Raw genomic sequence first — 288,358 nt, 5'->3', positions numbered from 1 at the left:
TGTTGCTTCACATCCTTGTCATTAGGTATTTGTTAGTGTTCTGGATTTTGGCCATCTCCTAGGTGTGTAGTAGTATCTCATTGTTTTAATTTGCTGATGACATATGATGCAGAGCATCTTTTCATATGCTTATTTGCCATCTATCTTCTTTGGTGACATATCTGTTCAGATCTTTTGCTCATTTTATTTATTTTTTATTTTTTTATTTTATTTTTTTAAAGATTTTATTTATTTTTTTGACAGAGACACAGTGAGAGAGGGAACACAAGCAGGGGGAGTGGGAGAGGGAGAAGCAGGCTTCCTGCGGAGCAGGTTGCCCAACGTGGGGCTTGATCCCAGGACCCTGGGATCACGACCTGAGCTGAAGGCAGATGCTTAACGACTGAGCCACCCAGGCACCCCTCTTTCACTCATTTTAAAAATCAGGTTGTTCATTTTCTTATTGTTGAGTCTAAAACTCTTAAAGAGTCATTGTAATAAGTCCCAGTCCTTAACAACTATCAACAAGATCCTGCTGGTCTTCCCCATCTATATCTTATTACAGTTTTGCCAATGTTTTTTTCTTTTTTTCGTAATCCCCTTCATCGATTTCACCCATCCCCCCATCTATCTCCCTTCTGGCAACCACCAGTTCTCTGTATTTAAGTCTGTTTTTTTCTTCTTCTTCTTTTTGGTGTTCATTTGTTTTGTTTCTTAAATTCTATGTATGAGTGAAATAATAACGGTATTTGTCTTTCTCTCATTGGCTTATTTCACTTAACCTTATACCCTCTGGGTCCATCCATGTTGGTGCAAATGGCAAGATGTCATTCTTTCTTATGGCTGAATAATATCCCATTGTATATGTACATACCACAACTTCTTTACCCATTCATCTATGGTTGGACACTTGGGTTGCTTCCACATTTTGGCTATTGTAAATAATGCTGCAATAAACAGAGGGGTGCATATATCTTTTTGAATTAGTGTTTTTGTTTTCTTTGGGTAAATACCCAGTTGTTGAATTACTGGATCCTATGGTAATTCTATTTTTAACTTTCGAAGGAACCTCCATACTGTTTTCTACAGTGCCTGCATCAATTTGCTTTCCCCTTTTTAAAAAGCTCTTCCTATGCTGCTCTTTCAAATCCTCGAATGTGCCCAGGTCTTTCACAACGGCTGTACCCCCTGCTTGCACCATTCATTTCATGTGCTCCTCTTTGTGTCAGCAGTTCCTTTCATCCTTTAGAATTTTGCTGAAACGTGAGTTCCTTAGGAAAGTCTTCCCCATACCACAGGGTCAAGTCTGTTGTTACAAACTCTCAGAACCACATGTGATCCTGATCAGAAGGGTAATTATATGTCTAACATCTGTCTTTCACAGTAATCTAGAAGCTTTATGAGGTTAGCAACCGTCTTTGTTCCCACCATTGTGAGCTCAGTATTCAACATTGGCACAAGCTAGATGCTCAATAAATGTTAAATGCGCATTCGAGTGGTGATGGAAATAACTTATACAGTCCTCTAAAGTTGAGCAAATTACCGAGACAATCTATCTGTGCTACTTGGTAACCTTTGTAAAGTCACAGGTCCAACTTGTTGCCTTTTTCCATATTCAAAATGGGAATAAATACCTCCCTAAATACAAGGATTATTATAAGGATATGTGAATTAATTAAGAAACAGTTTGGGAGACTTTGACTCTGTAAATCTGATATGGTATTTGGGTTTTGGTAATCATGTGGGTAATTAATGCCTTGTGGTATATCTTAGAAAATTTAAGGTTTTCTTAAATTTCATGTATTTCTTAAGTAAAAAATATAGTAGCTGAAATTAAGCTTTTGTTTTTTTTCTTTTTGGTTAACCCTTAAATGATGTGGTTTATTATTTACCATGGTGTAATAAACCCAGGGAATAGTTTAATAAATTGAGTACTTTAGAGAAAGCTAGTTTATTTGATCTTTGGTGAAAATATCAATTTATATATTAATCTTCAACCAAAAAACTTTTTATTTTTATTTTTATTCCAGTATAATTAACATACAGTTTTATATTAGTTTCAGGTGTACAATATAGGGATTCAACAATTCCATCTATTATTCAGTGCTTATCAAGATAAGTGTACTCTTAATCCCCTCACCTGTTTCACCCATCACTCTCCCCCAACCCCAATCTGTTTGTTCTCTGTATGTAACAGTTTCTCTTTTGGTTTCTTTTTTTTTCCTTTGTTTTGTTTCTTAAATTTCACATATGAGTGAAATCATATGGTATTTGTCTTTCTCTGACTGACTTATTTCACTTAGCATTATATTCTGTAGATCTATATTGTTGCAAATGGCAGGATTTCATTCTTTCTTATTGCTGAATAATATTCCATTGTGTGTGTGTATATATATATATATCACATCTTCTTTATCCATTCATCTAATGATGGACACTTGGTTATCTATTGCAAATAATGCTGTAATAAACATAGGGATGCATATATCCTTTCAAATTCATGTTTTTGTATTCTTTGGGTAAATACTCAGTAGTCCAATTCCTGGATCATGTGGTAGTTCTATTTTTAATTTTTTCTTCCTATTTTTAATTTTTTGAAGGACCTCCATACTGTTTTCCTCAGTGGCTACATCAGTTTGAGTTCTCACCAACAATGCATGAGGGTTCCTTTTTCTCCACATCCTCGCCAACACTTGTTGTTTCTTGTGTTTTAGATTTTAGCCATTCTGACAGGTGTGAGATGACATCTTATTGTGGTTTTGATTTGCATTTCCCTGCTGGTGAGTGATATTGTGCATCTTTTCATGTGCCTGTTGACCATCTATATGTCTTCTTTGGAGAAATGTCTGTTTGTGTCTTCTGCCCATTTTTTAATTGGATTATTTGGTTTTTGGTGTTAAGTTGTGTAAGTTCTTTATATATTTTGGATACTAACCCTTTTTAAGTTATGTCATTTGCAAATATCTTCTCACATTCAGTAGATTGTCTTTTAGTTTTGTTGATCAACCAAAAATTTTGTCCTAGAAATAATTATGCAGCCTAGAATTTTGGAAATTTAGTTCCTACTTGTAAAATTTGCCAAAAACAGATTCAACAGAGTGAATGTTTTCTCTTTTTAATTAATTACTTCAGGCTTTTCTCATACCAATCATAGAAATTTATCATCTCACCTTTTCCTGAAGAATGGTGATTACATTTCTGATCCTGAACTGTGTTTCCAACCATCAGACATCACTTGACTACCTACGACCAGTGGTCTAAAGTAATTTAATATTTTACGTCATATGAGAATTGAAGGGGCAAAAACTAAGAGCTATATCCTACATAGCAAACATAAAATAATAGTTTTACATTTTTCTTGCTTTTACAAACTTAATGTCATTAATCATTATTCTTAAAATTCCAAGCACACTCTACCTTATTCCAAAACTATTGAAGTTTAAACAAAAGCTGTTCAGGGAATTAATCAGAACAAAGAAATGAACAACTTACCATACTGAATATTAGCCTAAAAGGGTAATTTTTTTTTTTAAGTAGTCTCTATACCCAACGTAGGGCTTGAACTCATGACCCTGAGATCAAGAGTTGCATGCTCTACCAACTGAGCCAGCCAGGCACCTAAAAGGGGTAGATTTAAATCAAAATTCTATCAGGTAATTTTCTCAGCTGTGACCCTGCATATTAAATATTATGAAATGTGCAAAGGACTCTGTCATATTGAATCATTAAACAAAAAGTGCTTACTGAGTGCATAATTGAGCAAGGCCCTGTGCATATAGATCCCCATGCATAGAGTCACGAAGAATGGAACAATCTCAGGAGACCCATTTAACAAAACATTGAGGGGCGCCTGAGTGGCTCAGTCAGTTAAACGTCTGACTTTGGCTCAGGTCACGGTCTTAGGGTCCTGGGATTGAGCCCCACGTCGAGCTCCATGATGGGCTCCATGCTCAGTGGGGAGTCTCCTTGTCCCTCTGCCCCTCCCCCTGCTTGTGCTCTTTCTGTCTCTCTCTCAAAAAAATAAAATCTTAAAAAAAAAAAAATTGCAAATGTATAGAAAAGACCTCTGTGATGGCTTCTGCATTTTTCAGATTACTCAAAGAAAAGATGTTGGCAATGCAAGTTAAAATAGGTATTTTATTGAGAAACTTGCTTTGTCAGTGAGAGTAAAAGTTACAAATATTTTCATTTAACAAAATTAGCATATCCATAATCTTAAAAACATCCCTAAAAAGCCTTTGCTTATCTGAAACCTCAGATCAGTCAGATCCAGGGTTTTCTCTTAGTGTTTCCCATGGAAAAAGATGCTGCTCATTCCCTTCATGCAAATAACAGAACATGTGAAATATGACTTGTTCACAAAACAAATTCTCCAGTTTGAGTTGCCTGCATGCATGTGAATTAATATCTGTACTGCTGTCACTATAAAAGTCTCCTGGTATAACAGTGAGGGTTTATGCTTACTCCTGAGCATTCTGAGACTTATAATGTGGTCATATGAAAAAAAGGGTCTTGCCACAAGATAGTTCTGCTGAAAAAACATCCCCATTCCCTAATCATAACATAAAGTTGGTACAGGTTAATACTACACAATAAAGTATAATTTACTTGTTAAATACACCAGGCTTCCATGCAGATTTTTAAAAAAAATTACATATTTGTTGCATTAAAAGGGCAATGATTTAAATCTATAAATTATTTTCTAAATGGCTTTTACATGAGACATTAAAAGTATGAGAAAAATAAATACTTGAAACATGTTTTAAATAAGTTAAACCAGTACTGACACCTAACAAGTAGAGGTTCAAAGGTCATGTGAATAGATCTCTTTTTAATTTATTGAAGATAAAGCTTATCTGAGGGCAACACTGAATAATTTTCAAGTTTATAGATTTTTATACATGGATAGTTTAAAAAGACTAAATTCTAGATGTAAAAGTAGGATGTTAGGTTTAGAATTTTTAAATCTTGACTTGAACTATATAGATTTTTTTCTCTTTAACTACAGGGAATAAAGTGATAGGGCTATCCTTCTGCACTGTGATGCTTTGTGCAAACACCAGAATTGATATATGACAATAATTTTGTTGATAAAATTTAAACAAAACTGCTGAAATTATTTTTAGTACAAAAGTTAAAGATTAGACTTCTGTTGATGGATTTTGGAGATAATAATTATGGTGGTTCTTCTTCACCTCCTGTGGCACAGATTAGTATTTTGGATATAAAAATAAGAAAAGATGAACTTTAAAAAAATATTGCTTCTAGTTTTTAATGAGTACTATTTGTCAAGAAAACGGGAAAAACAGAATAAGAAGGCCTTTTATCAGAATCATTAAAATTCTTTTTCAGGAGGTGCTATCAATAAGTGCAAGGTTATCATAATTTAAGGTCCATTTCCTGCCAGCAGTATACCTGCCAAATTTGGCAATTTAAAGCAATAGTACATTGGATGTTGACTTTGAAATTATAGCAAACAGATGTGGGGAGCAATGTTTTAAAATGTTGGCATAACTAGTTTATAGTAATTATTATATTTATTATCAGAACTTTAAATTTTGACTTGGTTTTCTCTTTTTCCTAAGTCAGTTTCCTGTGTGTTTTCCATAGACATGAAATCACAAAATGTTCGCATGGGGTGGGAACACATCTCACCAAATTTTACAGAAGAGGCAACTGAGGCTCAGAGAGATTATGATTTGCCCAAGGTCACACAGCTAATAAGAAACAGATCTGGGGCTAGAATATGGCCCAGGGTTGTCTCCTTCATAATTTAGGTCTTAGGGGATGGGGATGAATGTTCAATCTCTTTATATGTTTCCTGTGGGGGTGTGTTTGCATTAATAGCAGGAGGACTCTGTTCAGGGCTCTTTTGAAGAAATCTATAAAACAAGTACTCGTCCCGAAATTCATACTCGTTGGTAATATGTTGGATGACTCCCCCTTGCACCAGTCTATCTCCATATATCACAGCTTCCCCGCGGTCGGAGGCAAGGCCGACTTCAATGAGCCAGTTCACCAGGTCACAGCCACAGAAGGTCCCGACAGATGTCTTTGCACCACACCTGTATGTCAAAGGAATGATTCACCCATATGTTCTGTAAACCTGGTATCAGCACTGCATGATAGAGGACAAGCAAGGAAAAACAGGAGACAGGGAAACACAGCATGATAGTTAAAAGTGTGGCAGGAATGAAACTATTCTGAATATAAAGGGTTTGTTAACTCACCTGACCCTAGAAAGATCCACCAGAAAAAAATAAAATATGCCAATAATGCTTGTGAAAACAGAAACATGTAAAAAAAAAAATGACCTAAGTAAATGCATCTACGAAGAAGCATTCTTTTTATAGTAGCTGGTCTTTTATGATCAGATCCATTCTGTAGACAGCTGAAGAGTGTTCATTTTATAAGTTATACTCTTAGGTATAATAAGTAACTAAATTGTCTCAGGAACATTTAATAATATTTTTTACAAGCTCTTAAGAAGTGACTATTTTTACTAAACTACTCAAATCAAACGTCATTATTTTCTGTTTATCACAGTGCCCACAAACAGTCTTTCTTCTTGCCTTCAGCAGCAAGACATGCTTACTGATACGCTTGTCAAGAATTTGCATTAGGAAGTAAGGAAGGAATAAGTGTGATCTGTCTTGCTACAAATGTAAGGTCTTTAAAGTGTACTTTGATGATGAATCTATTTCTTGATTATTTAAAATCTGTCTTGCTAATGCAAATGTGGGGTACCTCACGTATGAACAAATAAATAAGGGGAAGGGAAATGTTAAAGAACCAATTCAATGAATTCTGTAGGTTTTCATACAAATATGTAAGAGACAACATGAATCTGTCCACAAGCATTAGTCAAGCTGTAAAACCTGAAGTGCTTGACAACAGGAAACAGCGGATGAAAATCAAGATGAAATGAGAAATAGGTGACAAACATTTTAGACCATTTAACCACCAAGGAGTATAGCGTTTCATAGAAAAATTAGAAAAGAGGTTAATATACATGAAAAATCTTCTCAAGTACATAAATCAAAATATTTTAACACCAGTATTTTGCTTAGTAATAAGATATCTTAATTTATGCTTTGCCATGCAAACATCACTTTGAAAAAAAGCCTGAATATTACCACCTCTGTCTGATCCTTCTCCCTGCTTGTTGATTTTTAACTTATAGCCTAACAAACACCTTGTAATCCCAGACACCAACTGAATAGCACTTGCTTCCTGATGACTGACCAGGAAGCTCCAAGCGCAGTGCATGGAACTGCACAGAATGCAGAGAATGTGCCGTCAGACAGGACGCACAGCAGCACCATCAGCCAGTGTCCGCTCAGCTAGAAGCAAGAGCCATGCTTCTGACAGTGGGCAGTCACGGGGGGCCTTTCTGAAGTGGAGTGCCCTTTCTTCCTTTAAGAAAAACGATTGTAAATTGTTGGAACTAGCCACAGATGGAACTTTGAAGTAATTCTGTTTGGCTCTTTAAGGGTAAGAAACTAACTTTTCTTCATAGTTTACCATTTCCAGAAACTGAGCTTGGACCATCATATAGATTTTGCTATCCACTTCAAAGACATGCTATCTAACTTCAAATAAGAGGAAAACAAAGGTTTAGAGAATCGAACTGGCCTGACGTCACATAGCTGGTAAGTGGCAGATTCGGGACCTGGCCTCTGGTATCAGTGCGCAACCAGTGAGTCCCCTTTCCACTAGCTATACCAGGCCTCCTTTTGGGTATAATAAAATATACTGGCATAATAGGTTAAATATATCACCCTGAATGGTAATCTTCACAAATTTTTAAATACGTAGTTATACACATAAACATATTTGGTTATGTTGTGTTTTTTTCCTCTTTTATGACAACCAAAAATCATGGCACTTTAATTCATTTCCTGCTGCATCCTCCATACTTTGAGGATTAGAAGAATAAATATGATGTCATAGACTGAAGATTAGGACTTGAAGGGAAAAATAAGCAGCCGAATTAATTAAAATACAAATTTCATTTCATTTTTTTGACAATGTCATTAATAATATGAAATAACATACCACTAGGAGATGGAGAATAGAAAGCCACTTCTAAATCCAGTGTATCCCATAGCTTTGTGAGACACTAATGGCCAACATGAAGTGAATGTTAATATTTCACGACATCTTGGTTCATTCTAAATTAGTTTTCACACTTTATATGGAAATCGGCAGTTATATAACATTTAGAAAGCGTAAAAATCTTATATATTCTGTTTCTTAAACTATAAACTGACCCATAGCTATTTTCACTTTTACATGTAAACATGCTATTGAAAATAACAACCATGTAGTTAGTTAAAACCACATTACTTAGCCTGTTACAAACCAAAATTAATCATCTAAAATATAATTATCTGGAATTTGTACTTACCTTCTTTCCTTGACAATGTTTCGGATGCAGAGGTCACGGTGATAATGGATAAATTGCTGACAGGTCATTTTTATTTCCTCAGGAACAGGAGAACCCCTGTTTTCTGCTGTCTCTTTATTATTCCATAGGAATTCAAGTCTAAAAACCAAAATTTATGGAGGCCACTTTTAAGGAAATGAAAGCACTGGAGAAAACCCCTTCTTGCTTATCACCCCATCAACATGGCTCTTTCAAAGCTAACATCTACAACATCCAGATCTCATTAGTCTCTGAGGCAAAGACATAACCTGCACTTGGTTTCCTGGTCCAAGCAGGTAGGGTGGGGGTGAGGTGAGGCAGGGTGGGAGACTTGAGACTTGAACATTTTATAAACCCTCCTGACATATTTGATCCATTTCAGTTTCTGCCAATAAATGAAGTTCTTTTCTTATTCTACATTCTACTGTTTTAAGTTGCAAAAATTACTTACAGAGATCAAGTATTTTATTTAATCATTTTCCAATTTCAGTACCAAAGAGACAAATACTAGGATCTGGAATACAGCACATTTCTGTTTCTGTCACCTCGGACAATAGATCTGTTGACTATTTTACCTGATCAACATTATGAAGCTGTTAACTAAGTTCAATGACTTTCCTATTACACTTTTCCTCCTTAATGAAATGATTATGACCCTAGCAACTACATCTTAATAATGTGATGATGTTAATGATGACAAAAAAGAAGAAGGAGAAGAAAGAAGAGTGACCATATACTGGGTACTTTTTATATAGTTGGTTGGATAAATTCCACTCGTACTTCTAATTTCTACTAATTTTGACTTTGAAAACAAATGAGGATATACAAAGACTTGTGCCCCCCTTTCCTGCCACTCCCAAGTTGGAGAATTCCCACTTCATTATTATATTCACACTATCATTGTTATTATAAAGAAATTCCCAATCGGAATCTAAAGAAACTCTTCACCAAGCAAATAAAAAACAAAAGTTTAGCAGGAAGAGAATTTAAGTTTTCTATAAATTGTCAGTTTGATAGAAAGAGAAATCCTATTGTCAAAGGAGAACCTACATTGTCAAATATAGACCTTTGGGGGCACACCATCTATTATTTCCATTTCTAAATACACTTCCAAGTTTCATTTTACTTTATGTAGTTAATGGCATAGGTAGAAGTCAGCATCCATCAATTCTTGTTAAAATGCAAATGACAATGTTGGATTAATAAGAGTTCTTCCAATATTTTCTCTGCAGTTATTTACAACAGATATGTGAATCAACATATAACCTTTCTGCAGTGTTTAATTTACCCTTTCTGTAGTCTCCTAGCAGTTACTAAAGGTTTAAAAATATCAGTATCTTAATAGAATGGCCTTGTCATTACCTTTACAGATACAGATTTATTTCAAAACTAAATTTACCTTCTTTTGAAAGGCAGAATGATTAAATGTTTGTCCAATCCAAAGATGCCAAAGGAAATAAATCCCTATGGAAGAAGAAAAGTTATAGTTATGAATTCAACACTAGAACGTTAAGACTGGGAAGTTATGGAAGTCACCATATTTAGTGCTGAGGGAAGCAAATCCATAGTGATTAGAGCAATATTGTAAGGCAGGCCCTCTAAAGTTTAATGCCTGGAGGCAGTTATGATACTTGGCTGCCTCTTTCCAGTCACCTATCTTACGAATTATGTTGGATAACCGGTTTAAATAAGTACTGAGCGACCACATCTTCATGCTAGCTTACTGAAGAAAAATGGAAATATTTAAAAGTTTTATGTCGGGGTGCCTGAGTGGCTCAGGCGTTAAGCATCTGCCTTCAGCTCAGGTCATGATCCCAGGGTCCTGGGATCGAGCCCCGCACTGGGCTCCCTGCTCAGCGGGAAGCCTGCTTCTCCCTCTCCCACTCCCCCTGCTGGTGTTCCCTCTCTTGCTGTGTCTCTGTCAAATAAATAAATAAATAAATCTTAAACAAAAAAATAAAAGTTTTATGTCTTTTTTTCCTCTTTTTAAAAAAGAAAATAAATTAGCTCCTATTGTGCTTAGGTATTTATTATTTTTCTGTTAACACTTGAGAAATGATAGAATTATATAGTATCTGGTTATAATGAAATAACTGAACAAACTTTATGTGAAATGAAGTTGGCTAGGTGCTTAGGGAAAGGCTTTGAAGGATTTGGGGGTGATGAAGCAAAATGGCACCGGAAGTCAGCCACAGATCAGGACAATTGGGACTGCTTGGAGAGGCAGGAGCCTGGGAGCTGCCATTTGTCAGACACAGTGGGATAAGGATCTAAGTGCAAGTTGGTGGGAGGTGGGATGGAGAATGTAATATATTGCACGAAGGATCTACCTTTCTTCACCCCCAAACTTCAAACAACCAAAAAGGAATGATCTTACTACAACACCTATATAGGATGTGGTGGTGGTGGTGTGTGGGGGTGTATATCTCTCTCCTTTGAAACACTTGGGCCATTAGCCGTGGGGGCATCATTTCAAATGCAACATTCCTGGCATTAGCTTCTTTGTGAAGCCTTCTCAGTGCCAGTCTTGGGGTGACTCCGCCTGGAGTGGCTTTCCTGAATACAAAATGCTGAGTGAGACTATGAGTTTTCAACCTAGTATTTTATAGGTCTTGGGTACAGAATCAGATCTTAAATAGAATCACAAAGTGAGGTGAGCATCAAGTAGCTTGGGATACTCAAGTCTATCTGTAATAAACTGAATGGGTCACTTATCTATCTGGACAGAGTCATTTTGCTCCCACAATAATGGCAAAACAAACTGGAAATATTTCAAGAAATTAATGTTAGGGGTGCCTGGGTGGCTCAGTCATTAAGCGTCTGCCTTCGGCTCAGGTCATGATCCCAGGGTCCTGGGATCGAGCCCTGCATCGGGCTCCCTGCTCAGCGGGAAGCCTGCTTCTCCCTCTCCCACTCCCCCTGCTTGTGTTCCCTCTCTCACTATCTCTCTCTGTCAAATAAATAAATAAAATCTTTAAAAAAAAAGAAATTAATGTTAGGGTAAAAAGTGCGGGACTCTTTACTGATAAACGTTAACTGACTTCGGTTGATTATTAAAACCCCGTGATTTCAAACACAGTATTTTTTTCAACCCGATACTTAATCTGGGGACTAATATTCTCTAATTAAAAGGTAAGGGATTAAAAACAGAATCACATTTTGAACTTTACACATAAAAATATCTTCCCAATACATAAAACATCACTTATTCTTAAATATCCATTTTAATAGTGACATAAAAACAATAGCACCTATTATATTAGTTCTTCATGGAATTTTAGTTTCTAATTTGTAAACTGGGAATGATAATGTCTACTTTGTAGGTATTCTTGTGACGTTTAAGCAAGATGACTAAAGTATCAAGCTTAATAATGGTTGGCATATAGTAGTAGGTCCTCAAGGAATGGTAACTAACTATCCCTGGCCAAAATTTATTTATCTACCACATGATTTTCTAAAAAGATTTAAGTACCTATTGTTCAAGAAACATTGAAATGTAAATGAAATGATGTTCATCAATTTAAGTGATGAAACTAAAGGCTCAGAGAAGGTAAGTCTTCTTCCCAAAGTGACTTATTAAGACCATCACAAAGTTTAAAAAGAAGCTGGAACATCTTGTCCCTGCTTAAATTATCATTCTTTATTTTAAAACCAAAGCAAAAAATGATTTGGTGTTTCTGACTGAAACACTGCGGGTGCATTCTGAGGACTTGAACCAACACGGAGACCGGCAGCCCCTGCCAGCTGTCATGTACCAGCAGCCGGCAAACCAACTAAACCCTTTCGATTTAAAAGAAAACAACAACATCCGCACCACTGCCCCCCAAACAGCCCATCCAGGAAAACAGAAAAAAGCCTTCCAAGTTCTCAGGGAATAAATACCTGGCCAAAGTTAAACACAGCACAGAAAAACTGTAACTCAACATAGAGTCTTCCAGGTTCTTGGTTGAATAGCCACCACAAACAACTGGAAAGATTCTGTAAAGGAAGGTGAAAATAGTATTTTAAAATGAAGCTAGCTAATCATTTCTCTCTATCCAGAACACAGTACAATAACTTATCTGCTTAATAATCAGGCAGAAAAAGACTAAAAGGAAAAACACCGACAGAATATAGAGGCTTTGTCTTTTGAACAAGAGGTTTCAACCTCTCCTCTTGACAGATGTCATTCAAACAGCATCTAATTTGATCAGACTTGAAGCAAGAAGACATGCGCCATAATACAGAAGCTTACATAATACATCAGGACTGCCAACAAGCCTAAGACAGGACTGATTTTAAAATTAGTTCTACACAATCAAAACAATCACATCGCTAAGCAGCCGTTCTTGGCAGCATTTACTTTTTGATTTTTTTTCTTAAACAGCAGTTAAAATGGTGCTGGCTGATAGCATTCTATGTAACAAGCATCCCCACGTAAAAAGGTTTCTTCATACATTATATGGTCCATCTCCCATCTCTAGGCAAGTTACACTTGAACCATCTCAAAGAATTATATAATAGTAACTGATAATTCACAAAAGAGGACATAAAACTAATTCTAAAAGCCCCTAGTAATCAGAGAAATGCATTGAAAAAATCAAGTGCTATATTTCACTTACAAAATTATCAGATTTTAAAATTTATAACATTCAGTGCTGGTGAGAGTACTTTTACAAATCTATACTACTCCTTCAGAAAACAATTTGATAGAATGCATCCAAAGGCACTGAAATATTTGTACTCTTTGATCCAGATTTCCCAACCTTGAGAGTCTATCATACGGAAATATTGCATGGAGATGTTTATTTAAGCATTTTGAAGAACTAGGAATAATCATCCCTAAGAAAGTGGTTGAGAAAATGATAATGTATCTCCTCTATGGTTTATTAAGGAGTCATTTAAAGTAACAGTTCGGAACAACTGCGTAGCAAGATGAAAATGGTTGACATAGGTGACAAAGCAGGGTATAAATCTGTATGACAATTAGAACAATGAAAAAATGTATTAAAAATAGAAGGTGGTAATCTCACAACTATCTATTGTATGAAGTGGTTGTGTTATTTTCATAACGAAAAATTTTGTTTAAAAGCTTATTTATCTGAGGAATATCTCCTGCGAGACCACGTAGGCATTTACCCACTGAGGTCAGTCTTGGAAGGAATACGTTAGAATAAGCGGCCCCGTACACAGCGTGGGGATACCTGGTTTTACCAGATTCTAGGTTCAGAGAATAGAGTAAATGACTCTAAGCAGAAGAGGCTACTGGGGCATTTAGGCAGCAGAGTGCTGTGAATTCTTCATTCCCCTTGCTCCCCAAAACAGCTCAAGATCAGGATTCAGATTGGCCTCGTTGCCACCCACCCCTCCCAGAAGCAGCAACTAAGTTTCCCTCAGATGCCTGAATAAAATCTTTGCCAAACATTTAAAGAAATGGCCCCAAAACAAAAATCAGAAGAAACATTTACAGCAAACAGGCCAATAATGAGAAGTAAACACAGCAACACATGACGAGTCAGTTGCTGGTCTCCACTCTGTAGATACTGCTCTTCTTCCTGGACTAACATGCAGGTCTGGGAGTTACAGCGACTCACACAATGATCATCTATAAGACAGTAAGTACAACAATTTGTAATCAGAGCTTTTTATTTGAATGCATTTTAAATTCATAATGACTTTCGAAGCAAACCAGCGCATATGCACATTCAGCTCAGCATCAGTATATTATTTTAGATGAAATCTGAGGAAGGCTCCTTCATGTGGTCTCAGGAGAGTTCTACTTGTCAAGTGGTTTCATCTGACAAAATACAAGTAGGATGCCATAGTTCCCTTCTACACTATTTAACGGTGTAACACATATATTTTTTAAGACCAGGTTTACTGTGTCTACTTATAGAATTTTTCTTTTCTTTTTTTTTAAGATTTTATTTATTTATTTGACAGAGAGAGAGCAAGAGAGGGAACACAAGCAGGGGGAGAGAGAGAGGGAGAAGCAGGCTTCCCGCTGAGCAGGGAGCCCGATGCGGGGCTCGATCCCAGGACCCTGGGATCATGACCTGAGCCGGAGGCAGACGCTCAACTGACTGAGCCACCCAGGCGACCCCTCTACTTATAGAATTTTCTACACCAAGAACACACAAATACTTTTTATTAAAGTAGGATCATACAAAGGCACAGATTGGCAGCGTGCTTTTTTTTTTTTTTACTTAGCAACACTGGGTACTTCCCTCATGCCATTAGCTGTTATTATAGCCATTAGCTATACATTATAAATATATATATCTTAATTTCTTTTTTTAAGGCTAAATTAATAGCTCATGTTTCATCTGTAACAAATCTACATATTGGTCACAGATATCCTAGTTTGGCTAATTGTAACACAAATGTACTACTCCCCCTTGCCTTTCATTAAAGAGTTTAAAATCTGCCTTAGAAAAGACCTTTAAGAAATCAAAACTGTTATACACCATTCTGTTGACATGCAGAAGCAAGTCCAAATCACAGGTATGACCCTTCTCTGGCCTAGACTAGCTAGAGGGGAGGGGCCTTTCTCAAGAAACCTGTGTTCTCCTGCCTCAGCTCCACTATGTCCATGGCCCCCAAAGCAGGGGAAAACATTTTTTACGAAATGGATGTCTAGTCTAACATACAGTCTGATTTTAAAAAGTCAAAGATGAAAGCCACAATTTTATAGCTCTTAACCCTCAAGGTAACCATAAAAATCTGTATTTCCTAGAGCCCCTTTCCAGAAAGGGACATATGCAGTCATTAAACGTGGTCCAACATTGCGGCTTACGGCACAGGGGAAGCGCACAGTGTTGCTATGTGAAAAGAAAGCAGGCTGCCAAACTGTCTCTCTAGTATGATCCTACTTTAATAAAAATTATTTGTGTATATCTTAGTGTACAAAAATTCTATCAGTATATATAATAAACCTGGTCTTAAAATACTGCATACAGATATTACAAAAATGGATAAAAATAAATTTTATTATCTTTCATTTGCCTTTTTTACACATTGCAACATTGATTTTGCCTTTGTGCTGTGCCAGTGTTTTGGGGATGAGGAATTAATTATACTGCTAAGCTCTAAAAATTCTCACTTGTTCATGGTTTGATTTCCTCTAGCCTTTCTTTATTTCAGGCGTAAGGAATGATACTAAATTATAGGAGTAGATGAAGTCCATATGTGATGGCTTTCTTTCTATATGACTTTTACAAAATAGGATCAGAAAATGAAAGAAGCTCCTATATAAAAGACTTTTCAGGAATCAGCATTATTCATGAAGAAAATGACAGATAAGAAAAGCATAACATAATTTCCGGAGACAAAAAAAAATGTTAAATTACATATTGAATTTGTTGACAGACTTTACTATTAGGTATATTGTGTAGGGAGAAAACATAAGGAGAAAAGCCTTGAGAATTATGATGTAAAGTAAAGAAACATTAGTTTAGGAAAGTGGCATACAAAAACTGAAAGACAGTTTAACTGAACACCAAATGGGGTTTCCTAGCAGAAAGTCAGTGAAGGCCCAACATCTGATATATTTTCACTTCTTTCTATAGAAATGTGAGTTCCACTATTTAAGATTCATTACTAGCCAGCAGACAGCAGCCAAATATAAACCCTGCTTGCCTAATAACAACCACTACTACTGCAACTATGTTTAATGAGCATTTACTATGTATTCCACACACTGTGCTAAGTGATTTGCATACATCCTTATTTATAATCCTCACATTTCTTATATAAAAGTGAAATGCCTTTGACAACAATACAGTTGACATATATTTCACCATGTCTTAAGAGGGCTTTTGGGGGTTTCCCTTTCTAACTTAATTACAAATAAGCATAATCAACTGAAAGTGCATTGCAATTTCACATAAGTGCGTTCAGTTGTTTTAAATAATTTGAATTCCATTGTGCGTGCATGGAGATGATCCAAGATGGTGGTATAGGAAGACCCTGAACTCATCTCCCATAGATACACCAAATCTACCACTCTATTTGGAATAACTCCCACCTAAAAAGAACTGAAACTAGCTGGCCCGCTTCCTCCACAACAAGGGAAAAATGGCCACATCAAGCCAGGTAGGAAAGGCAGAAATGCAATCTCACCGAAAAGCTCACCCTGGGTACAGTGACTCACAATAGGGAAGGATCTCACAGGCTTAGAACTTCCTGAGGAGTGAGGGGATTGTGCTCCACATCAGGGACCCCAACCCTTGGGACCTGTACCAGACATATGAGGCCCCAAGAAAGTCTGGTTCTGGAAACATGGGGCTTATGTCCAGGGGGCCCAAGGGCTACGGGGATCTGAGATACTCCTTTTGAGGGGCTCATGCATGGACTCACCCATCTGGGGAACCAGCACAAAGGCAGCTGTTCGAGAAGTGACTAGATTATATGTGAAGGAGATTCAACTGCTAATCTTAAAAGATTCACTGGAATTTTTTTTGTGGATGGAGCTGCTTGAGAGTGCCAGTTTTTACACTCTCCCTCTACCTTGCCAGAGCAGGCAGGTGCGTGCAAACATAACATGGCTCAAACCAAGGCACGTCCCTCCCAGAATGCTCTTCTCCAGCTCTGCTAAAATTGCAGGTGTGCCCCGCCCCAGATGCTCTTTCCTGGCACAGGCCTGTCCCACACCCAACACTCTCCTGCAGCCTTGCTAAAGCTGGTGGGTGAACTCAGTCCACACAGAGGCCACCCACTTGCCTGGCTCTGGTGGCTGCGGAGGCTTGTGCTTCTAGGCTCCACAGGTTTGTAACATTTGGAAAGATAGTTCTGGACAGCATACCACATCCTGGGCAATACACAGACAGCAAACTGAAATACACCCGCAGAGTACACATGAAAAAGACCCATTTGATCGCCCAGGAGCTTTAACCTGAGGGACAGGCTTCAGGTTAAAGCCACACATCTAAAGGCTACAGAAGCATTCTGGAGGATGCAGGCAGAGACAGCATCTGTGCAAACCCCACCCCCCACCTCGGCCTTGCCACAGCTCACTGGTATCTCCCAGAAAGGATCTTTTACACTTGACTGAAGCCCTGATTCTTGGCAACTGCACCCAGGGGATACCTTCAGATCTCCTGGTCTAGAGGTCAGCAGGGTCTACGATTGTGGTCCCACAGGACTGTATATATTTGCATACTTTAAGAGCTGCTGCCTGAGAATCTGGCTTCCAATCAGCCTGAATCTAGGTCCCTCCCTTCGCACCCGTCCTAGCACACCCTCAACAACTGGGACTATCAAGAATAAGTCAGGCTAGACAATCACAAAGGGTCTAGAGACAACCAAGAGCTAGGGCAAGGTTGAAAACAGACTGGTGGTTATCAGAGGGGAAGGGGGTTAGGGGAGGGTGAAAAGAGTGAAGGGGGTCAATTGTATGGTCACGGATGGTAACTAGACTTATTGTGGTGATCACTGTGTAATATATACAAATATTGAACTATTATGTTGTACACCTTATACTAATATAATGTTACATACCAATTTTAGCTCAAACAAATAAATAAACTGAAATTCAGACCACAAATGTAATTCAGTCTTCTACTCTGTATGTCAAAGTTCATTGCTTTCAAAGATTTTTCTTACTTTATAAGAAAGGGTATATTTAAAGTCTATAGATTCAAAATGTAATTAAGCACTAATTGGTCCTGGCCCCGAAAGAGATGAGTGGGGGAAAAGTCTTAGCTGCTAAAATAAGAAAAGAGTCCCTCCCCAAAAAAATGGTACTTGGGGCAAACTTCTTGGAATTACCACATGGGTTAAATTTATTGGAAAACATGTCTATAATACTACCAATTACTATATTATAAGAACTTAATTTTTTTAATATTATTTTTTTAAGTAGGCTCATGTCTAGTGTGGAGCCCAACTCGGTGTCTGGACTCACAACCCTGAGACCAAGATCCGAGCTGAGATCAAGAGTCGGATGCTTAACCAACTGAGCCACCCAGGTTCCCCGAACTTTATTTTTTTAAATGAGTATCCTATCTATGCACAATTATTATCCTATTAGCACTTTTCCCCATCTTATTTGAGAATACATAAGCAGTGTAGCTTCTATGAAATCCTGAGCCGAAATCTTTTACGGTGTAAGGAGAGGAATCTCCTGTTCCTTAGGCCCATCCTCATGGCCTGGAGGCACTTACTTTTCTCAAACGAAGGAGTCACAAGCCCACTGGCGCCTGTGTTTCCTACTGTCTCGGTGGATGGGCAGTGCAATCCACCATCTCCCATTGAGCAGGAACAGCAACCTATATAGATAAAATAACATAGGAGAATAAGGCCCAACCACAACAGAAATGGACAACTTCAAGAGATGCCAAACCAGACCAAACCAGACAACCCACCCACTCATACACACACACAAATTTCCCATGCAGCCACAATGGAAATGTGTTCACACGGTGTCTATCAAGAAGAATTTACATGTGCTTATACGGAGGTTAACATTTAAGGAGTGGCAGAAAAGGACCAGCTCCTCTGTATATTGTCTCCTCGTTGCATGACAAGGAAGAGTGTTTTAATCCATGCTGCTTTTATTAGTTACCACTGTGCTTTGAGAACTAAGAATTTAAACACTTTCTTCAAAAACAGCTTTTTTTCATCACTCCTTAAAAACACGCACTAACGCTCTATCGTTTACTGTAGTTAATTGAAGCTCCTTGGCCTGAATTTGAGAGCTCCTGAGGACTTGGCCCCTCTTACCCTATCCAACCATCCCCACTGTCCAACAAGGCGTCTTCCTTCTTTCCGGACAATTCTTTAGTGTCCTCCACAAACCCCACGCCTTTTCGGGTCTGCAGACCTGGTTAGACACATGTGCGATTCCCACTCTGTTAATTCTTTGAAATCCTCTCCTCCTTCATGTTCAGCTCAAGACTTGCTTCTTTAAGAAGGTGTTTCCTTTTTTTTTTAAAAGATTTTATTTATTTATTTGAGAGAGAGAGAGAGACAGCACGAGAGGGGAGAGAGTCAGAGGGAGAAGCAGGCTCCCTGCTGAGCCAAGAGCCATGTGGGACTCGATCCCAGGACTCCGGGACCATGACCTGAGCCGAAGGCAGTTGCTTAGCCAACTGAACCACCCAGGCGCCCAAGAAGGTGTTTCCTACTAGTCTAGAAAATGCAGTCAAAACAATTCTATTTTTTCGTCTTTTCAAACATATACTGCTGAAAAGCTCTTGCTGCTTTATAGGTAGATTGGTTTATGGAAGTTCACTGAGACCTCTGCTATAGAGCTATAGTTTCTCTTCTGCGTAGTCAGAGGATGCATGCAGTGTCCTTTAAACACAGATATAAGACATGGTGCTCCTTGACATGGATTCTTTTTTTTTTTTTCTGGTGTGGATTCTAATAGATAATAAGTTCAGTGATAAATTGTATTAAAATTTAATATGCTAGAAAAAGGAATAATGCCTAGGCTGAAATTTTCATTGATAATATGACTTAATTCTTCAGCAGTGTTCTTAACAGAAAAAGATTTCAAAGTATAAAAACTACAATCTATAATAAGCTATTACAAGTGTCTTTCTAAATTTAAGATAATGATGCCATCTCAAGGTTAAAATAGAACCACAGTATAATAGAAAAGAAAATACAGAGATCACCTGGCCTAGCCCTCCTATCTTCAGAAATTTGAAGGCTTAAGTCAGCTAAGATGAAATTGTTCAGAAAACAGATATAAAGCCAGCCCATTCCAATGACATACATACCGGGCATGCACGCGGGTACTCACACATGATTATAGCCACCACGAAAAGTGCTATGGCAGTTTTTATCTTCTAACATAAGAAGGATACATAACTAGTGTATTAGCCTTCTCCTTTATAACTAAGCCTTTGATCTCATATTAAAAGGTTAATAGGTTAATTTCCCTTTTAGTCATAATTCCACACTTACAACATGTGCAAATCATGGGTCTCTGACAAATGCATAGCAAGGGGTAGAGGTGAGTGAACTATTTTGGATAACCGAGATTTGGGGAGGCCAGGCTGGACATCAAATGTGTTATGTGTTAACACGACTAGCAAAGCAGAAGAGAGCAGGATTTGCGGGAGGAGAATAACCACACAGATTTTCCCCTCGGAACATGGGTGAACAGGCAAATAAACAAGTACTTTGCCATGGCAATTTGTAGGGTAGCTTCAGAAAATCATGGTGCAGGGGCACCTGGGTGGCTCAGGCAGTTAAGCATCTGCCTTTGGCTCAGGTCATGATCCCAGGCTCCTGGGATCGAGCCCCGTGTCGGGCCCCCTGCTCAGCAGGAAGCCTGCTTCTCCCTCTCCCTCTGCCTCTCCCCCCACCCTCGTCCCCCCCAGCTTGTGCTCTCTCTCTCTCAAATAAATAAATAAAATCTTAAAAAAAAAAAAAGAAAGAAAATCATGGTGTAACTTATCCAGCCATGCATCTACCCATCCATTAACAAATATTACTAAACACTTACAGTAAGACTGATACCACGCTAGGTGCCGAGGCAATAATGTTGGGCAAATCAGTCATAGCACTTATAGTCTAGCGGGTTATACAGATAGGTTCAACAGCAGTTATAAAACAGTGAGATACAAGGAGAGGGAAATAGAAACACTAAGGAAGATTTCCTATGGAACCAAGCAATAGCTGTCCTCTGGCTCTTTATTTATTTACATTACAGGACAAGCTGGTTTTCCTGCTGGAGATGACGATGACTGAGTTTATTTATTTTTTAAAAAGATTTTATTTATTTATTTGACAGAGAGAGATATAGTGAGAGAGGGAACACAAGCAGGGGGAGTGGGATTGGGAGAAGCAGGCTTCCCGCGGAGCAGGGAGCCCGATGTGGGGCTCGATCCCAGGACCCCGGGATCATAACTTGAGCCGAAGGCAGACGCTTAACGACTGAGCCACCCAGGCACCCCCTGATGACTGAGTTTAAAGAACATCTATGGTGCACTTTATTTGCTATTTTTAAAATACAGATAGAGGGGTGCCTGGGTGGCTCAGTCAGTTAAATGTTTGCCTTCGGCTCAGGTCATGATCTCAGGGTCGTGAGATCAAGCCCCATGTCAGGCTCTGTGCTCAGTGGGGAGTCTGCTTGAGATTCTTTCCCTCTGCCCCCCCCACCACCCCACATGCACTTGCTTTCTTGTACTCTCTCTCTCAAAATAAATAACTAAATCTTTAAAAATAAAATACAGGTAATGGTGGCAACAAAAGGCTCTGGGCTTAAGACACTTTGTTTTGTGTTCCCCACACACATTGTCAGGCCTTCTGTAGCCAGTTCTGGAACACTCATGGGGGAAGAAGACACAGAGAGCCAGCTAGAGCTGTGGTCCGCAGGATCCTTTATAGGATCACTGTAGCTGTCCACAAAGGAAGTGAGGAAGGAGAGGGTACTGGGCAGCATCCGAAAAGTACTCTAGACTTCAAGAAAGCAACTTTTAAAATTTTAGTGAACACATCATAAAGAGAATCCTTGAACCTCCATTTTAAAAGGGAAAATGGTCAAGAGGGCTCAAAGAATGAAATTCTGATGCTGAAATCACAAAGGATCTAACAAAAAAAATGAGCGAGCACCATTAATAGTATGAACTAAAGGAGTACTGACCGAGGCAGGGATAATGGTGTAAGTCAGGAAGTGGCAAACTACAGTCCTGTGTAGTAGGACCTTATAGTCCTATGAAGTAAGGATTATCATCATCAGATATGGAAACTGAGGCAGAGGGAACTTGCCCAAGATCAAAGAGCAGTAGACTGTGGAGTCAGGACTTGAACCCAGGCAGTCTGGCTCCAGTGCCCGTTTTTAGCCACTGTCCTCTATACTTTCAGTTTGGCATGGAGGAAGGGAGAGAGGGCGGAGAAGGCAACATAAAATGGTAAGATCTGTGGGATTTTCCTCTTTTTACAACAAAGATAAATTTTTAAAATCTTACTCTCTTTTTTTAACCGTTTACTTATTGACATTTACAATTAATAGTTTTGAGATCAGTCATCCCTATATGCCACAAAGTCTCTGAACAAAATAGGTACCAGCACTTACACTCCCAGGCACAATGCTTTATGTTTATGAAATCTCCACAGGCACCAGTGAATCCAAAATGCATACTCTATTGCTGAGTTCCCTTCACGAATTGAAGTTGTTAACACTTATTAACAAAGTTACTAGTTAGGAACATATGTTTACTTAGAGGATTGGCAAACATTTGCTGTAAAGGACCAGATGATAAATATTTTGGGCTTTGCAGGCCCCTGGGTCTCTGGTGAATGACTGAACTCTACCAACATAGCGTGAAAGCAGCCCAGGGAAAATACATAAATGAACGAGCACAGGTGGTTTCGAATAAAACATTATGGCCACGGAAATTTAAAGTTCATATAGCTTCCAAGTTTTAGAAATTTTTAGAAATTTTTCTTCAACCCTTTAAATATGTAAAAATTATTCTTAGCTCTTGGGCCACACAGGACCGGGTGGTGAATCACATTTGGCCTGCAGACCATGGTTTGCCTATTCCTGACTATTACTGACTCTGCTTAACCAGGTCTTCTTGAGTTCATTTTATTGATGGTGCTCACCTGATACACTATTGTCCAATTTGCAAGTGTTTTAAGTGCTTAGTTTCCTAGAAAGGGACTTCCTTCAGTTGTGACTTTCTCCTAAACTCTCAGGTCCAAAGAAGTTTTAGGACTTAACATAAGATTATCCTCATAAAAGATTTATAAATGTGACTCTAATGAAGAACTCACAGGCTCTTTCTATTATTGACTATTATTCAAGTCCCTCATTTGACAAACACACATGATAGTCAAGATATAGTTCAAGAAATGTCCCTGAAGCAAAACATTTAGGATACATGCTCTACGGACACGTAGGAGTTTCTTTATATGTCAGGATCATACTTGTTTCTGGGATAGAACTTGTAAAAGGTTCTGGTTCATTTGCTGGCACTGGACTCTCCTCAAAAGCGGCGTTCCCAGGCTCTGCTGCTTTGTGGTTCTGAGACTGGTCGAAACCTTCATAGCGTCCTGCTTGGGTGGTGTGGTTCATACACATGAGTGATATGCCAGCTATCGTGATGCTGCAGAACAGGGTGACTGCTGTGATGATCATCTGCCAAAAGTGCAAAGAGACATTAGGCCATGTTTCACAGTCCCAGCTTGATCATCTTAGTAGAGTAGCTGAAGGGAACTTTTGTTTGGTGGGAAATGCAATATCTCCACAGCTATAAATGCTCTAGAACAGTGGTTTTCAAAAAAGAGTAAGAATATGAAAGGGAGTAAGTTACTTGAGGAGAAATTAGGATTTGCTTGGAATCCTAAGATTTCTAGATGCTTCTTTCACTATCCATCAATGTCACTGGTTTCCTCTATAAGGAAGCTAAATGACTGCTTACAGACCTTTTTTATTTCAAAGTGTTTGCTTGCTTTAATCCGTAATTCAAGCGTACTTCAATGAGAGACTCTGTTATGGTAATAATACTAACCATAAATAATTCTGGCTACTACTAATTGAATACTAACAAATGCCAGCGCTAGTCGAAGTCTTTTATATGTGTAATCTTATTTATTCTCACAACCCAATAAAATTCAAAATTACAAAACAGAAAAAAGAGGATAAGAAATCAAAATCTTTTGAAGGTTGGTTGGTTTGTTTTAAACACACATCCTTGGGTCCTAACCCTAGAGAATTCTGATCAGCAGATACACTATTGCTTCTCAAGCACCTTTTTCCCCAGATACTTACTGTTCTGAAATTTATATTTATAATAGGATTGAAAGTCAAGAACATGGTTTTTATTATTACTGCTAACTTATTAAATAGCTTTAAATTAATCACTCTTTCCTCCAGTAGAGGAAACATAATTCATAAGTGAGTTTAAAAAGACCCAGTAAGTTTCGAGCATTTGGAAATCCTTAGCTAAAAATGGATGTAGGGGCGCCTGGGTGGCTCAGATGGTTGGGCATCTGCCTTCGGCTCGGGGACCTGGGATGGAGCCCCGCATTGGGTTCCCTGCTCAGCGAGAAGCCTGCTTCTCCCTCTCCTTCTACTGCTCCCCCTGCTTGTGCTCTCTCGCTCTCTCTGTCAAATAAATAAATAAAATCTTTAAAAATAAAAAAATAAAAACGGATGTAGACCTATAAAATCTTTACCACAGTTTGAGTTGTGACTTAAAGTGATATAGGACCACCAGTGGGATATGCAGTAAATTGGAATAGATTTTCAAAATAACTTTAATGTAAGTATAGCAAAACACAGGAACAAGCGAAAAAGAGACGTTCCCAAGAACAGAACTGTAACCTCTTCTTACCTGCTCCTTTCCATAAAAGAAGGCTGAGTCAATGCTATCTCCACTATGTTTTCCAGTTATCAGAAGAACACCAACAAGGAGAGCAGGAATTCTGTAATAAGGTTTAGAGAAAGAACGAGAGGATGAATAGTAACCGTGTATATGGAAACATGTAAGCAAGCAGAAAACTATCAACTTACCCCCAGCCAGATATTATGATGATTCCAACAGGAATTTGTACACTCCCTCTCTTTTTCAAAAGAAACAAAGAAATTGCCAGAAGGCCTAAGAACATGAAACAGAAATTGAAAGGTAGATAATTACTCTCGATGTTGGTCAGACCTCATAGAACTTTAACCAAGCTTATTTCAATGGTAGTCTGTGGTTTAGGCCCTAGAATTTACTCTTTCTAAATAAATACTGTCCCCAATATTTTGAAGCAAGTTTGTCTCAAAATCATTCGTTTTTTCCCTCCTGTGTTATTTCTTTACTCAAATCTTGTTTTATATATGAAGAAATTTTCAAAAGCCCAAATCAGCTTATTCTTTTGACTGGTATTCGGAATCTATATATTTGTTAAGAAAAAATTTTAACTGGATACCAAACAAGTCTAAAAATAAAAATACCTTCACTCTGCTGGTGCAAAGAAAGTATAGGCAATTCTTACCCAGGTTTAATTTTTGGAAAATGCCCCAAGTCTAAAGGACAGAACTTAATACAAATATAATGTGAACTTAATACAAAAACAAATGTTTTAAAACTCTTGAGCGTTCCTTCTTTCTTAAACCCAATTATTTATACAAGTAACATCCTATTTAATAAATCCTACATAGTTACAGAATCTTAGAACTTCAGAGTTGGAGGAGATTACTGTTTTAAATTAACACCTTCATTTTATAGATATGGACGCAAGGGTTTGCCCAAGCCACATAGCCAGCAGAGGGCAGAGCAGGACTACAAACTCTATCTGTTTCTAAAGCTCAGATCCATGGACCCCGTAGGGTTCTTAAGACATATTCTGCGGGATCTAGAAATTTCTGTGAGAAATTTTAAGCCTATTTGGTATATTTTCTTTCTTTTTTTTATGTAAAGATTTTATTTATTTATTTATTTGACAGAGAGAGAGACACAGTGAGAGAGGGAACACAAGCAGGGGGAGTGGGAGAGGGAGAAGCAGGCTCCCTGCCGAGCAGGGAGCCCGACACGGGGCTTGATCCCAGGACTCTGGGATCATGACCTGAGCCGAAAGCAGACGCTTAACGACTGAGCCACCCAGGCGCCCCGTATTTGGTATATTTTCAGTGATAATCATCTAGATGCCCATCTTATAACCAAAGCACTGTCTCATGATCTCAGAGCTAACATTTGGTTTAACATTAAGTTTGAGCCAAGTGAAGGCCAAATATCACAACACATGGTCCAAGTGAAGGTTCTGTGGTAGTCAGTCTGAAGAGAGAAAAGCAGTGAGATGAACCAGGTCATAAGCCCACACATGAAAGTAAAGGCAAGCCACGCTAAAAAAAAATCCTAACCAGAGAAATGAGTTCCATTTCACATTTCAAGTTGTGATTCAGATTAGCAAAACAAGATCCTTTGTCATGTCATTTATGTTGCTAATTAGAATTACGGAGTTTGTAATTGGGACTCTCATCTGTGAATCTGCTTAGGTTTTAAAGCTGTATATTGGCTATAGATAAGGAACTCATACCCAGACCTAACATTGTACAGATTAAGTAACACTGTGCTAGGATCATACAAATGAACATGGCGGCTCTTTCCAGGGCACCCACACCGTACTCAAGCTCAAGAGGTACTTTAATACCACTGCTCCTTCCTAAAAACATTTGTGCACTCTATAGTTCTAGGTTTTCAAAGTGCCAGGGAAAAAAGGTACACAACAGTGTGCCAACTGTTATGGTAGTGAGGGCACTCTTTGAAGTTCTAAAGGACATCATTCTTGCCTTATGCAAAGACTGATATACAAACAGGCTCAGGCTAGCCCTGGGTCTCTCTTGGGTTGCTGGCGGAAGCCGTGAGAGTTCCTGCTTGAATCAGTTAAACTCTTTGGGTCTCACTGAACTCATTTGAAAAATAAAGAACTTACACTACACCAGTGTTTCCAAAGTGTAAGGGACTATAGGTGGTATAAGGGTGAAATTTTTTGACTAGTTTTGTATTTATTTTAACATGTATGTGAAAAACTAGCACACGAAACCTGGGATTTTATTAATATAAGGCTCAATTTATTTAAGTAAAAAAAGTGAGTGAATTTTAAGGAAAAACAAAAAAAGGACAAGTGGCATGCAGATACGGCAAAAATTGTGAAGATGGTATGCAAATGAGTGAAACTGAAAATGGCTGAATAGCATGATTTAAAATGACATTTTAGGTCTAAAATTCTGTTACAGCATAATAATCTCACGGTTAAAGGACACCTTCACTGGGATCCAGGAATTCAGAACAAGGTCTCTGGAACACTTGGGGATTTTTGATACACTGATCTATTTGCTGCTCTCCTATTAATTAGCCTTAATAAACCTAGTATTGGAGATCAAATTGTCCATCTGTATCTGGAAAAAAAAAGTCTTCAGGCCCTTTTACTTGATATTTCCTGAAAACTCTAATGCTACCCAAGATGTGTCACTAGCTAGATCCCAAGATCTGACCTTTACTGCTCATCTGCCTGTACCCATATAACTTTGTCCCACATTTTTCCTTAAGTTCTTCTTTCCAGCTTAACTTAGGCAAAGGACCCCACAGGCATAACATCGCATGATGCAAATCGAAACTACCCCTCAAGCAATGGAGGAAGCAACAGGTGGCCCAGGCCACCCAGACCAGTTTGAGCAAAATCCCCAACTCGCACCTGTGCAGATGGACCATGGAGTGACCTCTGGGATGACCAACAGGCACATCTCCTTAAGGTGCATGTGTGACCTGATGCCCTCCTTGACACATACGATGACAAGGCTTCCCTATCTAAATATTCACCCTAACCGTAGACAAAAGGAACCCACTCACCCTTGCTCAGGGAGTCACAGTTTTGGAAGTTATTCCCCATGATCTCCTTATTTGCAGCAAATAAAGTTTCCTTTGTGCAACAACTCACTTGGTGTAGTTTCTACCTGTGGCTCACCAAGGAGCGAACTCATGTTGGTTTGGTTACAGATGCATGCCTTTAATAAGCACACACCTTCTCCTGTTTGCACTGAATTTTTCATTCTATAATTCCTCACCACATTGTTGCTTCACTTCAAAAGGCTATTGACTTAGATGAGCCCTGCTTTTGATCTTGAAGGCATGAAATCAAAGGCTTGTCCCTCGAAGCCACTTCCTGACACCTGCCTCCTAACAATGGTTATAACCAGCCCTACCATGCTACAGTTTCCTTTTATGTGCCATTGCATAGGTTCACATTTGTGGTATGAATGCAAAACAGCCACACAGAACATTTCGCAAGCAGAATGTACGCGTCCAAATTAAACACTATACTTCAAAATGACAATATGCTAAAATATTTGAATGTCTTTTTTGGAGCCAGTTGAAATGAGAAATAGTCTTTCTTACTGGGTACTCTTGTATTTCCATACCCTTTTATTCCTTAGTTTTCTTGTTCTCCTATAACCACTTCCCTTGCTGTTTAGTAATATAGTTCTTGTTGTTGACTGCCTACCGCACACCAGGCATAAATACCCGTATCTCATTTAGTTCTCAAATAAGTCTGTAAGGTGTGATAACCTAGTCTCACAGATGAGGAAACTGAGATGGCAAAAGTTAAGCTATCTGCTGGAGGCAGAGACAGAATTCTTCACTCAGTTCAGCTGCACTCTGATAGTGAGCTCTGGGACATACCTCACATGCCTCATACATCTCTGCCATTCTCTCCCTCCTTTCTCCACTTGCCTCTAGTACCTGATCTCTTGCTGTTTCCAAAAGGGAGCTGTGCTGACCGTGGCCAAGAGCCAAAGATTCCAAGGAAAAAGACCCATGTGACTGGAAAGCCCCTGCATCTGGGCAGAAATAGAGTACTATTTCTCTATACCGTGGAAACGGAACTTGGCTTTGCACACTGCCTGTCTAGTGAGCACAAGGGCCTGAGAGGATGCATTAGTCCTGGGTTATGAGCCTTCAAATAGCTTCTCACGATGGGAGACCTAAGTTTCCATTCATGATCCATCTTACCTGTCCACAGGTAGGTACTATAGAGGGAGCTGTACAATAAAACAAACACCAGAATTTGTCCAACAAAATTTTTTTCTTTAACGAAATTCCAGATCATCATTCCGGCACAGACAATAGACTGCAGAAAAAATTATTAACAAAGTCAGTCATATTCATGGGAATCAGACAACTGTTTTATTCATGGCAAATTCATTGTAATTATTCATTTTAAATTACTGCTGAGTAAGTATCATGCTAGCTATTCCAAAACTTCAAGTTTTAGGATAAAAGCCCTTCTTATAGTCTTTACCAGTGCACATATTCAACTGAAACAAACAGCATTTTAAATACTAACCCTATATTTAGTAATGGTTTACGTAAAAAAATGCTAAACCTCTTCCCATTATAACTTGAGACATGCGAAGATTTCACTAAAAGAATAAGATTGTGAGAGAGTTCAATTTTTAGTGATTCAGTTATTTCTATCAAAAAATGCAAAATTATCCCTGAACGCCACTATTAGCCTCAACTTTATACAGTTCAAGACCTATGGTGGTGTATAATAAGTTAGGGATAAATTAATGGTAATCAAGTTGTAATGGATTGCAATTGGTAAAAAATACTTTCGACTTTATAACTGGGAAAACCCAGCCACATAATTTTCTCCTCTATAGTAGAATAATCAATGAAAAAAGCATAGTTCTAAGTATCTGTATGTTTACTCACCTGAGCGATGAGTAAATTAGTTGTAAGCATATGAGGGAGCTGTTTATATTTCTTACTCAAAAGAAGAATAGCCAGAGACCAGATCTTAAAGACAAAAAGTTCAAAAGTTATTCAGGCTCCTTAACCTTCATAACTACTTATCAAATAATTCATTGATTAGCTTCTTTAAAGGATTCTCTTTATCTTGGTTCAGAAAGAAATTCCAGTATTTTATTTACTTTAATCTGCCTAGTTCCCCAAAGAGTATTAAGGTAAATTACCATACCCAAAGAACAATAAATAGCACGGAGATGCAATAACATGGATGGACCTAGCAGGTATCATGCTAAGCGAAATAAGTCAGAGAAACACAAATACTATATATATGTGATTTCACTTCTATGTGGAGTCCGAATAACAAAGCAAATGAACAAACAAAGCAAAACAGAAACAGACTCATAGATACAGCAAACTGCTGGTCACCAGAAAGGGGAGGAGCTGGGTGGCAGGTGAAACAGAAGAGGCGGACTGAGAAGTACAATTATAAAACAAGTATGTTCTGGGGATGTAATGTACAGCATAGGGAACATGGTCAGTAACATTGTAACAACTTCGATTCGTGACAAATGGTACCTGGGCTTATCATGGGGATCATTTCAAAATGTATAAAATGCATACTGTACATCGAATAACTACGATGTACTCCTGAAACTAATAATTATATGTCATTTATATTTTGGGGAAATCAAAGCATGGAGAGATCCTATCGTAAATTAACTCTTCAAAAATGACAGGGTTGGGACGCCTGGGTAGCTCAGTCAATTAAGCGTCTGCCTTCAGTTCAGGTCATGATCCCAGCGTCCTGGGATCGAGTCCCACATCCGGCTCCCTGCTCCGCGGGGAGTGTGCTTCTCCCTCTGCTTGCCGCTCCCCCTGCTTGTGCTCGCTTGCTCTCTCTCTCTCTCTCTGACAAATAAATAAATAAAATCTTTAAAAAAAATGACAGGGTCTTTAAGGACTAATGCCTTGATCAAGGCCATGTTCTAACTTCCCCTACCTTGGGTGGGGTAGGACACAGGCTCACAGTCAACTATTCAGGAAAAGATCTTTAGCGGGAGATGCAGTTACAGTGCATTCTTCTAAGTTTTCTTCTTTTGATTCCACCATTGGCTCATGCGGTATCTCAATTCCAGGCAGTCTTACTTCAAACAATGCAGATAGCCCACCTTAAGACGAATTGCCTTGCATTCCTCTTATTTATAAGGATTGGGTTTCTATTCTCCCTCTAAAGTGGCCAGCTAAGTATGCTGGGTGATTTCCTTCTTTCTTCTTCCCACCCTATCAATCAAAATTTATATCATCTCTCTCCCTAGACTGTCCTCTTATCAAAGAGCACAAATTTTAAGAATATGTAACAGAAGTGAAATTTCCTAAAAATTACATTAATTACACATTTATTTGTTGTCCATATACATGTTCACCCCTGCCTCCTTCTTTTAACAGTAAAAGTTGTTTTTTTTTTTTCCCAGCCAGAATACTGCTTGAATTCCATAAGCAAGTTGAGCTACAAGATACTCTAGTTGTCAAATGTTTAAGTATTTAATTTGAACTAGATTTCTCTCTCTTTTTTTTTTTCCTCCAGAAAGCTTCAGTAGCATTAAATGGGTGGTTGGACATCCCTCCCGACCCCATGATTCTACAATTAGCTAATACTAATAGTATTCGTGGAGTGATTTGCCATTTGCAGATGCTTTTCACATATATTGTCATATGTAATCCTTAAAAAAACCCATGGAAATAGGTAAAATTTGTATCTTTATGTCCTAGCTGAGAAAACTGGAGCTTAGAAAGGCTGAGACATACAGCTAGTTTGTGATAGCGCTAAAAGCCAATCCAGGTCTGACTAAATCTCATGCCTTGTCTGCTCCACGACCCTAACTTTCAAAAGGAAAGACACAATTTTACATTTTATGGGCAGGCTTTAGCTTTCTCTATTGCATAAGAGATTTTTAAAATAGATTTTTAAATCCCTAACTTTCTGTTACCAAGCTATTTTCAAACTCATTCTGTGGTTTTCATTCATATTTACAGTGAAACGTACTTACCAAGGAGACAAGGCTGATAATACTTATATCAAAACTAACATTCTGGATGGCATACGCCAATGGCTTAGGGTCCATAGTGGGAAAGGTTAGTAACCAGGCAGAAACGTACATGATTGGTGCAGACACAAATGTGCTTATTACCATCCCTGAGGTTATCTGCAAAAAATGAAATCAAATTGAGAAAAGGGCCATAGTCTCAATTAAACAATGACCCCTAAATTTTAAATAGCCACAGCACACTAAGGCATTCTAAAATGAAAGCAAGAGTCAGGAAAAAGACACCATAAATTCCAGCATGTTCTCTAATACTATATTCCCCCTTTCTGAGAGTCCTTAAAAGAAAACACAGTTAAGTTCCTTTGGCTCCTCTTCCACTCTACGCTCAATTAACATTTGCACATAACCAGAACTAAACATCCCAAGCTGATGGTTATCTTAGGTTCTAGAAAGTAAACCATATTAATGATCTAATTAAACTGATGACCAGTTTCCTTCCACACTATTTCATAAAATACGGGGCAATAAAATCAATTTGAAAAAAAAATGACCAGGTAAACATTTTACAGATTAAATAACGGAACTAACCTTTGTTAAACAACTTAGTTCCTTCAGGTTATATTTCAAAAACATTTAATGCTATAGATAACATGTGCAATATGCTTAGACACTGTTAACAATTTGGTGTTAATTGATTTTAGCTATTTACTGCAATTGATTATGTGGTGTTTTGCATCTGGTGAATTAACAGTGAATGAAACAGATTTTTTTTATCCAAAATTTCAAAAGTTACCATTCTATAAATAACCCTTAGGTTTCAGCAGAAGTACAACAATAAAATATTTAAAACTAAAAAAGACTAATGAAAAAAGTGATGACTTGGGAAAAGACCCCAGATTAAATAACTATGATGCTTCCTTATTTACAATGAAGTAGCTTTCACCTATCAAATTCTCATAAAAGAAGGCTGATCTCTGTGTTTTAAAATTTCATTTTTCTACTAACCATACAATCGAACTTAGAAAGTAGTATATACATACAATCTCTACTTCCATGTTGAACTGTGTTGCAAAGATAGCCACTCCTGGTGCTACAGGAAAGACACCATACAAAAATGCATAATTTGATAAACTTGTATGGTTCACTACACTGTCGCCCTTGTCCAAGAGTTCCACCATTTCTCTGCACAAAAGTGGCAGCACCAGGCTGAAAAAACAAGAAATGGGTCATTCACTTGATATCAAAGTACGCCGGTCCCCAAGGGGGCGATTGTTCTATTGAACTTGGCAGTAGGTTATTCTTCTTCTCCTGCCCAGAAGGTATATCTATTTGCATGCACCTATTCTCTGCATGCCTACTTGTGAACATTTTGAAAGAATCAAGAATTCAACTTGGAGCCACTTAGGTGTAACAATATTCTAAAAAAATGCTTTCAACATCAGGGATTCGGAGGAAAAAAACTCAGCTTTGGTTCTACAAATCATTTTCTCTCAAAAAAATGTTTAAAAGTTATAACTGTAGTTGCTGTTTCCTGTTTCCTCTACTAGAAAATTGAAATGTTAAAAGAAAAAAAAAAGATTGATAATCTGAGCAAACCTTTTTTTCAAGAAAATTACTAAACTTCTTTTTGGAAAGAACCCCTGATCTTTATTATGATTTGGGGTTTAAATGGTTCAGGTGTTGATAACAGTGCAGCTCGATCAGATTCTGAAAGCCAGTAGAAAAACAGGGCATCTTACAATTACCTCTTCATCACTGTAAAGACAAGGGTTTGGCAGAGGAATTGAAACAACCAAGCTAGAGCAGAAAAGTAGTGAAATCCAGACCTGCTGGAGAGTCAATTATTAAACAAATCCTTGAGGATTCCATAGAAAGAGCATATAAGGGAAGCTGAGCTAATGAAGCTTTCCTTTAAAAAGAACAAGGCCAGGGTTGGTAACATTGTCATAGTAGCACCTAGAGATATGCTCTAGTACGGAATAAAAAACTGCTCTTATCTGTATTTTTTAATTTAAAAAATAGATTAAAACATCTAATAGGGATCAAAGACACAGAAAAAAGATTTTTTTTAAGAAAAAACATTTTTAAAATGAGAATATTCAAATACTACTTGTAAGTTGAGGTTGACAATACTATTAACATTAGAACCATATTTATTACTGCGGCAATACTTAATACTTTGTTTCCAACGAACATAACACCACACCATAAATAATTTTTAAAAGTTATATTCATTTTTATTATTTTGAAAATATAGACACTATTTCATATTGCACCGCTTTCATGAATTTAACTGCCTATACAAGAACTAATTTCAATAGTTAAGTATGCCCCAAGTGCCTTGGGGTAGTGTCACAGTAAAATTATGTCACCTACACCATGAAGTATAACTCTATGGCTAATGAACTAAGCAAGCTGAAGAACTGTTAACTAAGGAACTAATAAAAACTTTATCTGATAGGCTAGGATTAGATAGTTGGTAATAATCATTTGCATGGACTTTCCTATTTAGGAAGTTCAATCACCCACTGAATTACAGAATATTTTCCCCAAATTCATGAAAAAAAGCTTCATTCAAAATTATTGTTTTCATCATGACCAATAGGGTTTTAAAAGATTTGGAAAAGTCAGAAATCCTATAAAATTTCCTTTAAAAATATGATCACACTGGGACATTAGGAGATATTAAGTAAAATTATATAAAAGTTAAGGGGAAACCAATCGTCTTTATCTTCTGGCAGTAAAATGGAAAGAATAACCTACACAGAATAAGGCAATAACCTTCTACAATATACCAACATCACATTTTCCTTTAAATCACAACTACTCAGTTAGGAGGGAGTATTACTATCAGATTACTTAAAGGAGAAAATAGTTGCAGACACATCTAATGAACTGGCTAAATAAGGCTTTCACAAAGTATAGTCCCCAAGTTAAATAAATGAAACTTACAGTTTAGCTGTGATGAGAAGAATTAGTACAACAAATGCTGACTTCTTCAGTTTCTTTATTTTTCCCACCATTGTAAGACCCAGATAAAATAGAGCTGCTCCAGAGAAAGAATTTGCAAGTCCATCAAGAAAATTTTCCATATATACGGGCACCTTCTGATCAAGAATAAAATTGAAGGCAATACCAATGAAAACCATAAATACTATTGGATTCTGTAATACACGCAGAAGTCCAAGTCCTACAATTTTCACTTTGTTTTGAGAAGCATTTTGAGTGTCTTTCCACTTCTGGATTTCACAGAAGATAAATCCTATAGGGTTCAACATCATAAGAGATATGGGCGCCACCAAGTAAATGTACTGGAGATATTCCGGGTATGTAGTTTGATATAAAGCTTCAACTGCAAAACACAAATTAAAACTGCTTTAAAAATGATTACCACGGAAATGCATTAATAAATTATGTACATAATGTTTTTCATACTTAATTATAACATACTGTAAATTAATATAAATAGTGCACAATGACCTCATTAGCCTACTTTGGAAAAGTAAATTTTAGTAATAAAGCTTATAAGGAAGAAAAGCACATTATATTAAATGATATTTAGCCTATAAAATGATAATCAACTTTAAAAAATTGTTAGTGAGGGGTGCCTGGGTGGCTCAGTCAGTTAAGCATCTGACTTCGGCTCAGGTCATGATCACAGGGTCTTAGAGGATAGAGCCCCATGGCAGGATCCCCACTCAGCAGGGAGTCTGCTTCTTCCTCTGCTCCTCCCCCCTCCTCTCTCTCCTTCTCTCTTAAATAAATAAAATCTTTAAAAAATATATTGTTTGTGAAACCCACTGATTTTTACTATGTAGAGGCTAAGACTAGTCTCAAAAAAAGGGCAGAATTGTAGAATTCTTAAAATTCCAAATACAAATCTAGTAAGGAATTAAACATTTAAGTAGTAATAGCAACAAGGTGGTTTGATTCCCTTGAGAGAGGTTTCACTGGAGTGGGGAACCAAAGCCACACTACAGGGGTGGAGGAGAGAGTAGGAGACAATGAATGAAATAATGAGCACTGAAGGGATAGAGTCCAATCTATCATGGAAAAGAAGTGAAGATGGCAGGTGGCTCTCAGATAAAAAGCAGAGGAGTCAGGCACTGGAGGTCCCTCCGAAGTCCAAAAATGATGAGTAGTCGGAAGGTCAGGAGTTCAGAGTAAGTCAGATAGTTGAACTATTGCGCTTAATATTTCTCAGATGCCTAGGTCCAGGATGAGTCGTGGGAGTTGGTGGCTGAAAGGGAGTAGAGGAAAACATCACTGGAGTTGGAGAAGTCAGGGACTGAGAAGGGAGAGGATTTAATGGGTAGTTCACATGGATGCTAAAGTCAAACAAGCTAATGGCAGGGGCACCTGGGTGGCTCAGTGGGTTAAGCATCTGCCTTTGGCTCAGGTCATGATCCCAGGCTCCTGGGATTGAGCCCCAGTGTCGGGCTCCCTGCTCAGTGGGGAGCCTCCTTCTCCCTCTCCCTCTGCCTGCTTTTCCCTCTCCCTCTGCCTGCCCCTCCCCCTGCTTGTACTCTCTGTCAAATAAAAATATAAAATCTTTAAAAAAAAAAAAAAGATAATGGCAAAACTTGGGGGTCAAGAAGATGACAATGAGTCAGATATTAAAGTCTTCACGAAATGAGGAGGAATGATCAGAATGAGGTCAGCAGATGACAGCAATGAGGATGAACAGACTAGGTAGGCAGTATGAACCCCAAAGAAGCAGTTCCTACAAAAGAGCAGAGAATAATGGTCCTCACAGAGGTACAGGTACGAGGTGGCTATGAGCAGGCCAGCTCAGTCTATATGCAGGATGCAGGTGAAGAGAAAATAAACAGCCTCCATTTGAGGGGAATGAGAAGGAATGAATGCCTTTAGGAAGACCCAGTGAAGATGCTGAAGAATTAGGAATGAAAAGGTGGATCTAAGGAATGTTTGGGAGTGGAATACAGTAGAGTCATGTCAGTGCACATTTAGCTAACACAAATTCAACTACACTCTCTTAGGAAAACACAAGATTCATTTTTTGCCCCCATAAGGCATGTTCCCAAATGCAAACTAAATACTTCACTTGTTCACTGAAGAAAAACAATGCTAGAGAAAAAAATCTGGCTGTGTTAGACTATGAGAAATGGTACGATATACACAAAGTATGTGTGCTGTATTTTGTGGGTGACTTAAGGAACTTTTCGAGGATGTGACCATACATGATGACTTTAGAACCTAACCAGTCATAAAATAAGTCTCCTTGGAAGGCGGGTAGGTGGGTTGGATTAGATTTCTAGCTGTTTGTTGGTGGACATGACAGTTGGTGGCCTGGTCTTGGGTTGATCAGAGCAACTTGGAGCCTTGGAGTAAGCAACCTGGTCTCCAGGCACATTCTTGGCAATGAGTTTCAAAATTCAACCTAATACATACAAAGGACAATTCATAGATGATTGGAGGCTGAGAAAGAAAGATTAAAAACAAAACAAAAAAAAGAACAGCCACAGTCACTGCAAAGACAGAGGCAATCATGTGAAAAAATGTAAAAGATTAGATTTCTCAATTTACATTAAGATAAAGTTACACAGGTAGGAAAATATATTTGTTTACTTACTCAGGATACATAAGTTCAGTTAATGTCATGCACATGTCCTGTTAAAGTTATGTAACTAGATTATATAACCTTTAGAAGTCTACCTGGTTCTCATTAGCTAAAACCTACTTTTGTGTAGGATTCCATTCCCTTTTTTTTTCAGCTAAGCACATACAGGGGTCTATAATATCCCTGAAATGAAGCAGAGGCTAAACACAACATATTTGATTACATAAAATTTCACAAATTCTTTCCACTGACTTCCAAATTAGATATACGAGCTCTGTATCTCTTAGTGGTTTTCTTTCATGTTTCATAAGGTTTCATCTTTTAAGTAAAAAAAAAAAGCATCACTTTTGATAACTATTTCTAGACCGCTCCGCTCCTTCTGATCAGATATTCCATCTCTAAGAGAAAGGCTTCCATACCTGCCCACCACTCAATTTTTAAAATAGAGAATATATTTTGGAAAAGCCTTGTGTTTTCAATCTGAGTTCAAGAATTTTCCCAAGTGGCCAAAATAAAATGCATAAGGTGTTTCCTTTGACGACTTTAAGCTCACAAAGCCCCTTAGGTTAATGCCTTTTTCCAGAAATTTACTTTCCCGGCACTCTAGCACTTAATCACCATCTGAAAATGGACTTTAGATTATTTTAAAAGCTCAATGCAAATTTGAGCAGCAGTCTTTTATTATCTATGGCTAACCCACCACCAAGTCCTCTCTTCTTTCGCCAGATCTTTTCTTTTTTCTCCTCTTGAACCACTAGTCAAAAATCTCAAAATTGGATTAATGTGTTGACCAACTTATATTCTTTTGGTTTTTCTTGACCACTCCCTTGATCCATTTTATTCACTGCTGACAATATCATCTAAATCTGAACCTTCAAAACTTCTGATTTTCCCACCGTTCTCACCTCCCACAAGAACAGCTATAAAGCTGCTTTTTTGACATTCACAGTCCAGTCTCTGCAATGGGTCCCTTACTCAGTTCATCTCTCACTATTCCTTAGGGCAAAGCCTCCAGCAGTCAGTTTAATATCACTGTTACACCGGACTAACACAGGGTTCATAATTACGAGTTCGACATGCTGATCATCATTCCCCAACTTCTTGAAGTCTCTCTTTTCTTACCTAAACCTTGCCTACAGTTTAAGGCCTGTCTCAGGTACCAATGCTTCCCCCCAGTCTTCAATCTCTGTCATGGACCTCCTTGCCTCTGGATGGCTCTGGCGCCTTGTTTCCTATTAGTGCTCCCTCATCCCATTCTAAGTTCCTTGAAGGCATCACTTCAGAGCCCCCAGGCCCCAGCACAGGGCTGAGCAAATCTGAAAATACTTGCTGAATGCAATTAGCACATCAATGAATGTCAAAGTTTTCAAAGTAAAAATGTATTTTGTAACACACAGCAATTTATATCTAATTGTTCTCTCTTAGACTTGTTTCTTTTTATACCCTTTTTTTTTCTTTTTTCGCATTCTGAATATTTATAAAGCAGGTTACTAGTAGGGCATTTTGAGTCAGGTGAACAGGTATATGAAGGTAAAAAAGGTACAATCTAGTGGGAGAGCAAAAATTGGGAATAAGTAAATAATGGTCAAATCACAAGAAGAACAGGGTTTAATGTGGAAATTTCAATCCACTTCTGCCACTCGTTTGCATAATTAAAGTTACAATATTTATCTATGAATTGGCAGTGCTTTAATTACCAATCAAAAGATGGTTTTTCAAATATGAAAGACATATATGAAAGCAGTGACCTATACTAACAAATTAGATTTATAATGATTATATCAACTATTAAGTTCTAATTAATTAACACTTACAAATAAAGCTCTTGGGGGGAGGAGAGAATCCTACTATGAGGAACTAAAAGACAAAATTAGCCACCCACTGCGCCTCCTATTTTGATTCCTGCCGGGCTTCAATCCCTAGCAAACAACACAAAGACCCAGACATGATCATTCTATTATTTAATGGCATATAGTTAAATGCTTCATTTCCTTTCTGTTTACAGCTCAAGCACTAGAACATAATTATGATTAGTCAGGGTACTTATGCTATCAGCATTGTTTGAAGAATAAATTATAGGACTTAAATATGCCTTATTAGTATCTTTTAATGACAGAGGTAGGGAACCACTCTGGTTTTCTGAAATCAACATTTCACCTTGGTAGATTCTTGGTTTCTTCTTGAACTCGTATTTCTTAAAGTTACCTTTGAAAAGAATTGCTCTAAAAAATAGCGAGCTTCTCTATTAGTCTGTTAAATGCACTGTAGCATTCTGCTACTTGAATATAGATAAATCATTTTAACATAAGTTCATAGGCTGTTATAATTGGCATAATATAGAGAAAAAGGAAAAATGAATGTCTTTTTTCTTTATTCATTAACTTATCTGCCTTCTCCCAAGTCACCCGTATATTGGACTGATATTTTGGAACAAAAGCAGTCTTAAAAAGGACATTTCTCATAAGCTATGACGCTTATCTGTTAACAAGAGAGTGGGAATTCCTGGGAGACATCACATAACAAACAGAAAGAAAGGGTCTTCTCTCTAGAGACACAGTCTTCTCTGTTCATCCCGAGAAAGCCCAGAAGGCAGATGGGCATGGGCAGCAATAATAAATAAGCTCATCGGAGCAGATACACAGCCCTACAGCTCTGTACCACACCTTCCAATCTGCAGATATGTGAGAAAGCACTTTTGCATATACTGTTGGTTTCTGGTAAGGTTATTGTCTACAACCTAATACTACAAGAGCTCTTAAATTATTTGTAATTTAAAAACAAAAAATGACAACTCAAAATTTACAAGGATAATCATCAGGGAAATTGGACTAGCACACTGCTGGGAACATGATTATTACCAGTTTCAGTGATCCAAGGTGGGACATTAAAAAAAAACAGTGATGAAAATAGCTGACTACATTTTTGATTTGGAGATTCTGCCTTAACATGAAAATGCGTAAGCTCATCTAATAGGTCTTTTTCCACTGCTACTCATTTTATGGAATACCTTTAGAATAATATAAAGATAAAAAAAATCTTTGATTCGCTCTGCTATTAATGGGTTACAGGCTAGTTAGGTCTTGTAAAGATTAAATGGGCATGTTACATAACTGTGTGGCATAAGAGAATGCCTAGGATTTAGAACCAAAAGACCTAGGTTTGGATCTCAGTCACATTAGCTGTGTGACCTGGGATAGACAATTAAATCTCTGTAAGCCACTCTCCTTATTTGAAAATGAGGATTAAAAATATCTGTCCTACCTCAGATAAGTATATCTATAAGAAAATACTCTATAAAGTATAAAGTTACAAATGTTAGTTCTGTTTAGTTGTGGACTTACTAATCTATGAGAACATGAAACTATATATAGTTTAGCCTAAATTAAGATAATGTAATATTTGTTAAATACTTAACACTATGATACTGAGCCACTTATAAGGTCTTTATGCCATAAATACCTTCACAAATTTACATTACTAATGCTCCCGAGGAGATGGACTTTTATTTCCAAAGTCTTTTATTGCCAAAGTCTTTATTTAAATGCTTGGTTCATTCTTAATTTTAAAATTCAATAACCTTAAAGGAACACCTTTACAGTTACTATTTATAGTTCAGTCATCTAAGAGCCCAGTTTTTCCTCTCTCATAAACCTGCTTCACTCAGAGTTATTTAATTTCTAAGATTTAGCTCCATTTCTGGTAAGCAAGATGGAGGAGGGTCAAAGGAGGAGAAAAAGGAAAAGTATACACAGTAGAATCCTTTTGGTGCCAGAGGTGAAATAATTAACAGTTTCAGTCGGGGGGGGGGGGGGGGGAAGAGTTTTAAAACTACTGAATAAGGAATCTGAAAGTTAATGGTAGTTTCCAGTTGTCCACTTCAATAAATTTCTTTCAGTCTCTGCTCAGAAGATATACCATCAGAGAGGCCTTTATTGACCCCCTACATCAAATAGTACCTCCTCATTCCTAGCCCTCTATACAACTTTATTTTTATGGTCCTTGTCATTACCTGATATTATTTTAATGTTTATTTTATTTTCACATTAAAATGGAAGTCAATATGTATGAGAACTTTGTTGACAGGTGTATTCCCAGCAGGTAGCACAATCATTGGTATGTAACAGGTCCCTATGAAGGAGTGAATGAATGTATGACTATGTCCATAATATTCAGGTCCTCACATCATGATACATGGTCAAAGCACAGCATAAACTTTAATTTAAAAATAAAAATATAAAAAGTAGCTACTAAGTAGTTATGTACTTAGGGTGTTCTGGAAAAAAGAATACGTTCAAGATAGCTCAACATCCCAAATTGGTATGTTTTATCAGGAAAACACACATAGAAACATAAAATTAGGCTGCTTAAAGAGTTGGAAAGGTTAAGAAGGAAATGTTGAAAAGGTAAAAAGCCCTCAATATTTTCATTCTTACACAAGAAATTAACTTCAACTGAAGTACACTGACATTTTGAATAATAAGCTCAACAACAAGATTTAATGTAAAACAATATATATTCTAGATGGTAAGAAAAATGAGGGAGGAAAAAAAGTCATTCATAAATTTCCACTGCTAACATTTAATAACTATTTTTATACAGACATATGTCTATCTTTCTTATATAATTTAAATCAGAATCTGATCCCTTCTGGAACCTGAACTTCTTTCGTGTGATTGCTGAGAAGAAAAAGAATATATTAGAAAGATGATTTATAAAGTTTATTTAGGTATGACTATTTATTTTAGGTCGACATTTGAAAGAGCTTCAAACTCTGAAGTTGAGGAAAAAATAGAATTCATCCTAAGGTAAGAAATATTTTAGAAAAAATATGAGAGATTTTTTTAATTTTAATTTTTTTTTAAGAGTTATTCACTTTTGGGGGTAGGCATTGTGGGGTGGTACAGAGTACAGAGATTTGGAATGAGGCTTGTGATTTTTTTTTTTTAAGTAAACTCTACCCCCAATATGGGGCTCGAATTCACGGGCCCCAAGGTCAAGAGCCACATGCTTTACCAACTGAGCCAGCCAGGTGCCCCAAAAGAATTTTTTTAGATATAAGTAAATATCTATCACTAACAAATGTCTAAATAAATTAAAGGATTAAATTTTGCTACTTCATAAAACACCTGAATTTTTTAAAAACTTGAAAAATAAAAAATAACTTACCTATAGGATATCCCAATGCAAAGTCATTACTTTGTGTAGCAAAAATAGGGAATAGTCCAGCTTTGCTAAATCGACTGTCAGGACTGGCAACCAAAAAGGTTAATACACATACAATGAAAAATACAGAAGCTTTGGCAATCAAGATACTATATAGGAAAGACCAATCCACATTGGAAAAATTAAGTACAACCATATTTTTGAATAATAAAGCTGGAAGTGCAAATCTGGAGACAAAATTTCCTAGTCCTTTGGCCTGTGTTGATGTTATGACATTGGCTCTTCCTGCTATGTAGCCACAAAGGACTATGCCAAAACATTCTAGTAAGGCTGGAAAAAGCCTTGTTATTGACATTGAAGGTGGGTCATTAGTGGAATTAAATCTATTCATTACTGTTGAGGACAAAGTCTTGGTCATATTGACTGCAATGGTTAAGTTCTCTGCAGGTAAATCAGAAAAAGAATCCATTTTCTTTCACCCTCCAACTCCAACCAGATCTCTGGAAAGAAAGGAAGAAAGATTCAGTGTGACAATCAACAATGAGAAGAATTCTAGTTGAAAGCATACACTGTACACTGGCAAACCTAGACTTATCAAGTGGCCAAATAAATACATATACTTTCTTCAACAACCACCAGAGAAAAATACAATGAAAAAGAAAGGGTGAGAGTGTTTGCTAACAATAACCTCTTTACTCTCAAAGGTGGGTCAGCCCAAAACATTTATGTTGCTCTTCTATTTTCAGTATCAGACATGAATAAAATAAGATCCACAAATATGACAGTTGCAGGGATACCCCCTGGCTCTCTCCCATGATCCAAACTTGAGCTCCACCTAGTGGGTAAGAGCATGGGGCCCAGAGAGCCTCTCCTGAATGTCCACCTGCATCCAAATTCTCTGGAAATTTCAGTGCTCAAGACTACATACCAGATAGGAGAGTCCTGTCTAGCCTGTGGTCATACCTGAGTAGAGGACAGGAAGAAGCGTTTAGTAGACTATCACACAGCAACTTTATTTTTTATTTTTATTTATTTATTTTTTTAAAGATTTTTATTTATTTTTTGACAGAGAGAGAGACAGCGAGAGAGGGAACACAAGCAGGGGGAGCCGGAGAGGGAGAAGCAGGCTTCCCGCGGAGCAGGGAGCCCGACGCGGGGCTCGATCCCAGAACCCTGGGATCATGACCTGAGCCGAAAGCAGACGCTTAACGACTGAGCCACCCAGGCGCCCCTATCACATAGCAACTTTATCCAGTAACTTTCCTCATCTGTGAAATGGCAATAATAATACCTACCTCACTGGGACTTGAGATTATTCAAGTCCTTATAATCACACCCGGCACAAAGTAATCACTTAACAACAGTTAAATACAACTTTTGGTAGCCCATAAAAGAGAATGAAAGAAAAAATGATGGCATCCCACCAGGCTACCCTTAGCTCCATTTAGAGTGGTCTCATATATTTGCCTTCTTGAATGCCCCATAGTCCCTTTGTGTCACAGGGACTTTGTACATGCAGTTCAGTGTAAAATGTTCTCTTCTCTACTTGCCACTGTCTATATAATAACATCTATTCACCCTCTAAATCATATAGGTCAGGAGTTGTTTTACCACATAAGGCTTCACTAACCCCATAGCTAGGTCTTTCTTAAATAGAATCATGTTCCTTACCTGTAGGCTACTTTTCTCAGTTTGTAATTATACTATGCATTAGAGTGACTATTTGATTTATGTCTATCTCTTTCACTAGACCTTAAGTGCCACAGAAGTAGGGACTCTGCATGTTTTTGCTCACTGTTGTATCCCTAACACCTAGCACAGTGCCTGACACACAGGAGGCACTAATAGATATGTTAGAGTTTACATATATATACACATACGTGTGTGTATATTATATAATTAATTATGTAATGATGAATGACTAAAATACTAATCTGCTCTTAAACCTTTCACCTTTTAGTGGATCAATGTTCTCCTTTAGGAACTATCTAGGTCATGGACAGAAAACTTTTCTTCCTGAATGATAAAGTATTCTAAGTTTTTCACTATAGCAACAGGCCCAAGACCACAAGGTGTGTTCTAAAATGTCCTAAAGCTGTTCATAAATGTTTAAGAACACAAAATGTGTTGTAAAATGTTCTAAAGATGTTCAGAAAATGCTAGAGCAAGAAAATATTTTATGCTAGCATTACAATACTTATCAGACTCCCTTCTTGCTGCCAGGGACACAATGAATATGAGGTTTGGGCAACTTTGCAACTAATCAGCTTTAATTAGTAACTTGAAATTAATATGGTGACAACTGCCAATTTCTAAGTGATTATTCTGGGTTGACCATCTAAAGTGGCCTTATATAAGGTAGAAAGTAAAAATGCCCATGATTCCTGAAATTTACAATGCCAATGGGTAAGTTTTCAAACACCCACATGACATAATAAAGACTCAGCAGGCCAGAGACCAGCAACAACTGATACACGGGGTGTGGACATGATAATTTTCTCTGTGCTACCCTCGTATAAACTGAACCATTTAAAAACCTTACAGTTAATCTGGATCAGGACAAGTATTTTTCTACCAGGATTAGATAGGAGTGGTTAATATACACAAAACTAGAATAATCACATACTTGAAGTTTACCAAATAAGCATCAAATTATATCCTGGGAAAGCTAATGGTTGGGATAGGTACCATTATTTGAAGTAAGGAGCTGATAAACAAGGGTGTTAAACATTTGGAGCCCCTAACAGGTACGGACTTGAAAAGGCAATGCTAAAGAATAAGGTGATAAACTTGTCCAGCCTTATGTTATTTCTTTAAAGTACCCCATATTTGTTTGCCTGGAATATTAGTAACTCATACTGCTCACTACCCCTTATTTGTACCACACTCACAAATCAATGTATTACAATAATTTTTTAACCAACAGTTTTAACTAAAATAGTGGTAGTTCACTGAAAAGAGTCAAATAGACCTGAACCCAGTTTGGGGACTTATAACTTATCAACTCTTTGGGCAAGTTAAATATCCCCTCTGAACCTCAGCTTCTTCAACTATAAAATGAGAGTAAAAACCTCCTTGAAGGTCTATTGTGAGGATTGGAGACCTCATACACAGCTTTTCACAGAGTAGGTCTTTAAGAAATGGTAGCAACTGCTATTAGGAGTGTGGTCATAATGAGAATGGTAACAAATTAAATATAATTCATTGTCTTTTGCCCCTTCTTCAAACGTGGTATTAAAGATTCTCCACCTAAAATAGAGAGATGGGATGGGTCATAGGTTACCAGCTTTTGTTTCATACCAAACAACTAAGAGGAGTTCAATTTAATTCAGTTTGATCTTAAGTCGTTTTTACCAGGGAAGGGAGAGATCTTAATTTTCATCAAGGTGATGGTCAAATAGTTGTAGCACTGCCCAGGATTAACTCTAAGTTAGTAAAAAATTAAGAGAAAAACTTTGAAAAGTAATCTGCCCTTTCTCAGGAAGATACTTTTAGTGTTCCTCAACATTATAAAAGCAATACTTGGTAATAGAGGGAAGGTTGAAACAACTGAAAAAGCACTTACAAAGGTTTCTCATCCATTCCCCCCCCCCCCAATGGGAAGAGTATATGCTTTTTAAAGCATTCTTTGAAAATGAACAGGAACCACAGCAATGGAAGTTTTTGTAAAAAAATTGCATCCAGTCTTTTCATCTCATTAAAAACAAGGGTTCCTAACAGAACAAACAAGTTGACCTATCACGGTAAAAGACTGCTCACTGGCCACTCACTGGGGTGAGGAGTGGAGAAATGCTATATACAACTCCCTTCTAGCCACTGATAGTTGGTTGAGATAACATGAAGGAACCACTGAAACAAACAACTACCATTGCTAATGAAAATGGGGCAGAGGGTTCGGATATATTTCAAAGAGAAAGCTTTGAAACACCCAATATCCATTATCCTGTGGGAAAATCGTGACATAGTATGATACTATTAAAGCACTCTTCAACATCAACATCACACCATCCGCCCACTCCCACCTACTTGCAGAGGACCAAATGTCCTCCCTAGAGACCTAGGGTGGGGAGCGCTGAGCACCGCCTCTTCCCTTGTCAGCAGGGACAGACTTTGGCCCTCTAAGATAAGGATGTGGAGAGTCCTTAAGGGAGCAGGCTGCCCAGAGACCAGCTGCCACCCAAAGCCTGGGCAGACAGCAGACTGGGGTCTGTGCCTGGGATAAAAAGTTGGTCTCTCAGCTTCCCCAGGGCATGGGAATCACAACATCATGGTATCTGACATGCTCCAAAAAGGGGTAAGGAAGAAAATTTGGTGCAGCGCTCCAGGTACCCGGGCAAAAGCTCCCAGGAGGGCAGATACTGAGGCCAGCCCCTCGGGATAAAAGGAAGAGTCCGAGAATGACAGCATGGACGTACGAGCAATGAGGCGCTCCTCAAACCGGGGTATGACAGTTCTGTCACTGGAGGGGACAAGTGGTCCCTTCCCCTACGTTAAGTCTTCCGGAGGTCCTAAAAGCGGGGCAGGCGCAGGCAGCGGACTGCACGCCGGGGTGCCAAGGGCGGGGCACTGCCCACCTGCCCAGACCCGAGGGGCGGGGATGGGGGCGCGAAGGGTACGCAAGGCCGAGTCAGGGCGGGGCAGGTCCGCGCCCCAGGGCCCCATCTCACCTGCTACGTCTGCAGCCCCGGGGCCGCGAGAAAGGAGTCGATGCTCGTGATGGACTAAGCAGGGAGGAAATCACCGTCATCTCCCACCCCAGCCCTCTTCACCGAGAGCTGCGGGCTGCTGGCGGCCGACTGTAGCAGCTCTGTCACGTTCCGAGAAAGTGAGGTGCAGGAGTACTGTGGTCAGGTCAGCTCCTCCCCGCGCCGGCCGCGCGGCCCCGCCCCGCCCCGCCCCGCCTTGAGGCCCCGCCCCCGGCCTCGAGTCTTCAAGCTGCCCCGCCCTGGGAACGTCCAAGCTTCACGGCCCCTCGTCCCGCCTTGAGGCCCCGCCCCCCGCCTCGAGCCTCCGAGCGCACGTCCTCGGCCCCACCTCAGGCTCCGCCCCCGCCGCGAGGCTCCGAGCCGCACGGTCCTCTGTCCCGCCCTCGGCGTCAAGATGTGGGGGACACACGGTCACCGGCTCCGCCCCCGCGCCGCCGGCTCCGAGCCGCTCAGCAGCGAGACTCCGGCGGCGCGACTTCCGGCTGCCGAGCTTTTGCAAAATGGCTGCTGCTGTGGGGACGTTTCCAGTCTCGTTTTCCTCGCCCTAAATTCAGATGCGGAAGCCTCTCGTTTTTCTGCCTAACGCCCAACCCCTTGTGATCCGCTAATTTCATATGTGGGTTTGACTAGTCGTTTTATAGCACAGAGTTTAAAAATCAGATCTGGGCCAGAATCCTGCCTTCCTCCTTGCCCAAGGCAGTATGACCTTGACCTTCCTAAATCAGGGACTAAAGTGTCTATAAAGCTTTGGCACGGTGCTTGATTTGGATAGAATAAGCGCTTAGTCCCTGACTACTTGTGTCTCTGTTGTCGGGGAAACTACATGTTTATCCCGTCAGTGTACTGAGAAGAAATTTGTTAAATTGGTGGAAAACTTCCTGAGCTTGAAATGAAGGGGTCCCAAATATAGAGCTCCATTTTGAAACCCGAAGAAACTCGGTATTTGTATTAGTCTTTCAGAATCAAAATTATTTCGATTTTAAGATATTTATGATATGATTCCACTTAATATCTCCACAGGCATCTGTCCTTTGTAAAGCCTCTAATTTGCCTTGCATCCAACTTTTTTTGGGGCGGTGGTCTGGCAACTTCAGATGTCTTCCTATCATCTTAGTAGTTTTTGTGCAAAGATACAAAAAATGTATGGCTTGAAAAATCACAGTAAGCTAAGGTTAAAGGTTCTGAAAACTAAGCAGAAGAAAAATGAGCAGAAACAAACTATAGAAAAGTCATGCATTCTATTCCTGTTCTCACTTCACCTTTGTTCTCCATCTTCACTCTTAACTGCCTTCTTTTTTTCCCCTTGAATCTGGCTACTTTTTTTTTTTAATCTGAGTATATTATCTCAAGGCTAAAAAGGATTTCTGTTTAGAAAATATGAAGACTTCGTTCAATTAAATAAATACTTAACTGAGTTTTGACTTTTAGGAGAATACATGAAGATATACCTGGAAAGGTAAGTTAAGGTCAGCCTCTAGGAGGTTCTTTAGGTTAGTCTTAGAATAGGGCCTTGCCTTATCCTCTGACCACAGTAAAACCATTAAATATGTTTTGACGGGAATGTGTTGTAATGATTACATTGTTTTTGGATATGCAATCTGGAAGCTTTCCCAGGATTAGTTGAAAAGAAGACTGGAGGTAAGAAAAGCACATGACTTTGGGAAGAACCTAGACACTAGGAAATGAAGATATATGTACTTTGGAGTGATGATAATGAAAAAAGTGGAAACAGCCTGAGAGACATTACAAAAGAAGAGCTGATGGGACTGGATTACTGATAGGGCCAAAGAAGAGGAAGGAGATAATGAACTGAAGTCCTTACTCCATTACAGCAAGGAAAAGGAATTGAGCTAGACAGCCTCTAACAGTCTTCCTAGTTCTAAAGTCCCATTATTTTCTATCATTCTATTAGCTGAAGATGAAAGGAAGAAATATTTCAAATGAGAGAAGCAGTTACAAGAAGAAAATAATGAATTTGATTTTAGGTCTAAAATCTAAAACCTTGAGAAATTATCTAGTTCAGTCTCTCTCTTTTTTTAAAGATTTTATTCATCCATTTGAGAGAGGGAGAGAATGAGCCGGGAAGAGGGGCAGAGAGAGAGGGAGAAGCAGACTCCCTGCTGAGCAGGGAGCCTGATGTGGGGTTTGATCCTAGGACCCTGGCAGAAGCTTAACCAACTGAGCCACCCACGTGCCCCTCAGTCTCATTTTCTGAAGGAGTTGTCATCATCCTCTCCATCTGAGGTCCTGGAGATTCAGCAGTTGATCTAAGAACACCCAACTAGTTGGTGCAAGACATTGGGAATATAAGTGCTCACTCTCCTGTGAACTAACTGCTCCTGAAGGTATCAGCACATGTAAATAGAGATTTCTGATAGACACCTAGAAAGAAAACAGAAGCTCAAGAGAGAGAAAGAATAGAGCTAAAGATGAGATTGGAGATATCTGTATGGAGTGGATAAGTTTTCTGAGAAGAGCAGGTTGTGGGGGGAAATTCTAGGAACAAAGTGGATACAGAGATGAAAGACCTCGTTAAAAAGTCATTCTTAGATAATTACTGGTGAATGCCATAAGAAAACCATTTAATTTCACTATCATATCTGCTAATCAGGCTGTGAGATGCTGATCTACATATATTATTAACTGAAAAAAGGGAAGAAAAGCTAAAAGTTATTCAAACTAATGGAGAAAAACTGTATATTAATCTTAACTTCCACTTGTAAATAACAGGACCTGTACCTTCATACACACTGATACCCTCATTTCCCTCAATTCCAGCTGGTCAGGACTGACAGGAGGAATAAACCAAGTGGTTTGTATAATGGCAAGGGTCATGTAGGTATATGCTGAGGCAGTGTGGTATGATGTAGATTCCTGGTGAATTGTACTTTTTTTCCAAAATGAAGTAGTTCTAATGTTTGGGTTTTTTTCTGATTATGAAAGTAATAATAATTATAAAATATTCAGATAATAGAAAAAGGAATGAAGAAAGTGAAAGTCACAACACCTACAGATAACTAAGATAACTTCTGTTAACATTTTACTATGTATGTATCTTTTTTCTATGCATATGTAGATTATTAAAGAAAAATAGGATCATATAATACATATGACTTTTTATATACATGGTTTTTAATAACCTTTTAAATTTTATTTTTTAAAAACATTTTATTTATTTGTCAGAAAGAGAGCACAAGCAGGGGGAGTGGCAGGCGGAGGGAAGAAGCAGGCTCCCCGCTGAGCAAGGAGCCAGACGCCGGACTCAATCCCAGGACCCCGGGATCATGACCTGAGCCAAAGGCAGATGCTTAACTGACTGAGCCACCCAGGCGTCCCTAACCTTTTAAATTTAATAATGTATAATTAACATTTTATCCATACATCCAGATCTATATAATTTTTAATACCTATTAAGTATTCCCTATTGAAATTCTGAGAATGATCTTCCTTGAAAAAGTAGCACTGTGGGCCATCCAGAGAGTCTAATCAAAGATCAGCAAAGAGGAAGACATATATCTAATATGATTTCTTTAAAAATATTTAGTTTCTTTAAAACTCCCCATCATGTTTCTCTTTAGGGATACATATGATTCCAGAGAAGCTGACATCATTCTGCCTTCAGAGGTGATGAAACTAACCTTGGCTATCCAATAAGTACATTTCATCCCTTTGGACTCAGTGATTGAGTCAGGGTGGGCATTGGCTCTAAGGTAGTTTGAAGCATGACTCTTAGGACTTTTGCTGAGAATGCTGAGGTTCTCTTGCTTGCTGGACACGGGAAGATGCTGGCAGCCATCTTGGGACCATGAGAGGAGCCAGTCTTAGGATGATGCAGACACCAAGGAAGGCACAGCACAGAGAAGGAAATAAACAGGTCCTTGATGACATATTGAGTTATAGAATCAAGCATCATCTGAAGCCATGACTGGCCTGAAGCCTATAGACTTCTCATTCACGTGAGCCAATCAGTTTTCTTTATTGTTTAAACAAGGCTGAATTGGGTTTTCTGTTGCTTGAAATCAGATGTATAGAAAAAAATTCTAGAAGAAAATGCCAACAGTAAATACCTCTGAGTAGTAAAAATACACATGATTTTTTTTCTTTGTAGAATAGTACCCAAAATTTCTACGCCCAAAAAGTACATTAATTTTATCAAGAAAAAGCATGAAATAAGTCATAAAGTGTATATTTGGTTATGTGGAAATGGTGAATAATATCTAATAGCAAGTATTTTTCTAAAACAAATTTGAAAGTCACTACTGTATATTAAACTAGGTAGGTATACAAAATTCACCCATAAAATAGAACAATTTTAGAGCATCGATACCATGCAATATATGAATTTATACAAGGCTAAGGCTAATTCTTTACAGGGTTGATCTTTGTATCCTTAGTTGTTCCATAAATGGTTTTTGAATGATTAGTTAAAACATAATTGCCTACTAGCTATCAGGATGTTAAAACATACTTTTATTCAATGGTAACTATTTGATATAAGCAATTGTCGGATAGCTTTTTTAGAATAGCTGGATTTCTTATTTTTTCCAGCTTTTCACTTGGCCCAGGCTTATAGCCTTATTTAAATATTCTCCGAAATTGTGGTTTTTTTTTTTTTTTGTTACCTTAAATACTATAATTAAATAATTTAATTTCTGGTCTGTCAAGATAAAGCCCTGAAAATTACCTTTTAATATACACATAAAATATATGTGTGTATGTATATATATACATATATATACACATACATACATATATATATACACACGCATATATATACATATATACATATATATGGACGTGTATTTGTGTTTTTGTAAATACGTAATTACTACCTCCCTTTCAATCCGCTATTAAAATATTCTTACAGAGCTTCCAGGTTGGTGAACCCGTGGAGGTGCTACAAGAGTGGCATTCCCAGAGAGGACATGGCAGCTCGGCACCCCTTCCCACATACCTTGTCCTATGCATCTCTTCCATCTGGATGTTCATCTGTATCCTTTATCATATCCTTTTATAATAAACTGGTAAATGCAAAAAAATATACATATGTATATTTTTACAAAAGCAGTGAGGGAAAGTGGAATCTAAACATCTCACCTTGTTATTGATCTTATTGGGTAAGGCTCAAATGTGGTTAAATAGGCAGAGGCTTTTATCTGGGCAAGCATTTAAGAAGTTAAGCAGAAAGCTAAGCAGAAATCAGAAAGTTAAGCGTTATTTGATTAGGAAACTGAAAGTTAAACGACTTAGGTAAGATAGGGTACAGAAATCACACAGTAGAAACATGATGGCTTTGGGGGCCCATCCAATTGCTTCAGGACTTAGCTTCTTGATATTTGTGGTTTTGTTTTGACCACATCTTTTTTTTGAAAGGGGTTAAAGATCAGAAACATGAAAATGAAAAACAAAAAAATACTCCTGGTTTTACTGCTAGTTTGCTCACTTAAAATTGTGCTCACAGACAAAATTTATTTTATAGGCTATTATTAAAGGAAGACTCATAAATGTTTAAGCATTTTGTAATTTAAGTAACTTCTAAGATGAAAAACTATAAAACTAGCCAATGCTGTAAAGTTATATAAAGAGGAAGTAGAGAGAGCTTCAGATTTAACTTTGACTTTGGAGTAAGAAGTTCTTTGGCTGACTCTAGTTAATACATGGGTAGAACTTTTGAGGAAATAGCTAGCTCAAAAGAAGTCTAACACATACTCAGCAAACAAGTAAGCACAGATCACAGAAGCATTCTTCCAGTAGAGTATAGTATGTCAGGGGTTCTAGTTCCCTTCCCTCTTTGGATGGGCAGGTGCTCTATCTGTGTTGATTTCCATAGTATCCTCAGGGCCTGGAACAGTGCTTGGCACATAGTAGACACTTGATAAATATTTGTTGACCTACTAACTCTTGAAATGCCAGCTATGCAAGTTTGTAAAGTCTCTGTATTTAGAGAAGCACTTAGAATGGAAATACCTGCTCTTATAGTACTTCTTTCAACTATCAACCAAAATAACTGACAAAGAGAAGGATCAGAGCTCAAGTCTGTGTGGCAGTAGAGGAGTCAGATCATTTTTGTGGCTGAAACACAATCAATCATGGGAGTATCATCTTTGGTTGTGATATAGACGAAGTATGATAAATAGTGTCCCAGTAGTTAATTCTACAAGTGTTTAAATGTCCCCAGAATTCCAAAACTTATTTAGGAACCAAGTTAGAAAGAGGCCTGGGCACTAAATTTGGAGATGGTTGTTCTTGGAGGATAAGTTGGTAAAAGTAAGCTTCTCAGTGCAGCGTTATTTGCCATCCAGACCTCTATAGCTAATAGCATGATTAACTATATCCTCAAGCCTGGCTTATTTGTTTTAATGGCCTAACTCAAACCCACTTACATGGGTTTATTATGCTGAAATATTTTGGAGACAAGATGTTTATAATAATGTTAAAATTTGATAGAATTCCTAGAAGGTTCTTAGAAATTTCATTTTATATGTTGCCTCAGTAGCTGGTCAAGGACTTTTTTTTTCTTTAAACATAATGGTCTTTTGTCAAACCAAGAACTAATATTAAGAGTTCAAGCCCAATATTTGCCATAGTGAATGGAATTGTTTATTTTAGAGGCAAAAGAAGATTATCCCTGAGGGCAATTAAAACAGTTTTTAGAAATCTTCAAACCATAAGCAGTGATCCCAGTGAAGAAGCATCTCCCTGAATATCTCTTTTCGACTACTGTAATCTTGCTTATCCAACCATCTGTGTCAAAAATTACAGTACAATATGTCCAAAATTCCTGTGCTAACTTCAGAAGGTGGTAAGCAGGAAAGGAATGACCTCTGTTACAGGGTGTTTAGCCTGTGTGGGGAGGTTGAAGAAGAAAAAGCCTTCATGGGAGTAGCTAGACATTTTTTAAAAATATAGTGCATTAGTGGAAGTAATTACAAAGTAACCCGAGGAAGAGAAATTTGTCTCCTTCACTCCTAGAAAGAGAAATAAGAGAACCTTTGTATCAGTCCCACTGAGATTAAACAACCAATAGGGAAGCTGTTGGGAAGGAGACAGCTGGTGCAGAGGTTATGCTATAGGTAATATTCTATAAAAGGAGAAAGGGAGGAGGGCTAGCCTTTAGACACTTCCTCCCATCCTCTTTTAGGCCTCAATCTTGTGCTTTCAAGCACTCTGTCATTTTTTCTCTTTCTCAGCATTTTCTCATCTTCTCAGTCTTCCCATTTCATTATTATAAGCCAGCGAGTTGGTGCTAACAAGCTACCTGCTTGCTGTATGCATGATTTGTTAATATGACTTGCATGTAAGTATGGGTTACTGATCGAGGACATGGAGAGTCAAGTGCGCAAATAGTTGGAAGAACATAAGGGCGGGGATCAGTCATAAGGATTGAGGTACAGAGTAGTACGAAACAAAATTCTTAGTCATAGTCAGGAGTCCACAGGTCTGTAGGAGTAGGTCTCAATCAGGACTTCACACCAGAATCACTTGGGGAATATAAATTTTAAAAATGTAGATGCCAGGGCCGCAGCCAGACTTACTAAATCAACATCACTGCGATCAGGTCCAAGATGTGAATTTTTTTTTTCTAGATTCTGTGGATGATTCTAATGTCAATTACTATTTAAGAGCTACTCATTTAGGGAATAAACTAGAAGTTCTACATCTGTTTCAAGGGCAGGCAAGAATATTTGTCTTAGAGGAAAACAAAAAATTTTTCTAGAGTCTCAGTGCTCTATCAGGAGAAGTGTGTTCTCATGATAGGAAAAAGGGCACATTGAGTCTGGCAACTTCCTTCAGAAATCCATTTCAATAGCTGTTTTCCTATCAGGATGTCGTTCCTCATGTGAAACCCATTTTTTTTGTTTGTCCTTTGTAGATAAAAGCAAAACAAAGCAAAACTGATCACTGTCTTTGTGTCTTGTGTATACACACTATTTCTTCACTATAGTGCCTTTATCAAATCCCAGTCAGAAAGTTGCTGGTGAAAATGGATGGAGTAATTTCATGGCACACTCAGTAATGAAGCCAGTACATTTACTGTGTTGTGGATTGTGTAGCAACCCCAGTGCAGTCATTTCACAGTCTCTGAAAACTTCAGTTTTTGAGAAACAATCATAATTTCTCTTATCTTTCGGCAGAGATGTTATTTTCTAAAATATGGCTTTTTACTAATCTTTCCTTTATAACTTGCACATTTGGTGTCTTATTTAAAAAACCCTCGCTTGCATCAAGGTCATAATAATATTCACCTACATTTTCTTCTAAAAGTTAAAAGTCTTTTAAAAAGTTGTTATTCTTTGTACCATTTTTCTTTTTCTTTTTTTTAAAGATTTTACTTATTAGAGAGAGAGAGTGTGAGTGCACACAAGTGGGGGAGGGGCAGACGGAGAGGGAGAAGCAGACTGCCCACTGAGGGCAGAGCCAGATGTGGGCCCTGCAGAGCCTATGCAGGGCAATGGTGGGGAGGGGAACGATGCGGGGCCCATGCAGGACTCAGGGCCAACACCAGGCAGAGCCCAGGACCCTGTGATCATGACCTGAGCCAAAGTCAGATGCTTAACCCACTGAGCCACCAAGGCACCCCCTTTGTACCATTTTTCAAATTCTCATATATTATTAAAGCCCCACTCTAGATTCAAAGTGAAGAAAGTTCCTGCCCAATACAGAGAAGAATACTTCTGTAGTTCCTGCTATAGGGTCTAGATCAAAAAACCCTCAAGGGAGAATAAAATGAAAAAGGATGTACAAAGAGATAAAAATCTGTAGATAGCAGAGCAATATCACCTCATGGAAATACAAATGATCTTAGAGTCAATGTATATTTCTCCTAGAGATACAGAAGAGATGAGGCCTTAAGGCTTGAGAAGAGTAAGCATATGCAGGACGTGTGAACTAATGACTGCTAATCATGCTGTGGATATGCTTATTATATGTTTGTCAAATGTCTAGCAGGGATATACTTATCATCTGTTTGTCAAATGTCTGGCGGGGCCTTTAGGATGCCCTTGAGCAAAAGTAACTTTATAGCTCCATGTCAGCTCTGTTTAAAGACCAACTATCTAGAAGAAAGTAATCTTTTGATTAAATTCCTGGAAGGTGTTCCACATCTGAACCCTGCTCTGGCCTCCCATACCCACATACTTCCCCAGGCCCTTGGCTCAACCTCAGAACTGGTTGTTGGAATTTGGGCTCCGACTCTTGTGGTCCTCTATGAACGTCTATTATCTACTGTCTTTTGCAAGATTGCATCAGACACCCAGTTGTGCCCACCCGTGATTTGGCTCACTTGTACACTCTGCTCTATCTAATCAGAATCATAGGGCCTTCATAGAGGATCCTTAATACCATTTCAACCTGATGAGAATAAGCTTCCAACCATAACTTTCCAACTGTTACCTTTTGGAGACTATTACTTACACTGGCAAATACAAACCTTTTGGATATGTTCCATATTCTCAAAGGGTTTAATTGGCAATCTTCCCAGCAAAGGAAGCATTTCTATCGATATAAAATACAGTTGATCCTGGAGCAACATGGATTTGAACTATGGGGGTCCACTTACATGCGGATTTTTTTGGTAAATACAGTACAGTACTGTAAATGTAATTTATGATTTTCTTAATAAAATTTTATTTTCTCTAGCTTACTTTATTATAAGAATACAGTTTATAATACATGTAACGTACAAAATATGCATTATTGACTGTGTCTATTATCAGTCAGGCCTCCAGTCAGCAGGCTACTAATAGTTAACTTTTTTTTCTTTTTTTAAAGATTTTATTTATTTATTTGAGAGAGAGAGTGAGAGAGAGAAAGAGCACAAGAAGGGGGAGCGGGAGAGGGAGAAGCAGACTTCCTGCTGAGCAGGGAGCCCGATGTGGGACCGATCCCGGGACTCCAGGATCATGACCTGAGCCGAAGGCAGTCGCTTAACCAACTGAGCCACCCAGGAGCCCCTAATAGTTAACTTTTGAGGGAGTCAAAAGTTATGCACAGATTTTCAACTCTGTGAGGGATTGGCACCCCTAAACACCATGTTGTTCAAGGGTCAACTGTAATCTGTTTTCAAAGGTGTGACCTGTGTGTTAGGCTACCGTGGGCTGAAAAGCACCACCCTTTATGAGAACCTGTTTTCCTCTCACCTAGTGAATCGGATAGTTGGGTGGACTGAAGGATGATTCCACTTCTCACCAGTTGCAGCTTTCCCTACCATCTCTGAGAAGTGTTACTGCTGTCACTGTAACCTTGGCCAGGATAAGATGGACCTATGCATGAGAGGGAGAACATACAGGATCGGTTCAGCTGCCTTGGCTGGTTAAGCAGATGGTTCTTTCCTTTCTCACTACTTTGCGGACCTTTCCCCAGCTCTGCCTTCTCAGTAAAAAGGCACAGCCTGACAATTCTTTAATTTCTGCCACTTTCAAATTCTCTCTGCCTGGGTAGCCCCCAAATCTGAGGCCTTGCCATCTGGAATCCCCCCAAATACCCTTCTCTCCTAAAATCACTGCCCATGGGTGCTCATCTGTGCCATGCCGCAAAGCCCCCATGTGTTAGCATTCTACACAGAAGCAGGGTTTGTGCCTGGGGAGCTCGTAGGCCACATAGATCTCATCTGTCACCAAAGTCCCTACAGAAGCCAGTTAGCTTAACTTCAAGAATTGTATGCCTGGAGTTCATTTCCACTTTCTCCACAGTCCCAGCTTAGCTATCACCACTCCTAGTGTTCCCTCTCTGCTGGTAATCCTCAACCTGACCAACCCTTGAGTTACAGTTTCTCTGTAAGCCCCAAAAAGTATTATAGTCACTCAGAGTTTGCAGTTCTGTCCTGGGCGTACAGACCAGATCACTTAGTAGTGGTACCATCATACCATCGGGACATCCTCAGTAGCTCTCCCCATCCTATGCCAGAAGTCAGGATGTGCCCATGACCCAGTTAAGTCTTAGTGTGAGTGAAACTTCTGCCTCCTCAGAAATTCCCCAGCTCTAGGAGAGAGGCATTCATCGAGGCTCCCTAGATGCTGTTCCTCTTGCGAGGAAATTCACCGTGGTGGACCTTTTGGGTCCTGCACTATCAGGGACAATATGCATGTTATGCATGTTATATTAGTTTTCTATTGTTGCTGTAACAAGTCACCACACACTTAGTGGCTTAAAATGATATAGACTTATTATCTTATAGTACTGGAGATCTGAAGTCCAAAATCCTTCTCCTTGGCTAAAGTCAAGGTGTCAGCAGGGCTGGTTTCTTCTGGAGGCTCTAGGGCAGAATCTCTCCTTGCCTTTCCAGCTTCTAGAGGCTGCCCACATTCCTTAACTTATGACCCCTTTCTCCATTTCAAAATCAGCAGTGTTGCATCTCCCTGACCTTTCTTCCGTAGTCACATTCTCCTTCTGACCACAGTTTGGGAAGGTTCTTCACTCTTAAGGATTCATATGAGTAGATTGGATCCACCTGGGTAATCCAAATAACCTCCCCATCTCAGTGCCCTTCACTTTATCACGCATTTGCTTTGTGTACTTTTTTCCAAGTTTCTTTGGTCATGTAACGTGTTCACAGGTTCTGGGACTAGAGAATGGACATTTTAGGAAGGTCATTATTCAGTCTACCATACATTTTTTTGTAGGAACACCAACAAACATTATTCACAAACTGAATTAATACCATCCTGTAAGAGCATAATTGCTCCTAATGCTCTAATCCCAACTAGATTATAAACCCCTATTTTTGGTCCTTAGCATTTAGCTCAGTGCCCTGTATACAATCAGTGTTCAACAGAGGTTTGTTTATAAGAAACCGAGAGAGAGAGAGAGAGAGAGAGAGAGAGATACACAGACACAGAAAGTATACATAAAACAACCTACTGTGGGATGCCTGGGTGGCTCAGTGAGTTAAGAGTCTGCCTTCAGCTCAGGTCATGATCCCAGAGTCCCGGGATTGAGTCCTGCATCGGGCTCCTGGCTCAGCGGGGAGCCTGCTTCTCCCTTTGCCTGCCGTTCCCCCTGCTTGTACTCTCTCTCTCTGACAAATAAATAAACAAAATCTTTTAAAAAACCCACAAAACAACCTATTGTTTTATTTAGAGAGATTATTTCTGTTCACCTTACTGGTTACTTTTTGTGCCCATAGGGGCCAACCACTTACCAGGGATCACTGGGTAGGCCTGTCATCTGAGTCTGCAGGGGCTGATCTAGAACTGGGATGGACCAGGAACCTGATTTCATGGAGCCAGCCTAAAGGCTGGGGCCACAAGGGCCAGCCTAGTACTAGGGTTGCAGGAGTCATCCTGTCACCTGGGGTCTTGGGGACCAGCCTGGAGGTTAGGTCTACAGGTCCAGACTGGTGCTGGTATGGACCATGAGCCTGGGTCTTTGGAGCCAGCCTTAAGGCTAGGACCCTGGAGGCTAGCCTGGTGATGGGGTGAGCTAGGAGCCTGGGTCTGTGGCAGGCTGTCTAGAGTCTAGATCCACAGGGGCCAGCATGACACTGGGGTTGTCAAGGGGCCTGGGGCCAGAGGAGCTGGCCTGGTGCTGGGGTGGGCTGAAAGCCTGGGTCTGTGGTAGTCAGCCTGGTACTGGGCCCAGCCAAGAGTCTGGGTTTGTGGGTGCCTACCTGGAGCCTGTGTTTGTGGGAACTATTGGGGAGCTAGGGGCCACAGGAACTATCTAGGGCCATGGGCAGTGGCTAGTACTGGAATGTGCCAAGAGTCTGGGTTCTCAGTATCCTTCCAGTAGCCTAGGGCCATAGAAGCCTTCTAGTAGCACCCAGATGAGCCAGGGGCCTGGGTTTATAGGATCCCCCCTGGGAGTCTAGAGCCAAGGGAGTCCCCTGGGGCCACTGGAGCATAAAGGCACTGGAGTGATCTGGGGACTTGGGTTTGTGGGATCCTGTAGAGAGCCACCTAAGGCTGCAGGGGTTTTCTGGGGCTGGGCCTAGGTGTCTCTGGGGTCCACAGTGAAATCGTGTAGTCATTTCACTCACCTTTTGCTATGGGGAGGGTCTGTCTCTTGGCCTAGGCTGTCCAGGCTTAGAGCATGGGTGATGGGAATAATGTAAATCTATTTTCTATCATCCTCAATGCATCTTTTCCTACATCTGTGCTTCACCCAGATTCTGTATTCTATCATCTGGAATCCTCAGCTCTTGCAAAGGTATTTTCATACATGAGTAACTGTCTAGATTGATGCTTTTGGGAGGAAATGAGTGCTGGAAATTCCTATACTGCCATTTTGCTGCCATCACTCCCCTCCTGGGTCACGTTTTTTGATCCACTCTGACAATCTCTGTCTTTTAATTGGTGTAGACTGTTGACATTCAAAGTGATTATTGATATAGTTGGATTAATAGCTACCACATTTGTTACTATTTTCTACTTGTTACCCCTTTTCTGCCTTTTGTAGCTTTAACTGACTGTTTTATGATTCCATTTTCACTCCTTTCTTAGCATATCAGTTATACTTCTATTTTGCTTTCTTTTTCAGTGTTTGCCTTAGAATTTGTGGTATACATTTACAACTAATCCAAGTCTACTTTCAGATAATACTATAACTTTTCATGGGTAGTGCAATACTTTATCATAACGAAATAATCCTAATTTCTTCCTCCTGTCCCTTGTATCATTCTTGCCATTCATTTTACTTATATATAAGTATACATATATACATATGTATATAAGCATATATAGTCAAATCCAGTGTTGTTATTATTTTTAAAGATTTTATTTATTTGAGAGAGAGAGAGAGAGGACACAAGCAATGGGGAAAGACAGAGGGAGAAGCAGATACCACACAGAGCAGGGAGCCCTGTGTGGGGCTCAATCCCAGGACCTTGGGATTATGACCTAAGCCGAAGGCAGACACTTAACTGACTGAGCCACCCAGGTGCCCCTCCAGTGTTGTTATTATTGTGAACAAACTGTTATATGTTACATCAGTAAGAAGAAGAATAAAAAATTTTATTTTGCCTTCACTTCTCCAGTGCTCTTCCTTTCTTTATATAGATAAAATGTCTGACATACATCATTTTCCTTCTCTCTAAAAAACCTCTTTTAAATTTTCTTGCAAGGCAGGTCTACTGGCAATGAATTCCTTTAATTTTTGTTTGAGAAAGTCTTTATTTCTTCATTTTTGAAGGATAATTTTGTAGGCTACAGAATTTTAAGATGGTAGGTTTTTCTGTCAATGCTTTAAACATTTCACTCCACTTTCTTCTTACTTGCATGGTTTCTAAGGAGAAGTCAGATGTCATTCTTATCTTTGCTCCTCTGTAAGTAACATATTTTTATCCTTTGGCTTTTCAGGATTTTCTGTAGTTTGAAAATGATATAACTAGGTGTAGTTTTTTGGGGGGAATTTATCCTGTTTGGTAATCTCTGAGCATCCTGGATCTGTGAATTGGTATCTGACATTAATTTGGGGCAAATTCTTAGTCATTATGGTTTCAAATATTTCTTCTGTTCATTTCTTCTAGTGTTCCCATTATGCATATGTTACATCTTTTGTTCCCAGTTCTTGGATATTTTGTTCTTTTTATTTTTTGTTTCAGTCTTTTTCCCCTTTGCTTTTCAGTTTTGGAGGTTTCTATTGAAATATCTTTAAACTCAGAGATTCTCTTTTCAGCTGTGCCCAGGCTACTAGTAAGTCCAACAAAGGCATTATTCATTTTTGTTGCAGTGTTTCTTATCTCTAGCATTTCTTTTTGGTGCTTTCCTAGAATTTCCATCCCTCTGATTACATTGCCCATCTGTTCTTGCATGCTCTCTACTTATCAGAGCCCTTAGCATATTAATGATAGCTATTTTAAATTCCTGATCTGATCATTCCAGTATCCCTTCTGTATCTGAGCCTGGTTCTGAGACTCTCTCTGTCTCTTCCATTTATGTTTTTTTACTTTTTAGTGTACCTTGGTAATTTTTTCTTGGTAGCTGGGGCATGATGTATAAGAAACTGCTATAAATATTTGTAGACCTTTAGTAATGTGATGATAAGGTGGAGGGGAAGGGAAGTGTTTTATAATCCTGTGATCTGGTCTCTTTTAGTTCTTTTAGTGTCCCTGTGCCTTTGGACTGTGAACTCAAATGTGCTTCTCAGTCCTCCTTCCTCTATACCCTTAAGTGAAACAGGATGGCTAGAGGGGGCTGGAGGTGGGTCTTTCCCTTCCTCCAGGCTAGTTTGTTAGGCTCTGATAAAACCCCAGCAGGTGAGGCTGTGATTAAATAGTACCTTCTAAAGACAGACCTTGTTAAGAACAGAATGCTCTGGTATATTTTTAAGTGGTTCCTTTTCCCCTTCCTCTGCCAAAAACATGGTGGAGAAGGAAGGGTATTGATTTTTCTCTGATATTCACTGTGAGAATGTGATAGAGATCCAGGAGTTAAAACTCACAAATGTGTGGGAGCCTCCAATGACTGGGTCCCCCTGGAGTTTTTAACTCTCAGAGTTATCCACACTGAGTGCCCACTGATTCATAAATTATAGTTCAGGTTTCCCTTCCCTGTTACTGGTTTCCACAGAGTTTGTTGCTCCGGTAAGTTGTGATTCTCTGTATTTGCTGTTGGTCTCTCCAATTTGGGGAGCAACATTTTGCCCTGTGACCTCAGTTCTCTTTTGGATTTAAGAAGAATTGTTGATTTTTCAGTTTGTTCATTTTTTTATTTGTTGTTAACTTGGAGTGACAACTTTCAGCTTCTTTTTTTTTAAAGATTTTATTTATTTATTTGAGAAAGAGAGCATGGGTGAGCATGGGGGAGAGGCAGAGGGAGAGAGAGAAGCAGGCTCCTTGCTGAGCAGGGAGCCAGATGTGGGACTTGATCCCAGAACCCTGAGATCATGACCTGAGCCAAAGGCAGATGCTTAACCAACTGAGCCACCCAGGTGCCCCAACTTTCAACTTCTTACAAGCTGTACTGGAAACCCAAAAGTGCTTTATTTACCTTTTCACTACTAAAATATGAAGACTCAGTGATTCTGTGTGAATTGTTGCTGAGCCTCTTTCTTCCAGCAGTTCTCAACTATTTGCCTTGTTTACTCTGTTGGGACTTACAGGAATTACATGTCAATGCATGTTCTATTGACAATGTGCCCTACTATATATGAAAGGTATGAAAATATGAATAAGTGGAATGGCTTGATCAGTCCTACCCTTTCTAATGAGAGTTTCCAATCTGTCATTCAGTCACCCTATCCTTCTTGCCTTTGGTTCTTAATCTGACCCCTCTTCCATTCAAAGATAGAACCCAAAAGTTCCCATTAATTTATCCTATTTTGCAGATTTTTTTTTCTTTTTACCATACTTATAGTTTTACACACTGTTTTATAGACCCTGATTGTACCTTTTGTGGTGAGCACTTGATAGGTTTTACGTTTGTGTTCTTTCAGTTCCAAAACCCATCATCCTGCTGATTTTTGCTTACATTGATCTTGGATCCATCTGCGAATTCCTCTATGTTGCTGTACTTGTTGCTTTACATCTTCTGCTTTTAGGATGATATCGTCTTCTGGACTATGGTTAGGCTGAGGATTCAAATAAATGTCTCTTTAACTTTTAACCTTATGTTTTACATGTCTTTTCTGTGGGTGGGCTCAAACTCCTCACTTCCCATATTCCTCAATTTTTTGTCCTTAGCCTTTTATTCTATATGGGAATTCTGGTCAAATCAATATAGATTAGCCTCACATTTTTTTTTTCCACATAAGGAAGCATTTATTTGAGGTTTAACATGAAATCTTGTTATACAAATAAATAGTATTTGTCATAACATAGATAGCAAAAGACAAAATAAAAACGAAAACTAATTGGTGGCTATGTACAGTTGGACACAGTTGTGTTGTGTACACTAGAAAGTCTTTTACAAAATAATCATCTTAGATCAACAAAAGACCAGTCTTCAATGTCATCTTGCAAGATGGGTTACTTCACAATCTCCCCCACAGGACAGCATTTTCTGGTGTATGCCTTGTGCTCTGCCTGCAATGTGTGACCCCCAGACATAGATGTGGTCAAGGTGACACACAGCCTGCAATAAAGTTCCCACTGTTTTCTCCAACGTCCTCCTATGGCTGGTAATTATTTTGGTGACTGCCGCCCTCTCTCGATGCCTTGCCATAAGTGCTCTCTTGGCCACTGTAATCTGCATATCCCTGTCCACATCCATAGTTCCCATAGTTATACCCACTCTAATCATAGCCGCGATAGCCACTATAGTTTTGATCACCACGATAGGCACTATTGAAATTTCCATATCCTTGATCATAATAGTTATTGAATCCTTGGTTCCAGTTTTGGCCCCGATCTCGTCCACAACCCCTACTACCACCTGGTCCACCAGCTGCAGAACCTCTTCCTCCTTTTTGTTGTTGCTGTTGCCGCCTATATACCTCTTTGGGTTGTGCAACTTTGGTTTCACACTTCCCAGAACCAATTTGTTGATAATCTCTCTAACAATGTCTTTACTGGCTCTTCGTCTGTTTATGTGATGAAACAAAATCCTCTTCTTTCATTTGTTTTTGTATCTATGGGAAGTTCAATATTTTCATTCTCCCCAAAAGACTCCAAAATATTCTTTAATTTGTTCTTCAGAAGTATTTGGGCTCAGTCCACCCACAAAAACCTTTTTGGGGGGTTCTTTCCCTTTTAAAGCTTTGGCCCTTTTGGGGTCTATCAATTTGCCATCCAGTTTGTGTTCTTTCAGTTCCAAAACCCATCATCCTGCTGATTTTTGCTCACATTGATCTTGGATCCCTCTGCGAATTCCTCTATGTTGCTGTACTTGTTTGTGTCCTCCATGGTGGTGGAGTTGTAGGTGGGAGGGTGGGGGTAGGGGGTGGAGGGTGGGGGGCTGCTGGAGTGCAGTCCAGTCCTGGCAGTAGTGGTGGTAGAGCATTGTGTGGATCTGGATTTAAAATGTGAGCAGATGAGCTAGCCTCACATATTAATTCTCTTTTTTCAATGACCTTCTTCTCACTGCCACCTTGTACCTTACCACTTCCTGCTTAGTCTTCCATCTAATCTAATTCCTTTCAGTATCTTCCCATCCCATATTACTTTTCTGTGACAGTGGAATACTTTTTTTTTTTTTTTTAGTAGGCTCCATGCTGGGCCTCCCCAACATGGGGCTTGAACTCCTGACCCTGAGATCAAGACCAGAGCTAAGATCAAGAGTCAGATGCTTAACCTACTGAGCCACCCAGGCACTCCTACTTTTAATCTCAAGTAACAGAAAACTCAAGACAGATTTAAGCAATGAAAGTGTTGTATTGGCTAATAAAACTAAAAAGACCAAGGTAGGAGTCCAACCATGTCATCAAAGACCTGACTTCTTTACCTTTCTCTGTTCTGCCCTCAGTTTTGTCAGCATGGCCCCAAACTTGGCTTCTCTTAAAAAGACAAAAAACAAAAAACAAACAAACCAAATCCAGAAATCCAAGTTTTATGTCTATATACCACCCTGCCCAGAAAGGAAGAGAGTGTCCTTTTCTTGGCTCTTCCAGAGAAGTCAGAAGGCTGCTTTTCTAGAAGCCCCATTACTATAAAGGATATATTGCATGTTACTGGAAAAATTTAGTTCAGATGTCCTTCCTGAACCGCACTCCATGCACCAGAAATGGCATGCACTATGTGGCTTAGGTCTGGGTTACATGAACTGACCCTTGTGGAATGGGGAACGGGATGACCTGATGTATTTAAACCAATCTGAGACCATTCCTAGAGCTAGGAGTTCAACTGGCTTTTCCCTAAACATGTGAGAGAAGATGACATCTAACTGAAAGTATAGAAACTATGAAGAAGGAGGATGGGGGAAATGGATGCTAAGTGACAAAGAAATGCTCCCTACCCTTTCACATGGTTACTTCAAAAATTCATAAAACAACATTTTTATTTTATTGCTCTGCTGATGTAATCCAAGGACCAAATCTGACCTGCCACCTGTTTTTATAAAGAAAGTTTATTGAAATACAGCCACACTCATTTAAAAAGTATTATCTATGGCTGCTTTCAGACTACAGTGGAAGAGTTGAGTAGTTGTAACAGAGACCATATGACCTGCAGAACCTAAAATATTTATTATTTGGCTCTTTCAGAAAAAGTTTGCTGACCCCTGGCCTAGAAGATTAAATCTAAACTCATTCTGGATTTCAAAGCCCTCTATCGTCTATCCTCACTTTACTGATATAATTTAATTGGCATAATGCTCTGTATACAAACTCTTTAATCCAATCAGATTAGTTTATTCACCTACTGCAAACAGTGCACATTCAACCTCTACTTTTTTTATTTGTTCATGCTTTATCCAACCTGGAATGCTCTTCTTCAATCTTAACATATCTTTGAAGGCCCATCTCAAGTTTATGAAGTTTTCCATGTTACCTCTACCCACTCTGGAGCCTTCTTTCCTATATGTATTATTTCTATCAGACTGTAATGCATTTTGAGTCTACATATGTTTTACAAATATATGTATATGTCTTATCTACCCCATTAAATGCAAAACTCCTGGATATGAGAGTCTTGGTAATACAATATATTTTTGTAGTCCTTACAGAATTTCAAGCAATGCTGGACAAGAAGGCACTTAAGTAATACTTACTAGTCCTGTCAAACTATCTCATAACCAGAATTAGTCCACTTCTTTGCACCCCCACAATACCACCCTGATCCAAGCTCCACCTACTCCCATCCAGCCTAATGCTATAGTCTCCCAAGTGCCCCTTGCTCCTTCTGACCCCCTACAATCTTCTCCCCACACAGTGAACACACTGACTTTAAATGTTTAAATCAGGTGATGTTATTCTCCTACTTAAACTCTTCTACCTGCGTGACATATTTCAGAATAGAAGTTGTGATCTGTCTGTGCTTAAATCTCCCCATCCATCCCCTCTCACTTGGCAGTGATCACTCAGCTCCCATTTCTCTTAGTTCGTCTGCCTGGAATATTTTCCCTCCAGGTCATGAATCTCTGGTTTCTCATAATTCTGCTCTCAGTTCTCTTCTTGCCTGACCACCCAATCTATACCGCCTCCAGCCTCCTGTGTGTCACCTTGGATCACATCATCCAGTTTCACCTTCTTCATAGCTCTGACTCAACAGACTATGTCTTGTTTACTTAACTGTTTCCCCTCTAAATGCGAGCTCCATTGAGTTTACCTAATTTGTTCACCACTGTATTTCCAGCCCCTAGAGCAATGCTCAGTGCATAAGAGGTATTCAGTAGCTCTTTGTGGAATAAATAAAACCATTCATAGATTTATTTCCTTTTGAAATAGCAAAAGAGAACTTTTATTCATTTCCATAAAAATGCATTTACTAACCACCTTCTTTCATGGTATTACCATTTAGGGTTTTGTACAAAGAAACTGTTCTTAGGGGTTATATTAGTTTCCTAGGGCTACCATAACAAATTACCACAAATTGAATGGCTTAAAACAACAAAAATGTATTCTTTCACTATTTGGGAGACCAGAAGTCCAAAATCAAAGTGTTGGCAAGGTTGATTCCTTCTGGAGGCTCTGAAGGAGAAACCATCCATGCCTGTCTCCTAGCTTCTGGTGGTTGCTGGCAATTCTTGACATTCTGTGACTTGTAGATACAGCACTCCAGTCTCTGCTTCCATCTTCGCATCACCTTCTTCTCTCTTCCATCTTCTCTGTTTTCTTCTGCCTCTTATATGGACACTCTCACTGGATTTAGGAACTACCCTAATCTAGGAAGAGCTCATCTTGAATCTCAACTACTTACATCTGCAGTGATCCTGTTTCCAAATAAGGTTACATTCTGAGGTTCTGCATGGACATGAATTTTGGGGGGACACTATTCATCAGGGATTTACAGTACAATACAGAAACGAATAGTGTACTTTTGCTGTAGTATAGTGCACATAGGTTGTTTTTTGGTAATCAGCAATCACCTCCCTTACCAGGAACATCCCAGTTTCCTATTGGGGAATTTTTGTCTCTCCCTCTATTGGCAATCTTGGTAGGGATGTAAATTAATATTCCTCACCTCACTGCAATTAAGGAGCCACATGTGACAAAAGGGAAGACAGCCAGACTCCTGGGATGTTTTATTTTTTCAAATTTATATTTCTTTATATTTTAATAACCTTTCAAGATACGCTTTTACTCCATAGTAAGTTTCCCTTGATTTTAGCACTAGAAATCTGTGAATGCACAGAGCACATTAGGCAATCTGGACTCTTGGAACTTTTTTTAAAAATATTTTATTTATTTATTTGAGAGAGAATGAGCGGGGAAGATGGGCAGAGGGAGAGGGAGAAGCAGACTCCCTGCTGAGCAGGGAGCCCAATGTGGGGCTCAATCCTAGGACCCCAGGATCATGACCTGAGCCAAAGACAGCAGCTTAACCAGCTGAGCCACCCAGGTGCCCCTGGACTTTTGGAACTTTTAATCTTGAGTAGAGGTACACAGGGATGAGAAGTAAAGGGAGTGCATACATTGGAATAGCAGCACCTTGAAAAGATCTGGAAATTGTTCTTGTTGCCTGGACTCCAAGAGCTGTCCTTATTCCTGTTTTGTGTCCAGGCCTGGCCCACCAGCCTCCCATCTATCCTGTGAGTTCCTGGCTAGCCAGAATCCATTCCTATCATTCTCAACCAAAGAAACTCAATTGTTAAGCTGAGATCCAAGATCTTTTCGGTAATGGTGCAATTTTGCATATTTAGCTCTGAGTTCTGACATGATGAGTTTACTACTACATGAGATACTACCTTCAAAATGTCAGTTTCATCCCAGCCCTACAAATTAGTGCGATTAAAAGACAGCATATTAGCATTTTTATTAACTTATTTATAACCCATCTTGTTCCAAAAGGACTTTATTGTGTTAAATTATCCTACAAAGGTAAAGCAAAAAAAAAAAATACATTCAAAATAAGTGAAAATGAGACAGAGGAGAATAAAGGTAGAAAAGTGAGATGGAGCCACGAGTGAACCTAATCCATACAATGGTTACTGTGAAGGCCCAGACAATAGGTAGAGGAAAGATGCAATAATATGACAGGGCCTACCGGCTACGGTTGCCATGGTATTTGGCAATAATATTTTCTACTTGAAATAATACCTTCTCAACCTGCATTTCTGTTAAAAGAGCTTGCAGTCTCTCCATAGTAAAGTGGGGTCATGAGATAATTAAGCAACTTGCCAAATAGGAACTGCCTAACCAAATGCCAGAAAAGAGGATACACTTGCTTAAAGTCATTATGTTTTCACTTAAAAGATGGTAAAAATATACTGAGACCTCTGCTTTCCATTTCTATTTTGTTGTTGTTGTTAATATCACTCAAAATAATTTAAGCTGTAGTGTCTTTTTAAAAATTAATAATTTATCTTGCTTTACACAATATTGGGCCTTGGAAACCTTTATTTTGTAAAATAGATTTATTTTTACAAGTTGAAATGTTTAGGTTTAATTTTTTTTTTTTTTTTTTTTTTTTTTTAAGTAAGGCCTAGACCCATTGTGGGTCTTGAACTCATGACCCCAAGATCAAGAATTACATGGTCGGGGCGCTTGGGTGGTTCAGTTGGTTAAGCGTCTGCCTTCAGCTCAGGTCATGATCCCAGGGTTCTGGGATTGAGCCCCACATCGGGCTCCCTGCTCAGTGGGGAGTCTGCTTCTCCCTCTCCCACTCCCCCTGCTTGTGTTCCCTCTCTTGCTATTTGTCAAATAAATAAATAAAATCTTTAAAAAAACTAAAAATTAAAAAAAATTTTTAAAATAAAGCCTGTTAAAGAAAAAAGAATTACATGGTCTATCAACTGAACCAGCCAGAGACCCCCAAAACTGAAATGTTTTAAATAGAATAGAGGAACTGGCTATTTAAAAGAACACATATAGTCAGTCTTTCTGCAAATCAAACATTACTTTTTTATTTATTATTTTAGTGATGTGGGGTTTTCACATGTTATAGAAATGTTAGTTCCCCTCTTGCAGTTTTTATAAGGAAGTGCAGCCTAGATTTTAAATGCAAACACTGCATAAAGATATTACTCATACATAGTAACATAGTAAACACAATCATAAGATACGGATCTTCATTATTGTAATGAAGATTTTCCCGTTTTAATATTTATTGCATTTTTCCCCCTACCAAACCTTTTCCAAAAAGAATCTGAGGTAACTATTGAATATATCACAAGTGCCACCTAGTGCTTTCTTTGAAAATAACTTTTTTTTTTTTTTAAATTTTCAGAAACAACAAAACAAGATGTAGAAGGCCTGAACTCTCAGGACAGAGTCTGTTTAAATAGCCCTGCTTTCTAAAAAAAAGTCTGTTTGTTTTCAATCAAAAAAGGCTTTGGGGGCGCCTGGGTGGCTCTGTTGTTAAGCGTCTGCCTTCGGTTCAGGTCATGATCCCGGGGTCCTAGGATGGATCCCTGCATCGTGCTCTCTGCTCCACGGGAAGCCTGCTTCTCCCTCTCCTGCTCCCCCTGCTTGTGTTCCCTCTCTCGCTGTGTCTCTCTCTGTCAAATAAATAAGTAAAATCTTTAAAAAAAAAAAAAAAGGCTTTGAAAGAAGAATTTGGAAATGAGTTTCTTTGCTAGTAATCAGATCACCCAGTACTGCTTGGTTTTAATTTTGCATAGGTATAGATGGAATTAAGTAAAAGATGCTAAAGAAGGGGAAAATAAAGACATTTCATTAAAGAAGTAGCAGGAATATTTTCAAGAAGTATTTTCTTCCAATTCCCAATGGGAGCTGACATCCCATCAAAGCTCTAATTCCATCATCGTTATTTTATACCTCAAGTCACTCTTATTTCCAGTGTCCCTTATACTTAAGGCATTGAAACATTGTCATCATTATTGTCATCGTACCACCATCGCCAGCCACACTTGCCATCACAAGCACGAGCTGAGGGATCGTTGTCGTAGGCCCCAGTCAGTGCCCGTGTCAAGGAAACAAACACAAGCTTTAATCTCCACCATCAGGGAGCCTAATACTAACTTGGAGGGAGGAAGAAGAGGAAGAGGAAAAGTGTGTGTGTAATAAAGAAACAGCAGCACTAATGAAAAGCTATCACCCTTTTTCCAGTTCACAGACCATCCCCACCCTTTACCCACTCCTGAGTATCTGAGTCCTGTAGTCCTCTTTTGAAATGCCTTTCTCTTGTGTTCTTTTCCTTCTCTATTGTCTGTTTATTCCTTCACTTCATGCCTGGAAAATTGCAACAGACTTATCCTTTGGTTTCCTGCCTCTCCTACTGCCAGGCTAACATTACTAAAATGCTACCTTTAACTTTTCATTCTTTTCCTCAAGAACCAGCTATGGCTGTCTGTGCTCACCAGACCATGGGCTTAAATCTCTGAGCCTAGCTTTGAAGGCCTTCTGAAATTTACGTGGACTTTATCGGTTGGATATATACTCTAGCGCTAAATTTTCATCCCAAAGGGCAGGTCTTCTGTTTACTTTGGAACCAAAAGTCAGGCTGAACTTTCATTTCCTTTTTTAAATTGTGTGGGTTTTTTTCCTGGTATTTCTACTTGCCTTTTTTTTTTTTTTTTTTTCTTTTGGTCTCTTGTGCCATTTGCCTTTACGATATTAGTTACCCTATCACTTATGATCATTCCTTTCCTCCACACACCTTTTTTTTTCCTGATGGCCTCTCTCATGGGCATGGGCATCACAGTCTCCTCCAATATCTCCTGGTTGTGTTTTCATCTTTTTTTTTTTTAAGACTTTATCTATTTGTCAGAGAGAGAGAGACAGAGAGAGTGTGCACAAGCAGGGGGAGCGGCAGGCTGAGGGAGAAGCAGACTCCCCTGCTGAGCAAGGAGCCCGATGTGGAACTCGATCCCAGGACCCCCTGGGATCATGACCTGAGCCCAAGGCAGACGCTTAACCAACTAAGCCACCCAGACATCCCGATGACTGCTTTCATCTTGCTCCACAACAAGTTACATTGGAACTTCCCTTTCTTGCTCTTTGGGCTTATTTCTCCGTTTCCTAGGTCACTGATCTTCCCCTTTCTTTTGTTCTTGTTTTGCAGAATATTTTCAAGCAACTTTCCAAAAATGAGCACATAACAGGTAAATGTTCCAAGTCCTTGCATGCCTGAAAATGTCTTTTTTCCATCTTCACACTTAATTGTGTTTGGCTAGGTACAATATTCTAGTTTATAACCATGTTACAAAAAATACTTGTGTTTTAGTACATGGGTTGCTGAAGAGAAGTCTGATGTCGTTTTGACTCCTGTTCTTTTGTGATGTGGAAGATAAATTGTTCCTATTTCACTGGTATCAAGTCAAATCCTAACAATTCATTTTTCCATAGTGAAACTGAATCCCACAGGTCTGTGCTCTGCTTTTAATGCTTACTAATGAAATTTCAGAGCCTGGCTCTGGAAATACAGTACTTCATAATTTTTTAAAAACTCTAACAAAGAGATGAAAAGATGTTTCTTCTCTGCTGCAGCAAAGGGAGAGATGGCCTTCCTTATGTTAAAACTTAGTCAAAGGAGCCAATGAGATATGGTGTTAAATGTGAACTCTCACAAGGACATTTGTCTTGTTTCCTATGTGATATGAATCTTGCACAAATATTCACAATTGTTATCAGCTCCTTCTGTCCTCTCTAATACAAATCTATTATTGGAATTGTCATTTGAACAAAGGAGTCTTGTAGATGCTAGACATCTTAGAAATTCTTGCCAAGTTATGTGAACATAACTTTTAATGACACTTGTAATTCTGTGTTACTTGCTAAGACTTGTTAAGATGGTCTTATTTGTTGCCCTGGTGCTAATGTTCTAGTCAACACTTATGTTCCCAAGTGGTATAAACATTGTCAGAGTTATTCTGTCAAATCAGAAGAGGATACTTGGCTCTCTGCTCTTCCTCTTTGCATAATGGACAAATAAAAGTCTACTGTGCTAGAGTGCTTCATGTAACAAAGAGTTTAAGTTTTGTCTCATTTACATTTCCACAGTTGCTTCAGCACCATGGACCAAAGTGACAATTTCTCAAACCAATAGTAGTTGGTTTTATAAGATATTTCATTTCTGATACCTGAGGGCTATTCAAAACATGTGGCCTTTTCAGTCATTTGCAACATGTATCATTTCAGTGTGCTTCAGGAACTTTGGGAGGGGAAAAGAATATTTGATAACTGTATAAAAAGGCAAAGTGGCAGTTCCTTAAATTAAAAAAAAAAAAAAATCTTACTTCCCCCTCCAGACACACACCAAGGTCCAGGAGGACAATGTCCCAGAATATTCTTCTAAAGATGGTGAAAATCTTCCTGCCACAACCAAAAGTGTTTCCTGTATTACCATAGTATTAAATCTTTACTATATCCATTGTTATATAGAGTAATCAGTTCTAGGACATAGATCAATAGAAAAAAATAGTACTGTGGAAAGGAAAATGTCCTCAGATCCATATGAACATCCATATCATCATTGAAAGTGATCAAATAGACAATGGATAAATAGAACAGCATAGAGTCCAGAAATAGAGGATCACTTGATTTATCACAAGGGTGCCAAAACATGGTACAGGTTCAGAGGAGGTTTGCATTTTAAAATTGGATGGACATTATCAAATTATGCATCAGAAAACTTACACTAATTTATGCTCTTACTAACATGGGTGAAGAGCACTTCATGGCCTATTCATGTAAATGTTCAAGGACATTTGAAAAGAATGGATATTCTGTTTATTGAGCACAGAGTCCTCTTTCTATGTGTGTATATAATGCAATGCATTCATTATTCAAGCAACAAGTATTTACTGAATGCCTCATATATTTTAGGTACTGCTCGAGGCTCTTGGGATTTGGCTGAAGGCAAAATACCTACTTTCTTGGAGCTTACATTCTTGGGGAGAGGGAGACAGATAATAAATAGAAAAATAATGTAATTTTATAGGGTTCTAAATTGCATGAAGGAAAAACCCAGGAAGATAATGGGTCAGAGAGAGACTAAGGATGAGGGCTCTAGTTCACATGGAGAGTCAGGGGAAGCCTCTTTGCAGAGGTAACTTGCATGATGAGAAGGAGGAAGCCAAGCAAAATTGGAGGGGAAGATATGTCCTAGGTAGAAGCTCAGGGAGTGTGAGGGCCTTGGGCCAGGAAAGTGGTTGGTGTGGGAGAGACTCAGAGATGGGCCAGCATGTCTGGAGAGTGTAGGATTGATGCTTAGAGAGGTAGGGAGGAATTAGATCATGCTGGCCTTATTGCTTAGAGCAGGACATCTAGATTTTGTTACATTGTAATGGGAAGCCGCAGAAGGGTCTTCAGCACTGATGTGGCATGGTCTGATTCATACTTATAAAAGATAATTATTGTGGGGAAATAAATGGGGTGGGTGGGAGAAAGGAAGCAAAAAGACACTTAGTTGTGATCAGAGGGACAGTAGTTTGGGTTAGGTGGTAGGTGGAGAAGTGGCGAATGTGACCAAAATCGGGGTGCATCTGGATGATAGAACAGGACTTGCTGTTGGTTTGGATGTCACAGTGGGGTGTGGCTAAGGGGAGGAGAGGATCAAGGATGATTCCTAGTTTTGGTGCCTAAACAACCGGGTAAGTGGTGGTGGCACCAGCTGAGATAGAGATGGCTGGGTAGGGAGACAATGGGGGCAGTGGAAGAAAATGGTGTGTGTAAGTGCAGCAACCCAGTGTCCACCAACAGACAAACAGATAAACAAAATGTAGTATCCCCATTCAATGAAATAGTATTCAGCTATGAAAAGGAATGACATACTGATACATGCTACAACATGGCTGAACCTTGAAAACATGCTAAGTGAAAGACACAAAAGGTCACATCTTGTAGGATTCCATTTATATGAAATAGCCAGAATAAGCACATCTGTAGGGTCAGGAAGTAGGTTAGCGTTTACCAGAGTGGGGAAAGGGAAACAGGGAGTGACTGCTTAATGGAGGTTTGCATTTGGGGTGACAAAAAAGTTCTGGAGCTAGACAGTTGAGGTGGTTGCTCAACATTGGGAATGTACTAAATGCTGTGGAATTGGTCACTTGCAAATGGTTAATATGGTAAATGTTGTGTGTAGGTTCCATTGATCATTCATTCTACAAAGATTTTAGGGAGTTGAGTTCCTACCATCCAGGCATTATTTTAAGTGCTGAGATTTGGTGGTGAATGAAGTTTGATGCTGGAATTTTATTTTTCAGTAACTCTTAACTTCGGAATGCTCTTGCAGTATGTAGGCAAAATATTCCCAAATATTCCTGAATATACCAAATGAACCACCACCCCCTTTCTCTTTTTTTTTATTATGTTACGTTAATCACCATACATTACATCATTAGTTTTTGATGTAGTATTCCATGATTCATTTTTTGCGTATAACACCCAGTGCTCCACGCAGAACATGCCCTCTTTAATACCCATCACTAGGCTAACCCATCCTCCCACGCCCCTCCCCTCTAGAACCCTCAGTTTGTTTTTCAGAGTCCATCGTCTCTCATGGTTCGTCTCCCCCTCCGATTTCCCCCCCTTCATTCTTCCCCTCCTGCTATCTCCTCCTCCTCCTCCTCTTCCTCCTCCTCCTCCTCCTTCTTCTTCTTCTTCTTTTTTTTAACATATAATGTATTATTTGGTTCAGAGGTACAGATCTGTGATTCAACAGTCTTGCACAATTCACAGTGCTCACCATAGCACATACCCTCCCCAATTTCTATCACCCAGCCACCTCATCCCTCCCACCTCCCACCACTCCAGCAACCCTCAGTTTGTTTCCTGAGATTAAGAATTCCTCATATCAGTGAGGTCATATGATACATGTCTTTCTCTGATTGACTTATTTCGCTCAGCATAATACCCTCCAGTTCCATCCACATTGTTGCAAATGGCAAGATTTCATTCCTTTTGATGGCTGCATAATATTCCATTGTATATATATACCACATCTTCTTTATCCGTTCATCTGTCGATGGACATCTTGGCTCTTTCCACAGTTTGGCTATTGTGGACATTGCTGCTATAAACATCAGGGTGCATGTACCCCTTCGGATCCCTACATTTGTATCTTTGGGGTAAATACCCAGTAGTGCAATTGCTGGATCGTACGGTAGCTCTATTTTCAACTTTTTGAGGAACCTCCATACTGTTTTCCAGCGTGGCTGCACCATCTTGCCTTCCCACCAACAGTGTAGGAGGGTTCCCCTTTCTCTGCATCCCTGCCAACATCTGTCGTTTCCTGACTTGTTAATTTTAGCCATTCTGACTGGTGTGAGGTGATATGTCATTGAGGTTTTGATTTGGATTTCCCTGATGCCGAGCGATGTTGAGCACTTTTCATGTGTCTGTTGGCCATTTGGATGTCTTCTTTGGAAAAAATATGGAATGCTTCACGAATTTGCGTGTCATCCTTGCACAGGGGCCATGCTAATCTTCTCTGTATTGTTCCAATTTTAGTATATGTGCTGCCAAAGCAAGCACACCACCCTCTTTCTCTTAAGATGAAAATTTTATTCTGATCTTGTTTTCTTTCAGGTCAGGTCTGTCTATTTGATTCACATGATGTTGGTTTTCCTTCATGTCTGGTGATCCTGTGTTATACATTTCTTTTACAAATGAAGAACTAGGTCAATTTTTATAAGTAAGTGGCTTAGATTTTATCTGCTTTTGTGTGAGTGTGCTGACAGGCCTTTCCTCTGAATGCAAGATCTGATATAAATTCTACATAGGGATGTAGGGACTGTCCCCAGGAAGTATTTGCTTAATGATAAATGGGTGTGGAGCAGGCACATAGGATATTTTTTATCAGTTGGAATTCTTTTTTCTTTAGATTACAAATTTTTATTTTACTTTATTTTTATTATTAAAGTATAATTGATATACAGTATTATATTAGTTTCAGGTATACAACATAGTGATTTGACAATTTTGTGCATTACTCAGTGCTCATCATGTAAGTGTAGTCACCATCTATCACCATACAACATTATTACAGTATTATTGACTATATTCCCTGTGCTGTACTTTTCATTTCCATGATTAATTTGTATCATAACTGGAATTTTATACCTCTTAATTACCTTTATCTATTTCACCCATTTCCCCACCCACCTTCCCTCTGGCCACCACCAGTTTATTCTCTGTTTAATGATTTTAACATGAATACCTTTATTGAATCACATCACTTTAAATTTACAAATCTAGGGGTGCCTGGGTGGCTCAGTCAGTTCAGTTTCTAACTTCGGCTCAGGTCATGATCTCAGGGTCCTGGGATTGAGCGTGTGTCAGGCTCTGCACTCAGGGGAGAGTCTGCTTGTCCCTCTCCCTCTCCTTCTACCCCTCCCCACACTTGTGCTCTCTCTCCCTTTCTCTCTCTCAACTAAATAAATAAAATCCTTAAAAAATAAATTTACAAATCTAGAAGTCATTGTATAGTGTTATGAATAAATGATATTTGTATTATATTTATAGGAAACATTCAGAAAGTTGGTGGGTTTTTGTTGTTTTTATTTTTTTGAGAGAGTGAGCGGGGTGTGGAGGGGCAGAGGGAGAGGGAGAGAGAGAGAATCTGAAGCAGGCTCCACGCTCAGCTTGGTGCCTGATGCAGAGCTCCATCTCATGAGCCAGAGATCATGACCTGAGCTGAAGCCAAGAGTCAGATGCTTAATCGACTGAGCCACCCAGGCAGCCCCAGAAAGTAAGTTTTTTAATAACTACTTCGAATTTGTTTCTTCCAAATTTCACGTAGATCTCTAGAAATGTATTATCATAAATCAAATTCTAGCTTCAGAAAAGAACATGTTGCCTTAGCTTATCTTTTCTTTAATTGAAGTATAATTAACATACAATGTTATATTAATTTTCAGGTATACAACATAGTGATTCAGCTATCCCGTACATTACTCAATGCTTACCACACACAGTAAGTGTAGTCATCATACAATGTTATTACAGTATTATTGACTATATTCCCTGTGCTGTACTTTTCATCTTAGTAACTTATTTATTTCATAACTAAGGAAGTTTGTACCTCTTAATCACCTTCATCTATTTCACCCACCCCCCACCCACCTCCCTCCTGGCAACCACCAGTTTGTTTTCTGTATTTAAGAGTCTGTATCAGTCAGAATTCTTGATTATAAGTAACAGAAACTAGCTCTGGATAATTTATGCAGCAAAATAATTTATTGGCTGGCTATTGAGTAGCTTGCAGAATTGACTGGACGGTTGAACATCAGGCTTGGAAAACCGGCAGGAATCAAAGGAGCCACAGGCAAGGACACTCAGCTGGAATAGTCTGGTTAGGTCATCGCTGCCAGCCTTTGTGGGTATCCCTCCAGATTCAGGTTCCAGTGGGACAACCAGTACTCCAATTGCCAAGCCAGAAAGCAGGGTTGTCTGCCAGGTGTCCAGTAACCACATGTGGTAGGCAGAAAAACAGCCCCAAAGATGCCCATGGCCTAATCCCTGAAACCTGTGAACATGCTCCCTTACATGGCAAAAGCAATTTTGCAGATGTGATTAAGTTAAATAATTTGAGAAAGGGTGATTATCTTGATTATCCCTTAAAAGTAGGGAAGCTTTTGTAGATGTGATCAGAGGGAGCTGTGACTATGGAAGAAGAGTCAGAGAGATGCCACACTGCTGTCTTTGAGGATAGAGAAGGAGGCATGAGTTAAGGAATGTGGTGGAAAAATGCAAAAAAAAATTCTCCCCTCATCTCCCAAAAGGAATGCTGACACCTTGATTTTAGCCTGGGACTTCTGACCCACAGAACTGTAAAATAATGAATTTGTGTTGTTTTAAGCCACTAAGCTTGTGGAAATTTGCTACGACAGCAATAGAAAACCAATACACCACACAGTTGTGGTATTTCCCTGCCATGATGCTACAGTAAAGAAGGCTTTACTCTGGTGGCAGACCGTGCACATTTTCTTCCTTGCAGAGTTACCTTGTCACCTCCCAACACTTCCTCCTGTCTTTCTGTCTCCTCCCCAGGCCAAACACTACTGATGTTTTCTTTCTGCCACATTTTCTGCATAGGAAGGCAACGGGCCCCTTGTTCTGGATACAGTTCTTTAGTAAATTGTCCTCATGGTTGATACAGAGCCTTTTCTTTACTATTGTAAATGTCCCTCTGATTTTGGAATCTCTCTGGATTTGCTCTTACCTTCCCATTCCCATTTTTATCATTTATTTGGTTCGTATTCTGCAACCAGTTTTGGGATGTGATTTTGCTTCATGCTTGTCAATGTTGATCTCATTAAACTTCTATCTTCCAGATATTTCAAAATTTTCTGATAATAGTATCCTTTCTTGTTTACTAGAGTTGTGTGGATTTCTTCTTTCAAAACAACATTTTCCCCCTGTCATTGTAAAAGAAAATTGAGGAGGAAGGGAACATGGTCTTACGAGCTCAGTTCACCATCTTGATCCAATCATTGCCTGTTATGTAGGTTGGTTATTCTGTACTTGGGGCTCAGACAGAATCCAAAAGACTAGAAAGTTCCCTGAAGAGTGGGCTATATAGTCCAGTCTCAGCAGCATGTAGTGATAGAGATGCAGATTCATGATGGGCTAGCCCTAAGGAAATCCAAAAGGGAGCAGATGGAGCACAGGGATTGGGAGGATCCAGGGGGGCATTAGGGAAGCTTCTTAATAGAAAAAGAAAAGACAGACCCAGGTTCAAACCCTGATTTGCTCATTGCCCACTGTGTAACCTAAGCAAGTTTAGCCTCTGTGAGCTTCAGTTTCTGCACTTGTAAAATGGGGGACAATACCATCTATCAGATAGGGTTGCTGCAAGGATTAAACAAAAATAATAATATTGGGTATTTAATGAGTGCTTTTATATGGATTAATCTTGGTTAATCCTCATTATAAAGCCTATTATACAGATCAGGAAACTGAGGAGTAGCGAATTTAAGTAAGTTGCTTAAGGCTTTAACCATTAAGTGGCAGAGCAGGGTTTTGAACCTGGGCAGTCTGGCTCTTTCATCTCTGCACCCATACACAATGCTGTAGCTTACCCCCTGGGTGAGGACTGTTGGGCTGAATGCTCTTTAAATTCTCTGGCTCTTTAAATTCCCTGTGCATTTATAGGGTAGGGAGCCAGATTAATTTTAGGAATTGGGAAGGTATTAAGTCAGTAAGAGGAGACTAAGTGTCCCCAGTAATAGGCAAGCTGGAGCTAGCAGATCTTTGTAAGTTATTGTTTAGTATCTGTCTGGTGGCTTATTTGCTTGTATTATTTATTTATTTTGCAGAGATAATATTTACATAACAGTAAAGTGCACATATCTTAAGTGTACAGCTCAATGAATTTTCACATATGTATACACCTGTGTAGTCACCATCCAGATCAGGATATAGAAAGTTTCTAGCTCTCTAAAAGGCTCCCTTGTGCCCACTCCCAGTTAATACCTGGCCAGAGGTAACTGTTGTACTACCCACTATCATTATGGGTGAGTTTAGTCTGTTTTTGAACTTCATGTAAATGGAACGTACAGTTTGTGCTCTCTCATGTCTGGTTTCTTTTACTCATTCTGTTTGGTTTTTATTATGATAAAGAGCCAGGTGCATTGTAGGCCATGAATCTGTGAGCCCATGACCACACTCTGTGGGCAGAGAGCTAAGATCTCCAAATGTGACCCCCAGGGGGCGCTGTACACTAGTACAGCGTTCTGTGCGTCTCCGTACCATCTGTGAGGTGTGAGGAAGAGGAAACACCTGCCATGGTAGAGATGCGACGGGCTCAATGCCTCGTGAAGACTCTCAGGACTCCCTGGACCCCTGGGGTAAACCTTCCTGGTACGCTACAGGTGTAAAGTGAATGCTAGTTCCTTTTCTCTTTCTGGGGTTCCCCATGAGCCAAATTTTAAGATGGGACAACTGCCTTAGTTTGGTTGAGGGTGGCACAGTCTTTGCCCTTTTGCAGCGGTGGTGGCATGGCAAACTTTGAATTGCTCTATATCCTTGCATGCCCTATATCCCACGCCTCCCTCCAGCCTCTGGGGAAGCCATGTTCTCAGGGTAGGGCCCTGTCTGTCTTCCCTGGGAAACACCGCCTTCCATCTTCTCCCTTTTAAGGATAATTTCAGCTTCTTTTCTTGAAGACCCCAGAACTCCCAAAGTCCTGGTTGGGGCTTTTTCTAGGATAGCTTTTGAAACACAAAGACGTTCTTAAAGCTCTTACACCTGAGCATAAGACCATTCTGAGTCTCAGAACAAAAAAGCTAGGTTTCCTTCCCAAGAGGGAAAGAAGGGGAATATCACCTTTTCTTTCTATCAAATAAGCCTCCAACAGAAATAAGAACAGGGCACAAGTGACTACGTCCATAATCCGTCCTGTCCCAACAGCACGGGGTTCCTCATCTACCCTCTGTGACTAACCACGGAGAACCTGGCAAAATTACACATAGTCTCAGCCCATTTCTTCAACTACAAGATGGTGCTGATGCCAACCTCACAAGGACATTGTCGTTGGTAAATGGAATTAGCTATTTGAGAGCTTGATACTTAGGGCATTGATAAGTGTGTTTTCTTTTTGTCTGTAGGAGGAATTGCTTATATGGAAGTATGAATATCTTAAATTGGGTGACCCAGATTATAGGGCTCTGAGATTAGGGAAGTGATGCACTTTGCCAGGTAGGTGGGAAGCAGGGTAGGGCTCACAGAGGCTTTCTTCCCCTCCTCTATGGGTCTGAGCAGGTAAGTGGTAGGACTTAGGAGGTAGGTACTGGGTGGTACCACGGTACTCTCAACAGTAGTGTCTGAACCTGACTGATCATTAGAATTATATGCACAGGATGAAAACATTCCTCCCCCAGTCCCTTACTTTCTCTCACCCTGGCTGAGGATCTGATTCAGTGGGGCAAAGGGAGATGAAAATGTTTATTAAAGGAAAGTCCCCTGATGATCGATCAGTAAAGTTTGGAGGCTATCGTTCTAAGATATATTTCTGTCTGAAAGTCCAATAATTTAAAATACTTCTATATTATCTCAGTGGGGGCATAAAAAGAGGACAGGGAAATTTATGAGTCACCTTGGCTATCCAGAAGGGAAAAAAAACTTTTGTGGAACCGTCTAGATTAAATGAACCTTGTCATGTGCATTGTAGAGCTTGAATTTTTTTTTCATGGCAAAATTTTCATCAAGGAGGAAGAACAAAACCTACCAGTACCTTGTTTGAGTAATTGGTATCACCCTCATTCCGAAACACCTTTATAGGCTACACCTTTAATTGGGAGTTTTTATTACATTCAAGTAAATTAGGATGATCAGGCATGCCTGAAACCTTTTCTCTTCTCTGTATCACCTCCTTAGTTTCTGCTATTGAAGACATTTTAATACCTATGTCTCTAAGATGTACCCTCTGAGCATTCTGATGAGAGAAAATATGAGGATGATAGACCCTTAGGACTGTGAGCTGGTAACTGAGGATGTCTTTCCTAGCTGCTAGATTAGATCAGCCCAGGGAGAGTATTGGAATTAGAATTTTGATGGAAGATGGCTTGTGGAGGATGGAACAATCTACCATTCTCGTAATTACCTATTGCTGTAATTGAAAGCTTGATTTGGGAATTTGTAATTGAATTTGGGAGCACTGAAAATTTAGAGGGCAGAATGGAGAAAGGCTCAGGGAAGCCAGAGGGACATGAGCATAGTACAAACCCAGGTAGGGGATGAAGAGTGTCAGAGCCAGAAAGTAAGAAGATCATGGAGGTAGAAAGATACCAAAAAGAAACCGTATTTCCTTCAGCCCCTCATGGGTCTTGCTGGGCAATTCACATCCCAACTTTTCTCCACCTCTGGTCAATATTTCATCCCTGTCGAAGTGAGAACCAAACTAGTTTTTGGTTTTTTGTTTTCGTTTTTGTTTTGTTTTGTTTTGAGCTGGTTTCAATATGACTCAAGGAGAAGTCTAGGAGCTGCTTAGATATAGCCAGGAAAATAGTTAAATGTATCCGACTACAGTTTTGTCCTGTATTGTTTAGATGCATTATTGGGAGCCATGCTTAGGGATCTTTTACAAGCAGTCTGGAGTTTGGACGTGTCTTCATCACTCATTTTTTTAGGAAGTTTCAATACTGGCCTGTGCTGTTTAGTGTGTATGTGCATGTGTGGGGGGTGTGTTTTGCCTTTGTTTGTTTGTTTTTGGAGGGTTGGGATAATGAAGTCCTGTTGGAGCAAAACAGGCTTATAGCTGTTAAGAGGTTTGATTTTTGGTTTTGCTGTCATTTACAGCAAGCAAACGAAGTTTAAAAATATCTTTCTTTCTTCTTAGTGCATTAGATTTATACCTTCTCAAAATGAACAGAGGCTTTACTGAACATGAGTATACAACTGTAAGGCTTTAGACACCAACTTTAATGTCAATGACACATCACTAGAATTTTATTTATGTCCAAAAATATTTTGTTTAGGACCACATGGGCTAGAATTAACACTCTGTGACCTGATAACACTACAATGGGATTACGTTGCTTTTGGGGGGAGTACTTAGTTTAGAATAGTCAGGAAGGCTTTTCTCCATTTTCTCATAATAATAATAATGCAGATAGTGGGAGTACTTACTCCCAGACTGCCATTGTGAGCAAGCCCTGAGACATCCTTGGCAAGACCACTCTGAAGAGGCAGATGGTCTATTCCCAGGGGACCTAGTTGCATGTTGCCGTCGGCAGTTCCCACTCTGGACTGTGAAAGCCCAGTAGAGGTTCAGTGGTCCAAATGGTTGACTAAGTTAGGAGAATTGTTTACCTGACCCCTCGTTTTTTCTTCCTTTTACTCTTTTCTCATTTCTTTTTTTTAAAAAATGAAATATATAAAAATTGTTATTTAAAAAAACAGAAAAAAGAGAAATTGTATAATGTGTCCCTATGTACACATCACCCAGCTTCCCAGTTATTATTACTCATAGCCTGTCTTTCCCCCATTCTCACTCCCCACTCCCACCAGATTATTTTGAGGCATTGAGGTAAATCTCAGATATCATTATCATTTCTGCTGTAAGTATGTCAGCATGTGTCTCTAAAAGATAGGGACTCTGGGGCGCCTGGGTGGCTCAGTCGTTAAGCGTCTGCCTTCGGCTCAGGTCATGATCCCAGGGTCCTGGGATCGAGCCCCGCATCGGGCTCTCTGCTCTGCAGGAAGCCTGCTTCTCCCTCTCCCACTCCCCCTGCTTGTGTTCCCTCTCTCACTGTGTCTCTCTCTGTCAAATAAATAAATAAAATCTTAAAAAAAAAAAATAAAAAAAAAATAAAAGATATGGACTCTCAAAAAATATAACTATAATACCTTTATCACTCCTAAAAATATTGACGGAAATTCCCTAAGCAAATATCCAGTCAGGTTTAAATTTCCTTGATCACTTTTGGATTTTGCTGACTACTCCCCTGTGGTGGTATTTAATAAGTTCCTCTGTTTCGTATACTCCCCATAAGCTGAGCGTTAGCCAAATTTGAGGATTGACACTAGTGCACCTAGGATGATGAGGTGGAAATGTGGAAAGAGTCAGGTCCTCAGCAAGTCATTGAGCCACTGAACTGGCCAACCAATAGCAAATGCCACACTTCTGGACTTCTTATCATGTGAGGTTGTAAATTTAACCCGTTTTTAGTTGATCATTTGCAGCTATAAATAACTGATACACCAGTTATATTCAAATGAATCTTCTATGTTTCTGTTTTCTATTTAAAGTCCTAATGTAGAAAGAAAAAAAAGTGATACACCTAGAACTAAAATGATGACACAGATAGCTCAAAACATTGAATGGTTAAAATAAACTTATGATGTCATATTTTAAGGAAAATCAGCTTTTGCTAGGATATAAGTTGAAAAAGCACACAACAACTTAAAAGTAGAGATGGAAGCATAGAAACTTCTATATTGGTGATAGGAATTGGAGCTAAAATATTTTCCAAGGATTATTCTCCAAGTACATGACTAAGAGTTGACTTTGAGAGTTGGCAACAAAGTGAAGCTTTTCTCTTATTACATTATCCTGAACATAACATTCTTATTAAGTAGGAGAATTGGAATTTCTGAATCTCCTCCTTCGCAACAAAACAATTCCCAAGTTTCAAATTGAACGCACAAGATGAGAAGGCAGAGTGATGAGGATTTAATTAAAAACAATAGTACAATATTTGAATTCCATTGAAGCAGCAGTCATAGAACTGAGCATGTAAAGGACAGCTCAGAGTCTGTCCTGTGCTTGCCCCTAGTTCTTGTACTTTGCATTCCCAGACTGTGTTGTTTGGAAGCAAAGCTTCATTGTTTTTTGGTAAGTAGATTACACCTTTGTCCTTGCAGACAAGGTGCTGACAGCAAGTGGTTCCAGGAAACCCTCCTGTAACAAACGCTCTTTGTTTTGTGTGAGGAAGCTCTGGCTTGTAAATGGATGACATCAGTCGGCTTCCCATCCACTCGTCTGGATCCTTCGATGTACAGAGACTCATTGTTAATGACTTTCACTCTGAACAGCAGCTGACTTCATTTACTGTGAAGATGGTGATCATACATCCCAGATTTTAAGTAATCTGTTCTGTTTTCAGACCATGTGTCAGGCTATCTGCCCTGGTGTTTGATTAAAAAAATATCATCACTTTCAACCCCTTCTAACTTCTCTGCCCACTTGGAGCTTTTCCCCACATGTCTTATTGTTTTGGATACCTCTTTAGGTGGTGTCCCTTCTCCTTTGCCCAATAAGCAAAATTCCCACATGTGTCTTCAATGGAAATATCCTCTTTTTAGGGACCCTGCCTAGAAGGGATTTCAACTCAGTCCATACTAAAATTAGACTAAAATTAGTAAGGCAGGAGCCTACCTCTCTGTGGAAAGCTGCCTGATCACTAATTCTGAGTGAGTTAAATGTTTATTACCAGAATAAAGATCAAAGCCTTTAAAAATGCACAAGGTAATGCATTTCAGCAGGTGAACATAATTTATCTGGGAAGAGTCACTGAAAGGAGGAAGTCAGGGTTAGGGTTCAGTCTTAGAGATTAGATAACATCAAAGAGCAACTTCAGAGCCCACCGGGGTGCTGTCTGCAGGTGGGGACCAGGCGATGGACTCACTGTTTACTTTGACGGTGTGGCTTGGAGAACATGCTAGAATCTCTGGTGTCTTCTATGACCTTAATGCATGAACCAGGTACACCACAGGTGCTTAGGAGATACTTGCTGAACTGCATCGACAAGTATAACGTTTACTTGGATCTACTATGTTTGCTATACCAGATAAAAGCATTTGCAACCATCTTTTCTAGTTCAGGGTATCAAAGCATGCCTGAAATGCCACGAAGAATGTTTGTACTTGATAGTTTTTCAGGGAGGTAGAGCTTTGATTTTCCTGATTTTTTTTTTTTTTTACCTGACTTTGTAGTGAGATTAGAAATAAAATTTAGGAGAGGACAGGCAATCCTTGGGTGTAAGGAGATTGGTGATGGCTTGGGACAGCTGAATAAATAACATTTATTTATCTGACTCCCTGGGCCTTACCCAAGCCTTTTTACAATACCAGGTGTTTTATAGACACATTTTTCCATGAAGTAGTCAAACTGTAAACAGAGTGAATCCTGACATCATGTCTTAAAAAAGACAGAGATGGAGGAGAAGAGAAGCGCCACCACAATTTTCCTAATAGTAATATCTTTTGTTTTTGTCTTTGGAAGCACAGGACCAAGGGTGTGAGGTTGGATTTGGGGCTGTGGACTGTCATATGGCCATAGCCCTGCTTTCAACCCACCTTGATTATGGGTTGTGTGTAGGTATGTCCTGCGTGTCAAGGCGGTGCTCTGGGAGGAAACTGCACGCATGCACTCCAAGCACCATCCCACAGTGTTTTGTATGTATGATGGTAGGTGCTCAGTAAATGTTTCTCAGGTAAATAAAGCATCGTGTAGTGTTTAACAATATTTGTGAACAATCTAGCTTCTCCTTCATATTCATAAGTTTCTTGGGTCAAGGATTAAATTTTGTGCACCCAACTATCTCTTGGTGTAAAGATGTATGCACTCAGTAAGTGTTTGTGTCTGAGTGAGTAGAGGAAGGGCCACATTCCTGAATACCTCAGGAGCCTCTGCGTTAACCCCCATGCCATATCAGCAGCGTTGCCTACTTAGCAACAGAAAAGTTCTCCCAATTCCCTTCAAGGTCTCACAGATTCATGGTAAGAGTTGGAAAAGGACCTGAGAGACTTTTAGGCCAGACTCTTTATTTCATAAATGAAAAAATTAGGTTTGGAGAGATGGAGCAACTTTCCCAAGGTCATATAGCTAGTCTTTGGCAAAGTCAAGAAAAAATTTGAGTCTCCCTGAAAGCCCTTTTTCTTTCTGAAGTATTTTATTTTATTTTTATTTTTTAAAAATTATTATTTGTTTTAAGAGAGAGAGCATGTACATGTACGAGCAAGCAGTGGGAAGGGGCAGAGGGAAAGGGAGAGAATCTTAAGCAGGCTCCACACAGCATGGAGCCGGGCATGGGGCTCGATCTCACGACCCTGAGATCATGACCTGAGCCAAAATCAAGAGCCTGACATTGGATGTCAGACGCTTAACCGACTGAGACTCCTAGGCTCTACCCTTTCTGAAGTATTTTAAAGTTTTATCTAAAAGATATTCATTTCTGGGCTATATATATATGTCCTCAAATAGTTGTTATCATCAATTATTCCTCAAGAAAACTCTAAAAGCTTTTAGCTAGTTATTTCCCATATGACACATTTCAAGATGTTAAATAAGAAGTTCTCACTGAGGCATCAAGATAAAATATATGACAAGCAAAAGAAAGAAGCCATAAAAGGATAGAGATCTTCAGAAGGAATATCCAGAAAGTGGTAACATGACTCAAATCCTTTGCCTACATTCAAGGTAGAAAGAGAGGCTCAATACACAGCACCTTCTTCCCCACCAGGTTCTGAACAAATTGGGAAACAAAATGAAAGGTAGCAGAGCAAGGCCAAAATCTCTCCTTTGTTACTACAAGACGCCGCGCTGGAGGCTAGGGCTTAGTGTGGCACCAAGTGCAGCTGCTCACCGAACCCCAGGCCGACCTTCTGGGCAGAACAGATACGTGGCTGAGGAGAGGACCAGTGCCAGAGGAAGGGGGGCCAGGCTAAGCTTTCCCGGGGAGTGAATAGCATCAGTAAGTGGCGCCAGGGGGTTACCGCTGCTGCAGGACTCTTCACAGGCATGCCGAACAGCTGTTCCCCATAACAAAATATCAGGGGGTTGAGGATTGGGAGGAAGAGGTGTGAAGAGGGTTTTTCTGGAAGGCAGTCTAAAAGCCCCTCTCACCCCAAAGTTGCTTTCTCACTGAAAAGTCTTCATTCAGAGAGCTTTACACACATCTCCTGCAGCTTGGAGTAGACTTGTGATTGAGTGGGCCAGCACTGGGGGATGGGGAAGGGAGGGGGAAGGGGGAAAAGAGGGTAGGGAGAGGGGGAGGAGGAGGTGCTGGGAAGAGAGGGGAGGAGGAGGGAAGGGTAGGGAGGAGGGAGAGGGAAAGAGAAGAGGCGAGGAAAGGGGAAAGAAACTTAGCTCCTGTCCAATAGGGCCACCTAGAGGCTCTTAGGCTTCAGCAGGGAGCAGCAGGAGTTGTGATGTGGAGCTGGAGTTTTCAGCTGATGAAGGAACTTCAGGTGAGAGGTCCCCAGCATGGGGGATGGTGGGTCTCTGAAGCACTGAGAGAGCACCCCAGACCAAAGAGAGGCAGCTTTCAGTTTCACAGCCTAACTCAGCAAGAGAGAAGCTACCCTAAGAGATGATCAGTCAAGGAAGAACTTTTCTCCCTCTTCCCCTGCTTACTTCTCTTCCCTCTGCCTGCCTTGACCCAGGAACAAACCATGGCTAGTGAAATGGCGGCAGACAGCTGGAAACATTAGGTGCAGGTAAGGAACAGATGGACCCTGCCCCCTCCTCCAGCTTCTTGGCTGCAGAAGGCCCCAGAGGGGTGAAGGGAAAAGTGTCACCTTTATTTATTTATTTATTTTTAAAATTTTATTTGAGAGAGAGAGAAAATGAGCAGGGGAGGGGCAGAGGGAAAAGCAGACTCCCCGCTGAGCAGGGAGCCCAACGGAGGGCTCAGTCCCAGGACCCCAGGATCATGACCTGAGCCGAAGGCAGATGCTTGACTGAGTCACCCAGGTGTCCTGAAAACTGTCACCTTTCAATCTGATTCTAGGAGTTGATTATTCTATAAGACTGGATATTCTAACTTCTTAATTGGGATTGTGTTGGAGACTTAAAGTGGCTGTAGGATTTTTTTATTACCAAAGAATGATTAAAAACAAGTCCTAGGATTATGGAGGTTTTCATGCAGGGGCAGGGGACCAACTCGCCCCCACTGAGTAATTCTAAAAGAGACCACCGGGAATCAAAACAAAGTTGTGGTCCAATTTGAGTAGGTTCGTCTTCAAATTGAACAGCCTGTTGACTTGACTTTGTTGGTTTTTATTTCTCTAGCCCACCAACATGGGTTCGTTTGTAGTATCTTTACATTTATTAAGCATGCTGACTAAACCAGTATTGAGGACATTAAGAACACTGGAAACTCCCAACTGAGCAAAGGCCAAATGCCCGTGATAGCATTGCTACGTCCCCCCCTGGTGGCATGGTGCATGCACAGCAACTCCTGGGCTCCTGCTGAGAGTTAGGATAAATGCATTCTACTCCGTAAGGGTTGTCTTCCTGTGAGCTCTCTTCTCAACGCCCTCCCCCAGCAAATGGCACTGTTCATTACATCTGTTGGTGAGTAAACCAAATGAAATCCGTTAAAAGTTCCATCCAGTCCTGCCCAAAGCCAGGCAGAGGAGGCCAACTTGAGTTTCCATCACCATCTCCCGACACCCTTTTGTTATTTGATCAGAATAGTTTCCCTCTGTAAGACATTAGTGATTCCCAAGGCTGCTTTAAGAAGTTTCTTTATTTATTATACGTGAAGTGATTGAAAACTGCCAATCACAAATCTGGCAATCCCCTCTCATGAGCTTAAAGACCGTTCTGATTACGATAATTATATTTTTATGAATATCCTACCTAGAGAGTAACAATTTTACTATGTCAGACTCCACCACACAAAGATGCATCAATTTCATCTGCAATGAAAAATAGAGCCTAATAGCACAGTTATATTTATATGATAGTCAAACATCAAGATGCAACATAAGTACTTCAACTGAAAGAATTCTGATCATTATTTAACCTTGAGATGATGATTAAGGGTGAAGGCTTGTCAGCTTTCATGAATTATTTTTTCATGATTTTTGCTGTTTTGATTTGATTTTTAAAATGCCATAATTAACACTTATTAACATTTGGATTCCACCCCCACTTCCCCCCCCCCCCCATGTTATTGTGGGCAAGGCAACAATGGCAAAAACAACAAAAGATTAGTGGATATGATTAACGGTCAAAGAAAGAGTATTGGGAAATCACAAGACATAATTATGTTTCAGGTACCACAGTGCCATGCCAACTGGTTTTCTGCTTAGTTAAGTTTCCTAAACCGTGATGCAAGTAATGGACACAGTATTTAGGTTTGATGCTATATATACATATTAGTTTAATGCAGAGAAATGTGTTCCATTATTACAGATAGTGATCAGGGCCAGTTAAAACTGTGTATAAAATTGGCAAAAAAATAAAAAATAAAATAAAATGTGTGGTGCAAGAACCAATACGGTAAAGCATCACAAGAAGCCTGTTAGAAATGCAGCTTCTCAGGCCATCCTCTGAGGTTTGAAAGCACTGTTCTGGCATGTTGTAACTATTCCCACTGGCTACAGTGAAACACTGGCGTGTTGGAGGCTGCAAGCGCAGCATCAGTGTAGGCATCCCTCCCCTTCACTTCAGGACTATGTGCTCCAGGCGAGTTTAAGTGAACAGGCTGTTTTGGTCAAGTCCCTGAGTCCAGGGGTTCCTCTTAAGTGGCTTTTATCCTCTCTTTCAATCTCCTGAGGTCACAAGTCATAGTGTCTTCCCATTTGCAGTCATAATTGGTAGTTCATCCTCCTGGATAGAAGACATGTTTATGATACCTTTTATGATGTCAAAAGCTTTCCATCACCCTGAATCCTTGCTGATCTTTCTTCTGTGCTACAACCATCTCCCTAAAGTCACCTTGAGCTACTTAAAAAAATTTAGCATCCAACATAGTGCTCTTTTGTATATCTTGATGGCACTACCTGGACTATCATCTTTTGATAGCACTCTGGATCAAAATTATGAACCAGAACTCACCAGAAAGTTGCATGGAGAGAGGCCACACATTGCAAACATATTTAATTCAAGAAAACACAGTAGAACATACATTTAGTAAGGAGTGCTGATGCTCACTGGCCAGGACTATGCAGTGCTGTGGTTAACACAGTTTTTCTGTGGCTGAGGCAATAAAGCTGCTCTTAGGAAGGAAGTGTATCACTGAGTTTTCTAATAGATTAGCTAGCTAGCTAGCTAATTTTCTAAGAAAAATATTTATTTTATTTTATTTTATTAAAGTATTTTAGAGACAAATAGCATTCTGATGAATCAGTGTTCATGGGGTAGTGTAAGTGGAGTTATTTAGTATGACAAAAAGTGGATGCCATCTTACGATTTCATCTCTCTCTCTCTCTCTCTCTCTCTATATATATATATATATGGAAACCTTAGAACAGAGATTCTGAATCTGGAATGTGCATCAGAATGACCTTGAAGCTTGTTAAAAATACAAATTCTCAAGCTCGGTTCAGCAGTACATGTCCTGAAATGTACATGTCCTGAAGTGACACAGAGAAGATTGGCGCAGTCCCTGTGCAAGGATGACATGCACGTTTGTCAAGTGTTCCATATTGAAAAAAAATTCCTGGGTTCCAAGAGATTTTTATTTGGGAAGGTCTGAGGTGGAGCCCAGGAATCTGTATTTAACAAGCACTCCTTAAGTGCTTCAGTGGTCCAGAACTTTCATTTTGAGGAACACTGCACATCTAACTCAGAGGATGAGGAGAACACGTGAGTGTGAGGCAGTAGGCTCAGCCACAGGAGTGCTACCTTCTTTGGGTCCTTGTGATGCATGACTTCAGGCTTTTGAGCAGGACATGTATTCCGCGTAGTTCTAATGTCATTTATATATTTGCCTCCACCCCCAAAGGACTGTGAGCGCCCTGAAACATGGGAATTAGGTGGTACTGACCTTCGCATCTTCAGCTGGACTCTCCCCATGCCTTCTCATTACTGAGAAAGTGCTCAATAATATTGTCAGATGAATGAAGACAAGAAAGGTAAAAATGCAGTTTGAAGAGCGTGACCGAAATAGTCTGGAGGGGTAGTCTTGGCCCCTTCACCCACCCGTGGTCAGACGTTGGGGTCACTTCCTCCCTCGGTGTCTCAGCCCCCCATTTGCAGCATGGGAGATCAGTCTCTCTCTCCTTCATCGGGCTGCCGTGGGGTACACTTGAGGGGCTGTCTGTGAAAATGCTTTGAAATTCCAGAGCCACTTATTTCACTTTTTTTGAACATGACTGCCGTTGTGCTCTAACTTTATTTCCCCTATGAATGAGGGCTAGGTTGTATGACTGAGGCAAAGAACACAATGTTTACTTCTGGCCCTTGTGGGAAAGCAAATTCTATGATTTGTAATTTAAAAGAATCACACAACTCTACCAACTTCAAGAGTAAAAAAATAAATTCAATACTAAAAATTTATAATATGAATGGAAGAAATACCCCACAAATAATGAACAGTAGAAAGGAAGGGAGATACACTGGGAAGCAAATTAACTATTCACATTGCAGTTTAGGACTTCCAGAAGTCTGTGTTTAGTGAAATGATGTCTGAATTTTAGTGACTCCACTGAAATCACCTGAAAAGGTAGCAAGTGTCTGATAAGATGAGCTGAAAAGTACACGTACATCCTTTTAAAAACGTGACCACCCCTCCAGCTGTAAAGAACCAAAGAACTGAAGGAAATTAGATCACTTATAAGCGGCAGTGTGCCCCATGTGGTAAATACTGGGCCTGGGATTAGAGCAAGTCCACAGCTCAATGAGGAAAATAAAGGCAGTGTACTAAGTTTTCCATGAAGCTATGTTTATTTAACTGAGCCTACTATCTTTTACTCTAAGATTAGGTCTCCCCTTGTTTTGGCTTATTAAAATGTCCTTGTTTTTATGAAATGTTGGTATTTTTTTTAAACTGGCAAATGGAAAGTTGACAATATTATGACTTCCCATTCACATTTATTTACTCAATCTCGAGTTTGAATTCTGGATCCATTCAAGGCAAGTGGCTTGAGGCAAATTTCTAATCCATTCAGGCCTTGATTTCTCCACCTGTAAAGTCAGAAAGATTAACAATAACATACGCAATAATATTTGCAAAGACCTTAGCACAATTTGTAGTACATAGTAGATGAGTAAGAATTGGTGGTAGTTACATGAAAAATGGAAACAATAATTATCTTGTCATCTAGGTAAGTAATTTAGGTAACAGGTCTTATGTTTACCCTACTATATTAGATATGTTTTTCCATTTTTCTTTGGTGGTCCCATTTGGGAACCTATCCATGCCTTTGCCCTAAGAGTAATCTAAGCAGGAAGCACCAAGGGAGAATTTTCCTTTCATACACACAGCCAACCAGCTTGTGTTGGTGGTGAGGAGCATTCTAGAACCAGTGGCAGAGTGGGGTTGTGCCTCCTGGCTGAAGTTCTTGTTGGATCTAGAATCCAGACCCTTGGTTCTAGGACTAGTACTTCCTATTGTAGAATATTAATCTTCGTATTTCCAATGCCTAATACATCGTAGTTATGCTATCAATGTTTTTTGATTATTTGAATGAATAAATGTAAAAATGCACCTTTGGGAATACAATAGCTCCATAAAGCATTAGGGTTTCCTAGTCGTTTGCTGCTATTTGTTTTGGGTACCTATTTTAAATAGATTGTATTTCAACAGGTGAACTTTAACTTACTCAATTGCTTGGAGATAGAAAACAGGAAAAGGCTGGGAGTTTCTCATGACTAAAACACATTTATGTTGATGGATATACCAGGTGTTCTGGCAGGCGTCTTCCTGGTCAAGATTTAAGCTAAATTTGAGCTAGATGTCAAATAACGTCCAGACTTGTTTCCCAGGCCCCTCAGGGGTCAAACATGTTATCTGGGTGGGTCACACTGTGGGGCCTTTAACTGACTCTAACACAATGTGGGCAAGAGTGACTGAGCTGAACTATTTTAAAACTATCTGTAGGCCACTCTGGGAGTACAAAGGAGCAAACACTTTTGCTGTCTTATATTGGTCTGGGATTCTCCTGTCACTCTTATGGAAAGCTGGTGACTTAGGAAAGTTTTTAAGATACCTACTTTGGTTGGTTTCTGTATCAGAAGATACATGTAAGCCCCAATAATACAAGGACCGGTTTTATTATTTTTTTAAAAAAGATTTTATTTATTTTTGCATGAGAGAGAGCACGCGCACATGAGTGGGGGCGGGGGGAGGGGCAGAGGGAGAAGCAGACTCCCCGCTGAGCAGGGAGCCTGACGTGGGACTCATGGGACTTGTGGGTCTCTTGGGACCAGATTCCAGGACCCTGGGATCATGACCTGAACCAAAGGCAGATGCTTAACCAACTGAGCCACCCAGGCGCCCTATAAGGGGGCCTGAAGCTTTAGACAATTTAGGTGCTATATTAAGGAAGTTAATATAAAATCATAAATAATGTAAACTTTGATGTAAAAATGAGTACTTATTAGAAGGGATCCTTGTAAGTGGAGGTCCCAAAGCTTGAGCTTCATTAGCTTCCTGTAAATGTGCCTCTGGAATAGTAGGAGCAGAATTTTAAGACTAAGGAATTTGTGATAGAATGTTGATGGATTGGGGCATTTTCAAACACTTACCAGTAAGAGAAACATGTAAAGGCATCCCCTGATTTTCAAAAATTTGCATTAGGCCACTTCACTTTTACGAAAGAACTACATTAGTACCTGTTTTTGCTAACCGAAAAAATCTGAGGAAGATTTTTGCTTTTAGGAAAAAAAGGCAAAATATGAAAATAGCGTTCAGTGTTTGTTTTGCAGCAATCCATCGTAGAAGCAGCGCACACCCCAAAACAGTAAGAGTAGCCCCACCAAACCCCTTCTGGAACCACACGCAGCATCTCAGCAGCAAGCCAATGTAGCTTTGAACTGTCTGAGAGCGTCTGTGTTTTATCTCCATTTATTTTGTGCATCCATTAGCAAGTGTGTCCTAAGGTACTGGAAAAGCCTAAGAGAGGTTATTTTTGGGGGTCTGAGAATGCTTAAATATTTTTCCATGTAAGTTACTGGTAATTGCTTCTTTGCTTTAGGCCATTTCAGCTTAGGAAAGTTTTCGTAGGAGTGCTCTACTTTCGGGTAATGGGGGAAACCTGCAGCTGACTGTAACTCCAGAGATAGACACGGAGGACCCAGTGCTCAGAGTGCAGGGAAACGAGGCTGTGGGGAAGACAGAAGGAAGACAGAAGGCTGTGGGGAAGACTCTAAATATGCGTCCCAAGAAGCCTTCAGTTATAATTGGGATGTCAGGAAACGGGAATCCTTGAGTTTTTTTTACAAATTAAAAAACAAAAAGATATTATTTATTGGCCATCAAAACTTTTTCTAAATACTCACCCCTCCCCAATTTTCCTGTAGGTTTAAAATTTTTTTTTAAGATTTTTTATTTATGAGAGAGAGAGAGAGAGCGCACAAGCTAGGCGAGGGCAGAGGGAGAGAGAGAAGCAGACGCCCCGCTGAGCAGGGAGCCCGATGCGGGGCTCGATCCTGGGACGCTGGGATCATGACCTGAGCCGAAGGCAGACGCTTAACCGACTGAGCCACCCAGGTGCCCCTAGGTTTAAAAATTTTTTTTAAAAAAGCAATTTAATTCGCCCATTGAGATGAAAGAAGAAAAGAAACCAAATAATTCCTTAAGGGGGGGGTGGATTATAAAGTATTCCCTTTCCCTTAATAGAAAGCTCTCTGTCTCTTGGGCGCCCGTGCCTGGTGGGAGCGGGGGGCTGCCTCCGTACCTGCCACTCAGAGACCATTGGCCAGAGACAGTTGTGGTGGGACACTGGTTTGATTATGGTGAGGCCGGCACACTGTAACTCTTCAATAAAAACTTACTGAATGGGTGAATGAGACAAACGACTGATTCCAGTTTGAACAAATGAGGTCAGTTTTGAAAGCAATTTTTATTCCTAAGACTGTTGTAATTCAGTTTTATCAGACTCTTCTGAATGCACTGAAAATTCCTTCCTGAGTATGGCCTGGGTTTGATGGTGAAGGGATTAGGAAATAGAATGGAACGAACTTTCGAACGAACTTTCACCGAGCACCTGACCTATGCCCGTTATTTTGCCTGATGTTTTGTATATTTATTTAAGCTTTGTAACCATTTTGCAGTTGAGGCAGCTAGAGCCCAGAGAGCTTAAACACCATGTGGTGGCAGAGCTAGGATTCAGATCCAGGTGTCCTGGGCTTGTCCTCTGACTCTGGGACATGTCATTTGGCCTTTTCTTTCCAGCAGATGGGAAAAACACATGAAGCTGAGACTTGTGCTAGAGGTGGAAAGGATTGTCAGGAAGGGAGCGTGGTGAGGTGACCAGCCATGCTGCTTGTTCGTCAGTGCTATGTGATTTGGGGTCTTACATTACTCGTCTGTCAGACCAGGAAGTGGGGCTAGATGACCTGCAAGTGGGGTGACCACACAGCCCAGTTTGCTCTGATTTGTACCATTGTGCCAAAGCAACAATTATTAGCTGCCCTATATGGAAGGTTCTTTCCAGGTCTTACTTTCTGTGATTTCAAATGGAATCTAATAATTTCCCTGATGACTAAAGCAGCATGAATTTTCATTTTCCAGGCCTGCCAGGTATAAGGGACTGACATCATGTGAGTTGACCTTTGTGTGGAGGTTGCTTTGTATTTATTATTTTTTTTATTAACATATATTATTTGTTTCAGGGGTCCAGGTCTGTGATTCATCAGTCTTACACAATTCACAGTGCTCACCATAGCACATACCCTCCCCAGTGTCCATCACCCAGCCACCCCATCCCCACCCGCCTCCACTCCAGCTTTGCATTTCTGTTAGGGATAGTCAGCCTGCTGTTGCTTCTTTCTTCTAAAAGTACACTAGGAAATTTCCTTCCAGTCAGTTTGGCTCCAGTTAATCTGGGATCATTAGATAAATACTTGTTTCCTATTTTTACTCAGATTGGCTACCACTTACTGAGTACTAGAGTAAGTCAACATACTGATTGCATGATCTCATTTTTTAAAAATTTAAATTCAGTTAACATATAGTGTATTATTAACTTCAGAGGTAGAGGTCAGTGATGCATCAATCTTATATAACGCCCAGTGCTCCTTATATCACGTGCCCTCCTTAATGCCCATCACCCAGTTACCCCATCCCTCCACCCTCTCCCCTCCAGCAACCCTCAGTTTGTTTCCTATGATTAAGAGTCTCTTATGGTTTGTCTCCCTCTCGATTTGGTCTTATTTTTCCCTCCCTTCCCCTATGATCATATGTGTGAGAGCATGTGATAATTGTCTTTCTCTGATTGACTTATTTCGCTTAGCATAATACCCTCTAGTTCTACCCACGTTGTTGCAAATGGCAAGATTTCTTTTTTTTTTTTTGGCTGAGTAATATTCCATTGTGTATATATATATATATATATATATACCATATCTTCTTTATCCATTCATCTGTCGATGGACATCTGGGCTTTTTCCATAGTTTGGCTATTGTGGACATTGCTGCTAGAAACATTGGGGTGCAGGTGTCCCTTCGGATCACTACATTTATATCTTTGGGGTAAATACCCGGTAGTGCAATTGCTGGGCCGTAGGGTAGCTCTATGTTCAACTTCTTGAGGAACCTCCATACTGTTTTTCAGAGTGGCTGCACCAGTTTGCATTCCCACCAAAAGTGCATCCTCGCCAACATCTGTCGTTTCCTGTGTTGTTAATTTTAGCCATTCTGACCAGTGTGAGGTGGTATCTCATTGTGGTTTTGATGTGCATTTCCCTGATGCCGAGTGAAGCTGAGCATTTTTTCATGTGTCTGTTGGCCATATGTTGCATTATCCCATTTAATGTACTTGTTAATGTTGTGAGACAGTTAACTTACCTTGTGGATAAGGAAGCTGAGGCTCAGAGAAGTTTGCAACTTGCAAGTAAGAGATGGAGGCAGGTCTTCCTAATCTCTTAACCATTATGCTTGTATTAAGATATGTACACATGTGCGAGTACACAGCAGATAATTTAAAAAATTATCAAGCCTCCTAAATTCCCATTGGCCTTTCCTGTGTTTATCAGTGTCAGTGCTAGTCCTGGTAGTTTTCTTGCCCGTTGTTCCCACCATCCGTCTTTACCTTAGAGTAGAAGCATCTGCCTCAAGTAAACAGACAGCAGACTCTGACTTAGGATGCAAGTTCTCAGGAAAAACAAACAAGGGATTAGAAAGTGGGTGTGTGGAACCTGCACTAGGGACTGATGCTACCTGCCCCTCCTGTTTTTCTTTGCTCTGGACTTGTCTTTCTTTACCAGAGTAGAACACAGAAAACAGACATTTGCCTTTTCATTTGCATTTATATAGACAATACTTAAATAAAAACCACCAGTTGACACTCTTATCATTCTGCTTTTATTCATTGTCTGGCTAACTCACAAAGACACAGATGTCTAGGGTAGTCTCTACCCCACCATTTAAACTGTCCTGATGACATAGATTCCAAAGTGTGCATGTTTACATCGTGCAGTGGTATGAAAAACATTTGTTTTCCTTTACTGTCCCTGACTACAAACAGGGAAAAATTAATTTCATGCCAAAAAATGTTGGGTGCTTTAACAATCATCCCATTTCTGCTACTAAAATAACAAAATTGGTATTACAAGTTAAAATATAAAGGCCTGTTTTTACAAATATGCAAATAATCTGCTACTTAGACATAAAAAGTCGATTTCTTTCAAATCACAAAGTAAGGCACCATTGGATTAAACATTTCTCTCAGCTTCTACTAAATAAAATGCATAGTGAAATAAATACTGAACACTGAATTTTAATACTGTAATACATTTCAATATAAAATGATATATGAATGTTAAAATACTGTATTGCATCTTGAATACATTTATCTGGAAATATTATGGAAAAAAACCCCAAATGTAAGCCCTGATTTTAGGAAGAAAATATTCATTTTTGTGATTTGCCATAGTTGAAGATTTTAGCATAGAAATTGTTCAGTTTTGGATGCAATTAGGTTGACAACTTTCAAAGAAAGGGTATAGGTGTATTAATGAAACATTGACTTAAATACATTCTAAAACTTCTCTCTCCTGGATGAACAGCAACTTTGAGCTGTGACTGTGTTTCAGACCTTAGGATGGTACCTACACAGTTGGGATATACAAGGAAACTGGCCATGATTACTAGCCCTCACAAAATTCAGACCCAAAATTCTTTGGATCGGACTTCTCTGCCATATTTGCTAGTAAGGCCAGATTTCCACTTTTTCTGAAGTGGCTCATTAGGCTTTATCATAGGGATTTGTATCAACTGTTCATACCTGATCAAAGAATCCCAAATAAAATGATGCTGCTATACTACCTGAAAAATTCTTTTTGGAAATACTTAGCCAAGTTTGTTACACCTTTATATTTCTTGAGTCCCTTTGGGCGAAGAGCCCCAAATGACTATATGAAAGACAGATGAATGGCAGAGGAGATGGGGGGAAAAACCAAGTTCTCTAACATACTAAGCCCAGGACTTTGGCAAAGAAAGTTATAAAAATACAATATATTCAAATGGGCCACTTCATAATTTATTAGATATCCCATTTATTAGAACTCTAAGTTCTTTTGCTTTTATATAAATGAAACAATTATTTATTCTATAAATAGGAATGCTTCTTTCAAATTTTTCTTTGGATTGATTTCTTGTTAGCATCTCCCAGTAATACATGAACAATACACTGAGACCATAATACAAAGTTTAGGTATACATATACATATGTAGTTGTGTGCTTTTAAAAAATAAGTAACGGTAATTTTAAACATAATCAACCATATAAAACATCTAAATGGAAATATTTTTTTTTTCCAAATCTATAGCTAGATTTAAAAGTCCCAGTAAAGTTTTGTAAACAAAATAATAGAAAAAAAGGGCAAGCCTGGCTCATCCCTATGGTCCTTTCACGGAGCTTTATTTGCATAGATCCAAGGCAAGTGATTCTCCCAGATACAGTCAAGACAAATTCTCTTCAATTTGTAGTAGCAATCTCTCTCAACCCCATACACATCAAGATTTAGACTTTTACAGTTTGCCCATCAACTCAAACCTGCTTCCTTCCTCCACGTTTCCAACTGGCTACCTTTTCCTGACTTTCCCCCACAGCTACAGAGCCTACAAGCCTCCCTGGCACGGAGATGCATGCTGGGCGGCAGAAGAATGAAGTGTAAGGCAGGGGTCCAATGGACAGGTGAACTCAAGGCAGCTGGCTCTGAGGCCCCAAGCCCCAGCTGGCTTTCAGTTTCTTTCTAATGGCTTTATTCCATGTGACTGTAAACCCTGTTAGATCAATTTCTGACCTTGGTATTGTGAAGCAACACTTGGATACATACATTAAGGAAAGACGGGAAATAAGGGAGGAAAATCTAAGGTCAAGCTGTCTGCCGAACAAGGTGTTAGGTCCTAACTTTATTTTTAGTTACTTTTTGAATTGCTCAAGCTCAACTTGCCTTTTTTGTTTTTGAAACAAGAGGTTTTTGCACTAGCCTGCAGCTTCTAGACCTGTGCTGTCCAAAACAGTAGCCACCGGCCACATGGGGCTGTCGAGCACTTAAGATGTGACTAGCCTGAATGGGGATGTGCTCTCAATGTAGGATACACACTGGATTTTGAAGACTTAGTACCAAAACAGAATGTGAAATATCTCATTAATAATTGTTATACTGATTACAGGTTGAAATGATAATAATTTGGGTATTAGGGTTAAATAAAATATATTAAAATTAATTTCACCTATTTTCCTTTTTTAACATAGCTACTAGAAATTCAAAAACTATATGTGGCTCACATTGTATTTCTGTTGGACAGCTCTATCCTAGAACTTATCTCAGATTGCCAAAGATTGGACATCCTGTAATTGAAAAATTTTATGTGAGCCCTGAATGCAGCAACTTGCTTAGGTGGTTCCTGGAATCAGACAGAAAGCCAAGCATGCAAAAAAGGCATGGAAGCAAATAGCTCTCAGGGACTTTAATATTACAGTCTGTAGCAAATTAGCTGTGAATGTTTGAACTTGGCTGGTTGAAAGCTAAGACACAATGCATTTCTGCCACCTTGCCACAAAAGCCTCCTGACCCCTAAGCAGCCAACACTGGCGGGCTGTAGCTGAAGCAAGCAAGAGCTTTGAGAATATACACAATATAAAAAGCTAGGTGCATTTCTTTACTGCATTCCCACCCCCACCCCCAACACACACATATTCCCACGTCACCCTCCCTTCTTCCCTACTGCCAGTATGAAGGGGACAAGGGGAGACAAGGGGAGGAGGGTTTGCAACCCTCGGAGAGCAACAACAGAAGGAGCTCTTGGGCTCGGGTGGAGAAGAGCAGGCAAAGATCACCTTGGGATGGGAGGAAGTGGTGGGGCACCCCTTTCTCTTCGGTTGGATCCACCTTGATGAAAAAATAGACAAAATATAAATTTTGGTTAGAAAGCTTATGATCTCACTGTACAAACTAAAGGATGGTCGCAAAAGTACCCACCACGTCACCCTCTATGACCAAGGCTATAAAGAACAGGATAAGTAAGAAGTGAAGGGAAGCAAGTAAGGATCTGACTGAACATTTCTAGAGAGGGATGACCCACCATTGGCTCCTGAGTACTTGCACAAAGTTAAGAAAATTTAAAAAAAAATTACTTTTCTTCTTACCACAAACGTAGTACATGTTTATTATAGATTTAGAAAATACGGATGAGCTAAAACAAAACAAAAACCCACCCAGAGGTAACCAATAACATGATGTAAACACTTTCCTTTTATTTTCTATATATAAACAGCTCCCTTTTTTCTTCCCCAAATAGGATCATATATAGCCTGTCTGAACATTTTTCAGAGCCGTTACTATTTATACATATAATTATAAAGGACACATTACATTCTGTTATATAGGTATACTATATTTATTTAATCAATTCCCTTTTGTTGGACATTTAGGTATCTTCTAATGTCTAAACAATGCTTTTTTTGATAGTAGCTATCCTAATGGCTGTGAAGTTGTATTTCACTGTAGTGCTATGTGTATTCCCTTAATGCTTAGTGATATCAAGCACCTTTTCATGTGCTTTTTTGGCAATAGGGGTATTTTCCTCAGAGAAATGTCTATGCAAGTATTTAACCCATTTTAAAAATTGGGTTTTTGTGGTTGAATCATAGGCATTCTTTATATATTCTGGATTTTACTTTTTGACCAGATATATAATTTGCAAATATTTTATCCCATTTCGTGGGTTGCCTCTTCACCCTGTTGATAGTGTTCTTTTAAAAACTACGCATATTCATGGGTATGAGTACTGGGTTTAAAATCCATTCACAGTTTTTTAAATTCATTTGTCCCACGTACATTTTTTTGAGGACCCAACAGGTTTTAGGCATGAAGCCGGGTGCTCAGACGCCATGAGCAGATCTAGCAGGGGAGGAGGTAGAGGAAGACACTGGTGGCCCGTTACCTTGCCTCTTCCTTTTGCCACCCCAACCATGTCTTTTCTTGGGCCCACACCTGAGGAAAGACACATCTGGCTGGAAAGCAGTCATCTGCTGTGGAGCCTTGACCATCCGCTGACGTACTGTCAGCAGCTGGCGCCACGTGGGCTGGCCTGCAGAGCTGCAGTTAGATGGCACGGCTCAGGGCTGCCTGGAGGCCCTGCCAGGCTGGTGCCCCACTTAGAGGCCAAGGCAGCTACAGGAGCAGAGCAAAACCACACGATAGTACTTCAGTTTTGTTACAGAGATGATCCAGAGATGATCCATTAAGCACACAGAACGCTGGAAATATTTAAAGCAAATCTACAAAAACATTTTTGGGCGCAGTGGACATTAATTCATCAGTTTAAGAAATATTTTTAAATGTCTACTACATTTCAGTTTGGGGCCACGTGAGGAAGATGCAGTAGTGAGCAGGACAGTTCCAGTCCTCGAGTCACCTTTAGTCTTAGAGACAGCAGGGTGGGGAAAGGAATGTGTTCAGCTATGAAATTAAGAATTTAGAGGAGGGGGGATGGTTCTGTTACTGACTTAAATATACAAAGAGCACTTCAGTGAGATTAAGAATGCTTACAAGAAACCAGGAAAAATATTTAAAGTCTATACAAACAACTCCTTAAAGTGAATTCATTTGTTAGTGCCCCAAGAGAAACAGGCTCTTATGAGATAGAAGCCTCTCTTCATCACACACACACACACACACCCCTCTCAAAGAAATCTGTCCCATGTGAAGACTTATTTTTCACTCTTGTATAGTTTTATTATAGTTATACCTTTTTTAAATTAGGCATCATCTAGGAATGGAGTATTCTACATAAATGAGTTTTTCTAGCAATTAAACTTTTCCTTTCAAGCAGCAGTATTCTGTTTACTTCTGGCATTTGTTCATGGACATTTTCTTAAAGCATCTTCTAATGCTTGGAATTCTTCAGCAGTGGCACAGAGCACAATTTGACCTGTTCTTCACAACCCAACAGAAACTCCTGTGTTGTCCTGTGCTGTGAGACAAAGCACAATCCTGTCCCTGTCTCTTTGACCTGAGACTACCGCCTATCTCATCTCCCTGAAGCCACTGATTTTGCTTCTAACAACCTTAACTTAAGCAGCTATGAATCTGTTCTATGGCTGGGAAACATCCAACCAAAAATGATTTAAGAACTGTGTGCTAAAGAGTCAGCAGGCTCTGCGTATGTGTAAGGAGCTCTGCCTAAGGAGTGAGGACAAGGCTAGGGATGCTGTGGCAGTTATCTGAAATGCTCAAATGCTTTTTCTCCACACATTTCTGTTTGGGAGTTTGGTTCTACATCTAAAGCGGTTACAAGTCTGAGCCTCATCACTGATCTATGTATGTTTCATGCCGATTCTTTGTTCTAACCACTTATTGTCGCGAAATTACAGTTTCTCTATTTCTTCTTCTTGTTCACATTTTTGTTTCAATAGAATAGATTCACCTCTTTATGACTGCATATATATTTTAGCAAAACCCAGAAACAATCTAAATGTCCAATGATGGTAAACTAAATTATTGTATGTCGACTTGATGGGATGCTATAAAATAAAAACCATGTGATAAAATGGGAAAGTATTTTACTAAGCAAAGTTATGTAAACCCCACCACCAAGAAACTGCACTCTATACTTATAATGATAAATCAATCAGAATTATATGGATTAAAAATGAGCAGAGAACCTGGTAAAATGAAAATATATGTATGCTATGTGGAGATTTTATGGACAGATTATGGGTATATTTAAAATTTTCACATAATGCTCTAAAAGCTATAATCATATTTATTTTATTACTTTATTATTATTATTTTAATATTTTATTTTTTTAAGTTATGTCTACACTCTACATGGGGCTCAAACTCACAACCCCAAGATCTAGAGTCGCATGCTCCACTGACTGACCCAGCCAGGTGCCCCTAATCATAATATATCTAAAATATCAAGGCAGTTACAGTGAGTTTTTGTTATAATTATTAAGACAATTTGATTAGTCTCAAAACTAGTAGGAATAGAAGATATTTGTTCTATCTTAGGAAGACCAAAATGTGGAAGGCTGTCCAAACAAGCAAAGCAATACAATTTAACCAATTAGCAAACCAAAGTTATGTTGAGCTCATAATGACACATTAAAATAATCGTTTCTCATATGCGTTCTGGGTATGTCCGTTTTCCCCATCACCTGTGGAAGGGGAGTTTACCAGAATTTAGATGGCTCCATATGGGGTTCTCTGCCCCGCTCCAGGCAGCCCTCAGCTGTATATAACCCAGGCCGTTCAAGTAGGAAGCCACCCAAAGCCCTTGCAGAAGTACTCACTCCGGGTTTCACTTCTCGCCAGTTTACTGGGATAACTTTTGGCCGTTGGTACGTATGGGTCTGGAGGTGGCAAATCAGAAATCGGATGGAAGTAGAACCTGCTTTCCCACTCATCTGAGGGAGAGAAACAAACAGCATCTTCGGTAACAATCTGCTACGAAGACTTACATAGTGAAAGGACAGAGAGAGCTGCAGAGATCACTTCTAGTTTTATGCCTAGAATTTTAGAGAAAACCCAGAAATGCAACAAATGTCACTGATCGGCGCATCAGTGAAATACGCTGGTCTGCAAATCAAAGCAAAGACAGATCCAAGTGACTTTAACTAGCGTGATTAGGACGCAGCCAGTCCCCCCCCAGGAGCTGGGGGCTAAAGTCTGAGATCCCTTTCTTCCCACCGGTGGGCCCATGAATAACTGCGACCCTCTCATAACAAAGGCAGAGGGAAGCCGCTTAATACCTGCAGACCATCGGGCCTCTTGCCCCAGCAAACTGTTAAGAAAGGCAGGTAAGGTAGGTAATAAGAGGATAAATGACAAAAATGGCATTTTTTTAGAGTTCTGGGATCTTCTAGAAAGTTAACCAAAATGAGACTCCAACAGAGAGAGAGGAAAACGATCAGCCTTTTTGAGAAGGGGAGGAGGGAGGATTACTACTTTTAATTTGAAATCATGGTGGTCTCTAATGGTTAGATACTTAGAGTAGAGCAGTGTGATAACAATGAGGTTCATAGAAACAAGAAATATTAATGCAAACACACAACACACACAAATTTACCACTCAGTGGTTGCCCTGTAGCCTGTAAATGTTTCCAAGGTTCCTCCCCCAGAGGAGGGACCCCCACCTCACCTTCACCTGAAGAGTCTTGGAAGCCATTTCTAATTGATGTTGATGGTGGAGGAGGGGGAGGTGCTCCAGCACTAGGCCTGTCGGGAGGAAGAGGAGGCCTGGGTCCACTCCTGGGATTATCTACTCCACTCCTGGACGGCAACTGGGGGGTGGCAGGCAGGGCCCGAGATGTGCTGCCATTTCTGCTTATTGGAGGGGGTGGTGGGAGAGGGCCTGGGACAAAAAAAAGGACAACATTTAGTGCAGTATCTTACATCTTGCATTACTATTATCATGTCACTGTCAATGTGCAGTTACTGAGTACCTGCTGGATGCATGCCCTATAATTAGAACTTACGGAGAAATAGTGGAAACTTTCTAGGAGATTTAGCCAAGCAAGGAGTAAGCACATATAAACACAGAACTGCACATATGTACACATGTTGATATTGATAGCTAAATGGCTGTTTTGGCTTTGAGTCAGTACTGAGATTAGAGATGATTCAGTTAGGTTGAGAACAGGTGATAATCTGTTTATACTGACAACTGTATCTTTTAAAAAACATTTTATAATCCTTTTAATTAGCTACTGAACTAATTACTGTTGACAGGATACTTATGAAATAAATACCATTTGAAAAAAAGAATAAGCTAGTTATGAAGTTATTTTAGGTCTTCAGAGGGACTAGGCTCTTTAAGTGCACAGCAGTATTGCTAATTACACAAGCATGCTTCCGTGACGCATACGATCTGTTTCTGGGCAGAAGTGGCATCAGGAAACCAAATATCAATCATGCCGAGATTGGCAGGAGTTCCTTTTTGGTTCTTCCTCTTTGGGGAGGCCGATTAGCGTGTGTGGCTGTGCATGCTGGTGCAGAATCCTGACCCTGAGCAAGCTGGTTACCACGTGGAACTAAAGTCTCTATATACAGAAGAGCACCAGATAGTCATCTCACAACACTCTTGCCAGGAATACGTAGCTAAAAAGCAAATAAAAAGTACTATTTAAGTCTTTGAAACCCTTTTTAAAAAACGCAGTGGTATGGTATAATCAAATTTTTAAGTTCCTAAAAATAAATTCTTTTTGATAATACAAAAGAAACCTATCTTCCTTGTCCCATCTTCCAAATTCAGAGGCTATTTGGGTTATGATAAATTAAAAAAAAAAAAGAAAAAGAACTTGAGTGTTCCCATGCAAATCAAAATGGCCTTAGTAATTATTCCTGGTCTTCAGCAGTGTGCTTCTCTTGCAAGATGCTAACATTTTATGTAAATACAACATCTTATGGTACTATAAATATGTCTTTTATTAACTACAGACTCAGAATCCACCTAAAGGACCTTAAACTGAACAACCCACCCATTGCAGATATCGCTGCCTGGAAGCCTTGGCCCAAACACTTGATGGAGGTGAGAGGCATGCCCAGCCCCGGTTGGTCTCTCAAGGAGTCTTCAGTGCTTCTCCTGGTAGGATTTATTTATTGCCCCATCTGTTTGCCATTGCTGGGGTCCCAGTCAGGAGGAGCTGATTTACTGGGGGGAAAGTGTCTTACATGCTGTGGGTTAACTTCACTGGTACTACCACCACATAGCTGTCACTAAATGCAAACTAGACTTCCAATATTATGGGGCCTGGTACTCTGTAACTTGACCGACTTGATCTCTCCCTTTCTCTGTCTCTCTTAAAGTAAACGTTCATGTTCCTAACCCTCGAACCTTCCAGGACCCCTGCTCCAAACCTAGGCAAGTATAATAGATAAGAAAGCAGATTACACTTTTTTTTTTTTTTTTTTTTTTTGAGAGAGAGAGAGTGAGCGAACAGGGGGTGGGGTGAGGGTGAGGGGCAAAGGGAGAGGGAGAATCTCAAGCAGATTCCCCTGCTGAGCACGGAGCCCAACTCGGGGCTCAATCTCACAAGCCTGAGGTCACGACCTAAGCTGAAAGCAAGAGTCAGATACTGAACTGACTGAGCTACCCAGGCACCCTCAAATTTCAATTTCTTGTAATACTACTAATAAACCATCATTTATTGAATGCTGTTACATGCTAGGAATTAAGATAACCACTACACATACTTCTCTCGCTTAATTCTTACAGCAACCCCGAGAGGTGTAGGGACACAGGAGAGGCTCTGGTATTGGAAGGTTAAGAACCTCAAGTCAGGTTTTGTCAAGACTCCAAATATGTCAAATTCTAAAGCCCACACCCCTAACAATGAAGCCAAGCCACCTCTCAAAATACAGATGGCCCTTGATGACCTCTCATAGGATCCTTGTGGGAATGTAAGTTGGTAGGAATTTTCTAGAGGTCAATTTGGAAGTACCTATGAAATTTATAAATTACTATGCATACCTGCTCACCAAAATATTCCATTTTGGGGAATTAATCCAAAGGAAATACATAGAAATGTGCAAAAATGTATAGCTATGAGAATATATTCCCTGCATTATCTATAACAGCAACAATCTAGAGATGGCTCAAATGATTAAATGAAGGTAAATTTGTAGCATCTAATATTATGCAGCCATTAGAAGTCAGGCTATACAAGAATAGTTTAAAATCCTATCAGAAGATGTTAATGAGATTGGTAAATAAAAAGCAAATAACCAAACAGTATGTATACTATGATACTGATTTTGTAAACATACATATATATATGTTTACATATATATGTGTATATATAAATACACACACAAGTTTTACTTATTTTTTTCTTTTCTTTCTTTTTTTTATTTTTTATTTTTTTAAAGATTTTATTTATTTATTTGAGAGAGAGAGAATGAGAGACAGAGCATGAGAGGGAAGAGGGTCAGAGGGAGAAGCAGACCCCCCGCTGAGCAGGGAGCCCGATGCGGGGCTCGATCCCGGGACTCCAGGATCATGACCTGAGCCGAAGGCAGTCGCTTAACCAACTGAGCCACCCAGGCGCCCCTCTTTTTTTTTAAAAGTGAGCTCTATGCCCAGCGTGGGGCTTGACCTCATGACCCCAAGATCAGGAGTGGCATGCTGTACTGACTGAGCCAGCCAGGCACCCTCTCAAAACATACATTTTAAAAAGACTGAAAGGATAATAAAAAATGTTATTAATGATTATTTCTGGGTAGTGGTAGGATTATAGATCATTTTTGTTTTCTTTATACTTTTCTGTATTTCCCATAATAAACAGGCATGACTTATGTAATCGAAAGAAATAATTAATGTTGCAACTATATGTCACAGTCTATCCTATTTTGGGGAAGATTTAATCTGTTGATTTGTCCATTTGGTAGAGCCATGCAAACAGCTCCTCAGTCACTTTGGGGGAAAACCCATAGCTGTTGGATAAGAAGAAAACACTGCATTTCATTCATCTATCTGTTCTCATTTGTTCTTTGAAGAATACTTAATGAGATGCTATGATGTACAGGGATTGGATTGAAGGGATTAGTACTAGCTTTTTATATTTGTAGCCTACTGTCTGAGGCAGAGTGGTTTGAAGTAGTGGTTCTCAAACTTTGCAGCACATTATAATCACTGGGGAGCCTCCAGATATCTTGATGCCCAGTCTGTAACCCAGAGCAATGAAACCAGACACCCTGGGGAAGGGACCCAGGCACCACGGTTTTTAAAGCTCTCCAGGTGATTCTAGCCCATGGTCACCTTTGAGGACTATTGGTTTAAAGAGTGGTGTTTAGGGGTGCCTGGGTGGCTCAGTCGGTTAAGCATCTGCCTTCACCTCAGGTCATGATCCCGGGGTCCTGGGATTGAGCCCCACGTCAGGGTCCCTGCTCAGCAAGGAGCCTGCTTCTCCCTCTGCCACTCCCCTTGCTTGTGTTCTCTCTCTCTGGCAAATAAATAAAATCTTAAAAAAAAAAAAAAAGAGTGGTGTTTATTAGGTTCTTGAGGTCACGGGGCAAAAGGTTAGCTTCTCCTAAAGAAAAAAATGCCCCATTTCCAGGCATCTTGTATATAATAATAAGGTTAAATTAAGAACGTAGATGGTTCTACTGAACCCATCAATAACCACTGTGAAATAAAAAGCACCTATTATAATTAGGAGAGAGTACAAGCTCTAGGGAATCCTCACTTCATTTCATAAAGTCTCAAAGTTCTTCCCTTAGATCCATCTTTCTCAACCTGGGGTGTGGGGCACAGATGAGCTTCAGAAGGGCCTTCAATCCCTGAAATAGCATGCAGATTTTGAGTTTATGCTTATGAGCATTTTTATGAACAAAAGGCCTCTACCTTTACCTGATTCTCCAAGGGATCTTTGTGCCAAAGATGTTAACAGCAAAATGGACTCTAACACTTGTCTTTAATGAGCAGGGAAGTGGCCTCAAAGCTTGACAGATGAAGAGCAGTACAGGAAAAGTTCATTAGCTCTTAAATAGCTACCCTTCTTGTTGGAATAATGGTTCACTCTTGCGGGAGATGGGAATTTAGTTCCCCAATTAAGGCAGGTGAAATTCACGTTAGGGAAGGCAGGGCAGTAGAGTGGTGAGCACATTTCAGAATGGGAGGTGAAAGTTCTAGCCTCTTCTTATTAACTAGCTGGTGATCATTTAACTTTATAAGTTACTCAGTCTCGGGGCACCTGAGTAGCCCAGTGGGTTAAACATCTTCCTTCGGCTCAGGTCATGATTCCGGGGTCCTGGGATCAAGTCCCACATTGGGCTCCCTGCTCACTGGGGAGCCTGCTTCTCCCTCTCCCTCTGCTCCTCCCCACCTGGCTCGCTCATACTCTCTCTCCCTCTCTCTCCAATAAATAAATAAAATCTTAAAAAAAAGAAAAAAAGTTACTCAGTCTCCTCATCTCTAAAACGCAGACAGAAATAGCAATCCCACTTTCCTCAGAGGCTCACATGAGGTCAGGATGAAGTGAAATATGGTGAGTGTCACTTAAAAGATTAGAGCAGTCTGAGAGTTCACTTAAGCTTGTGTTGGACTCCCTTCACTTACATGATGATTAGTGACACTCGGGCAGGCTGGGCTGTAGGAAGACAAATCATACCGGGTGGTGACATACCTGATCTGCCTGGTGGGTCCCTCACCGGAGGAGGGGGTCTCTCATTGGGCGGGGGAGGAAGAGGGCCCGTTCGTCCTGGTGAAGGTAAGGGGGTTGTAGACGAAGTAAGGGACAAATTCCTCTGTGGGAGTCTTGGGGTTTCATCAGTGCCACTGGAACCCGGAGGCAGGTGGGGAGGGCCGGGCCTGCTTGGTGGCGGTGGTGGAGGTGGGGCCTGTGAGGAGGAGGAAGGCCTCGGGGTAGAAGGCACCGGGGGCTTGCTGTTCTGAGGGGGAGGCGGTGGGACCGCTTCCCTGTGGATGGAGGGCCTGTTGCCCACTGGAGGAGGCGGAGGGGGGGGTTTGTCATCCAAGGCCCTGCTGGGGGTCGGGGGCAGGGGAGGCCTGTTGGAGAAGGGCAAGGAGGAGCTGGAGGGTGTCTGGCGGACGGAGCCTCCTCCAAAAGCAGCACCTCGGTTTCCAGGGAAGGGGGGAGGGGTCGGCCCAGGGCTGGGCTGCCTGGGGGCCCCAGGCACTGGTGGGGACCCCCGGTTGTGCAGATTTGATTGAATGGGTCTCGGCGTAGTAGGCACTGGAGGGGGAATGCTATCAGGCTTTGAGCCCACGTCGGGCCTCGGGGGAGGCATTCGGTTCCTCTGAGGCTCTGGGGGACCACTTCTATGGCCTGGAGAAGGCACAGGAAACCTCCCTGGGCCACTTGGGGGAGAGAAAGGCTTGGCAGATGTGGCTCTTCCTCCTGGTGGCAAAATCGGGGGTCGGCTTCCTCCGGAATCTGAAGAACAGGAAAAAAAAATCCAGTTAGAAAATGAGGACTCCCTCTCAAAGGAAATCAGAGAACTAGAGCGTATTCTCAGCTAGTGGAAGTCCTTTCCTAGATGCTATAAAGTATAGGTAATAACTATTATTTATATAAATTGGGTTCTGGGTGGTCCTTCCTGGAGGCAGAAGAATAGATCACACATTCCTGTGTACCTGCTAGTTCCAGATCCTACAACCTGTTGGCTTTCCAAAGGATTTTGGAGAGTCCTCTTGACATTACGTGTGGGCAAGAACCAGGATTAAGTTGGAAACGGTTCGGGAGAGATCCCCATCCATCATGAGAGGAGAAGAACAGGAGGGTGTTGGTACGTGGGATTTCTGCTAATGATTTTCTTTCTCCCTGTCACCATCCCTGTCCTCCTGTGGCTGGCTGTACCTCTCAGGTGTGAAAAAATCATTTAGCCAAGTTAGATGAAAAATTAGTTATCCCAACATAAATCTCCATTCGGGAGGGCTTACCTAGTCTCTTTGAATGAAATTCCCAAGACAAGGTGGAAAAATGTAATGGAAGAATTGTAATTGAAATAAGAAAGAACAAAGGAAAAAGAAACAGTCGGAGTTTGATTGAAAGACTCGACACCGGTGGTTGGTCTTAATCTGCAAAGAAGCAGGCAACTACACAAGTTTTTTCCTTACTGAATCAACTTCCACTTCAACATTGGCAGGACAGAACAACCCTATTACATAATTAATATTAAACTGCTTTGGTTCAACAAAAGGAACCAAAGTTATGGAAAAATTCAAACCACCACCCCAGAATCTCCTGGGACCTAAGGTAATTCTCCAAAAATGGTAAGCCTGAAAACTTCTACCACTTCAACCATGAGCTAATTAATGTACCAAATATTTATTCAGTACCTGCTACATACCAGCCATTATTCTAGATGCTAAAGACAGAAGAGTAAACAAAACAGAAAAGATCCTGCTCTCCTGTGCTTTACATTCTTGTGGGGGAGATAGATAATAAACCAGCAAACATAAATATTTTCAGATAGTTGTAAGTACTAAAAAGAAACTAAAATAGGTCGATGAGATGGAGAGACCAGATAGATGGGGTGGCTGGCTGGGGGTGGCTTTTCTGAAGATGTGACATTTGAGCTAAGGCCAGCCATAGAAAGACGGGGAAGAAGGTGCTTTAGGCATAGGGTCAGCAGGTGCAAAGGCCCTGGGGAGGGAATGAGCTTCAAGCTGAAAAACCGAGGCCTGTGTGCCTGGGGTACAGTGAGCACGGAGAACTTAGCAAGTGGACTCTGAGTGGCCAGCGAGGGCCAGGTCATAAGGAGCCTTGTAAACCAGAGGACTTCAGATTTTTTTTTTTAAAGATTTATTTATTTATTTGAGAGAGAGAGTGAGCGAGCGAGAGAGAGAACCTGAGCAGGGGGAAGAGCAGAGAGAGAGGGAAAAGCAGACTCCCCACTGAGAAGGGAGCCAGATGTGGGGCTCGATCCTGGACTCTGTGGGGCTCGATCCTGGGACCCTGGGATCCTGACCTGAGCCAAAGGCAGACGCTCATCTGACTGAGCCACCTGGGCACTCCCAGAGGACTTCAGATTTTATCCAAGGCACAATGAGAGACATTTGGATGGATTTATACAGTGGAGCAATATGAACTCTAGAGAGAATTTTTTATTTCAACTGTAGTACTAGAAAAACACTGTATTTCCCTTGACTGTGTGGTATATTTCTAGGTCACCAACTTGTGATAAATTATATCTTCCAAGTTTGGATTGAAGCTGCAGTTATTAGCTATGTGTACATCACACGGACAGTGTTCACTATGTGGATGGTATACTAGGCTGACATATACATCTGGTACACCATTTTGTGCACTGATTTAATTCTATCCTCATTTTATGAATTTCTTTCCAGTTGTCTTTTGCCTTAATTTTTTCACCTATTGTTAAGTACTGAATGTCTGCATTTGTCAGCTGCCTCAATCCTTTTGGTGGGTTTTAAATAAGTAAATTTAAATGTAAATGCAGGTCTGGCAAGACAGGATCTCTCATAATATTGAGCATCATTCTAGATTTTGACCATCCAACGCTAAATAGTGAGCTAACCCTGAGGATTCAGTGGCTTTATCTTCATGATTGTGAGAATTTCATACTTTCCCAGCAGACATTAAACGATCATAGAATTAGAAATAAAAGTCTTCTAACACAACAAACATTAATACCAAAAGATTTATGGTAAAACTTACTGAGCCTCATGCACTTTGTAAGGTTTTTTATTTGGGCATGACCAGGTTCAATTTTTCTCTCTGCCATTAGGTTCAAAGACAATCCCATAGGACTCATTTCCATGTGTCCCTGCAGAGAATATTTAGAATCACTGGCCCTCAAATGCCAGATGTCTGTCATGCAAAACACCTTTTTAGATTCAGTGAGATTTGTAACTCTACTCTGTATAACACGCTCCATAGTGTTTCGGAAAGTGGCTCACAAGTATTTACTATACTAGACAGCTGGGTCGGGCTACCTCACAAAGAAAGGTGAATTTGCCAGGTCACCAGGCAGACTTTTCCAGGGGTGGCCAGTTCCATTTGTTCCTTCTTTTTCTTCCCACTCTAGCTCCCCCTTTAGAAAAGTACAAAAAATACAAGTTACCCCGAGGACATTGGGCAAATATTTAACAGCTCCATGGAGCTGGCTGATTTTGATTTAAGAAAAAAAAAAGACGCTAGAGTCTCTCTTCTAAAACGGTGTTACCATCTCAAGCGATCTAAAATGTTTTAAAGGGCACAGTGCTTTAGAAGGGATGCCAAGCCTCCAAACCACAGAACTCTGCCTCATCTTGTTACTAAGAGACAAAGAAACTCTCCTTACCACCATCCCTGTTGGCTGTGGATCTCAGCTTCGGCATCCCGGCCTGGAATAGTCCTCCCAAGCCAGGTGGGCCACCCCCTCCAAAACTTCCGCTGCCACCACCACCTCCACCGCCGCCGCCACCAGCACTGGCTCCTTTAGGTTCTGCAGAGGGAAGCAAACACACTCTCTTCACCGCGGATGAAAGCACCACCAGAGGACAGCCCGAGCCCAGGGACACAATAGACAATGCCTGTCAACCAGGGAGCGGGCTCGAACTGGCCTATGGCGGACTTCTGAGGTTTCATGAAAACGCAGGATTTTTTTAAAATTTAATTTAATTTTATTATGTTATGTCAGTCACCATACAATACATCATTAGTTTCTGATGTGGTGATCCACGATCCATTGTTTGCGTATAACACCCAGTGCTCCATAAACGATTCACCCTCCCCCTAGTCAGAAAAGGACGGGTTTTGTTTTTCACTCCAGGCCAGTCACAGGCCCCACGGCAGGAGAATCGGTAATAGATGCCGCCTTGCCCCATGCTCCCGGCTTGGCTAGCTGCCGTAGGAGTTACTATCTGTATCCTAAGATTTGGCTAATAAAAGAATCTTCCAAGAAAGCAAGTCCCAAGGGAGGGGGAGATGGAAATAAAAGGTGAGAAGAAAGGGAATCGTAAAAATAAAGGGAAGAAAATAAAAGACCCTGTAATTTTACTCCTTGGAAATATACACTATTTTGGTGTATTTTTTTCCTGTTCATACTTTTTCATTTTATATATTTTTTTCTCACAATTAAGACCAAATTCACTGAACAGTTTTTAGCCTGCTCTTTTCACTTAACACTTTATTGTTAGCATTTCCCATGTCATCAAATATTCTTTGAAAACATGAGTTTAAGGGGCTGCATTGTGTTTTAGAGCATGAATATATTGTAGTTCTTTTGACCATCTACTTATTTGATGGCCTTAGGGTTTGATTTCAATTTTCTAATATCCTAAAGCCCAACAGTAGGCTTAAACATTTTTAAAAACTCCCTGTAATTGAAGATGGTACAAAGATTTTGTTTTATTTTGCATTTAGTTCCTCAAAACTGTGGAAGAGTCTGAAATGGGCAAACAGACAAGAATGACCAAAAAAAAAAAAGAAAAGAAAAGAAAAAGATTACTAAGTATCCTGTCTAGCCTTTTGGGTTATTTCCCTTGTCTATGAGCTATTTTACAACTCGGTAAGTTGTAGAAAAACTGATAATAATTGTCTATAGACATGTAAAATTGTTGTGTTCAGTAGCATGCAATTGATTACAGACGGGTTTACCTATCTGTAAATTCATTTCAGCTCTGATGTGTGTGGTACTTTGAACTCTCCTTTGCAGTGGTAACATTATACTGTTTCCCTCAGTCATTAGTGACTTAAATAAAATATTTGCCATATGTTCGTTTTATAGCTGTATGAGAGCCATGATTATAACCCTCTTTGAAAAAGTGTCTCATACAATTTATGATGTATGTATGGTTGTATTTATGAGGATAAACATTGTTTAAAGTTCTACCCCTGGAAAACCTTCTAGAGTCTTTGACAAGCAGTACATGAAATCTACAAATCAAGAGGGGAGGACTGACACTTTTATGATATTTAGATTATATGGAAACATGGTATATTCTCCCATGTCTTCTGGTTCATTCAGTCAGGTTTTATAATTTTCCTGATATGGGTCACCTACTCTTCTTGTTAAGGTTACTTCGATACATTTTTGTTTGTTGAAATTATGAAAGGGATGTTTTTCCCCTTTCGTAATTGGTTATCATTGGCATCAGAAAATTTCATTTGACATCTAGTAGACCATTCTGCTAATATTTTCTAAATTAATATTTATAAAAAATTTATTATCTTGGATTTCTACTAGACATATGGTCTGCAAATAATAAAGGTTTTGCTTCCTCTTGTCTAATAGTTGTATATCTTATCTTAGTTCTAGTTTATATAAGTAATTACTTTGATGACTGAACTTGCATACGATATAAATTATTAATATTGCTATAGGCAACCATAGTTCACTTTTAATGAACACGCCTTTACCCTGGAATTACTGGCACTTTAAGGCAGGTAATTCTTTGTTTGTGGGTGGCTGTCTTGTTCTCTGTAGAATGTTTACAGCATGCCTGGCCTCTACCCCCTAGATGTCAGTAGGAACCCCTCCTTGGCCAAGTTGTGACAACTAAAAATGCCTCCAGACATTGCCACATGTCCCTTGGGACACTGATAGATAGCTTTCTTTTTGTGTTTGTGCCACCTTGGTCAAGTTTGAGGTTAGGACCATGCGAGTCTCATCACATCTATCAGATAGCTTTCCATTTCTTCCTATGTTTGGGAATGATTTGTATAGCATTTGTATGAGCTGTTTCTTAAAATCTGGAAGAACTTACTGATAAAATCGTCTGGCTCTAAAGCTTTTTAGAGAGAAAGTCACTTGATAAAGTGTTCAACTTTAGTTTTGCTCATTGGAGCTTCATGAGTGAATTTTGGTAAGTTTATGCTTTTTGTTAAAAATTAATTTCTTTAAGATTTTAACATGTTTTAGCATATAAATTCATCACAGTATCCCTAATTTTGAAAAATTCACTTTGAATCTCTTACTAATCTACATTCTGAGTCCTACGTCTATTCATTTGTGCTTTCTTTTTTTCTCAATTAATTTGATCCTAAGCTTGTGTTAGCTCTGCATTTTTTCTAGGTGTGGAGCCTTCTGGGATACCTATGGGAGCTCTGCCGATAGAAGAAATAATCTGATAGTGAACTGACAAGGATTACTTCACCTAACAAATCAAATTACAATAACAATTTCCAGAAGTATATGCAAAATGGCTTCCCTATAAAATTACAGTTTTTTTACTAAATTATTACCAATATTAATAATGCCCTTGACATTCAAATATTACTCATTAATTAATGAGACATTTTGGAATAATGCACTTAAACAAGATACCTTTACGTGACATCGAACATTCAAAGAGATTGATGCACTATCAGACATCATTCATCAGTTTTCTTAACCTGGACCATTTGTGCATCTTTCAAAGGGAGAAGGTAAAGTAGTTGATGATAGCTAACTGGCTCATGGTCATTTCCTTAGGAATCACACTGCAGGATAAGCCTGGATTAAGAGCTTAATCATATATAACCATGGTCAACATTTTGACATAGAACCCAGGGAGGCTTCAGCTGCAAACAAGTACAAAACTATGGGTGGACCTCTGCCGCTTGCAAAGAGCCTGTGACAACAGTACGGGTGTCCGTTAAGTGCACGGACAACAGGGCATGTGCTGGGTTGCATCTTGTGTCCATGAAGCAAAGTATGTTCCTAAACATCACTGAACAGCTGGAAGGGAGAAGAACCAACATTTCTTTCCATTTAATGGCAGGAGAAGTGGACCCTGAAGAATACAATGAGTTTCTAATAGTGGATTCAGGAATACGCCACAGACTGCCCCGTGTCCTTCAGTATCAGTGGGGAATTCACATCTACTTCTCTCGAGCTCTGGGTTCCTTCTCCTGGGGGAAAGGATGACTGCGCTCTGCCCCAGAGGCCAGCAGTGTGGGGAGCGCCTCCGGCCCCATGCCTGGCACCAGGACTCAGACGGCTTTGGACCAAGGCTCCCCTCAGGAGCTTACCCTCAGAGGTAAGTGGTGCTGGGCTCCCCTCAGGGAGAATTTCGTGACACCAATCAGGAGGACTAAGGGATTATAAAATAAGCAGATCAGTTTTGGGGGCATTTTGACTAAGAGGGAACTGTGTCAAGTCAAGGGTAAAAGACCCCATAGTTCCTTCTGGAGGTTGGTGTACCTTCCCCTGCAACACATAGCGTGACAGAGCAGAGCAACATGTAGAAGCTTTTGTCTTGGTCTTCCTCTTTTCCATTTGCCTCCCGCACCAATGTTCTCACCTAACTCTGAGCCTTCTTTCTTCTCCACCCATTAGGCACTTTTCCTAGAAATTCTTCCTGAACACTTCTAATCCTCGACTTGGCTAAAATCCTGCATCACTGTTCACCGTTTACAAAGCTCCCTCTGGTGATTTTGGAAAGTCAGTCTGTTTCCTATGGAGTCCAGATGGGATCTGGGTGTAGGATGTATTCTGGGGACATCTAGCTGGCAGTGGAAAGGTCTAGGAATGTGAGGGGACAATTTCAAGGGCTGGTTATTAACTACCAGTAGATTCTAGTCATGATACATTTTCATTCTGTTGTAAATGTTAATAGGAGTTCTGTGTTGTGGGTACCTATTTGTTTCTACATACCCTGCCTTGTTCTAGAAAGTATCTCAGACTTGCGATGGGCAGATAAGCAAAGCTGTGATCTCATTTCCTCTCTCTCCCAGCTCCTGAAAATCCTGTCTTACACCTGAATGACACATCCCAGCCCACAGAACACTTTTGCATTGTCTCGTCTGTGGCTCACAGCAAACTGTGAGGGCGGCACACCGGGCATTATCTCCATTTTACATCTGAAGACAATAAGGCTTGGAGATGGTAAGTGATGGATGTGCCAGAACTCGAACCTACATCCTTTGATTCCAAGGCTGGGGCTCTTTCCATATTTCATGCAGCCTTTTGATCTGTGGTGCAAAGAGTAATGGGTTAACTTCCAGAAAGTGTTGTGAATAATTCAGAGAATCGCTGCTGTGTGTGCCTTGGACAAAGAATTATTATACTGGCTTCCTGCAGCATTAGAGGGAACCCAAGCCGGAGCTGTGGCTACAATGAGTGATACAGTCCCTTATTTTGCTAGCTTTGCAGCTGTTGTTAACCAAAAAAAAAGAAAGAAAGAAAAGAAAAAGAAAAAAAATCTTTTTGGAAGGTTGATTGTTAGGCTGTAAATCACTTATCTCCATGGAAAACAGCTTTTTTCACTTACTGTCCAATATTGGTGCACTCCTGTCATTGGTGACTGTCTTCTTCAGTTTCTTCCCTTTGCTGATGTCAGAGAGAAGAGCATTTCTCCCAGCCTGTTCTGACTTATTCAAGGTAGGTTTTTCCGTATTGGCCTAAAAGGAAACCATGCAGACTTATATTCATTTCTTGAATTAAAATCATCTACTACAACACCCAGTGGGGACAGCTAGAGTCCTGGAAGCTTATGATCGAGGTTCTTGGCAATAGGTTGTAAATTCTCCACAAGTTTTAGATCCGATGTCATTCTTTTTAAGACCCAGACATTTGGGAACAGATGCAGCAATAAATTACATTCATTTTTAATGCAGGAAGAGTCAGTCCCTGATAAAAGTCTCTAAAAATTCAGACCACAATCTGGCCGTAACCAACAGAGCCAGGGTTGGATGGCTCGAAACGAGAAGGGAATTTTAAGTCTGAGAGGATTCTGCTGGATACTACAAGGCTTCCTCCCCCAGAATGTGCCCTGAAGAGCAGCTTCTCTCTCCTAACCTTCAGAGCTAACCTGGAGGAAGGGGAAAATTGTCTCTAGCCAAAAGGGTCAGCTGTATGTGTTTTAAATCCATCAAAATTTTAGAAAATAATTCCCTCTGTCTATATTGCTGAAGATTTTTATTTTTCTTTTGAATTTAGGGCAGATTTGAGGTGTAATTTACATACAGCCAAACTGCTACTTTAGTGTATAGTTCTACAGGTTTTGAAAAACATACACAGTCCTGTGACTACCACCACAATCAAGATCCAGAACACGTCCATAACCCCCCAAAGTTCCTGCATGCCCTTGCCTAAGGTGTTTCTCATATTTAATTCCTTTGAAATCTTAGCTCACAGAGATTGCAGAGTGGACCAAGGTGCTGCTTTAAAATGCTTAGGTATTTTTTCATTTTTCAGAACTCCTGGGAAAGATCTGTACTATGAAATTGGGATCTCGCTTCCTCAGGGTTATTTTAGGGAGCGGGGACACTGAGAGCCCAGCACACAGGACTTGGAAGAAGTAGGCATGTGCCTGGGTCTGACACATGGGGAAACTGGCTTGGTCTGGCCTGGACCCAGGGAGAGCTGGCTTCCCCAAACCCAGAGGTCCTTCCAGCAGGCCTTAGAGGCCTTCCAGGCTGGCCCCAGCCCTTCTGAAAGGATCTGGTTCCAGAGGAGCCGGTGAGGGGCGCAGGAAGTAAAGCTGGGGCAGTTTAGCTTGATACCTCACCCAGCGATTTATTATCAGAGTTAGAGGCAGAGGGAAAGCTAAGAAAAACCCTGAAGCAGGGTACACAGAAGCTCTGTGTTAAGCTGAAGGGTCCTGGAATAATGATGAAGTATTACTTGCTCGTAGTAACAGCAGTTAACATTTATATAGCGTTTACTATGGGCCAGGCACTGTTTTTAGCACTTATATGTGTATTAATTCAATTAGTCCTCATCAGCCCTGTGAGTCATTATTTCCATTCTAGAGACAAGGAGGTAGAGGCACAGGGAGGTAAAATCATTTGCCCCCGTCACCCAGCTAGTCACAGGAGGAGCTAGGATCCGAACCCTGGCAGTGTGATTCCAGAGCCTTCCCTGTAACTTGACAGAAGGGTAAATGTGGGATCTAAAATGCCCCTTGCCCACGTTGGGGAGCTGCTGTTAAAGGGTACAAACTTACAACCAGAAGATGAGTAAGTCTTGGAGGAGTACAGCATGGTGATTATAGTTAACAATATTGTATTATAAACTTCAAAGTTGCTAAGAGACTAGCTCTTCAATATTCTCACCAGAAAAAAGGAATGATAGTTATGTGATGTGAAAGAGGTGTTAGCTAAAGCTAAGGTGGTAATTACATTGCAATATAAAAATGTAGCAAACCAACATGTTGTATAACTTAAACTTCCACAACGTTAAATGCCAATTATATCTCAGTTAAAAAAAGTAACAAAATGCCCCTTCCCCACCCGCCTCCAACACTCCCCTAAGCAAGCCTGTTAATATTAGCAGCTTCTCAGCACTTTCAAAAGTGCTTTTTACGCGTACGGTTCCTGTTTGCTAATGGAGTCATCTTCTATTGCTCTGAAACTTGTTTTTTCAACTTGACGACACATCTTGGACATCTTGGAAAGAGAACTTTTAAAATTACCTACTGTCTTCATTTTAAGGATGAAAAAAGTCTGAGGCCCAGAGAGGTTAAGGAACATGTCCACCCCGGCTCTCTTAACCTTGGGGTCAGCAATTTTCACTGGCCTCCTGTTATGCCTCCAAATTTATTTTGATGCCTGACCTCCTTGGGTGCTAATTCCTCTCACGTGGCAGTCCAGAACCCTAACTGAGCTGTCCCACCGGATAGTGCCCTATGATGGCCACCAACCCACCTTTCCCTTTGCTCATCTCTTTATCCTGTTTCTCTAGGATCTTGCCTTTAGTCACATAATAATGGATAGAAATGAGTTGATAGGATAAATTTCAGTCATTCTGGTACTACTTGCATGACTCGTATGTCTTCTCAGCTACTTGTATTATTATTTATTTGTATTTTTCATTAAGTCAGTTCACGATATTATTTATACTGTTTTTCAGTGAATATTTTCTTTTAAATTAACTCACTATTAAATCCGTAGTTTGATGTGCTAGTTATAAATTTTAGAACACACATTAAAATCAATACATGAGCATTAAAATAAAAAAAAAAAATTAAACCACATACTACCCAGCTAGTGGTATATACAAAACCACACTTTTGGGGAAATATAGATAAATAAATCCCGCTATGTTAGCCAGATCAGAACTTTTCTTTCTTTTTTTTTTTTCCCCAAGATTTTATTTATTTATTTGAGAAAGAGCACAAGTAGGGGATGGGCAGAGGGAGAGGGAGAAACAGACGCCCCTCTGAGCAGGGAGCCCAATGTGGGGCTCAATCCCAGGACCCTGAGATCATGACCTGAGCCGAAGGCAGACTCTCAACCGACTGAGCCACCCAGGCGCCCCTGGATCAGAACTTTTCAAACTTACCTGAGTGAGGGATCAGTTTTTAAAATTTTTTTTTCCAATTCATTTTGGACTGATACTTTTTTAAAATAACAATTAATTATTAGAAAAATGAATTATCGGGCACCTGGGTGGCTCAGTCAGTTAAGCATCCGACTCTTGATTTCGGCTCAGGTCATGATCTTGGGGTCGTGAGATCGAGCCCTGTGCCCTTGCCACTGGGCAAGGAGTCTACTTAAGATTCTCTCTCTCACCCCTCCCTCTGTCCCTCCTCCTTCTTGCTTGCACATGTGTGTGCATGCACTCTCTCTAAAAATAAATAAATATTTTAAAAAAGAATAATGAATTACTTAAAAAAGAGACACACAAAATACAATCTTAGAAACAATAAATATAACACTATTGTCAAATTGCTGTGTTTCTTAATGCTTACTCTTAATTTCTGTACCTGTCTCCTTGGGGCCGCTAACTAACAGCTGGAGGACCACACTGAGTAGCAACAAGCTAGTTAATTGTTTGTCCTTCTAACTAGGTTCCAACCTCAGATGGGCTATATAAATGTGTCCTGTGGAAGCCTGTGCAAGAGATTTTTCCTCTCTGAGCCTCAGTTTCCCCAAGTAAAAAGGACCCATCACTGTGAGGCTTCTCAGAAGTGAAGCCTTCACATGCCAAGGGAGGTAAGGGGCAATGGGGTGCATCTGGGAGCCTTTCTGTATCACCATGTAGAGGGCTGCTGGCTTCCTGTAAGAGGGTGCACTATTTTCTGAGGACAGGTCTATCAAGAGACCAGTGAAGAAATGCCTTTGGAAAGTTGACATCTAAATGTAAGGATAGATTTAAAAATTTATTTATTTGAGAGAGAGAGAGAGAGAGAATGAGTAGGAGGGGCAGAGGGAGAGGGAGCGAGAATCTTAAGCAGACTCCACACTGAGCATGGAGCCCTACACGGGGCTTGATCTCATGACCCTGAGATCACGACCTGAGCCAAAACCAAGAGTTGAAAGCTTAACCGAGTGAGCCACCAGGCACCCCTGCAAGGAAAGACTGAAAGAAGGATGTGAGTGTTGGAGGAAGTGGGGATGCGGGGTGGTGGATGATAGTTGCCAAAAAAAAAAAGAGTGGGAAGAAGGGAAAAGTCAGAGAAAAACGAAGAGTGAGTCTGCAGGAAGCGTGAATGACTGCATTTCATACATAGACCTGGGTTTCTGGACTGTCCTGTCCAGAAGTTGTGGGAAGGGACAGGATGTTTCCATGACGGACCTGACAGAGGAAACCCCACTGACGCACCTCCCACACGTGTCTGACAACCGGCCCTTCAGGGTCTCAGGCTGGCTTACTTGCAGCGGGAAAACCTGCCCTATGGTTTTTACGCCAGAATGCAAATACATGCAAAACAAATGCGTGTGCGCCAGGTTCGACTTCATCTGGTCCGCTTCTTGAGCCAGCAGCAGGTGGCAAGGGGCCACTCACCAGAGCAAATGTTGGCGGGGGTGGGGGCGCCGGAGGGGGTGGGACGGGCATCTTGGACAGCTACACTTTCAACAGTCTTGCTGGTCAATCTGTAAAAACAAAGCAAAAAGAAACAAAACTTGGTCATGTATTAGACTTTTTAGTAATACTCTATTCTAATCTTCCATCCCTCCTTCCCACCAAAGTGACAGCTATTCACATACGCCAACTTTGTTTTTTAGATTTATTTTTTTGAGAGAGGGGGTGGGGGGGCAGAGGGAGAGAATCTCATGCAGACTCCCTGCTGAGTGCAGAGCCCATCGCAGGGCTCGATCTCAGGACCTTGAAATCATGACACTGAGCCAAAACCAAGAGTCCGACGCTTAACCGACTGAGCCACCCCAGTGCCCCCAGGCCAATTTTTCTAAGGGGTGTAATCACCTTTACAACATTTGCTAAGATGTTACTCTTCTGGAAGGATCCTAGCAGGGGAGGTTTCTGAGCCCAAACGCCTTAAGATATTGGAAGCAAAACTGGTGCCTCACACTGCTCAATTCCCTTACCCACCAAAACAGGTCCGGGGAATGACACCTGGAGGGACCTGCGCCTGGAGCCCACGTAAACTGGAAGGTGATCAAAAAACTGCTAGAAATGTATCCTGGCAAATCTGATGTGCCCCTGGCTTCTCAGTTCCACCACGACATCCTTTCTTCCTCTCTACTCCCACCCACTCTGCGCCCACTGGTTTTCTTCTTGCAAATGCCTGGCATTCTCCTGGGTCTGGGCACGCACTGTAGGAATGCAAAGATGAATATTTTTCTGGTCTTGCCCTCAAAGGTCTTACAGTCCTCCAGGGGAAGAAGGAAGGAATAAGGTAAGGCAGGCAGGTAAGATGGGCAAGGGGCCCGGATCCCATCTTTGTGCTACTTGGCATTTCCTTATAGGATCGAAGTTTTTTAAAAGAGGGAAAAAAAGAGACAAGGTCCAAACCTCTGAGTCTGAGGCTGTTTACTGGAAATACACTTCATTAGAAAAGCTTTCTGCATAGTGTGACGGCTCTGGAAACAAGGGGAAACCAGACTGTGGCTGGCTGGGAGAGTGCAGGGAAAACCGGGCCGAAGGGGGCAGCCTGGCAAACATCAGGGGCTGAAGAACCTACAGGGTGAGCGAGGAAGCTTCCCAGCACTTCCACCAGCCATGACCATGACCCCGCCCCGTGCGAGTCCCATCCCTGAGCCCCAGGTCCCAGCACAGGGCCATGCGCTCTCACCCCCAAGTAATCCTGGCTCCTCCCACTCAGTCCTTGCTACTCAAGTGTGGTCCTGGCTCAGCAGCAAGGGCGTCACCCCGAGCTGTTAGAAATGTCAAACCTCAGCCCCTCTCTCCACCCACCGAATTTGTTTCGGCACTTTAACAAGATCCGGAGGTGACCCGTGGGCACTAAAATTTGAGCAGCCTGTTGTAGAATCTGAGCCTTAAGCCAGTGCGCAGCCTGGGACACTCCCCACCTGAACCCCATGGAACATGTGTCCTGAATTTCAAACAGCAGAATTATCTTCCTTTTGTTCTCCATCTCTCTTAATGGAAAAAAAAAATTATTTTTATTTAGAATTTAAAAAATTCAGTTCAACCACGAAAAGTTAATGTGGAAAACTTACACCTTGAAACACTACTTTCTATTCAAGGACTGCTAGATGGCTTGCTTCCTGTGAACAGACAGGGAAGGCAAAATCTAAAAGGACATGGCTGGACTTGTGAAGGCTGCTGGAAGGCGGAATTAAGACAGTTTGGAACAGTTCCGTTCCAAGGCAACTGCTGAGAAATGAAGCTGCGGAAACGCCGCGGCAGCCACAGCTGTCCCTGACTGACGGTCCGCGGGCGTGCAGGCACCTGCCACGTCTCGAACTCCTGCCGCGACGCTGCTGACCAGCATGAGCCCGCTCGTCTCCCAGGGCACACCGCGACTCCGAGGACCTGAGCAACTCACTGAAAGCAAGTCCTCTCAATCCCTGGTCTTTCTCGAGCAGCATTTTTGGGCAGGGAAAGAGCTCACTAGTGTTAAAGCTCAATCTGTTTTTCAATAAGAGACTGGCTCAGACAAAGCTTCTTTTAAAACGTGTTCCTTCAATTGGCCTTTTCTGCGTGACACCAGTTCATCACCTGTGGGGCCAAGCGGGCGGTGTGACCAGTGCTGAGGGCCTGGGCTAGGAAGCCTGTCCTGGGGCAGAAGGCACCCGAGGCCTCACTGTCGCACGTGTCCTAGGACCAGGAGGAAGGATGGGGATCGGAAACTGGATTCAGGTGCAACGAACTGTGAAAGACGCTGCAGCCAAAGCAGTGGTATTAAAGGAGCTGGAGAAAGCAACTTACCAAGGAAGGGGGTGGCCAAGGCCGCCTGGAGGGCCCCAGGGGTGCGCCCCGTGGAACAGATCATCCACGTGCTTGGTGGATGAAACCACCCTCAACCCTCTAATGCACTGTGTCGGACTCCCCCATTCACCAGCTAACCGGTCAATCCCATTATCCTAACACCGAGCAAGGAAGGAGTGGATTCTTTCTGCTCAACGACCAGGAACCTCTTAAGGGCCTGGTTCTCATGAAAGTCAGTCCCCAGTTGCAAAGATCAGGTTGAACTCCTGTCCAATACATCTCAGGGGCCAGACTGGGGTATAGGGAGCCTTTCAGGGGACTGCCACCTGTCAGACCTCTTTAATCTAGTTATACAGCTTTCTGCTGTGGCTGTTATGGTTCTGTCTGTGCACTAACTGACTTACAAATAAACCTGTGGACCACAGAGGCTCGGCCTCCCCCCACCCCCACTCCCCACCCCAGCGGCCCCAGCTCAACCACAGGGGGAGGATCTGCGGCTGAGCGCCCTCACTATTTTCTCCTCTCCACTGCTGTGGCCACATCCCAGCCCCCATCTCGCCTTCTCCCCCCCTCCCCTCCTCCTCCTCATCCTCCAGGCAAACTACTCCCACCCGAGTGCTCGAAGGTGCTCGCTTTCAGGGGTCTCTCTGCTCCTTCCTGCTCGTCTGGCCTTGTCCAGGGTGGGGCCTTGAGGGGAGCTTTTGAGAAACCCCAGACTCCAATCTTGCCACCTTAACCGCCCGGGTCAAAGAAGACCAACTCCTGTCCCCCATGCGAGGCTCATTCCTGGCTGCCTTCCCACCGGGCTGTGAATTCCACCAGCTTTCCTTCATACCTGGTCCAAGGTAGGGTTCTCACTAAATACGTGTGGAGTGAAAGAGCCAGGTATCACACAAGCAAGCCATGTGCTGGCCACTGGAACAGCTCCCAGGATCAACCCCGAGGTTTGGGCGAAGAATGAGCCCTACGTCAGAAGGGCTCGCTAGCCTTAAGTCCCGGGACCTGCTTTGCTGGCAGAGTGACTTCACCAGTGAAGCAGCACCCAAAGCCTTGGGAGAGTCAGGGCTTTCCTCCTCTCATGGAGTTAACAGCCCACATCGGAACCAGAAATGGACCTTCCCAAAGGACCTCACAGCAGCATAGATCCTAATGGCCTGGGCATTCCTAACCTGGATCCTTATACCTGCAGGGTCTGTGGACAGAATTCAAGGGTTTGTGTACTTGAATGAAGAAAAAAAAAAAAGGACCTATTTAGTTCCCCTAAGCTCTAACTAAAATTTAGCATTTCCTTCAATTATAAATGTAGGCTGAAAACCACAGTACCTGAAACTTTTTCACTAACAGTTTTTCACATGGTATTTCCACATCATATTACAATTGTCGCAGATCTCTTTTGAAATTATGGCAGTGTTTTGATCTGTTGCTAGATCTTATTGTACATACTTCGATATAACTAGTTTCTTTTGTATCCTGTGTATTTTGTTTTATGCATCTAATAACAGTCAGAGAAGGAGTCCTTTGGGCTTTTTCAGACACTAGTGTAGTCTATGGATGAAAAAGGTTAGACTCCCTATGAGGACATGAGACCAGGGTCAGGCACAGATGATCCCGAATCTTTGCTGTGATGCCTAACAACCTGGGATAAGAGACTACCCTCTCTGGGCACCCCCTTCCTGCCTGTGGAACGGGGTTGTGGGAGGATGAATGGAATGGTTCACGGTGAGCCCCCAGATGGGTCAACGACCAACAGATGGGTCTAGATCTGTCTTCCTTGAAGGTGAGCATGGGTCCTGCTGGTGTGAGTGCTGCTCGAGCACCTGGCAAAGGAGGGACTGACCTGGCACCTGACCCAAGGTCCTGGCTTTGCCCAGAGTCCCCTGTGGATAGAGCTGTGCAGAGCTGGATGGAGGTAGCCTGAAGACTTGGCCTTGCTGCATTTGGTTCTTCCTTTGGGAGGAGCACAGCAGGAAAGACAGCCTTGTCCTGGGGCCAGGAGGGGCTCTAGAACAGGGGAAATAACTAAGGCAGGGGTTCCCAAAATATCGGTTATCTCTTGCATCAGAATCAGCTGTGAACTTTTTGAGAACAACATGTCCTGCCTCCCCCCCAGTTAGGCTCCATAAAGTTGAAGGATCCCTGACCCACCATTTGCTGATTCTTCCCCTCCCACCCTACCCCCAACCTTGGGCATTGAACTTTTAAGGATATACACTTTTGACAATTAATTTCTTTTAAAGAATCATTTCCGTGTTTAAATAACTTTGACCATAGGGAGAAAAGCCAGACTTGTCTAAAATGTTCACATTGCATGTTGAATTTTATGTGCCCAAGGAAAACCACAGGGATGGAAAAGGCTTTTTTGTTTTCACACACGGTGCTATGGGTTGAACTGTGTCCCTCCCAAATTCATGCATCGAAGTCTTAACCTAACCCTAGTACCTCAGAAGATGACTGTATTCAGAGATAGGGCCTTTAAAGAGGTGATTAAGTTGGAATGAGTCCAACTTAGAGTGGACCCTAATCCAATATGACTAGGGTTCTTATAAGAAGAGGAAGAGCACAAGGGATGTGTGAGCACAGAGAAAAGGCCATGTGAGGACACAGGGAGAAGGTGGCTGTCAGCAAGCCTGGAAGAGAGGCCTCGGGGGAAACCAAACCTGCCAAGGCTTTGATCTTGGACTTCTACCCTCCAGAATGGTGAGATGATAAAATTCTGCTGTTTGAGTCACCCAATCTGTGTTTTCATTGTTGTTGTTGTTGTTGTTGTTACAGCAGCCCTAGCAAACTAATACACAGATTTAACAATACATGTCCATCTTTTATCCATTGTAGACATTATAAGATAAGATAATGGCTTTTTTTGAACTCAGGACCCTGAGATCAAAACATGAGCTGAGATCAAGAGTCAGATGCTTAACTGACTGAGCTACCCAGGTGCCCCAAGATAATGGCTTTTGAATAGAATATCCATCAACTGATTTCTCACCCAAGATATCTCTAGATTGTCATATACTGAAGAAATTAAAAATCAACCTGAACCCTGGGGTATGTGATTGACTGCCAAAGTTTTATTTAATAACTGAATGAATCATTCAAAAATCATGAAATTTTAGTGGGAAAAACCACTGAGGTGAGGGTAGGGATCTACCAATAAACCTTTTATAAGGGAATTGGCACTATGGATTAAGAGAACAGAGCAGAATATTTTGCATAAAGAGCTTTAAGAATTCGTTAATTGGTTCTTCTATGTTGCCTACACACACAGACACACACAATATATATATATCAATATTTAGAAATTCTGGAATTTCCTAGTTCTGTGAAAGAAATGGTTGACTTTGTTGGTTTTACTATAATGTTATTAGGTCAACATCATGGTTTAAAACTTATATTAGACAGCGTCACACAATGACCCTAGACCAACCAGGGCATCTTGTGGCTGAAAGCCATTTGCTAAAGATGTAATATTAGTTATGACGGACACCTTGTGAGAAAGAGTGACTTGTTCCTTCCACTTCCCATGATACAGCGGACGTATTCTCCCCAGTGTCATGGCCAGCTAAAGGCTCAACCACAGCCCAGACGTCAGTCCGGACTGCCCTAGGAAACTTCGGTTTTTCTCTTCAGTGTGTTCATCCAAGAACACACGATTATCTCTGAATGTAAAATGATTAATTAAGATCAAGAGAATTGGCTAGTCATTTAAGTAAAGGGTTTCTTAGTCTCATAATTATAGCCAACTTAAAAGTCATTCTAGAGCATAATGTGTGAGGCCTACATTACAGAATGATATGAGGAGGGGAAAGATTTCCAGTGCTGTCCAGTGAAAACATCTGATAATCCTCAGAAGCCTGGCCTCTAATCCTGAGTGGGGAGTGAATCGGCCAAGTTCTATTAAGGGGGGATAAAGGCAGGTTTGTCCAGTTATATTTTATTACCATTTTGGATTATTCAAAAATATAAAGCATTTTGCTATATCCATCTTGCCAATGGTCACCCTTAAATACTATCTTACCTAAAATGAATGGAAAAAGTAAACTTTTTTTTTTTTTTTTGCAAAAAATTGGGATCAATAGAAGAGTATTTTATTTGCTCTGTGTGTGTGGGGGGTGGTTAACAGAAATAATACAACTGGACTGATCTAAAGGTCCAAATGTTCTCTTCTCCTGTTACTTTCTATTCTGTATCTTATTTTTATTTAGATTCATTTATGTTTTACTTTATATATAATGTTCTTAAGTCATTTTTATGTATGTATTTCTCACATACTCTTGGCTTCTTCAGGTTATTTTAAGATTCAGATAGATCCCCCAAAACCTCTCCCCAGAATTAATACCTCATAAATAAAGAAGTCCTTCAAGGTATCAAACTCATAACAAGATTCCAAGGCTCAGCACCTCATTATGCCCTGCACTAGTCCCTGTAACACCTATTTTACCTGCGAGAAAACCCAATGGTTGAAGATGGAGGCTTGTCCAGAGCCTCTGAGCCATAAACAATATTGTTATCCCTTGCCACCCTGTTGTTCCTAATCCTCATACTTTACTGACCTCTATCTCTACTGAACACAAAATTTTCACTGTCATCAATTTATGTAGTGCTACCTTTAGCATCCCTAAAGATAAGGCCTGCCGATATCAGTTTGCCTTCAGTGGGGAAGGAAAACAATACACTTGCATGGTAATACCCCAGGGTTTTACTGAGAGTCCTTCTTCTTGAAAACCTTAAAAGCTGACTTAGATGACATAAAGTTTTCTGGAGGCTCTACCTTGTTACCATAGGTAGATGACTTGCTTCTCTGCTCCTTTTGCCAAGCCCCTTCACTGGAGGAAAGCAGCCACCTGTTAAAACTTTTAGCCTTAAAGGGACACAAAGTCTCCAAGGAAAAATCGCAGTTTGTTCAGACTCAGGGTCTGTATTTAGGACCCCTGAGTTTGGAAAAGCACTATATTTAGATTCAGATAGGCTGAGTAGTATCCCGAACTTCCCAAAACCTAAAACTAAGCACCAATTATGAGATTTTCTCAGGCTAACTGGCTACTGTCAAAATTGGATTCCAAACTTCTCTCTTATGGCCCAACCCTTATATATTTTACTAAAAAAACAACAAACCTGACCCTGTTATTTGGGAAGATCAAGATGACACAGACTTGGGGGCCTTAAAGAAAAGGTTAATAAAGCTCCCTGCCCTTGGGTATCCCAATTACCAGGTTCCTTTCTTTCCTTTTTGTGAGAGGGAAGAGAATGCCCTTGGAGCACTCACCAAAAAATATGGAAACTGTCATCGAGCCATAGGGCATTATTATAGCCAACAACTGGAAGCTGAAGCACAAGGATAGCCCCCTTGTCTCAGAGCCATTCCTGCCACTGCCTTTTTGGTTGAGGCCACTAAAGAAACAATCATGGCTCCCCCTCTAACCATCTCTGTGTCCTTTGCAGTAGAGGCCCTTCTGAATTCTCAGCACACTCAACACCTTTCAGCCAGTCGCTTCACCTCCTGGGAAAATCCCCCACCAGCTGTTCATCATGTAACTCTTCCTTGCTGCAATGCCCTTAACCGAGCCATTCTTCTGTCGCCCTTCCCTGATGAGGCCTCTCACAACTGCTTCATGCTGACACAGCACCTTTTCACTCCCTGGAATAATTTACAGAAGACTTCTCAAATCAATGCACATCTTTCATGGTTTACTGACGGGTCTTATTCAAAGGGTGAAAATGGTAAATATGCTGGGCACACTATTACAACTCTTTTTAAAAGAGTTCCTTTCCTTTAGCCCAACAGGCTGAATTATAGGCTCCTACTTGGTCTTGAACCTTGGCCGAAGGCAAAATCACAGACATCTACACTGATAGTCGGTATGCCTTTGGGGATGTTATGGAAACAGCGGGATGTCTTACCTCTAACGGAAGAAAATTACAAATGGCTCTTATGTCCAAAATTTGTTAGATGGCCGTACTTTTACCAGCTGCTCTGGCTAGTGTTAAAGTCCCTGGGCATTCTACACCTGACTCCCTGGAGGCCAAAGGAAACCACCTTGCTGATGTTTCTGTTCAAAACACTGCTCTTAAAGGAACCAATCACCAAACCTCAGTCATGGTCCAAAAGGATGTTCCTCCAAAAAAAAATCTCCAAAAACTGACAAGAGATGTCCAACAATTGGCCCCAGAAAGGAAAAAAACAATATTGGAAGTCTAATAATTGTTGGTTCAATAAAACAGACAGAACTCTGGCTTGAACCAAGTAACAATGCAGTCCTGCCAAAGACTCTAAAATTCCCATTACTAACCGCTGTACTTGCATGAAATCCTCGGTCTCCTGATAAAATGAGAGACTTTATGAAACAATACTGGTGGGGAAACATAAGGCTGCAGAAGTGCACACGTTGCTTGTCCTACCTGTCTAACATACGACCTTGGGAGTCACATCCACACTGCTCCCAGGCATTTTTTAAATGCCCCGTTGGACCGTTAGAGGTTTGGCAGATAGGTTTTACTTGGGTCCTCCCATCTCATGGAGAAAAATATGTTTAAGTCATGGTTTGTACGTTTTCTCGCTGGATTGGAAGCTTCCCCTTTAGCCAGGCTACCCCCACTTTTGTGGCTAAAATCCTATTAGAAAAGATTATTCCTACCTGGGGAACCCTTCTTGAGCTCCACAGTGACCCAGGAACTCACTGACCGAGCAAGTGCTTCAACAGGTCTGTGCTGAGTGGTGGGTGCCCCAGCACTTTCACTGTGCTTCCCACCTTCAATCCCCAGGGTTAGTCCAATGCACAAATAACATTATTAAGACTCAGCTGGTGAGGTGTCTGGGTGGCTCATTCGGTTAAGCGTCCAACTCCTGATTTTGGCTCAGGATCATGAGATCGAGCCCTGTGTCTGGCTCTGAGCTCAGCAGGACATCTGCTTGAGATTCTCTCTCTCCCTCTTCCAGTGCCCCTCCCCCTCTGCATGTGGGCACGCGCACGCGCTCGCTCTCTCTCAAAATAAATAAATCTTAAGAAAAGAAAAAAAAAAAGACTCAATTGGTAAAATTTGTAGAGACCTTTCAAATAACCTGGGCGAAAGTATTGCCGTTGGTCCCTCTAAATCTCCGATCCAACCCTTTGGAACTCATAAACTGTCGTCCTTTGAGAATGTCTCAGGGTGCCTGATGCATCTGGCTCCCACCTCTTTTGACAGCTGATGAAAGGAGATATACTTCAATATTGTAAAAGCCTAGTTGCTTCTGTTGAAAAGGGCCCAGCTTTAATAGAACAGTATCTTCACAGCTCCCAGGAGATGAAGACCTTAAATATCGCACCGCAATTGCAACCCAGAGATTTCATCTGTTGGAAAAGACACCTCCATAAGAAAAGACACCTCATTGGAAGGGCCCCCCTTGGTACTGTTAGCCAACCCTTGTGCCACCAAACTTCCGGGAATAGACTCCTAGATTCACACGTCACATCTAAAGAAGGCACCAAACCCTTACTGGACCTGCACACCAATTGGTGGTCTGAAAGTAGAGATTTTGGGGCACGGAAGAGGTGACAACTAACGGAGACAGCTTTCCCAAGATTGCTGCCCCAGGCCTATATATCCTTTTCTCTTTGTTACTTCTTACTATATTTTCTCCCCTTCTTCCTTGGACAGATGATGCTCTTACCCACATTTCCCAATCTATTACAAAAGGAGGAAACGCCTCTGATTGTTACCAGAAACCTTGATCTGTCCAGGACCATAGTGACCCCTTAGCTTATCCTATCAGTAGTTTTGCTGGAATCCCATATGCTACTGCATGCCTAAACTGTTCCTCAGGTCCCTTTCATAAGGCTAGAATACTATATCCACACACCTTGTTCCCTGCCTCAATTTAACCCAACCTTTGGTTGGAGAAATGAGCTCTCTTGAATATACATATATATAAAAGACATTGTGCACAGCCAGCGTAAGTTAGACCACTGGTAAGCTGGCTGTCATATCTATATGTTTAGGAAGACCTTCCATATGTGATAACATGGTATTTGAGTCTGGGTTGAATGATACTAATGCCTCTACATAGACAAATGGGTCCATAAATGCTCATACTTATGAGGCAGCCCTATGGGCAGCTCTTGGCTACTCTTCTGTATGTGGAGGCTTTGGAAATGGCCTCTATGCCTGGGCAACTCATTGTCCTGACAGCTGGAGGATGAAAGGACGGTGTGCTCCTGCTGTACTCACCGCTCTATTTTCTCCTCAACAAAAGAGCAGCTTACCAATGGTCCACCTCACTAAACTTTCATGGCTGCATTAAATGAGAACTTCTAGGAGGTGCATATGGCTTGGGTTTGCCTCTGTAAAGAGAGCCTTCACCCTTCAGTCTAATGAACGCATGATCAGACATCTCTCCCTGACATTAGGAGAGCTGGCTGATTCCATAGTCAAAGCAGGAGCGGCACCACAGGATCATGTAACTCACTGGCTAAAGTAGTTCGGGATAGGGGCGCCTGGGTGGCTCAGTTGGTTAAGCGACTGCCTTCGGCTCAGGTCATGATCCTGGCGTCCTAGGATCGAGGCCCACATCGGGCTCCCTGCTCATCGGGGAGCCTGCTTCTCCCTCTGACCCTCCCCCCTTCTCATGCTCTCTCTCTCATATAAATTTTAAAAATCTTAAAAAAAAAAAAGTAGTTAGGGATAATCACAGAGCCCTCGATTACCTGCTTGCTGAGCAAGGAGGCATTTGTGTCATAGTAAACACAGGGATAAGCTCCTCTGGAGAAGCAGAAACCCAATGGCACAAATTTAGGGAACAGGCACACTGGCTACAAGAAGTTTCATCTAATTCTCCATGTTCCTCTGTTCGGTTGGCTACCTTCAGGCCCAGGATCACGGTGCAGAACCATCATATAATTTGAAATTGTCATGTTGCTTTTAATTATGTTTTGTATAATTCTTTTAAAGTTTTGTATCTGTTGCCTGTCAACTTTGTAGAAATGATACCCAATAAGGTGATGCTAACCTAATGCTTCAAGATGACCTCCAATGTGAACAACCTTGACAAGATACAGACTTTGGATGGGAAATGCCTGTGGGTTCTCCCTCTTAACCTTCCTTGTTACTCAAATGTGGCCTTAAATGGTTTCCAACTGCTATGCACTTATCCTCTGGTACGGGACAGGATGCCCAGTAAAGGTCCTTCCTGGCAGTGAGGGCTAAGTATGAGCCCACGCTTTTTTTTTAAGATTTTATTTATTTATTTGACAGATCGAGAGAGAAAGCACAAGCAGGGGGGGCAGCGAAGGGAGAAGGAGAAGCAGACTCCCCGCTGAGCAGGGGCTCAATCCTAGGACTCCCGGATCATAACCTGAGCCAAAGGCAGACACCCAACCGACTGAGCCACCCAGGTGCCGCTGGATGAGCCAACTCTTGATCACTGATACTTTTAAGGAAAGATCTTGACCAAAAGGGGGAAATGTGGAATTAAATAATGGAAACCTCATTTAAAATGAAGTCAGGAGGCCAGAAAAGGGAGCTGTCAGATCCTACTAACTTGTCCTCAATTGCAGACCCCAACAGGAAGAAGCGTACCTTGCATTTTTTAATAGGAAGAAGCCTACTTTACTACCCCAGAAGGAGGAAGGAAGATTTTTCTCCTTGCCCAGCAATAGCCCAGCCAATGAGAAACCATCGCAATTCGGCTAATGAGAAACTGTCACCACCTGAATTCTGACTTTCCTCCAATGGGCTTTCATTCAAAGCTGTCCCAACTTCCTCCTTTTTCTCTGTAAAGTAACCTTCCTCTCCTGTGATCTCTGGGTTTGCCTATGATTTTGCCACAGCTTGCATGTCCTGAATTGCAATTCTTCTGCCATTCCCAGATAAACCCAATTTGCTGGTAAAATAACTGGCTGTTGTATTTTAAAGACTGACAACACAAAGATGAAACTAAAACATGGTGGTTGTATTTAACCACTGAAAGAAGCTTTCAATAATAATTCAATTTTAGGGCGCCTGGGTGGCTCAGTTGGTTGGGCGACTGCCTTCGGCTCAGGTCATGATCCTGGAGTCCCTGGATCGAGTCCTGCATCGGGCTCCCTGCTCAGCGGGGGGTCTGCTTCTCCCTCTGACCCTCCCCCCTCTCATGTACTCGCTCTCTCTCATTCTCTCTCTCTCAAATAAATAAATAAAATCTTTAAAAAAAAAAATAATTCAATTTTAGGTGAAAAGGGGTTGGGGTTAATAATAGAAATAATTTAGAGATATCCTTGACATTTTCAGGTATATCCTTCCAGCTTATAACCACACACACACATACCCCTACCCCCCCATATATATACACACACATGTACCTTTGTTTGACCAATAAATATTAACAGAAGGAAATTTATAATATATATAACTCAACGGCGTTTAATAAGAAAAGGCTCTTAAATTCATATTGAGTTATTACAACCTTAAAAAAATTACTGCAGAAGCATTCATTATAAAGGCAAGGAATCCACTCCAGGTTACACTGTAAAAATAAAATCATTTTAATAATAAACTCAAATTGCTGCTAAAATCTTGAATTTTAAAAAGCCCGTTTTGGGATTCCTACTCATAATTCTGATGGATTCTACTCTTCAGAGACTCCTGCATGATGCAAACTTAGTTGGATGTGTTTAAGATCTGAAAACCATTAGAACTAATTAAGATGAAGTTGGCTTTGTTCTTCAACTTCCTGTAAAAATGCTCAACAGGAAAATTGATGCTCACAGCAAACCACAGCCATCCTGTTTCTTCAGCACAATCTTTTCACAGCTGCACTTGCCTGTAGTTTCTATTTTATGATACAAGTCACAGCGCAACATCTCTGCGCCCCGGCCCACCCCCACCCCCACAGCCCCAGCCTGTCACATTTGGCCATCTTAGAAATTTTTAATATCTTTGCGTGAAGTTCACTTCTATTACTGTTACTCTTCCTCTCCTCCGGCCCAGGCTCAGAAGGCTGCAGGCAATGAGGCAATCAGCAAGAAGAGGAAAAACAAAAGGCTGCTCAACCCAAGGGGAAGCACAAGGTGGAGAAGAGAAACAAGCTTTCCTTTGTAAGCAAAGCAGCAGCCTCACCCAGTTAGTTGTCACTAATTCTCAATCCGAGCTACAACACATGCTTTCTGTCCACGGAACCCCTCATTTCTCAAAATGTACTTGCTCTTTTCTTGATCATCACTTAAGACAATAACTGACTTGAATCCTGCTCCTAGGTTGTCTTCTCAATGGTAAGGCTTTGTGTCTTGCTGTATTTACAGCGCCCTTGGCTATTTCAAAAATACCTCTTTTAGAGTTCTTTTAGGTAAACAGTTGGTTAATTTGGGGGAGGGGAGTGGGAAAGGCATTTTTCAGAGAAGACATTTTGAAACATCTGCAACGTCATTAGGATTGGTAGCACACAAATGCACAATTTTACTGTAAGAGTAACTGTTGGGAAATCAAGGTTGTGAAGTAAAATGATTTTTTTAATCGCTGCCATACATGTTTAATTTAAAAGTTAATGCAATTTATAGGGGCGCCTGGGTGGCTCAGTTGAGCATCTGACGCTTGATTTCGGCTCAGGCCCTGATCTCAGGATCCTGAGATTGAGCCCCACGAGCCCCTCCCCCGAGTTGGGCTCCGGACTCTGCAGGGAGTCTCCTGGAGATTCCCTCCCTCTGCTCCTCCCCCTGCTCTCTCTCTCTCAAATGAATAAATAAAATATTTTTTAAAAAATTAATGCAAATTGATACACATCCAAACCCTTTGAAAAGTGAGACAATGAAGGTAAGTCATTGTTTAGTGGTGGCAAAAGGAAAGGAGCCCTTCTCTACCTTATCCACAGAACTAAAAAGTATCACATTTCCTCCCACTATTTCCCATCTCTTCTAAGTATTCTGTCAAAGGGGATCAAATCTTAAAGCTAGAGTTTTCTTTTTTTTTTAAGATTTTATTTATTCATTTGAGACACAGAGATAGAGAGAGACAGAGAGCATGAGCAGGGGGAGAGGCAGAGGGAGAGGGAGAAGCAGGCTCCCCGCCGAGCCTGGAGCCCGATGCGGGGCTCGATCCCAGGACCCTGGGATCATGACCCGAGCCAAAGGCAGACGCTCAACCATCTAAGCCACCCAGGCGCCCCCAAAAGCTAGAGTTTTCTTAAATCCTCAGCACCACATTTCGTTTTACCAGAGGATTAAGATCTACCCCTGTGCCCACGCTCCCAGCATGTATGTCAATACACTCAATATATTTAATCCATTTTATCATTGAAAGTGTAGTCTTGTAATATAAGCAAAAGTGTCAGCAAATTTACTTCTGAAAAGGCCAAAAGACTTAGGAAGGAAAACGTCTTCCTTGAGGTTATTTGCTTTAAAGATACTGTTGCTTTGACATTTAAAACAAAGCATTTATAATCCCAGAGTCTCAGGACTGGAAGAGGGCAACTAGTTGCCCTCTCCACTGCATTTATGGAAGAAGCTCTTGAAAATATAGGAAACTTCTTTATACTTATATATAGTTGTTAAGTGGCCTTGGGCAAATTACATAGCCTAAGTCCAGTTCCCACAATAAAATGGGGGTAATGGGACCTACTCAGTAGTGTTATTCAAAAGTTAAATGAGGCAAATGCTTAATAAGTATTAGCCATTTTTTAAAATAAAATAAGGAAAAGAGCCTAACATGTAGCAAGTCCTCAATAAATGTTATTGTCTTCCCCCGCTATTTAGTCATGAGAAAGAAACCATAAATTGATTTAAACCCTGGCCCACACATACACACCCATGCAAACCTCTGTATTACAGATGAATGGTGAAGGGAGATGTGTATAAAGTGCATTTTAAAGCATACTAATTAAGGCATTCCTTATTCTAGTATATTTTTTTCAGTTTAATTTTCAGGAGCGAGGATTGCAAAATACAGACAGAGGTATTTATGATATTTCAAGGGAAATGCTCTTTTCAACAAGACGTAAATGTATGGCAATCTGGATAAACAAAAGTGAGTCCAACCTTAAAGCAGAAATGTTCCACAATTTAAACAGCTAGAAACTTACAAAGTAAATGACATGTTCATGAAATGTTAATCAGACTTCAAAAGGGCAGAAAACTTGAAAGGTCCAGAAATTAGGGAGCTCACTTCCTCTTACATTTTAGCACAGGTTGGGCAACTTCTAGCCCACGGGCCACATCTAGAATCTAATATCATCAATGAGCAGGGTGAAATTGCTGCTGGACCCCAGGGAATCATTTTTATCATGGGGAGTTCTCTGAATATTGCAGTTTATCTGGCATCCACATAATCCTTAAAAATTTAACTATTAGAGCAATTCAGGAGCTGTGAACAATTAACTCGTGTCTGAACTTTTCAGAGAACAGTGAAAACCTGACTGTGATTCTAAATAAATCATTTAAACCTCTTTAGACTATAAGAGGAAGAGTTTTGACTAGATGAAGTTCCAGTTCAGAAGCAACACAACTTTATGAAGTTAATGGGTAATACTTAAGACCCACAATTCCAATCACGAGGAAGGACATGGCTCCCACACCGCCTTTCCCAGCCTCTCCCACCTTCCTCGCTCGCTATCCTGTCTTACTCTTTCTCTTGCCTTTTCACTCATCTTTCTCTCTACCAAGCTGTTCTACTTTTCTTAATCAGAATCTTCCTGAAGACTTTCCTCCATTTTATCACTTCTCCATTTTCTACAGTATACTTATACCATTGAATTATTTAAAAGAACTTATACTTATTGATTAAATTTGTATGTACCCTCTTAATATTTTAAAGCTGTATTTTATATTTCTCCATGGGGAAAAAGGAATATGTCAAGTCACTTCTTCCTGCCCCGGAGGCAAAAAAAATTTTTTTGATACAAAAAATTTCCTTAATCCTAATCTGTAGGTCTCTGAGTCCATTGCTTGAAAATTTTAAGTTATAATATTTTATGACAAAATGTTAATCATATTAGCTGTAAATAGTTATAACAAATGCTACAGAATTTGATTAGCAGAAGTAGCTATGCACTGCACTGTTAGGGGTTGAATAGAAAGATTCTAAAGACAGACTGTCTTCTTCCTAAAATACTCTGTCTAGAAATGGTTTAACTTGGGATTTGAACTTCGTGACGTATCTGTAGCAACAGAAAGGCAACAACACCGCAGTCCATGGTCCTTTCCTTTGAAGTTTCCAGTGACTGCCTTTACTTTAAAAGTACTTACTGCTACTCGCCAAAGCGACAGTTCAAAAGCAGCGTGTGGACAACTGTACCACACATTGAAAGGCTATACTTACAGACAAAAACCCCCATTTTACATGGGGAAAAAAAAGTTCCTGTGGATCCAAACTTGTCCAGTGGTCAGGAACAATTCTACTGAAAATCTTGCTTACTTTTTGGTACAAAACACAAGTTATGAATTGCCCACAATCACCACAGTGTTGAAACTAGCATTCTCTGCAACAGGAATAGATTACATGGTCTTCTACTGAAAAATCAAACTATCTCAACATACTATGGCCCATTAAAAGCCTTTTCGTTCTTCCCTCTAGCTGATAAAGGAAATACATTTAGTTTGAATATAACTTTTCTTACCGTTAAAGGACACCGTAGGAAGGCATGATGGGGGACACAGGTAGACAAGCAAGATGTGAGCCCAGAGAGAAAACCGTCCCTGAAAAAGGCATCATCTTCCAACCCAAGTGTGGGGTCGTTTTTGGACAGCCATTTTGGACAAGCTCTGGCCTCTTGTTAAATGTGACATACTGAGTCAGAGGCAGACGTCTTTCTGTGGTTATTCGCTTCCTGTCTGATTAATTTGTTGTTTGTTCCTTCCTCCTTTGCTGCAGAAAAAGAAACTAGATTGGCTTTACTTAAGAAGCAAGCAAGAGGAAAATACCCCTAAATTTAAAAAATTAAATGTTTCTCTTTTCCACGAGGTGTAACATATCTGTTTGGTACAGTGACAAGAGGAGATCAGGATGTCCATTCAGTTGGCAGGCCAACATTATTCTAGATACCTGCACAGAAATAATTATTCACAGAGCCTGAGATTCCTTCAGGAAAATGCGGCTTGAAAGTATCACTCTCGATATTGACTATACCATTTAGTATTAAGGAAAAGAGTCACCAGGCACTAAAAGCTCTCAGCTACACCAATAATTAGGGTAATGATTCTTCCTCATCTACAGAGCATTCAAGTGTGTAGAGAGAAAGTCACAGATGCAGGTGAAGAGAGCTGGTCAAGTGTATGAAGGCAAATGAGTTTTGAAATGTGATTTTGGTGCCCAAGTCAGGATAAATGATACACAGCTCAAGTCCTGTGAAGATCCAGAGCTTTCTGTGCCAGTTGTTTTGCTTCTGTCCTCCATACTTAATGGGATAACAATAACTCTCCCAGAAGATGCTTGACAAAAGCACAGAGATAATGAGTGCAGAAGGAGGAAAGGCAGATTTCTCATTATTAAAGGACCCTAAGAAGTGGAGAGGCAATGGACTACATGTACAAAACCTTGAGTGATGCACAAATATTCTGAAAATGCTCATCATTTTCTCTTGAGCCATCTGAAAGGTTCAGACTTACATTTGCAACGCACAGTATGTAGATCAGAAGAAAAACTCCAAGAACAAAAAAGTTATCAGTCAAAAGAATGAAAAACAGAGGCAAGTTTCAGAAACTAACTTCATTGTAAAATTAGAACTCTTGGTCCTGATTGTGATTCAGAAGGAAAAGGGGTGAAGAGCCCACAAATTGCCTACTATTCCCCCTTCCCTGTAAAATGACAGGACCAGGTAGACCAGTAGTTCTCAATTCAGGCGGCGGCTGGAAATGGGTGGACTCATTTGTAGTTGGGATGAGAAGTGGTGGATTGGATGGGGGGCTCTGTAGGATGCAGGGGTGGAGCCAGGAATGTGGCTTTTCCTAGGATGCTTTGGATAGTCTCACCCAAAATACCGACAGTACTCCTACTGAGGAGTACTAGGATAGTTGATATCTACGGCTCCTCCAGACTCTCAGTTCTTTGAGATATAAATCTAGCTGCATGAGTAGAATTTTATGACGCGAGACCATGGCAAAATTCCTGGAAGTAGAGCACTGAAGGATTAGGAATGGAGAGTCCTGCCATCCGACGTGCAGGTGTGGGGCACCCGACAGAGGTGGAGGCCTGCGGCTAGCATCTCCTTCCCCCTCCACTAACCTCAGGAAAACAGAAAACTTGATCAACTACCAAGTGAATGCCTGAGTGAACCTTTGAGAAGTCTAACTCTAGTTAGGTCTAAAAAGGGAACATGGGCAATAGGATGCAATTTCAGAATTATTTTGAAGCTCTCTTAGTAGGGCACTGCATATACACGCACCCACACAAATACACCCTCACCATGCAGTACACATACAGTTCACGTCAGTCCCCTCCACCAGGGATGGCTCAGTTAGGAGGTAGAATCACTTAGAAGGCTGCAGCCCCCAAGACACACCAGAGAGCAGTTGTCTAGAGTTTGGTTCTATTTTCATCTTTAATGAAAACGTATAAATACAGCCAACTTTGGACGCATTTATGAGGTGTCTACTAGCCACCATAGGATATAAATCAGATAACATTCCTCCCTTGCTTAAAACCCTCCAGTGGTTTCTCATTCCACTTAAAAAGTCCAAACTCGGCCAGGAGCCCGCAAGAACCCATATCTGGCCCTGCCCTAGCCCTCTGACCTCATCTCAAGTAACATCCCTTCTTGCTAATTTACCTTCCAGCTCTTTCCGTTCCTTAAATGCATCCAGCTCATTTGCATCTCGGGGCCTTAGACTTGTAAGACCTCCCCCCAGCACACTCATCTCCTGGTTCCTTCTTATTCCTCAGTTGTCAGCAAAAATGCCCCTCCTCGTGCCCCATCTCTGGGCCTGTTCTCGTTTACACACAGCACGTGTCACCACTCGACATTCTTTTCATCAATTTAATGGTTTGTGTACTTGTATGTCCCCACTAGAATTCAAGCTCCATGAGGATGGGGACCTTCCTTCCTGCTGTCGTTTCAGCATCTAGAACCGCCTCTCACACTCTCGGTAGGTGCTCAATAAGTATGTTGAATGAAAAAGAAAATCATACCTCCTAAAAATTCTTCCATAATATAATATCCCCTAAGACCTTAAGACTGGGGGCGTCTGGGTGGCTCAGTCGTTGGGCATCTGCCTTCGGCTCAGGTCATGATCCCAGAGTCCTGGGTTTGAGCCCCACATCAGGCTCCCATCTTCTCCCTCTCCCACACCCTTTGCTTGTGTTCCCTCTCTCGCTGTGTCTCTCTGTCAAATAAATAAACAAAATCTTAAAAAAAATAAAAAAGACCTTAAGACTGTTTCCTCTTGGGGTGCCTGGGTGGCTCAGTTAGTTAAGCTTCCAGCTCTTGGTATCGGCTCGGGTCCTGATCTCAGGGTCATGAGCTCGAGCCCCACGTTGGGCTCCGCGCTCAGCCGGGAGTCTGCTTGAGATTCTCTCTCTCTCCCCTTCTGCCCCTCCTCCTGCTTACGTGCTCCCCAAAATAAATAAATAAATAAAATCTTAAAAAAAAATTGTTTCCTCTCAAATAGTGAATAAGGAATGCCAAGGCTAGACTTGAACCCTCTTCTCAGGAAAGTTTAAGTTAAAAGGAACTTTTCCAGAGGAAGGATGGCACAGATCAGCAGGGAAGCCCATGAGCCCACAGCGGGCTTGGCAGACCAATCTGAGCTTAATGGTAAAGTAAAACAATAATCAGTAAGCTCTTGGACCAATCAGGTGAGGAATCCTCCATATTAATGTTCAGAAATACAAAACCAAGAGCAGACAGAAGATTATAAAACAAGAGCACAGTTCTCACCAGTCTGGGAAAAGTGGTGAAGGATCACAGCCTACGACCTTCCTGTGGTGACCCCCAATCACCGCAGACTGAATCAACATGTATAACATACGAGAAGATTTGTTCGCTTATAATTCTGGTTTTCCAAGTTGTGTTTCCGTAACTAACTGTAAGAGCATGGTTTTTGCCCTGGTAGTAGAAAGATGTTTTAGAATAGGGTTTTCTCAATTCGGACACACCTTCCTCAATAGCAAAATGCCGCCCTTATTGCTTTTTAGGGGGAAAGAGAAACCATACCAGATTAAATATATGCATTTATTGTATGAGGAAATCTACTTTCAAAACGTTAAAATATGGGAATTATGTGATTTAAAGGAGCAGAAACAAAGTAATTTCCCTCTTCCCCCCAAAATAATCAGTACAGTTACACAGAGGTTTGGTCATTTAAAAATAATCTCAGAAAGGGGCTCCTGGGTGGCTCAGTCAGTTGGGCAGCCGACTCTTGATTTCGGCTCAGGTCATGGTCTTGGGGTTGTGGGATCGAGCCCTGCATCCGGCTACGCACTGGGTGGGAACTGCTTGGAATTCTCTCTCTCCCTCTGACCCCTGCTTGTGCGCTCCCTCTCTCTTTTTCTCTCTCTCTCTCTCAAAAAAAAAAAAAAAATCTCAGCAACACAGAGAAATTGAAAACAAGTCTGTACTATTCAATGCCAGGTTAGTGTAAATTGGTATAATCCTACTTGGGGAAAAATTGGCACTATATTTCCATTTGTTTTGGCAGCTCAGCGCTAATTCATCCTACTAATAACTATGTCCTTCAATTTCCGTTTGGAGACCCATCTCTCCGTCACTCTCAGACCTGTGGGTCCAGAGGCTTTTGTTCCCACTGCAAATACAGGAAGAGCATGTGATTCAGGGCCGGCTAATCAGACCTTGCATTCATTTGGCCCCACAGACTTTTTGAGCGATGGCCTGTGAACTCATTAGAACCAAGGGAATTTGTGGCCTGAGGCAAGGACATTTCCGCCAGATGGGCTGGACTGGGATCTATGAGGATATGGGGGCTGAAATGGCCACACTCATCCTTTGACCACATGGGGTCTGAAACTGAAACCAACAAAGAAGGGAATCGGAAGGGGGAGTGATGGAGAAAAACCAGCTACTGACCTTGTTGGCTGAATCCATCTGTACCTGAGGCTAGCCCTACTCCTGGACTTCTAATTTACATTAACAAACAAATTCTCTATTTTGCTTGAGCTGGCATAATTAGGTTTTCTATCATTGGCAATACAAACACCCTTGTGACATAGAAATCGGTACCAGAAGTGAGTGTTGGGGTGCCTGGGTGGCTCAGTCGTTAAGCGTCTGCCTTCGGCTTAGGTCATGATCCCAGGGTCCTGGGATCGAGCCCCGCATCAGGCTCCCTGCTTCACGGGAAGCCTGCTTCTCCCTCTCCCACTCCTACTGCTTGTGTTCCCTCTCTCACTGTCTCTCTCTCTGTCAAATAAATAAATAAAAATCTTTAAAAAAAAAAGAAGTGAGTGTTGAATGTGACTAACCCTAAAATGTGGAAGGGACTGGTGTAAGGTCCAGTTAAGGCTAGTGCAGGCTCTCCTGGGCTAGGACACTGGCGTCCTTGTTATGCGGTGGCCACACTGAGGCTTATGCTCCCACCTACTGAATCCTTGGCCTCCTAAGTCTGTGAGCCTACGGATGGTGCACCATTAAAGGATTTGGAGGAAACAGAATGTTGGCATGTGTTGGCTAGTTCTTGCAGCCTTCAGTAAGAACTACAGAAAAGAGGTAATTTAGACTGAAACTGGCTGGAAGCACACAGAAAAAAAAATACAGCTTTCTATTAGAAGCCTTTTTTGCCTGTGATCTGCCACCAAGATGGCGGAGAGTCAAATAATCTGGAACCCTGTGGTTTGGAAAAGTCAAAATATCTATGCTACGCTAACATTAGATAAAGTAGGGCCAAAACGTAAGAGCCACATCAGGAAATACGTTTGGAATACAGGAGAAACCTGATACCCCACTGTCTCTCCAAAGACCCATTCAGTGCATTATAAAATATACTAGAGACTGGTGACTGAGACTCATTCTCTCCCTCTCCAAATGTGAGTTTAATCACAAAATTCCTCTATCGGTCTCCACCTACGGTTGTATGCTGGGTGTCAAACTAAACTATACAGGAGCCTTGAGTACAGTTCTAGATTTGCTACTAGCTACATTATAAAGAGCTTAAAAAGTGAAATTATAGTACTATATTTTATTTAACAGCCTATTTCAAAAATATCATTCCACCATGTACTCACAATAAAAAGGTATTCAGTAGGCATTTTGCATTCTTTTCTTCACACTGAGTCTTCAAAAATAAGTATGTCTTTTGCTACTGGCAACATGTGAAGTGCCCAAGAGCCTCTGCCGTACCAGACAACACAACGCTGGATGGCGCGGCCCGCCGGGACGGAGGCCGGCCTCACTCATCCTCTCCCCTGGCAGGGTACACAGATGACACTTCACCCATAACCACAGTCCTGGGGAAGGCGCTGGACTACAGCTTCAGGGCTAAGAAGAGTGTGTCCTGCTTGGAACTATCTCTTAGAACATTGGCCAGGTAGTTTTGGGTTTGGGGCCAGTAGAATTAAAGACCCCAAATTGGCTTCTCCTTCCTAGAGTCGTGATGCTGACGATCCTAGCACCGGACTTGAATCCTCAGCCAAGGTAAATGGTATATCATACCTTCAACCTAGGGGTTCAGAAGGGATTCACAGACTCAGAAGCTTCGCTGGCTTTCCAGTGTTCAGCACGTAGAATCTAAAGTCCTTGCAGGGACTAGCCAGGCCCCGCGGGATCCGACAGTCTCCCTCCGATCTCCTTCCTGCCCGGCTTCTCCTCCCGCCTCACCCCTGGCCCCCGGCCCACCCGCTGGTCCTGGCGTGTTTGTGAGGACAGCTTTCTCCTGGTGTGGCTCGCTCCCCTCGCTCGTTCGCATTCCGCCCTGTCTGTGCCTGGTCTGCGGGACGAGCCCCGCGAGGGCAGGGCTCGCCTGGCTCACTGCTGTCCCCCAGCTGCCTCAGAGCAGTGTCCGACACAGCCCTGGGGCTTGAGAAATAGCTGTCAATGGCCTTTAAAAGCTTCTAACTCCAGGCTGAGTTTCATCCTTCCTTTAACCTGAGGTTGGGAGTAGGCTGCCACACTCTCGGCTCTGGGGGGGGGGGGGGGGGGGGGGGCGCCAGGGTGGAGGAGGTACGTGCTGGATTTCTTCCTCCAAAAGGACCCAGGAAGGCTCTTCTCCTGACAGCTGCTGACACAGGACAGCCACGTAGAACGATGACGTGGGGACCTGCCAACACATGTAACAACTCTTTCTCAAGCAGGCTTCTTAGCCAGTGTCGGGGATATGACACGGCCCCTTAAGTCAGGAAATGATGAGGCGACTCGCTTGGAAAGAGAAAGGGAGACCCACATCCACAGTGGGAAGGAAGGACCCCATGACTACCCGGCAAGAACAGTCCCATAACGGGTTCACAAATTCATATTCAACCCCTCTGTATTTTCTGCCCGAGGCCCGGCCGTCCGGTACACCAATGGAGAGCCCTGTTTCTCCGTACAGACAGTCTGCATGGAGTTGTATACTCAGCAAACAACAAACAACAACAAATGCTGACATCGGAACATCACTAACTTCATGTCTTCGAGGGACAAATGCTGATTACGTGTGGAAAGACCTTTCATGTTTCCTTTGAAAGCACTGTTTTGTTTTAGGCAATTTAATTAAAATGCAAAAATTTCCCAGTTGGTCACCAACATCCAATACAAGTTGCCCCCAGGGGAAAACCCATGTGCAATACAGAGAGAAGTTTCTTTCAACTCAAGGGGAAAACTGGTGGAAACCCCCATTTTCACGTCCTGCTGTGTATCCACTCGTGCACACACATAGGGAGAAAGTACTGGCATAAGGATGGCTGTGTGTTCCTTTTCGTTGCTAATCATTAGGTACAAAGCCCAGGATGGGGCCTTTAAAATTATTTCTGGGGTAGGGACAATAGCGATATTGTTCCTCCTTGAGACTTCTCTATACGGGTACCTGGTGTCTCCCACTGGAGGACAGAAACCATGAGGACAGGAGCGTCCTCCACGGAAGAGTCTATATACAGCTCTGCACCTTTGGGCGGGACGTCACCCGCCTGAACACTGCAGGAAGGGCTCAGTGATCCGAGACTTCCCCTGGGACCCCTGACTGCACGGCAGCCAGGCCTGGCTGGTGCAGCTGCTGCCTGGAAGAGGCAGGCCCAACCACTCTGCATGTGGACAGGAAACGGGGGCATTTGTGGTGTCACAACAGTGGGGGCCCTCCTAGGATTCAGACCCAGGGACCGGAGATGCTAGACAGCCTGCAGTGTACCAGACTGGCCCGCTCAGTGAAGAACTGTCCCACGTGATGTTCAAAGGTCCTGTTAGAGATTGATGTAGGAAAAAAACCGTTGGTAGTTATCTGATCCTAGACTTTGGCTCCATTTTAAATATAAACCCAAAGTAATTATTACACTGTTGTATGAGCCCCTGAATTTTCCAATAATGCAACTGTCCTATAAATGAAATACTATGTTTTGCTCAGATTTTTACTAAGAGTTGTTCACCCCTTCTGGAAGATCATGTGCCCAAAGACATTGCCACTCCGGGTACGTAGTACCCTCTTACCCAAGTTGGTGTGAACTTGCACCTGCCCATTCACAATTGTTACAGGTGGAGATGCAAAGATTCAGCCAATTACTTTGTTCTGTTTGCTAATGAGCTGTAGCTAATCACTTACAAATTGAAGTTTTTTTTTTTAAAGATTTTATTTATTTATTTGACAGAGAGACAGCGAGAGCAGGAACACAAGCAGGGGGAGTGGGAGAGGGAGAAGCAGGCTTCCCATGGAGCTGGGAGCCCGATGCGGGATCATGGGATCATGACCTGAGCCGAAGGCAGACGCTTAATGACTGAGCCAACCAGGCGCCCCTAAATTGAAGTTATTTTATAATAAATTAGGTTCCTTTTATTTCTCTCTCTCTTTTTCTTAGGGGGGAGGGGCAGAGGGCGAGGGCGAGAATCTTAAGCGGGCTCCATGCCCAGCAGGGAGCCTGAACTGATGCGGGGCTCGATCCCACAACCCTGAGATCGTGACCTGAGCCAAAATCAAGAGTCACACACTTCACCAACTGAGCCACCCAGGTGCCCTATTTCTTCTTTTAATTACAGACAAAGATTATATAGAATTGGGGGAAATTATGTGTAAAGTCAGATTATTTCATTGATGGAGTTTCACTGAAGTTTGTGAAGTGGGCACTGCAAAAGCGTGGGTGCAGGCCGGACAAGGCTGAGAGCCATCGCTAGACGTCTCTGCTCATCTAGCCCGGGAAAGGTAGAACGGAGCCCTGGGGACCACAGCCACTCACCTACAATCCTGGGAGGGAATCTTGCACTTTCTTTCCAAACAGGTCACAGATTCGCGGTGCTTCTTTTTCCTGTTTCTTAGCAGACCCTGCTTCTCTCAGCGGCTTGACTGAAACAGAATTTATTCTACTTCAATGACCTCAGATTCCCAGGGGATTCTGCTGCTCCCAAGAACTTTCTGCCTCCCATTTGGCTGCTCTGGATTCTCCAAATGCCTGGGAAGACAGACTGTTGGAAAAACACTTCCAGGTTGTCTCTGATGGGATGGCTACCCTGCCAGGACATAGGAAAGACAATGGCAGGTGACTCCTCCTGGACCAAGTGCATGTAGGTAGTTCCCTCAACTCCAGATACGGGTGCAGGGCCAACAGGATCCCAGGAAAGGGCATGATCACAAGGTGGTGTGTGTGTGTGTGTGTGTGTGTGTGTGTGTGTGTATTTCGTTTTTGGTTTTGTTCTGCTTGCTCACTGCTGACTAAATGACTCCTCCCCCTGCTTCATGGGAGCTGCTTAATTCAGCCTTGGACCATTTTATTCTGCTTCAGAACCATTCTGACAGTATGATGAGTTAGTGGCTTATGTAAAAAAGCAGCTCCATGACTACATTTAAATATTGACTCGTACACCTGAAATTAATACAATAATGCACGTCAATTATTCTTTAATAATAAAATAAAATAAATACTGACTAGTTTGGGAATACCAAGCCACAAAGACTTGAGGTATAAGAACCACATGTGGTTTATGTTTGTAGGACACCCTCGGAAGATAAATGGACAGAGTTAAAAAAAAAAAACAAAGCTCAATGGCCTCCCCACCTTTCCCCTGACCACCATTAAAAAAATAAAAAAATAAAAAAAACAAAATAGAACTAAACAATTAAACAGAGCCCAGGCCGGGCGTTACTCCTGGCGAGGCAGTTGTGTCCTAGACAAGGCAAATAAGTAGTTGTCTGGGGGCCGTGGCTAAGGTCAAGAATAAGCTGCTAGCATAACCTCCACGTGGGCCGCCAGCCCCTGCGTCCTGAGCACCGCCTCTCCCGGTCTCCGCGGCTACCTTCCTCCAGATAAGCTTCTCCAGCTCGACCCTCCGCCGTTGCTGCCTTGCCTACCCCCGACCTGGCCCCACTCAGCCTCTCAGCCAACCTGCTTCAGCCAAAAAGAAAAACACAAAACAGTGAATTGCTTTCTAGAAACAAAAATATTTTCTGTGATCTTTTTATCGGCTTACCCTATCAGTGTGTCTCTGACTACATGGCTAACTAGTGAGCAGGGCCACGTGTCACAGCAAGTCATTCAACAAACACAGGCAAAACTCTCCACTCTCGCGGAGTTTTACACTCATATCTGAACTGATGATACGATGGAAGGAAAACAAATTTATCCTCCGTACTGTGCAGTGTGGGTGTTCATTTTGGCTGACTCCAATGTAAATGCACAGTGCACCAAAGCCCTTGTGGGGTGGGGAGGGGCGGGTAGGCATTTTGATTTGAGAACCATTTCCATACAAACATACTTGAGGGTATGCTGCCAGGCCAGCCACAAAAGTCTATTTAATTCGTAATGTGACTAAACTGTGTCTTCAGGTCCAAGTCTTCAAAGGAAAGGACTCAGAGATTGGGGGGGGCGGTGTGGCGCGAGGGGCTCCAGCCTCAGCTTCTATTCCCTTCCCCTAGGCGGCCCTGCGATTTCCCTTGACCCCACTCAGGACCCTGAGCGGCTCCTATCCCAAGGTCATAATTCCCTTGCCCAGGATAAGATGATCTCACCAACACGGAAGGAGGAAATCAGGTTGTTTTGAAAGAAAGAGTAGTTGTTAACCCAAATGATGTTGAATTAGTGGACTTTGTATTGAGATAAAAGAATACACTGGGCTGGAGGGAGAGACTATAGCAGAGTCCCATTGTCTGGGGATAACTTCCTTAAGTTTCTCCTACGGTTTATAGTTTCCTTCCTTAACTTCAATATATCTTTTTCCTTATTAAAAAGTCATACATGGAAACGTTTAGAAAATATAAATAGTTTTTTAAATGACCCATTAGTACTCAGAGAAAACCAGTTAACATTTTGGAATTTCCTTCCAGTCTTTTCTTCTTCTCTGTGTATCTAAAATGGGATCATATGGTATGTATGTAGTTTTATTTCCTTTTTTTTTTTTTTTACATTTCCTCATATTGTTAAATATTCTCCTAATGCAATTTTAAAAGTTGAATATTTCATTTTATGTGTGGTCTATTACCCATGTAACTATTTTTCATTGTTAAACATTTAAACTGCATCCAATTTCACTATTACAAGTCCTACCACATTAATAGACTTGTATCTAAAGATCTGTGGTCATTTCAGATTATTTCCTCAGGATACATGTATTAGAGTACAATTACTAGAATGGAAGATATAAAGTTTATTCTAGCGATCTTGATACATATTGTTAAACTGTTTCCTCAAAGTGGTAGCATTTCTTCTCTCATTAGTACCTACTTCATTTCTTTTCAACATTTGCTATTATTATCACTTTTCAAAATCTTTGCCAATTTGATAGATGAAAATTGTATGTATGGACAGTTTTGATTTTCATTTCTTTTATTATTAGTGAGCCTGGCAGTGTTTCATATATTTATTGTCTTCTCCATTATTACTATACCTTTCTCCACTGATTGACTATTATCTGGATTTTTTTGATCACAAGATTTTAGTCTTTTCCTTATTTCTTCCACTTCTGAACCTAAAGATTACTCAACTCTCCATGACTTTTCATAGACAAAATAAAAATTCCTAATCCTTGGGGGACAGGATGGATAAGCAGTGATTATTTCTGTGCACTGATAAAGCAAATTTCATAAATCAAGGACGGCCTCTGTTCCCGACAGATATACACATACAAAAGAATTCTCTGAGAAGGCAACAGTGGCTAAGTTTTCGCGGCCTGTGAGAATTTTCACCATTTCAAGAAATGTCTCCATCCCACGTCAGAAGGAGTGTGCGTGACGTCTGGGCCCATCTTACTAGAGTTCTTCCTGCCTCAAAGGCAGAAGTAGGAATGCCCTGATGGTTATTACACACGTGCATCCATGTGTGAACCTCTAAAGTCTGAGTACGGAAAACAATCCTCATGACCCTGAGTCACCTCATTCCATCTTTCACAAGACTAAAGTTCCCAGGAACTAAGGAGTAATGTAGGCCGACCCAATGAGTCTCTAAGCTTCCTTTATCTTCACTGTCTTCACTAGCCATTAAGCAAATATTTTGGAAGAAGTAAAATCCAATATAGAATTTTTTTTCAATGATTAAAAACTTGGTGACAAGAATAACTTCTGAGCATAGGTCATTCAAAGTAACTACCGTTCTCGATTTGATGATTCACCTGAGGACCCGGGCTGGCCTGACCTCCCGTGGCCTCCTTCCCATTGGGTCTTCCCGAGTCAAAGGCTCTTCCTCACTTCCTACAGTTCCCTCTCCTGGACTCGGAAGATGGTTGATGCATCTAAGTGAGAAAGGCAGCCACTCCGGGGTAACATGCCTGGAGCATACTAACCACTCAACAATGTCAGCTATCGTTACTATTACTAAATGAGCTAAACTTGTCCTCTGTTAGTGCTACTTGGTAAAGGAGGAAACAGAGCAGGTAGAGTGGCTCTTTTTGTTTACAGAGGGATAATTCAATGCAATGTGAGAATGAAGAATTTACCCTGTTGGACAATTGAGAAAAATTGAGAACTAGTAATTTCAGACTCTCTGTTTTATATCATTGTACAACTCGTTTTCAAATCTACTTAGGACAATTCCAAAAACCTGGCATTGGTCTGCTCCATTTGTGCTGGTCCCATTCTCATTCACGAGTACCTCTGCATTTTTATGCAATTCCAAATATCACTAGATTCTATGAACACAAATTCAGAAAAAATGCCCCAGAAACTTCCTAAAAATAATTTCTCCTAAAGGTTAAGGAGAAATAGAAATCAGTAAATAGATTTTATGCTCACTGCTTTGTTTTCATTCACCCGGAGTGGCTTGTTGTCAATCCATTGGCTCACTGCCATCCGTCCTGGGAGGAGGGTGGGAAGCCACTTATCTCAAAATCCTTCACTGCAGAGAGCAGGACTTTTCTTCAGGGCACTAAGAAGATGCCCAAAAGCCCTTTGGGGTGGTCTTACTCAACCAGGGAATGGAAGGCAGAGCTTATTTTCACGGCTGCTTTATTCTAGTGGTTAAAGAGCAAACAGAACAGTAATGGTCTGGGAATGTTTTTAGAGGTGGCACATAATGAACCAAGAGAAAACAGGCCTTGAAGCAAGATCTGATTTCTCTGAGCAAGTGAGAAAATAAAACCACGATTCCTATCACTATGCCCAAGTTCAGTCACCGCAAGATGATGGCACTCTGATGTGAAAGGTAGTCGTGCCAAGAGTCAAGGTTTCAGCAAAACTGAATACCACATGGAAAACACTCTGAGTATCCAACTCTTGTCGGCAGGGAATTCACAGAAAACCAGTGTGAAGATGACCAACGTGAAAGTTCATTTTCCAAAATACAAAGGCTTCTGTACACGGAACTTTCTATCCATCCAAGACTACCTGGTGCAAAATGCTCTGGGGAGGCGCATCTCTAATATTCTCCACTAGTGGTGTCTACTGAACTCTCTTCAACCTCTGACTGCACAAATGCGGAGGGAAGGTTTTCTTCTTTTGCTTTCTCATATCTTGAAAATATAGATGAGAGTCTCTAAAAAGGCTGAGAGATACAAAAAAGATCAAGTATCTCAAAATCTTTAGAGGCATAAGCTACATATAAAAGTTTAAGCAATGGAGAACAAGAGCGACACGTGCTCCTCTGGATTCACTGAAGATTACCATCTGTGACACGGGTAGCAGCACTTGTAAAAAATGCAGCTTTTCGGGGGCGCCTGGCCGGCTCAATCGGTGGAACATGCAATGCTTGATCTCAGGGTTGTAGGTTCGAATGTAGAGATTACTTAAAATAAAATCTTGAAAAAAATTAAAAATTAAAATGCAGCTTTAAAAAAAAGTTTTAAATTATAATATGACTCTATTCTAAAATGCTCAAAGATGGGTGCCTGGGTGGCTCAGTTGGTTAAGCGACTGCCTTCGGCTCAGGTCATGATCCCGGAGTCCTGGGATCGAGTCCCGCATCGAGCTCCCGGCTCGGCAGGGAGCCTGCTTCTCCCTCTGACCCTATCCCCTCTCATGCTGTTTCTCTCTCTCTCTCTGTCTCAAATAAATAAATAAATAAAATCTTAAAAAAAAATAAAAATTAAAAAAAAAATAAAATAAAATGCTCAAAGACAGTGTACACTGTATTAACTCCAGGAAGTAACTGGTACTCATTACCGCATTGCTAGAATTTGGTCTTTTACCAAAATAAAGTCCGTGAAAAAAAGAGGGCGGCGGGGGGGAGCGGCGAGCCTGGATGGCTCAGTAGGTTAAGCATCCGACTTTTGATTTGATATCTCATGGGTCATGAGATCAAGCCCGTGGGGCTCTGCGCTCAGTGAGAAGTCTGCTTGAGGATTCTCTCTCCCTTTACCCCTCCCCCCCAATCCGCCCCCCCCCCCCCCCCCGTTCCCTGCTTGCACTCGCATGCTCTCTCTCAAATAAATAAATCTTAAAAAAAAAATCCATGAAAGACTAAGTCAACTCAGTGGTTATTTTCCTTAAATGTAACTCCTCCTCCTACTCCCCCCCCAAAGCAAGTGTACTTTTAAAAAATATACAATCAGAATTTAATAAAAGTCAAACCAGTTTTTTAAAGCATAAATCTGGGAATATAAAAATCACTGTAAACTTAGTAAGGTTATTAAAAAGGTTATATATTTTAATTCTCTACTTTTATTTTCTTTAACATAAATATAAAAGCACTTAAAGGTTTAGGATTTACTTTTGAGATACTATAAAATATTACTATCTTCATGATCAAAGAAATTTATGAATTTATGGAAAAGGGAATAATATTTATAAAACATGTTAGTGAAAGCACTGTATATGTTTGTATATCAACATTCAAAGGTCATTCATTAATAAAAATATTGAAAGTCTAATAAAAGGAAAGTTAAGAGTGGCTTTACACAAACTTGCATTTTCCAAAATTTGTCAGGACTACAGAATCTGGAAGTATCAAAGATTAAGTAGAAATCCACATTTAGAAGAGTTCCATGGAATTCTCAGAAAGAGAGAGCAGGCAAAGGGTCATCTGAGGACATTCTTTTAGCCTAAACTTTGAGAATCATTCAAATGGGGGAGCCAGGGGCTGATATTAACGAAGTGAAGCTTCCTACTAATAAGCTCAGATGCCCGCCCGCCCTCTCTGCCAAACTTAGCAGATGAGAAGTCGTTTCATGAAGTCATGCGCAAACATGAAATTCGCTAGTAAAGGTTTGCTGCCTCCCCTCAGTCATTGCTTTGCTTGCTTAGGCTCGTTGCCAGCAGGAATATCTCCCTCTGCAAAACTATTTCAAAGTAGTGACTTGGAGGAAGTGGTGTGCTGATACCATGAAAAAAAAATCCCTCAAACACAAAGATAGTTCAAAAAGCATCTGTATAAGGCTCAGAGGAAACAAACAGCTCAGCTAATTTCAACTCAAAATAAACCCAAGGGACCAGTTTACCTTGGCCATAGCTGCACACACATGCCGGAAAACTGAAGGCTGGCAATTATCTAGTGATTTTGTTTTGTGCCAAAGGCGATGAAAGGGCAGGGTTATCCATCCTGGGGTCAGGATGGAATTACAGAGGATACCCCACTCCACAATGCTTCAGACCCAGAATGACACGTCTATAAAAGGATTTTGCACCGCTCTCTCCATGAGACAAGAGGAACCCTGGACCTCAGCTGGCATGACAAGTCTGATGTCCCTTCCCGAAGCCACTGGTAGATCAGAAGCTAATTCTGGGCCTCTAACATGGGTGTCTTTGCAGAACTAAGAGAGGAGGACATCTTGGGCTATATTGGGCTGAAATTCATCTATAATCTTCAAAATGACCAATACTGAATTTGCAACTTTTGGGCATTTAAAAATATTCTTCAAATTAAGTGGACACATCATCAACAAAGATCACATTATATTTGGTTTTGAAAACCATTTGGAGTTTTCTGTAAAGGCAGCTGCTTTTCTAAGAGAATAGGTGATGACTGCTACTCAAATCTTAAAAAGATCCTTATTTTATTTTCAAATAACTTTAGTTGAGAAGATCGCTAGATGTGTCAGCAGAAGTCTTAAATTGTTTTTTCAGTCCTGTTTTGTATTGCTATTTGGACATCTTTATTGCTAATTGGGTTAGGAAGCCCCCAAAAGCCCTTTGGTTTTTGATCACTCGAGGAAATTTGCCTCACAGCTTATGTTATTTTATTTCCATTTTTTTGTGAGGGGGAAGACACGAAAGGGTGCTGGTCTTTAGTATCAGAACTGTGTGTTGTTGACCTTCAGCTGGGTCCTGAGATTTGTAGTTCAAAACATTCAGTACCCAGATCACATGTGGTGACAATGAAAATATTTTAAATGATGCTTTTCCGTCTTCAAGTGTTGGCCATCGTATTCAAGCTGGGCACAGGAAGCAGAGATCCTGTCTCAGCTCAGAGGCCAGCCCACAAGGGCAGCTCCAAGACCTGCCGTTTTTGCCATTGTCTTTTTAGGTGGTGCCCCAGTCAGCAGTCCTCTGCAGCTCATAAAACCCAACATAACCTTTTGGGCTGCTCTGGAAAAAACCCATTGGGTAATAAGGGATAGAATGCTTTCTGTTCCATGTTTCCAGTGTTATTTTCTGGCCCAAAGAAATACCAAGTCATAGGCATCTAGAAACGAGAGATGGCCCAGTAAGAACAAGGATCCTACACAGTCTGTGAGCACTGACCATCCCCGCCAAGGGTTCATCTACCTGTTTCCGGCTGAGTGCTTCACCAGAGCTATATAGGCGTTGGAGCAAACAGCCTCTTCTGCCAGACTTGACGCAACTCAAGTGCTAGGGAGGTTCTTAAAGTGAAAGTAAAAGTACCTAGAACGATCCTTAGCACATAGTAACAGCACAATAAACTTTAGCTATTATTATTGCTCCAGGAAGTGAAATGTCATTGTTCCGATCACCTTGAGGACACGGGCAGGGGTGAAGAGATGCAGATCCGTGGCAGTGATGGTGAAAGAAATATGGTCTTTGAGAACATGCACCATGTGACAGCAATGTCCTCCATATGAGCTTTCCCGAAGGGATCATTCAGCTACAGAAAATAATTAGAAGGCCCATTGGCATTTCTATGTGTAGTTTATATACCATCTTAGGTTTGCTGGTCCATGGCATGTAAAGGCTCGAATGAGATACCATGAGGTAGACAAGGCGCCACATGAGGTGCCGCGGAGGTGGAGGGGTCGTGGCCTAGAAAGACAGAAGTTCCATTAAGGCCTCTGAGGTTTTATCTCGTTTTCACATTGCTTAGTGACATGATGTCCTTTGTGGCTCTGAACAGTAATGGACGGCCCTTAGAAAATGAATCGGATGCTAGGTGGAAAATGCCAAAAGTCATCTTGTCTCTCCGAAAGTGTTACGTTGCTTTTGCTTTTATTTTTATTTTGCTTTTTTACCCTTTCTTTGTTCTCTGAGTCCTCTTTGCAGAATAATTTAAAATTCCATGATCACAAGAGCTTCCTTTGCGCCTACATTTCCCTTCTGAGATCAGCTGCAGCTGAACCCACCCCAGCCAAGGCCGACTGGACAAGGGCAGGCCCCTGGCCCAAGAGAGGCCAGTCTGCCTGCTGGAGAGCGCACTGAGCTGGCCGCGCACGCCAAACGCTGCTCATCTCAGAAGTAGGAACTGGGAATCTTGGGGACAGGCAGTCATGCAGTCACACCAGAGAAATGAGAGGAGACAGGAACGGCTGGGCCAGTTAATTGGTGGACAGGAGAGAGGAGATGACCCATCTCCTGGGCCTGAGGGCACATCGTGGTTTTCCAGGTACCTAAACTGCACTGTAGACTTCAGTAATGCTACGGTAGCAACGCTAACCATAACAAGAACCGCTAACATTTATTGCGCCCTTACTACGTGCTTAGGATCGTTTTAGGCACTTTCACAAGTATTAACTCATTCAATTTTCACAATAACTCTATTAAGCAGATGATGATGATGATGAAGATGATGATGATGACACTGAAGCCCAGGGAAGTAAACTGACCAAGGCTACACAGCTCGTAAGTGGCAGAGACACAGCTGGAAGTCAAACGGCTTGCCTCCAGAGCCCAGGCTTCTAGCCAGTGTGCGCCTCCATGTGGGGTAGTCCCGGCTTTCCTGTGCTCTTTACTGCCCATCCTTACAATAAAGAGCCCCTATTAAGGAGGCCTGACGGGGGGTCTATTTTTTGCTCTCCTACGGTCTCACAATTAGCATTTTTCTTGGCTCCACTCATTATGAATCTTAGTAACTTAAGTATATATTTATTAATTCAAGGACTACGTAATGCTTACTGTGTGCCAGGAACTACTACGAGCTTTGGAAGCGAAAGAATCAGCCCGATCCCAGCTCTCAGGAACCTTAATACTTCACAGAGAAAGACTGGGTCGGCACACAGCCTCGTACCAGAAAGTGCTGCCAGCATTTACACTGGAAGGTCGTACTTCCATGACCTCATGCATAATACATATTATTTACCATCTTTGTACACATTGTGTCCTATTTTTGCATAATAATATATTGTATCCTAAGCTCATCGTTTAAATAATGTCTAAAAAGCACGTTTTAAAAATCGCCAAAACGATGACAGACATGGTAAAGATGGCTTCCTCGAAGGTCTTCCTTCCTAGCACTCGGCGTCTGAGTCAGCCTAAGGGGATGGCAGCAAGTCAAGCTCACACCGGCTGGAAACAGCTCTGACTGATTATCTGCCTACAGGCGGTATTGCAGGGTTCCCCCCAGCTCGAAGGCGTCTCAGAAACATGAACCATGGCCTCTTCCTCCATTCTACCATATTTCACTGTTGGCAACTCGTTCACGGCGTGGATCCTCATTCCCGCCACACAGGTATTATTTATGTCTATAGCACTTGCAGGATGGTGCTCCCAGACACCAGGTGTCACATCTTGTCCTCTTTCCAAACCTACAGCACCAGCACCCTTCTTTGCGTCTGACAGGCTTTTAATACGTTTTAAATGATCGTTTTATGACAGTATTACAAAAGTAACAGTCTATTGTGGGAAATGGTGAACTCAAGTCTAAAGAAGATAAATTACCTATAATCCTACTAGGTAGAAATACATATTGTTAACTTTTTGGAATATTTCCTTCTAGTCTTGGTACATATAAAATGTTTTAAAATTAAGCCTATAATGTATGTAGTTTTGAATCCAGTTTTGGTGATCCTCTCATGCCACGAAATGCTCTTTGAAAACATGGTCTGATGATATCCTACACCAAAATTTATTGAATGTTCTCCTGTTGCTGGTCATTTAGTTATCCCTCACTTTGCTTTTATAAATGTGCTAATATCAATATGTTCAACTAGGATTATGCAATAGAAAAATTATAGAAAAAGAAGTACTAGATCAGAGTTTGAACAATTTAAACTCTCTTGATACACAGTGCAAATGGTCCACAGGGAAGGCTTCTACTCCCTCTGGCATCAGGAAAGAAAGCCCCTTTCACCATACTCTTGCCAACAATGAATATTATAGTTTTAGAAAATCTTTTTTATTTTATTTTTAAAAAGATTTTATGTATTTATTTGACACACAGAGAGAGAGCGAGCACAAGTAGGAGGAGCGGGACAGGGAGAAGTAGGCTCCCTGTTCAGCATGGAGCCCAATGTGGGGCTCGATCCCAGCACCCCAGGATCATGACCTAAGCCGAAGGCAGACACTTAACCAACTGAGCCACCCAGGCACCCCTAGTTTTAGAAAATCTTTATCGGGGCACCTGGGTAGTGCATTCAGTTAAGCTTCTGACTCTTGGTCTCGGCTCAGGTCGCGATCTCAGGGTCATGAGATTGAGCCCCATGTTGGGCTCCGCACTCAGCGTGGAATCTGTTTGAGTTTTTCTCTCCTTCTCCCTCTTATCCCTCCTGTTCATGCTCTCTCTTTCTCTCTCTCAAATAAATAAATACATCTTAAAAAAAAAGGAAAATCTATATGTTAATTTGGTTTCTTCAGTGGGTCAGAACAGAGCCTATATTTAAACTGTGTGTTCCTCGGTAAAATTTCAGATGGGCCACTTACAAACAAGAGCAAAACAAGCCTATCATCAACAGTCCCCAGCTTCAAGCCCTTGAAACCTTAAAATATCTCAGAATTTAGAAATGGAAAGTACTTTAGAGATCACTGAGAAAACTGTTGCAGTTTATAAATAAGGTAACCGGGGCACCTGGGTGGCTCAGTCGTTAAGCGTCTGCCTTCAGCTCAGGTCATGATCCCAGGGTCCTGGGATCGAACCCCGCATTGGGCTCCCTGCTCCGAGGGAAGCCTGCTTCTCCCTCTCCCACTCCCCCTGCTTGTGTTCCCTCTCTCACTGTCTGTCAAATAAATAAAGAAAATCTTAAATAAATAAATAAATAAATATAAATAAATAAATAAATAAGGTAACCAAACCTCAGAGAGGTTAAGTGACCCGGGTAATGTATTCGACTCTGAACTAGAACTAGTTGTCTTGATCCATAAATCATTTCTTTAGAATGGGCTGATGGCCTAATGGAAGCAACAAACCATTGTTATCAGAGTGAAAAAACACAGGGAAAAGTGGCATAAGAATACATTTGGAAAAGAAACCATTAGTGTTCTAAATTCTGTTTTATCTTCATGACACAAGTGAGAATAAACTGTTTTATAGACAAAGGCAAAAACTCACATGTGAGTACCACTCTATTCTTAAGATCCCCGCTCCAATCGAGAACAGATATTTTCTTCCTGGAACCATTAAAATACTCAGCGTTGATCGATTACCCTCCCATCCAGCCGGCATTCACTGAGACTATACCGTGGCCGGGCACTGTGCCGGGTGCTGGGGGAGCAGGGGGAAGAGAAGCAAGGAGAGAAATGAGGGATTCATTCTGGGGGTGGGGGGGGCAGGAAGGCGTGTGAACAAATCTTAATGCACGTGACTGGGTGGGGGAGGGACGCACAAGGTGCGGTGGCAGGGGCAGAGCCATGGACGTGGAGGACTTCACACAGGAGCGGACGCACGAGCTGTGCTTGTGCTTGAAAGCAGTCGACTGGGCAGAGCGGGGAGGACGGCATCGCAGGCAGTGAGAGAGCAAGGCTGCGCGCCAGATGGGGCTGAAACACGGTGGCCGCACGCCCCGGGGAACCCCCGTGCTCCTACAAGCAGACCGATGGTCACTGGATGTTTTTTAGCCTGGCTTTTATTCTGACTGGTTAGCACTTGTGCCCACTAGCTGTTAGATATTTTCAATATCGGCCCTGCCTCTAAGGATGCTATTATCTTCACTTAAATTTTCCAGAGGTTATAGAGCTGATAAGTTTGGGTTTTGAGCTTTTGATTATCAACATCACAAGGCAGAAACTATAATGCCTAGCATGGGGCCCTCCTAAGAGGTGTTATATTTCTTGTCAACTGGTTAGTTTTCGGTTATGAACTATTTGAAAAGTCTGATGACTTTAAGAACTGGTAGATTGGGATGCATGGCATTAATATGGCTAAAACAGATGTATTATAAATTAATATATGTGCTTGTTATTAATTCAACAGTAAGATCTAGTGGCCAGTCTAATAACTACTATAATTTTGAAATAATGAGGGTAAACAATATTTGGAGATATCTGATATTAAACTGTATAGAAGTTATTTCTTCTTTTTGAATTGAATGGTATTTGAGGTATAACTATAAATTTAAGGTGTACAATATGCTAATTTATATATTGTAATATGACTACTATTATAGCAATAATTAGTACTTCTATCACATTACATAATCAACCTTTCCTTTTAGTAGTTGGAATAATTAAGTTATAGTCTCTTAGCAAGTTTGATAATTATAATACATTATTGTTGTCTACATTCACCATACAGTGTATTAGATCTCTAGGACTATTTACAAGTCCTAGTATAAGTTATCTATTCTTATGCAACAAGTTACCCCAGAACTAAGTAATTTAAACCAACAGATATATTATATCACAGTTTCTGTGGGTCAGGAATCTGGGCATAGCTTAGCTGAGCATCTCTGGCTCAAGGTCTATCACAAGACTGCAATTAAGGTGGCAACTGGGGCTGTGTTCTCATCTGAAGGTTCAACTAGGGGAGAATCTGTTTTTAGGCTTACTTATGTGTTGGCAAGTGTAGGTTCCTTCCTGGCTATTGGTCAAAGGCCTTCCTCAGGTCCTTGCCATGTGGGTCCCTCTATAGGGTAGCTCATCACATGGTAGTTGGCTTCCCTCAGAGTAAACGAGGGAGTGCCAGAAAGCCCCCAAGATGGACACCAGTCTTTTTATAACTAAATCTCAGAAGGGACATCTTATCCTCTCTGCTGCATCTTGTTCAGTATAAATGAATCACTAAAACTAGCCCACATTTAAAGGGAGGGATTTAAATATGAATGTGAATTCCAGGGGGTGGGGATCATCGGGGGCCATCTTAGAAGCGGCCCACCACCTAATGACATAAAGTATCTATGACTTTTATTGGTGATGATACCTCAAGTGCTGCCAATACTATTGCAGTTTGTGGGCTACATTCACAATTGAAGGAAATGCAAAATTTCGGTTAGAGTTTTGTGAAAATAAAAATGTGCTATTTTCCCCACCCAACTTACAGACTTTAGGTTAAAAACTCCTGTGATAAAGGATGCAGCATATCTTGCACCACCTAAAAGCCAGTTTGATGCTCTGTAGATGGGCACAAGGATTCCTCACATACCCGTGGAATCCCCCATGTGTGGGCATTTACTGTGTTTACAAAAGATTCCATTTTTGTTTGTTTGTTTTTAAACCATGAGGTACTGTTAGTCCAGCTCAGAAATAAATTGACTTTAAAAACCATTCCCACAGCTGCAAAAGGCAAGTGTTTGGCCTAGTGGAGCTTGGCTTATAATGAACCTTTCACCTCCTCTGGGCAGGTGGTCACCAACTGATCTATGGGAACAAACAAGCCATGTTTTGAAGTGATAACCACTTTTCTAATGATAGGTAGGACTGGAGTAGAAAGCAAGTAGAGGGAGATACTGTGTTCCTGTAAAATTTAATCTTCTTAAACTTGGGCCCTCTGAAAACATGAATCAAAATTATGTTTCCAGGGCAACTTTCTTGACCTCTGCTTATTATTACCTTTCCATCCATAAACCATTTAGGGATTTTCCTTCTAGATAGTGAAGAATAGCCTGGATGCTATCAACAGGCCCGTATCAGAGAAGCAATGACCATGGGACACAATCATAGGCTTAAATTTTGTCCTCTTGGACCCCAAATGAAATTTGGCATCACCTACTCAATGAAATGCCTTCAGTGTTCCATTTTATTGGGGGTGGGACATGGGTTACATTCAAAATATCTAACAACCAATAAGACACAGTCATTAACCAATCAGAACGATGTCTCCCAATCCTGGGGCACCCCATGCTGTGCTAGACACTAACCCTTAGTTGTCGAATTATGAGACAAGTCTTGGGGGTGCAGGGGTGCACTCGGGTGTCTGAGGTTGGTGATGATTCACCAACGGGTGTTGGAGCTTCTTAATATTTTAGTAACCAGCATGGCTGTACCAGTGCAAACAGACTGGATATCAACCACTGAGGTGGGAGCTCCTCCTCCCCAGGTCCCCGTAGAGGGTTCCTGGTGTGGGAGCTGACTCTGTCACCCTTCAGCACTCCATGTGGCCTGTACTGTGGGGATAGAGCCCAGCCTCCTTCCTGAGCCTTGAGGTATTGGAGGCTCTTGGAATCCCGCACTCAGGTCTCCTCAAGGCTGGCTGTAGTCTCCTGGCTCTCAGGCACCTTCCAGGGGCAGCCTGGGGCAGCTGCTGCCAGCAGGCACCAACAGACTTTTATGCAAGACACAGGTGGGTGTTTCCCTGTGGGTTTGATGGAGGGGCATGTTCTCTGTCTATAGGTGTCATACCACCCAAGAAGCCCCACCACTGGATGGGGTATAGGACAAAAGAAGAGACTTTTTTCATGTATCCTCTCATTTCAAGAATAGGTTTAGCAAGTACCTGAAATTCCTGAATGGAGCCCCATGTTTTAGATACCTCCAAAAGAGGTCATTCTTCATCGTCTCTTGGTCTACATTATTTTACTAAAATGCTCTGGTTAGTTTTACTTAGCTCCATGCTTCTGGAAGATAGATTAGGAGAGGCTTTGGATACAGTCCTGGGTCTAAATTCCAGCTCTGTGGGCTGCAGACCAGTCACTTCCCTCTCTGAGGCGAAGTGTGCCTCATACACTGCCTGCCTCATAGGCTGGTCAAGGGACGAACGAGATGAAGACATGTTTGATAGATGCTCTTCTTATACACTGAGCACAAGATCGAGAAGAAAAACTTTTAGTCTCTGTTTGGGGTAGGAACTGCTGGTGTTATTCCAGTTTACCAACTTAGGTATTTCTACAATAGATCCTTTTTGTTCACTCAAGCTGACTAAAAAGCAGACAAAAAGTGAATTTAGAGGTCAAAATGTAAGCTCTTCACAGACTCCGAGCCAACTCATAAGAACTCAGAATTCTCCATATCGAATGCAGATAACAAACCTCCTTTCCCCAGGAAAATAGCTAGCATAGATTAATTCATTAATATTTACATTTAAGATTATTTATTTGAGAGAGAGAGGAGAGACAGCGAGAGCACAGGCCAGGGGAGGGGAAGAGGGAGAGGGAGAAGCAGGCTTCCCGCTGAGCAGGGAGCCCAATGCAGGGCTTGATCCCAGGACCCTGAGATCATGACCCTAACTGAAGTCAGACACTTAACCAACTGAGCCACTCAGGCTAACTAGCTAATATCTGTCTCAATTACAATAAATGCAATTTCAATTATCAAGATAATATTTACATCAACATTAAAAGATGAAAACAACCATAATATTTTCTCCAATAGCCTTGACATATATGCAAAGAAAAACTAGATATTGAGCATTTGAAAAAAATAAACGTCGCTTTTGCCCACTTTGCTAACTTTTTTTTCTTTAAAATAATTATGGAATCACTGGGGCTTAAGCAGTGAAAGGCAAGGCCTAAAACAAAAATCCTGACCCTTCCACTCTTGTTTACGCAAGTGAACATTCTCTGATTTCAGTCCCAGAAATCAATCGAGGAATAAGTCCTTAGGCAGAGTCCCATTCTGCATTTTCAATAGGAGTTTTAGAAGCTACAGATTCTGTGAGTACTGTGAAACCATTAAGACCATTAAGAAAGACAAATTCTTCTAGGATTCTAACTCTTATGTTTCGACATGTATATCCAACTACCTACTTAAACATCTCCATGTGATGTCTGTCTACCAGACAGCTCAGACCCAACAAATTCCAAACTAAACTCTGTACCTCTCCCCTACCTCCACCTGCTCTACTTACAGCCTTCCAGTTGGATGCCATTTCCATTCTTCCTTTGCTTCTTTGGAGTCTTCCTTGACTCCTCTCTAATGCTTATTATTGTTCAATCCAATAGTTCTGCTGTGGCTCTACCTTCTAAAGAACCAGACTCTAATTATTCCTCACCACAGCCTATGCTGCCACCCCGGTCCAAGGCACCATCGTCTCTCACGGGGGGACGGCAACAGTCTCCTAACTGGTCTTACCTTCTACTCTTGCTCTCCCACAGTTTATCCTCAATACGGTAGCCTGGGTGTAAAGCCAGATCATCGCCTCTCCTCTGCTGAAGTTCTCCCAAAGCTCCCTCCTATAAAGGCTACCAGGCCCTCGGGAATCTCACCTTCCCCTTGTCTCCTCCTCACTCTGTCCTCATCACACTGGCTCCTGTTTTTCCTTGAATATGCCAGGCATGCTCCTGCCTCAAGGCCCTTGTGCTTTCCCCCAGGTATCTATCTGCAAGGCCAATTCTCTCACCTTGGCCAAGTCTTCACTCAAGGACCACCTTCTCCTTGACAGCCACCCTAACCACCACACCTAGATCCACACGCACCACTGCATTCCTGCTCCCCCTCACCCCGCTGTACTTCTTTTCCTACAGAACTCAGTACTTTCTAACCTTATAGTCTACCACATTACATACTATTTATTAAATTTATTGTTATTGCCCACATCCCCAACTAGAATGAAAGATCCACAGGGAAGATGCTCAATAATATTTCTGAATTAAGGGAAAATGCCCTCCCCACAAAAAGGGCAAACCCCCCAAAAAACACCATAAAACAACCAGTATCCAAAAAGGGCCTTATAATCTCCAATAGGACCCACATATTATATATCATTTTCTTCTTTTTATAATGCTTATGGCTTTAGGAGGAGTGACAAAGAAGTAGGACCAACACTGAGGAGAGGCTGCTGTTTGCCTAGGAATGACCCTTAAGAGTGGCATTACAGGGGAGAGGGAGATCACCACACTCTGAGCACAGGGACTTTGTCATAAAAGTCCTAAAACCTCCCTTTTATCTGGGAGCCACAGAGATCAGACTCAAAATGACTGGCCCACATTACAAATTCACAAGAGGCTGCTGGGCACACTAGAATTCACAAATACTGTCATTTCTTTCCAGTGGCCATGTCCACTCTCCAGAATATACTCTTTTGAAGTAGTAGTACTCAGGAAGCTGAATTAGTGTGCAGAAAGTGGTGTAGGGATCTTGGAATCAGGGCTAAGGATGGGTAAGCCTCTTGAGGGCTCCTTAATTTGGGCCATGGTAAGCCCTGGTCTTCATCCAAACTTCACAAGAGACAACCCCTCTCAATCCATATTCATGTCCACACAGTTCAGGGACCCTCTTCCTGGCCAATCCTGGGCAACCACTGGGAAGTTTTCCTTTCTGTATTTTGCTCTATGGGGATTGTCATGGTTCACTGCACACAAACTTTCTCCAGGTAGGATGGATTAGGTGTTTACTTATCTATACTCTCCATGCTATAATACCTACATTATACTTATCTATATACTATCTGTATTCTGTGCTGTTTTCCAGGAATTACACAAAGGTCACTTAGCTGGAGTTTGGGGAGTTCATAAGCCCCTTCGTTTCTTGATCTACTCTCACTTAGCATGAGTCTGGCCCTGTAGATGGTGTCCCAGATTTCCAGTCCTTGAGCCTCTCATCATTGCAGCTGGTGACCCATGCTGGAGTCAGGAGCCTTGGTCTATGCTCACTATGCTTGCTAATTAGCTATTTTGACAAAGACAAGTCACCTTTAACCTTTCTGAGCCTCAGCTTCCAAATCTAAAAATGAGAAGACTGGACTCTTGAAGGTCCCTTCTATTTGGAAAAACCTAGGATTCTATTCCTCACCTACCTCTTTAAGTTTTAAATAATGACAACAGCATCTGAAAGCCTCTTTTCCTAAACTTTTCCCAAGGCCAGATGTTCCTGGCACCGAATTAAGAGAAAAAAAATAGTTTTTGAATAACCCAGCATTTTTGTCTTTCAGAGCAAATTATCCTCTGGCCTTTTCAATTCCTTTTCCCCTACTGCTACCTCCTTATGAATCCTTAAAAGAAGTTTTTAAAAAGTAAACTATCGACTCTTCCTGATTTGTCAGGATTTATCTTGTAACAACATTCCTTTTTTTTTTCCCCAAGTTATTATTCCCGTATAAAACCTCTCCAACATTTTTATTCTGGGAACTGTGCTCATCAGCCTTGATTTGTCCCTGCTTTGCAGGAGGGTTATGGACTGCTCTGGGGAAGAGGCACGGAAAGCTGAGACGGGCCTGGAGGGGGCAGCATGCTGTCCACGCAGGTGAGCGGCAGCCTGACCTTTCACAGGGCGATGGGCAAGGACTGGCAGGAGACGGAAGAGCAGAAGGGAGAGGAAATGTAGAGGGAAGGAGAGAAAAAGTGAAGGCACACGTTGGCTTTGAAAAGGTTTTAGGCAAAGCCCTGGTGGCAGTTCATCAAGAATGTTCATTTAGCGAAATGACTTCTGCAACTGGGACTTCGCCCAGTTGGCGAAGCCACACCGCAGCAAGAAGGCGGAGTTGGAACATGAGTCCGCTCCTTGAACAGCACCCCGTGCAGCCTTCCGCGCAGCAAGCCGGCCAGGGACCAAGCCTCCCCTCTACTGCTCCCACGCCCAGGGTTCAGGACTCAGGGGCATCATGCTACAGGTCTTTAAAGCCTTTGAGGAAGACCATATCTTCCTACAGCTGGCCTGGGAATCAAAGAAATCACCATTTAATAAATCAGTGATTTACAAACCATTAGCAAACTGTCCAAATGAATCTATATGCACAACCTCCTAGCCTAGAGTTAGCTGCATATTCCAAAGAATTGTAGGTTCCAAGATATCATCTAATGACTTTCAGTTGAGAAAATATATGCCCTAAAGAATTTTTACCCTATTAAAATATATATATATATATTTGTATGTGTACATGCACATGTGTGTGCAAACATGTATACTACTACAAAAAAAAAAAACCTCTTTATTTTTAAGCCACACTAGGATTACAAAACAATACAATGCATGAGCTTAAAATATGACATATTATTAAAATCCAGACATAAACAAAAGTAGAAAGGAAACCTAATTCATACCAGAAAATATCAAAACAGTCCAGACTCTGGTAAGTATCTAGCTAGTTACTGTCAAAGCAGTAACTTTTAATTAGTACTGAGAAATTACAGTGTTAATGATGTATGAATACCTCCTAGTGGAATTGACATAGTCATGTAAGCCAGGAATAGGGGCCTCTCTCCAATTGTGCACCATATAAGGTTCCATTCAAGGACTCAACCTTTCCCAGTTTACTATTTTTGAGGAAAAGCCTTCTTTGTCCTTTCATAAACAAACAAATGCAACCATTCTTGTCATTCTCTTGTCTAAATGCCTTTTTGGTGGGGAGGGAGACCCTAAGAGGCTTTTTTTGGGGGAAATAGCAATAACTTTCTAACTGATGAAGAAAATGGAAGGAAATTGAAAGGGCAGAATGAGGGGCGCCTCAGCGGCTCAGTCGGTTGAGTGACCGACTCTTGGTTTTGGTTCAGGTCATGACCTCGGGGTCATGCGATCGCGCCCCTCCCCCCACCCCTACCTCCCCACCCCCCTACTCCCAGGGCTCTGCACTTAGGGTGGATTATGCTTGAGATTCTCTCTCTCCCCCCTCTGCTCCTCCCCCTGCACGCATGTGCGCACTCTCTCAAATAAATAAATGAATAAATAAAATCCTTAAAAAAAAAAGAAAGAAAGAAAGGCAGAGTGAAAAATCCACCAAACATATGAGGCAATCCCTTCCTCGGAAATGTCAGAGTACACACGAGCACTAATGATATTTTATTTAGAAGACAGCAGCTCCAGCCAAAGAAGAACCACAGAGCACTGTGTCAGGCTGTCCATCACATCTTCCCAAGCATTTCCTTACAAAAAATCTGTAATCTAAACAAACAGCATGGCCATGCCTCCAGAACAGTCTTACTGCTCTTGTTCCTTTTCCAGCACAACAGCTCAAGTCCTCTTTGGGTCCTTAGTACTCAGAAGAAAAATATAACATTTTGTTTGAAGCATTCATGAAGGAAAATGATAACCAACTTGTAATCTGAGGTATCTTCAAGTCTGTCGGTTTGGAAAGAGGGTGGTATAAGAAGACATAATTACTGGGTGATTCTCAGAAAGTGTGTTTATTCCCGCATGAAGTCTGGTGTTAGTCATCAGAATTGAGGAGAAGGCTTTTTCCTGAAGATTATGTAGCCAAAAAGTATAAATCCTGGAAGGAAAAACAGCACTACCCCATGCTATCTCTTCTCTTCCCTTTCGTTTCCTTCCTTCATCCTTGTCAGATCTTAAAAACTGAACTGCTTATCAGCTGAAAATGACTGAGATTTTGTGAAGCATTTCAGAGTCAAGATAAAAATCATATTGTTGAAAAAAAAATCATATTATTGAAACTCATGGTCTTTTCCAAGGGTGTATACACCACAGGAGGCGACTGGCTCATAGAAGATGATGTGGACATTAGAACCTGCACATACAATACTTTAAAAATCTACGGTTCCCTGATAGCTATAATATATAAAGAACTCCCACAACTCAACAACAAAAATTAAATAACCTCATTAAGAAAATGGACAAGGGGGCGTGCCTGGGTGGCTCAGTCGTTAAGCATCTGCCTTCGGCTCAGGTCATGATCTCAGGGTCCTGGGATCGAGCCCCGCATCAGGCTCCCTGCTCAGTGGGAAGCCTGCTTCTCCCTCTCCCACTCCCCCTGCTTGTGTTCCCTCTCTCGCTGTGTCTCTCTCTGTCAAATAAATAAATAAAATCTTTAAAAAAAAAAAAAGAAAATGGACAAGAGACTTGAACAAACATTTCTCCAAAGAAGATATACAAATAGTCAACAAGCATAAAAAGATGCTCAACATCACTAACTGTTAGGGAAATGCGAATCAAAACTATGAGATACGGGGCCCCTGGGTGGCTTAGTCGGGTGAGCGTCTGCCTTTGGCTCATGGGCTCAGGTCATGATCCCGGAGTCCTGGGATCGGGCTCCCTGCTTAGCAGGGAGTCTACTTCTCCCTCTGACCGTTCCCCCTCTCATGCTCTCTCTCTCTCAAACAAATAAAGAAATCTTAAAAAAAAAAAACAAAAAACTATGAGATATCATCTTACACCCACTAGGATGGCTGCTATGAAAAAACAAACAAACCAGAAAATAACAAGTACCAACTAGGATGTGGAGAAAGTGGAACCCTTGCGCACTGCTGGTGGGAATGTAAAATGGTGTAGCTGCTATGGAAAACGGGATGGCAGTTCATCAAAAAACTTAAAACACAATTACCATATGATCCCTCCATATCCCTTTTGGGTATGTATACAAAAAAACTGAAAGCAGGGTCTCAAAGACATATTTCCACATCTAATTCACAGCAGCATGATTCACAATAGCCAGAGGTGGAAGCAGCCCAAACACCATCTACAGTTGAATGGATAAAGAAAATGTGGTCTAGGGCGCCTGGGTGGCTCAGTTGGTTAAGCGACTGCCTTCGGCTCAGGTCATGATCCTGGAGTCCCAGGATCGAGTCCCGCATCGGGCTCCCTGCTCGGCAAGGAGCCTGCTTCTCCCTCTAACCCTCCCTCCTCTCCTGTACTCTCTCTCTCTCTCATTCTCGCTCTCTCAAATAAATAAATCTTTAAAAAAAAAAAAGAAAAAAGAAAATGTGGTCTATCCATGTAACAGAATATTAGTCTCCGAAAGGAAGGACATTCTGACACCTGCTACAACACAGGGGAACCTTGAGGGCATGACACTAAGTGAAATAAAGCAGTCACAAGAAGACAGATACTCTATGACTCCACTTACCCAAGGTACTCAGAGTAGTCAAACTCAGAAACAGAGTAGAATGGTGGTTGCCAGGGGCTGGGGTGGGGGAGGCAAAGAGGGAGGAGTGGCCTAATGGGTACAGAGTTCCCATCTACTGAACTACATACACATTCAATGGTTAAGATGGCGAATTTTATGTTATGTCTATTTCAACGCAATTAAAAAAACGACAACTTGCAGCTCCCAGTATTTCCCAGTAGGATGGTGATGACAACTGTTAAGACTTCCCACGCATCCAGAAACATCTCTCTGGGAAGCCCAGAGAGCTGGGCCTCCAGACTTGGTGATGTCAACTCAAAATGACCAATGATGAATCCAACTGTAAAAGCTGCACTCATCAAAGTTTCATGCTTTATTTTCTTTTTCCTACTAGCATGCATATGTTGTGTATCTCCCCACCGCATCCTTCTGAAGCTCAGACAACCCCATGATTTGCGGATGCCGCCTCTGAAGTGTTGCTCAACTACCTGGGATTCTGGGGACAAGAGGCCCGCCTCTATGTCAGGGTCCAGGAGAAGAGGACTTTGCAAAGTCAGCCTCCTTCCTCTTACTTAGAGAATTCAGTAACATGCCCACAAAGTCCTCCTTCCCCCTAAAATTCACTATGTTCTCTCCAGAGAAGAGGTGACCGCTTATCTCTTTCTGCTCTTGACCTTCCAATTGAACTCAGTGCAACTTGGCAGTGATTCCTGTCTAAAAATTACAAGCTAGATTAATATTCAAGGTGCCCTCCACCATCCATGATTGACCACCCTGTGCCATCCCATGTCCTTTGTTTTCCAGATATACTTCCAGGTTTAGGGCCCAGAGGCACCACAAAATAACAACACTTTATAAACCTTCTCTTGTATCACAAACACAAAGGACCACAGTGAAGGTGGAAAGTTGGAGAAGGGGGTGAGAAACGGCCAGGGAGAGAACAGATGCCCCCAGAATAAATGGAAACAGTTTTTGGAAGGATGCATTAATAAAAGAGACATCAGATCCATCTGGAAAGTATTCTAACAAAATAAAAAAGCCCTTCTCTACTATGTGCAGCAGATTACAAAACTCCCTGAACAACAAAGCTCTATGACCAACTGAAAAAACAAAACCGAAAGAAGAGCTCCTTCTAGGGATGGCCAGCCACCATGAAGTTGGGAGCCTCTTTCTGGCGTCAGGGGAACGCCTGGTGCCACATGCAAGAGCCCTTCCTGCTGCAGTGCCCCGCTGTGTGCGTGCGTGTCCTCCAGGCGGTGATCGGTGCGAAGGGCTCCAAACACCAATGAAGTCCAACCTCTCCTCCACCGTGCCCCCCTCCCCCATGGAAATGCCGCTGCTTCTCTCCGGGCCAGCGCAGGGCTTCTGAAACCCCTGGGGCTGAGATCTCCAACTTGGAAGCCACCCTTACTCTGTCAGCTTCCCCTCCATTTTCTTGGACAACATGGTCATAAAAAATGGAAAAAATGTGGCCATCTGAGGACCTAATCAACAATGATTCTTCTCTTTCGTCACTGCCCTGGTTATTTTGCACTGCTGGGATATAAACAACACGTGAGCCCACTAACCCCTCACCCCTTCGTCGTTTGTTCAGTGCAGACACTTTAAAGGACGCTGGGCGGGCACGACGAGAGGGCACAAGAAGGCCCCAATCCCAACCTCTCTTCATTACTCCCCCCACCACCTCTATCAACACTGGGACCCCGGAACACGGCCACAGAAGAAATCTAGTGTGTTTTCAAAAACATCCAGAAAGAGATTCAGCCACCTCTCTGGCTACCTGCTCCAGTACTCGATAACGGTCTAAGAATGTATAACCCCCTCCCTCTAACTCAGATTTGAGACCTTCTCCTTTTTCATACAGGTCTGAAAGTAGCAGGCCATTGTGTAAAAACCTTTTATTGACTTGAAGTTCTTTATCAGACTGTCCCTCGCTGGCCCGAGGATGAATAACCTTGGAGCATTTAGCTGTTTCTGGGCTCTAATTTCCAACACTTTAACCATCCCTCTGGTTCTGCTCTAGACTCTTCAAATCTTCCTTCACACAGGAGGCACAGGCTGACGACCCAAGGTTCGAGTGACGGTCCCACTGCAGGGCATCTTCAGGCCGTGTGCCGCTGGAACCCCGGGCCCCCCCGCGCTTGGCCTACACCAGGGTGCAGGCAGGGGACTTCCTCATCTCACATTCAAGCTGCCCCCCACCCCTTCTTCTCTACTCCTGCTTTATGTTAGAAGAAGGGAAGGGAAAAAAGAGAAGGAAGAAAGGAAGAGGGCAGAAAAAATACAAAAGGGAACTAAGAATTTATAAAAATATGAGAAATTATTTTAACAGGAAATATAAGCCAAAAGATTCGTTTTACCAGATGAAAAGTATATAAGAACAACAAACTTTTGCATCCAGACTTGCAGCATGTTTTCACACACAATGTTTCAGTGTTTTCTACCGCCCTTTGAATGCCCGGCGAACGCCCTTGAACACAAGCTGATTTGTCCTGTTTCAGATTTGTGCTAATAGGTAAACATGACGGGAGGCTTAGCTGAATTCCAAGACATAAGTTATTTCATAAACATCTGAAGGTTTGTTTTTTAAAGGCAAAGAGGGAAGCAAGAGATTCTGAGAATTTCATTTTCACAATAATGGCTCCGTGCTTGTTCCTCTAACAAAGTGTGGTGCCCAGCTATGCCCCGGCTCTCACATCCAAAGCCAGAGCCAATTTCTTCACATTAGAAAAAGAGACAGCTTCAGGAGAGAGAACCAGTTAGGTCTTTTAGAGTGGCTCTGAAAGATTTTTCAGGGGGGATAGAAAGCACTAACCTGTGTTGTTTTAATCCGCCGAAAACGACAAGTTCTCAAGTTCCCCTGCAATCTTCTAGCGGGTTTCCTGTAAATGTCGCATGTGACATTATACTTCCTCCCTGCACCATCTCTGACGGCCTCCCTCAGCGGTCAGAGGCATGTGATAAGATCATCTCGTTGCTTGCTTCACACTGGGGTAACCCTGCTTCCAAAGGAATCTTTGTCACCCCGAAGGGGTCCCCCAGCTTGTTTTAGGCATCCCTGGGACACAGGTAAAGAGACGACTGGCCTGGGAGAAAGGCGGGGAAGAATGAGGTCTGGACTCCTGGCACCTGGAACCCCACAGGGGGCGGGGGGTAAGGGAGAGACAGGGACTCTGGAGCCCCAGGGTCCCCCGTCGTGGGGCTGGGGTAGCAGCTGAGAAACGGCAGATTGCTCCCAGCACAGCCCCGGGTGCTCTGCTGTCATCTGGACAGGCCCCGGCACTGCCGCTCTCAGGACTGCCCAGGAGAGACCAGCCCTGGGCCATGGCGCTGCGCCCAGGAGGTCCCCAGGCTCCTCTCTGGAGGGCACCACCACGGAGAAGCACACCCAGGACTCAGCTCACATTTCTGGATCCTGCAGGGACAAGAGCCACTCACCCCAAATTTCCCTGGCCAGTCTCAAGTTCACATCCAGTCTATTCAGTCCTGGTATCAGAGAGCGTGCCCTCATTCTTGGTTCAGCAAACAAAGCCACGTACACTCTGCCTCCCAGGTTAAATAACTGGCAGATATTCTTACCCCCACCCGCCCCCTGCCGCAATGGTCTCCAAAATATGCCAGGTTTTGGTTTCCCTGCGGGATGGTGGTGGTTTCTTGGAGGCATGCGAGCCCTGGCAGTGGGTGGCCTTGGTGCTGGCCTGGCCGGAGCCCCAGTGTGTCCCTCTGTGCCTGCCGCAGGGGGGAGACAAGAGGAGCCGAGGCAGGGTGCTGTTCCTAGCTTTCCTGTTCCTGCGGTCAGTGCCCTCCTCTCTCCTTTCACGATTCCGCTAGCTCTCTGGAGGTCCACACATAGGGAATTTGTGGAAGTAGGAAGCGGTGTGTGGGAGTAAAACCATGTCCTGGACCGAGAGGAACAGTCTGCAATTTGTACAACCTGACTCAGTGCAGAAACCCCAAAGTTGTTTCTGTTTGGCTATCCTGGCCTAATTCTTTTCTTAAAAATGCTTTTAAAGGGATTTTTTTTTTTTTGGTTGTTTTTTAGAAAGGTAATTGTAGACAACCTCACTGTTCCAAGTCTTGAAAATATTACCCTATAATGCCCCCATGAAGTTTTCTATGTGAGAACACCGAGTAAGGAAAGGAGTCCTGAGATCAGGACTCTGGACCACAGTGGAGCTCTGAAGTCTCAGCACATGATTACATTTCTGGCTCTGAAAACATGCATCACTGTTTCACCAGCCTGACAGCTGATGGCTGGTTTTCTGATTGAACTGTACACTTAGCCAGTCGAGTCAGATGGCTAGAAGCACGACATTAGCTTTAAAATAGGAATAATGGTAAAATTTTGTTATCTTGGAAAAACAAAATACTACACAGATGCTAAATAATAATGACTCCATTTGAATGTATTTAGAAGGGCCACAATTTGGGTTAAACTACCAGTTCCAGTTTTCAACTACGTGGTCACGTATGTCCTACTTAAGCCACGTTCCATGTGGAATTTTTAACGGTCTTAACAAAACACTTTATAATTTTCCTTTAAAATCCCTAACCTGGCCTGTGAAATTTTTTTTCCGTTTTGGCACTTAAAAAATTTTAACAGACTTTATTTTTTAGAACAGGTGTGGATTTACAGAAAAATCCCACCCATCCGCACCCAGTCTCCCCACTATTGAAATCTTATATTTAGAGTGATACGTAAATAACAATTAATAAGCCAATATTGATACAGTGTTATTAAGTGAAGTCCACAGTTTATTTAGATTTCCTTAGTTTTTTCTCTAATGTCCTTTTTCTGTTCCAGGATCTCATCCAGGACATCACACTACATTTACTCATCATGTCTCCTTAGGCTCCTCTTGGTGGAGACAGTTTCTTAGACTTTATTTTTGATGACCTTGACAGTTTTGAGGAATACTGTTTTTTTGTAGAATGTCCCACAATTGGGATTTCTCTGATGTTCTTCTCACAATAAGACTGGAGTTACGGCTTATTTGTCAGGTTTCTCCTCCTTCCTTACTGTATCTTCCAAAAGGAAAATCTTGAGGGTGGAGTTATCTATACAAATTATTTGGAGTTCTTCTGCATGGAAGATTTGTCTCTTCTCCTCATTTATTAATTTATTCAATCATTTATTTGTATCAGTATGACCTCATAGATATTTAGTGTATACTTTGGGTTACAATTCAACACTACTTGATTTATTTTGTTGTTGGAAGTGTTCCACCTTTGACTATTGGTCTTTCAGTTGGTTCCTGTGTTCCTCTGACACACTCCTCTTAATATTTTTTGAATTTTGTTTTTGAGCCCTTCTTTAGTTCCTGGCATTACAAGATGCTCTGGGCTCATCATGTATTGGACCTCTCCAATTGTCCATGATTGTTTTTTTCTGTCTTGACAAGAGAATGAAAGAAGATAAACATATGGACCTGAAAAACACTTTTTGCCTTCAATTTTCATTAGCTCTGCCCCATGTGTTCGTAAAAATCTTTTTTTAAAATTGCTTTCATAAAATTAGTCTTAGCCTCTACCAGCAAGAAAATACCAAAACGCCAACTGAGTGAAATTACATTTCCTTAATCCCAAAATGCGTATTTGTGTTGGTTGTGTTTTTCTCCTTCATATTTTAACATTCCTGGAATCGGGGTGTACATTTAGTACCATGTCTTTCCCCCGCTCCTTCCCTGTCATTAATTTGATGGTACACCTCACAGCTGATGGTGTCTTGGGAAGGAGCAAGGAGAGCCATCAATTAAATTTTTGTTTGGACTACAGGCATCATTTAACTACTTTCACTGATTTTCCCCCCACTGAACAAATATTTTGATTAAAGTGGTTTGATCTGTAACATCTACAGACATTTTAAAAACCCCAAGATTTTTACCTACTCCTGGATACACTCTAACTTTACCTCAAACCACGAATTCTCATCAAGCCCTAAATATAGACAAAAGGTGTGTATGGGGAGGGATTGTTCAATTCTTTCCATTTTGTTCTGGGTTTACTCTGACTCCTTTGATGTTTACCGTGTCACTGCTTCAAGATCTGCCGAATCCATCATCATCCCTGAGGAGCCCAATGCTGATGATGAAGGGTGGTGAGGATGAGGTTTCACTCGTGTTGATGAGGAGTCATGGTCTCACCTATCAGAGGCAGGTCAGGAAGGACTCTGTGATTCTGCCTTTCCTACTCCGGGAAGCCAACCGACTGCAGCACAGCAGAACTGAGCATTCCTTTCTCTGTGGCCAGGATCTTCTCTCCAGCTCATGAACCACTCTGCTTCGGCAGCATCGTGCTTTACAGACTTTTTTCTTTTAATGGATGGAGACTTGTTCAACCATTCACCATGAGCATATTTCACAAAGTCACAGATGAAATGCCCAATCTTTTCATCCGGGTAGGCACAACTTGGCTATTCTAAACACTATTTTCTGGCCCGCTCCTGTGTAAGATGCACTAAGATACTGACAGTGCCCTAATGATCTCAGCAGCCTCCAGAAGAGACTGGAAGAGATGCTACCCTGACTTTTTTAGGCAGCCATTGACGAAGCCCTTCCCACCTGCCACTTTACAGATCCCCACTCTACAGACAAGCTAACCACGTGAAAGAGGCTAAATAATCTGTCCAGAGACCTCTGGTAAGTCCGAGGCCAACACGCAAATTCAGCTCTGCCTGACGCCAGAGACCCAGGGACTAAGGCTACTCGTGATGCAGACAGGCGTACCATCTGTACCTCACAAACGGGCACTTAGCTGAACATGATTCTGTTCCCTAGTTATTTTCTGCACATGATTTTCACCTTGACCAAACCTAAGTGGCACTGAGGGCAGGGACAGTGTCTTCTATCCCATTAACTCAGCTTTCCAGGCTCACCCCAGCAGCTTTCCCGTTAACCCTGTACTTTTGCCTACTGCCAACCTGATTTATTTCTAACTTATTAGAGATTCAGGCTTTTTTTTAAAGATTTATTTGAGAGAGAGAGATCGAGAGAGAGCACGAGTGGGGCGAGGGGCAAAGGGAGAGGGAGAATCTCAAGCAGACTCTCCCCTGAGCGAGGAGCCCAACACGGGGCTCAATCTCACGACCCATGAGATCACGACCTGAGCCGAAATCAAGAGTCGGATGCTTAACCAACTGAGCCACCCAGGTGGCCCAGAAAATTCAGACTTCTTCTTAATAAAGGTAAATAATTTCCCTTCACTATTTCCCTCCTGCTACTTTGTTTTACTTTATTTTTCATTCATTAGCTTCTTAAAATACAAGCTTGATCTCCAGTCCTTTAAAATAAAACCCGTAACTTTATACTTTTAATCTTATCTCACATTTAAATGCATCATATTCTTTTTTTCTTTTTTTTTTTTTAGTAGGCTCCATGCCCAGCATAGAGCCCAACATGGCTTGAACTCACGATCCTGAGATCAAAACCTGAGCTGAGATCAAGCATTGGACGCTTAACCAGCTGAGCCACCCGGGAGCCCCTGATGCATCATATTCTTACTGCTAATTTTAGAATAGTCTATCGTTTGAGTAGTAATATCCTTTTTCACCCAAAAATTAGTTAAAAGGATCATATTTTAGTTTCCAAGTGCTTGGATGGAGGTGGGGGGCAGGAACCATCTTGTGTTAATTTTCAATGCTATGTTATTTTTATATGTGGCTAGTATGTCTACTTCTTGGTTAATTAAAAAGTTTCTTTGTGGTGTGGTATTTCATCAATTTTTGTAAATGGTTCATGTTCTCTAAAAAATTTGTGTGTATTTAAACAAAAAAGGAGTAGGAAATAACCCCACTGGATGTGGAAATTAAAAAAAAATTGGGTGTATTTCCTATTTGTTGAGTTAGGTAAATAATGATAACGATGTTATTAAAATCTTCTGTTCCTGGGGCGCCTGGGTGGCTCAGTCAGTTAAGTGTCTAACTCTTGATTTTGGCTCAGGTCATGATCTCAGGGTCGTGAGATCCAGCCTCATGTCTGGCTCTGTGCTGGGCGTGGAGCCTGCTTAAGATTTTCTCTCCCGGGGCGCCTGGGTGGCTCAGTCGGTTAAGCATCTGCCTTTGGCTCGGGTCATGATTCCAGGGTCCTGGGATCGAGTCCCGTGTCAGGCTCCTTGCTCGGCAGGGAGCCTGCTTCTCCCTCTGCCTGCCGCTCCCCCCTGCTTTCTCTCTCTCTGACAAATAAATAAATAAAATCTTAAAAAAAAAAAAAAATTCTCTCTCCCTCTCCCTTTGCCCCTCCCTCACCCCACCTGGCAGGCACACTTCGCTCTCTCTCTCTCTCAAAAAAAAAGTCTTCTGTTCCTATGTATTTTTGCCTACATGATTAAATTCTGAAAGCATTTTGTTAAAGTCTCCCACTATGATTATGAAAAACTTTGTGTTTTGAAATTTTTATCTATTTGTATTTTTATTTGTATTATTTTATTTGTATTTTTTAACAGATTTTATTTAACTCAGTGCTAAAGCGTTCAGTGCGTAAAGGGTCATTATTATTGACTCTTTTGATTTATATCTCTTATTCTTCTATGTCTTGTTTAATAGTTTTTATATTTAATCCTATATTTTTTAAGAAAAGATTATTTACTTTAGAGAGAGTGTGTGTGAGCAGGGGAAGGGGGACAGGGAGAGGGAAAAGGAGAGAAGCAGACGAGCATAGAGCCACTGAGCTCAAGAGCCCCATGCCGGGCCCAGTCCCATGACCCCAAGATCACAACCTGAGCCGAAACCAGGAGTCAGAGCCCAACTGAGTGAGCCACCCAGGCAATCCTACACTTTTTAATATTATCATCCCTACTTTTGTTTTGTTAGTTAGCATTCACCAGCCTATCTCTTTAATTTTGGTATACATATGACTCCTGGAGATGGCATATAGCTTGATTATCCTTTTAATCAACCTGTGAGTCACCGACAAAGGAATTTCAGCTAGGCACATTTATTATTATAGGTTTGTCTTACTATTGCCATCTTATCATTTATCTTGTTATACTGTTTTCTTCTCATTTTTTTCCCCTTTTCTTGACTTTTGCTGTTTGACCATGCTTTTTATTTTTGTAGTACCCTCTACTCTGGCTACATGTGTGTGTTTTCATATGTAATGGTTTAGAAATCCTACTTATACTTTGTTCTAAAAATCAAGTACAGGTGACCTTTCCTGATAAACATCAGAGAACTTCATAGTAGGACCCTGTTATTGGTAAGGTCAGTCCACTGTTCTGGGAAATTTCATGGTAGGATCATGTTAATGATAATAAATTGTGTCTATGTGGGGAGGCTAATAATATTACACAGATATCAGAAACCCTTCTAAAAGAGTATGCTGTCCGGTCTCCATTCACTTCCCTCCCACCCTTCTTATAAGGACTATAGCTCACAAAACATGTGGGTAAATGTGGGGTAGAAGGACAGCCAAGTGTGTCTGGGAGACAGCTAGGACCATCCCAGGGAATGCTTCTGCAGTGCAGGCCTCTGAGACATGCAGGCACTTTGGAGATCTGTAGAAGTATCTGCTGAAGGGCGGCTGTCAGGGCAGGTTTCCAGCTACCTCACTTCCAGTCACTGGACTTCATCGTTCTATTCAATCTATTTTATCTTCATCATTCGAGCTATTCTAGAATTAGGTAAGAGCTCAACGGTAAGATCGCGAGAATGCAAACATATCCTCTAAAGAGTTGAGGAATTCAAATGAGAAAATAACGTTACTAGATGCACTTAGAGGCTAGAATTCTCAGTTTCCTAAGGTCTAGTTAAAAAGCACAGTAATTAACAAGAATCTACTTTTTACCTTTAAAAATTAGGTGGTTTCCACTTTTTTAAAGCTTTGATATCAGTGCAGGGCTGATGGGGAAATTCTGGCCAAAGAATATCTAAGCAGGTATTGTTTGTGTGTATTTGTATATGTGTATGTGTTTGAATGAAGGTTAACATTAAAATTCCACATTTGATTTTTCATGGAGAATCCTAGGACAGTGTGAAGGAGGGAATAGGGACAAAAGGGTTAGCAACTGTTTGAAAACCTGCTGGTAACTCTCAATTAACTGGACTAAGATCCCGGTTTGGACCACAAAAAAGTGATAAAATATCTTAAAAAATGTTTCTGTTCTAACATAACATATTCTTAAAAATTAATTTAGCTTCATAAACATTGTATGAGTTAAATATTATTTTTAATTGTTTTCATAACACAAAAAGGGAGACGAGGTTTCCAAGAGTTATAAGGATTTATTCAAACAAGTAAATAAGGGATAGAAGTGGGATTTGAACCCAAAGCTTATGACTGAGAGTCCAGTGTCATTTCCAGTATCCACCAAAACTGTCTCCTTGTTGTTCTGTCTCCGAGAGAAACCCAAACCCAGGCACACCACATGTGTGTTGTTGAGGGAGGAACTGCGGCGAGGCACACCCTTGGCAGTCAGTGCTTCACAATGTAGGTCAGTTCAGCCAGACCCCAGAGCAATTGTTTCTACACTGACCCTGGGGGGTTTGGGGAGCATTATGTCATGCCAAAGGCTTTCCTCATTCGCAATCATGCAAAAAGACACCATGCATCATGTTTCTGGGCCATTGGAGCAGCTAAAGGAAGATGAAAGGTCAAGAAAGTTCTCTTGCTGATGCACTGCACTTCTGTATATTGGTTTATGCCACTGTAATGTAATCTAAGCCAGAATGATCAAGACCCCTGGCGAGAGCCCTTCAAAGCCAGAGCCCTACCTAGCATAGTGATTCTTCTTTGGCACACTTGAGGGCCTGATGCCAACAACGAAACTGGCCCTTTGCAACATCATGCAGTTGAATTCCAAATAACCCCTCACTCATCTTTGTTGTTGATCAAAACACTGAAAGGATCTGGCAAATTCCCTTTTCATAAAAAGACTGGCTAGGGACACATAGAAAGCCTTGCCATTCACCCACGATGAGTTTTAAGAAGCCTCATAGATACAGAACTCCAGAGGTAACAGACAGAACCCAGATACTCTCACACATTTGTTGCTCCTTTCTTTCAGGCTGAATAGAGACTAGAAGAATACAAGGCAGTATAAAGAATTCAAAAGCATACCAAGGGTGTTGGGAGAGATCATGAATGGGTATTATGCAGATTTGTGGCTCTGATTCAGGATCTGTGTTTTCCTCACGTATACACATAACATGGGACCAAGAGAACACCTAATTAATTGCCCATTTGCACAATCTTCCTATTCAGAGGCATCCCTCCCTTCTACAGTTAAGAGCACATAGAATAGGGCAGAATTGGTAAACAAGCTCATGTCATTCCTAAAAGGAGGGATTCTGGAATCAAACTACCTGGGTTCAAATCCCAGATCCATTACTTATTAGCTGCAGTGAATTATGCTTTCGGGTCCCAGTTTTCTCATCTGTAACATGGGGATATTTTAATGCGTGTTGAATGCAATGCCACATACAAAGAGCTTAGCCAGTGCAGTGCATAAAAGGTGGCTACCATTACTGTTGGTAGGTGGAAATTTTACTATTAGGAAATTCTATGTTAGAATTTCTCATATTGAATGCAGCTGGAGTCAAGCAATGAGTTTTATTTCTGAGGGTGCTATGAGGCAGGAAATAAAATTCAGGATTCAGGGGCAGTGGAGCTACAGGTCATCCAGTCATCCTAGAGAGGCCCAGTCTATACAGGAAGTAGAACAGAAAATCTCTATGATTACTTTGAGCCTGGACTCATTATGTAGCATTTATGCTTCTAAATTTGAAAGGGTTGGATGTATTTGTGTCTGATAAAAAATAAGAAGGAAACTAGAATGTGAATTTTATCTCCATAATTTAAAAAAAATGAGGCAAGTTTCATGGCCAGTGAAAAACTATGTGGATGAGAGAGACAAAGAGAGATTTCACAGCCGCCATGAGTGCAGGTGAAGGAACAGATGTCTTCGTGGAATGTTGGAGAAGCTGTTTATGTGGTGTGAAGTATAAAACCTTTAAGTCGTGGGGCACCTGGGTGGCTCAGTCGTTAAGCATCTGCCTTCGGCTCAGGTCATGATCCCAGGGTCCTGGGATCGAGCCCCGCGTCGGGCTCCCTGCTCAGCAGGGAGTCTGCTTCTTCCTTGGCCCCTCCCCCTGCCCCTGTTCCCTCTCTTGCTGTGTCTCGCTCTGTCAAATAAATAAATAAAATCTTTAAAAAATAAAAATAAAAATAAAAATAAAACCTTTAAGTCGTACCTTTTAGAAAAACTTCAGTTAAAGAGATATGTTATTCTTCAAGGCTTTCTGACTTTCTGATGTTTTCTTTGAATGAGACTCCAAGCAGAATCTGGACCAAGCAGGGTCTTGAGATTTATTCAGGTGCAATTAGTGTGTTGATAATACCCAGCTGAGCAACATCAAACTCAACCACATGTGTTTATCCTATATTTTCTGGATTATGATTTGGATTCTGAAGTGCCTGCAGACAGGCTGAATTACATGATTCTATAAAGGAGGTAAACTTTCAAAAGATAAACATCTCCCAAGATTTTATTAATTACTTCGCTCACAGTCATTTTGAACATGTAACACTACATTTCGTATTTCAGTATCTATTATTTTCTTTGCCTTTGAGCAACTTCTAGAAGTAAAGCTGGTGCTCTGGGAAGTACCTAATATAAAATAAGATGCTATTTACTAAATTACCATTGCATATCTCCCAATGATATACTTACTCATAGTGCTAAAAACATAATATCCACCGATTAACTTCCAAGACACATTTATGTACAAAAACGATCAAATCTCTTTGTATTTAATAACAGAAGTGTGTTTATTGAAACATGTTTCCTTAACATCTTATATAAACTGCATTTTAACCTTGGGGCACTGTGGATCATTAATAACACTAATGGAAGTGTAGGCAAAATAGGAGTAAATGGTATATTACAATGAGCTGATTTTTTAAAAAACAAATTGTATTTCCCTTTTAATTGAAAAATTACCACCATAACTGTAATATTCATCAAAGCATGCTGAAATTCTTAGTAACTAGACTTTATAGGTATGAAGCCTTCCTAAGCAAGACAGATTCTGCAGGGAAAAGAGAAGTTGTGACAAGTAGTGTGCCACTTAATGTACAACAAAATATATACACTCAGCTTTAAAAAAATTCATCCAGCTTGATTAAAGGCAAGGACTGAAGGTTACCAAAACAAAAACAAACAAGCAAAGCAAAGCACCACCACCACCGCCCTGTGCTGTCATTAATGATAAATTGCCTGATGCTATCCAAGCTGTAAAAAAAAAAGAAAAAAACTCTAGGAACTCCCAACCAAACCGTGCAAACTGCAGACTGATACACCTTGGGATTACGTTTCTCATTTGTGCAGTTGCAGAGCAGCATATTTTACTTACCTAAAGCCAACTCTTTACTCTTGAAGGAGAAACACTCAGAAAATAACGTACACAGTGACAGCCCTTTCATCCACTATCCGCTTGAGCGTGCGCCTCCCCCCCCCCCCCCCCGGGGATCCGGGGATGAGAGACCTGAATCTGTGGTTGTCACCAGCATGTCACAGTGGGTGTGATTCCAGGCTTTAAAAACACATATTTTTCACATGCTGGGGCCCATAAATGGCAGCCAGCCACTTCATCTGAAGGTCAAGCAAGGAAACCATGATCAAGAGTAATTCCAGACAGACGCCATTTCTCCCTTAGCCGCCACTGTAAACCCTGACTTCTCCCAACCGCACTGTGTCAGAAAAGTCTATCTCCACAAGGTTTCTCCAGTTCTGACAACGGTCACGCAGAGTCGCTGCTGTTGCAGTGACTTTTAAGGCTCGGTTACAGACACCACTCCTTCTGGGCAGTCCCTCCCCCATGTTCTCCTTCTGCCAAGTTGATGAAGTCAAGATTTGAGACAGACTTTTTTCTGTTTTTTTGGAACAAAACCCTTTTGTGGTTGTCCAGCACCTGTGAGAGTTTCGTGTCTCTCTCTAAAGGAGACAGGAAGTTTGGGGCATTACTAGCACAGAGTTTGGCAGCATTATTGTGCTACCCCAACAACCAGACCCCCGCGTGACAGGCTCCCTACCACAGTCCGCTTTATCATCTCTTTTAAAAAGTAGGGAATATGTAGCAAAATAAATAAATTACGCTCCCCCTCTCAGGACATCTCTGCAGTGAAGACTGACACTTACGGCATGTCTCCCGTGATGCCAATCTTGGCCTTGGGTCAAGGGTCAGCCTCCCAGGTAGAGCCACGCCCCCTCACTCCACGGTACCCATCGCCTACTACATACTCCTTTCACACGCCTAGCTCCTCCTGGGAGGGAGAAAGGGGCGTGGCACCTTGTAGGTGTTCACTGAATGAGTGAGAGATTACTGCCTCCCAACAATAAAGAGCAGAGGAGCCCCTCTGTCTTAACAGTCCAGCTCACCAGCTTTATAAAGGGTTCACTCTGTGTATACACAAAGAAGAAGAGATTCAAAAGAAAAAGATGCTAATTCAGACTCTAAGTTAACTAGTCCAGTAATTTATAGACCTTAAGGCTGAATCTGGATATAAAACTCCCATTGTCCCTCCTTCCTCAATCGCCTGTATATGGAGGTATTTCCTGGCCCTTCTACTTCCACTGAATCATAATGCCATCTGATCGCTCTTCTCAAAAAGGAGGGACTCTCTTTAGCATTTTTTGTTTTCTTTTTAGGATTGAACATAAACAGTACACCTCCTGATGATATTTTTAACAGAGAGACAGGTATCCAAACAAGAGAGAAAGTTTGACACAGAGAAAGCACCCAATCTATTTTCAGGCATACCTGTGCTGGGGACTTCTCTTCTGGTTCAACATGCCCATGGACTCTCTTCAGAAGGATGGGTCAGTGAGAAATGCCCAAGCAGGTGCCCGCCATGGGAACCTGTGTGTGACAGCCACACAGCTTGGAAGAACCCAAAACCTTGGTGAACTTATGTGTACAGAGACAACCTAATTAGTTGGTGTCACGTGTGCTGTGGATTTGTCACCTTGACTTTTGACCACAGGGAGCTGGCTTTCTATGTTGCTGGCTGGGCTTAAAAGGCAGCAATTGGAAAGAATAAAGATTTCTCCACACAGCCTATTAGAAGGATCTGCCTTGTGAACTGCCACGCCTTGATTTTCAAAATTCAGACTGAACTGTTCATTAAAAGACCACTGAACTGATTCCAGATGGAAGTACGAAGACTGTTACAGTTCAGTTGCTTCTAAAGTACTAGCTACCTCAGGCCCTAATAATCCAGTCTTCCTGTATTTGCTCAGATTGCTTTGTAAATATTCTTAATAGCACAAACTATTAGTGTTACCCATTAACCTAAAGTAATTATTATATTAAGTGTTTATGTGTATCAACAGTGTAATCTGAAAAAAAAAAACCTAAGTGCTTTTTAATGCATTGTCTAATTTATCATCTTCGAGGAAAGCTGTTATTTCTACTTTAGAGGTGGTGACACGGAGTTACTGCTAAATGAAAAACAACAGGAATACACTCTTCCAAGCAAATATAAAATCACAGAAGAGCTTGGTTTGTCGCCTTTCACCTTGAGTCAATAAGTATCTGTTAAACAATTAGCTAACTCTTCCATGTTTATCTTGTATGGAAAAAAAAAAAAAAAACCTAGCAGTAATATGGCACATTTGATGGGAACCAGATGGTTCTTACAGTCAAGATCTTACAAACACCACAATGTGTTATATGGTAACTACCCAAGATATAAAGCCAGGTGACCCTGTTGGGTGAGTACAATAGTTATCCATTGCTGTGTAACAAATGACTCTAATTTCATTATCCTCATGGATTCTGTAGGTCAAGAATTCAGAAATGTCAGGATGGAGACAACCCTTCTCTGTTCTCTAACACCTGTGGTTTTAGCTGGGATCATTGATAAACTAGAGGCTAGAACACTGGGGCTGGAGAATCTACTTCCAAGATGGTTTCTTCATTTATTTCTGATACAAGGCTGGGAAGGCTAAAGGAAAGGCTCAACCAAGACAGTCAACTTACATGTGGCCTCTCTAGCATCTAGTTGGACTTCTTACTTGGTGGCTCAATCCTCCAAAAGCAAGCGTTCCCAGTGAACAAGGCAGAGGTATGGCCTTTTAGGACCTAGCCTTGGAAGTTACATGGGGCCACTTCTGTCATTGTCTCTTGGTCAGATTAGTCACAACCCCCTACTCCCACCAAATTCAAAGGAAAAGGACATAGACTCACTTCTCATGGGGAGAAGTGTCGATGTAATTGTAGCCATGTTTTCAAACACCTACAGCGAGTCTTCAGTTTCCCATTGTCTGGTGCACGAATATTTTGAACTTGAACTATTATTGATAAGCATGTGTGTTTATAGACTGTCAACCATAAATGGCTGCAATTATATCTGTAGAAAATCATCTTCGGAATTGGGAGAGGCCATAGTCCCAGGGCAATATAATGCCTACATGGGTGTTAGGTAAATATTAATTTGGAATAACAACAAAGTAAACAACTGTTGGAAGATCTGTTGGCATGTGGGGTCCTTAATCTTATGAAAATTATTCAGTGGTATAAAAACAAGATTTTCTCCCTATCCCCACTAAGGCTACATAGCAATCAGATGCTTCAGTTAAATTAAACATTTAAGGAGCTAGGAAACTGAGGGGGAAACAATTTAACTTTATAGAACTAACTATTCAGCTTGAGGTGATAAACTCCTATCAGAGCAGGTAGAGAAGAAAAAGCAGGCTGGTATAAGCCAATGGAAATACTGGGGACTGGGGTTAACTACAGCACATATGCCCTTGCCTTAAGGTAGCTGAATTCAATTTAAAAAAAAATACTTAACTTTCCAGAATCAGCACTTAGACCACAGCTTATGATCTGTGATTTAGATTCGGTGGTGACTATTTCCCAGGTTTATGGGTTTTTGCTCTGATCCTATTGGTTGATTTTGTACTCCTCTGAGACTGGAAAATAAACACTCAATATATAATTCTGCGGCTAATAATAAACATTTACTCATCATTTACTATGTTCCAAACACTGAACTAAGCTATTGTATCTTATTTAATGCTTAACAGTTCTTTGGGGTATTACCGAACACATTTCACCAATAAGGAAACTGAGCTTCAGGCACAAAGGTGATAAAGCTAGTGAATGGTAGAAAGTGGGTTCATACCTACATAGGTCTGACCCCAACACCTATGCTCTTAGCCATTGCGTGTTATAATATGCTGCTTTTGATGAATGTGGCTCCCCTCAACTATAGGGGGGTGGCCCACAAGAAGGAGGCATGGCTTTGCAGGTGCCTCTTTGGTTGTAACCCATCCAGTTACTCTAATTTTGGGACAGAAATAGAAGTTTACTGGAGGCAGTGGATGTGCAGGGACAGTATTTCTTACCCAGGAATCCGGGAAGTTTAAGACTATGTAGAAGCAGAGATCACTGTACCCCTGCACCCTGACTAAGTTTCTCTGGATACCTGAAAAGAAATCTCGAGTCTCAGCCTTCTAGATGGGCAGTACCTCCACCACTGACGGTCTGATAGAATATCATCTCCCAGCAAGGCACTTATGTACACATTTATCAGAGAAGCACAAGATACAGGATCACAGAAGTCAGCATTTCTGTGCTCGACAGCCTCTCCTCGCAGAGCACCACATGATTTTCTCCTTCAAAATCTGTTTTAATGGGCGCCTGGTTGGCACAGTCGGTTAAGCATCTGACTCTTGGTTTCGGCTCGGGTCATGATCTCGGGGTCCTGGGATCAAACCCTACATCAGGCTCCACACTCAGTGGGGAGTCTGCTTGGGGTTCTCTCTCCCTCTCCCTCTGCCCATCCCCCGTGGTCACTTGTGTGCTCTCTCTCTCTAAAATAAATAAATCTTAAAAAAATAATTGGTTGGGGACGCCTGGGTGGCTCAGTCGGTTAAGCGTCTGCCTTTGGCTCGGGTCATGATCCCAGGGTCCTGGGATCGAGCCCCGCATCGGGCTCCCTGCTCGGCGGGGAGCTGCTTCTCCCTCTGCCTCTGCTTCTCTCTCTCTCTGTCTCTCATGAATAAATAAATAAAATCTTCAAAAAAAAAATAATTGGTTAAATGAACCACTAAAGGAGTAGTGAAAAATAAAATCTTAAAAAAAAAAATTTGTTTTGAAAAATTCCCTTTAAAAAATCCTCCTCTATTTCCTTGAAGAGAAATTTCAAATAGAGTTCTCATACATCAAACATATGACAGAGGCAGTTTTTAATCATTTAAATTATTTATCCTTCATTGTTTAATGCTTTATACCATTCCTCCATGCATAATTTATTATACCATTTATGTTTATTAAAAATTGATCATGGGGACATGCTCTCTCTCCATTCTCTTAGGCTATAGATATTTCTCTGTCAGATCATTTGGGAATAGGCAATTTTTTTAAAAATTCACTTTAACAGTCTGTATGTCCCTTCCTTTTCTTAGGGTTCTTTTTCTTCCACAGAAGGACTACAGTTTACCTTAGTGTGTTAACTGATCATTTCCTTTTTTATATAACAATAAGGCTTATCTGAAGGTCCACTGAGGCTTTCATAAAAAAGGCTTTATTTTTCTAACTTGTAGAATGCAGATGTAAAAAGGAGGCATGAAAAAAAAAAAAGATTCTAGAGTTTTCCATGACAGAGATCACAGCCTGTGGAGCCATCTCTCTCTCTTTGCCTTTTTTTTTTTTTTTTTGTCTTTTTTACTCCACAGATGACTCATTTTCCTTGCCCTTATTATGTCGTTAGTCACTTCTTAACATTCTTATACTGGCCTGGGTCTTTCTCTCTTCTACTTTTCCCAGTTTCTTCTCAAATCCCCTTGCCTTTGCACTTCTCAACCCTATAACCCAAATTGCTCTCTGCAAGCCCCCAACGCCAAATCCTGTAACTTCCCATCACCAGTGTCTCCCACCTACCACCCTCAAAGTAAAAGGTTCAAGAAGGTGCCATCCCTGGACACTCCTGCCTCAGACCAGGTCTGTGGGAGGCAGGGGAGAAATAAAAAGGAACAAAGCATGTCTGAGAGGTGTGGAAGTTGAGTAGAAATTAAGAAGCACCTAGGATAACATAATATATTAGTCTGAGAAAGGTTTGCAGTAGACTAGGACCCAAAGGAATCAAACTTGGTACATTCCAGTTGGTACTTCCTGCCCACCCCAATTGGATCCAACCCTGCCCCTCCTCCAGGGTTCCCTACTGGAGTGGAAGAAACCATCACCAGCTGCCCAAGCCAGAATCCTGAGGGTCACCCTTGCCTCTTTCCTTTCACTCACTCCAATAACCAATCCATCACCAAGATGTGGAGATTCTTCCTTCTAGCATCTCTGGAATTCATGCCCTGAGCTCTATCCCCTTGCCTACCCACCATTCTCGCTTGCCTGGCCCCAAAACGGTTTCCTGGGGGTCTCCAGCCCAGGTACCTCTATCCTCAGCCTGCTGTAGCTGTGATCTCTCTGAAAGACAGATATGCTTAAAATCCTCTTCCCATCATGACTGAGATCAAGTCTAACCATCTTAACATGGCTTACCAGGCTTTCAATATGTGATGAGGTTCCTGCTTAATTCCTGGGCCTTTTATTTTGTAAACCCTAGGTGTGACTCCTCCTCTCTCCTACCAAACACACCCACGCAGCTCTACTGTCCACACTGCTCTCTAGCCACACAGAACTTCTTTCAGTTCCACAGAAGAACCATGTTTGCTCCTGTCTCTTGGCCTGGGAGCATGCTGTTCTTTTGCCAACAACTCTCTTCACCCATCTCCAGGATGACTCCTCTATCCTTCGAGCCATGCTCCCAAGGCACCCAGCACTCCTCCCACCCCAGCACTCATGACTCTGCATGGTATTTTTCTGACGCTTGCTTTCCTCTGCTCCCCACAGACTATAAACTCCATAAGGGCAAGCACCATGCTTTGCTTGTTCACCACTACATACTCACTGCCTGGTGCATGACATGCACTTGATAAGTATCGTTTGACTGAAGAATGACTGGTGTAGTCTGCTCCATGGTGGCCTCCAATGAAGCATGCTTCCTGGTAGTCACACCTTGTACGGTCTCCTCTCCTTGAGCTGGGCTGTACCTGTGCCTTGTTTTAACAACAACAACAACAACAAAGCCATGGAAGTGACACCCTGCTAGTTCTGGGCCTCAGCCTTAAGAAGGCCTGGAAGCTTCTACTTCTGTGATCTTAACCACCCTATAAAAAGTTCAGCGACCCTGCTGAAGAGACCATGTGGAAAGAAGCCACCTAGAGAGTGAGTGAGAGGTCTTAATACTACATGGAGAAAAAGAGAAGCCCAGCCATCCCTGCTTTCCAGCTAAGCCCTGACCCAGCTAGCCTGCCATCTGAATGCAGCCCCCATCTGACCACAGCCAAGAGCAGCAGAAAAGCTGCCCAGCTGAGCTCAGCCCGTATCGCAGTCTTGTAAGCAATTAAATGGTTATTGTTTTAAGCCACTATGTTTGGGGGTGGTTTATTACATAACAGCATGTAATTGTAATAAACTAAATACATAAGTAAAAGGGAATAAGGATTTATTTCACAAATACATTTCATGTGAAGACAAGTCAGTGTTTCTAACGGGCAGACCCAAGAAAACAGCAATAGAATTTAAAGGACATAGAGGAACTCATACCACCAGATCCATTTACAGCACATCACAATTTTCCTCTGACCTTTTCTTTGGTTTTAAGATATTTTCCAATGAAAAGACTTTCCTACTTTTTTTTTTTTTTTTAAAGGATTCCTGGTCTGACATTAAAGTTAAGGAGTCCAACCAAGGATGCAATGTGAACATTACCACATGAATGGAAACTAGCCCATGGCCAACCCACCCTGCTGTTCCATTTCCTCTTACCAGCAGTGCAGATCCACAGCTGTGGATGAGTACAGGGGGGCTGCTGTGTTTAGGGGGGACTGGAATGTTGTGGGGGCTCCTGGCTTAGTTGGACTGGGCATCAAATGCTCAGTGTGAAGAATCACCCAAAGAACAGAATGGCCAATTTTGACTAGTAGGCTAATAGAATTAGTGGAAATAAACAGCTACTCACTCATGCCTAGCATCTAATCAATTACACACACACACACAAAATATTGATGCCCCATGGAGACAGCTGACGCACACTGTTACATAATCCAGGATATGGCTAGATTATTAAAAAAAAACAAAAAACCGTACATTTGCAGAATGAGGAAAAAGACTGATAAATGTATAACGGCTCAGTGGAGTTTTGGATTGCTACTTCTAATAATTGTGGCTCTTTCAGAAAGAAAAAGGATTATTACATAAGAACTATGGCCTAAGCAGAGTATGTCTCTTGTAAAAATTAAAAAAAAACAAAAAACAAAAAAACCAAAAAAACAACCAGAATGCCAGGAATATTTCCTAACAGTTTATACTGCACTACTACTTTGAATTTTCTGAGTGATCTCTGGTATAAGACTGTCAATGTATTTTTTTGGGAATGTATCACATCTTTTAAAACTCTAATTAATAACTCTTACATGATGGAGTTTAAAGAAGGGGATTTGGAAAATCGGGCAGTTTGAATGTTGTATGTTTAGAAAGAGAAGGATCATTCAGTTCCCAGTGTTTGCAGAACTCCACAGACACTAAGCGAGAGAAACAGAACCCGAAGCATAAACGTCAACGTCCTGTCAGCTGGTGAGATTGACCATGAACCCCTATCAAACACTGCTGAGAGGGAACAAAATCAAGAACTAAAAAATGGGAAATATTTCCCATTCTTTTTTTTTTTTTTTCTTCCCTAGCTAAGAGAGCTCTTCAAATAGATGCCGTTCCACGGCTCGCTGGGACCCAGCGCCCCCAGAGAACGGAAAATCTTGTTCTCTAACTTTTCCTCGTCCACGGAGTAACTTCTGGGGGAGGCACTGGACTGTGCTTTGATTGTGGGAGAGAGGACAGGCTACACAGGTAGTGAAAATGAGCCGAGCAACCCATTTTTACCTTCTAGGGAAGAGAAAACTCTGGCATACGAACAATAGGATTTTGCAACAGAAGGAACCTGGGAGATTATCTTGGTGAAGCCAATCATCTCAGATGCAAGGAAGTGAAGGGGCACTGTGCTTTGTAGAAAAGATGGGGGCTCCTCGGTCACTAGGCCAGGCCTGTTCCCATGATTTTCTTTAATAGGTATTTAGTAATTATTGGGTAGTAGGGTGAATGGTGAATGAGGAAGGCAGCCAAGGAACATCCAGAAAGTACACGTGATTCTGTTAGTGGTCCAGATGGGACTGGGATGCAGCAGAGCAAGACAGGGTGGAGAGGGTCCTGAGTCTCAGAGGTCAGGGGAGAGAAGGGAGAAGGAGGGAGACAATGCAGCTAGCCAGGACTGTGTTCCTGCAACTGACACAAGGCCTGGGATTGTTTGACCAAGTAACTCCGAATCACAATGAAGTTTATTAAATGCAACAAGCTCATGCAGAACGAAACCGTGCAGAATCCTACGAGCATCCTGTATCCCTGAAATGGGCAAAGCAGTGAGGGCACCTTGGAAAGGTGCACGCTTGTTCAAACCATGTTCTGGGGGAGGTTCGCAGAGCCCCTCACAGAGCACCACGTGAGCTGGCACACTCCACCTCACCTAGAAAAGCCCTGCTTCTGTTTGGAAAAAAAAAAAATGAGTCCTATGCTTAAAAAACACAAACTGAAAACTACTGGTGCAGCACAAAGACGCTTGGATAGGACCCTGCAGACACGAGTCGGAGCTGCAGTCCCACGGCTAACTAGCTGTGTGTCCTCAGACAAGGCCGTTCGTCTCCTTGAGCCTCTGTTTCAGTATCTGGAAGACGAAGATAATACCCATCTTACATGGCCATTTTGAGGATTTAATGAGATAAATTATGTGAAAATACTTTGAAATTATTTCACAGACACAGGTTTTAGGAAACATAAAAGGTAAATTTAAAAAAAAAAAAGGAATTTCTTCCTAAGTCAACAGGTACTTTTAATGGAGGCCACTTTCTTTCTTTCTTTCTTTCTTTCTTTCCTTTCTTTTCCTTTCTTCCTTCCTTTCTTTCTTTCTTTTTAAAGATTTTATTTATTTATTTGACAGAGAGAGACACAGCGAGAGAGGGAACACAAGCAGGGGGAGTGGGAGAGGGAGAAGCAGGCTTCCCGCCGAGCAGGGAGCCTGATGTAGGACTCGATCCCAGGACCCTGGGATCATGACCTGAGCCGAAGGCAGACGCTTAACGACTGAGCCACCCAGGCGCCCCAATGGAGGCCATTTTCTGTTTCCTATGTTTGTACTGACAGAATCCAGGGCTGTCTCAGGAAGAAAAGCATTATTTAAAGAAGATTCTTAGTATGTGGCACGATTTCACTGATACTCCAAAAGTAGGCTAGATAAGGGGATCCTGCTGGCACTCCAAAAATCTACCTCTAGGGTTTGGCAACTAATGCTGGTAGAAGAGCAGTTAAACTGACAGAGAAAGGATGAAAAACCTCGTCTTCCACATTCATGGCTTTAAAGTGAGGATGGAGACCATTGCTTGGATCAGGGAGGCTGAGACAGGATCAGAGGCTCGGAACTGGAAGGGACTTCCAGATGATCAACCTCTATTTACAAACGTGAAAACTGGGAACATTAGCAGTTATGGGACTCAACCTGACATCCAGCACTTTTCCACTGCTGGAAGTCTGACTAATGGCAGACTCCTGAAACCTAATCTCTCATTGATAGTATGTCTGTGTGCAGTTAGGTCAACCTTCCCAAAATCCACTTGGACAGGCTTCAGAAGGCATTCCAAGTGGTGGCATCCCTGCCATGGCCTGGGGGTAGGGTGAACCACATCCTGGTCTGCCCAGGACAGTCCCCATTGATGCCTGTTGTCCCGGCATCATTATTAATAGTGCTCCCTTGCCTCTCACAAGTGTCTGGATTTGATGGACAATTATAAAGCACTCTTTGTGCTTTTCTGGGAGGAAGAGGGAGACCCAGGCTAGAACTGCTCCCTGAGAGCTTCGTGTGGTGCTTTACAACCAAGAGAGATGTGATAAATGTCTTCAAATATTATGGGTCTGTCCTATGTTAATAAAATTAGGTCATTCTGTGGCTACAGGGATTAGAACATGAACCACCATGTGGAGGCCACAAGGGCAGAATTCTTCTTCAGTATAGACATATACTCTAGGGCGCCTGGGTGGCTCAGTCGTTAGGCGTCTGCCTTCGGCTCAGGTCATGATCCCAGGGTCCTGGGATCGAGCCCTGCATCGGGCTCCCTGCTCAGCAGGGAGTCTGCTTCTCCCTCTCCCTCTGACCCTCCGCCTCCCCCACACTCGTGTTCTTGCTTGCTCTGCTCTCTTTCTCTCTCAAATAAACAAATAAATAATCTTAAAAAAAGAAGAAGAAGTATACTCTAAACAGTGTCCAGAGTCAGACTGCCTGAGTTCAGATCCTGGCTCTGCGATGTTAGGGCTGTCTAACCTTTTGTGCTTTTGTTTCTTCATTGGTAAAGTAAGAATAATAAAAAGAGAGCCAGGTACCTAGTAAATGCTGCATAAACATTTGCTCCTACTATTATTACTGACTGTTACTTGGCAGGTAGTGGATGTTCCCAGAGTGGAGGTTTTCACATCTGGACAGGTTGCAGGGGAGTGACGTTTGGCACCCCAACTGCCCTGGAGGGGTGGGTTCAACCCTCCCAGTCAGGGGGAGCCTGGTGTCTGGGTGGGGGTGGGGGTGACACGAATGGTCTTCTTCATCTTCGCGGCAGGGCCGGGAGCTGTATCGCCCTGGCTGGTGCACAGCACCCAACCTGGCCCCGAGGTGATACTGTACCGACCGGTGGCAGGAACAGGCCCGCCCTCAGTGACTCGTCTCCCGGACTGGTGGTTCAGACTATTAGCATCTAGCCAACAGGAGGCAGGTCAGTTGAACTTTCTTTGACCAGCACTGAAGAAAATCTAGCACACAGTCCTACAGAGATGGGGCTGCAACATTCTCGATTATGGTTCTACAGAGTTGAGTTACTTTAAATCAGGCAGGGAACCCATGGGGGGAAATCTATGCATGGAATTGCAACCATACTCATAGCCAAGCAGAGCTAATCGGAGTGTCCTGAAATAGAGCAAGCAGACATGCGGGGTTCTGATAAGTGTTTCTATCTTCGTGTCATGTTTGATGTCTAGCCCTCCACGCCGGCAACCCTCCGTGAGGCCAACCAGTCGTAAACACGCTCTCTAAGGGAATGAGAGGGCTGCTTTAACCAGAAGGCTCTGCACCGGAGACCCAGCGACAAAACAAAAAGAAAATGGGGTCCCTGCTAAGAGTCTTTTGGCATTCCTCAGCCTACTGTCTTGACTCTGAGAGATTTTTCCGGCAAGTGTGTGGAAGGGATACCTCGGATCTTTATAAAAACACTGACACAACAGCTTTAACAAGGGTGGGTGTTTACATTCATAGATCCCTAATCAGTCAGACCTCATTCCTAGGAAGAGTATCTCTGCTTTACAAAGTAATTTTTAAATGTTCATGTCAGTTGGGGGTTAGGTGGTAGAGAAGTTAGGGACAGACTGAAAGGGAAACAAAAAGCATTTCTCTATAAACATATCCTTTCAATAATCTCCTTCCCCAAGAATTAAGGTCAGGAGTGAAAAGCAGGAGGGAGGAAACAGGGGCCACAGATGAGGCTTTGTGAGTAAGGTCATGCTCCAGGAAAAGTCACTTTCCTGACCTGAATTTAGGAGTCAATGCCCCAGGGCCTCCAGTTTACAAGAGTTACTACTCAACTGCTACCAAAACCCCCAGGAGTTCAGAAGAGGAACTTTAGTTAGTAAAGGGTTCGCTTAGGCAGAGAAGGAACTAATAAAACATTCTCCCCTTCAAAGCACTTGGCTAATGTTTCCCAATTCAACTTTACAAAGAAGCTTGAAGGCAGCCATTAATAGTCCTCATTTTAACAGACCAGAGAGAAAGATTACAATAAATGTGGGAACAAAATTCAGGAATTTGTTCTCCTCCCCAGGCCCCAGCCTTAAAGCTTCCCGGGGAGAAAGACAGAGTGGCCTTTGGCCTCCGAGGAGAAGCCATGAGCTCAGCACTCATTTTGTTTCTATCAGGATTTTATCGGTGAAATTCTTTTTTTTTTTTTTTTTTTTAAAGATTTTATTTATTTATTTGAGAGAGAGAATGAGATACAGAGAGCATGAGAGGGGGGAGGGTCAGAGGGAGAAGCAGACTCCCTGCTGAGCAGGGAGCCCGATGTGGGACTCGATCCCGGGACTCCAGGATCATGACCTGAGCCGAAGGCAGTCGCTTAACCAACTGAGCCACCCAGGCGCCCCATATCGGTGAAATTCCCCAAGCCCCCTGGCACAGCCCTGAGATTGCAGGGGAAGGCAGACTGCACGGACCGCTGCAGATAGGAAAGCGCACGGTGGTATGAAAACAGGGGCAGGTTTTTTTCTTTTTTCCACTTTCCACCGCCAAGCTCCTCTGTTTCGGTTGAGCTCAGCAGCACAAGTGCCTTGGATAATCTAGAAATTGCTTCCATATGTGGGCACAGGAAAGAATGTACTCACTGGCTGCCTGAGAAGGAAGCTCTGGGCAGCCTCTCTTTCCTGCCAGAAAATGTTTCTCAGGCTGAAGAGAGTCACAGGGTGTTTGAGCTGAAGGAGGTCAGAGGGAGCATCTCCAACCTCCCCCAAATTATGGAAGAGGAAACCAAGACCCAAGGTCATAGAGACAAAGATGGAAATGAAACCAGAACCTGGGGCTCCCTGCCTACCCTTTTATTCTGAATGCTCTTTTGCATCTGGACTTGGCCTTATCCATGAGTGTTCTTTACCTTAAAATAGGTGTAAAGAGCAATGTATTAAAAACACAGAGTCTGCTAGGTGGGCCCACCATCCTGTGAAGCCCCTTACACATCCAAGGTCCCAATGCCCATGTCCATGCCCCAGAGGCAAAGAGCTACCTGCTCTTTATGGCAGAATCCCAGGGGATCTTTTGAAGAGTGCAAATTATCCTCAGTTCCCAGTCATTCCTAGCTGTTTTCTCTGGGGTTGGGCCATGTGAAACTTGAACTCATGTATAAAACTGACAACAATCGGGGGCGTCTGGGTGGCTCAGTGGGTTCAGGGTCTGACTCTTGATTTCGGCTCAGGTCATGATCTCAGAGTCATGGGATCGAGCCCGGTGTCAGGCTCCGTGCTCAGTGTGGTATCTGCTTGTCCCTCTCCCTCTGCTCCTTCCCCTGCTCGTGCTCTCTCTCCCTCTCAAATAAATAAATAAAATCTTTAAAAAAATAAATAAAATTGACAGCACTCATCTTGAGATGATATTTAGTGTATTTGTTCACTTTTAGGAGGGAAGCCAATCTATTGGAATATCTTTTGTCAAATCACATTAACGTCTTTGCCTCTCCTCTCTTCAAATTCCCTCTTCCCTGCCTACTCCCCCTCTCCTCCCACAGCTGCTTGAAAGAAGGACCTGTAGCTGATTTCGGTGGTTAGTAGGGATCCAGACCGCCAGGCTCAGGTACTGGGCTGACGCTTATAGGAAAGCCAGCTCAGGGACCCGCACCAGCAGCGTTTCCATGGCCCCAGACCACTTGTCAGCCCAGTGCTCCATCAGTGCTGGGGGATCCAGAACTGAGAACGCAGACTGGTCCCCAAGCCCCCTCCTCTCCACAGAGACTTGGGTGACTTAGGCCTAAGTCACATCGTCTTGAACTGCCTGAGCCGAGTGGGTAAACCAAGTGCAGGTGCAGATTCACGGCAGTGGGGGAAACTCCGAATGTTCTCTGTTGTGCTCCCTAAGCCAGGGTCCACTTGCCTCACACCACCTGGACCTCCTTCCAAGCAAAGGGCCAGAGCAACTTGCCCTGAGGCCTGCCTCAAAGTCAAACCAAACAAACCTCAACTGTTTAAAGGCATGCTGTGTGGAGGACCTAAAACTCCGATGGGCTTTAGCAGTTCCTCTATATAACCCAAACTTTCCTGGGCCTTTCTTCTCTTTCCTGTCCCACTTACGTGACATTATGAATCAAGCATGCTAAAGTGCCTTTCAAATAATGCTTTTTTAATACCACCATGTATAATTAGGATTCTTACTAGTCTAGTTGCAAGTACTAACTACATAACATGGCCTTTCAATAAACATTTTTTGACTACTAAATATAAATGAGACACAGAACTTAGGGGTGTCACACTGAACCCAGTCCTGTACCATGGTTCCCTCATTTAGGGAACGTAGAATGAAGGGGGCTCAAGCTCCCCGTGTCCATTTCACTACAAACCGTTGTGGATGGAAATCCTTCCGTGCTCACTCAACCATGAGTATCCTTTCGTGGTGAGCAGTCTGTCTTCTCTGTGCCAGGACACATCACGAGCACACAAGTGTTTCCGCATGAACAGGACATAACTCAGCCTCCTGCTCCCTCCCTCAGCCACGGCCTCCTCTCCCTTCCTTGATCCTCCATCACCATCACCCCTCCACCAGCTTCTAGTCATTAGAAGAGTGAGGAGAACCTCTTCTGGGACCATGAAGCCTGGGTACGGGATCTCCTTCTGCAGAATCTGCCAGAGCTACAGTGAGACTACATGTCTGACACGTTTCTGTTCCAATCAGTCTTTTTCAAACAGCAAGTTGTTGCCTATTCTCTGAACGTCAAGTCAATTTAGTGGGTCGAACCAGCTTTTTATTTATTTTTTTTTTAAAGATTTTATTTATTTGACAGAGAGAGAGACACAGCGAGAGAGGGAACACAAGCAGGGGGAGTGGGAGATGGAGAAGCAGGCCTCCTGAGGAGCAGGGAGCCCAACGTGGGGGCTCAATCCCAGGACCCTGGGATCATGACCCAAGCCGAAGGCGGATGCTTAACAACTGAGCTGCCCAGGCGCCCCCGGAACCAGCTTTTAAAAAGATATATAGATATAATGTACTGCATTTGGTAAGAGTGGGAGTTGTTTTATAAAACTTCTCTTTCTCTTACCTATCTAACCATCCATCCATCCTAGATCGCAATAAAAAATATATTTCTTACTGTGAGTCATGGTCAAGAAAGGTTCCAAACACTGGTTTAGACAACGCTTCTTTATGTGGTGTACTCACTGTTCACAGGGAGATTCCTTTTCAAATACTGCCAGATACCGTGTCCCCTTCTCATCTGTGATTCAAGGAGAGGAACAGGGCCACCCTCTGAGCATGCTGCTTCCTGCAGTTTTTTAAACTCAACACCACTTGTTGCTTCTTCAATTTTCTCTCTTAAAAATACTCTGAGTCTGGGAAGCAGGGACCTCCCATGCTCGGTCTTCCCAGCCCCCAGAATCTGTACAGGCCAAGCTTCCTTGCCTGTGGTTTCTCTATTAGAACCGAGCGTATTTGCGCAGTTCTTCTGCTTTGGGCCCTTCTGATATACCTTGTGGGGGACAAAAGGAGGAACTCCCTGGGCTGACTCATGCAATGGGACTAGTTACAGTACACTCCGTCCCCTAGTTCCTCCAAGCAAGCAGGCCATTACTGGTCTCAGTATCAGTGTATCGGCCTACACTGGAGCTGGGATAGTAAGCTCAGGAGAAAGTGGCCTGTTGTGCATCGGGCCTGGCGCTTGCCCACAGCAGCCCTCTCCATACTCCTTGACCACTCAGAGGGAGACCTGGAAGCTACTTTCTGCGACAGCTAGGCTTATGGAGGGGGAGGAGCAGCAACAGGGCAGGAGTGGCCCAAGGGATCTGGCGTCACAGGAGGCTGGCCAACTCTGGCAAAGCACAGAAGCAGGACACGTCACCAAAACTGTCACTCTAATCAAGCGCAAGGTAGGGAGACCCCAGGCATGGAAGTCAGAAATGTCTAACTTTGAATCCTATCTCTGCCTCTGGTTGCTTGCTCAATTCTAGCCAGGTCATACCAGATAAGCAAAAAAATCCTGATGCCCTCTGACCAAGAACAATGACCTACAGATTTGAGGCTGGAAAGGCCCAATGGGGCTGGTGAGCGGTGTACCTCCCTGAAAACCTTCCAGATCAGATCTAGCTTAAGAATGAACTTGGTTTTGTTTTACCTTCTGTTCCCAGGACAGCTTTTTCTTTATTTTATCTTTTCCTGGGCTTGAAAAGATGGCCAGATAAATTGCCAGAGAAATCCCCAAAGGGGCTGACAGAGCTGCAACGCTTGAAGGGAGGGAAGGACTAAATCGCCCCTCGCCCCTTGGCGGTCCACCAAGAGGGTGCTTCGGGGGACTACTGGTCAAGGTCTCTGCAGGGGTTATAGTGAATGCTCCTCAAAGCTTCTTTTCCGCCCTTAGTTTTAATCCCACCCCCCTCCCCGCCAAGTGCTCTTGCTGGGGTGGCATCGCACAAGACCAGGGCTGAAATCAGCCCCAGACAAAGTTATCTTACAGCCCCCTCTGGGCCCATTTTGAGGCAGTAGAGCCCAGAAGCGTGGAACACAGCTCTGGATGCCCTCCCAGTCTTAGATTTCTGTCTCTTCTTGAGGCAGAACTGACTTCCTCTCCATTCTTGCCTGCAGAAATTCCTAGGCCACGGTTCTGCAGGTACAAAGGTGACCTGCAGCTGTCCTTGTCAGCAAAAACGTCTGTTGGGCCCCAGTGATTCTGACCCCAGATGCCAGCAGTCCTGCCAGGTTGCTGGTGATGCAGAGGTCCCCAGGGAGGCCTCCACAGGCTGCTGGAGCCTCTACCAGGAAGGGCTTAAAATTCTCCATCCTGGCAATCTAGCAAGAAACCTGCAGCCTGCAGGGTTGACCGAGGGCTGGCTGCCTGGCAGTTACTCTCAGGAGCAGGGTTTTTTGTTTTTTTTTTTTTTTAAGATTTTATTTATTTATTTGAGAGAGAGAATGAGAGACAGCACAAGAGGGAAGAGGGTCAGAGGGAGAAGCAGACTCCCCGCCGAGCAGGGAGCCCGATGTGGGACTCGATCCCGGGACTCCAGGATCATGACCCGAGCCGAAGGCAGTCGCTTAACCAACTGAGCCACCCAGGCGCCCAGGAGCAGGGTTTTGAGATACATTTTTCTTTATGGTAGAGAAGTGACCACTTCCCCCTCACTGAACTCAGCTATAAATTGAGCCAGCTTAATTTCTTCACCTTCAAAACAACAGACTTAGAGCGAGGGTGCTGGGGACAGATCACTGCTCTCTGGCCAGGACCATCTAGAAGGTAGAGGCTTGGCCCCGCCAACTCCCCAGGAGTAGCTGCATCTGACCACTGCCTTGCCTTTTCCTCACATGGGCTTACCGCGGTCTGTACCCGAGGGAGGTTTCCAGCTGAGCTCCTCACATCTTTAGGGCAATGCTGGCCTCAGTCTTGCCCAGTAAAGAAACAGACCATTCTATGCTTCACCTGCCGTTTAATAAGAAAATCATTTATGGACTACTTTATGCAATCTTGGGCAGGGAAGGGAGCTGGACTGGAACTCAGCCAGCCGGGGTTCTTGTGTCAACTCTGCTACCAGCTAGATTGGCCTTGGGAAAGTCACTTAACTTCTCTGGGGTTCTGTTTCTTCACCTGTGAAACGGGAGGATGGGCAAAATAATCTTCCTCTTCACTCTGCTTCCCAGCTCCGTCATTCTAAGATTCTACTAGAGGTTCTATGTTTCATAGTTGAGTATTATACTCCTTACCCACCTGCTAAATATAACTTGTGTTATTCATTTACTCTTGAGAATATCATGTGACACTAGTCAATGACACCAGTCTCAGGCAGCACTTGTGACCCTCTAGGAAGATTTTCTTCCTCATCAGAGACACTAAAACCTTAGAGGGTCACTTAGAACGTAGTCTGTGGTGGGTGTTGGGTGTTAAAAGTGGATGATTCAGAGCAAAGCTCATGCTGGACCCAAAACACCACCAAAGAGCAGGCTGGTCTTCACTGTCTCAGGCTGTCCTTTCCCAGTGGGTTGGTGACCCTAACCCAGACGCATCAGGAAAAACAGAGGAACAGAAAGCCCGGGTTATTTCCACAGAACACTGTGCTAGTGACTAGTCATCTGCTTGAAAAAAGCTGGGGCCACTTAGGTCCTTTCCAGTTTTATGCCCCTCACTGAGGAGCCGGCAGGGAGGTGGGGGGCATCATGGTTCAGGGCGAGCTCTGAAACCACACGGCTTGGGCTGAATCTCAACTCTGCCAAGTTAACCATGTGAACTTGGACAAGTTTATTAACCTCAAACTCTTCATCTACAAAATGAAGATAATAGTGCCTGCCTCATAGGATCATTCTATGGATTCAGGGAGTTAATTTAGAGCATTTAGAACATTACCTGGTACACAGTAAGCAGTATCTGTTAGATGCTATTAGGATTATTATTTGTCCAAAAATGACTACTGGAAATCTGGAGGAATAATTCATTCTTGACTTCTGTGAGTAAGCATTAGAAGAGCGGGCATCCTCTTATTTCTGTCTCCTAATGAGTTCTTTCTAAGGGCAGACCACAGTGTAGGCCAGCTCGACAAGCTTCCCTGCACTTCCAGCCCCCTGCACAGCAACCTCATGAGCACAGGGGCTTCCTGGGAGCAGGGGAGGTTAAGGATCTCACTCCCTTCACTGCCTGCCTCCCTATCCCCCTCCTGGGGCTTCTCCCTGCAGCTCTGAACCACCAGATTCTTTTTCCTCTGTCACTGCTGACTTCTGCACTCTCTCCAACCCCAGAAACCTCCTCCCTTTTCCTCTCCCCCTCCATGGTGCTGGGGCCAGAGCTGAAGGGGAGCCCAGGGGAAAGTTCTACCAGGGATTCATCCTTTCTTGGGCATCTGGGTTGGAACTCAAAAGCATTTTTTCCTTGTCACAACCTTATCTAATGGTGGTTGGGCTCCTTTGGGCACCAATCCTAAGGTTCTGTTTCCCAGGTAGACAAGTTTGTGTAACCTTTCTGTAAAGCAGAAAGTCCACAGGGATACCATTTACCAGCCTGTTGGCCCAGGATCTCTCCATTGCATAACTGGAGGTCCTGTAATGTTAGCACCAATCTCAAGAAGCAAAAGCAGTGCACAGTTTCTTGGAAGACATCCAAGAGGGTCTGCCTCTGAGCCAAAATAGCAACATGTTGTTCCTCAGACCACGAGTAAGAAATACAAACAAGAAACTCAACCAGCAGTGGTCACAGCCACCGACCAATGATCATGGCAGAACTCTGGAGGTGAAGCCCCACGTGGGTATTTTTATCCGTTCCCAGGAATCATCACTATCACAGTGAACACCCTCCAAAGCATGCACTTATAGACACCCTCGTATGGTGTTTTGTCTAAGACCGCACAAAAAGCACATTAGTAGGCAACAGCCTCTGCCTTCCAAAAATCCGTGAAGGCTGATGCATAGAAAACTCCAGCAATGGACTTTCCCAGTAAAGTTTGGAATTGGTGCTCCTGGTTACAGCTGAAGTACTCCTTAAAAAGAGTAAGCAAATGATGTATGTGCACGTTTGTGTGTGTGTGTGTGTGTGTGTGTGTGTGTGTGCATGCATTCGTGTGTAGTAGATGGCGAGGACAGGTGGTTTCAGGGTTATGACCGTGTGTGTACTAATAGAGAATAAGCGTCAATATAATGGGTGTGTGTATGCATCTAGGGAGGTAGTGTGATTTTCAGTGAATATAAATAAGACAAGATCTGCTAGGCATACCTGGACAGCATCCAGCTAAATCCCATCTCCACAAATAACAGTACAAACAAAACCTCAGGGGAATAGCGAATGCTCTTTCTTCAGCAAGCATCCAATGAGATTCAAGGACAAAGAACTCAGTGAGTTTGCTGAAGTAGAATTTGATTTTATATACTACACACACACACACGTATGCTATTTTAGCTAAATGAGAGATGTAACAGACATACACTTCTCTCATTTATTTATCAAATACTTAGTCAAAAACAGGCAAGGTGACATTTCAGAGTCATCAGATCTCTGACTGATGGGTTAAAATGTTAACAACTGCACTATTTAGACAGTGCCTGATTTGGAGACACCATGTGCCCCATCCCAGGCATCGCAAACATCCTCCTAGCCGCAAGCTCCCCATTCCTGCAGATTTCTCCACTCTCCTTCCACACAGTGTTTTATTGTTGTCAAGGTCACATGATTACTGGCAGCAAAGCCGGAACTGGAATACATGTGTGGCGCTCCTACCCTTCTGCTCTCCCCACTTTTCCACTCTACTTTTCGCAGAGGATCCAGTGCAAAAGGCATTAAATAAAGGAGCTGGTTGATATCAGGATTTAACCTGAAAGCGACTTAATTTTCAAGAGTGCACACTGTCTCTGAGGATTGATGGCATCTAAATGCAGGGGCAGCACGAAAGGGAAGGTAGAGCAGAGGTGCCATGTGCCCCTATGCTGATACTGAGAGGCTCCAGTAAGACTCCAGCCTCTCAGTATCAGCGTAGGGTGGCCCCAAGAAGATGGGAACGTTTGCAAATCCCAGTGCTGAAGCTATGGTATAAAGCAAGAGAAAAAAAAAAGCTGCCAATTCCCCGGGGGGACTATTCTCCCTCAGTATTCACCACTCACTGGCTAAAAACAAATGCAGCTGCCTACCAAGGTCAGCCCTACAGAAGGCCAACCAGGCACTAAGAACCCAACCCCACCTTAGGATTCTGGCTCTTTGGGGCCAGTGGGCTTCTGGCCTTGAGAATGACTCGGATTTTTAAGTGATGGAGAGTTCAGGGACCCTCAGGGCTGGGCCACACATGGAGACTCGGGATCTAGAGACTTCCCTGTTCTTATCAGACCTCCTGAGTCTCCAGTAAGACTGACCTCGAGAGCCAGATGAACTGGGCTGTGTTCTGTGAACCTGCTCAACTCCTGTGGGCCTCCGGAGCTCTGCACAAGGACACACCACCCCGAGGAACTACTCTGGCTACGTCAGATCAGGACTCCAGCCTCAGTGTCTCTTGGGAACTCATGTCCTCTGCCCAATTTAGCTCCCTCTAGTCAGACATGTCCGTTCGCCTCTCTGGTCCACGGCGTTTTCCCAGCATGAGGCCCTTGGCTTGTTGCAGCTGAGTGGCAGTTTGGAAGAACATACAAACTTATCTTTCAGGAGACTCTGATCGGGACAATTCAGCCTCATTCGGGAGACTCCGTCCTTTGAAGGTATGACTCTGATGTGCTCTTTTTTAAAACAGGACATCCCTTTCTGAAGCATCTGAGTTTTTAAAACACAAACATTAAAAACAGAGTAAAACTTAATTAAGGCAGCTATTAAGGACTCACAGGATTTCTTCAGTTTCACTTCCAACTTCTGCTGCCCAGACACAATCTTTTTGCCATCTGTGTCAGGTTAGCTACAAAGCACTGTTATTATTCTGGACTACACAATGTTGGCCCGACCTACCCGAATACAAGAAATTCTGCTGATTGATTTAGTTATTCTGTTCATATAAACGAATCCAGTTGTACAGATGTTTCTGATTAACCAATGTACTGCTGGAGTTATATACAAATAATTTTATAATGAACTCAGCAACTATAAGAACAGGAGAAGTGGAATCTAGTCCCACCTCCCAGAAAAACAAGCAGGAGCAACAGGGAAGGGGCTTTCAACAACGCTCCAGGTTTAAATTCCTATCTGCTGTGATTCACTTTTTCCTCTTGATGTAATCCAGTAGAACTTATAACTAACGCTCTCAAAGAACCTTTGTCTTCAGACTTCTGGACTCCAGAGGGAAACCCAGTTAGCTGTGCAAGCTTAAAGGTCCTTTAAAATTTCACATCTTTGTATTTTATAAATTTGTTTTTATTAAAACATTTATATTTCCTGAGACAATTTCTTAAATAATATACTTTTAGAAGGAGAAAATTGGGACTGAGAAGTCTATATTTACTTTATTATAAAGAGAAATCAAGTGTTTTGTTTCATTTCAATACACAACGATTAAGTTCAGCGAGCTTAGGCTCAAGTTTTTCTCCTCCAGCTCTAGAAGACAAATCATATGCACTTTGGAAAATGAAGGAAAAGACAAGACATGAATAATTCAAATGAATGTGTCTTTTTTTTTTTTTTTTAAAGATAGTGACAAGTGCTCCCTAATGAAATCATTTGAAACAAAACAGGAAAAAGAGATTAGAAAGTTATATTTCTAAAATAAATTATGCTGGCAAGGATATGGGGAAACAGATATTTTCAAATAGTGTTAGTGAAACTGTGAATTATTACAACTTTTGGAAAGTAATACCACTTTGGGGACTCTGACAGACAAAAATAAAAGCTTCTGTATGTTAGCATGTTCAAATTAATGCACACGGATGTTCAGAGAAAAACTGTTGCTGTAGCACAAAACTTGAAACAATCTGAACGTGTAAATTATGGAATATTAAGCAGCCACGATATAAATGAGTTTATTATTTTTTACTTTTTTAAATTTTTAAAATTTTTTAAATGAGTTTTTTAATTTGGAGAGAATGTCTATGATGTTTTGTTATGTTGAAAAAATCTGTGGATCTTGAAAAGATATCTGCACCCCCATGTTCACCGCAGCATTATTCACAATTGCCAAGCTCTGGAAACAAGCTAAGTGTCCACTGGTAGGTGAGTGGATAATGATGGGGTATATATACACAATGGAGTATTTATTATTCAGCCAAGAGAAAGAAGGACATCCTACCATTTGTGACAAGATGGACGGACCTTAAGGGTATTAATGCTAAGTGAAATAATTAAGACCGAGAAAGACAAATGCCGTTATGATCTTGCTTATATGTGGAATCTAAAAAAGCCAAACTTGTAGAAACAGAGAGTAGAGTGGTGGTTACCAGGAGCTGGGGGTGGGGGTAATGGGGAAATGTTGGCTAAAGGGTACAAACTTGGAATTAGATGAGTAAGTTCTAGGAATCTAATGCACAGCATTGTGATTACAGTTAACAATAGTGGACTTAGAATACCTGAAATTATATACTTGAAGTCTTAAATGTTCTCACCATAAAAGAGAAATGATAATAATGTAACAGTGTTGGAGGTGTTAAGCTACGGTGGTAATCATATTACAACATTCAACTGTATCAATCGGCACATTGTACAGCTTACACTTACACAATGTTATATGTCAACTGCATCTCAAAAAAAATCTTGTAGCCTAATGTGTATGTTTCTCTTTTTAATAGAAAAAAATATGGGCATTTGTATTTGTATATAGTTATATAAACAAAGAGAAAGTTGAGGAAGGGCGCATCCTGAACTGAGAATACTGATTACCTTGAGGAGTTGGAATTTGAGAGCGGTAAGAGAAAAATTAACGTTTTCTTTACACACTTCTTCCTTTTTTGTCTTCTTTATAGCAACCACATAATACTTTCGTAATCTGAACAAAGTGAAAACTACAATTTAATTTTTAAAAAGTGACAGAATCACATTTTTGTTCTTTCAAACAAAGAAGCAAAGACTGAATTACAAAGACTGAACACTTGGTCTGGTGGTTCTTCTTAGCTCTATGAGACATATTGTTTCATCACAGCAAAGTAGAAATGATACATACAGAACTTCCATACAGAAAGGAATTTTATGGTTAAAATAATACCATAAAAACCATCACACAGTCCTTTAACCGATTTTTTCCCTTTACTTCCCTTTACTTCTCCCAGTTCCTCATCAAAAAAGAGAAGATTAAGGGGGAGAGATGTTTAATTAATGAGGTTCTAGCTCCAACAACTTATAAAACGTCACTCAAGATTTGCCTTAATTTTAACCACAATCTAATTTCTGAATTTATCTCAAATAAAATGTGTGGTTTTTTTTTTTTTTTTTTTTTTTTTTTAAACAGTGCTAAAACTCTAGGGAAAAGAACAGTGTGAAGTTTTACTCACAAAACCTGATTTTTAAACTGACGCTTTGGGTTATTTCTTAACCCATGCATGGTAAATTCTGGCTCTAATACATAAGAATAGGAACTGCTTAAATTGCTATACTATTTTTTAAAAGGGTTTTAAAAGGCCTTCAACTACTTTGCCTTTTTCTAGGCCCTCAAAAACTGAATTAGAAATTTCAGTACCATCTGAAATCTTGTTTTAGTGTCCCTCAGCCTGCCTTCTGGGATCTAGGAAAGCAAAGGGCTTAGTCTTCTCTCATTCTCCCTCCCCACCCCTTTCTCTCTCAAATGCATCACCAGGGTCCTTCCTGAAAGTCCCTCCCTCAGCACATACTTGTGCTGCTTATGACAGGGGCCGTTCAGGAACAGCCCATTTTACTCTCTTATATCTCAGGCTGATCTGACTGTCTCCATTATCTAAAATATCCATCCCCATAACACAAGACTACTGTGGTTAAGACACTGGTCTCACTGTTTACATTTTCAGAGAAAAAATAGCTAGGGTACATGTTTTCTTAAGATCTTCTCTAAGGTCTGAAGGTTCTCTACTTTCCAAATCTATTCTGCTGGGGGAGGGGAGGGGTTTCCTGAAATATTACTTGGTAACATGTTCAACATTTCAACATTGCATCACTCTAAGATGTGGCCAGATTTCTCTCTTGATCCTTCTCAGGCCTAAATTCTTCAGGCAACAGACATAATCCCCTGCATATGTCTACAGAAAAGTGCACGGAAGGTTTCAGAAAGGGGTTGGGGAGACGCAAGTGGTTGAAAAGCAAGAAATTCAACCAACTGCCCATTTGGTCTGTGTATGCCAGCTAAATGACTATATTTATTCTGTCAGTGAATGACTGGTTGTTTGGCTTGACTCAATGGATTAATTGTTTGGGCATCATTAGCAAGAGCCAACAGGTGAGCTGATGGTCATTGAACTGGCAGTACAAACTCTAATGGGTGACTGTGGACAACAATAATGCACCAATCACGTTCTATGTATATCTTGCTACAGCAGAATACTATGCGGCTGTTAAGAATATAGTAGTAGTGGGGGGGCGCCTGGGTGGCTCAGTTGATTGGGCGACTGCCTTCGGCTCAGGTCGTGATCCTGGAGTCCCGGGATCGAGTCCCGCATCGGGCTCCCTGCTCAGCAGGGAGTCTGTTTCTCCCTCTGACCCTCCCCACTCTCATGCTCTATCTCATTCTCTCTCTCAAATAAATAAATAAAATCTAAAAAAAAAAAAAAAAAGAATATAGTAGTAGTGGGGTGCTTGGCTGGCTCAGTCTGAAGAGTGTGTGATTCTTGATCTCAGAGTTGTGAGTTTGAGCCCCACTTGGGTGTAGAGATTATGTAAAAATATTTAAAAAAAGAGAATATAGTAGTATGTCCAAGAAATACCAAAAGGGTAAAACAAGCAAAATGCAAACAATATCCATGTAACACAGTCTTAAATATGTAAGTAGATGGTGGGGGGTAGAAGAAGGAGAATTGGAGAAATGTAACCAACTGTGTTTAGCTGTTATAATGAGGTAAGGTGTACATATTACACATACTTAAAGGAATCAAGTATTGCTTATGAAAGAAAAAATATATTTAAATAATGTAAACCTATACAGATACATATATTAAATGGAGTATGTATTGCCTATGTAAGAAAATAGAAAATAAATAAAAATAAACTTTTAAGTTGTAATGGACTCCACTGTCCCAGGAAACTAGCTGCCTCTAAATTTTCCATTTTATTCACCATTCACTCCTTTCTCTTGCAGACACCCCTTATCTGAGAGAACTATCTCCCAAATACAAAGAAATCTGTGGTAGTTTACAGGGAGGTTGGTATCCTGCAATTTTGCTTAAACTTCTTTATCAGGTTGCGTAGCACCTCTTAGTCCAAAGACAAAGATAGAAAATCCGTGGGTGGGAGAATCCCAACCTTCATTGATGTCAAAGTGACCCAGATACAGGTATTAGACCAGCAAATATCACTTCTTAGGTTTTACAGTAATTCCCACCTTCCCCATAAGAATTCAAAATCCCATTCCTTTATTATTGGATTATTACCGTTCAATTTAGAAGACATAAAAGTATACAGCATTTAAAGGTAATTATGTATATGAATAAAAAATAACATCATAGGATACACACCAATCATGGTGAAGGACTACTCTTAAGATGAAATTTGTTTCTTAGCATCTTCAGAGACCACATAATCTTCAGTAAAACATCAAGATCTACTTTGCCTTTATGAAAAATTTACTCATCTCAAATCTTACAACCAGAGTGGCAGAAATAAACCACCATTCAACAAACATTACTGAAAGCCTACTATACAAGAACCTACTATTTCTGAGGGAATATAAAATTATTTTTTTAAAGAGTTCTTGTCCTGAAAGAGTTTACAATCTATTGGGGGAAGAGAGACACACGTGTGACTGCAATACAAGATAGAGTGGCTTCCAAGCCACAGGTGAGGCCCAAACAAACAGCTACAGGAATTTACTAGAAGAGGCAGGAATCAGCTCACGGTTCTTGTTAAGAAGCCTGTTTTCACAATGCGAACCATGTTTATCGAAGCTACTAAACTAGGGAAATTCATAGGTGATTGGGTCTCTTCACTATTTTAGGATAGTCTCCTTTTATTGACTATTAGCAAAGTCTATTATTTTTCTTAACAAGTATTCGAGGCCAAGGTGAGGCATCTATAGGATTCAACATCAGGTGAAGAGAAGGGGCAGTGTGGAGAAGAAATGGCAACGCAAAAGCATACAGCTGGGAATGGAAAAGAATAGTTAAGCTGGAGCCCACCAAACGCAAAGTAGTATATAATTAATGAAGGTGAAATGAAGGGTCATAAGTGCAGAGTTTGGAATCTGAATGGCGCAGGTCTGAATACACACTCTGTCACTAGCTGTGTGACCTTGGGCAAGTTACTTAACTTTTCTCAGCCTCCAGTTCCACATATCTAAGCAGAACGTACCTCACAGGGTTGTGTAGCTACTAAATGATTCAATTAAATGACACATAGTAAGTGGTAACATTAAAGAAAGCAAGTGAAAGAGGGAGGGAGAGTGGAAAGAAGACAAGAAGGAAGAACAGAAGGAAGGAAAGATTTTTTTTTTAAAGCCTGGGCTAGATCATAGAAAGCTTTGAAGAATTTGATTCCCTTAATAAAACTCAGAGATAAAAGAAAATTAAAAAGCAGAAATTGTGTTATACTGGAAAGATGGCTTACTAGAAGAGAAAAAAATATATCCATAGTAAGTAATGCTAAAATGTTCTATAACACCACAGCAACTTGTTTTTACAATACGAACTATGTTTACCGACGCTTCTAAACTAATGAAAATTGTGGGTAATTGCGTCTCCTGTCTATTTTAGCTACATTCCTCTTTTACTGAGTATTAGCAAAACCTACTTTTGACTTCTCAGCAAGTGTTTACAATGGACCTGAAGACTGTAATGCTAAGCATGCTTCCCAGGAACCACGCTTCCTGATCCTAGGCCAAAGGAAAACACAAAAGCAGGGGCACTCCCACCCCATGGGCTTAGGTGCTATACCTGCGAGCAAAGCAGCCTGGCTGGGCAGGCAGTCCAATCCACTGGTCAGCCCCACATTGGTAATGGCCCCCATCACGTCACAACATGCCACTTCCTGGTGCCACGGGGCCATGGCGGAAGGTATAGCAGGTCTTGCCTTTGCTTTTCCACCCTGTATCTGCCCTGATAACCTCAGCAGAGTAGGCCTGATTGTGTAAGGCTGGTCGCCCCCAAAACTGAGCTTCCTCTCTGTGAGATTCCTCCTTCTCCAGTTGGTAAGAGAATACACATGGTGTTTGGGGTGAAACACTCAACTACAGACCACCAAGGGATTATCATATGTTACTGTATATAAAAGGCTGTTCCTCAATGTAGGCTTTTCTTGAATTTCCATTTGAAAAGACGAATACCAACAATGTTTGGTATATACTAACATTGATAAAAGTAATCATAATGGCCCACAAATACCAAGCAGCAGCACTGTCCTGGATAATGGGCTAAGCAATCCACATCCATGACTTCATCGGGCCCTCACAACAAACCTGTAGGAAGAGGTAGTTACTCTCATTTTAAAGGCCAAGAAACAGAGGTTAAAGAACTTGCAAAAGACAGAAATGGGACGGGAAGCAAGATCTGCCCAACTTCCTGACCCATGCTTTCACCTTTAGGGGACTCTGCACCTAGTAGCACATCAGTATTACGGGGGGGGGGGTGTTCTCAAATAATAGATTTCTGGGCTTCACACAGATTTACAGAATCAAGCCTTTTATAAGCTTCTTTCTAGTCACACCCATGGCTAAAGACCAGCATACCTCAATACTAGTCAAAGTGAACACAAAGAGAACAGCATTACTCAACTAACTGAAGGTATTCGGGGGGCTTTGGTGTGACCAGAGTTTTTAACTATTCCAAAGTATTCAAGGGCCAGAATTATTCTGACCTGACAGTAATCCCTGCAGGGTGAGGAACAATCGACAAATATTGGGCTGGGTGATACAATGAGGCTGAGGGAGGAAGTATTCATTTGTAGCAGGGAGCTGGGACTGGAACTGTTCCTCACTGGAGCAGTGAAGGTGGAACGCAGTGTGAACGGGCCCACTCCTCCTCCTATGCCTGGCCCTTAGTAGACACCTCATAAATATTCGTTAAATGGACAAACGAGTGAAAGACTGACTCCCTCCAGGTGCAAGTAATTTCACTCTCCTCTAAATTCCTTGCATTTGATCTGTATCTTTTTTAACTTCTTTACCACATTCTGCTTTGCATTCCACTGTTTGAAACCTGGCTCATCTCTACCAGAAGGTAAGCGTTCAGGGGCAAACTCCCACCTCTTTCTGAGCGATGCCTCCCACTCTGCCACACACAGCACGCACAGGCCACAGCAGCGACCCCTAGCAGGGACCCTCCATGCCAAATGAGTATCTGGCTGGAGTCCATGAGACCTGCCTCACAGATGTGGGTCCTGGCTATTCTCAAGGCCACGCCTACCAACCTTCCAACACTTGGCCTCATTGCGGGCTCCTGGGACACAGTGGCAGAGAGACCTCTGTATGGAAATCATAATGGAATTTGGTAGACCTTGTTGGAGGGCAGGTTTCAGGAAGACCACGGCTCTGGGAGATAGAATCCTGAATATGAAATACTTAAAAAACAAACCAGGTTATAGCAATGAAGAAAAGGTGCTTTTCTTTAGTTTTGTTCTCCTGGTGTACTCTGCAGAAACTGTCTATTTCCTAAAATTACAACCATAGTTAGGAACACCCTGAAATATCAGACAGTGACACAGACTCAGGAATGAACTCTTCCCACTCAGCCCTGGCCAGAGCACCTGAGACAGTCAATCTGAAAGATAAGAGCAGACCAACTTCTCTTCACTCACTACCTCCTCCCCCTCACCACTTCAGCTCTTTATCGCGCTTTTATTGGGACGCGACACCTTGCATGGTGTCTGGGTGGCCCTCTGATGCCTTGTGCTGTGTTGCTTTTGCTGTTTCGAACTCCATCACCCCACCTGATCCTCACATCGTTATGGGCAAAAAGCAAACGTTGTCAACCCCATTTCTTGGATGAGATAAATGAGTCTCAAGTTCTATGATATGCCTAACAGCACAAGCAAGTGGTTGAACGCCCACTAGAGACTTAATTGTCTTAATTGAAGTGAACAAGCAAATGGAGGAAGGCATGAATCTCTCTAGTTGGAAATAATCTCATTGTAAATGTCCCAGAATTTGATCTTACTTTGCTTACAAATCCCTTTGCTCTGCCTCACACAAACCCAAAACTATTGTTTTTTTAAGTAGACTCCATGCCCAGTGTGGAGCCCCACACAGGGCTCGAACTCAGGACCTCAGGATGGTGAGATCAGGACCTGAGCCGATATCAAGAGTTGGACACTGAACTGAATGAGCCACCCAGGTGCCCCACAAACCCAAAAGAGTTTATGTGTTTCCTAGGGAGTCAAAGTGATGGCATGGTTGGGTAGGTCCCAAGAAGAAGATGATGGGACTAAAATGTTTAATAACATCTGCAGAGTCTAGTCTGCACACTTCCATAACAGGTAATGGGCTCCTACAGATAGATGAACGGGGGTTTGGTTCCTGAGAAACTCAACCTTATGGGGATGACAGCCAGGTAAAGGTACACGGCAAGAGCAGAAGGCCGACACTGTAAGGAGGGGTTAAGACGCAACATGCTGATGGTGTATGGGGCTCTCTCATCTCAAAAAGTCAAAAGGTAATTTATACCAACTAAAACAAAAAGCAAAAAACGTCCTTCTGATTATTTTATCCATTATAAGAAAAGGCATTTTTGAGGAGGAAAAATAGGCCAATGACTCAAAGTGAAGCTACAGTATTGTTTTGAAATTGTCCTGGGAAACTGGCAAAAGAAAACCCACCCAGGGCGGGACTGTGTCCAGGGGCTCCGCGGCTGCATCGCCCGGAGTCTGGGGCTGTACAGGGCCAGCGATTGGGGGTGGGGTCCAGTGACTATCCAGGGGACAGTAGTGACACGTAATTTTCAGAAAAAGGGACTAAGTCCACCCAGTCACTGCTAACAACTTGATAAGCTTCCCGAAGAAATAAGATAAAGCCAGGAGCCCGTGGCGCAGGAGCGAATATTTCTCTGGGATAACGCAGGACCAGAAGACCTGGCTGACACAGACACACCCTTTGTTAATCTCAAAGAGTTGAAAGTCTAACTAAACACCCGTTGAAGATTTGGGTCGCCTTGACTGGGTCAGCTGGTTTCTCTTACGCTTGCAACTTTCTTCAACAGTTCTTTTTTGGAAAAAATGCGTTAGTAGAAAAAGGAAGGGGGAATGAGACTGAAGTGAGGCTGCCCGGAAAGTTCGGGAAAGGCCCCGGACTGGGGGAAAAACGCTGACGGGGACTGGAAGTGCCTCTAAGGTCAACGCGCACATCTAACGCGCGCATCTACACCGACCAGAGAGCGAGCAGCAGTCTGCAGGCGGGAGCCTACTTTGGGAAGCCGAGTTGCGGGATGGGCTCGATTCCCCCAGCGAAGAAAGCGAGGCGGTTCCTGGGCAAGAACTGGCCCGGGGATGCCGCAAAGTCCCCATCCGCCCGAGTCGGGGGGTGTAGATGCGGCTCCAGCGCATACCCGCGAAGCCCCTGCCTCGGGGAACTACGGCGGCAGCGGGTCCCGAGTCCCGCGGGCGGCCCCGGGGTCTGCTGAGCCCAGGGGGGAGGCGCCCGCGTCCGGAGCCCCGCGGTCCGCGGCCCCTTCCCCCCCAACCCCCCCTTGCCCGCGCGCCCGCGCCCACCGCCCGCCGCCGACGCAGCCCCGACGTCCCCGGGCGCCCCCGCCCGCTGCCGCGCGGCGCTCCCCACCCCGCCGTCGAGCCCTGCCCCTCCCCGGCGTCCCCGGCGGCCGCTGGGGTCTCCCCCGGCGCCGCCCTAAGCCCCCGGGCTCCGGTCGCGCCCGAGGCGGCGGCGGCGGCGCGTCCCTTACCGCGCAGCGGTTCCGGGCGGCTCCAGGGCCCCGCGGCGCGCCGGGCATTTTTTTCTGGGAAACTTCTCCCGGGTCTGTAGGGCTGAGCCGGCCGGGCAGGAAAAACGCTCAGCGCCGGGAGGCTGCGACCATCCGGGAACTTCGCGGAGATGTAAACCCTCCCCCCCCGCTCCCCCCCCCCCCCCCCCCCCCCTGCGGCCCCGCCACATGTGGACGCGCCGCGAGGCCGCCGCCGGCCCTTCGCGCTCTCCTCCGGGCGCCGTGCCCGCCCCGCCTGCCTCCGAGGCTCTGCGCCCCGCCGCCTCGGCTCCCCCAGAGAAGCGTGGCGAGAGTGGAGTGCTAGGAGGCTGGGGCTCGTGGGTTCCTCCGTCCCCTCCCCTGCGCGGTGAAGGCACGCGGCCGTGGGGTCCAGGACGAGCGTCTGCAGAGGAGCGGGATCTGGAAGGTGTGTACCCCCGAGGGCCCTTTCCCCAAACACTGCTTCCTCTGCAGCTTCCCGCCGCTGGGGCGCCTCCTGTCCCACCCGAGGGAAAGCCTTTTCCCATCGCCCTCTCCTCTGTTCTCAAAAGAGGGGGCCCAGCTTTGAGACACCTTAAATTCAAATTCATTTTTAAAATGAACTTCAAAATGGAGTGGAACCCACAGAAGCCCACGTGCATGTGCATCTGTCTCCCCGTCCACTGTGTGGGGACAACAGTGCCGCCCTTCCCAGTGGGGACAACAGTGCCGCCCTTCCCGTGGGGAGATGCCATTCCTCCCCACAAAACGGGCGGGGTTCTTTGAGTAGTTTTGCCTCTAAGTAGGCATGGATCTGTCAGCCACCCACGTCCTCAGATACCGCACGATCACAGCAAACATTTGGAGAAAGGGAAGGTTCTACTCCATTGCCAAAGCTAACTCTCATTACCAGGCTCAGACCAGCTCTGAAAGCCCCAGGACCCAAAGAAAAGTTAACACTCACCACGACGACACAGCTACTAGAACGTGTGCGTTTGAAAACAACAACAAGGTATGATCAGTATAATAACCACTTAATCATATGCTAAAATTCCAAGGCTGTCTGTCCCTTTGAATAAAAGCAGAAAAGGTGTGAATATGTGCACTAGAGTATTGACGTCCTAGGCTGAGGAGATTGTTGATCCATGACTTGAAGCTGTCTCTTTTATACCATTCCCATGTGCACATTTGTATCCTGACCTGCTCTTAACAGGGACAACAGCCCTTCTGGAAAAACGTTTGGTAAGTTCTAAACCCTTCCAAATGACAAACTTTTGTTCCTAAATGTACCCATCTTTTTAAGGTTTATTATATAGTTGCTTTTCTTTCTAAGCCATTTCTATGGTAGTATGCCCATGTTATGTTTTATATAAAAGCAGAGCAGGTGATTTCATATATCAACATACTGTTCCAGACTTGAAAACATATCAATAGCACTCATCACAGCATGGCGTGGAAGTTAAGCAGAGAAGCTGTCTGGTCTCCTTGCTAGGTCTCTGAGCCTTATTTTTGGCTTCAGTCAAACAGGCATAACAGGGGCGCCTGGGTGGCTCAGTCATTAAGCGTCTGCCTTCGGCTCAGGTCATGATCCCGGGGTCCTGGGATCGAGCCCTGCGTGGGCTCCCCACTCTGTGGGAAGACTGCTTCTCCCTCTCCCACTCCCCCTGCTTGTGTTCCTGCTCTCACTGTCTCTCTCTCTGTCAAATAAATAAATAAAATCTTTAAAAGAAAAACAAAACACAACAGGCGTAACAGCAGTTCCTACCTCCTAGGGATTGTTGTAAAGATTAAATGTGATTATTCCTCCAAAGATGAGTGCAGTAGTGGCACCCAAGCAGAACAGGAATCTGATCTTTGATTCCCCAAAGTTCAGCAGAGTTCCTGGGACCTTATAGGGAATTGATTAAATACTTGCTGGGAAAAGAACTCTCTTGAGTTTATGTCTTTCAAAAATCCACATAAATTTTAGCATTACTATGCACAAAAGGAAATTAGGAAGGTAATATACATGCCCCCTCCCATCATTCCATCATTGGAAGCCCAAAATAAATGGAAAGCTGAATTGTCTGCTGTTTTAAATCACCCACGAAGCCAGTGATCAGTTGTACATAATGCCTCTGACTCTCTCCTCAGACCCCAATACTTTTCTCAATAAAGTCAAAACCTGAATAATATTTTATCAATGGTAATTTTCTATTTTCAATAAGTGGGCTGTAGTTATGTAAAATGGTAACATTTGGGGAAGATGAGTAAAGTGTATCTGGAAACATTTTTTACTGCTTTTTGCTACTTAATTATAAATTTGAAATAATTTGAAGCTGAAAAAGTTTTTTAAATGCTTTCAATTAAAAAAACAAAAACCTAGGGGCGCCTGGGTGGCTCAGTCGTTAAGCGTCTGCCTTCGGCTCAGGTCATGATCCCAGGGTCCTGGGATCGAGCCCCGCATCGGGCTCCCTGCTCAGCAGGAAGCCTGCTTCTCGCTCTCCCACTCCCCCTGCTTGTGTTCCTGCTCTCGCTATCTCTCTCTGTCAAATAAATAAAAAAACAAAATAAAACAAAAAAACAAAATTTTATCGCAGATACACTCTTCCCTTGGGGAATGCCACATTGTAGCTTAAAATGAAGATACTGAAGTTAGCAGCGGGCAGAGGTACTATGCTAAACCTTTGCAGTCATGTACACTTGATATAAATGAGTTAATAAAAAAATGGCTCATTGAATGCTGTTTGAAGATGAAGGTAGGCTAGAAATGTTGTCATGATACTGGGAAATAAGGAGAAGGAAGAGAGAGAGAGAGAGAGAGAGAAGGACATTGAGATTGACAAAGACAAGTTTACCAGAGCAGAATATTATTAAATACATAGGTTTGCTTACCATTTCATAAGCTTCCATTTTTTTGGAACTCTAAATTAGGCTATGGTGACTTGAACTTCTCCTCTTATAGCAATTATTTGTGTATTGTAAGTACTTGTTTAATGCTTGTCTTCCCCCAGACAGTAGCCCCAATCTGCGGGGAGAGGCGTGTGGAGGGAGGGAGCTGTCTGCCTGGTTCATCACAGTGTTGCCAGCACCTGGCACATTCTTAGTACTTACTGCCACTTAATAAATGAATGTCATGACAAGATTGGGTCCTTGTACATATAGAGTCTCATTTAATTCTCAGAGCAACTTTCTGAAATAGCTATTTTTCCCCGTCTTCCAGATGAGGGAACCGTGACTTGGAGAGCTTAGGAAACCTGCTGAAGATCACTCAGCTTGTGTACCCATATTATTTTGACCCTGACACCCTTGTTCCAACATTATGCATACTGTCTCTTGACTTGATTTCCTGTGTTTATTCCACCTCTGAGCTTCTGTTGGTGTGAATGGCTTGAATTGACTAGCATCCTTGGTGCCAGATATCAAAAGAAGAAAATATTATATTTATTTTTGTAGAGAATTATTGAGGTTCAGGTAGATCTGGTTAAAGGCTCTATATTACCTTGAATGTTTAGGGTTCTCTCTTCTGAATTAATGCAGGGAGGAAATGGAATGCTATGTGGAACATCCATGATAGGCCGGGGGATGGTACTGAGAATTAGGGTGTGCGTGGGGAGGGAAAAGCCTTGCCCACTGCTTTGCGTCCAGTGCAAAGTCAGTACATATCTAATGGGGTTAGTAGTTTCCAAAACTGAAAAGACTCAGCTCTTAAAAGCTGAATATTTTGCTTGTTTGTACCATACCTTATTTCAAAAAAACTTAAAAAAGAGTTGAATATGATGAAATTTAAATCTTAGTCTGGGACAGGAAATTTACTAATTATTTTCAATCTTATTTATTAATTTTTATTTTTTAAAGATTTTATTTATTTGAGAGAGAGAGTCCAAGCGGGCGGCGGGGGGGGGGGGGGAGTAGAGGGGGAAGGAGAGGGAGAAACAGACTCCATGGTGAGCACTGAGCCCTACACAGGGCTCGCTTGATCCCAGGACCCTGAGATCATGGCCTGAGCTGAAGGCAGACTCCTAACTGCCCGAGCCACCCAGGCACCCCTTTATTTTATTTTTAATTGAAATATAGTTGACATAGAATATTATATTAGCTTCAGGTGTACAACATAGTGATTTGACATACACATTATAAAATGATTACGATAAGTTTAGTTAATATCTGTCAGCATATGAAGTTATTACAGTATTATCAACTACATTCCCTGTGTTGTACTTGACATCCCTGTGACTTATTTGTTTTAAAACTGAAGTGTGTACCTCTTAATCCGCTTCACCTATTTTGCTTGTCCCTCTACCTCTCTACCCTCTGGCAACCACCAGCTTGTTTCCTGTATTTATGAATCTGCTTCTGTTTTGTTTGTTTGTTTTGCTTTTTAGAATCCACATATAAGTGAAATTATATGGTATTTGTCTTTCTCCATTTGACTTATTTTACTTGCCGTGATTCTTTCTAGGTCCATCCATGTTGTCACAAATAGCAAGATCCATTCTTTTTTATGGGCTGAATAATATTCCTGTGTGTGTGTGTGTGTGTGTGTGTGTGTGTGTACGTATCACATCTTCTTTATCTGTTCATCTCTCGATGGACATTTAAGTTGCTGCCATATCTTAGCTATTGTAAATAAGGCTACAATGAACATAGGGATGCATATATCTTTTTGAATTAGTGTTTTGTTTTCTTTGGATAAATACCCAGAAGTGGAATTGCTGGATCATATCATAGTTCTTCGTTTTTATTAAGATTTTATTTTTAAGTAATCTCTACGTGGAGCTTGAACTTAGAACCCTGAGATCAAGAGTCAGAGGCTCTACTGACTGAGCCTGCCAGGAGCCCCCATAGTTCTATTTTTAATTTTTTGAGGAACCTCCATACTGTTTTCCACAGTGGCTGTACTAATTTATAGTCTCACCAATAGCGCACAAGGGTTCCCTTTTCTCTACATCCTTGTCAACACTTATTATTTCTTATCTTTTTGATAATAACCATTCTGACGGATGTGAAGTGATACTTCATTGTGGTTCTGATGTGCATTTCCCTGATGATTAGTCACGTGGAGCAACTTTTCATGTGTCTGTTGGCCATCTCTGTGTCTTCTTGGAAAAATGTCTGTTCAGGTCCTCTGCCCATTTTTTTCATTGAATTGTTTTTTTAGTATTGAGTTGTGTAAGTTCTTCACATACTAATCCCTTATCAGATATATCATTTGCAAATATCTTCTTCCATTCAGTAGGGGGCCTTTTCGTTTTGTTGATGGTTTCCTTTGCTGTGCAAAAGCATTTTAGTTTGATGTAGTCCCATTTGTTATTTTTGCTGTTGTTGCCCTTGCCTGAGAGACAGATCCAAAAAAAATATTGCTAATACTGATGTCTAAGAGTTTACTGCCATGTTTTCTTTTAGGAGTTTTATGGTTTCAGATCCCACATTTAGCTCTTTAATCCATTTTGAGTTCATTTTTGTGAATGGTGTGAGAAAGGGGCCCAGTTTTCCCAGCACCATTTATTGATGATACTGTCTTTTCCCCATTGTATATTCTTGCCTCCTTTGTTGTGGAGTAATTGACCATATAAGCGTGGATTTATTTCTGGGCTCTCTGTATTGTTGTATTGATCTATGTGTGTTTTTGGGTTAGTACCATACTGTTGTGATTACTGTAGCTTAGTAATATAGTTTAAAATCTGGGATTGTGGGGGACGCCTGGGTGGCTCAGTCGGTTAAGCGGCTGCCTTCGGCTCAGGTCATGATCCCGGGGTCCTGGGATCGAGTCCTGCGTCGGGCTCTCTGCTCTGTGGGGAGCCTGCTTCTCCCTCTTCCTCTCCCCCTGCCTGTACTCACGCGCTCTGTCTCTGACAAATAAATAAATAAAATCTTTAAAAAAAATAAATAAATAAAATAAAATCTGGGATTGTGGTGTGCCTGGGTGGCTCAGTCAGTTGAGCATCCAACTCTTATTTTCGGCTCAGGTCCTGATCTCAGGATCATGGGATCCAGCTGGCTCCAGGCTCAGCGCAGTGTCCTTGTTCCTCCCCCTCCCCCCACTCCCGGATTGTGATACCTCAGCTCTGTTCTTCTTTCTCAGTTTGCCTTGGCTATTTGGAATTATTTATGGGTCCATATAAATTTTAGTATTATTTGTGCTAGTTCAATGAAAAATGCCATTGGTATTTTGATAGGGATTGCACTGAATCTGTAGATTGCTTGCTTTGGGCAGTATGGACATTTTAACAATATTAATTCTTCCAGTCTGTGAACACAGTATGTCTTTCCATTTGTTTGTGTCATCTTCAATTTCTTTTATCAGTGTCTTGCATTTTTCATAGAATAGGTCTTTCATTTCCTTGGTTAAATTTACTCCTAAGTATTTTATTCTTACTGATGCAACTGTAAATAGGATTGTTTTCTTAATTTCCCTTTGTTCTAGTACATTATTAGTGTATAGAAATGCAACTAGTTTCTTATATTCACTTGGTTTGTATCCTGCAACTTTACTGAATTCATTTATTAGTTCTGATAATTTTTTTGGTGAAGTCTTTCTGGTTTTCTATATGTAGTGTTATAGCATTTGCAGATATTGACAGTTTTACTTCTTCCTTAGCAGTTGGATGCCTTTTTCTTTTTCTCATCTGATTGCTGGGCTGGGACTTTCAGTACTGTGTTGAATAAAAGTGACCAGGGTGGGCATCCTTATCTTGTTCCCGAATTTAGAGGAAAAGCTTCTAGCTTTTCACCATTGAGTATGATGTTAGCTTCGGGTTTGTCATATATGACCCTTATGACGTTAAGGTGATATGCCGTCACTTTGCCATATTCTAATCATTAGCAGCAAGTCGCTAAATCCAGTCCACACTTAGTGCGAAGGTGTTAACAGGGTGGTAATATCAGTAGGCAGTGGCCACTGGGATCATCTTCACCTACCAGTCTCCTCATGAAGGTGTTGTAGGTTAAAGTGAATTAACTTGCGTAAAGTAACACACATGGTATCGGACTCCTAGCACGCAAGAGAAGCTGATTATCAGCTGATTTCATTGAACTAGCACAAGTAATACTAATGATTATCATTACTGTTAACAACAGCATCCATTACTCACATCCATTTTTCTCTTTGACCTAGTATCACATCAAGAACCAAAGAATGGCATTTACACCAAAGCTGCTGTCTGGCCAGTATAGCAGGCAGTTGCCATCAGGAATTAGGTATCCTCTCAAATGAGATAATATAGGAAAGCCTAATAAAGGAATTATTTACAGAGATGTTTAGGAAGAGGAACAAGGGATGTTGCCATGTTCCAAGGCTGAAAGAGCAGGGAGCCATTACTACTCCTAAGCCTGAAGCGGGGCAGGGGGCGGGGGGGTGGATATTAACCAGAACCAGGAGAGGAAAGCTTCAGTTCCAGGAGAGAGCTCCTGGCAGGAGTTGTGACCTTCAGGAGAACAAGGTCCCAAGCCACGGTGACCCAGTGGGGTGACACTAGAGGAATAAATACCCTGACTTTACTCCTCTCCTGCCGGTGCCTCCCATCATCTGAGCCCAGCCAGGAGCCATAGGACAAGGAAACCCACCATCTTGCCCGTAGAGGTCAGCCCCCCAGGACTGGAGGGGTGAGTGGAAAATATCCAGCATGGGCAGGCTATTCACCAATGGGATATTTCCTGGGAACATGACACTATGGTCTCTTCACATAAAAGAGGAACTGAAAAGCAGTTACTTGGGATGCCTGGGTGGCTCAGTCATTAAGCATCTGTCTTCGGCTCAGGTCATGATCCCAGGGTCCTGGGATGGAGCCCCGCATCGGGCTCCTTGCTCAGTGGGGAGCCTGCTTCTCCCTCTCCCTCTGCCTGCCACTCCCCCCTGCTGTGCGTATCTCTCTCTCTCTCTCTCTCTCCCTCTGACAAATGAATAAAATCTTAAAAAAAAAAAAAAAAAAGGCAGTTACTTAATCCTGAGTTTCCAGAATAGGAGTCAGGGAGGGGTGGTGGCAGGGAGCACGGTTCCAGAGGAATCTGATTCAATTTTTGGTTTATGGTGCCTCTGAGGAGCTTTCATTTGGGCCAGTGAGGAAGGTACAGGGATTTAAATTCGTAGCTGGCAGGTGGGCCCAGAGTAAGTGTCTCAGGAAGCTCATGCAGGCTGTAGGTTTTATTTATTCAGGGAATGAACTTAATGACATGGAAGGTGTTTGTTCTGCTTACACTGTCTGATGACTCTGACTGATGATTAAACCTTGCTTTATTGGTCAGGTACCAGCTCAGTTACCAATGAAGACCTTAGGTGCAGCCAAAGGCAAATGGTTTTCCAAACATCATTCTCCTCCCATAATGAGGATCCAGGAATTTCCCTTCAGGGAGACAAGGCAGTGCAGCTGAAGAAGTGAAACCTTAATGCCATAACCAGGAAATGGGGTGAACCTAAAGACTTAGGGTGGGCCTGTTTCTGCATTCACAAGGAGCCCCTGTGGGAATCTGGGCAACGGTGAATGGTTGTTTTCATGCTTTCAGCCTGCTGAAGCAGGGGACACTGGAAGGGGACAGGAAAGGCTAAATTTATTTGATTAATTTCTTTATTTTTAAAAAAAGTGCTTTATGAAGATGCTGTTAAAATATGATCTGGAAGACAACTCTTTGTGACAGGAGTGCTTGCTAAAATAGCCCAAGAGTGGTTTTTTTTTTTTAAATCTTTTTTTTAAGATTATTTATTAGAGAGAGAGAGAGTAGGGGGAGGGGCAGAGAGAGGGGGAGACGATCTCCAGCAGACTCCCCACTGAGCATGGAGCCTGACACGGAGTTCAGTCCCAGGACCCTGAGATCATGACCTGAGCCGAAATCAAGAGTTGGACGTTTAACCGACTGAGCCTGTCTAAAACTGACAGGTATTTAGAAATGTTTCCATCATCCAGTGGTTTAGTTTTAAAGAAAATAAACAATTTTACTACCTATAAAAACTCTTATATCTGTATACTTTAAAAACTTTGAGAGGAATTTTGAATCTGCTTGAAATCTTCCAGTCAAAGTATTATAGAAGAAAGCGGGGCATCTGGGCCCTTTATTAAAATTATAAAATGTATGAGCTTCTAATAAGCTTGTATGAGTAAATGATTGACTTCAGGAGGAGAGAAATTTACCAGCCAAATTTCATAAAGATCTTTACGTAACAGGTGAATGGGACTGAAAAGCTAATTGTGATTTCCTAAATGCACCCATTGCTGCCCTTCCCCATCGGTAGCCACTAACCTTTGTGAGGCCTCATCTTCTGCAATGCCAGTTATGTGCTTCAAAAGCAAGGCGTGGACTTAGAACTGGATCCTCAAATCCACTTTTTCCACAAAGGGTTAACCAAAGTTTTAAAAAATAATAGAGCAGATGAAAGATCATGGCTGCCAGGGGTTGAGGGGAGGGGCGAGGGATGAATAGGTAGAGCACAGGGGATTTTTAAGGCAATGAAATTATTCTATATGATACTATAATTGTGGATACATATTATACATTATGAAAGCCCATGGAATGTGCACCACTGAGTGAACCCTAATGTAAACTATGGACTTTAGTTAATAATAATGTATCAACAGTGACTCATAATTTTATAGAAAATGCAGCACACTAATATGAGATGTTATTAATAGGGGCCACTGAGGAGGGAAAGTGTTGAGCGGGTACATTGGAATTCTTTGTACTTTTTGCTCAATTTTTCTGTAAACCTAAAACTGCTCCCCAAACTAAAGTCTATTAATTTTTTTAAGCGAGGCATATTTAATTCTAGCCCTCTTAAAACATTTCCATTTTTTAGTGAGAGCAAAAATGTACCATTAATAAAACATGAAAAAATATTGTTTAACTCATTTGCTTTAATTTGTACTTGTATATATTTAATAATGTCTGTAACAGATTATTACAATAATACATAATTATAATCTATAAGTAAATCAATCAGTCTATTGGGGGGTTGCATCCTCTGACATTTTTATTGATACTATGCACATTCAGAAGGTTTGTTGCTGTCTGGACGGGTGCTCTCCCACGGAGAAAGTAAGCTTCAGCTGGCTCAGTGAATCCTTGGGGGTGCTGGGCGATGCTTTACTGAGGCTGCCTTCCTGGGGGCCCAGGCAGCACCGGCCAGGCGGCCTGGAGTGGCGGGGGAGTCAGGCTGAGTGGCAGCTATGATTAGGGGCTGAGGGACTTGGTTTATGTGGTGAGCTTAAAAGAACTGGAATAATCATTACCTGCCCAAGGGATGGGGCGTTGGTGGGGGGTGGGGGGTGCGGGGGCAGGCGTGGAGCCGTGAAGAGCCAGGTCCTCTGGCAGCAGGGGAAGATGAGACTGGCTTAACGGTGCTGTCAATCAGCGAGGTAAGCAATGGCCGACACCAGGAGACCCAGAAAACCTTTACAATGGATAGATCTTGTCAGCGAGGTCAGCAGGCAGCACTGTGGGGCCTGCCAATTCCTGTAATCACCAGCGTCGTATCCAGGGTCACTGGAGCGCTAAGACCCTGCAGGCTGCAGGCTGGGCTGGAGAGAATGGGCGCGGGGGGCCGCTGGGGACTGTGGGGCCCAGCGAGGAGGGAAGGGAGCAGCACCTGCTTACTCATCACAGAATCGAACCAGAAAAGGAAACAGCCACGTCCTGGCCTGTGGAAAGAGGGTGTTTCCGGGGTGCCCTCCAATTAGACGAAACCCCCCAAGGGCCTCCTCTCCCTCATCCCTGAAGTGCTGATTTCCTCCGAGACCGTGTCCATCAGGTACAGAAGTGGTTGCACATGCCTTTGGGCAATAGGACTTTTTCTTCACGCTGTACTGGGCCTAGCAGTGAGGCGCGGGTGCCATGGTGGCAGTGGGGACTGCAGGGTGGGAGCTCTGATGTCTGTCCGCGCTCAGCCCTGCAGAATGGACCCTCGGGTAGGATTTGAGCACGACTGCCTGGAGAAGCGAGTCCGAGCTCCTTGATGTGGCATTCGGGGTCCGTCTTGACATTACCCTTATTTTGTTCTCCCGTCTTGTTTTTGGCCACTCCTTGCTTTCTGTTTTTTGCCCCGAAGTGTAAGTAAGATACCTGAGTTGTCTGTGCTTCTGTGCTTTTGCTCATGCTGTTGCTTCTGCTTGGAATTCCTTTGCACTGGCTGCCTTTGACCCGGTCTTCAGCATTCACCTGTGATGGTATCTCCTCTGATGCCTCTGGGCCCCCACAGTGCCCTTGATGTGCCTACATCTGAGAAGTTCCCTCTCTCTACTGAAATTCCTCCTGTATCTGTTACCCCCACTAAGCTGTAAACTTCCCAAGTGCAGGAATCTGGGATCTCTGAGACCTCTGTCCCCATCCCCCCACCCCCACCACGCACCTGACTTAACTGATGGAATTGTTTGAGCATTATCTGGCATCAGTTTAGAATTCAAAGGATCCTTTCTGGAAAGCCAGTTTGAGAAAAGAAGGGAGGTGTGCTTAATAAAGAACTGAGGAATTCAATACTGATACCGGAGAGGAGAGGGGAGAGTAGCTGGGGACCAAGGGGTCAGGGCAGGAAAAGCACGGAATCACTGGAAGTTCACATCAGGTCTTGGGCTTGAGTAGCTGGCCCCACTGCTGCTGAATTGAATTAGTGATAAGTAACTGTGAAGACGTACTCTGGTCTGCAAGGACAGGGGCTCCCCGGAGCTCTGGAGGCCTCCGATTACCTCCCCTGATGCTACAGGCCTCCAGGGATTCTAACCAGCATAATGGACTTTGAAAAGGGAGACAGCTGAGTGAGGCAAGCTAGTTCAAGTCCCTGACGGATGATGCTGGCTTGGTTAAGGACTCCTTCAGCTGTGTCTGAGGGAAGACATCTCTTAGCGGAATCACTCATTTGAAGTTAAGGAAGGGGCAGGTGGAAGGGGCAGTGGACTTTTTTGTTAGGAGAACCAGATAGATTCTAGGCCTTGCTTTACAAACTGAACACTCTCCACCTGGGTCTTGTCCACAGACAACAGGAGCTAACAATGCTTCCACTTCTCTGCTTTGCAGGCACCTTGCAAGAACAAGTGGGCCCAGCTCTGTGACCGTGAGCAAGTTCTTTAAACTTTCTGGGCCTCAGTTTCCTCGTGTATAAGATGGGGACACTAATTGTATCCTACTTCATTTAATGGAAAGTTCTTAATGCAGATCCTGGTACAGAATAAGCTCAATGGAAATTGGCTACAATGATAACTGCTAACACATGGAGTCATTTGGAAATGCTTAGTTGAGAATAAACCAGCTGAACTACTAGGAGGCGAGATAGCATAAGGCCTTGTTACTTAAAGCATGACCCTTGGACCAGCAGCGCCGGCATCCCATGGGACCCCAGCAGAGTTTGGGGCCCAGCCCCAGACGTACTGAGTCTGAACCCGCAGTTTAACAGGACTCCCCAGGTGATTCATACACACGTTAGAAGTCAGGAAGCGCTGACATAGAAGCCCTGACCTATCTGCCACTTGCTCATTGTGTCACTTGGATAAGTTCTCTAGCTTCCCCCTGTTTGTCATCCGTGAAACCCCAGCTCATGGGGTTGTGGTGGTATTTAACTGACTCTGTATGCTGGGAACCTAGGATGGCTCCCACCCATGGTAAATACCCTTCAGTGTTTGCTGTCTCTGCTCTCCAGCCCCAGGAGCGTGCCGCCTTGGCCCCTCACAGAGCCTCCCTCCTGGGCCTGGGTTCAGCGAGAGCCAGACCGCCAGGTTCACATCCCAGCTCCCACACCTGGAGCAAGGTCTGCCTGTGCCACGTAGACGGTCACTTCAGTGACCCAGGGCTCAGTTTCCCATGTGTTAAAATTGTCACAAAGACTGTGCCCAGCTCTTGGGGATGCTGAAGCATAGAGTGAGGTGTGCGGCAAGAGGCCAGGCTGAGGCTGGTGCTCCAGGCACACTTCAGCTTGATCAGTGGGCATGTACTGATCAGAGGCCACACTTCAGGCTCAAGTGCGTCCCTGCCCCGCGGGAGCTCTCTGCCTCTTGCTGCCCACCCAGCCATTGCAGGACCTCCCCGGGCTAGAACTCCGGTCCTGAGGAGGCCAGGACGCACGCCATTATAGGCAAAGAAGGGAGCGAAGGCAGGCTGGGCCAGGTGAGTAAACTGGTCTGCCCCCTCCCCAGGTGACTCACCTGATTCCCCAGTAGACCCTAAGTCCAGGAGGGTAGAGCCACCTCTGTCTAGCTCGCCATCAAGTTTAGGGAATGTCTAGTGTTTTGCCTGCCACATAACAAGTGCATATTCTAGGGGCGCCTGGGTGGCTCAGCTGGTTAAGCGGCTGCCTTCGGCTCGGGTCATGATCCCAGGGTCCTGGGATCGAGCCCCACATCAGGCTCCCTGCTCAGTGGGGAGCCTGCTTCTCCCTCTCCCTCTGCCTGCTGCTCTGCCTACTTGTGCTCTCTATCTCTCTGTCAAATAAATAAATAAAATCTTAAAAAAAAACCAAACAAGTGCATATTCTAGGTGTGCCGTGTGAATAAGAATACTGTAGTTACAAGCATGATGGCCAGAGGCGGACCCTTCCCTGTCCTCTTTCTTGAGCAGCCAAACTGCCATGTTAGGACTGAAGGACAGACAACTGTTCTCCCCGTCTCATTGTTGCCTCTAACACCCTCTCTCACCCTTCCTCTTGGTACCTCTGTGTCACCACAGGAAGCATGTCCTTTTTAAAAAATTTGTATTTAAATTCCAGTTAGTTAACATACAGTGTAACAGTTTCAAGTGTAGAATTTAGTGATTCAGCGCTTCCGTACGACACCTGGTGCGCATCGCAGCAAGTGCCCTCCGTAAGCCCCATCACCCGGTTAGAGAAGCATGTCCTTTTAAGGTATGAACAGTCTTCCCAGACCCCAGCTGGGTTTTCCCTGTGAGGTTAGCGGAAATCCTTCATCTCTTTCAGCTAAATTTGAGTGGTGGGTGGGCAGAATCCATTGCTTGGAGAAGAAGCTTGTGCACAATTTTGATTCCAAGTCCTGAAGGGACCATGACGAGTCAGGGGGTGAGCCCCTATGGAAGTTGGGGACCTCCGTTTGTACCAGCTCCACAGCCTCCCTCTTAAAGGGGAGCTTTGTGCCAAGAAGGGCTTTGAGTTGGCCAGACCTGCCCGTGAATCCTGGTGCTGCTGGTTCCTCGCTTCCTTATTAGGAATTAGGTTACTTACTTATTTCTTCTGAAAATTGTTTTGTCTGCACAATGAAGATAATAAAATCTCCTTGCATAAGGCTGTCATGGGAATTGAAATTAAAGTGGAAGAGACGTTATAAGTTTGTGAGGTTGAACACTTGAGTGCCATTAGTCATCCCACTGGGACCGCCAGCGCGCCCACGCTGTCCCGGACAAAGCGGCACATACGGTTTCTCTAATATACCTGGCAACTCTTGTTTAAGAGCACTGCATCACAGGAAGTTAAATGATAAAATGTTACAACTCAGGCCACCAACGGTTTACTTCCTGGAAATTGTTGCACTGGTGCTTTTCTCCCCACTAGTCCCTGGTGCTATTTTGAGGCTGGTCTTTGGAGAAGGGGAAGAGGACCAGCATGAGGGGGAGGGAGGTGGTGGAAGGGATGGAGGGGTCTGGGGAAATAGGAGGGAAAGGGGACTAAGAGGTCTTGCTGAGGAACAAATGAGGACCCCCCTCCATTTCAGGGCCTGGAGGTTTGCTTAAGAGATTAATGACAGAACCATCCCTATGGGGGGGGCGGAGAATGAAGAGGAGATTGGAAAGCTAAGGGTCAAGGTGATGAGTTGCATTTTCAATGCTATGAAGGTGGGAGGATGGTGGCTGGTACCTGAGACCAAGGTCTGGCTGTTGTCCATCTGGAACCTGACGTTCTCAGCACAAGTTATTCACCCGGAGTGCTCAGAGAAGACTAGCAGGTCTTTTTCTTCACCTGTTTTTTCCAGCTCAACCGTGATTGAAGAGCTTTCTCTCTCCTGTTGTGTGAGAAAAGATGGTGAGAAAAGGAGGGAGATGAGCCACGGTCACACTAGGCCATACATGTTTGCAAAGCCTCAGGCTGTGGGAAGGAATGGACACTGCGGAGGGGCTTCTGTGGGCCACTCAGGAGGTGCAACTGCTCCGAGGCCTTAGTCCTGAGTCAGAGGGACACCTGCCCTTTGTGGCGGGGCTCTCCCCAGACACTGCAGAGCCATGACTAATGTGAGCACCTAGGCTGTCATTTTTTTCAGGAGCAGGGCCCTGGGAGGGCTGGCCTCTCAGTCTTGGTGGGGCGTGGGGCCGTCAGCCCCTCTGATACCCTCACAGAGGGACGTCTCTCTTGGGGAGAGGGTGGTGTGTGTAGGGTGATTGAAGGAGTGCCGGGAGGGATGCAAGCTATTTAAGGTTCTTTAGCACTTCCCAATGGGTTTCTTTCCTACTGCTGCCCCCAGGCCTTCAATGTGGGCTAAGCTCCTGTACACACACACACACACACACACACAGACACACGCGTGTGCAAGCATCCCCTTAGGCTCTGTCTGAGAGCAGCCACTGAGCACCTTTCCTTCTCTAATCTGAGTCCTGGAGTGGGAAGGAGAGAAGGCCAACTTCAGCCCCTTCCTGAAATCAGCCGGCTTGGCTGTGTGGTGGTGATCTGGGAGAAGCTATCTGAAAGGCTTTTGAGAAAGCAAAGCATGAGGCAGCTGCAAGCTCTTACTCTGTGCTGTTTACCTCATGGTCAGGAGAGAAATGCCCCTCCCCAGAGTGGGGTCAACTCCTTTCTCTCTCTTTCCCCGTCCTCCCCTGCACCTGTACAAGGCTCTCCCACGAACTCCCCTGCTGCCCGCCAACCAGACCACACACTTGGACGTGGTGAGAAAGTAGGGGGTGCACAGAAGGGCGCATACCTGACACCCATCTTCTGCCCACCTTTGCCCTGGGGTTTCCATTCTAGCTCCTGTTCCCCAGGAGGCGATTTCTTGATCATTCTCACATACAAGGCAACCCCCAGTGAGAGAATTAGCAAATGAAAAGAAACTCTGGAATCCAGTAGAGGAAAAGGGGGGGCAGAGGATGGGTGTGAGGTGTGGGCCTTCGGGCACACTCCACTTTCTCCAATTCCTTGATCCAAGGGTGTGGTCCAGATCTAGAGTTAAATGTAGTCAATAGAAAAAGAATTCTGGGCCTGGCTGGCTCAGTCAGTAGAGTGTGCGATGCTTGATCTTGGGGTTGTGAGTTTGAGCCCCACGTTGGGTACAGAGATTACTTTAAAATCTTAAAAAAAATTCTTCAGAGATTATGACTTTTTTACTTCTTGGCATTAAAATTAATTTTTTTCATAAAATGAAGATCTCAAATGATGATTTAAAAAACTATTCACAGGGGCGCCTGGGTGGCTCAGTGGGTTAAGCATTGGCCTTGTCTCAGGTCAGGATCCCAGGGTCCTGGGATCGAGCCCTGCGTCGGGCTTCCTGCTCATCGGGGAGTCTGCTTCTCCCTCTCCTCTGTACTCTCTCTCTCTCTTTCTCTCTCTCTCTCTGAAATAAATAAAATCTTTAAAAAATAAAATTAAAAATTAATAAAAAATAAAAAACTATTTACAGTAAAATACGATATTGGCAACCGCATGTCAGTCCCTGAAAAAAGATTTTAAAAATATGTTTTATGTGAAATCCCAAAGTCTGGGAACCACTGCTTTAGAACATTGTCCGCCCCAGGTGGCTTGGCCAGAGCAGGCATTCAGGGACCTGACATGGTGCCCACAAGGAACACCTGTGCAATCCAGCATCCTGTCATGATGACGGGAAGGTATGGAGCACCCTTGCTGACATCACAAATTCTAGGATAAAATAAGTCTTATTTTCCCTTTGCATCCTTATAGCACAGAAAAATGATTAGAGGAATTCAACCTGCATTTTGGCAGCAACCAAACAATAACTACATCTCCATTTTTGAGAGTTATGTGTACAGAGCAGCCAAAATACAGTTCTCCGTTGGAACCTGCTTTTCATTAGCTGTGGAGCTTTATTGCTTTCTGATTTGGTTGAATTAGATTCAGTTGAACAAATACGTGTTTGGACACCAACTGGACAAATGCAGAATGAGGGGCTGTGGGAAAACTGAGCGGATCAGATGTGTCTGCTGCCCTCAGAGCTGTTCCAATCCAGTAGGGTGATGAGACAAGAAGCTGCCTGATAACCGGAAGAAGAGGGGAGAGGCACGAGAAGACCCAATCTTAGGGTGCCAGGGGGAAGTTCAGAGGAGACAGGGGGCATAGTTGACAGGGAAGCAGAAAAAGCATTATGAGAAAGGTGGCATCTCAGTGGACAAGCGTTTGTGAGCAATTTGGGAGCAGCAACTGTGTGATCAGCCTAGCGTCCCTAGTAACTGCTACGCAGTAAGTGCTCGGTAAATGTCTGAAGAATTAATTGAATCTTATTGGCAGTGGGTGTTCTGGTTAAAATGAGTTACTAAGCACTGTGCTTTTCTTAGACTTAAAATATTTGGGAGCAGCTCTTAGTTTAAGCAAGTTTTATGTGTATTAAGGGATGCTTTTCCCTCTTAAATCAGTGGCTGTGATACTTACCTTTCAGCACAAGAGGGAGCTGCTGCCTAGTTTATTTAACTAAAATGGTATTGCTCTAGGTTTGCCCCTCTCTTCTCAAATTACAGTGCAGTATATCGTGCCATTTAACCATCCTCCCCCAGAATGGCCCACCAACCAAAAAATCCTATCACTGTACGATAGGATTATTATCAGTGGTGCATTGTTTTCCTAAAGGTATTTCTCCTAAATTACATGATTACTAGGAAAAAAAGGCAACATTTAAAATGTATTATAAACAGATACCTTAGGGGCAACTGGGTGGCTCAGTCGGTTAAGCATGTCTTCAGCTCTGGTCATGATCCCAGGGTCCTGGTGCATTGGGCTCCCTGCTCAGCAGCGAGCCTGCTTCTCCCTCTCCCTCTGCTGCTCCCCCTGCTTATGCTCTCTCTCTCTCTCTCTTTGTCAAATAAAATCTAAAACAAAACAAAAAAGGTATTTACCTCACACCAGGCTGGGGGGTGGTCTTCAGAGCCCTAAATAAATACAACGAACGTTTCCCAGTATCGGACGCTCTGCTTATAAAAATGCCTCGGGGCCTCATACGGAGGCCACAAATCTGAGGTAACAGCCATTTCCAAATCTCAAGTTTTCATGAGGGTCAAAGTCTAGCTGAGATTTTGGCTGAGTCCAGGCCTTCAAACTTGGGATGTGCAATTTCTTTTGCCAGGAGCTGCAAACAATAAACTATGAAATAGCCAAAATCCAGGTGTGTATCTTGAATAAGAACACACAGTATATATAGTAATCAGAACCTAGGGTTGTCTGGGTGGCTCAGTCCGTTGAGCTGCTCACTCTAGATTTTGGCTCAGGTTGATCTCTGGGTCCTGGGATGGAGACCCACCTCTGGCTCTCTGCTTAGTGGGGAATCTGCTTCTCCTTCTCCCTCTGTTCCTAACCCGCCCCATTCATGCTTGTTCACTCTCTCCCAAATAAATAAGTAAAATCTTAAAAAAAAAAAAAAAGATTTATTTGAGAGAGAGAGGGGGTGGGGAGGGGCAGAGGGAGAGGGAGAGAATCTCAAGCAGACTTTGTGCTAAGTGTGGAGCCCGGCATGGAACTTGATCCCACGATCCTGAGACCATGACCTGAGCTGAACTCAAGAGTCAGCCACTCAACCGACTGAGCCACCCAGGCACCCCAGGAGCAGGCCTTCTTGATTTTTGTGTCCCCTACAGAGTCTAGTCCAAGGTCAGGGGGCAATTCATTTGTGTTTAGAAAAAAATCACAGCCAAGGGTGACTGATAAATTTAAAAAGGAGGAAGAAATGGGGTCTTAATACCTAAAAATTGTATTTGTTGCTTATTTTTGGTTGGTTGGTTGTTAAATCTTAATGCTCTAGTCAAGAGGTAGCAGGCATGGTGAAGAACATGGACTCAGGCGTCTTGGGTTCAAATTGCAGCTTGGCTGCGTCTAGCTCTGTCATCTTGGGCAGGATTCCTGTCCTTTCTATGTCTCAGCTTCTTCATGAGTAATGTAGTATGATGCCGCTGCTGAAAACTTACCACGCTGGATTTATTATTTATAAAGTCCTCAAAACAGTGCCTGGTACATAGTAAATACTATTAGTAATTATAAAGTAAAATAATCATATTTAGTGAGATATAGTCAAAATATACTTTGACTCATTAAAAGCCAAATAAAACTTTAAAGCAGTGTATCAGAGATGGGTTGACAAATGTTCTAGAATTGTACACCTGGAATTGATGGTCGCACAGCCTCAGGAATATACTAAAAACCACTGAATTATACACTCTCAAATAGTGAGTTTTATGGTAAATGAATTATATCTCAATAAAAAATGTTATAAAGAAAAATTCAATTCAATAAATATTTGTTCTCAACCCTCTCCTGGGCTTGGGGGAGGAGACACCACATTTTAGGACACATAGCCTTTGCCCTGGAGATTTGATTTCGACCCAGGTCATGATCTCAGGGTCATGAGATTGAGCCCCAAGTCAGGCTCCACGCTCAGCATGGAGCCTGCTTGTCCCTCTGCCTCTGCTCCTCCTGTCACGTGCTCTCTCTCTCTCTCAAATAAATAAAAATCTTAAAAAAAAAATAAATGGAATCCCACAATACTTGTTCATTTGCATCTGGCTCATTTCACTTAGCGTCATGTTTTCAAGGTTCATGTATGTTGTAGCATGTGTCAGAATTTCATTCCTTTTCAAGGCTGAGTAATATTCCACTGTGTGTATGTACCACATTTTGATTATCTATTCGTTCATTGATGGGTACATGGGTTGTTTCTACTTTTTGGCAATTGTGAATAATGCTGCTGTGGACATTGGTGTACCAGTATCTGTTCAAGTCCCTGCTTGAAATTCCTTTGGGCCTATACCTACAAGTGTAATTGCTGGGTCATATGGTAATTCTGTTTAGCTTTTTGGGGAAATACCAAACTGTTTTCCATAACAGCTACACCATTTTACATTATCAATAACAACACACAAGGGTTTCAATTTCTTCATGTCCTTGTCAACAGCCACTATAGAAGATTGTGGAAAGGTTCCTGAACTTGAGTTGAAAAAAGTCAAGTACCATTTCTGGTTTTTTCTTTTTATTCCACTCCCTTCCCAGCTTTGCTTTTTAATAAAATTTTTATTTTGGAACAACTTTAGATTTACAGAAAAGTTGCAAATATAGTTGTCTTAGTCTGTTCAAACTGCTATAACAAAATACCACAGACTGGGAGACTGGGTGGCTTATAAACAACAGAAACTTATTTCTCACAGTTCTGGAGGCAGAAAGCCCAAGATCAGGGTGCTGACATGACATCGCTAGGTTCCGGTGAGGACCCTTTCTAGAGTTGCAGACTGCAGCCTTCCTGCTCTGTTCTCACATGGTGCAGGAGGTGAACTAGCTCCCGGGGGCCTCTTTAACAAGGTCATTCATGTCATTCATGAGAGCTCCACCCTCATGACCAGTCACCTCCCAAAGGCCCTACCTCCTTATACCATCACATTGACCACAAGTTTTCAACTTGAGTTTTGGAGGGACACAAACATTCAGGCCGTAGCAATAGAACTGAGAGTTCCCAAATGCCCTTCACCCAGCATCCTTCAGTGTTCACATAGCCATGGTATATTTGTCAAAACTAAGCAGTTAAGATTGGTACAATACTAACTAACTAAATGATAGACTTTATTCAGGTTTCACCTCATTTCCACCAAGGTCCTTTTCCTGTCCCAGACTCCAATCCAGAATACCACACTGCAGGTAGCAGCTCTGCTTTGTATTCGCTGAGACACTTCCGCCACTTTCCTCTCTAATCCTCAGCTGTCACTCGTGTCCAGAGGGAACAACTTGAGTGCAACCTCCACCTCACGGGGTACAGTGAGGATTGAAGGGGGTGGAAGAGGGGAGAGCGTTTTGTGAGCTGTAAAGCTTCAGGCCAACGTAAAGGATTGTTACTGAAGCCCGCGGTGGCCTCTCTTCACCACTGACCTGCCACTAGGGGGCCTCTTGCTGACGCGGCTGCTGTGGGCTTTGGAAGGAGGCCTTCCTACCAGGCCTCCCCTGGCCGGGGTACTCCTGGTGCTCCAAGCCCTGTAGGCTGATTGAGGGGAGGACCTCGCCTCATTCGTTGATTGACCAAGGGCTTTGGCAGACCCTCCTCCCGGTGCTTCCTGTCTGTTTGCAAAGCTCCTCTGGGTGCTGTCAGCTTCAAGCTTTGGGGTGGAGGGGGCTGGAGGTTACAGACTCCACTCTCTCCTGGGCATTTGAAATGCCCAGCGTAGGGCCAGCAGGCCACAGAGCACCCTGCATTGGCTCAGCTGCTTATCGATTCTCTCCTGGTTGGGGGAGGGGAGTGGGGGTGGGTTGGGGGTGCAGGGGTGAAGTGCTGAGTCTATTTTGGGAGGTTGCAGGAGTCTAGCTCGGCATGCCCTCTCCACACTTGGCCCCCTCTGGCGTTTCCTAGAAGGATTTCCCATCCTCCCACAGCCACTCTCTCCCACCCTCCTTCCTGCTTAGTGCTTATAGTTGACTAGTGGCCCCAAAAGACGTGTCTCAGTCCTAACCCCTGGTCCCTGTGAATGTGACATTATTTGGAAATAGGGTCTTTGCAGTTGTAACTAAGTTAAGGATCTTATGATGAGATCATCCTGGATTTAGGGTAGGCCCTAAAGCCAATGACAATGTTCTTCTAAAGGACAGAGAAGGAGAAGACACCAAAAAGAAGGCACATGAAGATGGAGGCAGAGGGTGGAGTCCTGCTGCCACAAACCAATTGACACCAAGGGCTGCCAGTAGCCACCAGAATCTACAAGTGAGGCATGGGACTGATTCCCCCTCAGAGCCTCCAGAAGGAATCAGCCTGTTACCACCGTGATTTTGGACGTCTGGCCTTGTCTTAGCTCATGCTGCCATAACCAGATACCACAGAGTGGGTGGCTTAACCGACAGAAATGTATTTTCCCACAGTCCTGGAGGCTGGAAATCCGAGGTCAGGATGCCAGCGTGGGTGGGCTTTGGTGAGGGCCCTCTTCCTGACTTGCGGACAGCCGCCTTCACTCTGGGGCCCTCACAGGGCAGCAAGCGGGAGAGAGAGTGTGTTTCTTCTTCAAAAGCACTAATCCCATTGTGAGGATCCTGCTCTTACGACCTCAGATCTAAGCCTAAATCTCCCAAAGCCCTATCTTCAAATACCATCACATGGAGGTGGGGGCGGCGGGGGAGGTAGGGCTTCACTGTACAAATTTTGGGGGGATGCAGTTCAGTCCACAGCAGGCCTCCAGGGCTGGGAGAGAATGAATTTCTGTTGTTCTAAGCCACCCAGCTTGTGGCACTTGGTTATGCAGCCTTGGGACACTGAGACAGTGTCCCACTTCTCTAGGCCCCCTCCTCCCAGAGACCACCAATGCAAAAGAAGACTTAGGGGCTGCGGTTGGGGGGTTCACGGCCAGGGCACCGGCTTGCAGAGGCTGTGGGTGTGCATGAATGGCGTGACAGTGACCTGGGCTCACGGGGTCCAGACCCAGTGACCCTGGGAGGACCAGCACTGGGCAGAGGCGGGCCGGGGCTGTTGTGGGCACCCCTCATCTTCAGCTACCACCCCTGAAGATGGGGCCCCGGCACTACACTTGGAAGTGATTCATCAGCACGAGCCCTTCCTGGATCTGCTGCTAGGCTTTGTGGCTGGCACTGAGGACCTGGGCCCACAGAACGAGCTGGGCCAGACACCCCGGCAGCTAGCAGCCAGCCTGTGGAGTGGTCCACACTGGGTTGTTGCTCCTGGCCTGCTGCAGGCATGGCTCCAGGCCCCACTGGCTGCCCCAAGGAACCCCTGACCCCTACCTAGCTCAGGGCCCAAAACACATCCCCAACATCGACCCAAGAACCAGCTTAGAGAAGTTGGAGGAAAGTGAGGAGGACCGGAAGCTACAGTTGCAGGCTGAAAATGACAAGGACCACGGCCCACTCCATGTGGCTGCCATCCTCGAAGAGGCAGACCTGGTCTGGCTCCTCTAGGAGGCCCAAGCTGACCTCAACAGACCGGAGCCCACAGGCAGCCTGCACTTGGCAGTGGAGGCCCACCCAGCTGACTTGCTAGAGTTTCTCCCGGGGGGCAGGCTCGGACCCTGCTGACCCCTCTCTGTGGCTGCACCCCACCAGGCATCCCCGGGCTCCAGCCCCACCCCATCCCTGCTTACCTCCTCTGCACACGTGGAGCCCCAGAGCCCAAGGATGAGGACGACAGCCTGGCTCCTGCAGCGGCGGTGGTGATGGGGACAGTGAGGACAAGGGCATGAGTCAGGGGAAAGACCGAGCAGCCCGGCTTGGGGGTGAGGCTGAATCAGCAGGCAGCAAAGGGGAGAAGAGCTGTGAGGGAGAGTGTTGAGACCCCCCTTGGGCTGCAGTCAGGACAGACCCAGGCAGGGGCGGTGGGAATAAATTAAGGCACTGGCAGAGGTCGGACCCAGGCAGAGGTGCAGAAGAGACCATGGCTGGGGTAACTGGTAAACCCAGGCAGTGGTGGGTGGCAGCATGGGGTGATTTGGGGGGGAAGAGTTGGAGAACTCGGGCTGTAGGAACAAAACCTCGGGCAGCAGTGATTGGAACATGGGTGGTATTGGGGAAAGCCCTTAACCAGTAGCAAGGAGGCTTACTTGGAAAACCCAAAGGCGTTGCGGGGTAGGGCTTGGGGGATTTGGGTAGAGGCAGAGGGAGGGTGTGGTGGGAGAGACCTCAAGCGGCTACGGTGGCTCAAGAACCAATGTGGGGTAGAACTCAAGCAGCAGCTATGGGAGAGATGACCTTGAACATGGTGGTTTGAGAACCAGGAGCGGGGAACTCAGGCTTGAAGACAGGACCCGGTTCTTAGAGTGGGGTGAAATCAGTTGGGCAGCGGGCAAGGAGGCCGCTGCCTGAGCCCCTCTGCCTGACCCTCTACCCCCCAGGAGGAATACAGCAGCACTGTGGTCCCTAGTGACGGGGGCCAACACTGCTACCTCCCACCCAGCCTCAAAATCTCTCCCTGATGACCCCATCTGATTTGTTTAAATGTTAATATAATTTCTGATTAAAAAAAAAAACTCCCAGTTCTGACAACCAAGGGTAGAAAAAGAGAAGACTTAGAGAGCTGAGCTCTGAACAGTTCCTGCTTCTGGTTTCAGTCTGTAAATGCACGTACCTGCCTGTGTCCCAGTTGCAGGATGCTCCTTACTTCCCAGGAAGTCCTCCTGCTATGCAGACACGCTCATCCACAGAGCTACACGGCACAGGCAGGCCGGAACCTCAGCAAAGGCCTCCCTGGGGGGAGACAGATCCCAGCACCCCCTGCCTCCCCTCCCATTGCGTCAGTGGTCTTCTGGAGACCAGCCCAAACTAAGGGAGGAGAGTCCAAAGATGAAAGCCTTTGATGTGGTGACAGACTGATGGGATAGATATTTAGGGGCTGATGGAACTACACGCCGTAGCACTGTGGTATCCACTCAGGCTGGCTCTCCTGGCCAGGAGGGAATGTGCCCGAGGGCCTTGCTTTGCGGGGAGAGGGGTTATTTGGTGTGACGGACATAGCACAAGAGCGGAGTGAGGTCTGGTGTGTCACCAAATCGCTCTGTGACCTGAGGGAGGTTACTTCTGTAAGCCTCTTATTTCCTGAGAATGGAAGTGACTTTTCAGGTCCTTCTCTGAATCAACAGTCAGTCCTGGGAGACTAGGCCAGATTAGGCAAGTAGCAGATTCTTTTTTGTACATCTCATTGTGGTAAAATATATATAACATGACAGTTACAGTTTTACCATTGTTTTCATTCTTTATTTTAATTGTGGTAAAATGCATAAAATTTAACATCGTGACCATTTTTAAGTGTACAATTCAGTGGCATTAAGTACATTCACAATGTTGTACAACCATCACCACTGTCCATTCCAGAACTTTGCCATCCTCCCAATCTGAAATTCTACCCATTGAGCAATAACTCACCCCTCCCGCTAAACCCTGGCAATCTCTATTCTACTTTCTCTATGAATTTGTCTCTTCTGGGTACCTCATATAAGTGGAATCACAAGATTTGTCCTTTTGTGTCTAGCTTATTTCACCAAGTATGTTTTCAAGGTTGATCCATATTGTAACATACATCAGAATTCCTCTTTAAGGCTGAATAATATTCCATTGTATGTATATACTGCTTTTCCACTGCTGGACACTTGAGCTGTTTTCACCTTTTGGGATTGTGATTTAATGCTCTGTGAACATTGGCATACACATGTCTGTTCACGTCCCTGCTTTCACTTTTGGGTATATACCTAGGAGTAGAATTACTGGATCCTATGATAATTCTATGTTTAATTTTTTGAGGAACCACCAAACTGTTTTCCCTTGAGTTTACTCTAAAATGAAAGCACTCTGTCCTGCCATGGGTGTGTGCTTGAGAATTCCATGGAGAGGTAGCTCGAAACCACCTGGGATCGGAGAGGCCACCCAGAGCCCAGGGCTGCCCACTTTCTACTTCTGGAGTGAATTACATTGTGGCTGGAAAGTGGCTATGAAGAAACATCCTTTTCTCTCCTGTTCACTTGTCTGGAATTTTAATAATGGTGGTGGTATGTGCATACATGTCTGATTTCATTGATAGAACAAAAACCCCAAGCAGGACTGGATGAGGACTGGGGGAAAGGGCAGGAGGTTTAATTGGGAAGGGCAGAAAGGTGGTTGACACTAAGACTGAAGCTCTCCAAACCCTAAGCAGAGTTACAGGATGGCCTAGATCAGGTGAGCAGGGGCCAGGGGAGCAAGTGAGCAGATGAACTGACCCAGCCCTGCGCTGCTTTGAATCCACATTTGGTCTGGGTTCAACTCTCAGTTCTTGTTCTTGCTAGTTTGGGCAATGAACTTAGGCTTCTCAAGTTCGGCTTTCTCATTTGTAAAATAGGGACATTATGAAAGTCAGGAGGATGGAATAAAACCACATTCCTGAGACAATTCCCACAGTGCCTGGCCCTCACACTCGGTATAGCTCAGGAAGCTAGCTGGCTGTGTTCCTCAAGCCTTGAGCAGCATACTCAGGTGCTGTGTTAGACTGGGAAGCCCCTCCCTCACCTCCCAGCTCTAGAAATCTGCTTTATAGCATGCGTTTTTGATGCAATTTGCATTTTGGTGGCTGTTTTAGAACTTAGTGGTTGCCTTTCTACAGTTTCCTTTTCTCTCTGAATCAAATGCTTTATCTTTTGGGGACTGGCAGATGGGCTTACTTGCATGTACAAAACTGACTTTTAAGCAAAGGACACGTTCTTTGCTTAAAAAAAAGAAAATAGAAAACCTGTTATTCTGGGCAAAACTCTTCCAGATGCCTTTGGAAACGAATACATCTTGTTAGTGATCCCATTTCATGTACTACAAAGGGCTCACTCTACAGGCAGATAGAGCCGGATTGAAGAAGTACTGTGAAAATACTTGAGGCCATCACCTTATGTAAATAAAAATCATTATCATTAATCATAAATACAGAAAATTTGATGTCTGATAAGTGAGCTTGTATCAAAGCAGACAGATATTTCTGTCTTCCCCGCCTTTCTCTGCTCTGCCTGGTGCTCAGCGCTGCTCATCCTTGCTGATTTAATTCAATGAGCCGACCTGCAAACACGGCCAGGGTTCCGATGATACAGACGAGCATGAAGACTCCAAGGAGAATGTGGTCCATCACCATTGCAACATACTTCCATTCCTCGGCCGCCTGGGAGAGAGAAAAGTGTTAGAATTTCCTTCAGGTGGTCATTAGACTCACCGTGTTCACGTTATGCATCGTCTATGGTCCACACAATTTGCAGATCTCAAAGCCCTCGACATCCCTTGGCTGGCATGGTGATCTTTATCATTCCAATAGATTATTCACAATGGGATGGCTCACCAAGGCGGCTTAGAGGTGGTCACCAAGGCACATCGGAGGTCAGCAGCTGCCTCGTGAATGCCAACCTACCCGTCAAGACAAACCCGTCCATCTGTGCTCAAGTATTTGATCATTTAAGCCTGGAGGTGTGGGTCTCAAGGCACGGAACTTACGTTATTGGACTCCTGGTCTGACTTCATGGTCTCTGCGATGTATTTGACTCCTTCAATGGCACTTTTTACCTCGGGGTGTTTGATCAGGGGAGAGTGGAAACCCATGGGTGGAGGCCCTGGCTTCCCAGAAATGTCAGAAATATCAATGTCTTCTGTAAAAATCTTTTTGTCTTGTTTTTCTCTGGATGGTCTTTTCATTGTGGAGAAGAACATGATATTTGGGATAGTGTCGATAAAAACCTAACATAAAGAAGAAATCCATGCATGAGAATTACTGCCAACAGGGCAAGTATCAAACTCTGACTTTGAATTAGCAGCATGACTTTAGGCAAGTCATTTGGCTTCTCTGGGCCTTAGCCTCTTTGTCCTTAAAACAAAAGGACTCTACTAAATTTTCTTAAAGATTTCTTCAGGCATATCTTGTGGCCTGTCAAATTACTCCGGTGAGTAGAGATGATTCTGTAATGTGAGGAGTTCGCCACTGGAGGGAGCCTGTGTGCAGCTATTGGACTCAATGAGAAGCCATTGATGCTTGAGCTTCCAGCCCTGGTATAGGTACCAGCTTCTTTCAAAGCCATGTGTTAGCAGGATAATATGGTTAAAGAAAAGGTCTTTCTGGCTAAAAGAATATATAAGTCTCCAAAACAGCTACTCTGTTTTCTTCCATTTCTTGTTCCTGAAGAAATGCAACATAGGTGTTGACAGGAGTCATGTGAGTCTTTATAGATATAGGGACTGATTGTCTTTCCAGAAGAATACATTGCAAGCAGTAGTGTTTCTGTCAATTCCTGACAAATCTTTTGCAAGCTACAGAAAAGACCCTGGAAGCTAGTGTCTCTGTGAAGTTTTATTTAAAAACTGACATATTGGAAATGTTAACACACTTTAAATTTCAATAATGTAAATATTTGAGACCAAGTTCCTCAGTGACACTCACTTTTTGACAATTTCTTGTCAAGCACTCCCTCCATCTCTAGTTCTTCTATTCTCAGCAGATAATTTCTCCCAGCAAAAAATAAGCAGTCTGTTCAGAGATTGGAAGACATACAAACAGAAATCTCAAGAATTTCACAGCATTTGACTAAAAAGACAGTGACTTATTCACCTTCTCTAATCAAAGGGATTATTTAAGCTTGAATTTGGAGGGGGCTTTGTTAATTCTGTTTTTCTTCTGTGCCTACATGAGTTATTTATTCCTAGAAAGAGGCTAAAGAAAGTTCCTTCCGGAAATCCCCTCAAAATCCCCAGAAAGGACTTTCAGTTCCTAAGTACCCACAGTTGTTAACCAGAATTCCACTGGCCACGTGGAAGGAGAGACGTTCTTACGGGCAAGAGTTTGCAGGGCCTTGCTCACTCACCTTGCGTACCCAGTCGGGCATGACGTGGGTGCTGGGGGAGCGGTGGTGTGTATTGATGACAATGACGGTGATGATGATGGACGCTATGACAAACACCATGGTGAACAACATGTATTTCCCAATCAAGGGCACAGCACTGGAGGTGGAAGGGATCAGCTCCACGATGACCAGGAGGAACACGGTTAAGGACAGCAGGACTGAGATGCTTAGAGTCATCTTCTCTCCTGGACAAAATGAAGAAGAAATACAGCCACTCATGTGTTATGGGCTGAATCGTCGTACCCTTCAATTTTATACGTGGAAGTCCTAAGGCTCAGCACCCCCGTGACTGTATTTGGAGATGAGGCCTTAAGTCAAAATGAGTTGATTAGGGAGGGCCCTCATCCAGGATGACTGGTGTCCTTCTAGGAAGAGGAGGTTAGGACAGAGACACCCACAGAGAGGAAAGACCAGGTGAAGACACAGGGAAGACAGCCATCTGCAAGCCAAGGAGAGCAGCCTCAGAGGAAACCAAACCTACTGACACCTTGGCCTCCAGAACCACGTGGAAATAAATTCCTGGCGTTTAAGCCGCCCAGTTTGGGGTACTTTGTTATGGCGGCCCCAGCCAGCTCATATACCACAGACACCAAGGGTGAGAGCAATGTGACCTGCGTGACGCTGGGGAAATTTCCTGGGCAGAATTTGGTCCTTTGAGACCTTACGCACCTTAGCTCTGCTGACAGAGGCAAGTGGCAGGCATTTCCATGAGAGGCTGCCGAACAACCAGTGGCTGCTTGATCTCATGTCCCAGAATTCTGAGGCTTGGAATTCAGGGAACCAAGTACACCCAGCTGTGTGACGGGCTAGACTCCGGGTGGCAGTTTTCTGTCTGCAGCAGAATGTCATCAGCCTCCCAAAACGGAACCTGACCTACTTGTTACCCAGCAGATGGATGGGCAAACCAGAAGTACACGTGTAGTTTTCTCGTTATGGGAGGAAGCTGCAGGACCAAAACCAAGAAAAGGGCAAAACCAATGAACTACTTACTTTTTCACATTCATCTAAGAGGACAATTTGTTTTTTTCTTGTTCTGTTATTCATATTAAGGGATCAGCGATTTCCCTGCCCCAACCTCTTTTCACCAGGCCCTATAATTTCAGGGTGAACAATTCCCTGTTAGAGTTTTGGTAGGGCAAGTGAGGAGGGAGGGGCTGAATGGGAATATTTTTATGGGGACTGACCACCTGAGATGCAGTTAGAGAGCCTTTGGAAGGGACTTTCCTTGGGCCGGTCCTGCTGTTTGTCTTGGGAAACCCTTGTGTTACCCTGTTCTCCTCCCATACTGGATGCTTCCAGATGCTATGAGTATCTACAGGATACAGAGTGGATGCAAACAAGAAATGACCAATTCTACCTAGTTAGGAGAAGTCTACCTAGTGGGTAGGAAAGTCTTTAAAAGTGAAAAAGGGGACAGAATTATAAATACGAAATATTGATCAAGTTACATCAAATTTCTCGATTAATAATAATGAGAATAAGAGCTCGCATATATCATGCATTCTCACTGTTCTAAGTGCTCTTCAAGCGTAAACCATTTCACATTTACGGAAACTCTGATTCGTTTCCATATTGCCCTGACTGGCATTTTCTCTCTTCACTTTAAGAAGCTTCATTTGATTAGAAAGTTGAAAAAAAATTGTGTTTGGGATCATTTATTTAAAAATAAATACAGTCATAAATACAATGTGCATTCTGTGGGGCAAATTCTTTTTTTTTTTTAAGATTTTTTTAAGTAATCTCTACACTCAATGTGGGACTTGAACTCACAACCCCGAGATCAAGAGTCACATGCTTTACTGAGTGAGCCAATCAGGAACCCTTGTGGGGCGAATTCTGCCTTATTCTCTACTGTGGGCTTGCCACATAACAACTGTTCAACAAATATGTTGAATGAGTGAGTGTATATGAATCTTTTTTTTCCTTGTTGGAAAGCTGGACTTAGACTTGTGTGTGTGTTTATCATTTTGATATAATTGTTACCTGTCCTAAGTTCGAGGACTGTGTGTACCACCTTTCTTTTTCCCTACTTGTCTGCCCTAAATTGTTTTTGAGCAGTGACTTCAAGCAGGCACTCCTGTACCCTTTTCCCCTTTTCTGCAGATTGTTGGTATTTGGTGAAATTATGTCACAGATGTGATTACCCAGTAGGAGGTAAGGAAGTTGCTCAGGCTGATATGTGAGAAGGAATTGCCACTTGGGAGAAGGATTAATATTCTTCTTGGGAAGTATGGAAGTATTAATATTCTTCTTGGGAAGTATGGTCTTGTGTATAAAGATACTGCCATCTGGAAAACAGACACACAAAAGCTATTTTCAAGTGGCAAGCAGTGAGCAAAAGAGGCAAGACTTGGATTAATCAGTATATAGTCAGTGGCTTCATAGGGGAAGTGACATGAGGAGTATCTGTGACGCAAGCCTTACCCAGCACATTTCTGGGCACACAGTAGGTATTCAGCAACCAAGTACTGGTGGTTATTCACATTAGACTGAGCTGTGTATGTGCGCCTCCGGGCTCATGTTCAACTCTGCCTGCCCTGTAGTCTGCTCCAGCTGTGAGCTCTAGCCACAGTGACTCACCACGGAACATGGCCACTCAGTAAATGCGTCCTCCCAGGGATGATGATTGGGCGTGTCTGCCTGTATTTGTTTATTAGCCCATGATTATTTCTGCTTTCCCCACAAATAGCAGCACGAGATGTGTCTGCGTCAGCAGCAGTGGCCATGGCAACGGCACCCACCTGAGTCTGTGGGCAGGTAGAACACCAGGCCAGTTAAGAAGGAGAAGAGCAGGCAGGGAATGATGACGTTGACGATGAAGTAGAGGGGTAGGCGCTGCATGACAAAGTGGTAGGTGATGTCCAGGTAGGGGGTGGAGGGGCAACAGGCATAGAACACCCAGTGCTTCCAGCCCCGGGACTCCTTGATCACCCATTCTCCACTTTCCATGAAGTTGCTTAGGTCTGGCTGGTCACTTTCCTGAGAAGATAAAATGAAACTTTGAAACCGCAGCTGTGTCCCCCTTGAGGAGGGGTGGGTTTCAAACTCAGCTGTAATAAAGCAACAGATTGCAGTGCTGTTGGGACTGGAATGGGACCCAGGAGGGTCACTTCCAATTTGGGGTCTTTCCTATAAAATAAGGGGGGTTTGGACCATTGGAATCCTCCATGTTGAACACACCTTCAAGTCACTTGGGAACTTGACAACATATTGGTGCCTTAGTCCCACCCCAGACTGATTCAGCCAAAATTCCTGGGACCAAGTTCGGGCAGAGGAATGTATGTGAGCTCCCAGGTGGTTCTCATGTGCACACACCGAACTGTTGAATTCGATGATCCCCAAAGGTATAACTGGTGCTGAGAGACTGGGATTCTGGAGGGACAGAGCTGGACACCTGGATGATGCTCCTCCTGCATCCAGCCCCATCCTGTGAGGTCAGCACCTACCGGGTTGATGGCCACCACCGAGCCGTCATAGGTCCAGGTGCCCAACTTCATGCTGCAGTTCTGTTCGTCAAAGGGAAAGTGGGTGACGATAATCTCACAGTAGCTTTTGAAGATGGCCGGGGGTGTCCATGTGATGTGGCCAGTGTAGTCCAGGAGCACTTTGGTTAACTTGACAATGGCAAAGTCGCCATCTGCACTGCAGTTGGGATCAAAGAGGAACATGACTCCAAGTGACGGATGAGCCGTCAGTTCTGCGTGGGGATGTTAGCAGGAGACAGCTGTTAATTATCCAGGTGCTAATTATAGATGCTTTCATTCGGGGAGTGTCACTTTTTATTCATGGCAACGTTTCCCAAATTTATCTGATAATCACTGGGGTGCTTGTTTAAAATACAGATTTCTCAGCACCATCTAAGCACTAAATCAGAATATCCGGAGAAGAACCTAGGAATCTACGGCTTTAAAGAAATAACAGGTGATACTATATACCAGATGTTTTCTTCCCAGTCCTCAGTAGTATTTGTAATGTTAATCTCCATCTATCCCTTCCCCAGTATACTTTGAAAGTTAACTGGGAAAAAAAAAAAACGGGAATTTTAAATAAAAACAAGTCCAGTGGCTCATGACTGTGGTAAGCAGGTTAAAGAAAGGCTCTGTTATCTTTTTTAGAACTATCTAGAATTCAGTAGGGTAGAGTCGAAAACTCAGAGTGCTCCTGGGTCAGGCAGGTGAGGAAGGGGTAAGGGGTGAGAGGAGAGCCTTCTCTCCTCTAAGGAAGGTGCCACTCAGCTTTGCTGTGGAGCCCTCTTGTGAGGGAAGGACGATGCTGCCAGATATTGGGATTCTTCCTTGGAACCTGGAAATCTGGATTTTTTTAATCCAAAGTTTCCATGCTTTTGAATAAGGGATTTTTCTACAGAGACTAGAACTCCAGAGTTTAATGTAATACTGTTCAATTTCAAGTGTTGGCACTAATTTCTCATTTTAAAAATCCACCATGGTAGAGGGGCGCCTGGGTGGCTCAGTCGGTTAAGCATCTGCCTTCAGCTCAGGTCATGGTCCCAGGGTCCTGGGATCAAGCCCCGAGTCAGGCTCCCTGCTCAGCGGGGAGTCGGCTTCTCCCTCTGCCTCTCCCTGCCCCGCTTGTGCTCTCTCTCTCACTCTCTCAAATAAATGAGTAAAATCTTTTTAGAAAATAACAAATAAATAATCCACCATGGTAGGTAATAAAAAAAATAACAGGCCGTTTCTGTGGGCCTTATTCAGTGGGCAGTCCACTTGATCCCAAACAGCCTGTGAGTTGGGGCCTCGGCCAAAGGCATTAGAATAGGTGTTGAAGAGGTGGGTGGGGTCTGCCCTGGGGGACTTTCAGGGACCTATGGCATATGTTGGTGCCTCACTTCATAAATCACTGGTTTTTCCCTGGGGTGGAGTTGAGGCACTCTCCAGAAAACTGTGCGGTTCTGGACCTTCCCAAAAGAGCCCCAAAGAGCAGAGGGCCACAGGATCATCTACATCTGTCTCTATAAGCTAGTAAAACTGGGTTCTCTCCCCACCAGGGTGTTCCCGAGCGAGCTTGTCAAGAGGACCTGAGGACTTTAATTGCTTCTCTTAGATCCTTACCGAAAGAGAAACTTACTAACACCAGACACTCTGCTCTATCAGCATATTTGTCCGAAAACTTTACACAAATGATTGGCTAATCGGGCTCAAGCTTGAGTCTCAGGTATCACTGGGAAATATGTAGTAGAAAATCAGAGTAGGAGGGTCGGCCGTAAAGGGTGTCCTTTCCATTCACAAGCCCTTGCTGCCCTCCCTAGTCAGTGTGCTCTTAAGAAGGCACAGCCCGCTTGCATAGACACGCGCTGTGTGTAGACTGTCAGACTGCACATCCTCCAGCCCGATGGCGGATGCTCCCGCCCAGGAAGGATGCTCCTTGAAATGAACATTCTCTGACAAATGAAGGGCGTATGATAATGAACCTGTCATTAGACCAGAGTGTCTTGCATCACATTATAATTTCACAACATGCAGTCTGTCACGGAGCCCAGTGGATGGGCGACGCAGGCCTCCCCGGCCATCAGCAGCACACGATGTCTCGGGATGCCGTGAGGATGTGATGGATAACCACCCCAGGAGGTTCAGACCTATTGGTAGGAAGGGCATTTAATTCCAAGGAACTCAATTATATGAATTTGGGTTCCTTGGATAGTTGCCATACACCCTTCAGGAGCTCTCAGGGATTAAATGTCCCCCACCCCACAGCCCCGATTCAATTTGGCTCTGATAATTGTTTCTATTCATAACATGAGACACCATATGGCACCCCTAGCATGTCAACTTGGCTCTTGGTTTTTAAGGGTTATTTAATGTGAACAGTGATGAGAAGCATACTGAGAGTGGCAGCCCTTCGGATAGGGCACTTGGGCTCCACCTGCCCCAGGAATGTCCCCTTCCCCAGCCTATTTGTTTTGCTTACTTGTTATAGAGAACGAGGTCTGGGCGCCAGATCTTTTCTGAGGGAATGTGGATTTTTTTCACACCACCATACTCCTCTGGATTCCATTTTAGGTTGTAATCCACCCATTGCTAGAAATGAAGACATTTCACTAATAAAAAGAGCTAAAAACATTTAAAAAAGAAAATCTAAGTTTATCAAGCGGTGTCTGGGCGGCTAAGTTGGTTAAGCCGCCGACTCTTGATTTTGGCTCAGGTCATGATCTCAGGGTCGTGGGATTGAGCCCTGAGTCTGCACAGAGTCTGCTTGAGACTCTTTCTCCTCCTTGTTCTGCCCCTCCTCCCTGCTTTCTCTCTCTCTCTCTAAGATAAAGAAATAAAATCTTTACAAATAAATATCTAAAGTTATCAAGAGTTCTGATGGTATATGATAGTTTGGATATTGACAGAAATTGTGCTCCAGTAAAAAGATTTGATTCAGAATTCACGTTTCACTTTAGTAAACAATAAAAGCAAACACTTCTATAGTACTGACTCCATGCACGCACCATTCTGAGCATTTTACATAAATCCATGATTTAGTCTTCACAATAATCCTATGAAGGAAGAGTGATTATTGACCCCATTTTACAGATGAGGAAACAAAGGTACCCCAAGTCACACGACTGGGTGGTGACACATCTACCATGCCACACTGCCCACCCCAGGAAAAGAGAATGACCCTATTGTGAACATTTCCCTCAAGCAGACATCATCTTTTAAAAGTATTATATTGTTTCCTACATTATAAAAGTCATACATTCCCAATGTAGCCTATTCAGATGACACAATGTTATGAATTGAACTGTATCGCCCCAAAACTCATATGTTGAAGTCCTAATCCCCAGTACCTCAGAATATAACTTTATTTGGAGACAGGGTCTTTATAGAGGTAATTTGGTTAAAATTAGGTCATTGAGGTAGGCCCTAACCCAAGAGGAGTTGTGTCCTTAAAGAAGGGGACATTTTTTTTTTAAGATTTTATTTATTCATTTGACACAGAGAGAGTGAGAGACAGAGAGCAAGCACAAACAGGGGGAATGGCAGGCAGGGGAGGAGCAGGCTTCCCGCTGAGCATGGAGCCCGATGCGGGGCTCAATCCCAGAACCATGGGACCATGACCCGAGCTGAAGGCAGCCGCCCAACCGACTGAGCCACCCAGGCACCCCAGGAGGGGACATTTGAAGACAGAAACATATTCGAGAAGAATGCCATGGGGACATGATGTTGGCCAACTATATGCAAAGAAGAAAGGCCTGGAAACAGATTCCCCCTCACAGCCCTCAGAAGGAGCCAGTCCTGCTGATAACCTTGATTTTGGACTTTTGGCCTCAAGAACTGCAAGAGAATAAGTTTGTCTGTGGCTTTGTTTATGGTAGCCTAACAAAGCACTAAGTAAAACACACACACACACACACACACACACACACACCAACAAATATGATCCATAATCCCACGACACCGAAATATTTACTTGCATCATGTTGGTATGCATTCCTGTTACCCAAATTGATTCCCCCTGGGCCCAGGTTCAATCCCAGGGTGAATACAAACGACATCAATGCACTTATCGAGCTGCATACCTGTTTCAGTCGCACGTTGGTTGTCACAATCTGATTTACTTCATCCTGAGAAAAGATAAGACCGCATCTTCAGAGGTAAGGAGGGGAGGCCAGGGTGAGGGGTGCAGGAGCCCCGAGTGCTACTGTCTCACCACGTTGATGAGCTGGATCAGCTGCAGGCCCACGGTGACCTCCACAGCCTGGCGGTGGTCTTCCACTGGCCGCACCACACTGTTATAATCTTCAAATAGCTTTGCCACCAGGCGGGTCTCATGTTCGGAGCCCAGGACGAGGCCAGCTGGAACAGCAAATGACACATACACTCAGATTCTGCTCCCCAGCCTCCACCAACACTAACATGAGTCACTGAGGCGTGACCAGCAAATGGAAGGCACACGGACCCCCTTGTTCAGGGGCTCCCAGTGCAGCTTTTATGGTCCTAAGTTCCTTTCCAGTCACAGCTGCTGGTGTGGTCCCTTCCCAGTGGGGTGTGCCAGATTATTGTGACACTTGTGCTCTAAACAGATGACATTCCTTAATACAGCCGCTGGCTGGAATCAGGTTTGCTGGATGCACACATGCAAGAAGAAAAGTCCACACAAAAACCCATCTCCATATTTCAGGGTCTTGGCATGGGGTAATGAAATCTCAGGTTGGCCGGCCTCGGATCTCAAAATGCTGTGAACAGCCAAAAATTGATGCCGGTTCCTACCCACTAGGATGGCGAGAATTCACAAAATTGAAAGCAGTGAATATCGGTGAGATTATGGAGCCCTCATATGTTGCTGGTGAGAATGTGAACGGTGCAGCCACTCGGGGAGACAGTTTGGCACACAAGTTACATGCAGAGTGACCATATGACCTAGTGATTCCATGCCTAGGCATATCCCCAAAAAGACTGTCCACATAGAACCTTGTACACCAGTGTTCGTGGAAACACTATACATAATAGCTGTATTATGTATAGTGCAACTCGATACACAACTCGAATGCCCATCAACAGATAGATGGATGAACAAAATGTGGCATATCCATGCAGTGGAATATTAGTCACCCATAAAAAGGAAGTGTTGATTTATGCTACAACGTGGGTGAACCCTGAAAATATTATGCTAAGTGAGAGAAATCAGACACAAAGGAGCACATATTGTAGGATTCCACTTACGTGAAATATTCAAAATAGGTAAATCTGCAGAGAGAGCAGATTAGGGACTGAGGGGACGGGAGAAAGGGGAGTAACTGCTAATGGGTATATGGTACAGGGTTTCCTTTTGGGGTGATGAAAATGTTCTGGAACTAGATAGCAGTGATGGTTGTATAACATTGTGAATGTACTTAATGCCACTGAATCATACACTTTAAAATGGCAATTTTAGGTAATGTGTATTTTACCAGGACAAATTCTATGTAATGTGTATTTTCCTGTAATTTAAAAAAAAAAATCACTGCTGGTGAGTACACGTCCTTGTTAAGTGACATAGAGTAAAAATCATGTGCTTTTCTGACCTGGATTTGGGGCTACTATGGAGCATGAGTGACTCCTGAGAATCTTTACTATTTTCCTTCAGGATGCTGAGCAATATTATCTACTACTCTTGGACCCCACAGCCCTTTTCTGTCCAGTGTTACACGGGGCTCACCAGCCTCTGGTGAGGCAGGCAGACCGGCATTCTTACCTGAGATCCGAGAGGCTGGAAGACTTGTCCAAGGTTCTGTGGCTAGGGCAGAGCTTGAAGCGAGCCTTGCCATTTTGCGCTCTGTTCCCGCACTAACTCGAGATATCATGAGTGTGTCGTGGGCTGTCCTGGAAATTGCACCACTGTCCTAGCATTATTCCAATGAGAAAAAGCATTCCCAATTCCAACAAGTGCCTTATGAAGGATCTTCATAACTTTGTAACTTAAGCCTTACGTGGATTGAGGATTGCTTGTTCAGGGTTAGGAGAGGAAGCAGACACAAGATCCACTTGCCCTAATGCACGTAACCAGATCCCTCCTTTCCGCAGGTTATTGCTGAAGCCACCATACCTTCTCCTTTGGCCAAGACAACTTTAAAAACTGAATGAGTGAGATGCTTTCCTTTTTTTCCCCAGTAGTGTTAATCTATTGCCTCTAAGACACGTTATTATTTTTCTTTATTATTTTTCTCCTTGAATCTTCAGTTTGAAAGTTTGTCAACAAAATAAGTAAAAAGTAATTACTTTTTCTATTTTTAATAACTAATAAAAATAATAGCATATCCAGCTGTTATGTGGCAGACAATCTTCTGTGTGCTTTATATGTACTAACTCTTTCAATCCTCATAACTGGGTGGGGTAGGTACTCTTCTTGTCCTCGCTTTATAGAGGGGGAAATTGAACCTTAGAGAGGTTGAGTGAGTTGTCCAGATTTCATAAATGGTGGAGTCAGGTTTCAAGCCCACAGCCCATACTCTCAACCACTAGTTCACATCCAGAACTTTGGATCATCTTGAAATAACCAGTGTTATGCAATGAGTTGAAACATTTTCATCCTCACAAAAATGTGTATTTTGTTGGTAGAGCTTCACTGATGGCCCTTTATTTGTATTATCTTATTGAATCCTTACAATAATCCTAGGAGATAAGTCTTTACTCCTGGTTTACAAGTGAGAAAACTGACATTTGGACAGTTTTGGCATGTGTTCATGGTTCCCAGCCAGTTGGAAGTAGGACTAAAAATGCAGGCAGTCTGACCCCAGGGTCTGTGCTCTTTACTACCTCCCTAAAGATAAATGTATCATTTCCATTTGGATTTTTGAAGCTTTCAGTATAGCTTAAATGTCTGCATTATGACCTTCCTGGACTCTAGGTATGGAACCTCTGACCTCGCCTACCTCATTTCTAGTTTCCCAAACTTCCTGAGCCCAAAAGAATCCATTCGGCACTTACACATAACATCTCGCCCAAACCACCTGCCACCTGCATTCAGCGCCCTTCAAGTTTGCATGTTGTACAAAGACCCAGTTTTTGCTGTCACCCCATTGAGCCCCTGGGACATGGCAATCCTCTGTCCTCCACACCTGTCCACCCTGGACCCCTCCTGGCCCACGGGTTGGGGGGGAGGGCAGGACCCTGGCATGGGCCACCGAGTGCCTTGGCCACTGAGTTTGAAGCTATTGCTTTGGCACCGCCTGGGCTGCTTATTTTTAAGTGACTGTTTAGTCCCCTTTGACAGGAAGAACATACTAGAAAGCATCAGATAGAGCAGATGGTCCACATTATGAAGCAGGAAAACTATGCAGGCCAACTCTATGGTCCACTGGGGAGAAGGGGAAGACCGGGGAGACAGGCCTCGTCAGAAATCCAGTGACATTCGCTTCCTCCTCTCTCAGTCTCACAAATAACAAGGGACCCTGTTCCTTCCATAATGCATTTCTAAGGAATTTCTGTGGAGGTCTCCATGTCTCAGATTGGGTTCATTGGTGGTGGTGTTGTTGTTTTCCTTTTTCCTCCCCAGAGCAAGGCAGAGTGAGAGAAAACACATAGGACTTGAAGTCAGAATTCTGTGATTCTGTTCCCAGCTCCAGTGTGGTCTGGGTAGTCAGACCAGTTCTTCATGGAGTCAATGAATCACAGTAAATACTTTCTTAAAGACAAGGTGTAAATTGATAAACGTACAAATAAATAATGTCAAAGTCTTTCTTTTCAGCAAGATCATATGGTAATCTTTATTCAGATGGTGTCCACATTACTTCATTCATCAAGTATTTATTGAGCACTTACTGTGTGCAAAGCATTGCTTTAAGAGCTCTGAGATATTCAGAGGTGAATCTGATACGGATCCTATCTTTCTACCCTCATGGAGACTGACATGTGTCATTTACATAAATAGCTAGGAACAAGTTGGAAAGTAATATGCCATAAGAAAAATGGCAGTGAAGTACTTAGGATTCCAGAGATGGAAGAGAGGAAGAGGTTGTAATCCAAGGTGCTGCGTAATTAGAACAGAGATCATTATGTGGTAAGCTAACATAAGAAAAAGTGTCCCTGATGTGAATGAGAATTTTGGCCACAAAGAACTGAACCAGCCACAGTTTCAAAGTGTCCTTTTTGTACCGTACTGGTTCAATTTGCATTTTTATGGAGGAACACCCTACTGGACTGGGCGAAAGGAATTCTGAAATGTTACTAGTTACTTTGGGTAATTCTTATCTCAACCTGGTGCTGTATCTCTTGCTACCTTTGGCAATTTCAGGCTGGGTTTTCTGACTAGGCACAGCATAAACAGTCTCCAATGGATCACATTCCAACATTTGTAAACTAAGCGACCCCGGGCAGGTCAGTTCATGTCTTTCAGCCTCGGTTTCCCTGTAATAACAAATTAAAGTTGTGGTACTGCCTCAGCTAGCTCTAAATTTCTATGAGCCCCTATGTGAATTGATACCGGGAAACTCTAGGTTTGATCTAAATATACATCACATACCTTTTTAGATAGGTAAACATGCATTTTCCCGAGGTCTTTGTTGTCCAGAGAGATCGCTTAAGGATTTTTATGTGTAAGCATATCACTTAAGAATTTTCATCGGGTGTAGTCTCTGCAGGCGAGCACGCACACACGTACACGCACACACATACGTGCACACACACACCACACCAACAAAGGCCAGTTTTAGTTGGATCAAGTCCAAATCCCACAGGCTGTAATTTATCCGAGTTTAGGCTATTTCCCTGAACTCTGCTCTTGAAAAACATTAATAATAAAGCTCTTTACCTTTTTTTGCGCAGAAGGTATGTGTGTGTGTCAGAGCAATATTAGAGAAGAGAAATCACAGAATGTCAGCCGTCTTGTTTCTCAGGTGAGATGATATCATCAGTAAACTTTTAAATGAAGCAATCAGCAAACATCTCCTACTTCCCTCTACCGGAAGTTTGGGATTAAGGGTAGCGTTTCAGCTGCTGTGTGGTGACACATTCCAGAGGGGAATGCAGGTCAAGGGCTGTGCAAGGTTTTATAGTTTCAATTCCAACCCAAACCTACATAGAGTGAAACAGTAGGGCAGAAGTGCATTCAAACGAGCTTTTTTTTTTAACTGCAGAAGTTAAAAAAATTACCAAATATCTGATCTGTTATGGAAAGAGTTTAGTTACAATTATTATTAGGTTTCTCTCTACAGCACATGCAGCTGTCAATCAGTCCTCTTCATTACCAGAATTCTCCCAGAGCAGTAAAAGGACTTGTTACCCAAATTGTCTGCAATTATAAGATGCCACTCTGAGTCCCTATAGTTGCTCCAAGATGAAAGCCGCTCCTGGATGGTAGCAGGGGTGCTGAGTCTGATCAGACGGGTGAGGTGACCCTAGGCACTGATGGCGGGCGGGGCCTGCCTGTCTACTCTATAGCCTCTGACCAGGCAGCTCCCATTTTCACTGGACAACACAAACTAGAAATCTGTATCCACAAGCTGAATCAAGCCAACAAGAGTGAGAAACTGACAGAGGAGCCTCAGGCTGATGAAGCCCTGCCATTCTGTGTCCCCAGAAGCAAGACACAGGTCCGGGGACGTCTCATGCTTCAGCCTCACAGGAGAGCCCCGCGACCCCGGCACTCACCTGAGCAGAACCCAAGGAGCAGGAGGAGCAGCTGTGGCTCCATGGGCCGTGGGCACTGGTGTGGACTGGAGGCGAGTGGTGGCCTGCCTGCACTGCTTGCAAGCCCTCTCTGGCTGGAAGCTTGGCTGCTAGAGGGTTTGGAAAGTGAGTCGGCTCAGTGGAGCTATTGTCTTACACCACCTGTTTGTGGCAGTGACAGCTGGGCTGCCCAGAGCCCTGGAGCCCAGGGACTTGCTGAGGGCCTAGCAGTATTACAGGGTGCCTCACTTTACATAATTGCTATACCCTTGATAAGTTGAGGGTGAACTGCATTGTATTTTAAATGCACCATGAGTTAGGTTTAATAATAAAGAAACAACTTAGAGTAGACAATGAATTATTTTGAATGCTGAGCAACCCCCTCCTTTTTGTATAAATCAGACCCTCATCTATGTGGATTGATTTGGATCAGCGTCCCTAGGGCTGAGTAGATCGTCAGCTGTTTGTGTAAGACGCTGATCATCCTAAATCACGGAAGTCCACATTCCACACACAGGACAGTTCATTTGCTCTGGTTCGTTCTAGACTGAGAGTGCACGGGGCTTTTGTGCTGAATAAATTTGAGAAGAGCGGGGTTGGTGCCGAATCTACTGTCGGAGAATTCCACGTTTGGTTGGGTTTGGTTTTTAACAAAGATGGCTTCTTCCATAAAACTGGTTTTATTGGCCCCTGGAGTGGCTGCTCCAGCCTCTGTCTCTGTATCAGGCAGTACCTGTCCCATGGTGCGCCATTAGCGGGAGCTAACTGCCCACCTCCCACGTACTGTCATTCAAGTGAAGCGTAATTAGCGACAAAGTGTCCCACTGCATAAACATTTGTTCCAGGCTCCTACTCTCTTCCATCCATTCTCTGCCTACTCTCACTCAGGGAAGCAAAGAGTAGAGTGGTTCAGCTTTTCAATTTCTTTGTTAAAAAACAACCACCACCCTAAAAGCCAGCAGTTAGTAATTGCTCAGTCTGAAGAGTATTTTTACCAAAACAGGGAAGGAAGCAGTTATTTAAAGAGACCCTGCCTGTTCCTTCCTTTTTCCCCAAACTGAATCAGGTGAGGAAGGTCCCTCGTCTCAAGTCCAAGGACAGCTTCCTGACAAATCCGCCCATTCTGGTGAGTCCAAACAGAGCATTAGAGAAAAGGCTTGGAAGGTACAGGAGAGAGCCACACATTGACATTATTTATATTTTTTCTGTTTAAGTTGTGGGATATCGCTCACTGTCCACTAAAAAATTGGTTCTCTCCTTTCCAAGGTATTGCACTCTGACTGCCTAGGAAAAAATACATCCTTCCACCCGGTTCTTGCATCTAGATGGAACCATGTGACTGGATTCTAGAAAATGAAATGTGAGGAGAAATTTTGAGACTCACAAACCTTTCAGCAGAGCACATCCATGCTCTTCTAGTCTTTTCTTTTTAAACTTTAAAGTATCCAGTATCGGGCATCTGGGTGGCTCAGTTAGTTAAGCATCAGTCTTCGGCTCAGGTTATGATCTCAGGGTCCTGGGATTGAGTCCCACATCAGGCTCCCTGCGCAGCAGAGAGTCTGCTTCTCCCTCTCCCTCTGCCCCTGCTCCCCCTGCTTGTGCTCTCTCTCTCAAAAAATAAAATCTTTATAAAAAAAATACAGTATCCAGTATCATTAATAGAGTGTTACATTAGTTTCAAGTGTACAATATAGTGATTCAACAACTCTATGCTTTACTCAGTGCTCATCGCAAGTGTACTCTTTTCTTCACCTTTTTCACCCATCCCTCCACTTAGTCCCCTCAGGTGACCACCTGTTCTCTACAGTTAAGAGCCTGTTTTTTAGATTTGTCTCTTTTTCCTCCCCTTTGTTCATTTGTTTTGTTTCTTAATTACACATAGAAGTGAAATTGTATGTTATTTATCTTTCTCAGACTGACTTATTTCACATAGCATTATGCCCTCTAGATCCATCCATGTTATTGCAAATGGCAAGATGTCATTCTTTCTTATGACTAATATTCCATGTGTGTATATACCACATCTTTTTTATCCATTCATCAGTCAATAGACATTTGGGCTGCTTCCATAATTTGGCTATTGTAAATAATGCTGCAATAATCGTAGAAACACTAATTTTTGAATTAGTGTTTCTGTATTCTTTGGGTAAATACCCAGTAGTGGAATTATTGGATCATAGGGTAGTTCTATTTTTAACTTTTTGAGGAAACTCCATGCTGTTTTCCAGAGTGGCTGCACCAGCTTGCATTCCCACCAACAGTGTAAGAGGCTTCCCTTTCTCCACATCGTCACCAACATCTGTTGTTTCCTGTGTTGTTTGTGGTTCTGTTTTTTGTTTTTTAATTTATTTCATTTCATTTTAATATTTTATTTATATATTTGCCAGAGAGAGAGAGAGCATGCACGTACAAGCAGGGGGAGCAGCAGGCAGAGGGAGAAGCAGGCTCCCCGCTGAGCAAGGAGCCTGATATGGGACTCGATCCCAGGACCTTGGGATCATGACCTGAGCTGAAAGCAGACACTTAACTGACTGAGCCACCCAGATGCCCCCTCGTGGTTTTGATTTGCATTTACCTGATGACCAGTGTTGAGCATCTTTTCATGTATCTGATGGCCATCTAAATGTCTTCTTTGGAGAAATGTCTGTTCATGTCTTCTGCCCATTTTTTGGTTGGATTACTTGTTTTTTTTGGTGTTGAGTTGTGTAAATTCTTTATATATTCTGGATACTAACTCTTTATTGGATATGTCATCTGCAAATATCTTCCCCCATTCAGTGGGTTGTCTTTTAGTTTTGTTGATTGTTTCCTTTACTGTGCAGAAACTTTTTATTTTGATGTAGTCCCAATAGTTTATTTTTGCTTTTGTTTCCCTTGCCTCAGGAGACATATCCAGAAAAATGTTGCTATGGCCAGTGTCAAAATCCTGTGCTCTCTGCTAGGATTTTATGGTTTCAGGTCTCACATTTAGGTCTTTAATTCATTTTGAGTTTGTTTTTGTGTATGGTGTAAGAAAGTGGCCCAGTTTCATTCTTTGCAAGTAGCAGTTTTCCCAACATCAGTTGTTGAAGAGACTGTCTTTTTCCCATTGCATGTTCTTGCCTCCTTTGTCAAAGATTAGTTGACCATATAATCGTGGTTTTTTTCCCTGGGCTCTCTATTCCGTTCTATTGCTCTATGTGTCTCTTTTTGTGCCAGTACTATACTGTTTTGATTACTATAGCTTTGTAGTATATCTTGATATCTGGGATTGTGATACCTCCAGTTTTGTTCTTCTTTTTCAAGATTGCCTTGGGTATTCAGGATCTTTTGTGGTTCCTACAAATTTTAGTGTTGTTTGTTCTGTGAACAATGCTGTTAGTATTTTGATAGGGATTGCACTGAATTTGTAGATTGCTTTGGGTAGTATGGACATTTTAATATTTGTTCTTCCAATCCATGAGCATGGAATATCTTTCCATTTGTTTGTGTTGTCTTCAATTTCTTTCATCAGTGTTTTATAGTTTTCAGAGTATAGGTCTTTTACCTCCTTGATTAACTTTATTCCTAGATATTTTATTATTTTGGTGCAATTGTAAATGGGATTGTTTTCTTAATTTCTCTTTCTGCTACTTCATTATTAGTGTATGGAAATGCAACGGATTTCTGTATATTGATTTTGTATCCTGTGATCTTACAGTTCTAGTAGTTTTTTGGTGGAGTCTTTAGGGTTTTCTATACATAATATCATGTCATCTGCAAATAGTGAAAATTTTACCTCTTCCTTACCAATTTGGATGTCTTTTATTTCTTTTTTTTGTCTGATTGCTGTGGCTAGGACTTCTGGTACAATGTTGAATAAAAGTGGTAGAGTGGGGGCACCTGGGTGGCTCAGGCAATTAAGCATCTGACTCTCAATTGCAACTCAAGTCTTGATCTCAGGGTTGTGAGTTCAAGCCCCATGTTGGGCTCCAGGATGGGCATGGAGCCTATTGAAGAAAAAAAAAAAGTGGTGAGTGGATATCCTTGTCTTATTCCTGATCTCAGGGGAAAAGCTCTCAGTTTTTCACCGTTAAGTATGATGTTAGCTGTGGGTTTTTCATAAATGGCCTTTATTATGTTGAGGTATGTTCCCTCTAAACCTACTTTGTTAAGGATTTTTATCAGGAATGGACATTGTACTTGTCAAATGCTTTTTCTGCATCTATTGAAATGATCATATTGTTTAAATCCTTTCTCTTGTCTTTTTTTTTTTAGATTTTATTTTTAAGTGATCTCTACACCAAACACAGGGCTTGAACTTACAACCCTGAGATCAAGAGTCACATGCTCTACCAACTGAGCCAACCAGGTGCCCCTATTCTTTCTCTTGTTGATGTGATATATCACATTGATTGATTTGCAAATATTGAACCACCCTTGTATATTGAGAATAAATACCACCTGATGGTAATGAATGATTTTTTTAATGTATTGTTGGATTCAATTTGCTAATATTTTGTGAGGATTTTTACACCTATGTTCATCAGAGATATTGGCCTGTACTTCTCTTTTTCTGTAGTGTCTTTATCTGGTTTTGGTATCAAGGTAATACTGGCCTCATGGAATGATTTTGGAAGCTTTCCTTTCTCTTCAATTTTTTTGAATAGTTTGAGAAGAATAGAATTCTTTAATTTTCTTTAAAGAACAAAATTATTTAAATGTTTGGTAGAAGGGCTCCTGAAGCGTCAGACTCTTGATTTCAGCTCAGGTCATGATCTCAGGGTTGTGAGATCAAGCCCTGCCTCAGGCTGTGTACTGGGGGTAGAGCCTGCTTAAGATTCTCTTGTCTCTCTCTCCCTCTGCCCCAACCACCCCCTCCAATAAATAAATAAATACATGTTTGGTAGAATTCACCAGTGAAGCTATCTGGTCCTGGACTTTTGTTTCTTGGGAGTTTTTTGATTGCTGATTCAATTTCATGGCTAGTAATCTGTCTGTTCAAATTTTCTATTTATTCATGATTCAGTTTTGGCAGGTTATATGTTTCTAGGAATTTATTCATTTCTTCTAGGTTGTCCAATTTGTTGATATGTAATTTTTTGTAATATTTTCTTATAATCCTTTTGTATCTCTGTGGTATCAGTTGTTATTTCTCCTCTCTCATTTCTGGTTTTGTTTACTTGGTGGCCTTCCTTCCTTCCTCCTTTCCTGATGAGTCTGTTTACAGGTTTATCAATTTTGTTGATCTTTTCAAAGAACCAGCTCCTGGTTTCATCAATCTCTCTCTCTCTCTTTTTTTTTTTTTTTTAGTTTCTATTTCATTTATTTCTGCTCTAATCTTACTTCCTTCCTTCTACTGGTTTGGGGTTTTGTTTGTTCTTCTTTCTCTAGCTCCTTTAGGTGTAGGTTCGGTTGTTTATTTGAGATTTTTCTTGCTTCTTGAGGTTGGTTTGGATTGCTGTAAGGTTCCCTCTTAGAATAGCTTTTATTGCATCCCAAAGATTTTGGACTGTTGTGTTTTCATTTTTATTTGTCTCCACATATTTTTTGATTTCCTCTCTTATTTCTTGGTTGACCCATTCATTGTTTAGTAGCATGTTATTTAACCTCCAGGTATTTGTGTCCTTTGCAGATGTTTTTCTTGTGGTTGATTTCTAGTTTCATAGTGTGGTGGTCAGAAAAGATGCATGGTATGACTTCAGTCTTTTTGTACTTATTAATACTGGTTTTGTGGCCCAAGATCTGATTCTATTCTGGAGAATATTCCATGTACACTTGAAAAGAATGTGTGTCCCACTGTTTTATAATGGAATGTTCTGAATATATTTGTTAAATCCACCTGGTCCGAAGCTACTGTTTTTTTATTTTTATTTTATTTTATTTTTTAAAGATTTTATGTATTTATTTGACAGGGAGAGACACAGTGAGAGAGGGAACACAAGCAAGGGGAGTGGGAGAGGGAGAAGCAGGATTCCCGTGGAGCGGGGAGCCTGATGCGCGGCTTGATTCCAGGACCTGGGATCATGACCTGAGCCGAAGGCAGACGCTTAACGACTAAGCCACCCAGACGCCCCAAAGCTACTGATTTTTTTAATTGATTTTCTGTCTGGATAATTGATTGATGTAAGTGGGGTGTTAAAGTCCTGTACTATTATTCTGTTATTGTCAATTACTTCCTTTTTGTTTGTTTTTAGCTGCTTTATGTATTTGGGTGCTCCCATGTTAGGTGCATAAATCTTTACAATTGTCACACCTTCTTATTGGATTGTTCCTTTTATGATTATGTAGTGTCCTTCTTTGTCTCTTGTTACAGTCTTTGTTTTAAAGTCTAATTTGTCCAATGTAAGTATTCCTACCCTGGCTTCCTTTTCACTTCCATTTGCATGATAAATGCTTTTACACTCCTTCACTTTTTTTTCCTTCCTTTTTATTTATTTATTTACTTATTTATTTATTCTTCCAAATTTTTATTTAAATTCTAGTTAGTTGACATATAGTGTAATATTGGTTTTGGGAGTAGAACTTAGTGATTCATCACTTACATATAACACCCAGTGCTCAACACAACAAGTGCCCTCCTTAATCCCCATCACCCATTTAGCCCATTTCTTCACTTTCAATCTGTATGTATCTTTAGGTCTGAAATGAGTCTCTTGTAGGCAGCATATAGATGGGTCTTGCTTTTTTATCCATTCGTATGTCTTTTGATTGGCAGCTAGTCCATTTACATTTAAAGTAATGATTGATAGGTATGTATTTATTGCCACTGTGTTACTTGTTTTATGGTTGTTTTTGTAGGTCTTCTCTGCGCCTTCTCTTGTTCTCTTTTCTCATAGTTTCTTGGCTTTCATTAGTGATATACTTGGTTTCCTTTCTTTTTTTTGCATATCTATTACTGGTTTTTGATTTGTGGTTACCATTAGGTTTATATGTAACATCTTACACCGATAGCAGTCTATATTACGTTGATGGTTGCTTAAGTTTGTCCCACTGTTTTATAGCAATTATAGAATGGGTTGAACCCATTCTAAAAGCACTGTTTTTATTCCTCTCCCCACCATGTTTTAGGTATATGGTGTCATACTTTCCATTCTTTTATTTTGTGAATCCCTTGACTGATTTTTATAGATATACTTAATTTTATAGACATACTTTTGTACTTCCTACTTTTCTTACTCCTGCTTGTGGTCTTTCCTTTCTTCTCAGAGAGTCCTCTTTAACATTTCTTGTAAGGCTGATATAGTGCTTATGAATTCCTTTAACTTTTGTTTATCTGGGGAACTCTTTATCTCTACCTCTATCCTGAATGATAGCCTTGCTGGATAGAATATTCTTGGCTGCAGGGTTTTTTGGTGGTTTGTTTGTTTGTTTAGCATTTTGAATATATCGTGCTACTCTCTTCTGGCCTGCAAAATTTTTGCTGAAAAATCAGCTGATAACATTATTGGGTTTTCCCTTATGTAACTGTTTTCTTTTCTCTTACTGCTTTTAAAATTCTCTCTCTATTAGTACTTCTTGCCATTTTAATTACTATTTGTTTTGGTGTGGACCTCCTTGGGTTGATTTTGTTGGGGGCTCTCTGGGCCTCCTGGCTCTAGATTTCTTTTTCCTTCCCCAGATTTGAGAAGTTTTCAACTATTATTTCTTCAAATAAATTTTCTGCCCCCTTTTCTCTGTCTTCTTCTGGGATCCCTGTAATGTGAATGTTATTATGCTTGATGGTGTCACTAAGTTCTCTTAATCTATTTTTATTTTTATTATTCATTTTTCTCTCTCCTGTTCAGCTTAATTGCTTTCCATTGCTCTGTCCTCCAGGTCCCTGGTCTGTTCTTCTGCTTCTTCTAATCTGCTGTTCCCTCTTGTGTATTTTTAATTTCAGTTATTGAGTTATTCACCTCTGATTGGTTCTTTTTTATGTTTTCTGTCTCTTTGTTGAAGGTCTCACTGAGGTCCTCCAGTCTTTTCTCAAGTCCAGTGAGTATCTTTATGACCATTAATTTAAATTATCTATCTGGGGCACCTGCCTGGATCAGTTGGAAAAGCGTGCAACTCTTGATCTTAGGGTTGTGAGTTCGAGCCCCACACTGGGTGTAGAGATTACTTAAAAATAAAATCTTAAAAAAAAAAATTATCAGGACCATTACTTGTCTCCATTTCATTTAGCTCTCTTGCTGTGATTTTGTCCTGTTCTTTCATTTCGGACATATTCCTCTGTTTCCTCATTTTGTCTAATTCTCTGTGTCTGTTTTTGTGTTAGGAAAGTCAGCTGTGTCTCCTGCTCTTGAAAGTAGTGGCCTTATGAAGAAGAGGTCCTGTAGTGCCCTGCAGTGCAATGTCCTCTGTTTCCCAGAACGTGGAACTTCAGGGGTTTCTCCCATGTGTGTTGTGTGCACCTTACCGTGTGGCTGAGTTGTATTTGCCTTCAGTCCAGTCATCTGCGATGATTCTCTGTCTATTGTGGATAGGGGTTTGGTCCCTGTGTTGTTAGTGGGCCAGTCTGGGGCCATCTTGGGCTTGAGTCAAGTCAGACCAGGTGTTTGCCAGAGATGCAGTAGCCCCAAAATGCAAGGAACTCTCCCTGTGTTGTCCTCTGAGAAGCTTTTGTGGGTGGGCCAGGCCTGCAATCAGACCAACTCTCGGCTCCCAACCCACTGCTGGGGCTGAAGTCTGACTGGTGTGTGTGGTTATCTTCCCCTCTGCCCAGGGCAGGAGTCACTTTGGAGTGGTGCTGGCCCCTGCTGGGGCTGCTTGCACACTGCCAGCCTTGTGGCACTGCTTTGGATAGGCTTGACCAAAGGCATGTTGGAGAATGCAGTTCTGCAGGAGAACTTGGGGGCAGGGCGTGCAGTGCCAGAAGGTCCACGCTGGTCCCCTATGGGAGGGGAGCTGCATCTGCCTGGGAAAACTGCCCAGGCTGGGGTGAAGGGGACAAGTCTGCAGGAGAGCATAGGGGCAGGGTGTGCTATTAGCAAGCTAGGTGGAAAGTGTTGGCACTCTGTTGGTTCCCACAGGTGTCTGTGTATCTAGGCTGGGTGTGGGGGAGGGAAATGGTGCCCATCAGCTCTTTTATTCTTGGAGAAGTCTCCCAAACTTCCCTGCTCTTCCAGCACATGCTCTGAGATTAGTAAACAAACCTCCCTCCTGTATACCCCAGGCATTTTCCAACTGCTGCTTCTATGCTGTGTTTCCACAGGGCTGTTTGTTTTGCTGCCTCTTTAAGGGTGGGACTCAGTTTCCTATCACTTTCCTGGCTCTGCCAGAACCAAGTCCACTGATTTTTTCAAATTCCAGGTGTTAAGTCCCACTGATTATAAAAAACTCATGAAGCCAGGCCCCTTGGGCTTTCAAAGCCAAATGTTATGGGGATTCGTCTTCCACATGCCGTGCCTGGGGTGCCTGGGGGGTGCCTAGGGTGAGGGTCTGTTTCTCTCCTCTCTCCATGCCAGCAGCATCTCTCCCTCCTGTGGCCAATTACAAGGGTCCTTTTGGCTCCCAACACCTCTTTGCCCTTCCTATCCTCTTTGATGTGGCCTCTTTTCTACATTTAGCTGTGGAGAGTCTGTTTTGCCAGTCATCTTCTGGCTTATTTACACCGATGTGGGTGTTACCTAGTTGTATCCATGGGGTGAGATGAGCTCAGACTCCTCCTGCTCTGCCATCTTTAAGCCTCGTGCTCTTTAGTCTTCTGACTAGCTGGAATGGACATGAGCCCATTGGAAACCACATGTTGGAGATGACTTTGCTTTCAACATCCTGGAATCTTGAATGACTTCATGGAGAAGGACATCCATTGACCTGTCACCACCCAGCTCTATTTCATGAGTGAGAACAAAACTTTCATCGGGTTAAGCCATTGAATTTCTTGGGTTTATTTATACAGTAGCTAGTGTTATTAGTATTACTACAAAATTTACTCCCTTCCATTGGGGTTCTGAGGTTAAGAATAAACCCTAAAAAAATAGCATTGCAGAGGGAGGCAAGAAGATCGGTATTGGAGGCTGACAAGATGAAAACCCGTGTTATATAATAGCAAATTATTTAATAAAACTGTTGTCCTCAGTTACTTGGTGAGCAAAATGTCTACTGAGCCATGGCTTTAAAAGAGGTTGGAAAACCCAAAGATAGTGCACAGTTGTTCTTATTTGCTTTGCTTAGTGTGTCAGCATAAGGGCCAAGCTCAGGCAAGAATCAGCTGCTTTAAGAGGAGAGATGAAAGGAAATAGAATAAGTCCAGAAATTTGAAGCCTTCTGCTTTGAAACCCAAAATATAAGTGATAACATAGAAAAAAGGCTTTGAGCAACAAAAGCCCATTAAGACTTCTTTTTAAGCAGATAGTTTCATCACTGCAGTTTAAGGATGCTTTCTTCACACTCAAGACTGTTTTTTTCCAGATAGCTTCAAGATGGTTGCCATTAAGTTGAAGGAGAGAGGCATGGGGGTTAGGATGCAAAGAAGTAAATCAGGCTTGAGAGTTAGGTCTAGTGAAGAACCCTATGTGTGCATACTGGCACATGGAAATGACTGAAAACAAATATTTCAGAAGCTTACTAAGTGTTGGAAGGAATTGTATTGCCAAAGAGTTCTTGAACCCAGACTAGAAAAACTTAGGTTGTTCAGGCCTTAAAACAGTCCTTGGGCACCCAAACATGCTACAACAGTTGTACAGACTCCAGGGAGGGCACTTTCCCCGCTGCCCACTTCGGATGTGGCCATGGAGATGCATGGGCAAGCAAGACCTGCAGGGGAGCGAGGAGCCACAGAGAACAACAGACAAGGGAGGTCCTCCCACAGAGCAAAGTCAGGGTCTAATGAAGGAACCATAGCAGGCCCTCTCAGCGCCCTCCCTCCCCTGCCCCATATGCCCTTGTCTTTCACCTCTACTCTGAAAACTGCCTACTGCCAACACCTGCCCAAGGGATTTTTTCTGGCTACAGGAATACACAGGACAAGCTGGAAATGCAAGAGCATTAATGGCTCCAGAAACAGCCCTCAACTGCTGTAGGTGGACAAATACCCCAGTTTCCTCACCCGTCAGATGGGGAAACTGAGGCAGGCTCTATGCTGTGACTCAGAGTTCATCCATGGATGGAGTCCCCACTGCCCATGGTGGAAATGGCTGGACAGCCCTCCCTTTACTGGCTTCCTTCACTTCCCTGTCCACTTTGTTCACTCTGTACCTCCCAGATAGACCCCTTACAGGGTCTGCTTCTGGGGGAACCCAAATCAAGACAGAATTTCTCCCACTGTCTGGGCAGGAGCTTCATAATGGCTTCACAGTAATGTAAATGGGTGCCTTTCCCACATTTCTACCAATTCTCTTCTATAGATGAACATTTGAAACTGTAGACTAAAAAATAATTAATTAATTAAAACTGTTGTTATCCTCAGTAGTAAACTTATTTTTTCAAAATGTCTAAGTAATTCAAGTTTGTTGTAGAAAAATTAAAAACAGATGAACAACAAGAAAAAATGATTATCCATTATCCTTCTAACTAGAAATTTTCATGGTTAGTGGGTTAGTTTTTATCTGTTCAGACCCTTTCCATGCATTCATTTATTCACTCATTTTTCACTATCCCAAATCCTTTATGTTACTTAAATTAAGAATTTACTTAATTTATAGGCTTTCATGGATTAACTACTGTTAAGGAAATGCTACTTTCAGGAGAATATTAATCTTTTTTTCAGCTTTATTGAGGTATAATTGACAAAATTGTAAGATATTTTAAGTATACAATGTAATGATTTTGATATACATATGCTTTGTGAAATTCATCGTATTTAGGGGCGCCTGGGTGGCTCAGTTGGTTAAGCGTCTGTTTTTGGCCCAGGTCATGATCCCAGGGGCCTGAGATCGAGCCCCATGTTGGGCTCCATGCTCAGCAGGGAGTCTGCCTCTCCCTCTCCCTCTGCACCTCCTGTGCTTGTGCTCTCTCTGTCTCTCTCTCAAATAAATAAATAAAATCTTTTAAAAAAAAGTGAATTTTTTTTTCTTGGGCATTGCTATGTACCAAGCATAGTTCTAGGCGTTTGAGATACATCAGTAAACAGATGAAGATTTCTGTTCCTCAAGAAAAATGCATTCTAGTTAGAGAAAATAAACTATATATATATATATAAATTTAAACAAATTGTTTAGTATCTTATCGTGAAAATGTTATGGAAAAAAGGAAGGTAGAGCAGGGTGAGGGGAATCAGGATGGCTAGAGAGGGGATTGCAGCATGGAAGCACAAGTGTTAAAACACCCTCAGCAGGGGTGAGGCATTTGAGCAAAGACTTGAAGGAGGTGCAGATATCCATGGGTTGAACACTCCAGCAGAGTGAACAGCAGTAGACGTCCCTAAGGGGAGTGCACCTGGTGTGCTCCTGACGTCGCAACGAGGCTGGCCAGGCTGGAGCAGAGTGAGCGACGGGGAGATGGCTAGATGATGTTGGAGAGCAGCCGGGGGAGAGAGGACACAGCGTGTCTTGTAGACTTTTACTGTGTGCAAGACTGGGAGCCTCTGCAGGGTTTTGACCAGGAGGGACGTGGTCTGACGTACGTCATAAAGGATCACTCTGGCTCCTGTGGTAGCAAGAGACTGTAGGGAAGACAAGGGAGGTGCTCCTGCAGTAATCCAGGTGGTAGGTGGGGGCAGACAGGACCACAGTGGTTGCAGGGAGGGTGATGAGAAGTAGCTGGATTGGGGAAATATATTTTGACACAAGGCTAAGAGGATTTCCTGAAGGATTGGATCTGGATACAAAAGAAGGAGAGGATGATGACTGCAGATGATTTGCAGGGTTCTGGCTTGAGCATTGGGAAGGATTTAGGTGCCAACAAGTGGATTAAGGAAGGCTGTGGCTGGAGCAGGTTAAATGGGGAGGAGGCTCATAAGTTCTGTTAGGGACATGCTGAGTTTGAAATGTCTATGAGAAACCTGAGTAGACAGTCGGATTGATGAGTCAGGAGTTTAGGGGAGAGGTCTAGGCGAGGGCAGATGGTGCTGAAAGCCATGACTGGATACGGTCAAAGGAGTGAGGGAAGAGAAGAGAACTAACATTAAAAACCTGGGAAGAGGGCACCTGGGTGGCTCAGCCGTTAGGCGTCTGCCTTCAGCTCAGGTCATGATCCCAGGGTCCTGGGATCGAGCCCCGCATCGGGCTCCCTGCTCTGCGGGAAGCCTGCTTCTCCCTCTCCCACTCCCCCTGCTTGTGTTCCCTCTCTCACTGTGTCTCTCTCTGTCAAATAAATAAAATCTTTAAAAAAAAAAAAAACAAACCTGGGAAGAGAGGTGCCTGGGGGGCTCAGTTGGTTAAGCGTCTGCCTTCGGCTCAAGTCATGATCTCAGAGTCCTGGGATCAAGCCCCGCGTCGGGCTCCCTGCTCAACCAGCAGTCAGCTTCTTCCTCTCCCTCTGCCCCTCCCCTCTAGTCATGCTTTCTGTCTCTCAAATAAATCAATAAAATCTTTAAAAAATAATAATAATAACTGGGAAGAAGAGGAAGAATGCAGAAAAGCCTGAGAAAGCAGAAGCAATGAGGCAGGAGATCCCAGAGAATGGTGTCCTGGAAGCCAGAGGAAGAACTCATACAAGGAGGAGGGAGCAGCCGCTGTGTTAAATACTGCTCAGGGAGCCCATGACAGGAGGACAGAAATGCCTCTGGGGTTAGCAGTATGGAGGCCACTGGGGACCTTGACACATACAAAACCTGACTGGAGTAGGTTTAAGAGGGGAGCAATTAGAGTGGCTTTACTGAAAGGGTAACAAAGAAATGAGGTGGTGAGGAAATAGAGCCAACACAAGTTTTTCCATTGTATGCCCTTTTTGTGGGGGGGGGGGATGGGAAAAATAACAGCATATTTGTATGATGATCATAATGATCCAACAGTAACAATCAAATAAATTGATTATGTAGTAGGGAGCTCGAAGAAAACACTCATAAAAATGTTTTCAAAAATGGGGTTTACTATACATACCTTTCTATAACTTACAAAGTATATAATAAATATGTTCCTAGTCAAATAGTGTGGCTCTACATTTTTTTAAAAGATTTTATTTATTTGCCAGAGAGAGAGAGAGCACAAGCAGGGGGAGCGGCAGGCAGAGGGAGAGGGAGAAGCAGACTCCCCGCTGAGCAGGGAGCTGGACATGGGGCTCAATCCCATGATCCTGGGATCATGACCTGAGCTGAAGGCAGACGCTTAATGGACTGAGCCACCCAGGCATCCCGAATGAAACATTTTAAATAATTTTAATGCATATCAAATAGCCCAAATTTCCATTTTAGAATCGATCAAAGTCATTTAGACTAATCCTTTATCGCAGTTATATTTTTATATTATACCTATTGCATACTGTTAGGTTTATTTGTGTGATGATCTGATTAATGTCTGTCTCTCCTACTAGACAGCAGGCCAGCGAGTGGGGAGTCAGTACGTGTTTTTCTCACCACTGTATGCTCAGCTTCTGGCCCGGAGCCTGCCATTATAGTAGGCCTTCAGTCAGTACGGGTTCGTGAGTGAATGACGAGATATAAAGCCTAATTCAATGATTAGGGTAGAAGATCCAGTGGATAATGTCATGTGGGGGTAGAATGAGGTGTGACTATCAATCACCCCGAGTGCCTTGCAGGGTACCTGGTTTATAGCAATAAACGTGTTTGTCATTGACTAAATCAGGCACGAATGAGGTTATCACTTTTGTAAAAGTCCACCTTCTTGTGTGGCTTAATGAGTGGAATGGTCGTAGATCCTCCCCAGGTCATGTCTTTGGAGAAAACACTGAGTCTGGGTCTATATTTTGGTGCAGCTCTCAGGGGCCTGGCCACCCCACCGCCAAACAAATCCTCTTTTCCAGTGCTGAGCACCTCCTTCCAGTGGCCAGCAGGCGGCGACAGTCGGCCGGTGAAGTGGCCACGGAGCGCGCGAGGCCCTCTGGCTGGACCCTGTCTGGGCTGGAGCACTGTCTGCCGTCACCGGGCTCTGCCGTGGCTCCGGTCACCCAGAAATGCCCTGCAGGCCAGCCTGGCAGGCTCTTTCCCGGGAGGCAGGCTGCTCAGGTGTGTTCCCCGGGACCCTGGAGCCGTGGTCTCCCCTCAGCAGAGTCACTTCTCAGCCCCTAAGAGAGTCCAACTCTGCGCTTCCATATTACAGGGTTTACATTCCCAAGGAACTCTGTACTGGACGGCTCAGGAGCCAGGACAGGGCATTTGAAAATCTGGACTTCTTCGGGCTCTGAGATTTTATCCAGTTCACATCAAGTGACCTGCCTCTGTCATTGTCTCAGTCTGAAGTAATCAGTTTCTGTTAATTCTTTTTTTCCCAGCCCAGCTCAGTGCCATGCAGACAAGCTGACATTTTTTTTTTTAAGATTTATTTATTTGATAGAGTGCACAAGCAGGGGGAGCGGCAGGCAGAGGGAGAAGCAGGCTTCCCGCCAAGCAGGGAGCCCGATGCGGGGCTCGATCCCAGGACCCTGGGACCATGACCTGAGCCGGAGGCGGATGCTTAACCGACTGAGCCACCCAGGCGCCCCAGGCTGATACTTTCATACGACCGTGCTGGATCTGTACTCATCGGATCATATAAATGCTTCTGAGGACCTACCAGACTGCGGCCCACTCACCATGGGTCCACCCCATCTTGCGGCTGCTTTTTCCCAGCGGCAGGGATGGATTTGCCCGCATGGACCTTTACTCTCTCCTTTGTTCCCTTGCGACTGATGATAGGGAGGAAATCGCCATTTGCTGAGAACCCACTGTGCACCAGTCCCCTCTCACAGCAACCCAGTGGGTGGGTGTCGTGTCACGGTGGCCAAGCCCACTTAGGTTGTAAGTAGCAGAGTACCAGGACAGGAGTCGGCTATTGCTGACTCTGTGTTGCTCCATCTGTATGCTCATAGTCCAAAGTGTGCTCCAAGAAGCCCCTCGGAGGCGGCCACGAGAGAGGGGGCGGAGAGGAGACGGTGGAAGGGGGGCACGTGCCCTAAGGGTGGCGCTTCTTGTTTCCCACCCTTGCTTCATCTAGAGCAACTGCACTTTGACTTAAAAGGAAAAAAAATACGTGTGTGTGTGTGTGTGTGTGTGGTCGGTCTCCTGAAAGAAAAGCATAGGGGCGCCTGGGTGGCTCAGTTGTTAAGCGTCTGCCTTCGGCTCAGGTCATGGTCCCAGGGTCCTGGGATCGAGCCCCGCATTAGGCTCTCTGCTCCGCGAGAAGCCTGCTTCTCCCTCTCCCACTCCCCCTGCTTGTGTTCCCTTTCTCGCTGTTTCTCTGTCAAATGCATAAATAAGATCTTTAAAATTAAATAAAAGCTTAAAAAATAAAAAGAAAGCTTAAGTGAAAGATTTTATTAATATGTAAAGTATAAGAAGAAAAAAACATCTGAAAATCCTCTCGCAGCATACGTCGTAGTCTTGGGACATTCTGACACTGCGGAGTCACGGTCAAGTGTGAGCTGTGGATGTAAGACAAAGCAAAGCTCACGGGGACTGAAGCAGGGGACTGAAGCAGGGCCTCGGCCCCTGCAGCTCCAGGGTCTAACCACTTGACTCATTCAGGAAATGCTTTGGTGGCAAAATTCCTCTGCAGCAGACACAGAACAATGGGTGGGATACAAAATCTAACGTGTACCCCTGCCCCCTGCCTGGAACGAGGGGCGTGTTTTGAAGTTTGTCACACAGATCCTGGGTAATAGCAATCGGATGGAAAACTAAAGAAGCCCAGGAGACCAGGCTGAATGACAGATGAAAAACAGAGGCAGAGAAAAGAGGGAGTGGGAGAGAAGCCTCAGGCTGGGTCTCTGATCAGAGAGCCAGAGATCGAGAGACAGGTGCAAACAGTATCTTTAAGGAGTTTGCTGGATATTTAAAACACACTCCCACCTTTGACATTTTCTCAAGAGACAGAAAGATTTGAATTGTTTTCAATTATATTTTTCTGCAGGTCTGAACCAGTGCCAAGACTAGACCCATGTAGGATCCTGGGTTTGCATCGGTTATATAAGCAAACCAGTTTTTGCTGTGATCTGGAAGAGTCAAAACCATGAGTGTTTTTCAGCTTCCATTTTGTCAGCTGCTTGAGTTTCTATTCTGAGAGGTGCTAACTGTTAAACATTGTTATTCACTTGTGTTCCCTAAATAACTTTTAATTAGTTTTAATTTGGACCAAGAATGTTCTACTGTTGACACAGTGACAGGAATTATCAAAAACTAATAAAGAACTCACTTCAAAAAAAACTTGCACTAATATTACAGTATTTTATAATGTCTATCTCAGCAGAGACACAGCTAATTTACATTTTTAAATTTCATTTTTTGATGATTTTCCTCAAAGCCATAATCATATTGGTTAAAAGGTTACCTAAACATTATTTTTCACCTGCAAGCATTTTTCACAATGGAATTTTTCTTTTATCTTTCAGTGGAATGAATGCACGGGTGCAAGAAATGTAATCAAATTAGTAACTGTATGGAGCCTTTGAAACCTCGTGTTTTGCTGGATAGTGACTATTACTCAGTGAAAAATGAGGAGCAGTAAATCCTTTCCCCTTAAAAATTGTCAAAGAAGGGGCACCTGAGTGGCGCAGTCGATTAAGTGTCCGACTCTTGGTTTTGGCTCGGGTTGTGATCTAGGGATCTTGAGATTGAGCCCCGTGTCCGGCTCCACACTCAGCGGGGAGTCTGCTTGAGATTCTCTTTCTCTCTCTCCCTCTGCCCATCCCCCTGCTCGTGCACTCTCTCTCTCTCAAATAAATAAATAAATCTTTTAAATAAAATAAAACAAAAATCGCCAAAGAAAAGTTTGTCATGCCTTTCAGAATATCATAAAGCAGACAATACAAGGAATTCAAAAATAGTGTTGGAGTTTTTCAATCAAACGCCCCCTCTTCCCTCAGTTGTCCCCTAATCCTTAGGGCATGATTCTAACAAAGACTCAAACATCCCTTTGTCTAAAAAGTGACCCACTATCAAAGAGCTAGTAATCTTAGGGTCAGCCCTTTGTCTTTTCCAAAGTGAGTAAAACCTTCTGAATCCTACAGGGTAAAAATCTGGCAAAAGTCAAAGAGAATTTCTGATACATCAAGGAAATACGCCATGAGGATCCTGTACATGGCACTAAGCCAAGCATGCTCTCGTTTAGTTCAAAAACCGGTAAAGACGTAAATGTCTGAGCAGGTTTCTTTAGTGAAAGCAAAAGTGATATGTAAGCTAAATCTCCAAGTGTAGTGACCAACGGGGATCTTGTTTCCAGACTCATTTTCATCATCTTCTTAAGTACTTCTTAACTTGGTTTCGGGACCACTTAGCTCATGACAGATGAGCAGGATGGGCCTTGTGTGTTACTGCACAACTGAGAGAATTACTTAGTATTCTGTAGTTCAGTGACAGAGAGTCTGGATGCGCTTGAATATTTAGGGAGTTTTACCTTATCTTTTTGTTATAGAGGCCTTACGACAACTTAAAACATTGGTCAGCTTCATTGTTACCTAGCTAGACTTTTAAAGATTGGCTAGCCAAGACTGAATTTTATTCAAGCACTGTTTTAAGGACATTAGCCTGTTCTATGGCCATGATCGGTACTATTTAAATTTCCAGCATCTCTGTGTTCTGTGTGCCGACCTATTGTGTTAGTGGTACCACCTAATTTGTCACAATTCTGGACACACTGGCAGGCCTCAGGTGTATCTGGAGCTCGTGGATAGATATGTGCATCTGTCTGGAACTCCGGTTTTACTTGAAGACTTGGAAGGAAAAAAATTAATCAGTTTAACCATTTATTTAATGTGCTGCCAATTCTTTATTTAATTTGCTGTGAAGCAAACAAAATTATGCATTAGCTATGTTATGACTAAAACCCAAATGTTGACTAATACTTACAGTGATAGAATAACAACTTGTAAACCAAGAAGTGTGTTTGTTTAGCTGTCAGAATTCCAGCCAGAAGCCAACTCGTGATGCTGAGGAAAAAATAGGATGACATTGGTCCTGGGAGGGTGATGGGACACGACCCCGCCGGGCCGCCAGGTGAGGCAGACCAAAGCCTACTGCTCCCATCTCCTGTCTATGTCCTCTGTGGTTGGACAGGAATTCTAAGGACTATTGGAGAAGGAATAGGGAATAGGACTGATTCTGTTAGGAGAGATCCTGAAAAACCTGGACCAGCTGAATGTGGGTGGCGCCATTAAGGAAGTTTCCTCCTACCTCAGCAAAGACTGCACTGGGCAGGAGCTCTCTGAGGTACAAAGACATCCTCCAAGAACTGTCCCCATGACTCTATCTGACCTGGCCATGGCACCTCCCAACTCCCAGTGCCTGAGTCTCTACCTTTAATGAAGACCACCCTTGAGCATCCCATCAGTGGACCTCCTGCTTCTCCCTAGCCTGCCTACTGGGGGCAACGCAGCCTTGCTCAGGTCCAATCCTAGCCTGTGAGCGAGCTCCTGCCCTTGACCCTGGTCCAGGCTTCCAGTCCTGTCTTCATGTGGCCCACTCCCAGGACTGCAGACTGGGCCCAACCAATGAAGAATTTAAAGCCAGATTTTTCTGTGAAAATAAATACAAATGCAAAATTTACGTGGGTGTCTAAGATACAAGACCTCAGATATGATGGCTGCTATTCACGGTGCCTTTGAACAGTTCCTCAGCCCCTTGGGGATGCATTCATCCTTCCCTGCCATTAGAGTATCTCCAGCAGACAGGTCTGAGAAGCCCGCTCTGAGAAACATCACTATGAGGTGAAGGAGCCCGCACGTGAAGTCCTCCCTCAGAATGGGAGACAGTGCTCTTCAGAGGGCACGTGGAAATTCCATACAGTTCCAGATACTGGCCTCCTAACTGAGCGTGAGGCCATGCCTTCATGCCCCCTTCCTAATCCGTGCAAAATGTCAGAGGAATAAAACCAGTTTTGTTTCTTAATGGGCTCATAAAATGTGCCAATTTTGTACAGACTGCTTTTTTCTATTTTTCTGTAAAGTTGTTTTCAGAAGCATTTAAAATTGTTTGTAGCATTCAAGTTTATGTTGCCCGTTTTTCATTTCCAGAAAGACAGAGGCAGCTCTGGCTGATGCTGGGGAGCCTGAGCTCGGAGCAAACGAGGCAGGGTCCAGGGGCCTCCCGCTTGCACAAGATGCTCGTACCGCAGCCCCCGCGCCCTCGGCTCCATCCCCCTCCTCGCCCGCGTAGACGCAGGAGAGCCTTACTGAGCATGAGGCCGTCACTCTGGAAGCGTCCGAGGAGGACAGGGAGGGGCCCCCTTGTCCTGGACAAACAACAGCTGGGCCATTACCTGGCCTTTTCCTCTCTTCTCCTGCCCCGAGGGCTCAGGGTACATCTTGAGTGGGAAGAAATGCACCACAAGGGGTCCCTAATTTGAGATCTGATTGCAATAGTCTGGTTCCAGCCAGGCCCGTTGTAGGTCTAATTCAGTGAATTCTGGATTAAGTGAAGGATCTGACCCTTCCCAGACAGCCCCTCGAGCTCTGCCCCTCAAACAAAATTTCCCAGAGACCGATCTTGGCATGTGTTTCCCAGAGAAGCTGGCAAATTTGGAGGATTGTACTTCTGTATCTGTTTCTACTCTGGCAGCTAAGTAGCGTGTTGGTTAGGAGGCTCTTGTGCATTTATTAGAACTGTCACCCTAAGAGCGTGTTTGCAGGGTCCTGGCTCTGAGGTATACAACCCCCCACCCCCCCACCGTTCAGTTGCACAGGGCTTACGTGTCCCTTTTGCCCAGAGCCTTCTCTTGCACTGTATGCATGAGCCCTGACACCTAGCAGATGGAAATTCATCCCTGAGATGAAGAGAGATCATCTGCCACCTCCCAGATGGCGTAGGAAGGGCAAAGAAAGATTCAGAGGAACTAAGCTAAGAAAGTGAGAACAAGGGAATCCAGTTGGGTTAATTCTAAGGGACACACCAGGGAGCTTCCTGGTATGGCCTGAATCACTGTATGGGACTTGGTATCAGGGAAAATAACCCATGCCTTCAAGGAGGAGAGGCTGAAGGAAAAAGCTGTATGCCTGGCGGGGAGGGGGGGCGGTGTGGGGGCTGAAGATGTGGGGTGAAGGTGGGGAGCTGGAGGGACCAAGCAGACTGGGGTTGAGGAGAAAACTGAGCAAGCCAGGCAGTGCTGACTCTACAAGGACCTGTGACCGTCCCGTGTTTATCGTGTCCTGCATTTTCTCCCACTTCAATCAAGTAACTCCTCCACCTGGAGGAGAGCAGGGCACGTGCACGCCCTTTTGCTCTCCCGGCCACCCCCAGGGAGAGGAGGCGAGGACAACTTGTTTGCAGGCATAAATTCTCATGTTTGAGTTTTAAAACTCTGTTTCCTCACCCTCAAATTACGTGTGGTGTGTTCATGGTGCGTGCCTTTGTGCTCTCTGAATCTGTGCTTTGTGCTCTCTGCCTTTCCAAAGCCAGGCTCTTCTCCAGAAATCCACTCTGGCAGGAGATCAAGGGAGGGCCCAATGCTCCCCAGCTAATGACAAAATTCCAAAGTGCAGCTTTCCCAGCATCACCCAGAAAGAACCCAGAATTGGCAGTCTGGCTCTGACAACTGCAGCGTATGTCCCCACACAGGCCGTGCACCTTGTCTGAGCAACAGCTCCGTCCCCGGCCGGCAGAAGGACTCACTTGGCCTGGCGCGGGCAGATGGTGCCTGGTCCGACGTGCCACCCAGGCTCTTCTCTATTGTCAGCGCAGCCCACCGCCAGCCCTCCCTGTGGCCCCGGAGCCACAGCCTTGCCCCTTGCCCCGGAGATGGGGTTGCGGTTTGCTTCATCTGACAGATTCCTCCCCGACAGGCAAGATGAAAGGCAGGAAATGTGCAGTTCCAGTTCCCACAGCAGGAGTGGTTTGGCCACACTGGATGGCATTTACGGTCCCGTCACGGGCTCTTGGAGGCCGACCTCAGGCCAGGGGCCGGTCTGGCGTTGCACACACGGGGCTGCTCGCCCTGCCTGGATCCGCCCTCCACCACCGACTGACCACCGCCTTGCCCACTCTCCCCACAGCCTGCGACTGAAGCCATCTCCTCAGAAGGTCCCTCCCCCAGGGACCCCTACTGCCCAGAGGGCCCTGGCCCAGAGAGAGCCCACTTCCTCCCAGGCCACTCCCAGGCCCTGGTGGCCTGTTTCTGAGCCATTAAGTAGAGCTTTCCCGTTTCCCTGTGAACAGGTCTTCCAGGCAGAGGACTGGAAACCCCCGGTATTTAAAAAAAAAAAAAAAAAAAAGTGGCAGAAATAGACCCACTAAGACTCAAAGCAAAAGGAAAAAAAAAAAGGCAAGGCCTTGCTGTGTTCTCTGAGTGACCACTGGCCCTTCCTGCGATCACCCCGGCCGGCCAGATGAGTCTTCTATAAACACACCATCTTTCCCACAAGACATAAGTAAGCATCGCTTCCACCCACACTCAGGATGTTAGAGCACTGGAAGAATGATTTGTTCTCGACCAGAAAAAGAACCTGCAGGAAGCATTCCATTTCTCTTCCTCCAGGTGTGTGCCACGTGGCTGTGTTCTGGGGGTAGTGGGGACCGCAAGTGGCCGTTTCCTGGCTTTGGTGCCCTTAAACCAAACCCTCCATCGTTCGGCTGCAGGAAGAGCGTGTGCGCATTTTATTTCCTCGGGGATGATTTTTTTAAAGTGGCTCGAACGCACCTGATCACATTCAGATGTGTTCCACAGAAAACAGGCAATTGGAAAGTGCAGTAAAGCCCGCTCTCTTGTTCAACAGAAGCCACTAAAGACAGGTACTCAGGGACAATAATGTCCTTTGGTGCCTTTGTCTGGGGCAGCTCATTAAGGTAGAGACCACCTGAGCGCTGACAGGACAACCTCTGCCCGTGTGTTCCAGGAGAACATAATTGACTACAAAACCTTTTTTCGATGTCACCACTGCCAGATATAAACCCAATTAGCAGCAGAGTTAACTCAGATGAATCCTGGGAACAAGGAAACCGCACGTTCTACAGCTAATCAGACCGCTGGAATGATGACACATGGGGATGTTGCCAGGAAGGTGGGATCCTGGGGACCCCAGGGGGCTGGACTCTCGCAGAGCGCACATGTTCACGGATGGCCCAGCCTCCCGTGCTGGATGGATTCTGCAGCCTTCGGGGACTAACAGTCAGAGCCTGGCTTCTGTTTGCTCAAGGTCCCTGCGTGTGGGAGCATCACACTTTTATTCTGAGGCCAGAGATACTCAAAAGAAGTCACCCAGGTCTTAATTCAAGTACGGCCCACGACCCCCTCCACATCTCTGGATGGATTTAAGAAACCTTTTGTTTCTTGTTATTTGAAACTTCTCCCAAGGGCTAAGGAATCATACATTCTGACTCTACTGAGTAAAAGCAAACAAGTCATTTCAAGGCACAAAGGGATGCTCTGGCCCACCCCTGCCTCAGTTTAAATAGGGAGCATTGCCAGGCAGGTGTTTAAAGCATGGGCAGAGAGAAAACCACCAATGCAAGAGAGCAAGCCCATGAAATACTCACCTGGTTTTCTAATTGTTATTATAATGGGATCATGGTGATTACTAACATGGCAGTGTAGACCATAATACCGGATTGTAACTCTAGGCTCTGGGCACCTGGCTTTTAGTGATAAAAATCCCATTTAGAAGTACCTTGTGACTTAAGCAGCTGAGCTTGAATCAATCAGTCAAAAGCCACACAGGAGGCTGAAAGGGGGCTCCTCAGGATGGCATGCTTCTCGTTGTTTGGGTGCCCTCAGCAGTCCGTAGGACACGTTACTCCTCAGTCTGCTCGGCTGATTGTTGGGGAAAAGCCCGTGGGTAGAGGAAGCCTGGCTCTCAGTGTTGGATGGCAGGACTGGTGCTCGATTTGAAGGCTTTTCTCCTTCCCCTTTGCCATGTGCTGTGCTCGGTTGGTCTAGCAGAAGGGGCCTACTCTGGCCTGGGGCAGGCAGAAAGCATTTGGAAAGGAGTAGGATGGAAGTCTCTGGACTCAGAGCTCCAGAGCCCTGGGGAATCAGCCCGAGCTCTCACCTGTAAGCAGCAGAAACCAACTCTGGCTGATTTAAGCAGAAGCGGGTGTGTTGAATGGCGATGGGAGGGCTCAATTTCAGGGAGGACTGCAGAGTGAACCGAGGAAAACAGAGGCATGAGGTTCTGCCCAGCCAGGCCCACAGGCGGCCCCAGAAGCCCAGTCCTCCAGGGACCGGGCAACCCCACCGGGGACGGCTGGACATCGCAGACCCTGCAGGGACCACTGGGGCTGAGGCTGGCCACAGGACCTGGAACAGCTGCCTTTGAGCCCGTGCAGGCCCAGGACTCCCCTCCCCCCCCCAGCCCCCCTCCCCCCCCATGGTCCTGCCCCGTCACAGCTCTGGCTCCTCACTCAAGCCCGTGGGTAATACACAGCCACACGCCTGAGTTCGATGCAGATTCTTCCGGTTTTCAAAAGGGAGACTACTGACTGCTTTTTTTTTATCGTCCATGGGCTATAATGAAGATGAAAGGAGACAATGTCCCGGCCTCAGAGGTTTTCCCCTCCTGTCCTATACCCCGTTGGCTTTGGTCCAGACCTGACATTCTACTTGGTGGCTATCCAGACTGTTGCCATTTCTGTATTTCTCCTCAGACTCTCCAAGGGAGGGGTGGGGTGTGAGGCAACACCAAATGTGCCATTCCTCTGGAGAAAGGGGGGGACAGGGTAGAACTAGCAGTTAACTAAGTGGCCAAGGCCAAGGTGAGAATTGGTTAGAAAACGCTAAGCACCTGTCAAAACTCCCGGGCCCAGCAGGTGAAACAGCTTCAGCTGGGGTCTGAGGCTCCCACGAGGAGCAGGAGAACCTCTCCAGCCAAGGAGACGGTCTCAGACGCAGGGTGGGGCGGTGGAAGCCAGGCCGAGTTCCTCCTCCGACAAGGTAGGAGAGAAACGGAGCGGGCTGGGGGACGCTGGGAGATGTTGAAAGATTGGAACCAGACTTGTCTGTTTATCTTCTCCCCAGCTCTACAGCCGGTCTGCAGTTAGGATAAATGCAGTGCAGGAGGAAAAGACAGCATTTCCTCCCCCTCTCTCCTCCCATTTTAGGTGAGAGGAGGAGGTGGTATGGGGGATAGAGAAAGATCTGGCAAGCTCACCAGCTGGCGCTGCGGCTGGGCTGGACAGAGTGAGCTTATTCTGCGCCCCCACAGAGAGGAGCCCTCTCTCTTGTATCCTTGTCCCCAACGCCTTGGAAATGGGATGGTCTCAGGCGTGGGGGGAATAGGTAGCCCCCTACACAGTATGATCCAAGGGTCCCCGCAGTCAGGACGCCCCAAGCAGAGCCCCATGAATCCGGCTCAGGGCATGCAGCCCCTCGTGGGGGCCACGTTTCTGGAGGACGGTTTTGCTTTCAGAAGGGCCCAGGTGAAATGCAGTCGTGTTGCCTGAGAACAGTAACATATAAACAGTTCGATCCCCTCCATAGGGCTGGTCATCAGATTACTGAGGGCTGGGCTGTCCAGTTCTAAGGGTGGGAGCCGGAGAGACTGATGCTAGTGAGGTGGTGTGTGGAGGGCATGCAGGGGTGGGTCCTCTGCACATGGGGGGTCACACGAGGCTGCTGGGCAACAAGGGGCACCAGAAGATTAGAATGAGTGGGGAGTGAGGGACTGGCCACTGGGAGAATCAACAGCAGGCCACCTGACCCCGCCTCTCTATAACACGGGGAAGAAGCTGGAAAGCTTTGGATCCAGCTTTCCAAAGCCCTGTTAAAACCTCTCACAAGAGCCTGGGTCTGGACAAAAGGCCCAGACGCCTCCTGGACTGTGTGTTGGCCATGGAGATGAAGCAGGTGGGAGACGGAGGCCAACTTACTTTGTAGGCTGGCTCCAGGGACAGTTAAGCAGAACCATATTGATTGTTTCCATTACCAATGGTTTGTTGTAACATTTGGTTCAAGGCCTTGTAGCTGTGGAGACGAGATGCTCTGTGTCGACTTGGGTTTTGTCCTGTGCTTTTTAGGAACCATACCAGGGGGCGCCTGGGTGGCTCAGTCGTTAAGCGTCTGCCTTCGGCTCAGGTCATGATCCCGGGGTCCTGGGATCGAGCCCCACATCGGGCTCCCTGCTCCGTGGGAAGCCTGCTTCTCCCTCTCCCACTCCCCCTGCTTGTGTTCCCTCTCTCACTGTGTCTCTCTCTGTGAGATAAATAAAATCTTTAAAAAAAAAAAAAAAAGAAACGAAACCGGTAACAATGAGGTGCTTTTTAAAAAGATTAGTGCAGCATCCCTGCTTCATTCCCGGGGTAAGCCCCAGTCACAGAGCTCAAGTGAGCACTCCCAGCTGGTAAGGCCAAGCGAGATCCTGACCTTCCGCCCTGGCTTCCCCATGGAGCCCGCTGGTGGCAGCCCTGGTCAGGGCAGGTGCACAGCTCAGCGGGGAGCAAAGAGGGAGCTTGCAGGTGGCACCTGGGCTCTTTAAACCCACATGCAGTGGCATCCTGAGCCTTTGATGTCTGTTTTATGACCGGCTGGCTGGGTCTGTAGCTGGTAGGGCTCTGTGGTTCACAGCTCCAGGGGGACAGCAACAAGCCCCTGGGGCCCCCTGCCCCTGAGATTCTTGTTCTTGTGCTGTGTCTCTCCTACCCCTAACACCCCAAAACTGGGGTAGGGGCTCCTGTGGAAGCATCTCCAAGGGCCCCCCGGTTTGGAGGTTGCTACGTTCCAGGATGTCTGTTGAACGGTTTTAGGTCTAGTAGAAGAGGACAGGCAGGCCCTCCTTGCCTATGAATTTGCAGAGCATTTGTTGAATGTTGGAGAGCTGGGATGCAGAGACACTTTTTCACTTGGGGTGAAAGTGCGAATGACACGACCACTTAGGAAAATAGGTCATTCGTCCGCTGGTAGAGGTGAAGATCTACAGACACGGCGACCTAGCAGTCCTGCTCCCTACGCACATGCTCTGCTTTTGGAGATGTAGAAGAATGAGCATAGGTATCTTCATCCTAATAGCCCCAAACTGGAAACAACACACTGTCCCTCACCATTCATAGCGCACGTGCCCTAAATAAACCAAGCTGAGCTGTACGATGGAATGCTGTAGTCTGTAAAGATGAACCAACCCCGGCTTGGTGCGAGGACATGGATGCAACTCACACACACAAAGCCAAGTGAAGCAAATCCTAAAAGAATGTGTACAGCATTATTCCACTCATGCAAAGTTCAAAGACAAGAAAAACTAAACCATGTTTTTTAGGGATGTGTATAAAAGCGGAAAACGTATGAAAAAAAATCAAGAAAAACACTATTATAAAAGTCAGGATAGGGTTGCCCCGGGGGGAAGGAGAGGAGTCAGAACTGGCCTGGGTTCCAGAGTACAAGGGGGCTCTTGGGGTGCCTTTCAGCGTTCTCCCCCTTAGGTGGTGGTGACAAGGATGTTTGCTTTATAATTATTGATTAAACTGTTCGCTTACATTTCATGTGCTTCTCTGAGCATGTTATATTTCACAATAACAGTGTTAAGAAGACAAAAAAAGCAAATGTAGCAGAGGGATCTTCCAGCCTCCACGTCGAGAAATGGCCTCTTCTGCTACCCGTAGGCTTCCTTTACTTCAGGGACCCGAGGCAGCGTCTTTGTCCAAGTCTCTGACCAGGGTCATAAATCAATAGGCCCTTATTTACCAAGTTCTACTATGAGCTTAGCCTTGTACCAGGTCCTGGCGAGGGTCAGGGTGGGATGTGTACTGCTCCTGAGAGGACAAATCATTGGAAATAACGGTGGAAAACTCTAAAGCGGGCTATAGACTTGCAGTGCCGGGGAAGTCCTCAGGAGAAGGAGCTCTGTGAAGGAGGGGGTGGAGGTGGCGGTGGCCGTGGGGAGCCAGGGAGGGTGTCAGGATGAAGGAAAGGATGTTGTGAAAGTGGTGGGAAATCATGGAGTGTAAAGGAGGCCAAAGAGGCCTGCCTGCTGGCCCAGATGCCCAGGTCCCCATGGGTGAATATTGGAAGCCAAGTATTGTGGGATTGACAGGGTGGCTCAGGAGGGTTTGGAAGACCAGGAAGATGAGGCTTCGCCCCACCCCACCCTGTTGCTAGTCTGTCAGTGAATAGATCATCAGTCTGCTGCCCCCAGACACATTAAAGTCTAAACAGACAATAGAAGAGAACTGAACTAAGGAAGACCTGCAGAAAGCCTTGGAGAAACATAGATGAGTGAGTGTAAGAGAATTAACAAAGACCGCGATGCTCATGGCCAAACTCCCTTGGAAAACAGTCCTCAGCTGCCCCAGGAAAGCCACTGATCCTAAGTCCACAAAGGCTCACTGTGGAAAATAGCATGACACCCCTCCAGAAAGTTAGCCACAGGATTGTCGTATGCTCCCGCAAGCCCTACTTCTGGGTATATACCCACAAAACTGAAACTAGGGACCCAAGCAGGTATCTGTACACCTGTGTTCACAGCAGCATTATTCACAGTAGTCAAAGGTGGAAACAAGCCAAGTGTCGGTTGGCAGATGAACGGATAAATAAAACATGGTATGTACATAAAAGCCATATTATCCAGCCTGAAAAAGGAACGAAGAGTTGATACAGCCTACAGCATGCATGACCCTGAGGACATTCTAGTAAATGAGAGAAGCCAGTCATGAAATGACAACTATTGCATGAGTCCACTTATCTAAAGTACCTCGAACTGGCAAATTCCTAGAGACAGGAAGGGGAAGAGTGGTTGCCTGGGACTGGGGGAGGAGGGGTAATGGGGAGCCATTGTTTAATGGGTGGGCGGTTTTTGTTTGGCATGATGAAAAAGTTGTGGAAATGGTGATGGTTGCACAACCTTGTGAATGTACTTAATACCACGAAATTGTACATTTAAGATAGTGACAATGATGCATTTTATGTGTATTTTACCACCCACCAGAAAAAAAGTTCACAGGGGTTATTATGGATGGAATGTGTCCCCCCAAATTCGTATGTTGAAAGGCTAACCCCTACTGTAATGGTATTATGAGGTAAGACCTGTGGAAGAAAATTAGGTCATGAGAATGGAGCCTTTCTGAATGGGATAAGTGCTCTAATCAGATAAGACAAGGGAACTTGCTTCTTCTTTCTTCCATGTGAGGATCCAAGAAGACCGTCATCTGTAAGCCAGGAAGCAGGTGCTGAGCAGACACCGCCGGATCTGCCGGCACCTCGATCCTGGACTCCCAGCCTCCAGGAGGGTGAGAAATTAAGGTTGTGTAAGCCGCCCCATCTATGGCACTTTGTTTTAGGGGTCCAAACTGGCTAAGACCGGCTCAAAAAATTGTTCCTGCATGTTGACCTAAAGGAGAGAGCGAGGACTGTGGAGTCATTTACCGAACAGCAGGGAAGGTGGAAAACAGTGTGAAACTTCCTCATTGTGACAGGAGAGGAAAAGTGCTGTCCTTGGCCTATCTCTAGAGCTCCTCCCACTCTCGGCCATGCAACCTTGGAGATGCCCCCAGGAACCCCCAGGAAGCCAGGCAGATCTTGCTGCTTCCTGAAAAGGAGCCCCGTGCTCTCCTTTCCACCGCCAGGCCTAAACAAAAGCTGAACCCCGAACACCCTCCAAGGAGCTGTCCCCTGGAAAAGTACCTTCCGTAATTCTTGGGATGTGTGAGCCCACCCTGGATGCAATTTGAAAAAGAAAACGAGTTTAAAAACTCAAGATGCTGCAGTATGTTTACATATACACAATGGAAAATTTGCTCTCACAGAGCTTGAGCAGAAAACCTCCTATCCCCATGGCAACCGGATTCCACCGTTCCACCGTGACCACGCATCTCTGCCAGGTCACCCACCC

The 288,358-nt window shown here is 42.8% G+C and overlaps 3 protein-coding genes, 1 non-coding gene and 3 pseudogenes across 7 annotated transcripts; 2 read left to right on the top strand and 5 right to left on the bottom strand.

The window, feature by feature from the left end:
* Positions 1-4,096: 4,096 nt before the first annotated feature.
* Positions 4,097-47,246, bottom strand: GPR155 (G protein-coupled receptor 155). 2 transcript variants are annotated; one of them, XM_032407792.1, is made up of 16 exons: positions 47,040-47,229; positions 42,376-42,872; positions 34,581-34,980; positions 32,669-32,834; positions 31,632-31,787; positions 29,548-29,631; positions 28,843-28,960; positions 24,861-24,945; positions 24,682-24,772; positions 23,273-23,483; positions 18,550-18,654; positions 13,855-13,991; positions 12,290-12,385; positions 9,807-9,871; positions 8,390-8,527; positions 4,097-6,044 (listed from the first exon to the last, which is right to left on the bottom strand). In XM_032407792.1, the coding sequence occupies exons 2-16, from the start codon at positions 42,839-42,841 to the stop codon at positions 5,753-5,755; spliced, it is 2,610 nt and encodes an 869-aa protein (XP_032263683.1). In that variant the 5' UTR covers positions 42,842-42,872; positions 47,040-47,229; the 3' UTR covers positions 4,097-5,752. The 2 variants fall into 2 exon arrangements, with proteins under 2 accessions (XP_032263683.1, XP_032263691.1); XM_032407800.1 differs by having other exon boundaries at positions 6,020-6,097; positions 47,040-47,246.
* A 16,878-nt stretch (positions 47,247-64,124) lies between these two features.
* LOC116642474 lies at positions 64,125-64,878 on the bottom strand (annotated as a pseudogene).
* Positions 64,879-76,377: 11,499 nt separating this feature from the next.
* On the bottom strand, positions 76,378-76,484 carry LOC116637902. The gene has a single exon (XR_004300552.1). It is a non-coding gene; the product is annotated as a U6 spliceosomal RNA (small nuclear RNA).
* Positions 76,485-91,728: 15,244 nt separating this feature from the next.
* LOC116638137 lies at positions 91,729-91,837 on the top strand (annotated as a pseudogene).
* Positions 91,838-98,630: 6,793 nt separating this feature from the next.
* WIPF1 (WAS/WASL interacting protein family member 1) lies at positions 98,631-217,279 on the bottom strand. Of its 3 annotated transcripts, XM_032407760.1 has the most exons (9): positions 217,146-217,279; positions 140,834-141,081; positions 123,928-124,016; positions 119,468-119,597; positions 114,574-114,717; positions 110,931-111,701; positions 105,947-106,159; positions 105,099-105,212; positions 98,631-101,688 (listed from the first exon to the last, which is right to left on the bottom strand). In XM_032407760.1, the coding sequence occupies exons 3-9, from the start codon at positions 123,976-123,978 to the stop codon at positions 101,633-101,635; spliced, it is 1,479 nt and encodes a 492-aa protein (XP_032263651.1). In that variant the 5' UTR covers positions 123,979-124,016; positions 140,834-141,081; positions 217,146-217,279; the 3' UTR covers positions 98,631-101,632. The 3 variants fall into 3 exon arrangements, with proteins under 3 accessions (XP_032263651.1, XP_032263660.1, XP_032263669.1); XM_032407769.1 differs by lacking the exon at positions 140,834-141,081; XM_032407778.1 differs by lacking the exons at positions 140,834-141,081; positions 217,146-217,279 and adding an exon at positions 144,089-144,512.
* A 14,518-nt stretch (positions 217,280-231,797) lies between these two features.
* Positions 231,798-240,750, top strand: LOC116646309 (annotated as a pseudogene).
* A 1,664-nt stretch (positions 240,751-242,414) lies between these two features.
* On the bottom strand, positions 242,415-254,808 carry CHRNA1 (cholinergic receptor nicotinic alpha 1 subunit). Its single transcript, XM_032426208.1, is given in 11 exon segments — positions 242,415-243,832; positions 244,159-244,398; positions 245,517-245,740; positions 248,297-248,534; positions 249,002-249,197; positions 251,481-251,590; positions 252,080-252,113; positions 252,115-252,152; positions 253,081-253,125; positions 253,212-253,357; positions 254,736-254,808. Coding segments are annotated over 11 exon segments (1,476 nt in total). The 3' UTR covers positions 242,415-243,700.
* Positions 254,809-288,358: the final 33,550 nt, after the last annotated feature.

Source organism: Phoca vitulina, unplaced genomic scaffold (genome assembly GCF_004348235.1).
Source record: "Phoca vitulina isolate PV1807 unplaced genomic scaffold, GSC_HSeal_1.0 scaffold1, whole genome shotgun sequence".
Lineage (NCBI taxonomy): Eukaryota > Metazoa > Chordata > Mammalia > Carnivora > Phocidae > Phoca > Phoca vitulina.
This window is presented reverse-complemented; position numbering and strand designations above follow the sequence as displayed.

Bases quoted from the DNA above. Each gene is read 5' to 3' on its own strand.
- WIPF1 (XM_032407760.1), bottom strand. From the start codon at position 123,978: ATGCCCGTCCCACCCCCTCCGGCGCCCCCACCCCCGCCAACATTTGCT. The intron at 114,718-119,467 runs GTAAGTGAAAAA...TTCCCTCTGCAG, and splicing joins GAGTGCACCAATATTGGACA to AACCTAAAGGAGCCAGTGCT. The intron at 105,213-105,946 runs GTGAGGTGGGGG...TCTCTCCCTCAG, and splicing joins CCAAGACTCTTCAGGTGAAG to ATGAGTGGGAAAGCAGGTTC.
- GPR155 (XM_032407792.1), bottom strand. From the start codon at position 42,841: ATGGATTCTTTTTCTGATTTACCTGCAGAGAACTTAACCATTGCAGTC. The intron at 34,981-42,375 runs GTAAGTTATTTT...TGTGTTTTGCAG, and splicing joins TGCATTGGGATATCCTATAG to TTGAAGCTTTATATCAAACT. The intron at 31,788-32,668 runs GTATGTATATAC...CATTTTTTGCAG, and splicing joins TCAACATGGAAGTAGAGATT to ATAACCTCAGGGATGGTAAT.